Source organism: Notamacropus eugenii, chromosome 1, assembly GCF_028372415.1.
Source record: "Notamacropus eugenii isolate mMacEug1 chromosome 1, mMacEug1.pri_v2, whole genome shotgun sequence".
Taxonomy (NCBI): Eukaryota; Metazoa; Chordata; class Mammalia; order Diprotodontia; family Macropodidae; genus Notamacropus; species Notamacropus eugenii.
Genome location: NC_092872.1, coordinates 260,326,241 through 260,529,586, shown reverse-complemented (window position 1 = coordinate 260,529,586; position 203,346 = coordinate 260,326,241). Strand labels below are relative to the sequence as shown.

At 38.5% G+C, this 203,346-nt stretch overlaps 1 protein-coding gene and 1 long non-coding RNA gene across 4 annotated transcripts; one reads left to right on the top strand and one right to left on the bottom strand.

Moving 5' to 3' along the window:
• Positions 1-21,724: 21,724 nt before the first annotated feature.
• TET1 (tet methylcytosine dioxygenase 1) lies at positions 21,725-193,735 on the top strand. Of its 3 annotated transcripts, XM_072628779.1 has the most exons (14): positions 21,725-22,358; positions 22,517-22,823; positions 24,318-24,436; positions 30,431-32,181; positions 60,201-60,254; positions 91,185-93,687; positions 98,819-98,909; positions 102,527-102,620; positions 149,753-149,961; positions 158,647-158,797; positions 162,290-162,379; positions 163,813-163,950; positions 177,769-178,108; positions 182,558-193,735. In XM_072628779.1, exons 4-14 carry the CDS (start codon positions 30,556-30,558, stop codon positions 183,673-183,675), a joined length of 6,414 nt encoding a protein of 2,137 aa, XP_072484880.1. In that variant the 5' UTR covers positions 21,725-22,358; positions 22,517-22,823; positions 24,318-24,436; positions 30,431-30,555; the 3' UTR covers positions 183,676-193,735. The 3 variants fall into 3 exon arrangements, with proteins under 3 accessions (XP_072484880.1, XP_072484881.1, XP_072484882.1); XM_072628780.1 differs by lacking the exon at positions 24,318-24,436; XM_072628781.1 differs by lacking the exons at positions 21,725-22,358; positions 22,517-22,823; positions 24,318-24,436; positions 30,431-32,181; positions 91,185-93,687 and adding an exon at positions 59,397-59,914.
• LOC140517480 (uncharacterized) lies at positions 105,476-143,597 on the bottom strand. The gene is made up of 4 exons (XR_011971598.1): positions 143,375-143,597; positions 142,960-143,105; positions 134,098-134,220; positions 105,476-106,206 (listed from the first exon to the last, which is right to left on the bottom strand). It is a non-coding gene; the product is annotated as an uncharacterized lncRNA (long non-coding RNA).
• Positions 193,736-203,346: the final 9,611 nt, after the last annotated feature.

Below are 203,346 nucleotides of genomic sequence, written 5' to 3'. Positions count from 1 at the left end.
ATATTCATAATAGTCAAGGATTTTCATTTGAAAATTTGCTGTTATAGTACATTTATTATTATTATTGTTTTATATGAAAATATACCTCATTAAATAATTAACAGTTTTCAAATATCTGTTTTTTTATCACATCTTTTTAAAAGTCCAATTCACGTGTAACAATATCCAAAATATAAGGGAAGATTTGTCTAACAGCATTTCTGTTAAAATGGTCTCTCAAATTTCAAAATATAAGCAAATTTAGAAATACAATAATAACAAACAATATCATGTATTTAAAACATGAAACAAAAACTTTAGATGATATCCATTCAGTCAGTTGCATTTCCAAATTGTCCAATGTAAAAAAATCATCAATCTTATTACCTTTGGCAATTTCAAACCCACTTTAGATTTATAACAATTATATTCAATTAAAGAAATAATAGTAATATAGTGTTTAGCATATGCCAGTCACTATTTTAAGCACTTTACAATCATTATATCATTTCAATACTCACAACAACTCTGGGAGGTGGGTACCATTATTATTTTTCATTTTACAGATCAGGAAACTAAGGTAAACAAAGATAAGATAACTTGCTTGAGTTATACACCTAATAAATTTCTGCAACCAGAATGTAATTCAAGTTTCCCTACATTTCCCCATCATTTTCTTTTAGCACCTGTATTTGGAAACTTGATCTGAGATGAGGATGGTTAAAAGGATGATAGGAAGAGGGTCTCTGAATTGGGGGGGAGGGAGTGTCACAAGAGATCTATGGTTTAAACAGTCTTTTTTCATTATCAAGGAAGAGTTAACAAGAAGTAGCTATAAAGTGTAAACCATATATGTATATATATATATATATATATATATATATATATATATATATATATATATATATATTTTCCCCCTCACTCTGGGATTACTTCTAAACTAACTGCCTTCCTTTGTTGTCATAAAACAATGAAGCTATTGATCTACTGGGGAAGTTCAAATGTCATTTTTAACTTGTATAAGGTTTTAATTTGTATTTTTCCTTAAAACAAATTCTACTGTGATATACCAAAACTTACTAAGACATTTCTGAAGGGAGTGAATTCCTGAAATTATCCAAAATCCCAGGAGTTCTTCCTTGCAATCTTAAAAATGACAAATCTTCAAACTCCTTAATGATTAATCTCCTTAACATTCAAAATTTACCAAGATGTTTTTAGCAGTTCTACAAACTTTGGTTATCTGACTATATTTTTGTATTACAAAATGGCTAAAGTGAAACGACAGAAAAATAAAATGTTTTTCAGATTCCTCCCACCCCTCCTCAGCAGCATTACTTTTCTTATAGCCTAATCTCCTTGGGAAAGTCTAATGTGGGAGTTTGTCCTGGTTATTGGACCCATTGCTTCAATTATGAAAGTTCATTAATCTTTTCCAGTTTTTCTAGATGGCTGCATTTTAAATCTTTCAAGGGAACAGAATCTTCAAATAATGCAAACACGACACAGATATTTCACATTTTACAAAGACACAAACAGACAAAATGATAGGACAGACACATAGGATAATTCTATCTAAGCTTTTTTTTTAGTGAACCCAAGTTATAAAAGGCTTCTCTCTTGGTAGTTTTGAGTAGATATTTGTTAAAAATATTCAATTTGGGATATTTAGTTTTCTTGCTGGCTTCATCAAGACATTTTCTAAGGTAATATATTTTATCTCAATCAAAAGAACTCCAAATTGGCCTATGGTGACTGGAGTCATCTTGGATCAATTTCTGCCAATTAATTACATACCTCCCAATTTGGGGCCCATGATATAGACTTTAAACTGCTGTTTTCTGAGGCAGATCATCCTCTACAGCTTGTTTCCAGGCCCGAGAAAAAGCAGTACCAATTTCTAAAGATCTTAAGATGAGACTTGAAATAAAGTCCCTATAGAAAACCAAAACCTCTCCTAGGGAGGGTTCAAATAAAACTTCTCCTGAGGGAGGGCCAATAAAACCTATCTTCAGTAGGCAACAACCAAAATTTCAGTCTTCCAAGGTGGTAGAGCTCAACCAAAGACAGGAGCTAGAGAATCAGGAAAAGAAAATCACCCACTGCCACTCTCCTCTCCAAGTTTGAAACAAGTGGAGCTCAAAGGGCTCCTGTACATACCATACTTCTCACTGGGAGCAGGGCAGAAGATAATTTTATTTTTTGATCTCACTGCTACCATCAAACTGTCAACTCTGGTAACAAATGACCAAAGAGTCATGGGTTTTGCAACCACAGCTTACTCCAAAAATACCAAAGAGCTCACACAGGTTAAAAGCAAAAAGCTTTCTTTATTCTATTGGGGTAAGAAATTAGGCCTCAGAAGCTCTGACATGTGTGTTTAATTTCTCTCACTCAGTAGAATAACAAAAGGTTCTTGCTTTTAACCTGTGTGAGCTCTTTGGTATTTTTGGAGTAAGCTGTGGTTGCAAAACCCATGACTCTTTGGTTATTTGTTACCAGAAATGACAGTACCAACTGTTTACAACTTTAGTAAATACCACCTCTGAAAAGCTAACTAAATTTGCTTAATTGATATTAATTTATAATCATGAGGTTAAGCATATAATGGGCACTTGTAAATTATGACACTAGAAAACCATCCCTTCCATTTGTAATAGTTAGAACTCAGAAAGAGAGATGTAGCCAAACTCTAACCTGTCAGTGCAAGTAGGGGTTAGGAGAGTAGCTCCATGTGCTACACGAGGAAGGAAAGATTGGTTTTGAGGTGGAAAGGAAAGTAAGAAAACATGGTGCTCTTATGTGTGGATGCCTTGACCACAGGAATATAATTTTTGGTATTTTATGTTTTGTAAGATATTTTGAGGTTTGAAGGCTAGATTCTCCCCCTCTCCATTATTTATTTGTTTATTGTGATTTTTGTGCTGTTTTCTTTTCAAAAAGGTGAGACAATGTACTTTCTGTCCTGTGCAGTTTTTCAGTTATGCTCTCTTGAAATATATCTCTGATAAAACAGGCTTAAAAAAAAGCTTATTGTGATTCAAATGGAGTTACCAGACTATACTTTTAAACCCAAATAACTCTGACTTTTATTGAATGACCAATAATAGCCCTCCACCCTAGCCTCTGTTGCTCATTTTTTAACTTTTGATGGCTTGTGGTTGTGGTTTGTCCTTCATTCTAGAAGAGGACCATGACATCAGGGAGAAGATGACAAGACTTCATTTGACTTTGATCTGAGTAAGGGATGGCTATGCAAAGTCACCAGCCTCATTTTCTCCTCCAGAGTCACTTACGTCCGGTGGCTAGATATTGATGAAGACTACTGGAGATGGCCCAGAATGCAATGGGAGACCTTGGCCCTTTTAAGCTAAAGTCTTTTCAAGTTCTCCCTTTGAGTGGGCCTCTTTAAGAAGTGAATGAAGGGAAGGCCCATTTACTAAAAAAAAAAAAAAAAAAAATTCTGAGAAGGGAAGAACCTCAGGGTTGGCCAAAAAAGAAACAGTTACTATTTACATTCCCTCTGAGCCTGAAGGGCCCTCAAAATAACCATTAAGTGGTACTTGGTCAGGGACCTATTGTTGTCCAGTCCCTGAGATCCAGAGTTAATTGGGTTCAAGGATTGGTCTGAATGAGTGTAAATAGCAATTGTTTCTCTTCTGACCAGAAACTTCCCTTTCTAATTTGATACTTTTGTGATGGGAGTGGAAGACCCTCAGGGTTGTTGTTCCAGGGTTTGTTCAGGGGTTTCCCTTTAATGGGACATTTAATTTAATTAATTTAATAGCCCCTTGATTTTTTTTTTCCTAATTAAAGGGGCCATCCCTTGACTCATTTCTTAAAGAGTCCTATTCACTGAATGGGCATTGCCTCACTCTAAGGGAGAAACTGAAAAGGCCTTACCCTAAAAGGGTAACTCAGATGGCTCTGGAGGAAAAAATGAGGCTGGTGACCTTGCAAAGCCCTCTCTCATTCAAATCAGTCAACTACAAGTCCTGTCATCATTTCTCTGAAGTCATGATCCCCTTCAAAAAGGAAGGACAAACACAACTTTTGTGATGGTAAACTAGGTCATGTTTTGTCTCAATTCTTACCTAGCCCTTAATTGTTGAATTGGCATAACCTCACATAAAAATGAGACCTGGGAAAGACTTTAATTTAGAAAGGACAAGGTCATCTACTGCATCCCCTGCCATTGCTAGTCATCTTGACTTTGTCTACCACTGGACTCTAATGATTCTGGGGGAGAGAGTGGGGCTAATGACTTTACTAAGTTCTGCCTAGACTAAATCCAATTCACACTCAAGTCAGAACATTATATTTTGATGTCACCAGTAGAACAAAGGAAGAACAGTGAATGGCCTCAGCTGAGAATGGAAATAGAGAGCTGCCTAGAGAACTGAGGGGAATAGCTGTTCATAATATCTGGGGAAATTAATAAAAGATGAACAAAAGAATATATTTTAAAATTTTCAGATGTTCTGGGATATGTTTCTTGTTGGCAGCCTAAGAGGATTAGAAATTGGCACAGTGGATGGTCAAGAGGACTAGGGAGTCTGGGTTGCTTTTAAGCATGTCTGTGACTTCCCCCAGTCACTGAAGTGACTGCCTGGAGTCTGGGCCCCCAGGACCCATTGAGAAAACAGCTTGCACATGTATATTTACATACTCAAGTCAAGGAAGTAATTTGAACTAAAATTGATTCACTTTGTTCTCTATGCATTTCTGTACATCTGACGAGGTTTCCGGGCGCAAACCTCAAAATACCAACAGTCCAGGTCGTGCTTGAATGAATTCAACTCAAGCCTTTTTAAAGTCAAAGAAAACAGAGTTTATTAAAGATTCACCAAATTAGGTTGGCTCTTAAGGAGCTTAAGCATTTGTAAACGCTTGTATTCACAAGCAGGCCAGATAGAATGCCAGCTAGACAGTCCGAGTTGGATTAAATCTGAGTACCTTCACGGAGGCCACATGGAACTAAATACAGAAAAGACCATAGGAGGGATCTGGGGGTGGTCTGGTAGTGTAGGGTGATGGGAGGAGGAGTTTAGGGAGGGTCTTGAGGACAAGTCCAAGGAGGGTCAAAGGCTGGAAACAGCTGGAGGCTATCAGGAGATATCAGACAAAGGAGAGATCTGTAATACAGCTCTTGATGGGAGTGGTCAGCTGCAGGAATGGGGTTTTGATGAGATCAAGGGTGGGAGGTGCAACAGAGACCAGAGCAGAATGATAATGAAAATCCCCTGGGCTTCCTGAGACTGCTGAAACAAATGGGAAGATTAGATTTGAGTAAGCAAGGCCAGATTAAGTGAGAAGATTCAAGGGGAGCTCAAGGATGCTCCCAGAGTCTGAACCCCATCACATTCAGAAATATTCAGATTATTTTTGGGGGAGGGTAGCATAGACTTTTTGGATGTTGATAATTTCAAAGACTCTATTTCAATGATCGTAGTTGATGGAGTATGAGACCAAACTGAGACCTTTGTCCCTTAGACTAGGAGGGTTTTGGTCCCATTTGTCCCCAGAAAGCCTGGCCTTGGAGGGTTCCTTGGATTCCTCTTATTTGATTTAGCATTCTCTTGAGGTCCACATTGCCCAGCCCAGATACTCGATACTCCCTATCTTTGATCCTTCATCATATCAAAATCTTATTGTCTAGACTATTGGCCACTATTTAGCATTCTCTTGAGGTCCTTGTAACCCAGCCCTGATTGTCTAGACTACCATCTGGATCCTCCCTGGATTTGATCTACATTCTGGGCTGACTTTCCCTATCAAGACCATCCTTGGAGCCCCAGACCACTTGGAGACACATGGATTCTTCCCTCAGTCTTTTCTGTATTTATGTTCCTTCTTGCCTCCATGAAGGTGCTCAGATTCAATTCAGCTCACACTCTGTCTAGCTGAGATTCTATCTGGCTCATTTATTAATACAAGCCTTACAAATGCTTGGGGCAGCTAGGTAATGAAATGGATAAAGCACCAGTGCAGGAATCAGGAGGACCTGAGTTCAAATCTTACCTCAGACACTTGACACTCACTAACTGTATGATCTTGGGCAAGTCACTTAACCCCAATTGCCTCATCATGGGTCATCTCCAGTCATCCTGATGAATATCTGGTCACTGGATTCAGATGCCTCTGGAGGAGAAGTGAGGCTGGTGACCTGCACAGCCCTCTCTTTCTCAAAAACAAAGTCAAGTGTAAATCATGTCATTATTTCTCTGATGGCATGGTCTTCTTTGTCAAGGAAGGATGAACACAAATGCTTAGACTCAAGAGTCAACCCAGTATGGCTTTTCTTTAATAAACTTTGTTTTTCTTTGGCTTTAAGAAGGCTTGTGTTGAATTCATTTGAGCAGGACTCAGGATGTTGGTATTTTGGGGGCCCCAGCACCCCAACCATAACACTCTGAAATAACTGCAGAAGCTAGAGACTCACAAAATTTGAAAAGTTAATCACTCCTCTCTGTTCAATGTATATACAGCTTCTTTTTAAAAAGTATGTTCTCGACAGGGCTTACATTAAATGTCATGGCTTTGTAATATTTTGTCATTTTGAAAAGTTGAAGAAACAGTAGTCTAGTCCATAGTAGTGCTTGGGGCACTTTATTTCTGTGTTGGATTTGCATAATGTGACTCCAAGCTTGAGTGGCAGCTGGAAAGATTAGGTCTGTTGAGGTTTAGGGGTGCTGGGACTCCAAAATTCAAGGGCAAATGATGTGTGGGTTCTGCCTTGAATGAATTTGACCCAAGCCTTCTTTCAGCCAAAGACAAGGTTTATTAGAACACAGGTCAAGGTGGGAGAAATTCTTAAAATCTACCATAGAACACTTGTATTGACAAGCTGACCAGACTGAATCTCTTAGCATTGGCCCGACTCTCAAGGAATCAGCACTTTGTAGAGGCAAGATGGACCTTATATATATACAGTGGTCGAGGAGTGGGAAGATCTAAATGGGAGTAGATAAGTAGTCTGGGGTGACTGTTAGAAGGGACCTAGAAGGAATTAAAGGAGGGAAGTAACTAGGGGCAATTGGGAGGTAAGAGACAATGAAGAGCTGGGCTAGATTAGAGATAACTGAGAATTGGAACTTTGGGCTGGGGCCACAATGAAAGACCACTTGACTGGAATGGGTGGATGCCTCAGGCAAACACCAGAGACTTGACCATAAGGAAAAGTTCAAGGAAAGTTCAGGGTGGGAGGGTCATTTCCCAGAGCTTGCACCCCATCAGTTCTCTAGGGGAAAAGACCCCACACTTGTTTTTAGAAGAGCTGAGTGGCTGGGTTTGTGGCCTAGGTCACTGCAGCTGAAGAGAGCCTAACTGACCAGAGGGTTAGAATCTGTGACCTCTTACTGAGTGGTAGAACAAAGTAAGCTACTGAGGGAAGAAGCTCTAGAGAAGAAATTGTAAAGGATGTCAGCTACTGGGAGCAAAGAAAATAGAGATCTGATGTGTCTTGTTGTGAATGCAGGAGAGGCCTGACATTCTATGCCCTGGGTAGGATGAAAGAAGGAAGAGGAATGAAGGAAAGGATCCTATCTAGGAGCCAACTCAAACTTGAAGAAAGCAGAATAGTGACAATAGAGAAGGAAGAATGCTACCGAGAGAGGCCAGGTCTCATGAGAGAGCCTTTATGCTTTTAGAGTTGAGAAGATCTTTGGAATACGTGGTATTACCATTAGTTGTTTTTATCTTTCATTCTTTTTTCTTTTTAAATTCTTTGCTGTTATAACTTGACTGAATTTTTTAGTAACAAAATTAAATGAGGCTAGCATAGAATTGAACCTAATTTATCTATACTGCATTTTAAAAAATTCTTTAATTTATTTATTTTTAATTTTCAACGTTCATTTCCACAAGATTTTGAGTTCCAGATTTTCTCCCCATCTCTCCCCTCCCCCTCATTCCATATGACACCCATTCTGATTACCACTTCCCCCAGTCTGCCCTCCCTTTTAACTCCCCCCCATCCCCTTCCCCTTTCTTGTAGGACAATATAGATTTCCCATACCCCATTGCCTATATATCCTATTTTCCAGTTGCACATGAAAACAATTTTTAACATTTGTTTTTAAAACTTTGAATTCCAAATTCTCTTCCTTTTTCCCTCTCCATCCACCCTCACTGAGAAGGCAAGCCATCCAATATAGGTTATACATGTGTAGGGATGCAAAACACTTCCATAATAGTCATATTGTAAAAGATTAACTATATTTCCCTCCATCCTATCCTGCCCCCTACTTATTCTATTTTTGTTTGACCCTGTCCCTTTTCAAAAGTGTTTGCTTCTGACTACCTTCTCCAATCTGCCCTACCTTCTATCATCCCCCCCTCTTATCCCCTTCCCCCTTACTTTCCTGTAGTGTAAGATACCCACTTGAGTGTATATGTTATTCAGTCCTGTTAGAGACACATTTGACACTAATAAGGTATCAAGGAAAATTTATTACAGCAGAGTTCAGAAGAATTGAACACTTTGGCCACAGTGGGCCCTCACCCTCTTTTCAGGAGGAGGGAGCATTGAATATGGAAGGAAGCTATGTTAGTTCAAGACAGGTCTTCCCACCAGAAGATGGATTGGTCCATTCTTCATTAGGTCACCATCTTCTCTACATGCCTATTGTGTAATCCCACTTAGTGTGATTCCCCCTCCCAAACATTCTTTAGAGTCTTTAGGACCCATGATCAGAAAATGGAGGAATAATTTTTTGTAGGGTGTGTCTGCTTATATGCATAAGCAAGCCCAATGGAGAAAAACATTTTCTATGTAACTCTAGGTAATTTTTTTTTGGCTAGTTCCAGCTAGCTATAGATTTGGTTCCTTTATCAAAAATTTTGTAATTTTCTGAAGACCACTCTCTGTCTTTTGATTGGTTGAGTCTACCTGCAGTGTGTTGGCCTTCTTTTTATATAACTTATTCTCAATGACTTCATCAACTAACAATAACTTACTATGAAAACTTACCTTGTGCTGTCTCTTACACCTCCCTAAGCCAAATCCCATGACAGTAAGGGTCACTCATTCCTTCTTACCTCCCTGCTGTACCCCTCCATTTTGCAACCTTTTTCTTGCCTCTTTTATGTGAGATAATTTACCCCATTTTATGTCTCCCTTTCTCTTTCTCCCAATATATTCCTCTCTTACCCCTTAATTTTAGTTTTTAGATATCATCACTTCATATTCAACTTACCCTGTGACATCTATCTATCTATCTATCTATCTATCATCTCTCTCTATTTCCTCCAACTACCCTAATACTAAACAAGGCCTCATCTGTTACAAATATCATTTTTCAATGTAGGAATGTAAACAGTTCAACTTTAATAAGTTTCTTATGGTTTCTCTTTCCTGAGAAACTTTTCATACTTCTCTTGATTTTTGTATCTGAAAGTCAAATTTTCTATGTAGCTCTAGCCTTTTCATCAAGAAGGCTTGAAAATCCTCTATCTCATTGAATGACCAATTTTTCCCCTAAAGTAGTATACTCAGTTTTGTTGGGTAGATGATTCTTGGTTTTAATCTTAGCTCCTCTGACCTTTGGAATATCATATTCCAAGCACTTAGATCCCTTAAGGTAGAAGCTAGAAGATCTTATTCTGATTGTATTTCCACAATACTTGAATTGTTTCTTTCTGGCTGCTTGCAATATTTTCTCCTTGACCTGGGAACTCTGGAATTTGGCTACAATATTTCTAGGAGTTTTCCTTTTAGGATCTCTTTCCAGAGGTGATCAATGAATTCTTTCAATTTCTATTTTACTCTCTGGTTCTAGAATATCAGGGGAGTTTTCCTTGATAATTCCTTGAAAGATGATGTCCAGGCTCTTTTTGTGATCATGTCTTTCAGGTAGTCCAATAATTTTTAAATGATCTCTACTATATCTATTTTCCAGGTCAGTGATTTTTCTAATGAGATATTTCACATTGTTTTCTATTTTTTCATTCTTTTGGTTCTGTTTTATAATTTCTTGATTTCTCATAGTCATTAACTTCAATTTGCTCCATTCTAATTTTGAAGGAACTATTTTCTTCAGTGAACTTTTGGACCTCCTTTTCCATTTGACCAATTCTGCTTTTTAAGGCGTTCTTCTCCTCATTAACTTTTTGGACTTTTTTTGCCATTTGAGTTTGTCTATTGTTAAAGGTGTTATTTTCTTCAGTATTTTGGGGGGATCTCCTTTAGAAGGTTGTTGACTCATTTTTCATGATTTTCTTGCATCACTTATTTCCCTTCCCAATTTTTCCTCTATTTCTCTTACTTGATCTTCAAAATCCTTTTTGAGCTTTTCCATGACCTGTGACCAATTCATATTTTTCTTGGAGGCTTTTGATGTAGGTGCTTTGACTTTGTTGTCTTCTGATTTGTACGTTGTGATCTTCTTTGTCACCAAAGTAAGATTCTGTAGTCTTAATTTTTTTTTACACTGTTTAATCATGTTCCCAGCCAGATACAGACCTCTTTTGTCAATGTAGGACACTGCTATCAGAAGGGTTGGGCGTGGGTGTGGGTGTACTGTACTATGTTTCAGGGGTTTTGTATCAGCCACTTGATACCCCACCATCTGTGGGCCCAGAGCTTGGGAAGCTGCCACTGCCACCCTGGGGCTGGGGTCAGACTGGCCAGATTGTGTGTTCCTCTTTCACCTAGGTCCTACAGAGTTTTCCCACTGACCTTTTGGTGTTTTGTGGTTTGAGAAGTGTGGAAACTGCCACAGTTGCCAATGATTCATGTCCCTAAGGTCTGCTCTGAACCTGTCTGTGTTGGTGTGGCTCACACGGGACTGTATTCCATTCCGCTCCCAGCCTAGTTCAAGAGACACTTCCTGTCAACCTGCCAGGCTGTCTTGGGCTAGAGATGTGTTTCATTCCATAATTTTGTGAGTTCTGAAGCTCTAGATTTTGTTTAGAGTCATTTTTTACAGGTATTTATAGGGGTTTGGGGGGGACAGCTTAAGGAAGTCCCTGCTTTTACTCTGCCATCTTGGCTCCACCCCCTTTGTCCTGCGTTCTTGCTCAGATTCTTAAAATCTGGCCACTGATTCAGATTTCTTTAGAGCCTGGCTGATGTCAATACAAGCATCACAATAGCACTGGTTCTTAAAAGTCCTGCCTGCTTCCACTGGCAAAATAATAAACCTCATCCCTGCCTGAAGGAAGGCTTGAGTCAAATTCTTTCAAGGCAGGACTCAAGTCTTTTGCCCTTGAATTTCAGGGTTCCTAGCACCTCTAGATGGCAACAACCCTTTATGTCTAAATCATTTATCCCTTTTAACCTTATCTTTGTATATGGTGGGAGATGTTGGCTTGTACTTAGTTTCTGCCAAAAACTATTTCACTTTACTATCTCTCCAGCATTTTTTCTCAGATGTTTAGTTTTTACCCCCAAAGCTTGGATCTTTGGGTTTATCAAACATTAAATTACTGTAGTCATTTACTACTGTATATTGTGTACTCAGTCTATTCCACTAATCCACTACTATTTCCAAGCCATTACCAGATTGTTTTGATGATTACTGTTTTGTAATCTAGTTCAAAATTTGGAACTGCTAGACTGCTTTTCTAAACATTTTTTTCATTAATTCCTTTGATGTTCTTGAACTTTATTCTTTCAGATGAATTTTGTTACTATTTGTTGTTGCTCTATAAAATAATTCTTTAGTGGTTTGATTAGTATGGGACTGAAAAAGTAAATTAATTTTGGTAGAATTTTCATTTTTATTATATTGATTTGGCCTACACATGAGCAATGCATATTTCTCCAATATTTTAGATCTATATTTGTGTGAAAAGTATTTTATAACTGCATTCACGTAATCCCTGGGAATGTTTCAGAAGGTAGACATCTGAGTATTTTGTATGGTTTGAAGTTATTTTTACATGGAATTACTTTTTATTTCTTCCTGCTGGGTTTGTTGGTAGTATGTAAAATTACTGAAGATTTATGCGGGTTTATTCTATGTCCTGAAACTTTTTCGAAATTGTTAATTATTTCAACTCCTTTTTAGTTGATTCTCTAGGGTTCTCTAAATATACCATCATATTACTAGCAAAAGAGTGACAATTTTGTTTCCTCATTGCCTATTTTTACTCCAATTTTTTCTCCCCTCATTCCAGCAATTTAATTTTTTTCTCTTGTTGATATAGTTAACATTTCTAGTACAATGTTAAATAACAAAAGTGATAATGGACATCCTTGCTTCTCTCCTGATTTTATTGGGAATGTTTCAAGTTTATCCCTTTCTCAAATAATGTTTGCTTCTTGGTTTTAGATAGATGTTAGTTATTTTAAGGAAAGCTCCATTTATTCCTATGCTTTCTAGTGTTTTTAATAGGATTGTTGTATCTTGTCAAAGGTTTTTTCTGTACCTATTGATATGATTATAAGGTTTTTGTCACTATTGTTATTGATATGGTCAATTATAGTGATAGTTTTCCTAATATTTAACCAATCTTGCATTCCTAGTATAAATTCCATCCGGTCCTGGTGTATGATATTTGTGATATATTGCTGTAATATCCTTGCTAGTATTTTATTTACATTTTATACATCATTATTCATTAAGGAAATTGGTCTATAGTTTTCTTTATCTGTTTTTGCTCTCCCTGGTTTAGGTACCAAAATGATATTTGTGGTGTAAAAGGAATTTGGCAGGACTTCTTCTTCAGTTAGTCTTTCAAATAGTTTATATAGTATTTGGATTAATTGTTCTTCAAATGTTTGGTAGAATTCCCTTTTGAATCCATCTGGCCCTGGGAATTTTTTTTTTTAGGGAGCTCTTTCATAGCTTGTTCAATTTCTTTTTTCAAAGACAAGGTTGTATCTAAGTATTCTATCTCCTTTTCTGTTAATCTGGATAGTTAATATTTTTGTAAATATTTATTCATTTCACTTAGATTATCAGATTTATTGGTATATAATTGAGCAAAATAACTCCTAATTATTACTTCAATTTCATCTTCATTGGTGATACATTCATCCTTTTCATTTTTGATATTAGTAATTTTGTTTTCTTCTTTCTTTCTTTTAAATCAAATTAACCAACAGTTTATCTATTTTATTGTTGTTTTTTCCATAAAACCAGCTCCTAGATTTATTTATTAGATTAATGGTTTTTGGAGGGGTCTTTTTTGCTTTCTTTTTATTAATCTCCTTTGAATTCCAAGATTTCCATTTTGGTGCTGTTAGAAGTGAGCCTATCTAACAAGCCCCCAATAGTGAGAAACATGCTCACCTTAAACAAAAGACAACACCTGTTGTGAAATCAGGAAAGCTTTTATTAATCTTTACATCTATTCCCCCTGAATGGATGGGTAACCTCCCCAGTAAAGTTACAGGAAGACTACAACACATGTAGGAAGATGGGGCTTTTAAAACTGTTTTCCTAACTTTGGATCTCCTGTGATACCATCCCCTATCCTCTGGCCATGTGACTTTGTGTTCTCTCTGATAGGCCCTTCCTCACACAGCTCCTTGGGTCTAGGTATTGTTTCTGACCTCTAACCTGTCCATGCTAGGTCACAACCCTTATCACCTAGGAACGTGGAAATCAGAATTTTCTTACTTCCCACAGTGCTTAACGGGGGGGTTTTTTATTTGTTCTTTTTCTAGTTCTTTTTTACCTGCATGTCCATTTCATAGATCATCTTTTTCCTCTCTTTTATTGATATAAGCATTTCGAAATATAAATTTTCCCCTAAGTACTGCTTTGGCTACATCCTACAAATTTTGGAATATTTTCTCATTGTTGTCATTCTCTTTAATGAAATTCCTGACTGTTTCTAGGTGTCACAGTGGATGGAGCACTGAGACTAGAATTATGAGGACTCATCTTCTTAAGTTCAAATCTGGCCTCAGACACTTGACCAGCTATGTGACCCGAAGCAACTTAACCCTGTTTGCCTCAGTTTCACAGAAGAAAATGGTAAATTATTCCAGTATCTTTGCCAAAGAAACGCCAGATGGGGTCACAAAGAGTTAGGTATGACTGAAACAACTGAACAGCAACAAAAATGATTTCTTCTTTGACCTACTCATTCTTAAGGCTTAGATTGATTTCCAATTAGCTTTTAATCTATGCTTTTATGGCCTTTTATTAAATGTAATTTTTTAATTACATTTTGTTCTGGAAAAGGGTGCATTAAAAATTTTTCCTTCTCTGCAATTGATTGTGATGTTTTTATACCCTAATGCATAGTCAATTTTTGTGCAGGTGCCATCTACAGTTGAGGAAAAGGTATAATTCTTTTCATTACTATCCAGTCTTCTCCAGAGGTCTATCATATGAAACTTTTCTAAGATTTCATTTATCTTCTTGACTTTTTTCTTTTTTTTATATAGTTAAATTTATCACGGAAAAGTTGAGATCTCCCACTAGTATACTTTTACTGTCTGCTTCCTCTTGTAATTCATTTAGCTTTTTGTTGAAGAATTTGGATACTATGCCATTTGGTGCATATATATTTAGTACTTATATTATTTCATTGCCTATCATTTCTTTTAACAAGTTGTAACTTCCCTGCTTATCCCTTTTGATTAGGTTTATTTTTGATTTTGCTTTTTCTGAGATCATGATTGGTATCCCTGCCTTTTTTTTTTTTTACTTCAGTTAAAGCGTAATAGATTCTGCTCCAGTCTTTTATTTTTAACTCTATATGTGTCTCTCCATTTCAAGTATGTTGTTGTAAACAACATATTCCTGGATTCTAGTTACTAATCCATTCTGTTCTTCATTTTATGGGTGAGCTCATTCCGTTCACCATCACAGTTATTATTACTGGTTCTGCATTCCCCTCCATCCTATTTTCTTCTGTTCTCAATTTCTTTTATCATGTCCCTCTTCTAAGGTCCATTTTGCTTCTGACCACTGCCTTCTTTTATCCACCCTATTGTTTTTTATTACCCCCCACCTTGAGATCTTCCCCTCCTGTTTCCCTTTTGGGTAAGATAGGATTTTATTACTTACTGTATGTGTGTGTGTGTATTTCTCTTTTTGAACCAATTTAGATATGTGAGGTTTAAAGGTTACCTATTCCCTCTCTCCCCTCATTCCCCCTGCTCTGTAAAAGCTCTTCTTTGTATACCTCTTTTATGTGAGACAATTTCCCCCATTCTTCCTTTCCCTTTCTAGGGCATCCTTTGCCTATCCATTTTTTAAACATCATCCCAACACAATCTTCTCACTCCCTCACCTTCTTTCTATTTAGAATCCTAACTGCTCTAGTAATGATAAAAATTCTTAGAAGATACATGTATCATTTTCCTGTAAAGAAATGTAAAAAGTTTAACCTTACTGAGTCCCTTATGAGTTCTCCTTCATGTTTACCTTTTTATTTTCCTCTTGCATTTTGTATTTGAAAGTCAGATTTTCTATTTAGCTCTGGTCTTTTCATCATGAATGTTTGAAAATACTATATTTTATCAAATATTTAGTTTTTTCCCTTCAAGGATTATACTAATTCTTGGTTGCAATTCCAGTTCTTTTGCCTTACAGAATGTCATATTCCAAGTCCATTGTTCCTTTAATGTGATAGCTACTAGAACTTGTGTGATCCTGATTGGCTCCACAGTGTTTGAATTGTTGCTTTTGGGATGCCTGAAGTATTTTCTCTTTGACCTGGTTGCTCTGGAATTTGGTTATAATATTCCTAAAAGTTTTCATTTGGGGTTCTTTTTCAGGTGGTGTTTGGTAAATTCTTTCATATTCTATTTTACCCTCTGGTTCTAGGATACTGGGCAGTTTTCCTTGATAATTTCTTGAACCATGATGTCTAGGCTCTTTCTTTGAGCATGGTTTTTAGGCAATCCAATATTTCTTAAATTATTTCTCCTTAATCTATTTTCCAGGATAGTTATTTTTCCAATGATATATTTCACATTTTCGTCAAATTTTCTGTTTTTTGACTTTGTTTTATTGTTTCTTGATGTCTCATGTAGTCATTAGCTTCTACTTGCCAAATTCTAATTTTTAAGAAATTATTTTCTGCAGTGAGCTTTGTACCTCTTCTTCCATCTGGTCAGTTCTGCTTTTTAAGATGTTATTTTTTTTAGTATCTTTTGTGTCTCTTTTACCAGACTATTCATTATCTTTTCATAATTTTCTTCCTTTGCTTTCATTTCTTTATCTAATTTTTTCCTTTACCACTCATTTGATTTTAAAAATAATTTTTTAGCACTTCCAGGAATTCTTGTTGGCTTTGTGTTCAATTCACATTTTTTTCCTTTGATACTTTGCTTTTATAGCTGTTTTGACTTCATTGTCTTCTTCTGAATTTGTGTCTTGATCTTTCCTGTCATCATAGTAGCTTTTTATGGTCAGGTTATTTGTTTTTGTTTGCTTATTTTTCCACCCTATTTCTTGATTTAGAACATTATGTTAATGTTGGGCTCTGTTTGCAGTGTGTGGGAAGAGAGGATCTGTCTCAAGCTTCAGGCTTTTTAGAACTGCTGTTTTCTGAGGTAATTCTAGGGGTTTGGAAGTTTTTGGTGCTTGTAAGGTATGGTATGATTTGGGGAGAGATGTGGTTACTGCTCTCTTGATTAGCATTCTGGTCCTTACCCAGGAAGGGCCCCTGATCCCTTAAGATTACAATTGATACAGTTCCTCAGGCCCCTCCTCCCTTGGGACCAGAAACAATACAGGGTCCCTGATCCCTTTGGGTTGCAGGTGATACTGCTCCTCAGGGCTTTCACTTCCTCTTGATTAAAAGTGCTCCTCTCTACTTTTGAACTATGACCTAGAAGTGGATATAGAAAATGGAGTTGCCAAATAGCATCTGTTCTTATGTCTAGTGCTAGCACAAAGGTCCCTTGTAGTCTCTCACTAGTTACTCGGTTCCCTTACTATTTCTAGCTTGAGAGTTCTCAAAGTAGCTGCTACTTTTTTCTTCACCACCATGTCCCACTGCTGGTGTTTCATCCACATGGTCTCTGGACCAGCCTCCTCCCTCAGGTCACAGATCTCTCTTTTCAACCTCCTATGTTGTCTTTGACTGGAAGAATGTCTCACTTTGATCTTTTGTTGTCTTTCTCGCTCTAGAATTTGATTTGAGGAGTTATTTTAAAGTTGTTTGGAGCGCAATATTGGGAGAGCTCAGCTTTCTCTACTCTGACATCTTGACATGGCCCCCAGAAGTCTACATTTTTAAGGAATAGAAATCCCATTCCTTTCCATTATTGCTCTCCTCCTTCTTGCCCTAGTGTTTTATAAAATTTATATTTGGAAGTAATTTGCCTAACAGTTGACTTCCTGACCCAGAGGATTGCTTTTGACAAAAAATAACCTCTTTTGAGGCCTGCTGCTGTACTGGACAGAGCAGAAGTCCTGGAACCAGGAGATAAGAGGTTCAAATTCCAACTCCAACATCATCCAGTTGTGTGATTTGGGGCAAAACACAAGTCCTCTTAATCTCTGTTTCCCCTGTAAGGCATAGAGATAGGGGCTGGACTTGTGATTTCATTAGTATAGAAAACTCTTAGAAAATCCCTCTACCCATGCAGGTCAGCACTTTCCCTGTACTTTCTATCTTTAGAGTACAGAGAAGTTATGTGACTTGCTCAGTGTTACATAGTCAGAGGTGGGACAAGAGCCTAGTCTTACTGATGACAGTGAAGATGACAACAAAATGACAGCTGGCATTTATATAACACTTTAAGGTTTGCAAATATTGTCTCATTTGATCATTGACTCCCAGTCCAGCTCTCTTGTCTACTAACAGCACTTCATAGGTCTCATTTGTCGAATGGAGACACTTGTTCTACTTGTGGGACAAACACTTTGTAAACCTTAGGTGCTAAGTAAACCTGAGTTGTCATGATGTACCCACATATGCATTTACCTTCAGCAGTCAGCCCCAGAATGCAACTAATTCACAACAAAGACATTTTCTAAAATGCTATAGCATAAACAATAAATTCATAACATTTCCCTCGTGAATCTAGACAGCACTGTCCCATAGCTTCACACAGCTTCAAAAAGAAGACTATATACACTCATGTGACCCAGGTAACTCTAGCACTGCAGAGAACCAATTTACTTTCTTTTCTTGTTTTCCTTACTCTGTCCTTCTAGGGACAGTGTCTCTGCCAGGCTGGTCGCTCAGCCATGCTCCCTGGTTCTTTTCCTGTCCACATCTTAACCAATGAGAGCTAAGGCTAACTCCCTCTGAACTCCTAAAGTGCCCCCTGGTTTGTACCTTCATTCAGTAGACATGTGCCCTATTCCATGCTGAGTTTGGTGTCCCCTATTGGTGAATAGTTCTATTTCAAGGCACCCTGGTTAGTGATGGGATGGGGGAGAGGAAAAAAATCCCTTTCTCCCACCCCAGCAGAATCTGGGAATAATTGCTTAGACATCTCAAGATCTAGGTTTTTTTTCCATAGCATGTCCTCTTCTCTGCTGCCAGAGGTCACACTCTGCAGAGTTGTTTGTCTGGATTGACTCCTTAGAGAGTGTATCTTACTTTTTAAGTAAGCCACAAGGGATATGTTGACCTTTTGGCCAGTAATTCCTTCAGGACAGAATAAATTGTTTACACCTTTTAACTAACTAGATGGTTAACTAATTGCTAGATGCTTCTTTGTATTTCCTTTTAAGATCTTAGCACCTCATTCATTTCTTTTACCTATACCTAAACCACCTGAAATTTCCTCAGTTAATCTGGGGGAAAATCAATTTGAGTTTTTTTAAACCATCCTTAGCATGATTAGGTGATATGGTTGCCATATACATCTCTGGAAGGAATCCCCAGACTAATCAGTTTGAGACTGGAAGAAAATTCTATGCCAGGTCTGAGGAAGGAAAGATAAAACCAAAGAAATAAAAATTTGAAACTCAAAATCTTATAAAAGTGAATGTTGAAAACTATCTTTATCTTTATATTTAATTGGAAAAATAAAATATTATTAAGTAGGGGAAAAACTAAAGAAATACATAATAAAAAAATCTATCACATCATGTTAAAATTGAAAGCCACTTTGAAAGTCAGGATTGAGAGTTCTGGGAAAAGATTCCCAATCATGTTATCATGGCACCCACTTAGATTTGGCAGCAAGTCTATTTTCCCCAACACACATTCAAATGTACGTTAAGATTCTTCTATGGGTAAAACAAAGAGCTCAGCATTGAGAAAAACACAAAGTTAAATAAACCAAGATCCTCAGGTAGCTCAGAACTAACCAGAGGAGTCTGAAAATAAAATAAAATGAAGTGGGATAAAAGAAAAAAATTTGAAGAGCAGTATTCATATATTTCTAGTGATCTCTCTCAACTGCCAGTCTTTTTTCAATCTCTGTCCTTGACTTCTCTACAGCATTTGATACTGTTGACTAGCCTCTCACCCTGGACACTCTCCTTTCTTGGTTTTCATCACACACAGCCTTCTCTTGGTTATTCTCCCATTCATCTGACCACCTTTTAGTATCCTTTGTTCAACCATTACCTATGTCGAATCACCTAACTGTGGAAGTACCACAGGCTCTATCTTTGACCCTGTTTTCACTCTATGCTATTTTGCTTGGGGATATCATCAGCTCCTATGGTTTCAATTACCATCTCTATAAGGATAATTTCTGAATCTATATTTACATCCCTTGTCTCTCTAGTCTAGCCTACTGAATATTTTAGACTGGATATCCTTCAAACATCTCAAATTCAGTATGCCCCAAACTGAACTCATATCCTCCCTCTAAAACCAACCCCTCTTCTGGATGTCTCTTTTTTTTTTTCATTGAGGGCATCCTTCTGCTTATCTAGGTTCATAATTTTGGTGTTAAGTATTGTTCCATAAGAAATGATGAGCAGGCAGATTTCAGAAAAACCTGGAAAGACTCATGAATTGGTGGTGAGTGAAGTGAGCAGAACCAGGAGAATATCATACATAGTAACAGCAACATTGTGTGATGATTGACTTTGATAGACTTAGCTCTTCTCAGCAATGCAATGCTCTAAGACAATTCCAAAAGACTCATGATGGAAAATGTTATCCACATCCAGAGAAAGAACTGTGGAGTCTGAATGAAGTAAACTATACTATACTATACTACTATACTATATGAAGCAAAGCAGACTATTTTCTCTCTCTTTTTGTTTTTTTCTTTATGGTAGTTTTTCCCTTTTGTTCTGATTCTTCTTTCACAACATAACCAATGTGGAAATATTTTTAATAAGATTGTACATCTATAGCCTATATCAATTTGCATACTGTCTTTTGGAGAAGGGAAAATTTAGAACTCACAAATTTTATAAAAGTTAATATTGAAAACAAAAAATAAGTATGGAAAAAACCCCATAATTTTAGTGTTATCCTCAACTCCTCACTCTTGCTCACCCTATATACCTACTCAGTTGCTGAATCATATCATTTCTATTTTGATAATATCTCTAGTATATGTTTTCTTCTCTCCATTCACATAGCCACCTCCCTACTTCAGGTCTTCTCTCACCTGAACTATTGTAGTAGCATTCTGGCTAGTTTCTCTTATATCAAATCTCTCCCCACTCCAATCCTTTTTTCTACTCATTTTGCTGACCAAGTTATTCCCTGATCAATAAACTCTATTGGATCCCTATAAAGTCTTGCTACTGTTGTTTAGTTATTTTTCAGTTGTGTCTGACTCTTCATAACCCCATTTGCAGTTTTCTTGTCAAAGATTCTGGAGTGGTTTGCCATTTCCTTCTCCAGCTCATTTTACAGATGGGGAAACTGAGCCAAACAGAATTAAGTGATTTGCCCAAGGTCACACAGGTAGGAAGTATCTGAGACCATATTTGAACTCAGGAAGATAAGTCTTCCTGACTCCGGGCCCAGCACCCTATCTGCTTCAATGCCCAATTGCCCAAACTTACCAAGAAGTTTAAGTTCAAAAGGATCCATTAATAAGATAAATTAAAATGACTCTAGTTAGTTAAAATTTGAGTTGAAAGGGAGGCTTCATGTTACATATTTTAAAAATAAAATGAAATTATGTCTTGCTGAAAGAACTAGTACGGTTCTGAGGAACAAATATCAGACAGATATTAAGTGAGCCTTGTATAGTAGTTCTGGTCTTGTAACTCCACTGCCTCCTTCTTAATTCTAGGTTAACTTATTTTTCTACACCTTCATTTCATTCTCTGTAAAATAGGAGTGATCACCATAGCAGTATTTTGCCAAATAAGTAACAGAAGTGTTCCAATGTTCTTTTGCAGATATTAAAAATGATATAAAGTCCATTGAGCTCAAAGTAAGAAATTCTTCACTCATTTTTATGCTTGAATTTTATCTAGTCATTATAACTGACCATGTGTTGGCTCTAAACTGTATATAACTAAAAAGGGAGGAAATAAATATTTATCAAGTGCCTAATTTGTGCCATGTTCTTCGCAAATATTACCTCACTTAAACATCCGTCTGAGAAATGGGCATTATTATGATCTCCACTGTAGAGGTGAAGAAACAGACAAAGATGAAATGACTGGAAGAGAGACATACAGCTAATAAGAATGGTGTTCAGGGCAGACTAGCTCCTCTAGTGTGAGGGCTTGCTAAATCCCTTTCAGGGCTGCTTATCCACCTTTGGTGTTCACCTTTGACCCAGTTCTCACCTGCAGCTATATCATGCACAGTGGCCACACCCAGGTAAAACTGCATCTGGGGTCATCAACAATCATCTTGACTTTTGTGCTGTCACTGGACTTTGATGACTCTGGAAGATAGAGTAAGGCTGACAACTTTCTGCAAGTATGCCTCACTTAAATCCAATTCACACAGGAGTCAAGACATTACCCTTGACGTCACTGGTTCTCTTCAAAAAGGAAGAGCCAAGAAGTTTCTGAGGCTGAAATGGAACTCAGGTCTTCCTGAACCCAGGCCCAGCACTCTGCTATGTAGTTGCCTCTGAGGTGAAAAAAAGGATATTGATGGGACAGTTAGGTGGCCAAGTGGATAGAGCACCAATCCTGAAGTCAGGAGAATCCAGATCAGAAGATTCAGCTTCAGACACTTTACTAGCTGTGTCACCCTGGGAAAGTCACTTAACCCTCACTGACTCCAAAAAAAGAAAGAAAAAAAGATATTGATCACTTTTGTTCCCAGTCAATAAATAATAATACTTCCCTATTCTGGCACCCTTTTACCGCATCCAGATTTTATAATCTCAGATCTAGATGCGACCTCAGAGGCTCCTCAATCCAATAAACCCCTGAATTTCTACTGGATTATGCCTGACCTGAGAAGGTGGGAGTATATACTCCTGGTTGATAAATTTCATTGGCTTTCTCCCTTTTTTGCCCTCTTTTTTCTTAAGATATCTTCAGTTAAAACTAGCCCATTTTGGGATTCTGACCTTATAAGATATCTTCTCTGCTTCCGGCTGCCCATTAGTGCCTAAAGGAAAGGTAAGCCATAGGCAAACCCCTCAAGTTTTAGTCTTCTTATCTCTCTCCTTCTCTTCTACCGCACCCACCCCTGCCCCAAGTCCGGGGGGGAGGGCAGGGGAAAGAATCCTCTTCCAAATTGGGGAAATCCACCTCGTGTTTTGTTTCTTGCTTCATAGAGCTTCGTCCAGCGAGAGTAGAGCTGAAGCTTCACTTCCAGAGGTCTGTCCAGGAGAGACACTGCTCCTTCAAAGTACTGACCTTCCGGGGAGAAGCACCAACTGTAGCCCAATCTGCTCCCCTCTTGAGTTGTGAGCACAAACCTCTGTCCCCTCGCTCCCCTTAGTCTCTGTTCAGCCTGCCTGGAACTCCCCTTTCTGCCTTAAGTCATGCAACTCTGCTTGCCTTTCCACTGTGGATAGTACAGCCATCAAGCTTGGGGTCTCCCTCCCTTACAAGCTCCAGATTGACAATGCTTCGAGCCTGGTACGTACTTGTGCAAGGGCTTTGAGGGACCCTCTTGGGGTTGGAGGTGCCGAATCTAAGTCCTCTGCAGGACACACTAAACTAGCCCCCAGTGTTCACTTGGGAGATTAGTTCGGTACTTTTCTCTGCACTGAGAGAGTTTGAAAATTTGTACTGGAGGCTCGTGCTGAGTAGAGAGCTTGGGGTCACTCACTGCCCCAGAGTCTTTAACCGGATACATTTAACTATTGCCCATGTAGAGGAGTGGGGTGAAGGTGGCTTTGCAAAAGCGCTTTACCCCAGACCTAGGCTCAGGCTCTGACGTGGAGTTTTTCAGGGCAACGCGGCCAGGACCGGGGTGGGGGTGGGGTGGGAGGTAGGAGACCCGAAAACTGGGGAATGGTGGAGGTGGGGAATTCCTAACTCTGGGGCTGGACTTGGGTTGGCTAAAGCTGTTTGGGGAATTTGGGGAAACTTTGCGAGGAGCAGAAGACGCCCTTGTGTCAAGGCGCGGAGGGGGGGGGGAGGAGAGAAACGGCTATTCCCCCGAGTCCTTCCATCCCCCACCCCCTTCTTGTCCTTTGACTCAGAGTGCTGAGGAAGCCAATGGGAAGGTGTGAGGTGTACTCCCAATTCTCTTTCCCCCCCTTCTCTCTTTTTTCTCTCTCCCCCTCTCTCTTTCTTCCCCTCCCTCTTTCCTTCTCTCCCTCTTTGCCTCTTCCTCCACCCCTCTCTTTCTTTCTACCTCTCCCCTTTTTCTTTCCGTCTCTGTTTCTCTCTCTTTCTAGATGATAAACAATGCCTTTTCCCCGGGAGAACTCACTACTTTCTTGGCCTTGGTCCCCATCCTCTCTGGCTACTCTGTGCTTGCCACGGGAACTCAGCGTTGGGGGGGGGGGGGGGGTGTAGGGAGCCTCAGGGAGGGCCCTTTCCCTTCTCCCCTACTCCTGACCCTTCTCGGCTGGAATGGGAAGAAAGAGGGAGTAGCTACCAACCCGGTGGAGAAGCTAACTCCTTAATCCTCCTCCCCCGTACCTCTCTGTATCAGGGGGTGCAGGGTGTCTCCTCAACCTGCAGTAGTTCCCTATTGCACTTAAAAAGACACTGGGGTTTTGGGATGCTTGAGCGTTCAGTAGGGCCAAGACGTTCTTCTAGGAGTTGATGGGCTGAAAGGGCCCTGGTGGTATTGTGATCAGGAGGCGCCCCGCCACCTTAAAAAGGGCCCCCAGAACACGTTTCACCTTTCTTTCCCCACCCCCCACCCCCGTGCCCCCATCTTCTCCGTGGAGAAATGGTTGTTTGTCGAGCAAGCCACCCTTAATCCATAGGGCTGGGGGACTTTAGAGGAGAAGCAGTTTGCTGGGCCAGTGCGGGCGCCTTGCAAAGATGTTAAGGGAGAGCAGGCATTGGTTTTGGTCAGGTTTTTTTGGATAGAAGGGAAGTTGACTTTAGTATATATAAGATATGACTAACCTTATGTCAGAATGATGGTTTTTAAAACTATGCCATCCTTAGGACCTGGGTTCACAGCGTGCGTTTGGCAGCTCCCTCACTCTGTAGAATCTGCCCAACTTCTATCGGATCCCTAGGCTCTGGAGAGATCTCACTGGACAAGTGGGAAGGCTGGGCTCTAGGTGAGTGGGACACGGTCTTATTCTTGTTGCACTTGAGACTGGGAAAGAGATAAGGGAAGAGTGAAGGAATTAGCCTTAATATCTTTCTTGACTGGTAAAGTGGAAGGTGCAAAATCGGCTGGTTGTAGATGATTTAGTTTCGGGTTCCGCCCCCGCTATGGGACAATTTAGGTTTTCCCTGGATGATGTAAGCAATAAAACTACATAGCTAGAATTCTGACAAATGGGATTTGCCAGGATAAATAAGGAATATATCGAAGTTTCAGCAAAAATTAAATTCAGTGTAAATAAAGCTTAAAGTTAAGCTTCTCTAAGAGAAGTGGTTAAGAAAAATGACCCAGGGACATGGAAATCTTTTAAATATGCACTGGTTTTTTCTTCTTTCCCTTCCCTCAATTTAACTGTCTCTAAAAAATCACTTATTTCCCCCATTTTCTACATTTGGGGCAGTAATGTGAACTTTAGCAATGAGGTCCTTGAATAAATGTTTGGGAAGTGCTTGAGGTTTTTCAGGCCAGGGGATCTAGGTAATACAAAATATTTCTGTTGCTGCTGCAAGCCAGCTTTGCTTTTTGTATTAGTATTAGAGTGTACTGCTTAGGACCGTGGTGGGGCACATAGCATGCTGAGCCTGGGAGACGTTGAGAAGGCAGCTAGTTAGTTGTATTTGCTCAACTGAGGTCAATGTGGCCAGATAAATAGCCTCATCATTGTGTTGTTCCTTCTTTAACCATTGATTTTTCCTTCAATTCTCCCTCTTCACATTCATTCCTCACCCTAATATTGGCCACATTAGGGATTCAAGATAATAGAAATGAAATTGATTAGGGCAACTTAAATAATTCCCTAGAGTTGGGTTAAATATGTTTTTAAAGCATATAGATGATTTTTTACCACAGTTTTTAGGGGGCTGCATATATGCAAACACATATAGTAATCATAGCTAATATTCTTATAGACCTTTTAAAAAAGTTTGCCAAGCATTCTGTATGTTATATCTCATTTGATCCTCAGCAGCCCTATTGGGTGGGTGCTATTATTATCCTCATTTTACAAATATAGAAACTGAGACTGAGAGGATAAGTGACATATTTAGAGCCCACAGGGTTAGTGTCTGAGATAAAATTAGAACTCAGCTCCTCTTGACTCCCAAGTCCAGCACTCTATCCACTGTAATACAATAAAGATAATATTTGAAAATTGGTTGTGTTTTCTTTATTAGTAGTTAGGAATGAAAGGGAGCATTTAAAAAAAAAATTAGGCCAGACATATAATAGTAATGTGACTTTATAATGTCACATAGTTTTATCACTGCCAAGTATATAGGCTATTAAGAAAAAACAAGCAAAACTCAACAAGTACATATAAGATCCTTCTGTTCTCAAAATTATTTTACTTTAGTGAAAACTTTTTAATTCAGGCCAACATCATACAAGTAGTAATCTTGGCTTGAATTGTTCTTCCTAGGTGACAATTTAACATTTTTTTCTAAGAACTAACTACAGCATTTAGTATTGGTGTAGGGCACCTTTAGGACCTCCTGGAATTATCTCTATTCTTTGCTCTTTGTTTCTCTTCCTTCCTCAACCTTCTTTATTTGTCTCTCCCCTCCCCCAGCCTCCGGTATCAGTGTATCTCTTTCCTGCATGCCTTTTTTCTTTCTCTTTCTACCTTTATTCTTTCTGCTTTTTGGTGCTGATTACTTTTGGATTTTTTGGAGTCTTACTTCTGTTCTTTCCCCTCTTCCCTTCTGCTTGTTTGTCTTTGGAACTTCTGTGCCTTTTTGAGTATCTTCTCCCTCAATTTCCTTGCCCCTCCATGCCTTGTTTTTTTTTTAAATCATTCTTGCCCCATTTTGACTTCTTTCTCCTCCCCCTCCGGCCCCCCCTCATGCCCGTCCCCCCAGTTCTCATTTTCTATGCTTTTATTTCTCCCTTTTGGGTCTTTCTTTGCTCTCTGCAGGGCAGCCATGGAGTTTTACATATGGAAGGGGCCTCTGATTAAATCTAATAGTATTCTAGTCAGTTTCACTGAAGAGTCTTTCCATGTGTTCAGGGCTCTTGCACTTCCTGCAGTAAGAAACTGTCGAGGAATAGTCATTTTGTGCACTCCCTCTTCTGCTTTAGACATGGGCAGAGCTGTAGAAGAGACTATGAATAGGCTGCCTCTTTACTTGAAGGTCCTTTTTAAGTCAGTTCCTCTCTGTCAAGTGCAGAAGCTTTTACCCACAGAGGGACTGAATGGGGAAACCGTGAAATCTTGGTCAGTTTCCTTTTGCAGCTGGGTTGTGCAAAATGCTATTTGCACTTTTTGGCTGCTGCTGGTAGTAGGCAGGATTGCAGGCTAATTTGAAATTGACCTGCGGGATAGCTGGTTACATCAGTTCAGCCACATCCTGCTCAGGGGATTTGGGGTATCATAGAGGGGTGGAGATGTAGGCCGGGAGGAGGGAAAGGATATGGAGGGAGAGAGAATAGGAATATACGTTCGACTCTTATTCTGGCACAGGCTTGCTGAAGTAGCTATTTCTTTTCTTTTTTGAAGTAGCTATTTCAACACAAATTTCAAACTGATACAATCTTAGAAAGTCACTCTTTTGTTTTGCTGGCAGGTGGGCTATTGCTGTCACTCTAAAGAGTAAAGCATCAAAAGGAATCTCTACTGTCAATAAAATGAGATAAGAGAAAGAAATGTTATATTTGGATCCCATTTGCTGAGACAAGGCTGTAATAGTTTTGACTCCATTGCAATGTATCTAAATTCTTTATTTTGAAATCTGAAGAGTCCAAGTGTGAATCTTGCTCTTTCTGGTTCAATTGTCTTTCCCCTTCATTCTGGCCTTTGTTTCTCATTTTCACTTTTCTAATCTTCTTTCCCTCTTCCATAAATCATCACTGTCCCTTCCTGTAGTGCCCCATCATAATTAAATGTAAGGATTTTTGTTAATTAAACAATTTACTTTAAAATCATTCAAATCTATTTCAGAGGATTGGGATGCTCTTGGGTAAAATAAAATAATATTACAATCTACATCTGGTTTACAGCTGTAATTTTAGGATCTCTGCTTGAGACATTCTGTATTCTCACAGTTATACAAAGATCTCTACTTCTGGACCTCCCTATCTAGACTTGGGAATATAAGCAGAATAAAACTGACTTATGTATTTGGAGTGTGAAATTACAGTTATAATCAGAAGACATGGACAGCTCTTGGCATTATGGATAAGAGAACCAGTCTGGAACCCAGAAGGATCTGGGTTCAAATGTCATATCTGATACTTAATTGCCTGTTTGAAACTGAGCAAATTCCTTAACTCCTCAGCATTCTAGTTGACGCTCTAAGATCATAGGTTGAAGAAAATATGCTGTCCTGAATTGAGAGAGTTTTCTTTCCTAGGAGTTCCTATGCCAATGAAATCACAAGTTCTTTTTCTATTCCTGTAAACAGTCACAGGAAATGAAAATGTGATTTTTTTTAGTGATAAATCCACAAGATAATTATGAATTTAATCAATAGAAGTTGAAAAAATTATGAAGTCAATTAAAATAATTTCACATTTTGAAGACTGCTTCATCAAATGTAGGCAAATTTGAAATGGGCTACTTGTTCACCTTATACTAGTTTATACAAGAAAAACATTCTGGGCTTGTTTAAGAGGATTCAGTTCTCAGCACAACTTAATCACACACAAAAAGGAGACATTTCATCAGTGGTTCTAAGGGTGGCAAAATTAGGGTCTTGCAATAGGATGTGGTTTTTTTTTTTTATTCCTTGACTGGGTGGTATCCAATGGTTTGTCCCCTGCAGTTGTTTTTTTTCAGGGGTCATTGCCCTCTTTCATTAGCTCATAAAAAGGCTGTTACAATTTAAAAAGGCCATATCTTCCCATTCCATGCTGCTCATTCCTTCTTGTTTTCTTTGGAAGATGTCTTTTTGGAGATGGGGTTTGAACAGTAAACATTACTTTAATTATAACTCCTAATTTCTAAGTGTTTTGGTTTTTAAAGCCAAAAAAAGAGTGAAGAAGAAGCTGTTTATTTTGTAGACTGGTTTTAGAATTAGACTCTAAATGACATCTGCATATTTTAGTTCACTGAACAAGTATTTTCATTTCAAAGACAATTGGACTATCTAAATCATATACTCCCTAAAATATAAGCAACTTTATACAAAAGAAAAGATATTTATGAAAATACTGCTAAATTTCCTGAGCTTGGAAATAGGTTTTCCATTCCTCTAGTAATGCTGGTATAAAAAGCTGTGTTAATGGTCTTTGGAGGGAGTGGTATATATCTCTTCTCAGCCAAAGAGTTGTTGCTAGCCAAGTTTAAAAAAAAAAGAAGTAAAGAAAATGAGAGTTAAAGTTTAAGTCTTCTGCCAAGAACTCATTTGAAGTTTTCTCTTACATTCAGTAGAAATTTATTGAAATATTTTGCTTTTTGTGGTTAATGTTATCATAGTCTATTTGGAAAGTTACAAAATATGTAATACCTAGAATTTAAATGTTGTGTTCTGGCATTTCCTATTTATCTTGGTGATTAAAGTAATGAGTTAAAACTGAATTGGAGTCATATCTCTGCTTTGAATAATATTCCTGAGCCCTAGATTGATCATTGTTTTTCCCTTTTCAAATTACTTTACCATGTACATGTTTCTCTCTCTCTCTCTCTCTCTCTCTCTCTCTCTTTCATACACACACACATACACATTATGAAATGTAAATTTCTTGAGGGCAAGAACTAATTTTTTTAAAAGCCTCAACACCTTCCACAGTGCCTTACCCCCAGGAGGTACTTAATGTTTGTTGCATTAAATTTGTATAATAGTTGTACTGGGGAGGTTCAAACAAACCTGTCTGAAGGTAGAAATTCTCAATATTCCTCTCTTTATTTTCCATTGTTACACTTAAAAAAGTACTAGGAGACTTATTTCTCCTTTTAAACAAACCTCTTACTTGCTCATAATTTGGTTCATGTTATAGAGACACAAGGCATCTAACCTTGGTATTGGTCCTGCTATGTAGTAATTAAGGTGGCTATGGTGGTGCTGCACCATTATGCTTCCTGTAATCAGAACTCTTTCCATTTATATTCCTCTCTCCCACTCTTTTTCTTTCTTTTTCACTCATTCCTTTTTAGTATCCTTTTGAAATTATGACCTTGGCAATCATAAACATCACTATATGCTAAGAAGGATCAATAAAAAAGAGGATTATATATGATGCTTTCACTCATTCTCTCAATAACTTATTAAACATCCATCTTCCTTCCCTTCTTCTACCCCCTGACGCTTAAGAAGAGGCTTGAATATAGTTTATGCCTGACCTGTCACACTAGCTTTAATGACTCATGCTTATTAGGAACCCTTGTCAAGTAGCATGTTGTACTATTTTGGTAGGATTTCGAGGGGGCAGAGTTCCTTAGTTTGTAGAAGACTCTTCTCTGAGTCTTTTCAGTTTAACTGAATCAACTTGACTGATTTTGATGTCTTTCACCTGAGTGAAACTCCACTGAAGAAACAGAGGGTAACTTATAAAATGTCCATGTCTTTAAAGACTGAGATGATATCTAAATTTCACAATGTCCTTAGAGTTGAAAATTTGGACTGATTGGAAAATTATGGTTTTCCATGTAGAGAAAAATACTCAAACTCATTGAAATAATTTTACAAACTTAATTTAACAAGTATTTGGGACTGTGCTTACTTGAGCTGATGACAGAGAAAAAAATTAAACAGTCCCCTCTTACTCAGTGAGGTAGGCATGCAACAAGTAACAAGAAGAACTATACTATGTAACAAAGTTTAAAATGCACCTTAGAGATGAGTGCCTTTAATCTTATTTGTTACATAGTTTTTTCATTTCTACTAAATATGTTCTGTTCCTTAGTTTTAATTAAGAATTGCTAGCTAACCTAATAAAGGCAACGAATTCTATATTAGCAAATGAGAAGGGGGAAAAAAGAACTCATTCTTAATTTTCTTTGTTGTTTCAGATGCAAACACTGCTATGACAGAGCTCAGCCATGAGGAACAACCAAATTTTCAGCTGAAGTGAGACTTTTGGAAGGGCTCATGAATTCGTACCCCGCCCCTTTCCATTTTCCTCTTCTTGTTAGTTATGTCTCGCTCCCGCCATGGGAGATCTTCCAAATTAGTCAGAAAGGAAGATCTAAGCAAAAAGAAAACCAGCCAACTAAATAAGGCATCCAAGATTATGACCAAAAAGGTGACGTTGGTAAAAGCTCTGAGTACTGGGAAATTAAAACAGCTGATGCAAGAAAGAAATAATGTTAAGAAAAAGTCAAAAACAAAACCACCTGTGCCAGTAAGAAGTCTTCTGACAAGAGCTGGAGCTGCTCGAAGGAGTCTGGATCAAACTGATGTCCTCTTCCAGAATCCAGAGTCCTTATCCTGCAATGGATTCACAATGTCTCTTCGAAGCACCTCTCTAATTCAACGCCTGTCCCGACCTCCAGTGGTTGTTATGAGATCTGAGAAAATTCCATCCTCTAAGACTTTGGAAAAGGAAGATAAATGCAAATATGGGGTCCTGGCAGAGTCCAAAGAGTGTATAGAAATTGAAAAAGAGACAGATAAGTCACAAGAAAGCTTAATTTCTCCTGACAAAGAGGATCCAATAGTTGTTACCTCTGTTGCAGCCCCAAGCAAAGATAATGGACAAGAAAATATGCCATTTAATGAAGATGCCACTTGGTTCCAACATATAGAGAATTCTATGAAAAGTATTCCTACTCATAGTAGCCTACTAACTCAAATTTCTGAGGTCTCAGAAGAGAACTGTAAGTGTGAGGGCCTATTCCTTGAAAAGTTATTAAATGATTCAAGTGACCCTGTTCAAGCTCTTGCCCAAGACTCAATGCCTATTCCTTTATTTAAAAATGCTGCTCATGTAGTGACCTCTAAATCAAGTCCCAACATGCAGTTAAAAGACTTGGACTCAAGAGCAAAATTTCTTAAACTGGCTGACTCTTATTTGGAGCCATTGAAGGAGAAACCTGATTCTTATCAACCCTCCTGTTACAAAGGCAACTCTGAACTGGATCTCCAAGATATAATGGTGCCTAGTGGGTCCATTTTTCCTACCTCTTTAGCAGATTACCTCTTAGCAGGAGCAGACCAACAAGAGGCCATTCATGGTTCTTTAGACCAACCTGTGACCCAAAACACTGCTTCAGACCTGCAAGAGGCCCATGGTGCTATGCAAACTTGGACTTTGGACTCAGGTCAGATTGCTAGTTCGTTACCAAACTTTGAGAAAAGTCTGGTTGCTGCCACAACAGGTATAGTTGATCAAGAGATGCTTAAGCCATATGATACATGCTTGCTTTCAAAATTGCCATCCAACAATCATAATTTCACAATAATTCCTGAGAGTGAACTAAACAAAGAATCAAATCCTTTATCAGAAGATCCCAAATTGGCACCAAGTGATCCTGGCCAAATGGATGGAGAAAGTCTCCGGATCAGTGCAGCCAATGTGATTTCTGTATCCATGGCATTTTCCAGTCCCACCTCTTACACTTGTCCTTTCTCCTACACTACTTTGCTCCCTACTTTAGAAAAGAAGAAACGAAAGCGATGTGGAATATGTGAACCTTGCCAACAGAAGGTGAATTGTGGTGAATGTATTTATTGTAAAAAACGAAAATATAGCCACCAAGTCTGTAAGATGAGAAAATGTGAGGAGTTGAAAAAGAAGCCAATGGTCATAGTGCCTTTTGAGGTAAGAAAGGGTTCTGGGGCTGGAGGATCCACCTGGGTAGACCCAAAAGCCATCAAAAGGAAGCCTTTGCTTAGATAGTGCAATACCATCATTCATCCCCCACCCAACTGTATTAAAGAATGCTTTGAGGGTGAGCCAAAACAACCTTTTGTACACAGAAATCTACTTCTATACAAAATGAGAACTTTGTTTTCCTCTAAAGGATTTCAGTTCAGTCCAGTAAACATTTATTAAGCATCTCTAATGTGCCAGGCATGTGGTAGGTAGTGGAGATACAAAGACCAAATAACAAACAGTCTTCTGGAGCAGCTAGGTGGCACAGTGGATCAGGTACTGGTCATGGAGTCTGGAGGACTTGAGTTCAAATCAGGCCTCAGAGACTTACTAGTAGTGTGACCCTGCACAAGTCACTTAACCTTAACTACCTCCAAAAGAAAGAAACAGTTCCTACCCTCAAAAAGTTTATATTATATTTGGGAGGGAGCAACATAAATAAGTAAATATTAAAGGGGGCTCTAATACCTGATAGAATCAGGAATGGCTTCTTGTAGGAAGTAGCATTTGAGATGAGTCTTGAAGAAAGGTAGGAGTTTGCACTCCTTCTAAGGTAGGACTTCTGTGCAAAGTCATGGAAGTAGGAGATGGGATGTTGTATGTAGGGTAAAGAAAGTAGGCCAGACTGGTACCAGTGGATGACAAAGAAAGGGAGAAAGTTATATGAAATGTAATTTTTAAAACTTAGTTTTTAAAAATGATGTTTTATTTAAAAAACTGATAACAAGTTTACTTACAAGTAGTATAACAAAGTAATGATTTTAATTTTTATCTTTAGGAAGTGATACGGAGAAGAATATTGTGGGGACTATTATTCTCTTAAACTAAAACATAACTTGGGGGTGGGGGAGAGAATGTTGTACCATAGTAGAAGGATGCCAGGAGCATATATGTCTATGTTATTTTCCGTAGAATTTTGTACTTGTAGTATTATGTACTGTTATCATCTTAAATACCAGTAGACTAACTGGATAATTTAATGCTTTTAACATGTTTGGTTGTAACTCCTTGAAACTCAAAATTATAATGATGGGGGCAGCTAGGTGTGCAGTGGATGGAGTGCAGGTCCTGGAGTCAGCAACACTCAAGTTCAAATCAGGTCTCAGATACTAGCTGTGTGACCCTAGGCAAGTGACTTAACCTTGTTTGCTTCAGTTTCCTCATCTGTAAAATGAGTTGGAGAAGGAAATGGCAAACCACTGCAGTATCTTTACCAAGATAACACCAAATGGGATCACAAAGAGTTGAATACAACTGAAAAGACTAGATAACAAATAATGATGAGAATCTTCAGATCATCTTCCATATTTAGATAACTTATTTGCAGTAGTTTTCTATTCCATTTTTATTTATGTAGAGCTGTGGTATCAAACTCAAATAGAAATGAGGCTACTAAACAATACAGAATTCCTATGGGCTGCATAGACTTAAAAAACATATATTAACATTATCTATGTTCTATTGTAATTGAATATTTTTGTTGTTGTTGTTAAAATGTTTCCCAATTGCATTTTTAATCTGGTTGGGCTGCCCTAGGGAGTATTTTGGCATTATGCCTGAAGATCCAGTGTGTTAAACACCTCTGGTGTAGAGTATAGGTGCTTTAGATAATATTCCTAAAAAGTAGTATGTGAATTGAAATGTTATAAATCAGTGGCATTTTCTCCTTGATTTATATTCTCATTCCAAATATGATCTTATAAGCATTTATTGAGCATGTATAAGATACTCCTCCTAGGCACTGGAGGCATTGGAGATATAAAAGCAAACTTAAAAAAACAATTCCTACTCCTCTCAGAGAACTTACTTTCTGTTGGATCTGTAGTTTGTAGACATGTGGGTGTGTATACACACATATGTATATGTGTGTATACATGTATGCATGTGTGTATGTATACATATATTTATACATGTATACACACATATATATGATTTCTTGTTCAGTAGTTTTTGTCTTGTCTGACTCTCTATGACATCCTTTTTGGGGTTTTCTTGGCAAAGATATTAGAGTGATTTGTCATTTCCTTCTCCAGGTCTTTTTACAGATGAGGAACTGAGGCAAGAAAAGGTTAAGTCACTTACTTGCCCAGGGTCACAAAGCTAGTAAGTGTCTGAGGCCAGATTTGAACTCAGGAAGATTAGTCTTCTGGAGTTCATGCCCATTCTATCCATTGTGCTGCATATATATGATTTTTTAAAATATGTTTTATTGATATTTTTTGTTTGCTGAAGTTATTTATGTCATAGCTCTCCTCAGTACTGAACTATTCTTTGTAACAAAAAAGAGTTGACAAATCAACCACTAGAATATCTGACAGTTTATGTCATTCTGTTTCCAATCTCTTCCCAAAGGAAAGAGGTGTATTTCGTTATCTCTTCTGTTCCATGATCAGTCATTATAATTAGTCACATTTGTACTTTGTTTTAGTGATCTTTTTCATTTGTGCTATTATAGTCGTTCTGTATATTGTTTGCCTGATTCTGCTAGCTTCACTCTACAGCGGTTTATATCGATTGATCTTTTCATTCTCTGTGATAATTTGAAGCACGAGAGAACACTAACCACTAGGGGGCTCACCAAAATAATGCCATAGGAAGTGATGAATGAACTGATCTTTGAAGGAATCTTTGTAGGGCTCTTAACAGGTGAAGGTGAAGAGGGAGTGAATTCCAGCAATTAGGAGTACAGTGTAAAGGCATAGAGGTGGGGGAAGCTTTCAGTTTGTGTCTGATTTTCAAATGGCAGTGACTTCTAATGGCTTGATTTTTTTTCCTTACACTATAATGTCTTTTTCTTTGGCACTCAAGGTTATTTGTCAGATAATTAGAGCTCTATAAGCATACATACGTGCTTTAGTGCAAAGAAGTCTTTTGCAATGATAATAAACACCCTCTAAGTTATCTACTCTTAAAGTTCAGATCTTGGCATAGAGGATTTTCACTAGTACTTGTGACATACACAATTTTACGTAAGCGTATGCCAATTACTAGTGAATTGTAGCATGGGATGCCTGGGTGTGGCAGATGTGCTATGTGCCACTAATGAGGGCAAGAAATGAGGGGCTTTGCTCTGGCCATTGGTTCTGAGGGCCTAGAGCTAGAAAGAAGGTCCCCTGGTGAGCTAGCCCATCCCCTTCATTTGTTCATGCAGTTGGGGCCCATAGAGGTACAGTGACTTGTTTATGATCAATCACAGTAGCAGAGCTTGTATTTGAGCCCTCAGACTCCAACTTCATTGCTGCTTCCACTGGACTACCCTGCCTCCCTGCAACACTCCTCTCGTCTCGTCCCCAAAAGTAGTCTCCTTCCTCTTCAGAGCAGATCCTGCTTTGGAAAATACCCCTTATCCTATCCCTGCCAACACTAGTTCATCTCACCTTTAACTTTCTTTAGGGTCTTCCCATCCACACTACAGATCCCATTGCCTGGATCCCTACTCTCCATATGACATTGCACACTTGCTATAAAAGTTGTTAATGTGGTTAGAATCAATGAATCCTTTCATTTAACAAGTAAGCATCCATAATTTGCAAAGCATTCCCTATGGGTTGTGTAGAATACAGTAGAAAATAAGGTGTGGCCCTCGGCCTCATGGGATACTTAAACTCCTTATTTTTAGAATTTTGGCAAAGATAGTTGTTTTATATTTACTTGATTTGTGTCGGAGCCTTGCATCTGTTCAACAAACTGATACCCAGATACCCAGTATGTGAAAGATACTCTTAGGTGAACTGCCCTTTGATGGTTGACCTTTATGTAGTTCTGTTAGGTTTTTAAAGTGCATTTATACAAATTATCTCATTTGGTCCTCTCTCTGTTACTACTATCCTCATTTTGCCGATCAGGAAACTGAGGTTCAGAGGGGTAAGTGACTTACCCAGAATCATAGAGATGGCAATTGAGGCAAGATTAGAACCTGGATTATCTCAAAACCAAGTCCAGGGCTATGCTATCTTTCCAATGATAACTAGGAATGGGTTGAATGAATTATATGTATATTTTTTATTCTTGAAAGGTATACATGCCCATATAATATAGACTTAAGTTATTTTTAAAAAATTTTATTTATTTGTTTTTAGTTTTCTATATTCACTTTTATGAGATTTTTAAGTTCTAAATTTTCTCCCCCTCCCATTGCTCCCCTCTCCCCAAGTCAATATGCAATCTGATATAGGCTATACATGTATGATGATATTAAATGTATTTCTACTTTAGTCTTGTTGTAAAGCAGAATTCAAACCAAAGGGAAAAACCATGAGAAAGAAGAAACACAAAAAAGAGAAAATAGTATACTTTCATCTGCATTCACTCTCTATAGTTCTTCCTCTGGATGTGGATAGCATTTTCCATTATAAGTCTTTTGCAATTGTCTTAGATCCTTGTATGACTAAGACAAGTTAAGTGTGTCAAAGTTGGTCATTGCACTATGTGGCTGTTGTGTGCAGTGTTCTCTTGGTTCTGCTCACTTCACTCAACGTCTAAACTAAGTTCTTGATGGACAAACTTTACAGCTGCTTCTTTAGTGTGTGAATGGTTTGATCCCCCAGAGACCCCATGGGAACTAATTGGGATATTGCTTGCTTCTTGCTTTGCTTTCTTGGGCACTGCTTGCGTCAGATGATGTTTTCACACAGCCGGATCTCATTGTGGCATGCTGTATGCCATGTGGAGCACATTTTTGCTACCAATTTCCACAATTGAGGGCAGATGTTATATGTCCTTAAATTTGCCTTTAGGGAATCTTTTTACATCATTTATCAGTATGTCAGTAGCATACTTTGCACCACAGAGCTGGCTATGGAAAATATTTCCTGGGGTTCTAACACCCTGCATTCATGAAATATGGTCAGTCCAGTGATATTTCATTGATATTGTGATGGATTCTATCCCACCAATGTATGCAACCAAACTCTGCACTGAATTTAAGAACTAGAACGATCTTTGCAGTCAAAAGTTTCAAAGCCAATCAAAGCTAATAATGACATTATTCATTGCTTTATTTTTAATTTTTTTTGTTATTCTGAACTTGACAAATATTAAAAACATAAACATTTTCATCTATAAAGGACAAACTGTGAATCTCCATTGTGCACATCTTGTTTCTCCCTTTAAAGTATAAAATAAATTCAAAACATTAATTTCAAAACTACTGTTTGTTCAAAGGTGTATTTCCTCCTGTTCTCTTATAATCATTAAAAAAATGCTTTCATGACTGTATTTTCATTTTTTTGTTTTTTTTTAATTAATTTATTTGTTTTCAGTTTTCTACAATCACTTCCATAAATCTTAGATTTTCTCCCTCTCCCTCCCTTCTCTCTCCCACCTTCTCCAGATGGCATGCAATCTTATATGGGTTCCATACATACATTCTTACTAAATATATTTTCCCCTTAGTTGTGTCGTATCATGACCCATTTTCTTTCTCCTTTTTGGGCATCATTATTTCTAGCTTTCCTTCCCCCCAATTAAACAAAAGTACCTCCCTTGTAACAGCTAAGTATAGTCAAGCAGAACAAATACACACATTGGACACATCTGAAAATGTTTGTCTCATTGTACACCTTAAGGTGGAACACATTTCATCCTCAATCTCCTGGAGTTGGGGTTGGTCATTTAATTGATCAGAGTAGTTAAAGTATTTTGAACTTGTTTTTCTTTACAAAGTTGTGATTCTCATTCTACTCACTGCTTCCTCCCTTCTGGACTTTCCTATTATTGTCAAGAGTACCACCATCCTCCCAGCCACCCAGGCTCATAATTTGGTGGTAATCTTCTTCTCACTCTCCTATCTTTCATGTCTAATCTGTTGTTAAGTCTTGTCCATGGTACCTTTGTAATACTTTTCATTGATGTATCCTCTCTTTAGACGTCTGTCTGGTGCTGGCCCTCATTACCTTGTACCTGACCTATTGCCTACCAGTTGATCTCCCTACCTTGAATCTTTCTCCATCATGTTCCATCCTCCTCCAAGTTGTCAAATTAATCTTCCCAAAACTCAGGTCTGACTAGGTCACAACCTTCCCCCCACCCATTCAATAAACTCTGGCATGTCTCTATCCCTCCAGGATCAAATATAAAATCTTCTCTTTGTTATTCAAAGCCTTTTATGACCTGACCCTCTCCTACCTTTCTAGTCTTCTTGTACACTATTGGCACCATCTGTGATCCAGTGACACTGACCTTGTTGCTATTCTGGGCATTAAGATACTCCATCTGCAGAATCCAGACATTTTCCCAAGATGACCCCTCATGCCTGGAGGTCTCCCTGTCCTTATCTATACCTCCTGTGTTCTCTGGATTCCTTCAAGTACCAGTTAAAATCCTAACCTTCTTCCAAGTCCCATTTAATGTTATGTCCTTTAAGTTGCTGGTTAACTCCAATTTATCCTGTATGTAGTTTGTTTGCACATAGTTGTTTTTATGTTGTCTCTCCTATTAGACTGTGAGCTCCTTGAGAGCAGAGACTTTTTGTCTTTCTTTGTGTTCCCAGTGCTTATCACTATGTCCCAGGGCACGTAGTAGGCCCTTAATAAATATTTATTTATTCGTAAACTTAAATTGAAGACTGTCTGACTTCACTCTGCTTCATTTCTTATGTCTTCCCAAGTTTCTCCAAATCCGTTCCTCAAATCATTTCTTATGGTGCAGTGATATTTTATTATTCATAATCCGTAATTTGTTCATCCATTCTCTAATTGATAGGTACTTGCTGCCTTAATTTCCAATTCTTGACTGCAGCAAAGAATGCTACTATCAATATTTTTATACACATGGGCTCTTTCTTTATTTTAAGTCTTTGGGGTGTATACATAGTAGTAGTATTGCTGTGTCAAAGGATATGAACAGTTTAATCATTTAATCAATAAACATTTCTTACACACCATTATGTTCCAGTTACTGGGGTAAGTGCTGGGGATACAGACAAAAACCAAAGTCCATTTATTCCCCCTTGATTTCTTTCTTCCAGAGTTCTTATAATTTTATATAACTTATAACTTTATAATTCATATAACCTAGAATTTTTTTCTAGCTCTTCTTAAAAATTCTTCCAGGTAATCTTGTGGGTTTTGTGGTCACCTTATTTTTTCCTCTCTCTAGGTCTCTGTGGTAGATGTTGTGGCCTTTTTATAGATTTCTGTTTTGGGATATTTCTAGACCTGTCATATTTCTTCATAGTGTTTGATATATTCTTTTTTTTTTTTAACTCATAACTCCAGCTTCAGTTCCTGACTTGGGACACTGAGTTAGGGCCAGGTTCTGATTCCATATTCACTCTTAGATGGAATTGTTAGGTTCTCTTTTTTCTTGACCCTGAGTTTCCATGTTTTTTGTTATTGGATTCCACTTTCCCTGTTGTTTCTGAACTAATAATGAGGTTCTGTGGTTGAGGTGCTTCCTCAGGACCCCCTTTCCTTAGAACATCTTAGCTTAGAATGCAGTGGACTTCCAGAGGGATGCTAATATAAGCCACCTGACTGCCTGGCTTTGTCAGAGCAAGTTTCTGACTACTCTAGAACTTTGTGTCTGAGCACCCCAGGCTTTCTGCCCATGGGGATAGAGCATTTCAGGTTTCAGGTGACACTTTGGTGTCACTGGTCTGTGTTGGCAGCTTGTACTTGCTCTGACTTTTCTGGTGGGACTCTTTTTCCAGTGACTGTTGCTTTATTACTACCCTTTTGTACAGTCTTGAGCTGGATGAAAATACTAGAGTTTTTCTTTGTATTTATCAACCACTATTCAGTCTGGTTTGGTTCTTTTTATATCTTTGCTGGAGTGTGCATGTGAGACTTTGGTACCTCTGTGACTTTGTAGAGCCTCTTAACTATAAGTCCTCAACTAAGAGATTTTAAAGATGAAGCAATGAAATCTTCCTCTGCTTCTTTCCCAACCTCTTTTTCCTACCTTCCCATTTTGTGTGACATGGTACAATCTATTTTTGAATTCTTCATTTTTCCCTTATTCCCTGCATCTAATCATTTTCCAAGTCCTATAGATCTTGTTTCCCATTTATCTCCTCTCTTTTTAGTCTCCTTGCTATTTTCCTGGCTCAGGGTCTTATTCCCTGTCCCCTGTAATATGGAAATACCCTTTCCCCCCTTTGTTTCATGAATTGTTATGCCCAAAGAATTCATCACCAAATTGCCAACCAAATGTCACCAAAGAAATATAGGAGCAAAAAAAGATGAGATAGCTACTGGATGAGATAATTGATGGGCAACTGGCATGCTTTAGGTTTCAAGAAAAAGCAAGGAAGGACCCTGCCCATTGAACCCCCATGATGAAAATTATGGAATGATATGAGGAAGGGTCATGAAGAATGGGAAGGATAGATAAGCTACAAACTGCATTTAGGTAATACCTACATATATAAGAGAAAAGATCCATTCTTTCTAACACTAATGAGTTTCTCTTCCCCTTCTTTCCTTCCTTTCCTCCCCTCTAGTCCAACAGCATTCTCAAAGTAATTTTTTTATTTTTTTTTAAAAAATTAATTAATTTTATTTATTTTCAGTGTTCTACAATCACTACCATGTAACTTAGATTATTATTTTTCCCTCCCTCCCCCATCCTTCCTCCCTCCTTCCCTGAGATGGCATACAATTTTATATAGGTTCTAATCAAACATTCTTATTAAATACATTTTCACTATAGTCATACTGTGTAGAAGAATTAAATTGAATGGGAGAAATCATATAACAAACCAAAACATAATACACACACAAAAAATGATCTGCTACATTCTGCGATTGAATTCCGTAGTTCTTTCTCTGGATATGGAAGGCATTTTGCCTTAGAAGACCATTGGGAATTTTTTTTTTAAGTCCTTGCATTTCAATGAAGTTCCAAGTCTACCAGAAAAAACTCACACACTGTAGTCATTGCTGTGCACAAAGTTCTCCTGGTTCTGCTCCTTTTGCTCAGCATCAGATCATTATAAGTCACAAAGTAATTTTTCTAATGTTCAGCTCTGTGCAACTCTTCTGCTAAAACAATGAACAAACCTTCAAATGAATAAATGTGGCCTCTCAACCCCATCGCTGTCCATCCCCCACCAAAGATGTAGCTTCTTTGGACTGGCATTCAAGGCCCTCTACAATCTGTCTCCAACTTACTTTTTGAATTTTATTTTACATCTCCCCTTCTTTCATACTCTATGATCTTGCCAAATTAGACTATTGACTATTCCCTGAACTTATAGTATTTCATATTTATTATTTTAGATTTTAAGCACATATTTTAAATATTTTAGACACTTGAGATCATCTTGTACAACTCCGTTTTTTATTGATAAGGAAGCTGAGGCACAGAGGGGTTAAGTGAGTTTACCCACCCAAGTAAGTGACAGATAACCCAAACTCAGAACCATTGACTCTAAATTGCATATTCTTTCTATGATGCTACACCTTAAATAATAGGATTTAATTGGAAAAGCCTTAGCAATCATCTTGACCAAATCATTTATTTTACAGAGGAGGAAACTGATCCAATTGCTCTCACCTCCCCCCATCCTAAAGCCCTCAAAAATACCATCTTTCCTGGAAGGAAATAGGGCTTTTCTTCTAAAGAAGTGGGAGAACTGAACCGAGCTAAGTAACCCCTTCACAGTTTATGAATGAAGATCATAAAAGCTGCCTATATTCATGGTGATTCACTTGAAGTCAAAAGAGGAAACACACCAGGCTGAAGAGGAGTGTGTTGTAAGAAACCAGAACTGGTCTGGGCATATCAAATGCATCAGGAAACATCTTTCACTACCCTGCCTCCATTCTTTTGTTCGCATTATATGATAGTGAAACATCTTTCCTTAAGTCCCTTTAGAGATAACCCCTCAGGTCTTATCAAGGTATGTAAATCACTTGGTTTTCCCCCTCTGCCCTTCCTGTTGCCTATTTTCAACTTAACAAGAGTATGCTAGATAGAGATTATTTAGTTGTTTTTTTTTTTTTTAGTATTTCTTAAATATAACAACAGCCTTTCTTACTGATGGAGCCCCAGTCATGGGTTCATACTTGGTCCAGATATAACCCAAGGAGAACCAGTTCTCTAAAGAAAGGAGACAGATTCTTTTCTCAGTGTCAGCCTGGAAAATCACTTGAAGTTTATATTTGACTCATATCTAGCATTTTACCAGAAGGAAAGTACTTCATATAGAGTGTAGATCAGGTATAGGACAGGTATTTTTTTCTTCTGCACAAAAGAAATGCTTGTGTAAGGGTGAAGAATATCAATTGAATCAATCAATCTAGCAATTAGCCTACCCCTCTTAAAGTAATTAAGAAGCTACCCAAGTCAGAATACATTTATCAGATGAGGAAGTCTCTAGGAAATCAGCTAATCAATCGAAGACATTAAAAATGCACTGGTATATCCTGTGTGTCTTTTATAATACAGCAAGCCAATTTGGAAGCTGGCATGATTTCAGTGTCTAGCAGTTTAGAGGAGAGAGCAGTTCTCTGTTGAAATGGCTAGGAAAACTCAGTTCTGTTCTCAGCATTCTCCATAAGAGGGGTTCTACCAAGAGTGTACTGGAACCCTGTGATTATCCTCCATTACACATTTAATATGATTTTTAAGTCACGTCAATTACTTGTGTCCTGTTGAGCAATAATGTCCCTTGCAGCACTAAATCTATGGTCCTATGATCATTCCATGAGCCAAAGTCCTTTGTGACACTCAAGTTTAATTGACAGGAACTTAGCATGAGTTCTATGAAAGACGGTTCTAAGAGTATGCAGGCTCTGTGATAATATGTAACAAAAAGCGATCTTCCCATTTTGCTTTAAAGTTACCACTAATTACCTTGGTAATGTTGAGTTACACAAGAATACAAAGTTCAGACAACTTGAAACCAAAGGAAAATGGAAAATAAGAGCTCAAAATTATATTTTTCTTGATATAGATACAACTGGATTTTCACTCCAGTCTGGTTATTAGTTATGGTCCAAATTAAAATCAGCTTTCCTCTGAATCAGTTTGAGGAGTTAATTCCTAATGATTTCAAGGCCTTTCCCATTTTGAGAAGCCAAGAATTTGTGGTCCAGGAATTTTTTCTAGGATCAGGTCTGCTTTGTCTGCCAAACCAGAAACATTGCAGTTTTACAGTCTCCATTATCTTTATTATGTTCTCCTTTGGTGAAAGCGATCCTGCTTCCTGCTCTCCCACACCCCACAGGTGGTATTGAGCCAGCAAACTCCCAAATAATGATGGTAATGTGCTCACTGGATCAGACTAGGCAAGAAAGGTATTTTTAGGTACCATGGAGAAAATGTATGAAATTGATTTAAAAATTTTAGGGTTCTGCTTAATGGCTTAAGGTATACCATGCTCAAATCTTTAAATTATTTTAAGAGTGTGATCCAAGCTGCCTGTTACAATGGAAAGATTGCTGATATGGCCTTAAAAGTCCTAGGTTCAAAACTTCACTAGTCACTGACTTACCTATATGATTTTGAACAAGTTACCTAATTTTTCCAGGTCTCAGTTTTTTCATCTATAAAATGAGAGTGTAAGACTAGATAGTCTGCAAGGTTCCTGCCATGCTTAAAAATCTATGATCATATACATGATAATCCAAGGACTTCTGAGACGAGGTTTCTACCTGAACTTTATTTGTAATTTGTTCCATTGATAATGGGTATAACTTTTTTCTACACTTTAACTATCCCGTCCTTAATAACTATTCACAAAAATATTCAAGTATACAAACAAGTATTTTAAAAAGTCATATGTGGAATTATAAGTTCCGTTAATGTTTGCTTTAAAAATGTATATTACCTTTAACAAGATAGCAAGAGAATTGTCTTTTTTGCTTTTTCGAGCTCTTTTTCTTCTACATATATTTTCTGGGTTTTGATGTTGCTGTAACCATTTTTACATAAGTGTCACTATATCTGTTCTGATTCTGATTTTTTTTTTTACCATGCATTACTTCATGTGATTCCTTTCCCATATTTATTTGTATTGTTAATATTTTCATTTTTTTTATGGTACAGTATTGTTCTATTATATTCACATGCCACAGTTTATTTTGCCATTTCTCAATCCTGGGACACATGCGTAGTTTTAATTTTTTTTGTTTTGCCTAAATCAGAAAGTAGTTTTTGTTATATAGGGTTTTTTTTCCTTTCAATGGTATACTTGGGCTATAGTTCCAGTAAAGAGATCACTGCTCAGTCAATAAACTTTTATTAAGCACCTACTATGTGCAAAGCACTGTGCTAATTGCTGAGGATACAAAAAGAGGCAAAAGACTGTCCTTGCGCTCTAGGAGCTCACAATCTGTTGGGATTAATAATAAAGAAACAATTATGTACAAATAAGCTATATAAAGGATAAATAGGAAGTAGGTAAGGGAAGGAAGGCACTAAAATTAAGAGATTGAGAAAGGCTTCCTATAGAAAGTAGGGTTTTGTTTGGGACTTCAAGGAAGTCAGGGAAGCCAGGAGGTAGAGTAAGAGGCATTCCAGGTATGGAGGACAGAGAAAATTCCAGGGGTCAAGATAATGAAACGTCTTGTTCACGGAACAGGAAGAAGCCAGTGTCACTGGACTGAAGAGTGTGGGGAGGGGAGTAAGGTATAAGAAAACTGAAAACGATGGGGGGAAGTTTCCTTGGTTATGAAGGGCTTTGAAATCCAAACAGAGGAATTTGTATTTGACTCTGGAGGTAATAGGGAGCCACTAGGGTTTATTGAGTAGGGGAGTGAATTGGTTGGACCTGAGCTTTAGGAAAATCACTTGAGACAGGCAGATCCACTAGCAGACTATTGAAGTAGTCCAGGCAAGAGGTGATGAAGGATTACAAAAGGGTGGTTGCAATATCAAAGAAGAGAGGAAAATGTATTGGAGAGCTGCTGCAAAGGTGAAATCAACATACTTTGGCAATAGATTGGATATTAGGGGTGAGAGATAGTGAGGAGTCAAGGATAACACCTAAGTTTCAATACTGGGGGGATTGGGAGTATGATGGTGCCCTCTAATAGGGAAGTTAGGGGGGAAAGAGATTTTTGAGAGGAAATATAATGAGTTCCAGCTAGTTTAAGATGTCTGAAAGGCAATTGGAGACATGAGACTGGAGGTCAGTAGAGTTTAGGGTAAGGCAGATAGATCTGAGAATTATCCACATAGAAATAACAATTAAGTCCATGGGAGTCATGGGTTGCAAAATTCCAGTCTGCAGTAAAATTCATCTGAGAAAGAGTTCTGATCAATTTGTTAGGGAGACCCGTAGTCCCTAAGCAAATGGACCCAAGACCTTCCTCTTAGGATTCCCTGATGATCAGGGGCTGAAGAATTTTATAGACATTGGGGAGTTCCTGAGACGTCCCCTAGTCCTTGGGTGGTCCCTTTAGAAGTGTGGAAACTTGTGATTGACTTATCTTCAGAACTCCCATGATTGACGAAGGGCAACATCCATGAATGGCAACCACCTTGTCAGAAGGCCTTTCACAGCTCATCAGTGATAGGCCATCAACTACAGGTCATCATCAGATGCAGGCCATCTTAGCAGGAGCTTTCCTTAGGTCATCAGACACTAATGTTTGGCCCACAATATATAGCAGACCAAGGAAATTGAGTTGTGGTTTTAAATCAAAAGTCCCTTAGGCGTGGCTATTAGTGATTCATAGAGATACTGGGGGCTTTTGCTGAGGCTTATGAACCTTATTTTAAGCAAAGTATACTTAAAGTATGTGTGTAGGGGTAGTATTAATAAATTCTTATAACAGACCTAATACAGTATGATTCTACCTGATAAATCTACTAAAATTAATATAATCAATACATGGTAGATTAATCATAACTCTTATTCTAACAGCATTAAGTAACATAAATAACTCAAAACTTATTTCTGTTCTGCTTAGTTCATACCCATCAAATAACAATGACCAGAGTAAACACTGATTAAATTAAGCGCATCAAAATGATCTTCATAGACCTGATGATAACATCAATTGACGTAGTATAGAGGGAGAAGAAGGCCCAAGATTGAGCCCTGTGGGACCCCCATGATTAGAGTGCACTACCTAGATGAGGATTCAGCAGAGGAGACAGAAAACAAGTATTCTAGAAGCTAAAAAACTGGAAAGTGGTGTCACACCGTACTTTTTGTTGTCTCATTACCGTTGCCACTTTATGGGGGTGTCTCCATTAAAATATGGATAGAGGAGTGGATTCCATGAAACAATGGATGAACAAAGGATCTAAAGTGGAAGTTAAATGAGAAACAAACAAGAAAAGAAATAAAAGAAAAAAGAGGGTTGCTGAAGCATTTTTTAAAAATTCACCAAAGAGAATAGAAGGAAATTTGGAAGTCAAGTCAACAAGTAGCTAGGTGGTATATTAGATAGAGCACCTGGAGTCAGGAAGTCCTGAATTCAAATCCAGTCTCAGATACTTCCTAATTGTGCAAACCTGGGCAAGTCACTTAATCATTATCTGCCTCAGTTTCCTGGATTATAATATGGAGATAATAATATCAACTACCTCACAGGGTTGTTGTGCAAATCAGATAAGATAATATTTGTAAAGCACCTAGAAGAGTGCAGGCACTATATACTAGGCACCTTGCCAAGTGATGGGAATGCAAATACAATCAGAAAGAAAGATAATGCTTGCCCTCAAAGGGTTTATTTACATTGTAGTATATAATACATTATATTATAGTATTGCATCATAAAAGTAATCTAAAAAGGTAAATCTAAATCTAAAAGGGGGACACAAAGAAACCTGGCTAGGGGGCATGGTGGAAAGTCCCATGAAGTCAGGAGGACAGTCCTGAGAGGAACAAGGACATGGTTGGTCTGGATAGTCTCCTTAAAATGGCCACAGGGGTAAAAGATTTTTCCACTGTGAAAAATATTCCCAGGGTGGGGTAAGCTTCCAGGGTGAAAGTGCTTCCCTGGCATGGGAGAGAAAGTCTGCAGAGTCAGAAGGGAAGCTTGGAGGGGAATGAAGGAAACAGACAAGCAAAAACTTTGAAAATCACATATTGACTTTATTATATACATCTAAAAAGAAGCAAGCTGTATGGAACAGAGATTTGTGGTTCCACATAGGAATCTTATTTTTCTGTTCTCTCAAATACGGAAATGTTCCTTTGTTGGTGTTTACTAAATTAAGAAAAAATATTTTCAAAAAAGAGGGAGTAACAAATTTAAGCATAGAATTAGTAGATGTATAAGAGAATTGATGTAAAATCTGCATTAGAAATGTTCACTGTTATTTTAAGAGGTAGCAAGAAAAGCACCAAGTTTGGAGTCAGAAGGGCTGTATTTGAGTATTATTCCTGATACTTATTGTGACCTTGGCAAGTAAGTCCTCTGAACCTCAGTTTCCTCATTTGTAAAATGGGGAAACTATTTGCATATCTTACAAAACTTTTATTAGGAAAGTGTTTTGTGAAGTATAGAGCAGTATGTAAGTGTGTTTATTGTTATCAGCTAGTCAGCAAACTGTCTTCTATGTGCCACATACTGTGCTAAGAGCTTGAGATACAAAGAAAAGCAAAAAACAGCCCTTGCCTCAGGGATTTATAGATAAGATATATACAGGGTAAATTGCAAGTGATCTCAGAGGGAAGCCGTGAATAGTAGGGGTAATGGGAGGAGAAAGGTGCATATCCTGCAAAAGATAAGATTTGAACTGAGAACTGAAGAGAGCCAGAAGATGGAGATGGAGAGGAAGGGCATTCGAGCTATGAGGGAGAGTCAGTGACATGGCATGGAGCTGGAAGACAGCTATAGGGTATCCTGTGTGAAGACTAGTGTCATTGGATCATAGAATATGTAGAGGAGAGGAAAGTGCACACACTGGAAAGCTAGGCTTGGGCCAGATTGTAAAGGGCTATAAAAGCCAGGAGGAGGATTTTATATTTGATCATGGAGGCGGTGGGTACATGCAGGTGGGAGGCCACTGGAGTTGACTGAAGAGGGAGATGATATGGTCATCTCTTAGTTTTAGGAGGCTGTGTCAGAGGAGAGAAGGTGACTAATGTAAGAGATGTAAAAGTAGAAACGACTTGGTAAATGATTGGGTATATGGAGGTAGTTCAAGAGAGTTCATGGGAAGTTGGAAGAAGCATGGAAAGGTTTGGAAGAGCTTTTGTGGTGAGTAATGAATTGATTAGGGAGTTATTTACAGATTGTCTTTCTACAGTGAGCACCTAATTAGGATTGTGTAACATAATTTTGCAGTGGACCCAACCAACACAGGGGTGTATGTGTATGTATGCGTGTGTGTATATGTGTGTGTGTGTGTGTGTGTGTGTGTAATTTCTTCCAGATTTATTCAGCATTATGTGTAGGAGCAAAGACAGCAGATGGTGGCTTTATTCCAAGATTGGGGCTTATTATGCCTCCTCTGGTTTCTGCCTACTTTGAAGGTAGGATTCTAAATTTTGGAGTCAGAGGACCTGGATTCAAAGTTTATCGCTGCCACTTATTGCCTGCATGTGTTACTTCATCTTTTCATATGAGAGGATTAGACCAGATGACCTCCAAATCTATGATCCTAAGAAAAATAAATGTTTTTGCAAGTAGCAATGCATAACTTCTTGCTGTGTGAGGGGTCTGTCATCATACACTCTCTAAACAAGAAAAATTCCTCCATTTCCCTTCTCAGGAATCAGTTACAGTGAAATGTAAAAGGTGAAAAGAATCCAGGGGTGGGGAACCTACAGGCTCAAGGTCACATGTGGCCTTCTAAGTCCTTGGGTGAGGCCTTTTGACTGAGTCCAAGTTTTATAGAATAAATCCTTTTATTAAGGGGATTTGTTCTGTGAAATATGGATTCAGGCAAAGGGCTGCACCTGCGGAGCTAGAGGACCACATATGTCCTCAAGGCTGCATGTTTGCATCCCTGCAATAGACCATGCCTGCATCTGTGATTTGAGAGCATAAGATGATTTTTTTAAACCAGGGTTTTACAGTCTTTAGCTGATTTAAAGATGAGGGAATGGGCAAAAACCAAAGAGACAGAGGAGGACAGAGAAATAACACAAAATTGATTACCAGCTTTACTAGGAAAATTGTGTCTAATACTATTCTAGTCATATTTTAAAAAAAGATGGTATTTCTCTCTTACTTTCTGGGTGACAAGACAAGAGAAAATTAACAATGTAGTTACTTGCTATACCATTGACCTCAAAGACATACCACTTCAATTGGAATGCTAGATTGTCTTTTGGGTCTTCATCATCATCATATTTTAGAGCTGGAGTGAGTGATCTTAGAGTATATCATGTCCAAGCTCACTGATTTTACAGATGAGGAAACTGGCCCAGAGAATTGTTTCTACCTCCACAACACCTCTTTTCTTTCTCTCCTCCTCACTCACACAGCCACTATCCTTATCAAAGCCCTCACTGTCTTCTGGCCAGACTATTGCAAGTATCTTCCTCTTCAGTTTCCTGGCCTCGTATCTGTCTCCACCCTAATTCATCCTTCACACTGGTGCCAAATCGGTTTTCCTAAAGCACACATCTGACCATGTCACTCCACTCCAAATGAACTCCAATAGCTCCCAGTTACCTCCAGGAACAAATATGAACTCCTTTATCTGGAATTTAATGCCTTTCACAATCTCCCTAAACTCTTGATACAGCCATACTGAACTATGTGTTCTTCTACTTTTATACTTGCTGCCCCTATGATTGAGGAAGCATTTTCTCCTTGAAATCCCTGTTTTCCTTCAAGACTCTACTCAAGCACAACCTTTTACAGAAAACCTTCTCCAATTCCCTCAACTGCTAGTGCCTTCCTTAAGACTATCTTGTATTCATTTTTGTATATATTCTCTGGATACTTAAATATGTATATTGTCTGACAGTCTGTGGGACTCCACATACATAAGGGTTTTCTGGAGATAGTTGGGCTCTCTCAGCTTAGAGCTGGACCTGACAAAGAAGATTCTTTCAAGAACTAATTGGCATTGTTTATTGACATGCTGGGTGGGGAGAGGAAAGAAACTTGATTCTTAAATGAACTGCATGAGTAACTGTACTATCTGGATTCTATATAGTTCCCCAATACCAAAGGACAGTGTACAGTCCCTCTCTCAATAACACTGTACTTGGGAAATATGGTGCACTACTCATCTGTCAGACATTTGAAGAGAAATCCAACCCTGAAGATCCTAGCTGATGACTTGGTTGAGTTGTTCCTAGTAAGACGATTCAGCAAATTTTCCTTTTGTTATGCCAAATATGGGAACAAAGTTTTTGTCAGAGAAATGCTGCTTATTTTGTCCCAGGTATCCAGTAGCATTACATCACTTGGGTTCATGTCATCCTTTGTGAAATCGGGGATCTCAGTGACAATGAGCTGACGAGTCTTATTATGACACTCCAAGAGGTTGGACTGGAATCAGGATCAGAGACTGCTAGCTTGCACTGTTGATTTCTCTCCATAGAAAACCGGTTTTCTCTACTATGCCATAGAAACCTCTTTGCCCTGGAAGTGCACTCCACCTTGGAAGTATTCTCCACCCCCATGCCCTCTCCTTCTGATTGGTTGGTTTCTCCTAGAAACTTCCATTTAAAGGGGAGGCTCAGGTCAATGCTACCTTCATTTCTTTCCAGGCTGTCCTGCTGACTTATATCCATCGGACTTCCTCTGCTCCAGAGGGAAACACTTTTCCCTCCTTCTTTTCAGCTCCCTGTTGTATGTTGTCTTCCTCCATTAGACTGTCTGCTCTTTTAGGACAGGGACTATCTTTCTGCTAGGCTTTTATTCCCAGTGTTTAGCATTGTGCCTGGTGCATGGAAAATGCTTATGTTGATGGTCAACCTGCCTGCCTATCTCCCTATTTAGACCTAGGTTCCTTGAGGGTAGATTCTATTTCACTTTTGTTTTTTCTGTTCCTAGAACATAGTAGCTAATAAATGTTCATTGGTTGATATCAAAGCTAATATTCCCTCAGTTTACAGATAAGAAAACTGCCCATAGTTATTTAGTTTTTGAGTGTTCACAGCAAGATCTGAATTCTCATCTTTCTGACTCCAAGTCAGGAAAGAGGAGAGCCAAGATTCACATTTAGGTACTTTGACTCCAAATCCAGGACTTCTCTTACATGGGATTCTGCTTTTAATGTAATCTTTCAATAAATATATATTGCATATCTACAATATGTAATATACTCTGCTGAGAGAGAGTCCTGGGCAAATGAAACATGGCTCTGGGCCTTCAAGTCGATGTTTTACCATCTAACAAAGGGAAATAAGAGGTACATGTATAACATAAAAATTAAAATATGTGTACAAGAAGCTACTGAGTGACTCAGTGGATGGAGTGCTGGGGTCTGGAATCTGGAAGACCTCAGTTCAAATCTGACCTCAGACACTTACTAGCTCTGTGTGTGTGTATATATGTGTGTGTGTGTGTGTGTGTGTGTGTGTGTGTGTGTGTGTATGTGTGTGTGTGACTGTATGACCCTGGGCAAGTCACTTAACCCTACTTGTCCTATTTCCTCATGTGTGAAATGAGCTAGAGAGGGAAATGGCAAACCACCTAGTATCTATGCCAAGAAAATCTTAAATGGGGTCACAGAAAGTCAGACACGATTGGATTGACTGAACAACAAGAAACAGCATAAGAATATGTATTTAAAACTACACTACTGGAGCACCTAGGTGGTATAGTGGATAAAGCACCAGCCCTGGAGTCAGGAGGACCTGAGTTCAAATCTGGCCTCACATACTTGATACTTACTAGCTATGTGAACCTAGGCAAGTCACTTAACTCCAATTACTTTGCCAAAACTAAACTATACCACCACTAGCAACAATAATGGTTAGTATTTATATAGTATTTAAAGTCTTCAGTGTGCTATATATGGCATTTTATTTGATTTTCACAACTCTAGGAGGTAGGTGCTATATTATCTCTTTTTTACAAATGAGGAAACTGAAGTGTGAAGGATTCACTGACTTGCCTAGGATCACAGCTAGCAAGCCTCTGAAGCAGGGTTAAAGTTCAAATCTTCCTGAGTCCAATCCTCATACACATTGAACAAGAAAAAATGAAAATGAATGTTGTATGGTTATAATGATCAATATTGATTCTGAAGAAGAGGTGACAAAATGATTTTTCCTTCCTTTTTTTTTTTTTTTTTTTTAAACAAAGGAAGGGGACCAAGACCATGGGATATTTTATATGCTGCCAGACACAGTTGATGGTTTGGTTGGCTGATCTCTTATTAACTCACTGTTACAAGGGAGGCTCACTTGAAAAAGGAGAGGAGATACATTTGGAAATTAATATTATTTAAAACCCAAAGGCATCAATAAAATTTTTTTTAATTACTTGAGATTAGAATAAGGAGAAAATTGAGTTTCAGTTTCCTCTTCAATGTTCACCAGCTGTGTGACCCTGGGCAAATCACTTAACCTCTTTGAGTTTCCTTTTGTCAAATGAGAACAATAATACCTGCAGTATGGACCTGCCTTTAGGATCAAATAAGAAATTGTGTGTAGAGTGATGTGAAATTTTAAGTAATCTAGAAATGTGAGAGGAGTACATGTTCAGATTTGATGAATGAGAAGTGATTTCCAGGGAAAGGATTCAGGAAGTTTCCTGAAGTAGAACGCTTGATTCAGACCTTGAGGGAGGTTTAGGGAACACTACCAGCAAAGAAGCCCCACCTCCTTTCGCTCCCCGACCCTGACCTATAAACCTCTCCACCTAGGCACCAAAGGGAAGTGTGGAATTTGTTGATAGGAAAGACAAATCATTCAGTTTGGGTAGAGCATATAAAGAGAGTATATAAAGATGAGCACTGGGAGATAAGGCTCCTTAGTTTGATCCTTAATCAGTTGTCACTGTGAGCCACTGAAGGTTTGTGAATATTTAGCAGGATGTGATTATATATTTGTGCTTAGAAGACCAGTCTCCCTTTAGTGTGTTAGGATAAATGGAGGATCGGGAGATCTATTAGAAGACAATTGCTGGTAGTCTAAGCAAGGGGTAATGGGGGTCTGAACCAAGGTGGTTGTAATAGAAATGGTATAGAGAGGACAGATATATGTGTTACTATAATTTTTAGGGGAGCAGCTAGGTGGTATAGTGCATACTGCTGGGCCTAGAGTCAGGAATATCTATCTGAGTTCAAATGCAGCCTTAGATGCTTACTAGATGTGACCTGGGCAAGTCACTTAACCCTGTTTGCCTCAGTTTCATCATCTGTAAAATGAGTTGGAAAAAGAAGTGGCAAACCACTCCAGGATCTTTGCCAAGAAAATTCCAAATAGTGTAATAGAGAGATCCCCTAGGGATGTGTGTGTGTGTGTGTGTGTGTGTGTGTGTGTGTGTGTGTTGAACTATCATTAAAAAAGTTGATTCACTGTTTAGATTGTCTAAATTTAGGGGAAGTACATTGGGGTTACCTGCCTAGAATAGATATCAACCAGCCCTAATATATAGATACTACCTCAACTTTAATTTTTGAAGTTACTAAGGAATATAAATATATTAAATATTAACCATGAAGAGCCAGATTTGGAAAGAACATCAAAGAAAGAATGGTAGATTCTTGTGTTCTTTTTTGTTTGTTTTGGTTGATAGTCATACTCCTAGGTATTTACTACAGTAGTGATAATTATAGTCATTAACGGCTCTTTGCCTGGTAACAGAAATATTCATTTATTCAAGGGTGCTAAAGATGCATAAAAAGTCCTGTCATCAGACAGGAGATCTGGTAACACAGAGGGTTGGAGAAGAGATTTCCTTTTGTGGGATGCTTTCTTTTTGAAGTACAGTCCCAACTCTTTGAAACTGATTAACCCACTACCTCTGATAAAGGGGATCTGCCATTTTCAATTCCAAAGCAGTGTCAAAGAATATTGAAGAAATTCTGTTTAGTGCTGTCAAGTATACTGGACTTAAACTTAAGGATTCCATGAAGAACTACTTCTATCCATTTGTTTGAGGCAACTATTTCATCAGTTATGCCTTGATTTGTGTTTGTCCTTTGTTTTCAAAGGGGACCATGACATCAGAAAAATGATGACATGACTTGTACTTGACTTTGTTTTGAGTGAGGGAGAACTGTGCAAGGTCACCAGTTCACTTTCTCCTCCTGAGCCATTTGGATCCAGTGACCAGATATTCATCAGGATACCTGGAGATGGCCCAGGATGCAATGGGAGACCTTGGCCTTTTAGGCTAAGGTCTTTTCAGGTACTCACTTAAAGTGAGGTAATGCCCATTCATTGAATAGGCCTCTAAGAAGTAGTTAGAGGAAGGTCCCTTTAAATAGACAAGAAAAAAAAAACAAATAAATAAATAAATCAAGCTGGGCAGGGCCTCAGGACCCTCAGGGTTGTTGTTTCAAAGAGAAACAGTTACTATTGACAGTTAAGCCCTGAACATTAACATGAAAGTAACAGGTCATCTGAAAACAACTGTCACTTGCCAAATCCTTGTGGCTATAGAATCACAGACTCACAGGGTAGTAGAATCATAGGATTTAGAGATCACCTAAAGAGGTCTCTTCATTTTATAAGAAAGAGGATTCTGGCATTTTTAGGGTCAGAATGGGTTAAAAGTCAGAGTATAATTTCTTTTCTTTTTTTAAAAGTATACTTCAATCTGCACTCAGAGTTCCTTAGTTCTCTCTCTGGAGGTGGGTGGCATTTTTCATTCCGAACTGGTGTCCCATAGAATTTTCTTGGATCATTATCTTGATCAGAGTAGCTAAATGTTCCATAGTTGATCACTGTACACCATTGCTGTTACTGTGTACAACGTTCTCCTGGTTCTGTTCACTTCACTTTGTGTCAGTTTATATAAATCTCCCCAGGTTTTTCTGAAACCATCCTGCAGAGCATAATTTCTAAACAGTGATGTTGTGAGGGGGGGAAAAAGGACAATATTTATAAAATGCTTTGCCAACTTTAAAGTCTTATATTATTATTACAGGGGACTGAGATTCAGAGAGGGTTAAATGATTTGTTTGAGGTCATACAAGTAAAAGTAACAGAGCCAGGATCTGGACCTGTGTGCTTAATTCCTAACATAGCCCCCTCTCCCTACTTTTCTACATAGCAGATCTACCTGTTCTTGAGCTCTCTCCTTTACCTCCTGTCTTCCTCAGACATGTGCAGAGCTCTTGAAGGGGTAACTGTGCTTGTCAGCCATATAGACAAGAAAACGTGGAGCAGAACGCATAACATCTGGAATCCAACTGGCCCTTGGGGAGAGGGTGGAGGGAATGGAGACTGCCAGACAGAGGTCCTAGGGGAGGAGTTGACTAGAGAGAGAAACAAAAAGACAGGAGAGAAGAGAAACAGGAGGACAATGTGCAGGCGCCTAGACAGAGCTGCACTTATACTTGAAAGGTGGTACAGACCTATTGTCCACAAATATAGGATAATAAAACATGCCCATTTATGGCCATATTTGTTCATTTGTTCCTTGTTTCTGCTGAGGTCTTCTGTTGTGAAATTTTGGGGCAGGTTTTTATTACATCTTGTGTAATGAAGACTTCTTTCCTGGTATTTGGCATCAGAATTAAGTTGTACCTGTAATTTGAGGGTTCGAGCTTAGCTTGAGGTCTAGTTTTCAAAGAATATTATATTTCGAAGCTTGTGGTTGCCAAAAGCTTAGTGTTTGAAATCCTTAGGGCGAGGATTCCCCTTAGTATAAAAATCATACTCTTGGTTTGATCCTGCCCCATGCTGACCCTAAAATATTAGATTCCTCTTTATTCCCTCATTTCATACTGATCTGTCCTGCCTCCATATCATTGTGGATGCCATCTTCTACTACTGGAACAGACTCAACCATATTGGCATCCTTCCCCACCTTCAAGACACAGCTTAGGATTTGGATTGAATCAGGCTGCCAGCTCTTTGTAGATTGGGGCTGTGTTCTTTTTTACTTTGAGATTCCCAAGCATAGTTCTGTGTTGCAGCCTGCTCACATTTGCCCTAGGCATCTCTCTCCATTGCCCTCTGTTTGAGATTCATTTTCAAGTTTTTGGAGACTGTACTGTTTCAGGACATGCAGTCATACAACACTGGTAGAAAATGAATATTCAAAAGATGGATCTTTGTTTCCAGAAGTGTGGGGATGTTAAAGGAACTTCACAATTTCCTGAAGGCTATCCAGTCTTCTCTTCACCTACTACTTCTCCTGTTTACTTCCAGACCACACTTGTTCATTTGTTACTTTTCTAGTTATACTCACTCATGGACAAGCTCTGGAGCATGTGAAACAGGAGTAAAAGGTGTCATCAGGGAAATGTAGTGAGCAATGACAGATGGGACATTATACAATATCAGGAGGTGAGGAATGGCCTACAGCAAATTGGATGGAACCCTTGTGATGAATGATGGCAGGACATGTACAAGAGTGTCATAGAATGGGTACATGGCAATTTTTTTTTCTTTTCTCATTTTTGTGTTTAAGTGTAAAATAAAAACAATTAGCAACACCCCCCCCCCCCCAAAAGAGTGGCTCAGAATGGTAGCTGTGGTTGGCTTGTGATCTTGGTAAGTGGAAGGAAAACTTGGGTTGATGAGAGAAGAATCCATTTGAGTCTCTTTCAAACTCTATAGCTCTATAACCTAGTAGGTTCATAATACATGTTTGTTGAGTTGAATTGATTCTAAATTTTACTTCCACTGATTCTCTTCTTCTCTTGCTCCCTCTTCCAGGATCGGTCTATTTAATTTAGGGTTGGTTGACTGGCTGAATAAGTACTAGAGGCAAGAGTTGAATCCAGACCTTCTTGTGTACAAGTATAGCAATGTTTCCACTCTCCTGGGCTGCAGGCTAACTGTAATCCTACCTCTCAAACTGGAATTATTGTCATCAAATCTTGACTTACTTCTGTGTTATGAAGTCTGGGAACCATGATTTACCTTTTACAAATCACAAAACTAATACCCAACGAGGTATCATCACTTAATCAAATCCATTAGCAGAGTTGGGTTCCTAGACTAGTTGTGAGTTCACTGAACCAAGTTGCCTAACATCCAGACAAGAAAAGAATTGAAGTGCCTCTGTTTTCTGATTTTTTTTTTACTAGTATTGTGATGAAATTGCCACCTTTTCATTGAACTGAGACAATGAAATCACTAGAGAGAACATATTAAACAAAATGACTCTAACCATCAGCTACTACCAATCTATTCTGTGTTTAAACATATACAGGTCTGAAAGTCAGACTCACCTGAGCTTTTGGAGCTAATATCTGCTCTCCTCAGTTTTTAAAATTTCCCATCTAGCAACAATGAAGTTAGGCTTTATTAACTCATTTTACAAAACAGTGCACCCAGACCTACAGTGTTATTTTCCATCATCATCAGTGCGTTGCATAGTGAAAATATTATGGACTTATGTTTTCAGCTTTGCTTTTTCGAGTTATTTTGAACTGGCTTTTTTATTCCTGATTGGGCTTTTAGGGCAAAAAAAAAAAAAAGAACCAGGTGAGTAATATTGCAGGTATTAATATAATTATTGTACTTCTGTGTTCAGTGTTGTATTAAATATGGCAACACCTTAGAAATAACTTGTGGGATGTTTTAGAAATGAATTTACTTATCATAGAAACTTTCCTCTATCTTAGAAACAAAACATCTATGTCAGATTTGGTTTTTATTGTACCGTTCCAGAAAGAAAAACTTCAGTTGATCTTAAAGCTATTTCCAGCTTAGAATGTCAGGATTTAAATCGGTCCTAGAATTTATTAACTCCATTACATGTGTTTTACTGAGGCATGAGACCTCAATCCCACAACCCCATTGTCAAAGATGGCTTTTCTTGAACGATTTATTTTTGGATGTGTAGGGTGGGGTGATGATTGGGAGTTTAAACGAAGTAGCGGTAGAGATAGGTTAGGAGACTGGTTAGGAGATTGGTCAGTTCGCCCTACTTAGAATCTTGACTAAGAAAATGATTTGTAACTTGGTAGGGCAGGGGAAGGGACCTTTGAGATTATTTAGTCCAACCCATTCGTTTATAGTGAAACCCAATAAGGGGAAGTGACAAGCTCAAGGTTACACAGGTAATAAGTTGCAGAGACAGGATTTGAAAACGGCTTCTGACTCCAAGTTCAAGGCGGGGCTTGTAATCAAAACCAAAACCGCCAGGTGGGCTCAGATAAGGTAGGGGCAGAAAGTGAAGTCTTTTGCTATGCTTACGGGACTAATCCTCTTCCGATGCGTTGTCTATACTGCTGTGGGTTTTTGGACTGTCTGCGTACCCAGTGGGGCTCTTCCTTCGACCAGAGGGATACGGGGGAGGAGTGCGGGGACTGCGCGTCTATACCAGGGACCCAAGGTGGGGAATGTCAGGGACAACTATGGGAAGCAAAGTAGGGGGTCCCTTCAGCGGTCAGAGAACTGCTGTGGGACGGCTGTCATTAATCGCTGGGGACTTGGCAGTCCAGCTAGGTGGGCTGTATCCTTCCAAGGCAGGGGGTGGCACCTGCAAGCCACGGCAGCTGCTATGTGGCGGACCCGCTTCGCTGCTCCGCAGTGGGAATAAGTGCCCAGGGACCCCTGCCCAGCTCGGGGAAGGCTTTTGATGGGAAGAAGCCAAAGATCTGGCTTTTGTACGGAAGCACGACTCTGAGCCTAAGGCTTGGGGGAGGGGGTGGTGGTGGAAAGGCCCCGGGAGGGGGTAGGGGGGCGCCGAGAGATGGGGAGGCTGCTTTTGAAAAGAAAAGGTCAGCACAAGTGCCTGCAAAGACTGGCCCTTCCGCACGGGTAGGAAGGAAGTGCGGTGTAGGAAGCTTCCCTTCCCTTTCCATATCATTGCTGCCATGATCATTTTAATCTGCTCTCACTCACCCGCAGACGTTTATTGACAGAAATCCCATGGCTCGGTGTGCGTTAGTGTGAGGGGCCCCGAGCCTGCTGCTGCAAAGGTGTGGTTAGCGGAGGAAGGAGCCCGGAAGCCCCACGACAGCTGAGAGAGCGGGCTGAGCCGAGGCGAGGCGAGCTTGTCCTCAAATAACCTCCCTCCTCCTTTAAATAGAGCTAATATGGAGCCTTGCCTTATAAAGTCAAACTGCACCGTACCTCGCCGAGCCCGGGCCCCCACCCCCCGCCCCTCGCCCCGGCCCCTCAGCCTTTACCCGGCCCGACACCAGCCTGCTCTCCTGGGGGCCGCAGAGCTGGCCCCGGGCCCCCGGGGATCCGCGGGAGGCCGCCGCCCTGGGGTTGCCTGGCTAGGCGGCCAGCCCCGCGAGGCGCGCGGCGGGGCGGGGTAGGGGGCTCGCGGTGCATTGTGTATGCGGGGGCCTCGGTTGGCGGCGGCGGCGGCGCAGCCCAGATCCTGTGCCGCCCACTCCATGCCGCAGCTTGGGGCCGCCTGGGTCCCGCCGAGGTGGGGAAGAGTCAAGCCCGTACAGGCGGTCCTTTGTCTGAGCCGGGCTCGGCGGCGGCTGCCGGGACGGGGCCAGGCACAGGCGAGCAGAGCCGAGCCCGTCCTGGAGAGCGCCCGCCGCCCGGCCGCCCGGCTGCCCGGCTGCCCGGCCGCCCGGGCGCGGCGCGGCGCTGCCATTGGCTGCACTGCACCCCTCTTCTGGGGCTGTTTCTGCAGGAGGCATGCCGAGCGCACCGTCGCTGTCCGCGGGGCCGGCCAGCCGGGGCTGCCTCGGGGCACCATGAGCCCGAGCCCCCCGAGCGCTCGGCTGGACGGCCCCGCAGCGGAGGCGGCGGCGGCTGCAGGAGCAGGCAAGATGGCTCCCTCGTGGGCTGGGCTGGGCTGGGGAGAAGGACCCACTCGGGGCGGGGGGGCGAGGGGGGAGGGGGGAGGGGGGCTGCCCGGCGGCGTCTGGGGGAAGACTCTGCAAGTGGAACATTTGCACCACGGTTGTTTTTTTTAAGTTCCGCCCATCAAACATGTTTGCGGCTTGAAGCAATACAAAGAGTTTTGCTGGGCATTTGTCATTAATTGGAAGGGGGCACTTTTCTCTCCCTCTCTCTAAATGAGGCTCATTATGCAATTTGATTTTTTTAGGTTATAAAGGAAAACAAGAGACCTCAGAGGGAAAAGAAGCCCAAAGTTTTAAAGGTAACCGGTTATTGATTTTATAATCATTGTTTTTCCACCTTTATATAGTATTTTTCTTGTCACTTGGGATAAATTTGGCGCTAACTGCAAGCAATAAATCTCCTGATTTTTTAATTTGCTAAATGAATTTTTAAAACCCTGAAGTCCATTTTCTTGCTGTGGTACTGCCCAAGGCACACGTTTGCGTCCTTTATTTCCAGTGGTGCACTGGGCTATGTAATGGAAAGTTTATTTACCAACACGACTAAGGAAATTAATTCTTTTGGCCACCGTGAATTTTGCTGTTTGTGTTCAGTTCCATCAATGCGGATTTAAGCTTTCTGGGAGTAATTTATAGTAGACAGCAATGACATTGCTTTCTGAATTAAATGTCATATGAGGTATAATTTAAAGTTCTGTAATACATTGTGACTTTCCTAGTAAATAGTTCCTTTACATCTTTCATTTCAATTTATTAACTATTTGATTTGTAGTCAAAAGTATATTGGTTTAAGTATGATTTTTTCATATAGTCTTTAATTTTGCTAATTATTTGTGGAATTGTGTAGATTGCTTAAATATTTTCTTTAAAATGATTTAATGAAACCTGTTTAATAGAAGCTTAATTTATTAATTGTATATGGAGTTTGAAAGGGTTATTATACATCGCAGGTTTTACAAGGCATTTTAAAAGTATATTCAAGGCTATCCTTTCATAAACTACATTCAGTCTAAGCATAATTGTGCTTATTTTTAAAGGCTACAAATTACTGCAGAGTGAGAACTGTCATATTGTTATAAATATGAACAGGCTGAGTAAACATGCTAAGAAATTAAAGAGGCTGTGCTGTAACAAAACTACTTGCTTTAAAACAAAACTCTATACTGGTAATTGTATTGTCAATAAAATGGTTACATTGTTTCACCAACTGGATAACATTTTAGAAGAGCTTAAATCAAAATTGACAGTTTGAATAGGATGACATTGTGACTGTTACAAAAAGAATTGAATCTTTTTTTGGTTTTATAAACTGTATAAAAGTGATACAAAATATCCCAGCCAGGGATTATAAATGACTTTTTGGGGGGTGACTTGTGAGGAGGTCTGATCCAAGAAAAAAGTTCAACTTTGAATTGTCTAATTTCTCCAATCACTTTGGGGCCTATAGTCATGTAGTGCTAGAATTACATTCACATTAACTTTATAAGATTATTTTTTAAAAAATCATCACCTAATTCTGTTTAATATTATTCCTATCCCCAAGACTATTAAAGCTTCAGGAGCAGTGATCCTGTGCTCACTATTTCCATCTCTGACCAAATAATCAGACCACTGACTCATCCTACTGAGGTCTGGGCCTTCTGCTTAGCTATTTGTGGTCCTGTGGGATCTAGACTGTAATTCAGATGGTCAGTCTATTTAATGACCAAAGAAAATTACTTCTTTCCTTTCCCTCTCTTCTCTCCCCTCTCTCCCTCTCTTGTTCACTTCTCCTCTTCCCTCCATATCAACATAGAGATATAGACATAAATATGGCACAAAAGAGGAGAGGGAGAGATTATTGGTTATTAAACAGCTTGATGTAACAGAAATACATTAGATATACAATTTAATGATAAAAATGACCACACTTAATGGGGGACGGAATGGAAGGTTTAAATTTGCTTTGAAAATCATCACTACCCTATTTGCCTAGGCCAGGAGAAGATTGGTACCAGAGCAGTTTTATGTTATCATCTTATAGTAACTAGCCACATTTCTGGGCACGTGGTTGGTGTTCAGTAAATACTGTTTGATAATCTACTCATGCTCCTTCTCTACATGTAATATATATATATATATATATGTATATATATATATATATATATATACATATATGTATATGCACTTAAGTGTATAACACAATGTGGTTAGGTACTATAAAATTACTGTTTTTAATGAATAGAATTACTCCTGCATAAATTCTTTCTTGGTCTGGCTAAGTAGAGTACTGACAATTCTTAAAGCAGATTTAGACCTTCACATTCTCCCCTCCCCCTTCCCCCATTAAGTAGGGTAGATCTGTCATTAAAACCACCACTTGCATGTCTAATCTTTCTTTATCCTTTCCGTACTGAATATACCCATCTCTTCATTTCATAAAGTCAGAAGTTGAGAACTTTTCCCTCTGCTCTGACCAAGTTGCTACATTGTTCTTAAAAGATAGAACAAATATAGAAAAAAGGATGGCACAAATTACATTGACCAAGTGTGCAACCCTTCCACAAATGAAACTTATTCCATTGGCTCTGTTAAGAGAGTTTTATTCTTTTGGAAGAGAGTTCATTTTTATGTTGATTTCATAGTAAATCTCCGCACTAAACAGTGTGTTTTTGTTGTTTTTTGATTGTATCGCCTTGCACCTGGGTAAGGGGCTTTGGGCAAAGTGCTGCTTCCTAGCCCTTGGTTTTAGTAAGCAGTCATATGGGGTCTGCCATAACTTGTCATATTTAATTCTTTTGCCTCAGCTTTTCAGCTGAATAATTAGTGATTGTTAGATGAGTGAATTGAAATTTCCTAAAAGGAGTTGAGGAAGTTGTTGATTCTACTGGCATTTAAAAATATCTTCTTTCCATTTGTGTTAAGGGTGGTTTTTTTCCCCTTGTCTTTTACTTTGTCCAAATGTAAATAATTTAGTTCTTGTACATGTACTGTATAATGTATAAATTTAAGGAAATTGTGTGGTTGGATGACTGAATATATATTTTGAGGAATATCTTTTAAATTAAAGTTTCTAGCGCTAGGACTTGGGGGGTTGGGATCTTCCTTGCTGCTAGCCTCAGGACCAAGAGTGAGAAAATACCTAGGGTGTTTTCTCTAGGTTATCATCTAATGTGTCTTAACTTTTGTAATTGCCTGCCTTTGCTTAGGGGCACTATGCTGAAAAGCATCCTTTCTGAAGTGTTACTTTCATATAGGGATGATCTTTAGATTTCCTCATCTCTATAGGAAAGACCCTGCACTTGCACCCCCTCCCCACCCCTTGACTCCTCTTGTTTGTCTGAAGAGAGTTGGATGTGTAAGAAAGAACCTTAACCAAGTATTCTTTTATAGATGCTTTCAAGTAGGAGGCATGATCAGAAACTTGCTCTCTGCTCCACTTTTGGCTTGAGGGCCTGGGCAGTGTCTGGTTGTCTGTCTGGAGTGTTCATTCAACTGACATCATAATACTGAGATCTGTGTTGGAACCTCCTCTACTCCTACCCCTCTTTTTAAAACAAACAAAGGAACAAATTTCTCATCTGATGTTCTGACAAGATACAAACATTTAAACATTGCAAATAGCAAGAAATGAAAAAGTTTGGTTGGCTCATTGAGGAAAAAACCGTTCCATTATGAGACCCTTCACAATGTCCCCAGTTGTCATCTGTCAAGAGCATTCTGGTAACTACAAAGGGGGGGGAGTGTTGAATGAGAGTGTGTGAAGAACTTTTGAAACTGCTTATGGCCATGATTAGAAAAACACCTTCAGGTTCTTGTCCTTCTACCAGAAAGTCAATAATGTCATTTTCATGTATATTGTTAGTAGTTCAGTGAGTATGTTTCATTGAGCCTTGTTTGGAACAGAGTTGAGTGTTTTTGTGTCTTGAGTGTTTATAGTGGATATTTGTTTTGTATTAGTAGACTTTGAAATGTACTTTTTGCAGAGTCTCTATTCTATATTGTGAATTTGGGCCCATCACCTTTGCTATTGACACTTTCTTTTTTCACAGATAATGCTTCTACAGTTCAAATGACTTTACTCCAGTAGTTTAGGGTTGAGAAATCTATTTCTATCACTCCCCCTCCCGTGTTATTTACAAGTTAACTTATCTAATAAATAACCACAGAAGGCAGCATGGTGGTCAAAATAGTACTGAACCAAAAATCAGGAAAGTTGAGTTCTAGCTATATAGATAATCTGCTATATATGGTGATAGCCAGCCCAAGGTACTTGAGCACTGGGCCTTAAAATGAGGGTATTATCCTAGGTTATTTTTAAGCCCTTTCCTACTCAATGCTAGTTGCTATTATTTTGTTTTACAAAGGAAAAACACCAAGACAAAGATATTGATATAGTTAAGGTATGTTGCTTGTTCATGCTCAGAGGCAGAACTTTTCCCCACCTCCTGGACAGATCTGGTTTACAAAGCACAGATCTGGTGTAAAAATATAATTTTAGGATAACAATCCTACACCTACCAAAAAAACTGAAACAAAACCCTTGGGGTAACCATTCAGAAATCTTACGGATACAGATCTAGCAAAGAAAAAAATTCACCTTCTGATTTTTCTACTTTCACTAAAGTTCCTTTCACTGATGGAGATGCTGAGAGAAGTCACCATGTTTCCCTCCTCAATAGCATGCCATACTAAAGGAATAGCATGCTTTTCTCCATGTACTTTGTGACCGTACTTCTTAATAGGGAGATTGAGCTGTAGACTGTTCTGAGGTTGAAATGGAAAGGGAATTTTTTTTATAAGTTCAACCTAAGTTATTAGCAAGCTTGCAACAATGAAGCTACTTGCCTTTTTAAAAAAATCCTATGGTTAATGTTATTACATTGTGACTAAATGAAAGACTACAGTTGCTGAAATCACTCCTCCCATTTCTTGGGATAGCTTTGTTTCAGAGACCCCTAGACCGGGTTCCTAGGTATGACAGCTGCCTCTCTTTGTTTTGGTTATAATGTAACCTTAGGTGACCTTTCACACCACTTACACTTCAAAGAGCAAGAAATTAACAAACATTCCTTGGAAAAAAAAGAAAAAAGCTGTTAACTATCTCAAAGCTCTTTAATAAACTTAGATTGAATTGACCCTTGACCATTTCCAGGTTGTGATTGATGTTACCCGGGGATGGCTTGTGAGGCACAACTGGTATTTGTGATCTGGTTTATTTTTTGTATAAGATGACAGCAAATCTTTAGGATTTAGATTTGCTCCAAATGGAGTAATTCAGAAGGAAAAGGATAGTTACTTCTAATATAAGAACTTGCCAAAGACTACCTACCTCTATTTTTGTCTGTAAAGTTTTAAACTTCATGTAAACACTGAGTCCTTTTAAATGTAAAAACAATTAAGCAAACATTTGAGTCACTTTTTAAAAATTTAGTTTTTAAAGTGCTGTTTTGTAAACAAGATACCTTGGTCTTCTATATTTAAAGTGTGGCATCAAATGAACTAAACCTGGCAATAGAGTGCAGAGAAGTTCACATCCCAGCTCCTGTACCATTGCAAGCTCTTAAATAAACACTTGAACATTTATTCCTCTTTAATAGTATCTTATGCCTGTTATCACATCATCTATTGGGAAAGAGAGCCTGCGCCTTTTGGACCAAGCTTGCAAAATTTGTATGTATGTGTATGTATGTATATATTTTTATCTGGGCCCATAATTTCTGTGATATAGGGAACTTCCAGCAAGAAAACTCCCTCTATTAGTAGAAAGAAGCAATTATTCATTAACAAATAGTCTCAAAGAATTGGGGGTAGGGGAGAAGTACCACTGAGTTGTTGTAAAAGGTCACACAACTAGTATGTGTCAAAGGGGGTTTGATATCAGAAATTAACTGAATTCCAGGCTGTCCCACTCGAAACATCTTTAGGCTGCCTTTCTTTAGGTTTAAAAACAATAATTTTTAGAGATTTATATTGGTTTCTAGGTAACTAATGGTAACAAATTCAGCTGAAAGTCACTTTTTAAGTAGCTAAAAAAATGTTTTCAGTAATTTTTGTTTCTGATATCTTATGTTTAGAGTAATTAACAATCCTATTATTGACTTAGTAAGATTATTCCTAACATTATTGGGGTTTTTTTTGAGGGAGGTGGAAGGAGAACTTATATCCCACATGTTCTTTGATTTAAAAATATTGAAATTATGATCTGTTTCCTAATAATCTTGAAAAAATGAAGAATAGTTGCCAAATATTGCAACTGTAAACATTTCATTTTTTTTCTGAACCGCTACTTACAAAAATGTATGTATTCCAGGCCCAAACATTCTGTACTAATGCCTAAAACATGGAAGAAAAAATATGAATTAGCCCAATGTTTTAAATATATCATGTATACCGGTGGTATCAAACTCAACTAGGATCCTTGTGGGATATAGAGTGACTTAGAAAACCACAAATTAACATTATCTATTTTGTATTGCATTTTTTATTTTGTTAAATATTTTCTAATTCCATTTTAATCTGGTTCCTAGGCTTCTGAGTTTTGTCACTGGCCAGCAAGTTTGACAACTTTGATAGAAAAAATCAGCCAGGAACTAGAAATAACATTTGTATAAGAATGTTTGTTATATAAGAGCACATTTAAGAAAGGCTAGGAGGTAATGCTTGGAGGATTTTCCCAGTTATTGATACTGAACTCATTATCTTTCCCCACAACAACCTCTTCTCTTCCTAATTTCCCTATTTGGTTGTTATTGTTGTTCAGTCATTTCGTGTGTCTGACTCTTGGTGACCACATTTGTGGTTTTCTTGGTGAAGATATGGGAGTGGTTTGCCATTTTCTTTTCTAGCTCATTTTACAGATGAGAAAACCAAGGCAAATAGGATTAAGTGACTTGCCCAGGATCACACAGCTAGTAAGTGTTTGAGACTAGCTACGAACTCAGGAAAGAGAATCTTCTTGACTTCAGACCCCACACTCTATCCATTGCACCACTTTGCTACCTCAATTAAAAAGACAGTTAAGTGACTTGCCTAGAGTCACACAGCTAGTTAGTGTCTGAGGCCAGATTTGAACTCTGGTCTTGGCTGAGCCTGGTGCTCTGTCCACTGAACCACTTAGCTGCCCCGACCTTCCTATTACTGTCAAGAATATAGTACTGCCATCTTTCAGTCACCCAGGCTCCCAAACTAAGGATCATTTTGGTTTCCTCACTTTCTCCCAACCCACATAGTCAATTAGTGGTCAGTTCCTGTCATTTTTACCTTCACAACATCTCCTGTATGTCTCATTCTCTCCTCTGACATTGGAACCAGCCTATTGCCTTGTGCTTGGCCCAGGGTGATTTCAGTGTCAGAGAGAAGAAGGACAAAACTGCTGGCTACTTTTCCTGCCTCAAGCCTCTCTGCACTCCCATCTATACTCCACTGAATCGATCTCCCCAAAAGATAGGACTGATCATGCTGTTCCCCTATTGCATAAACTCCAGTGGCTCCCCATTATCTCCAGGATCAAATACAAAATCCTCTGGTTGACTTAAAAAGCCCTTCATAACATGATCCCTGCCTTTTGTTTTTCAGTCTTGTCTAACTCTGAGACCTCATGGGCCATAGCATACCAGGTCCTTCTCCCCTCCACTCTCTCTCAAAGTCTGTCCCAGCTCACAGGACCTCTTCCTACATTTTCCATCTTTTTCCGTCTTACACTCCTCCACATCCTCTGTGATCCAATGACATTGACTTTTCCTCCATATGAGTCACTGTATATGACTTGCTATTTTTTATACATGGCCCTCCATCTCTAGACTCCCAAGTGTTTTCACTAACTGCCCCCTCCCTCTCACCTAGAACACTCGTCCTCCTCCTCCCTTCCCTGGCTTCCTGCAAGTCTAAGCTGAAGCCCACCTTCTGCAAGAAGCCTCTGCCAGTTCTTGCTCTTAGTGCCTTCTCTCTGTTGACTAAATCTAATTAATCCTGTATATACCTTGTGTGTACATAGTTGTTTGCATGCTGTCTCCTTGAGAGCAGGGACTGTCCTTTGTCTTTCTTTGTGCCTGAAGCCACAAGCAAGCAAGACTTTCAATGAATTAAAATTATCCCTAGTGCTTAGCACAGTGCCTCAAAGGCACTTAACAGGTGTTGGTTGACTGAGTAAGTATTATTTGCTTTTCTTGTCTTTATGAAGTTATTAGATTATTAAAAAACGAACCCTGACCACTTGAAAATACTTTACACTTGGTGAAAGAGACATTGTCCTTGTATATATTATAAGTTTGATTTGTGTTGTAATCCTAGGGAAACATATTTACACATGTATATACTAAGTGACTGAGGCCAAATTTGAACTCAGGTCTTGCCTCCAGGCCCGGTGCATGTATGCTGAGTTTGGGCTTCCTCTGGTCAAAGATTTCCAAAATATCTTGCCTGACGGACTGCATTTTGGGATTTTTTTTTAATACTTAAACTTTAATAGAGAAAATGTTGGAGGTTGCTGGGTTTTCATTTGAAAATAGTTATTTTTCCCAATTTAGTCTATTTTTACTTCTTATCTCATTTTGTTGTTGTTCCGTTGTTTCAGTTATGACTCTTTGTGACTCCATTTGAGGTTTTCTTGAGAAAGATGTTGGAAAGGTTTGTGTTTCCTTCTTCAACTCATATTACAGGGCTAAGCAAATAGGGTTAAGTGACTTGCCCAGGGTCACAGAGCTAAATGTCCAAGACCAAATTTGAACTCAGGAAGATGAGTCCTCCTGACTCTAAGTCTGGCATTATATCCAACGTACTACCTAGCTACCCCTGTCTCATTTTACAACCCCTTTCAAAGCAAGGTCATTAGTCTTTGCGCTATTATATCAGATTTTACAATAGACTGTAAGCCACTTGAGACTAAGAATTGTGACTTATACATCTTTGTCCTCCCAATTCATTGAAAGCCTTCGTTGCTTGTGGCTTCAGGTACTAGAAGCAGCTGTGACAAAAATCATAATTGTCTTTAAGGAAGGATATTGCAAATGTAAGGATTATCTCTTGATAGGGAAGCATGATAATTTAAAAAAAAAATCCACAAAAGAATTTCAACCTTGGCGTCCCTTGAACCCCCAGTCCAGACCTTCTGCCTGTCTCAACAATGGGGATTTTCAACAGTGCAGTAGGAAAGCTGGTTGGGGATTTGATTGTGATTTGTATGATATCTAACCATAATAAGACCACAGCTTATTTAAGACACCTGATGTTCGAGAAACAACTCTTTACCAAAAATTCCTTCAGTGAATTGTCATTTCATGTTATATCCCTTGTCTTTATGGAGGCTCCTTTATGAAATCTCTCAAATCAAAATAGTTCAATTTCTTTTCTTTTTCATTCTTTTAGGAATCATTGCTTGACAATATATAAAGGTGATGTAGACATGCCTCTGTATTTTTTTTATAAAACTGTTATTTTAAAATATTATCAACTGTTCAGTTTACATGCACATGATGAATTCTTGCCTGAATTTAGGTCCAGGACAGATTTTTGTCTTGGCACATGCATTTGTGCGCTTTCTTTTATAAGAAAATGGTGGGGGGTAGAGGGAGGCTAACATTTATATAGAACTTTTAAAGTTTACAAAGTTATTGCTACCTAGCTAACTAGTCTTAGTTGATCCTCATAGAAACCCTATGAAATCAATATCCTACTTGTTAGAAAAATTAAAGCCAAATTTATTGTCTAGGATGGTGTTTGTAATCTGCCTAGTTCTCATACTTGAAAATGTTTATTGCCTTTACTCCATCTGGATTCTATTATATTTTAACCCTTAATGTCCTACCTTCTCTAAGTCACCTTGGATCCTTTCAAAAGTCTTAGCTATACTTTTAAGTGAACAAAAAATCAAGCATTAATAGAACTTTTAAGTGGTAAGAGAAGTGATGGAGAAACCATAAACGCTGCTCTGAATATTCTATCTTATGTTGAAACCACCTAAAAATTCTAGAATGTTCAGGAGTTTGCTTGTTAGTTTGTTGGGATCATAGTCAACGTAGCAGATGGCCCGCATCCCTACCTGGCTGGTGATGTGGTGAAGAAAAGAGACACAGGAGGCAGGAAAAGATAGACCAATTCCGTTTATTGCTCCGAAGGTTAGGGTATATATATAGAGAGAAACTGCAAGTCTCCATGACATTCTGCTCCTCTCCTGTCCCAGTGATTTGGCCAGTCTTATTATCTTTAAAGACTGTTAGCCTAGAGGACATCTATTTTACGTATCCCTTGTTTTCTGTAATTCTCATGTTTGTCTCACGGAGACAGCAACATCTGGGGGGCGTGGAGAGCCATTCCAGATGATAATGAGCACAGTCTCAAAGAACAGTTTCCCCGAAGGTCTTTCCTGATCATGTCAACAGCACTCCACCCTGGCCCTCAACAGTCAGCAATTTGAAGAATCAATTTTCCCACATGGGAACTTAGACATCTCCTTTTCACCCTTCCTAAAAAAGGCAGAAGTTGGGGAAGTAGACAATAATAGTTGAGTATAGACTATTTAGAAAACATGACAAATATTTGCTTTCTTGCCTAACCCTCCTTTGCCAGATCTAATTTTCCCCACTTTATTTCTTACGCACTTCAGACCTCAGAGGAAAATAGGGGGGAGAATCAAATATGGATCCTATTTTCCAAAGAATTGTATAATATTCTAATCCTCCACCTCTTTACCTTGTTAAAAAAAAGTCTTCCAGAGGGCTTCTGGGAAAAATAACACATTAGCAATATTGAAAAGATAGGAAAAGAATGTTAGATTGCCTTGTACTAACGGATTTCTAAAGAGTAGGAGAGAAATTTGGTGAAATGAATTAGGAAGTCAGTGATGATCTCTGAGGGTTGAAGACCTGGGGTGATAGCTGAAATTGTCTACTGTACTGCACACCTATTAATTATGGAAGAAGCAGTGGGGAGCTGTACAAGAGGGAATTGTATTTTAGGCAAGATGGATGTTGTAAGATTCTTGTTGTACCTTTGCCTTTAAAATAATAATTAATTTAAAGGTCTTGAATATTGATTCAGGAATTTATGCTCCCTCATGGATTCTAATGCTTCAGTTATTTTTAAACATCTGGAGACTATACTTTTTGTAGTGAAACTGGGAGCTTGAGCTTTTTTTTTTTTCAACTTCATGGTGCTAAGCCTTGCATAACTGGGACATAGAGATGCAGCTACTTCTGGAAAAACACAGTAGCTGTTTTTAGTCCTAGCAACAAAAGCATGGAACAGAGATGGCCACATTACAGCTTACTTAAATAGAATGGTTGGTGAAGAAGAATCTTGCAGTGTCTTGATATAGATAATCTCCAGTTTATTATTGTGTATTAAGTAGTATCATCCACTCAGGACCTTATGATTTGGATTTGGATTTGGCCCTTATGAAGCTGCTCCATCCTACAGATTCCACCTGTTTAGGTTAGCAACTCTAGTTGGCATTCTCCTCCTTCTCATCCTCCTCCTTCCTCGTTCTCTTATTCTTCTTTTTAAACCTTCACCTCTGAAGTTTAGGCTTAAGAATTGGGCATCAGATTTTCCAACTAATTCAGGTGAAGTTTCCATAGGTGGGTAAAGAGAGGATGTCATTGGTAACATTCCTTTGTATAGTCTTATCCCTATGCCTGGCATGCATTTCTTCTCTATTGCCTCAGAGAATCCCTGATTTCTTTCAAGGCTCAATTTGCATCTCTTCCTACATAGACATATTTCAAACTCCCCATTTACTAATGTCCTCCCCACTGGCTTTGTTATCTGTTAATTCTCCTGCTCTGTCTCTCCTCCCCATTAGAATGTAAGCACCCACCTTTGAGAGTAGCATTGAACCTGGTACTGAAGGAGTACTTAATAAATCCTTATGGAATGAATGAAGGAAGGAAGGAAGGAAGGAATGGTATACTTTGACCAGAAAAAAAAAAAGGTGTGAATAGCGTATTATGGTCTCCTACCCCTATATACCTCTTTTATCCATTCTTCTTCCATATTTTATTTATACACTGATTATTATCTGCCTTAAAATATTTTTTCTTACAATTTTGTCTGACATTTTTTTCCAGGTTCAATTTTATGTTTTTGTAAAAAACAAATTTTTTCCAGAGTTGCAAATCTTTGTAGTGTGTAAAGCAGCCATCTTCATAGTCTTAATAGTTCGAGTATTTTTATTTGCTTTTTAAATAATTTCCTTGGGAGGATTTATTTCATTTTTCTTCTCCTTTCAGTATTTATCATGCTCCTCTCATTTAGTATCATCCCCAAACACTCTTCCAGCTCATTAGTAAAGTTATTCGTTAACTTCATCATTGATGCAGACCCTTATAGCAGTCTACTAGAAACTTCCTGCAACAAAGTGTTCATGGCCATTTATCATTACCATTTGCTTACTATAGATCAACCAGTCTTGTATCAAGTGAATATTCTTACCCAAGCAAATTCAAACCAGTTTTGCAAGTAGCATTCTAGGAGGCTACAAAAGACCTTATTATTAATGTCCAAATGGACAACATCTGTTGAAATGTCTTCATCCCATGAGCCTTGGGTTTTGAAAAAACCCATTAGTAGAACTGTTGTCATCTCATTTGTTAGCTAACCTCAAAATGGCTTAGGAAGAGACAACTAAAGGATATCTGGCTGTATTCCAGAGAAGTTATGAATAGGGACTTTGGGGTTGGGGGGAGGGGTGTCAATTTCCAGCTTGGCCATTCAAAAGAGAAGTGGGGGTTTTTTTTTTTGTTCTTTTTTTTTTTTAATGACATGACAAAACACCCTCTGGTGTTTCCAAACCAGGAAACATCATTTTCTGGTGTTTTGGGTTTTGGTTTTTTTTTAACTGGTATTATACTCAACACATTGATTCTTGCCTGTGAGGCAAGTACAAGATTCAAAAATGAAGTCATTTCTAGCCCTACATTGACCTTTATGGAAACTACTCATTTGTAAATCTAATTCTGGCTGTTCTCATTTTCTAGGTTTTTATGAGTGATTGTTGGAATGTAAACTGGAGAGCAGGGATCGCTTGTTATTTTGGTTATCCCTAGAGCCTGCATTGAAACCTGGAAGTAGTGGGCACTTAGTAAATGTTTGGACTAAACTGAATTGAATTGGAGACTGCCTTGTGTGGTCCATCAGTAGTCAGTACTTTATCTCGTTATTTCCTGTTTCTTGATTTCATTTTGGCTTTCCTTGTCCATTGCTGGATTTTTCATGCCTTTAAAAATATTTCAGTCTGCACCTGATAAGTAGAGGACTAGAGATCCCAAAGTAGTTGCTTTTGACATGAATTCATTTTTCTTTCTTTTTTTTAACGATGGGGGAGGATTTAGTCCTCTGCTATAGTTGTCACATCTTTAATATGATTTAGATTGTGAGTCTCTTATCTTTATTATTTCATTTAACATCAAAGTGTCATTGTGAGGGAGGCAGTTACAAGGATTCTTGGGTGGTAGGGGTGGGGAAGCACTAGATTTGGAGTCAGAAGGATATGGATTTGAGTCTCAGTTCTTCTGTTTGGTGGCTGGATGACACTGGTCTTTCTTTTCTCATCTCTAAAATGGAGATAGTAGCACTTGTACTTCCTGCTTCACAGAAAAGTTGTGGGAATCAAGTGAAATAAGGAGATAATATGTGTAAGTTGTTATTGCTATCAGCCTGGGGAAACCAAGATGTTCAGTGGAAAGCAGTGGTGTGTAGATTTGGTTAACTTGGAATCAAGAAAACCTGGGTTCAAATTCTAAATTTGATACTTAATTAACAGTGTTTCCATGGGCAAATAACGTTGCCTCGATTTCTTCATCTGCAAAATGTGGGTAAAAATATCTGTAGTGTCTCCCTCAAAAGCTTATTGTGACATTCAAGTAAAATGATACAGGGTGTCCTAAAAGTCTCAGCGCCATTTGAAGCTATTAAGGCTTAATACCTTAAAACCATACTAAGAGTTTTGGAGTGCCCTATATAAAGCACATTACCATTTGAAAACTGTGTAAATATTCGTTATTGTTATTATCATGCAGCCTATCAGTGATAAGCAGCATAATGGAGTGGATAGTGAGTTAACAAGCGTTTATTAAACACCTACTAAAGGCTAGGCACTGTGCTAAACTCTGGGGATACAAAGAAAAATAAAAGATTGGTCTTGCTCTCAAGAAGTTTACAATCCAGTGGGGGAGACAGCTCTGTAGAAACACGCCATAGATGGGATCATCTGGAGATAAACAACAACAGAGAGAGAAATTTGTATTCCTGAAATAAAGAAGATGAGAGTTCTGTTCCTGCCTCTAACATGCTCATTGTGTGGACCTGAACTAACCATCTAATCACATTGTTCCTAGGCCACTTTCAGAGACCCATAGGACTTGTGCTGTCTGCATTTACTTCTACAGGGAAAGCTCTTTAGCCTAATGAAGTCATAGGTCCAGATCTTCAAATACCAAATCTATTGATCAAAGCATTTGTGCTAGGATTTGGAATACCTGGGATTGCATCCTATTTCCAATCCTTAATAACCATTTGTGTGACCTGAGTAAGTCACTTCTGTCCTGAGCCTGAGTATCTTTGTGAAATGGAAAGACTGGACTAACTAACGTCCAAGAGTCCGTTCTGTTCTAGACCCCATGGTTTCTCTAGTTCACCTTATTGTTGTCTCAGTTAATCAATCAACCAGTATTTATTAAGGGCTGAGTCTGTGCTAGTCACCGTTCTGTTGGGAAGGGTATCTATCTGACCTATTGCACATAGGTTGTATAGTTAGTACTAGATATTTGTGGCATGGTGGAGTCTGTTGGCTTAATTCACCTAATAATCATTGTTAACATGTATCTAGTATTTTAAGGATTTGAGATGCTTCTTTATATATTGGATCCTCACAGCAAACCTGTAAGAGTGTAGGTATTATGTAGCAAATTGAGCCCTGGAGTGCTTGGTACCCAGGTAGTAAATATTGGTTGGATTTAAACACAGGTCTCACATAATTATAAATGCAGTGCCAATTCCATTACATAATATAATCTAATGCAGGTGCAGAGCTTGCTACTTTATCAAGATTTTGCAAAAGCTAGAATATTAAAGTGGCAGATACATTTTCTTAGACTGCTTTTCCTGTGTGTAGACAATCAATGCATTCATTTTTTTAATAAAGAGAAAGTCTGAATACAGAGTGTTTCTGGAGTTAATCATTATTATTGGACTGTTTCCTTTTGTTATTTGAATTGATGAGAATGTATATCTCTTCTTTAATCACTGTTAACCTGGGTGGAATAGAAAGGAGACATGAGGTGGGGATGAGTGCAACATGAGAAAAATAAGATGGCTTGTGTCTTGGATCCAGGGGTTCTGGCAGTCACTCTGCCAGACAGTGAGACCAACTTGATTTTGTGTGCTTTATGTTACCATGGCATCTGTGGTCATTAATTATGCAAAAAAGGTGGTTCTGGGGGCCTGAAAAGCTTATGTCATTTTGACATTTTTCACCAGGATTTGAGATGACTCCAATGTGAGTTCAGTAATCAATTAACAGGGATTCCTGCATCTCAAACAATGTCCTTACCCTGACCTAGGTGCTTATCCTGGATTCAAGATCCAGGAGGAAGCTATTCTTGGCTTATCAAAATTAGGTCACTGCATTGAATGAGCTGTGGATTGATTAGACTGATGATCTAAAAAGAGAAAAGACAGAATGGCAGGATTTCTGGGTACAGGAAAGGTGGGAGGATCCTGTCTACTTTTATGTGTGTGGAAAGAGAAAAGCAGGGAGACAGTGGTGGTGCTGTTCAAAATGGTGTCTCTGTGTTTACACTTTAATGTGTGCATGTGTGTGTATGTGTGTCTGTGTGTGTGTGTGTGTGTGTGTGTGTAGGGTGTATATGGTTATATACAAAAGGAAGAATGAAGAATGCTTTTAAAACAACTTTTTCCAATTGATGCTACCACATGCTGTGTGGGAACCCAGGACAGGACAAGCATGGGGGGTGGGGAAGTGATTCTAAACTAATGTGTTTGTTTACTTATTGATGTGATTCACAGGCCAACACAAACAGCTCAAATGAACATAGAGTAGGCAGTTCTCTGGATGAAATCTCCCTCTGAGAATGGTTCTTTTTGTTTTTGTTACTTTTTTCTTTTTCAGATTAATGTGGAGATCTTAGATGTTAGCTCAGACACTTAGCTGTCATTTTTTAGCTCTTTCTCTTTCCTGTTATTTATAAACATCTTTCTCCATGTGTGTACACACACCTAAAACATATGATATCGTAAATTGTGTTCTCAGGTACTTCAACATTCAAATCAAAGATTGACACTGAGTGCCTTTCTGATGCTGACAGTTCTGAGTGTTATACATTCCTTTCCCCCTCCCTCCTTCTTGGGAAGAAAGCTGAACAAGAGAAGAGCCCAACATCACACAAGGTTGTACTAGGTACTAGTGTATAGGTGTTAGAATGTAACTTGATCTGATGGTTCTCTATTTTGGGCTAAGGTAAAAGAAGATGATTGCTGGTGATCACAATAAAGGGGTTATACTAAATCCGAATGGGGCCTTAATATTAAGCCATATTATGATGAGAAACATGATAGAAGCTAATAGAATAAACTTTTTATTAATGTTGAATTTTTTTCTTCTAAGTAGGAGTTACATTCTGACAATGAGTTCTCTTGGGATGAGAGCTCTTAATCACCTTTAAAAGTTAGAGTTTGGTGAGTTAAAGTTAGAACTTTGGTCATGTAGTTTTAGTTTCTGTCTCCTGTTTCTACTAAATTAGACATTTTGTACTTAATGCCTTAGTTGACACATCTCATTTTTCCTCTGGCTGCCTATAATGGGACAGTAAAATAAGGGGAAGTTTCTACATCATTTGAGTCTCACAATCACAGAAACAAAGACCCAACTTTTTACCACCAGTATTCTTTCAGGGGTATTATATGGATGTAAGGTATAGAATAGGATGGTTTCCAAAAACAGAAGTTGGTGGTGACCCAAAGATTAAGGGGAAGAGGGAGGCAGAGCCAAAATGGCGGAGTAGAAGGATGGACCTGTAGAAGCTCCCCTCCATAGCCCATAAAATACCTGTAAAAAATGACTCTAAACAAATTCTAAAGCAGCAGAAGCCACAAAATGACAGAGTGAAAGGGATTTCCCACCGAAGACAGTCTGGAAGGCCGACAGGAAAGATCTATCACACTGGGTGTGGAACGGAGCACATCCTGGCCTTGGCCACAGGGTGGCAGGAACAGGACCCCCCAAACAGGCTTTAGGGGGCAGAGTCCCCTGTAGCAGCTGTGGTTCCCAGATTGTTGAACCCACAAATGCCAAAGACAGTTTCAAAGATCAGTGAGAAAGTTCTTTTACCTGGGTGAGAAGGGAATGGGGTCTAACCCCGTCAACTCAGTCTCCATTTTTGGAGCCCTCCACCTAAAGACAAGACTCTGGGGGAATTGAGCAGCTGATCTGGATCTCAGCCCTGAGTGGCTCTCCTGGGTTGAGGAAGAGTGCTGGCGTGGTGGAGCTGGAGGTGATTGTGGATAGTGAATTGTACTCTGAGATCCTGGGCAGAACACGGTGCTTGTGGTTGCTCACAGACAAGAGTACAGGCCAGGAGAGGAGTAAACTTCTCTTTCTTTTTTGTGCCACCTTGGAGGAACTGAGAACTTACAGGTCCCCAGAGTATACCATCCTCTTGATAAAGGGCTCAAAAGTCAAAATTGGTTGGGAAAATGTCCAAAAAAGGGGAAAAAAATAAGACTATAGAAGGCTACTTTCTTGGTGAACAAGTATTTTCTTCCATCCTTTCATATGAAGAATAACAATGCATACCATCAGAGGAAGACCTAAAAGTCAAGGCTCCTGCATCCAAAACCTCCAAAATAAATATGCAGTAGTCTCAGGCCATGGAAGAGCTCAAAAAGAATTTTGAAAATCAAGTAAGAGAAGTAGAGGAAAAATTGGGAAGAGAAATGAGAGCGATACAAGAAAATCACGAAAAATGAGTCAACAGCTTCCTAAAGAAGACCCCCCAAAATGCTGAAGAATATTAAGGGGAATATTCATGGAGAGTATGAGCATTTCAATCCAAGAATTTACACAAGATAAGCAATGTAAACAGTGTCACCAGAAAAATATAATGTCAACAAAAAAGATGAGCTGGGCTCAATGGCAAGGAGGAACAACCAACCAATAAGCAGATTACATGATCCACAGGAATCCTTGCAATGTCAAGGGAACTCACAGCCCCTCCCCTCCATATTGAGTAAACCCGTGTTGTGAACTTGCTGGAGGCTACCAGGGGAATAGTAGTGGCTCTTTATTATGTAGTAGCTTCAGACGTTTACTGGCTGTATGACCTTGGGTAAATCACTTACCTATGTTCTCTTCGGCTTGGCCAACTGTAAAATCATAACAATGGCACCTACCTCACAGGGATGTTATGAGGATCAAATGAGATAATATTTAAGTGCTTAGCATCTAAAGTATCTGGCATCTAGCAGCTGCTATATAAATGCTGGCTACTATTGCTTTTCCCCTAAAGCAGGAGTTCTTAACACTAAGGGGCCATGGATAGATTTCAGAGGTTTGTGAGCTTGGATGGAAAAAAAGTATATCTTTATTTTCCCTAACCTCTAACTGAAATTTAGCATTTTTTCAATTATTCAAAGTCTGAGAAGGGGTCAATCTATAGGCTTCATAAGGGTCTGAAGTTTAAGAATATATTCTGATTGCTTCTGATTCATATGTGTCTAGTGGATTTTGTATTTTGGGCTTTGGAGTTTTTTAGGTTTGCCTTGCTACATAAGAAACAGGCTGGATACTTACTATATTTTAATCTCTTTAAGGGGGTGGGGTGGGGAATCATGTCTTTTTTTTTTAACATCTTTTCAAATATTAACAATGGATTTGTAGATTCACAAGAGCCTCAGGAGAGATGAATGTTAACTTTTACTGAAATTCCTGGCTACTAATAATCTATTCTCAGATGACATTATTTCCTTTTTTTTTTCTAAAGTCCTTGAGGTAGAGAAAGTGCAGTGGAAAATAAAATCAAACATTCAATGAATCCTTGGAGTTTACAATATGGCACAACTGTGTCATAAAGTGATACTGTAATATTTAGAATAAGTATGTATTTACTAACACTGTGCTGCTATAAATCTGAATTAATTTATTGCTTCAAATAAAGGAATATATGACTAACGTGAAAATGTGCTTAATAGGAATGTATGTGTAAAGCCTTTATCAGATTGCAGGCCATGTTGGGGAGGGAGGGGGGAAAAATTTAAAATTTATGGAAGTAAACATTGAAAACTAAAAATAAATTAAGTTTTAAAAATAAAGAAATAAAAACATCAGTGAATTCAGAGAAACTGAGTCCACTCAAAAGAGGGGCAGCTAGATGGCACAGTGAATAGAGTACTAAGCTTGGAATCAGGAAGACTTGAGTTTACATTCAGCCTAGTACAGTTACTAGTCTTGTGACTCAGGCACTCCATTTGCCTCAATTTCCTCATCTTTAAAATGTGAAAAATAACAGCACCTACCTCAAAGGGATGTTTTGAGGTCCATATGAGATCATAGTTGTAAAGCATTTAACCCAGTGCCTGGCACATAGTAGTGGCTATGCTTTATTCCCTTCCCTTCTCCTTAAATAGGAGAGATTTCTCAGAAGGAAAAAACACGACTGAAAGAGAGGTATGTTGTTAAAAGTGTGTCTTCTGTCCTTTTTGTTCACATTTGTAATCTCAAGTCCATTCCCTTGAAATTCAGACTTTAAATTCAGGAACTCCTTGGCAAATCTTCATATACTCTTTTGATTGAACAAGTGGCTACTAAGTCCCTTCAGTACTTTTTTGTCAAGTAGGTGGTAGGATAATGGTGAAGATCTGTGACTTCAAAGACATACAGAACTCTTATATGAGGAAACCTCATATAAGCTGGCACGCTCTCTACAATTGAGAGTCTCTCAGAGTCACCTAGAATACAGAGAGATTGTGACCTGTCCAGCATCACACAGGAAAGGAAATCAGCATTTGTATGGTATCTATTAGGTGCTATTATTATCCCCATTATACAGTTGAAGAAACTAAGGCAAACAGAGGTACACAGAAATGTATCAAGTTTTGTATTTAGAGGCAGAATTTGGAGTCAAGGCCTCCTGGTACCCAGGACAGCTCCCTAGGTGCCATACCATGCTGCTTTCTCAATGAGTAAAAGTTACTCTTGGAGCTCATGGATAGGGAAAAAAGACATCATTGAATTAGATTAATTTGAGGACTGGACAGACAGGTAGATTCGCCAACATCTCAAAGGAGAGTACTTAATGAGTTTTGACTTCTAGCAAGGTGGGTTCTGGGTCTAAAGTCAATATGACTTGAATTCAAATCCAGCCTCAGACACTTATTAGCTATTTGACTCTGGACAAGTCACTTAATATCTTTCAGCCTTGATTTCCTCAACTGTAAAATGGGAATCATAATGGCAATTACCTCTCAGGGTTGTTGTGAGGATCAATGAGATAATTTGTGTAAAGCAGTCTATAAATGTTACCATAATCAGTGGGGTGACCTTGGATAAGTCTTAGCCCCTGAAGCTCAGTTTTGTTATTTGCAAAATAAACATAATGATACCTTTGTTAACCTATTTCACAAAGTTATTAAAGAAAAGTGAAAACTGGTGATAAATGGGAACTGCTTTATTTTTATTTGGTAGATGAAATGATGGGCAAGATAATCCTACTATTCTGGAAGATTAAAAATCCCATAGTAGAGGGGATAAAAATCTTCTTGTTCTCAGAATGTTACTTCAAAAGCCCTTTGTCTCAAATATGTACATAAGAAAATTTCCCTCTGTAGTAAAACTCAAGTGTGATGATGAACCAAACTCAATGTTTTATTTTTTTAAATTTTATTTATTTTCATTGTTCTACAATCACTGCTATGTAACTTAAATTATTATTTTCCCTCCCTCCCCCATCATTCCCCACTCCCTCCCCAAGATGGCATACAATTTTATATAGGTTCTACACATACATTCCTATTAAATACATTTTCCCTGTAATCATGCTGTGTAGAAGAATTAAAATGAATGGGAGAAATCATCTAACAAACCAAAATGCAATACACACACAAAAAATGATCTGCTACATTCTGTGATTGAATTCCATAGATCTTTCTCTGGATGTGGAAGGCATTTTGCTTTAGAAGACCATTGGGAATTTTTTTTTAAGTCCTTGCATTGCAATGAAGTTCCAAGTCTACCAGAAAAAACTCTCACGTGCTGTGGTCGTTGCTATGCAAAAACTTCTCCTGGTTCTGCTCCTTTTACTCAGCATCAGATCATATAAATCTTTCAAGGCCTCTCTGAAGTCTTGCTGTTCATGATTTCTTGTAGCACAATTGCATTCCATTACATTCATACATCATAATTTATTCAGCCATTCCCCAATTGATGGCCATCCCCTTGATTTCCAGTTTTTGGCCACCACAACGAATGCTACTATAAATATTTTTGTACATGTGGGACCCTTTCCTATTTTTATGATCTCTTGGGGTACAGTCCTAGAAGTGATATTGCTGGGTCAAAGGATATGCATATTTTTGTAGCCCTTTGGGCATAGTTCCAAATTGCTCTCCGGAATGGTTGGATCAGCTCATACCTCCACCAACAATGTATTAGTGTTCCAACTCTCCCACATCCTCTCCAACATTTATCGTCTTCCTGTTCTGTCATGTTTGCCAATCTGATAGGTGTGATGTGGTACCTCAGAGTTGTCTTGATTTGCATCTTTCTAATCAAAAGTGATTTAGAGCATTTTTTCATATGACTAGAGATATCTTTAATTTCTCCTTTTGAAAATTGCCTTTTCATATCCTTTGACTTTATCAATAGGGGAATGACTTGTATTTTTGTACATTTGAGTCAGTTGTCTACGTATTCTAGAAATGAGGCCTTTGTCACAGACATTAGCTGTAAAAATTCTTTCCCAGTTTTCTACATCCCTCTGTATTTTGGTTGCGTGGGGTTTGGTTGTGCAAAAATTTTTCAGTTTAACGTAATCAAAATTATCCATCTTGTACTTCATAATGCTCTCCATCTCTTCTTTAGTCAAAAATTCTTCCCTTCTCCATAACTCTGATAAATACACTATTCCTTCCTCCACCAATTTGTCCATAGTATCAATCTTTATACCTAGATCATGTACCCATTTGAATTTTATTCTTGTATAAGGCATTGGTCTATGCCTAGTTTCTATCACACTTTTATTCAGTTTCACCAGTAACTTTTGTCAAACAGTGAGTTCTTATCCCAGAAGCTGGGGTCCTTGAGTTTATCAAACAGTAGATTGCTATATTCATTGTCTATTGTGTCTTGAGTATTTAGCCTATTCCACTTGGTCTACCCTTCTGTTTCTTAGCCAGTGCCAAGTGGTTTTGATAATTGCTGCTTTATAATACAATTTGAGATCTGGTAGGGCTAGGCCACCTTCCCTAGCATTTCTTTTCATTAGTCCCCTTGATATTCTGGAACTTTTGTTCTTCCAGATGAATTTTGATACTATTTTTTCCAGCTCTGGAAAATAATTATCTGATAGTTTAATTGGTATGGCACTAAATAAGTAAATTAATTTAGGTAGAATTGTCATTTTTATTATATTGACTCAGTCTACCCACGAGCAACTGATGTTTTTCCACTTACTTAGATCTGACTTTATTTGTGTGAAAAGTGTCTTATAATTGTGTTCATATAGTTCCTGGGTTTGTTTTGGCAGGTAAACTCCCAAATATTTTATAGTGTCTACCCTAGCTTTAAATGGGGGATTTCTCTTTCCACCTCTTGCTGTTGGGCTCAACCTTTTATTGATCACAATTAGTTACTTTTGTGTTACTCCTTTCCTACTTTCCCTATGGAACCTCTTTAGCCCCCTGAGGCAGGTAGGTGGTCCAGTGGATAGAGTAAGTGGGTCCTGGAATCAGGAAGACCTATGTTCAAATCCAGCCTCAGATAACGTGCAGGGTTGTGTTATCCTGGATAAGTAACTTCACTCCTGTCTGCCTCCATTTTCTCGTCTGTAAAATGAAAATAATAATAGCACCTCCCTCAGTTATTGTTAGTATAAACTGAGGTGATATTTGGTAAAGCACTTTTACAAAGCTTAAAGTATGATGTACATGGTGTTATTCTCGGTGCTGTTATTATGACTATATTTTCACTTGATCAGAGACTCAAGTATTCCATGACTTGAATCAAAACAGCATCACTGGTAGAATATTGTTATTCAAAAAGATAGGCCTTGGGATCAAAGAGAAATTTGGGATCAGTAAAAGAACTTTCAGTTTTCCAAAGGCAACCCAGCTAATTTGGATTCTTTACTTCTGCCCAGGAGGAGTGGGATGGATGCTTGGTGATCTCTCTTATTAGTGACCATGCCCACATTGAAGAAATTACAGATCCATCTGGGTCATTCATTACTTTGGTTTGTCACTTGAAATGTAGTTATAAGTTGCCTGAAAACCAGTTCTCTAGAAAATGCCCAAGGCCAATTTCAGTATAACATTTAGGAGGATGATATTTTTTAACAATAAATATAATACCTAGTGTTTATGTGGTACCTACTATGTGCTGGACAATGTGCTAAGCATTTCACAAATTTAATCCTCATTTGATCCTCAAAACAACCAAGGAAGGTAGGTGCTAATATTATCCCCATTCTACAGTTCAGGAAACTGAGGCAATCAGAGATTCAGTGACTTACTCAAGGTCACACAAATAGTAAGTGTCTGGAATTTGAACTCAGGTCTTCCTGCCTCTAGGAATTTTTAAAAAAAATATTCTTATAAATTTGGCAACTGTCCACAAAATGTTTAAAAATACAAAATAAGGAATACAGTCTTAAGTGTCAGAAAGTAAAATCTTGGCATTAAAATGTACAGAACCAACCAAATTAACAGAAAACAAAATTTCTCTTGTTTTGGGTTGTGTTTTGGTTTGTTTTTTTCCAAAACCACACCACCTTAGTTCTATCCCTTTGGTTTGATTTTCTTTTTCTACCTTGGAAGATAATGAATACATTGTTCTGGCTCTGCTGATTTCATTTTCCATCACTTCATATAACTCTTTTCACATTTATTGTTTTTTTTTTATGGGGCTGTAATCTTCCATTGCATAATGTACCACAATATATTCTGCCATCCTGCAATCATCGGGCATAGTGTTTTTTCCCAATATTTTTCTAATATTGATGAAGCAGCTATGAATGTGTTTGTATAGAGAAGTCCTTTTTTCTGATTTTCAAAGTTTTTATCTTGGTAATGCAGTGTCCAAGTCAAAGGGCTTCATTGCTCTTATTGTATTTGGTACAAAAAATCCATACATTTTTCCAACAGTATTAAATCAGAAGCATCAAACACATTACACCCAACATTCTCAAGTGGCCCAAACCAGATTAAATTGGAAAATACTAACAAAATATGTAGATAACTTTTTAAAAAATTGATATGTGGCCCACAGGGATCTTTATGTGTGAATCTGTGGCCCCTGTTTTTGGGTTTGATACCACAAATTTACATAAATTTTAAGATCAATTATAATAGTGGCATCAATAACTTGGGCCTTTATGATCTTTCTTCTTGATCACATATAACCTAGGCCTGAAGACTGGATAGCTCTGGCAATATGAGGACTTTCCTGTGTGGGAAATTTCTTCATCAACACCTCACACCTAATCTATGATTTAGTAAATGTCTTGGGGAGTTGCTTGAGACATTTATTTAAGGGCTGGGTGACTTGCCATACAGCTGGTAAGTGTTGGAGGTAGAATTTGAACCTAGCTCTTCTGACTTCAAGCCTAGTATTCATTTCACTACCATATACAATTTATAGACTTTAGGATGCTTTGATAGTTTGGAAAGGCTTGGATTTCCATCACTACGGTTATACGCTGTGGTGATTCAGATCACAGTTTCTCAATGTTTCACAAGTTACTTTGGCTGAAAAGTTTATGACCAGGTGCCAAACCTTCTGGTGATCATCCAGATAAACACAAAGTCCATTTCTAGATCTTTGTTCAGTTAGTCTAGTCTGGGAGGACTGAGTCAGGTTTGTGCTCTGCTAACATTGACTTCAGTTCAGCTCAACTGCTATCTCTTAGACAAGGTATTTCCTGACCTCTTTCCCTTACTGCTAGTGCCTCCTTCAAAAGATTTTATCTTTACTTTTTAAACAAGGTATCCCAAAAGTCTTAGTGCAGTTTCAAATCTTATTATGAATATTATTATTAAAGTCATCTTTGGTGGCAACTCTTGTGGAGAATGGGACAGCCATCTCCACCAATTGTGAACCCAGTTTAAGTAGCAAGGGATCCTGATGGAGAGACAAAAAGCATGTGCCAGGTAGGTCAAATCCTGACCACTACAACCACCACTACCTTGCCCACCATCTCCCCTCAGACTCTGATGGAGATAGCCCAGGACCTTGAACTCAAGACCTTGGGATTAATAATGCTTCTGGCCTACTACCTTTGGCCATTATCCTGGGAAACCAGTCCTGTGGAGATACAGCCTGGCCACTGCTCCTGCAAGTGCTATAGCCACAGCTATATGGAATAACCTGAAGGGAAAGTTCTTTCCTCCCAAATGCTTGGCACTGTTGAAAAGTTCAACATCAGAAACAGATGTGTTTTATCAGCAGAAATGACATTAAAGATGAGGCATTACTGCTTACTTTGCTGCTGTACTCACAGGACCTTTTCATCCAACTTGTAGCTGAAACCTTCCTTGTGTCTTATCTTCCCCATTAGAGTGTGAGCTCCTTGAGTATATTCCATTTGTATTGTATTTTCAGGGCTTAGCACAGTACTTTGTACACAGTTTGAACTTAACAGATTACTTATTTATTCATTCATTTTTATACATGTTCCTTTCAAAAAATTTAATTTTTGATTTCCCCCCAATTATGTGTAAAAACAAATTTCTACATTCATTTAAAAAACTGAGTTCCAAATTCTCTCCCTCCCTACTCACCTCCCTCATTGGAAGGCAAGAATTTGATATAGGATATATATGTGTAATCATGCAAATCGTATTTCCATACTAATCATATTGTAAATCAATACATCAACCAAAATAAAAACCTAAGAAAAATAAAGTAGAAAAAAGTATGCTTCAATCTGTATTAAGGTTCCATTAGTTTCTTTTCTGGAGATAGATAATATTTTTCATGATAAGTCCTTTAGAGTTGCCTTGGATAATTTATACATTGTTTCTTAAGATAGAATGTGAACCCTTTGTGGTTTTACTGTTATCTTTGTATGCTCTAGCACAGTACCTGGCACGTAGTAGGTGTTTAGTAAATGCTTGCTGATTATTCACCTCTGTACCAGGAGAAGGCTTGAGACCATTTATCTAGCACAGCATATTTTTCCAAGCACTTTACAGACCACATCTCCTTTGATTCTCACAGCAACCCTGTGAGGTAGAAACTAGGAGTGTTAACGTACTCATTTTTTAGATAAGGTATTGGAAGTAGTTGTCAGGTCTAGAGCCTAGATCTTAAGATCCTAAGTCTACTGTTCTTTCAATACTCTTCACAGATGCCTCTCTGTGATGAGCCTAGTGGATATTGATGGGGAAACTCCATTGAAGAAGTAGAATGATGTCCTGTTGTTTGTTGCGATTAATGCAGCTTCATTTCTGTCTTGACTTGTTTCCCAATAGCAAGGGTCATAGATGCTTAGCTGATTGTATCTGTCTTTGTAGACTCTTCTGAGAAGCTTTATCAGTGTAGTATCTGAATGCTTGCTTCTTGGTGTAGGAAATGTTGTGTAGATTTGTGTGTGGTAGGAAGAAAATAGAATTTTAAAGGAAGTGCTTCCTATTCCCAAAGTGTGCAGTGCCATCTGTTTTAAGCCGGAATGCACAACTGGTCATCAGAAGACAGCAACTAATCCCAGAGAGTCAGCTGGCCACCTCTCTAATCACAGTTACTCTATTCAGAAAAGGAGGAATGTGTTAGACTCTCTGGACATGTTAGCAACAACAGTTAATGTTTGACAAGTGTTTTGAGGTCAGAGAAAGGTGCTTGTGAGACAATCCCAAATGTTCATAACATACAAATCAAATACCAAAATCATGAAAAGCACAATGGGGAAAAAATCTCCCCATTTGATGACAGTGCTTCTTACTTTAGACTCTGTGACCTTTTTTTAAAAAATTATTGTTAGTTTTGATAACTGCATTTCAACACAATTTGCTTTCTTTTTAATCTTGTATATTTTATTTTATGCATTTAGAACTATCAGGCTTTACCAGACTGTTGCAGGGGTCCATGGTACAAAAAAGGTTGAGAACCTCTTCTTAGGGGGAATTCATATATTATATGAAAGAAGCTGAGAATAAAATACTGGGGAAATATTTTTGTTAATGCCTTGGAAGTCACTGTGTTGTAATTTTTTCTCCATATTGAGGCAGCATGATATTTATCCAGTCACTGAACAAACAAATGCTTACTATGTTTCAGGCACTTTGCTAGTTCAAAGGATGCTAGACATCATGGCATTCTTTCCCTCATTTCATAACAGATCAGCCAGTGTCATAGCTGGATTTGGATCCACATCTTCTGTCTCCAAATTTAGTGCTCTTTCTAACATACTAGGCTGCCTGCCCCGTTGAAACCCATTATCATCTTTATTTGATGGTTGAGAAATAGGCATTTGAATGAAAGAATGAATAAAGCATTAAACACTTACTCTGTGCCAAGCTCTGTGCTAAGTCCTGAAGACAGAAATAGAAAAGTCAGGCAGTCTCAGTTCTCCTGGAAGGCACATTCTAAATGCAGGTCAAATTGAAAGATCCTGTGATCGTTAAGGTATGGGAGCAAAGTAACTGGTATTTCCTTATCTTTAATGCCGTTTTCACTGATAAAATAATATCAGTTTCTGATGTTGAACTATTTGACAGTGTCAAGGATTTTGGTGGAAAGAATTTTCTCTTCTGGTTATTCCATAGTAGCTCTGGCTATAGCCTGAGGAGCTCTGGCTATATACCTGCAGGAGCAGTGGGTAGACTGTATCTCCATAGGATTGGTTTCCTAGGATGATATCCAAAGGTGTTAGACTGGAAGTATTATTAATCCCAAGGCTCTCGGGTTCAAGATTCTGGGCTATCTCCATCAGTGTTGAGGGAAGATGGTGGTCCAGGTGGTAGTCATGGTTTGTCCTACCTGGCACAAGCTGCTTGTTTGTCCATCAGGGTCCCTGGATGCTCCGACTGGGCTGGCTTGTCTACCTTGTGTATTGCAGTTGATTGGCTCTTGGTGGGATAGTCAGCCTCTTCTTCCTAGGAGTTGGTTTGCTTCCCTGGTGATGGCTACAAGGACTGGGATGGAAGTAGCACCAGTGGTCTGGGGTGGGGGCTCTTATGCCTACGTATGTATTGGTGACAGATGGTGATGAAGGTGAACTCTCTCCACAGTTATTTCTCCACTCAGTGATGGCTTTGGGGACTGGGCTGGAAGCAGGTTCAATGGTTTGATCTTCCCACAGCTCTTGGGCTGAAGGTCCTAGGTGTTCTTCCTCAAAGTCTGAGGGGAGATAGTGGTCAACGTTGTGATGGTTTGATTTGCCTGGCACATACTACTTCACATTTCTCCTGCAGAGGGACTGCTGCTTTAGCTAGGCTGGCTGGCTTGGTCTGTGGGGAGTCCATTAGGAACACATGAATGACAGTCTTTTAAGGACTGGTTTATTTCTGCCCATACACATCACATAGCTTCACAACTATTAGGTGAGGGTGTGTCAAAGAATGTACTGCAGCTGAATGTTTTCTATTGCATAGTATTAACAGCTAATTGAAAAACAATAGTAGTCCTAATGTTACTCTACAGAATTGCCATTATTTTCAATTTTTAATGTAATTAGGATATAGTAATTTACATGTATTCTTTTACAGCAGAAACAACTTTTGACATTATTTAATCTCATTTTCTTGTTAGGAAATCCACACTAAAAAAATAAAACCAATAAAGTCCAGAGTCACATAGCTTGTTTCTTGACATTTCCTCTACAAGATTTTTCTCAGTTTTGAAGAGTGATTTGGTTCTGAAAATACAGGTGGACAATATGGTTTTAGTTCCTTTAAAACTGCTTATGTCTCCAGCAATAGAGTCAGTAAATTCAAAATAAAATTTAAAAGGTTATTTGAAGTAAATAGTTAAAAATCATAGTTATTGAGCCAAATTAATTTTTTTAAAAAAGTGCTATTTCCCAATTGAAAAATGGTCAGAGGATGTCAACAGGCAATTTTCAGAAGAATCCAGAACTATCAAAAGTCATATGAAAGAATGCTCTAAATCACCATCGATTAAAGAAATGCAAATTAAAACAACACTACGGTATCACCTTATACGTATCAGATAGGCTAACATGGCAGAAAAGGAAAAGGACAAATGTTGGAGGGGATGTGGAAAATTAGGGACACTAATGCATTGTTGATGGAGTTGTGAATTGGTCCAGTCATTCTGGAGAACATTTTGGAACATGCGTAAAGGGCTATAAAACTGTGCATACCCTTTGCCCTAACAATACCACTGCTGGGTCTGTATCCCAAAGATATCAAAGGAAAAGAATATTTATAGAAGCTCTTTTTGTGGTGACAAAGAATTGGAAATTGAGAGGATGGTCGTCAGTTGGAAAATGTGATTGTAATGGAACACTATCGTGTTATAAGAAATAATGAGGGAAGACCTAATGAATTGATGCAAAGTGAAGTGAACAGAACCAGGAGAACACTGTATACAGTAACAGTTGTAATGATGAGCAGTTGTAAAAGACTTAAGTCATGATAAAAAAAAAATGCTATCTACCTCCAGAGAGAGAACTCTGGGTACAAACTGAAGTATAATTTTTTCACTTTCTTTTTGCAACATAGCTAATATGAAAGTGTTTTGCATGATTTCATGTGTGTAATTGATCTCATATTGCTTGCCTTCTCAATGGGTAGGGGAAGAGCTGGAGGGAAGGAGAAAATTTGGAACTCAAAAACAAACAAACAGATAAAAATCTGCTATTTCCACATACCCTAAACTGTAAACAGGGGAGGAAAAGTACATGAGATGGAGTTGGAACATTCCCTCTTTAATCAGGGAAACTCTTCTTTCCTCTATGTTGGTATGTCATATATTCTATTTTGATGAAAATATAGTGATTGCCTCCTGACAAGAGACCAGTAAACTGGAATAACCAAATCCAGGTTTTTATTAGATTATTAAAGCATACGCTCCTTGAGGGCAAATGCTGTTATTTTTCATTTTTATATTCCTAGCGCTCAGCTCAGGGCCTTACCTAGAGTAAAGTTTGTTGAATCAAATGACTTTTATCACTTTGCCCTGTATTGTATTTGTTAATATTTCTCTCTTTGTGATGCCTTCATACAGGTACACCTGAATTAGTAGGTATTTGGGAATGGGGACTAAGAGATTCTCATTCTCATGGAACTCATAGTAAAAGTATACGTGGCTAACCAGTACTGTAAACATTCAATTACTTGCAGGCTTTCCCCCCAAAATTGGCTGTCACCATTGGCCAACAGTTTATTAACTTTGTTAATTTGTCATTTTTGCCTGTCATCTGAGTATTCTTGGAATGACTCATTTACCTTCCTTGCTGTTTCTTATCCCATTGGGTTTATATTCCAGTTTTCTGATTTATATTTGGATCTATCCCTCAAGAGCAAAGACTCTGTCACATGTTAAGTTCTAACAGCATTGAGCACAAGTTGCTGTTCAGAGAATGAAAGATAGTAAATCCTCCGCTGAATCTGTGCTTTGGGGGCTCCTGGTTGCATGAAGGTAATCGTGGTTCAAATCATTTTCAGTAGGGCCCAAGCTCAGGCAGGTTCTGCTAAGTTGGCAAAGATTTGAAATAGGTTTGTAATATGCTCCCTCTGTCTGGCGATGGCTAAGTGTGTCATCATCAGAGGGCTGACCACCTAGCAATGACTTCTCTGGCCATCACAGTTTATCAGATGGCTGGGTTACATTCTGATCTTTGGAAGTGTTCAGTGTGACAGGAAATAACCTTTGTAATGAGAAGTAGTAACAATACACCTGTTTTTACATACCCATTTGTTCTTTCCATAATTGAGTACTTTGTATAGTGAGAGCCTTACCATTGACCTTAAATGTGTTTTTTAATATGTTAAATGCCTTGTGCTTCTCATTTCAGGTATTTAAAGTAGATTGTGTTACATTGACTTTTTATGTTGTTTTACAGATACATTTAGAGAACAAACTAGTAAATGGCCCCAGGTCAGAATCCATGGAAAACAATAAATGTGGTAATGGTGAAAAACAAAGGTTGAAGTTAAACCAGAACATCCTTGAAAATGTACAGACCAATGAAGAAGACACCATGACAGGTATAGAAGTAGAGAAATGGTCAGAAAACAAGAAATCACATTTGACCATCCATGTCAAAGGAGACACCAGTGGTCCTGCAACTGAGACTGAAAACTTGAAAAACTCTGAAGACAATGAGAAAAAAACCCTTTTGAGTGACCTCACTGAGCCCCCAAAATTCTTTGCACAAACTGTTAAAAATGGCATTAAAAATGTATACTACTCACCAGCTGAAGCTGATGTGTCATTGAAAAAGGTCAAGTTTGAAAAAACTCCAGAGTTCATTGATCATGACACAGAAAGCCACCTCGCTCCCTCTTTGGGGAGTACTACAAGCTCTGAGGATAGAGCAGGTGCTTTGGTCCCTGGCATTTACCATGCTCACCTTAAGAAGGAAGAGAGTATTTTAGTGCTACAGAAGACAGACTCTATCTGTCACTCTACTCAAGACCCCACAGACATCTTTTTGAACAGTAATATCAGTGCCCAGGAAAATCCATCCCATGTAGTTACATGGGGAAAAGGGTTCAACCAAGAAGAAGTTACTGAAAGAGAACCCATCAGGGAGCTAAAACAAGATACTTCTCTGATTCAGCCCTGTCTTCTGTCACTGATGAGAGACAGGAGGCTCACTCTAGAGCAGGTAGTGGCCATAGAAGCCCTCACTCAGCTATCAGAAACTCCCTCTGAAAATTCTTCACAATCTAAATCAGAAAAGATCGGAGAGACTGCGCAAGTGACCACAAACTTGCTTCACAGCTGTAAAGCAATTTTGTGTTCCGTAGGATCTCCTGCAGGCAAAGACTTCCAAGATCCAGATTTAAAAATCGATTCCCTGGTCCTGCATCCCTGTCCCTCCTTGGAAAAGCAAACTCCTAGGAAACCAGTGCTATACAATGGCCAAAATAATTCTAAATTGCACAATAGTTTAATGACAAATCATAGCGCATCTAAGACACATGCATCTTCAAGAGTCACCAAGTCAGGAACTATTATAGAACCAAGTTCAAATTCCTCCAGGAATCACAGCAACAAAGAAATTGTTCTTCAGGGGAGAATTACTGTTGGCAAGTGTGCCAAGAGTGCACATGGTTTACAAACAAGTAGCCAGTTGGCATTTTGCAGGCAATTACAGGAAAGCACTAGCAAAAAGTTTGACTCCAAAAATAATTTGTCTTATAGGAATACCTCTCACAGTCAGATAGAAGAAGATGTAGCTGCCCAGTTGACCCAACTTGCATCCATTATTGAATCCAATAATGCAAAACTGGAGGGAAAAGAAGGTGCAAAGACATTTCCCATTCTTGAGTGTCACAATGCACAGCAAAAATACAACCAAGAACAAAGTTCTTTTCAAGAGAAACCACCTGTCCCTATACGGAACAATCGTGGCTCATTGTTGGCAAAGCAAAAACCATCCTCCTACAAAAGGGGGAAGTCTGCCTCATGGAAACAGAGACTAAAGAAAAAACCCCAAGCTAAGAGCAGTCAACAAAATGACCAGAGTGAACGGGAGCACCTGGCATGGCAGTACAGCAAATTCCACGATCTCTGGGTAGGCTCTAAACTTCGAAGATTAGGCTATATTTCTTCTCGTGAATTTCATGCTACGATGATAGAGAGAAACCCTTTACTTACCAAAGTTCCAAAGCCGCTTACTCAAAGTACTCTATCATCACAACATAAAAAGCTATTTCTTCCCCTTACTCAGATAAAATTCCACAGACATTTACCTGAGTCAGCCCAGGAGAAAATGAAGGAAAAACTGTTTGGTTTTGAAGAGATCACTGAACATGAAAAATCAGGGGGTATAGATCCCCTGACAGGAGGTGTGGTTCCAGCAGGTTTGCAACAGAGTGGTGGGTCCTCTACCGATTCTCTCTCCCTGTTCCACTTATGCACAGAGTCCCCTTTAAGCAGACCAAGCAGCAGTGTACAGGTGTTTACAGAAAACGGTAACAATTCTCAGGTACAGCAATCAGTGAATGTCAGTCAGTCTCTTAATCAATACAGCCAGAGAGCTGGTGCTACAGCTGGTGAAGACCAAACACAGTTTCAGCAGGATGTGGAAGAGCAACCAAGGAGTCAGAGGTGGCAAACTCTGCCTGCTCCCAGTTGTGATAACCTGGTGCCGGGCACCATCAAAACTCTCAGGAATGAAAAGGCAACATGCCCAGGTGGAACAACAGTGGGGACATCCAGCAGTTCAGGGGCAATCACTTCACACAGTGTTGGCGACTCGGGAAATTCCCCAAGAAAGAACACACTGAGCTGTTTTCTTGAATCCCCAATGACCTTCCTAGACACCCCTACCAAAAATTTGATCGATACACCCACAAAAAAAGGGTCATCTGAACTACCAAGCTGTAGCTGTGTTGGTAAGTGCCTTTTCATTAGGCTTTTTCTCCTATGGGCTTTGGAGTAAAATGACAGACTTGAATGACACTTAACGTTTATATGTGTAGCGTTTTGCCCTATAAAAAGTCAATCTTTTTATAACCAGTGGCTCATTTGTAGATTTGATGGGTCTTTGGTAGAACTCTTTATATGAAAATGTCAGAGTTGGCTCTTTTTATTATTATATATACATACACATATAAAAACTCTCATATATGTGTATGTATACACCCAATATATGTATGTCATTAGTATATGTGTATATATATATTTGCATATGTATAGCCAGTATGTGTTTGTATAAATATGTAGTCAGTATATAGATAGCATGTGTGTGTTGTGCACGTATGTACATACACAACGCACACATACATATACATAACGCCTTTAGGGGTATTCCAAACCATTAGTACTGTTAACTTGATTTCAAATAAACCTCTGCCAAAGTCAGAGTTAGGTTTGCTATTTTTTTGCCTGTCTCAAAGCCAACTTCTTAATGGCTAAATAAGCTTCAAAAGACTGCAGAAGCATATAATATATTTAATCACTTTTTTTTGTTGGAAAGATACGGTGTAATGGGAATAACACTATACTTGGACTCAGGAGAGACCTGGGTTCAAATTCTGACTTTGTTTGACAGATACTATTTCTGTGATCCTGGGCAAATCACTGAAACTCCCTGAGCCTTGGTTACTTTCTCCTATAGGGTTCTTGTGAGGGAAGTGTTTTATAAACCTTAATGTATTCAAGAAATATGTATGGGCATTGTTATATTCATTGAGTTTACCAAAAAAGAGGCTAGCTTACATTTTGAATGGTCTTTGATATGTTATTGGTGCATCAGCTATGTATAAACAGACATTCTTATCCTCACAGGGCTCATTTCCTCTTACTTTTTTTTAGGGTTTCAGAGAATATGGAATGTAATTTGCATTAATATAGCTTTGAGTAAAATATTGACCACATTATGATCCCTATGTTGTAACAAATTGAAATATTTAATCAACTTTGACTCTCTAGATGTAGCAATGAGACTAAATTTTATTGAAGCAAAACTCAGTTTTATATTTCTTCTTTAATTTCAAAAAGCAAACCACATTAGGATTTGTTTGTTCTCTTAAATTTATTTGCTCATTCCTGATGATCAAGTGATTGTTTGATGCCTTCTTTGTCTAAAGACTATCAGAATTAAGTGGGGGGGGGCATTAAGAGACCAACACAGATCTAGATGATCTATACTTTTGGGGTGAAGAGCCCTGAGACATCCTGCTTCTGGGGCTATGGGGAAGGGGAGAAGGGAATGGATCTCTCTGACAAACCCTTTTAAAAGCATTTGAAATGTAATATGATTTGTGAGTAATATGAATGACTAAATTTGATCATTGCCTCTAATCTGAACTCCTATAAGTAAGTGTTCTTTAATGTCAAAGATCATTGGATAGGCTTTAGTTCATCTAGGTCAAACCTCTAATTTTCCATCTGTGGAAATTGAGGCCAAGAGAGGGAAAGTAACATGTCCAAGGTTGCCATAAGTGGTAGATTTGAATCAAGACCTAAAGCTCTGGCTTTATGTTACATCATGGTTTATTAATCCTGAGAATGACCTACAAAAGCAGAGAACAGAACTGCTTTTCGCTTTGTTAGCCAAGAAGGCAATACCTAAGAGACTCCTCCATCATTGTAGTAAACACAGAGATGAATGTCCAATGGTGTTCAGTTACTACAAGTACCAGAAGGACCTCATTATCACAAAGAAATCTCATCTATATATAACATGGTCCCATGGTACAGTCCCCAGGGGCCTTTTCTGTCATAATACAGCTAATATAGTTTGTACTGGTAGAAAATGAGAAAGGAGCCCTTCCCCCCCTCACCCCTTCAAAGTTAAAAGTATTATTGAGTAAGCATTTACAAAATGCTTTAAACTGGGTTAGAGATTTATTTGGCACAATCATTCTGTGAGGTAGGCTAGTGGTGTTTTCATTTTATAGGAACAGCATCACAAAGTCTGGAAAGAATGAAGGATGTAGAATTAGGATAATGGGGCTTATTTCCTGGCTTTGCCCCTCCCCTCTCTCTCTTACCTTTACTCTAGGAAAGTTGATTTTACCTCATTTTCTTCATCTCTAAAGTGTGGGTGTATAATGCTGCACTTGGTAAGAAATTTGTGTGGAAAGTACCTGGTAAGCCTTGATTATAAGTCATTATTATTCATGTTGATAAGGAGCCTTCCATTAAAGTCCTTTTCTGATGCCTCATTTTGACATGTAGCTAGCTCTGGGTTCTCTCATTGGCTATGCCAGCTAAGCACATTCGCTGACAAGTTCTACCAAGCAGGAAAGGCTTTAAGCATAAACTTGGTGTCAGAATTATATGTTTCTGTCATCTGAGGACTTTTCTTCACTAAGATCAGAGAGTCTCATCATCAGAAGATTAACTACCAAATCATGACACTTTTGGCCATAGTACTTGATGAAACGGACCTCTGAGCTGTGAGAGAGCTTTGATGTATGTCTGGGGAGGGAACCTCCACCTAAAGCAAGCTCCAGGAGATGGCACAGCTGATCTGGAGGAACAGTAAATTGTGGATAGTGGTTAAGATTAGAAGTCTTGTTTCATTCTCAGAAGAGAAATACTAACAAGCGAAGAAAGGCAGTGAGGCTTGGGGTGGGGAGTTTGGGACACAGTTTGAAGTGCCATGGTATTGAGAGCATGTGACTCTTTCAGAGGGATCCCAAATGGGGTGGTAGAGAGCAGATGGTGATGGCCATGGATTTCATGTGAGTCACAGAGTTATAGTTTTAAAGACCATAGTGTCTAAGAACTAGAGCAGGCCTTATGGATCATTTAGCTCAAATGCCTCATTTTACATATAATAATGATAGCATTTATACAGCACATTAAGGTTTGTGGAATGCTTTGTGAGTGTTCTCTCATTTGATCCTCTTAACAACCCTAGGAGTTGGATGCTATTATTATCCTCATTTTACAGATGAGGAAACTGAGGCAGAGCTAATCATCTTGTCCAGGATTGCACAGCTAGTGTTTCTTTCTGACTTTAGGTCCAGTGCTCTGTCTACTCTGCCATATATATGTAAATAAACTGTTTCCCTGTGAGTTGAAATGACTTGCTGAAGGTCAAAGATTTCTGTTTCAGATTTTGTGGGATCTGTTTTCTTACTTTAAAATACTTCACAACTTTCAAGTGAGACCAAGTAAATGAATCATTCAGAATTTCTATAATGGTAGAAGAGACCCAGGAAATATGGAAATAAGTGCACAGAAACACAGATCATTGTCAATTCTTGAATTATCCTCAGAAAATAGAAAAACTTTAAAATTCTAGCCTTCTACCATTCAATATGTTTTAGGTCCACTTAGGTTGCTTGTTTTGCCAGCTGGCATGTGTTAAGGGAGTGAAATCTCATTTTAATTTATTAATCTAAGCTAAGCATAATTATAAAGATGAATCTGCTGCAAACATTTTAATTCTGCCTCAGGCATCTAGAACTCAGCTCTCTGGCTACCTTAGCTATTTAGAACAAAATTGCAAGACAGGAAGAAAGTAGGAAAAACCTTTAAGCAGTCAATATATGTCTCAAAATCTATGTTCTAGAACTACTTCATCATTAAACCCATCAGAGGCCTGTTGACGCACACATGACAAGCAGACCTGACAAGCTTGCTTTTCCTGTCTCCAAACTTCTAACAGATTGGAAACTAAAATAAGAGAGGGGTACTATTAGAGACAGCCCCAATAACAGCTATAAGATATAACAGCCGTAATTGTGATAAGGGAAGAATCAAGGGGTGAAAAAATCTCTCTACAAAGCATAAAACTCCAAAAACAAAGCAGTCTAGGACTACTTTATATGGAGGTAATTAGCTCCAAAGACCTCCATAACTCTTGAATGCTTTGTTGTACTTCCTTAATTGATTATAGGTTTTCAAGCTGAAGTGACCTAAGAGATCAACTAATCCAGCCTCCTCATTTTAGAAATGAGTAAACTGTATCTGAGTTGAAGTGACTTGTGTATAATCACACAACAAATAACAAAGCTGGGACCATGCAGATGACCCTGAGCCATCAAAAAAACATTAATTTGTGTTCAATATTCTCTGTTCAAGAGAGCAGATGTGTGTAATACATCTCCAACAGTGGCCAAAAGAAAAATAGTTTTGGTTCTTATGGGCTAAGTCAGTAATCATCCATGAAGCTGATCTTGTGAACAACCTGTTCCCTAAGGACTCTGGGTAGCCAAGATTTTCGTTGATAATGCTTTCCAGGGACCTAAGAGAAAGGATTTTGGATCATTCATTGTTTCCTCTGCTTGCATCACTTGCTTACTTCCATTTCTGTAGGTAATTCAGAATTGACTGTAATAAAGGTGGCCCTTAGGCAGAATTTAGAAGTTGCTATATTTGTAAGTTTATGGAATCAAGAGTACAGTAAAAACTGAATGAATTAAAAAACATACATGATGGATTCTCCTTTTGCCTCCTAGAAGAAATAGGGCTTGCTGAGGAATGGGATACTGAAAGAGTAGACCAGGAAGGCTGCTGTGCTCCCCATCTCATCTTGCTCCTTCATTGATCTTGGTACTTTAAGGTTCCATGATCTCTTTAGTGTGGACACTCCCTCCACCAGTGTAGAAGGGTTGGGATTTTTACCCTACGGAGAACTTAGCCAACCTGATGAAGAGCCTCTCTGCTCTCGATAGGTGAGGTAACGTCTTTGGACTACAGACACACTGGTGATCACTGGGTCTATATTCAAAGACCTTCTAAAACTTGCACTCTATTGGCATTGCCTTCAAGAACCCAGGGTCCCTTTCATATCACAATGAAATGCTAGAGCAGGAGTTTGGTAGTAACTTAGGATCAGCGACAGCCAATCTGGTGGACTCCTGCAAGATCTCAGAAGTCACCAAGGCTTTATCAAAAAACCTATTTCAACATCTATAAGAAATTTTGTTGTGATACTTTGACTACATTCTTTAATGTCTGCCCCTTAAAAAAGCCCCCAAACTTAGTAAACACAGCTTTCCCAGTTGCATCTGTTAAAAACAATTCTGTTCATCTTTGAGTTTAATATTATTATTCCTTCCACAGAACAAATTATAGAAAAAGATGAAGGGCCATACTATACACATCTTGGAACAGGACCAAGTGTGGCTGCTGTCAGGGAAATCATGGAGGCCAGGTGAGGAAAAAAATCATTCCTTGTATGTAAAAACAAAAACCAAAAGCCTGAATTTTGAGTTTGCTGACATTAGAGTCACATATTACGCTCCATTGTGACCTTGTGGTTCAGAGCTGAACCTGGGTTCTTGAAAGCATTGTCCACTGGGCACCAAGGTCTGGATGGTCCTTCTAGGTGGGAAATGCTTTAGATTCAAGTCAGGTGACAGGCCATGTGCCTTGGGTAGAAGACTACCCTAGCTAAGTTTGATGAGCCCCATCACCAGAAGGTTGGTTGATCAATTTTATTTGGCTACAGAACTAACAAAGAACTATTAAAACATGGAGGGGTCATAATCTGCAATGGGAGAGGAGGTGTCCACACCAGGGAAATCATAGATCTTTGGACTGTGGATCTGATTGAATGCAGATGAATGCTTTGTGAGAGTAACTATTCAGCCAGATCAGGTGAATGATTGTCAATACACACTAATTAGGGCACAGGAAAAGGGAGCTTGTCAAGTGGTATCCCCCTGATGATCCTACAGAATTGCTCATTCTCCCTGGATAGTTGTAGATCTTGTTCATTCTTTATAAACATAGACAGCTAATTCTCTTTGTTATAGGGGATGGTTCTCTGTATGGAAGCAAAGGCGGAATACTGGCAGGAAATTGGGCAATGTAAAGGACATCAATAAAAATTTAATTTGAAAAAACAGCCACCTAATAAAAGAATCACAAAGCAAAATTGATTGGTCTTCTCTGACTTTGTTTCCACTCTCACATTATTTGCTTTGAATTCAATACTTCAGGTACATTTCTTTTACTTTCACTGGAGCTGTGGCATCATTAAAAACTGTGATAAAGACTAAACATATAATGGAAGAATGAAAGTGAGACCCATGAAGAGTAGAATATTTGCTTTGCTAACCTAAAATTCCATTAGCTCCGGGGTCAAGGATTGTGGGAAAAGAGGGAAGCTGTTATGCCAACTTCATTCAGGCCACAAACAAGTTTGCAAACAAAAATATTTGCATCTTTGCAAATTGCACAGAGTATCAGTGTTGAAAGGAAACTCAGAAGTATCTAGTAAAATTCCTGCCTGATGGAGCAAGTCATCTCCAACCCAACCCAGAGCAGGTGATCCAGCTTCCATTTGAAGGCTCCCTTTGAGGGCAGCCCAGTGCACTTTTTTTATGTCTCTAATTGTGAGAAAGTTTTCCCTTACCTCAGACCCAAAGTTTTTCCTTTGCCATTTTTGCCCCTTACTTCTTCTGCCCTCTAGGATCAAACAGAATAAATATCTTCATTCTTGCTGGCATCTCTTCAAATATGTGAAGACAGTTATCATGTCTCCCCTAAGTCTTTTCATTACTACTCTAACATCCCTTGGGATGATCCATGCATTACATGAACTCAAGACCCTTTACCATTCTAATCTCTCTCCTCTTGACAGTCATCAGCCTCTCAGTATCCTTCCTAAACCATGGTGTTCAGAACTGAGCACATTCCTTCTAGATGTAACCTGACTGGCTTGGGCAGCGTATGATGGCTGGTGTTATCACTTTTCTCACCCAGGATATTGCCTCTCTTAAAGTAAGCCAAGATTTCATTAATTTTCTTAGCTGCTGTATCACTTTGTTGACTCAAGCTTACAGGCGATTAGAATCCCCACATCTTTTACAGATGATTTACTGTCATTCCTACTCCATCTCAGACCTGTCAAGCTGAATTTTAACCAAAGTGTAGAACTTTGTTAACGCTCTAGTCTTCATTAAATTCCATCTTAGTGTATTGGGTCAATCAATGTTCTAGCCCAGGGTTTTTTCACCTTTTCATGTCTTGGACTCCTTGAGCAGTCAGTCTGATAAAGTCTGCCCCCTTTCAGAATGATATTTTTTAAAAATAAAATAATTGATTATGAAGGAAATGAGTTCTACTGGAAAACAACAAACCACCCCTCCCCCCCTTTTTTTTAGTTTGCAGACTTTGGGGCAAAAGCCCCTGTTCTAACCTATCTAGATATTTTTGAACCCTGATTCTGTCACCCACTATGTTCCCTGTTTTTCCTGGCCTTATATCATTAGCAGATTTGATAAACATGTTCTCTATTAACCAACACAGTGTCAAGCACTGATCCCTAGACTGCGCTAACAGACACTTCCTTTCAAGTTGAGATGTAACTATTAAGATTTCTTTCTGGGTCCAAACATTTGACCAGTTTTGAATCTCTCTGTGTTATCTATTTTATATCTTCTCATGTATTCCACAAGAATAGCACATCAGATGTTTTGCTAAAACTATGTAAACTATATCTAGACCATGGCTTCTTAACCTTGGGGTTCATAGAACCCCCCCAAAAGACCTAGGGAAAGCTTTTAGGGGATCTGTGAACTTGGATGGGGGAAAAATTATGTCTTCATTTTTATTAAACTTCTGACTGAAATTTGTACTTGTATTTAATAATTTTTAAAAAATTATTCTGTGAAGGTATCCTTAGGCTTACTGATTTTCCAAGGGGTCCACAACACACAAAAACAGATTAAGAGCACTTGTTCTAGAGCAGTGCTTCTTAATCTGTGGGTCTCCACCTCATAGGGCAATAGTAAAAGGTTTCTGAATGCACAATGACCAAAAATTAATTAAAAATCAAATGTGCAATCTGAGGTGTTTCTGGCAGTGCTTGTCCATGTTGCAAATCATACAGTTTCATTGCAGTCTTGGTTCTGAACATAAAACATAGGCGCTTTGCACTGTGCATGCCCTCAGGCCACACGCTACCAACTAACACTGCCAAAATGTGAAAAAGGGTCATGAGTCGAAAAAGTTTAAGGAGCTCTAGAGCATTCCATGTCTAGTAAACCTATCAAATACAGAGACGAGATTCATCTGGTGTAAACATTTCTTGATAAAGCAACTAAATATTAGCTTGGGGATCACCTTTTCATTCTCTACTTGTCCAGTTGGGTATTTCTTTAATAATATATTGTAGAATTCCACCCAATTTCCCAGTTTTGCTTTATCCTTAAAATTTTCCTTTTTGTTATTTAACCCAACGTAAGATTTGGCGACTAGAACCTTGTCCCAAGGCTCTGATGTTTAGAAGGGGCTCAGACAGCACTCTGAGTCGTTCATCAATAAGAACATAACTGAAATTAACACCTGGTTACCAAGGATAACTCCTTAAAATACCAAAACACCATTTGGTGACTTCTTTACCTCCTTCTGTCCTTTCATTCCCCTCTTCATCACAGCACCCCAGGTAAGTTCTTTCCTAGTTCATTCTGACCTGCTTCCTCACCTCACCATGACAGCACTCAAGAACTCTCGTGGGTTTTCTTCCTTCCTCTCCCTCTTTCACTCTCTCCCTCTATCTCCTTCCCTTTCTATTTCTCTCTTTCCACCTCTCTCTCCCTTTCTCTCCATCTCTCCTTCCTCTCTTTCTTTTTACCCCTCTGCACTTCAAACTAAACTGGGGACACATTTGATCCTCTTTGTTCTGGACATATTTTATGCTGTTTGCCCTGAGTAAACAAGTCATTAGTTATAACTCTGATTAAGCCTGACTCATTCAGTTGAAGAGCTTTGAACTTCAGAGAGTACTGCATCAGGTTTCTTCTCCAATTTTTTTATATTTAGATATGGTGAAAAAGGAAGAGCGATTAGGATAGAAGTTGTCGTATACACAGGCAAAGAAGGAAGAAGCTCTCAAGGGTGTCCGATTGCCAAGTGGGTAAGTAGTTGGTATATCTGCACTTTGGTGGGAGGGGAGGATGGGAGGACTGATTGCTGCTACAGTCTTGAACTTGAAGTTTCCTGAAAGTGGTACCTGGACTAGGAGCTAAGTATTTCTAACTTTTAGAATGCTAGTCAGTGAGATGAAATGGAAGGGACCTTGGGAGGCTGGAGATGGAGATTCATATCTAGCTGTGAAATTGGGGGCAAATGATTTTGCTTCCCTGAGCCTCCGTTTCCTTATCTATAAAATGGATATAAAATAAATCTCTTTTCATTTCCACTTGTGTTTGTAGTACTTTGGATTAGAGGCAGTATATGTTTTTGAGAAGAGACAGCAGCCAGGATGTTGTATAAGTGTTCTGAAATCAAAGTGTCCATCAAAACAGAACTGAGTTGTTGTTGTTAGAGGAGGCCTGGCTAGCAGAGGGGTTTTTTCTTTGAATTTGAGGGCTGGCTTGAAATACCTGAAGTATTTTCTCATTGTGATAATTGTGTCATGAGGAAGACAGAATCCACAGGTGAAAGGTAATAAGCACCTGAAAGGGATATTGTGTAGGGAATTAGTTTGTGCAGATGTGGTTTTGTGGATGTGGCTCTAAACCCTGGAAGTCTAAGGATTAGGGTGTAGCACTTTGACAAGGGCAAATTGATTCCTGGTGAGCAAAATTGTGATCTAGTGTATGTTAGGAGATACACCTGTCATGGAACTGACTGTAGCCTTCTAAAAATCATTTAGAGGTAGCTGCTGGCTCAGTGGGTAGAGCTGGGCCTGGAGTTAGAAAGGTTTGAGTTCAAGTTCAGCCTCAGATCCTTACTACCTGTGTGACCCTGGGCAAGTCATTTAACCTCTGATTGCCTGATAAAATGGATCTACTGGATCCTTTTGAGAAGGAAATGGCAAATCATTCTATTTGTTAAGAAAACCCTAGATTGGATCATGAAAGATCTGTCACAACTGAAACAATTGAACTACCACCAACAAATCATTTAAGATCTTATAGTGTTTCCTCCTCTATAAAATGAAGGACTTGAGTTTAAATGATCCCTAAGGTGCCAATTCTAAAGCTAACATTATGTGATTCTATGATTCTGTTAAAAAGCAAATTTGAACACTTAACGTATGAGATGGAAGATAGACCTCAAGATGACTTGGATGCTCCCTTTTGAGAGCTTTTGACCACCATGGTTTTATGTATACACCCTGTACATATGTGACTTCATTACATGCAGACTATACCCATCAATTTGTTCTACTTTCAGTTTCTTAGATTTGTTAAATTTTAATGGTTAGTTTGCTGGAGTTAGAATAGATAATATGGGACCTTCTAAGGGCTATGGAAAGAATAGGAAACAATATGTCTAATCTGGGACGGCTTCCTGAATGAGAAATTTTTTGTTTTATATCACTTAAGATTTCCCCAAATTCCTTTCTCTCCTTTCTCCCAGTAAACCATGACACCTAACAAAAATTAGTTTTTTTAAAAAAAAAAAAAGAGGAATATTCTGAAAGTATATGTGATGTTCTACAACTGTGGACCTCCCACCTTTACAAAGAGGCATGAGGCAGTAGTCTCAAGAAGATTCTCCAACAGACTTGGTAGACAAGAGATGAGAGATTGTGTCAGGTATGTGTGACAGCACATAAGACTACAGAGAGTGGAGTGATCACAGAGATTTAGGAACAAGTTTTCTTGAAATCATGCCATCAATATCTATAAAGTAGCTTATATTTGTCACCGTGATTAAAAAGTTCTTTCACATGCATTGCTTCTTTTGCTACTCTACACAATTCTGTGAGGTGAGGCAGACATGTCTCCTCAATACAGATAGGTGGGCAAGTGGCCTTGGAGAGGACAAGAAACTTGCCCAGGGTCACACAGTTTGTACAGGGGGCAGTCAAGACTGACATCCAAGTCTTTTGACCCCCTTTCTAGTTCTTTCTCTCCATATCATACAGGCTTCCTGCCATTTGTTGACATCCTGAGAGTGTTTTTAATCTATCAATACTTTTTGGACCTATAGGAAGGGTCAGTTGGGAATTTATTGGGCAGAAGCCTTAGAATAATGAAAACAGAAGGCGCTCTCCCAGATAGACTTTGGGAGCCAGAGGAGAAAGACCAGACAAAGGAATCTTTCTGGTGCCCAGTGACAAAGCTGTTGGACGACCTTAGAAGGGAAATGAGGTAATTAAAACTTCTGCTAATGAGCTTAACTTTTGCAACAGAATTTTGGACTGACCGAAATGGAGATGGCAAGGTTGACAGTGGAATTGTACACTAATAGAATCTTTTTGCAAAAACTTTAGTATACAAGAGAAATTTTTAAAAAATACTCTTTGACTCAATAATTCCATTGTTCACAATATGCCCTGGAAATGTTATTGAAATAAATGAGAAAGAGCTGTTAAGATATTATCGTAGAAATATCATTTGTTATTGCAGAAAATTGGAATCAACCTAAATGTCCAGTGAAAGGAATGGATAAATAAATTGTATTCTGTTACTATAATGGAATACAGTAATGCTGTTAAGATAGACAAGGCATGAGGTATTGTAAAACCATGGAAAGAACTTTGTAAGATAATACAAAGTTAAAAAAAACACAGAACCAAAAGAGGAGAGTTAGCACTAATAATGACAATAAAATAGGAAAAAATGGACAAAAACGTAAGGACAAAGTATCCAGATGCTTATAGGGATTGACTAAAAAGTGTCAATGTTTTAGATATTGAAATTCATGCATTCATTAAATGTATTTAATTAATTAGTAACTTAGTTAACTTAGTAACATTAACAGCTGTAACTTAGTTACTTAGTTATGCAAAGTGTAACTGGTTACAGGGCTAGGGTCTGGACCTGTGATTTTATTGAATAAAAGGACTCCTCAGGAAGGAAATTCTACCTAGGCCAGTCAGCACCTTCTATGAACTGCCTAGAGTAATGAGAGGTTAAGTAACTCGCCCAGGGTCACACAACTCACACTCGTCAGAGGTGGGTCTTGAACCCCTGGGCCTTCCTTGTTTCTAGACTAGAGTCCTAGTCATTATTTCATGCTGTCTCTCCACAAGTGATTATGGTGATGTTCCATACTTATATATAATCATTTTTAAAGAGAAAGATCTAGAGGTATGGATGTAAATAATGAGACAGAAATGATAGTGGCTTACTGTTAAGTCAATAGAATTTATTAAACATTTACCATGTGTTAGGCATTGTACTGAGTGCTAATGATACAAAGACAGGTATGATCAAGGTATTACTAATAAAAGAGCAAACATTCTATGGAGGGAGAGATATGAAACATACATGATATATACGAAGTAGAGGGTGAGCCTGGCTCATTTTTGAAGGGTCTTTATGTTGGAAAGAGTATTGAGTGTCACTTAGTCCAGACTTCTGCAGTGCAGGAATTCTTCCTTCCACATTTCTGACAGATAGTCATCTAGATTCTGCTTCTGGAACACTTCCAGGGATGGGGCACTTACATCCCTTGGGTGAAAACTGTCCTACTCTTTCATGTGTCATTATGTTGAGCTTGAAATCTGTGTCACTGGAACTTTGAACCATTGGTTGCATCTGTGCCTTCCAAAGCAAAACAAAATAAATTCATTTTCTGTCACAAGCCAGTTTTCAAATATTTTGAAAATACTCATAAAAGACATTCTCCTAAGTCTTCCTTTTTCTGAAGCATTGGCCTGAAGAGCATTCTGAGCTGTTTTACCCAAGAATTCCATGCAGGCTAATTGCTTAATTTGAATAAAAGGGTACCTACACTTCATCTTTATACTAGGAGTGATTTGTTTTTGCCCATGTTAAAATGGAAGTTATCTGTAAGCATTTCCTGCTTCACTTGCAAATATCACCTGAGGATCATTCAGGGTTTGAAGAAAGAATAACCTGGCTCCCCTCTATTCCTTTCACTTGATAATATTTTACTGCTCTGCTCCCATAATCCATCTCTCTTCAGCTACTTTTGTGTTGTGCTGTGAATTATGGGGTTTGGGATATACAATTTCACACATAATCTCCTGACATAAATTTAGAACAGATCTGTGGTCTTAGTTCAGATTAAAATTAATGACTGATCTAAAAGCAATCTGATGCTGCTGCAATCAGCATGCAATCAAGTTTGCATACTGAGATCTGGAGGGTAATTTTCTTAGAAATGCTATGAATTGTAGAGGTATTTAGGCTAGATTAGAAGACTGTTCATGTATCCTTTTTCTTTTAAAACATTTATTTTTTTCCCCAATTACATGTATAAATAATTTTTAACATCCATTTTTTAAAATTTTGAGTTCCAAGTGTTCTCCCTCCTTCCCTGATGTCCCTCCTCTCTGAGATAGTAAGCAATTTTATATAGGCTATATATGTGCAGTCATGCAAAACATATTTCCATATTAGTTACATTGTGAAAGAAGACACCAAAAAATCTCAATAAAAAATAAAGTGAAAAATAATGTGCTTTGATCTGCATTTAGACTCCATCAATTCTTTCTCTGGAGGTGGATAGCATTTTTCATCATAAGTCCTTTGGAATTGTTTTGGATCATTGTGTTGCTGAGAAGAGCTAAGTCTTTCGCAGTTGATCATTATATAATGTTGCTATGACTGTGTACAATGTTCTCCTGGTTCTGCTCATTTCATTTTGTATCAATTCATATAAGTCTTTCCAGGCTTTTCTGAAATCCTCCTCCTCATCATTTCTTATAGCACAATAGTATTCTATTTCAATCATATGCCACAACTTGTTCAACCATTCCCCATCTGTTGAGCATCCTCTCAATTTCCAGTTCTTCACCACCACAAAAAGAGCTGCTATAAATATTTTTATACATATAAATCTTTTTCTTTTTGAGTATATGCGGTTTGATAGCCCTTTGGGCATCGTTACAAATTGCCTTCCAGAATGGTTGGATCAATTCACAACTCCACCAGCAGTGCATTAGTGTCGCAATTTTTCCACATCCTCTCCAACATTTGTTATTTTCCTTTTCTTTCACATTAACCAATCTGACTTGTGTGAGGTGGTACCTCAGAGTTTTTTAATTTGCATTTCTCTAATTATTAGTGATTTAGAGCATTTTTTCACATGACCATAGAGAACTTTGATTTCTTCTTTTGAAAACTGCCTGTTCATGTCCCTTCTGTGTCCATGCATTCCTTCTCCCGCCTTTTTCACATTAGTTTGTAAGCTCCTTGAAAATTGGGTATATGTTGTATCTTTTCTTTTGATTTTCTTCAGGGTCTTGCACTTAGTAGGTACTTAATGAATATTTATTTATTGCATTGAATTGAAACAAAATCTATGTATGAGAAGTAATAGGAAGACCCGTAATCAGCTTAAGTTCATTGCTTTTGTTGATGCCATAATATATTGTTCATTTGTGGATGGGTGTTTATTGTGTTAATCAGTTCTTTCTCAGCCACCACTTACTTGATTCTTTTCCAGGCCTTTGAGGAAGCACAGTTCAGAAAGAAGGCTCAGCATACTGAATCCATGTACATTTCTCTTTATAGATTCAGGGTTTTTCATTTGTTCTGTTGGAGTTGGTGAAAGGTTGGGGCATGTTTAGGAGAGGCCAAGAGCACCAAAAGGCCCCCAGCTGGAAAATGTTCTTCCATTCTGTCCTGAAGCATTGTGTAGTCCTACTATGGAAAAGGAAAGTATGTGAGGTCACCAGCCAAAGGAGAATCTGCTTCAAGGAGTTTCCATTTCAGAGAGAGAAAGTGGGGAGTACAGTATGTCAACAGACAAGTTCATATATGATTATTTGAAGAGGGATAGAGAACAAATACCTTAGGGAAATCAGAAAAGACCTGTCTAAGATGTGACACAAGCTAAATCTTTTTTTTTTTTTATTTAACTTTTAACATTTATTTTCACACAATTTTGGGTTACAAATTTTCTCCCCTTTTATCCCCTCCCCCCCCAGACCCAAGCTTTCTAATTGCCCCTGTGACCTATCTGCTCTCTCCTCTATCCTCCCTCCCTGCCCTTGTCTCCATCTTCTCTTTTGTCCTGTAAGGCCAGATAGCTTTCTTGACCCCTTAACCTGTATTTCTTGTTACCCAGTGGTAAGAACATTACATTTGGTCCTAACACTTTGAGTTCCAACTTCTTTAGCTCCCTCCCTCTCCACCCCTTCCCCTTGGAAGACAGGCAGTTCAATATAGGCCATATCTGTTTAGTTTTGCAAATGATTTCCATACTAGTTGTGTTGTATAGGACTAACTATATTTCCCTCCATCCTATCCTGTCCCCCATTACTTCTATTTTCTTATGGTCCTTTCCCTTCCCATGAGACATAAGCTAAATCTTAAAGCAGCTTAGGAAGTCTAGGAAGGAGTGTGGCAAACGGATTGTAGAAGCAGTGAAGTGGCACACAGGTAGAGCACTAGGCCTGCAGCCAAGAAGACCTGAGATCTTCACTGTGTGACCCTGGGCAAGTCACTTCACTTCTGTTTGCTTCAGTTTCTTCGATTGTAAAATGGATCATTAATAGCACCTCTCTCCCAAAGTTGTTGGGAGGATCAAATGAGATAATTATAATGTGCATAGCTCAGTGCCTGGCACACAGTAGGCACGCTATAGGAATGCTTTTTCCATTTCCTTTTCACTTGAAAAGTCAAGGAGTCAGGAGATGAGTGAGTACTAACACAACAGGAGTCTTGTTTGGGTGGTTCGTAGCAGGAGGGAAGCAGATGACAAGAGAATCTGACATCTATCTCCATGTAGGTACCTGAAGATTTCTCTGCTATGGGGGTGCTTTAAAGCCCAACTTGGAGACTGAGCCAGCACTAATTACAACAGACATTTCTAAGAAACATTTACCCTCGTATAAACAGTGTATCGAATGTTAGGTTTAGGGACAAATCATGCATTTGTCAATGGCGCCTTTCAGACCAGATGCAAAGCTAAGGCTCAGACTAATTACTCCCATTAAAGATTCCCAAAGGTCCTTTTCCTAGGATTACAAGAGCCTTGAGGAGTCTGAGAGCAGCAGTTCCATTCTGTAGGCCAAATGCTCCTGCCCAGGAGCTTGGTTCTGGAAATGGTAATTTGGTTTCTCTGCAGCACTTTTTCCTCCCAAATATATTATAAGAATATTCACTAGTTATTCTCTCATGAATACCATGCAGTTTTGATGTTTTCTTTCAATGGAAAGCAAGAGAAAACAGGTCCAGAAAATGAATGTGACCTTTTTGAAGTCCCACAGGGAGCTATTGGCAGAGTCAGGTTTCAGATTTATAGTTCCTGAAGCCCAACCTGTTCTTTAGCCCACTGAACTAAGCTATGGAGTTTTGTTGTTGTTGTTGTTTTAATTATCTGCATTTAAGTTTAAGTGTGAGGATCTGTTTTGTGACTTGTGGATATATTTATATCAGTGTTGCCTTCCATTCCTGGATTGCACACTAGATTATCATACCCAGGGCTTAATGAGCTCTTATAATAATGTTATTAATAATGTACTATTATATAACAATATATTATTTTATATACATATTACATATATACATATACATATTATATATGTATACTTTGTTGTAGTGCAGTGTATTTTTGGAAAAGCAACATGGAATACCGTATGGAGTGGAAATTATGAAACCCTAGGTGTTCACATCTTGGCTTTAACACCCTATTGGCTTTGTAGCCCTGGGCAAGTCCCTTATCCTCTCTGAGCCTTTGGGTGCTCCATAAGACTGTAAACTGAAGAGAAAGGGCAGCTAGGTGGTGTAATGGATAGAGCCACACTCTTGGAGTCCGGAAGACCTAAGTTCTAATACAACCTTAGACCCAAATCTTAGTGTGTGTATGTATATATGTGTATGTGTGTGTGTGTGTGTGTGTGTGTGTGTATATATACATCTCTCTATATATACACATCTCTCTCTCTCTCTCTCTCTATATATATATATATACACATATATATGAAATCTGCTTTACAAACTTTAAAGTATGATATGAATGCTATTACCATTATTATATTTATGTGTTGAGACGACATAGTGTACTGTTTCTACCTCAAGACTAGGCTGCTGCAATTTTCATGGTACTATGAAAAGTCTCCAAGGAATGAAGGAGAGATCATAGCTGGGCTCTCTAGTGCAGGGCGTGAGTCCTGTTCAAGGAGAAACTCACAGGATAGACAAATGGAGTTAAATGACCATTATATAGGCCTTAGAACTGACATTGTCAGCTCAGGCCATGTCTAAAGGAAAAATCACCTAAAAAATGACCAGTCCTGGTACCTAGAGCCATAGAAGAGATTGTAGGAAGACCAGCCTGGCAGAATGGAGGGACCTATATGGAGGAAGAATCCTAATTTAATTTGGAAATACACAGGAGTCTAGAATGCCAGGCTGATGACTCTAATTTCAATATTGAAAACTAGGATAGAATCCCTAGGTTGCCTGAAAAATTGACATGATGAAAAAATTGTTAGATGTCCTAGAGTTTGAGTGATGTTGAGTGTAAATTATTTATTATGATGGAGATTGTTATCAAAGGCTTGTCACAAGGATTGATGGTGATTCTATTTTGAACCCTGAAATTGTAGAACTTCAAGGCATTACTTCAAGATTATTTATTCCATGGGTCACCAAACCTGGTTGTAGGCATGGGGTTTTTTCTTACCCTCTTCATTATGGGCGGGAGTCCTGGCAGTGCCATAGAGAAGAAAGCCCATGGGATTTAGAGCCAGAAGATCTAAGTTGGATTCCCAGTATATCTGCCTTTATGACCTTGGGAAAGTCACTTCAGCTCCTTGGGATAAGGGATTGTTTCCTTAGTATTTTATCATGAGCACAACACCTGCTGCTTAATAAAAACTTGCTGAGTTACTGAGTGAGCCTCAGTTTCATAAGAATGAAATTTGGAAGTGACCTAAGAGAGATAATCTAACCTAGCTTCTTCACCTTACAGCTGATGAAACTGAGTCCCAAAGAGGTCAAGGAATTTGCCCTAGGTTTGGTTTCACAGGCACTCAGTAGTAGAATTTGGAATCCTAAATTAAACACAACACGGTTAGGAAAATAAATCTCCTCCCTTTTATTCCTCATCCTCCTCCCAAAAGGGGAAAAAAATTACCTTCATGTATTTCAATATTAGTGGAAATAATTTTTGGATTATTTAGTCTTACTATTCATGAAAATTTGAAAGTTATACATCTGGCAGTCCCTACCTCTGTGAAGCTTCAGTAACATTTTTTCCTTTTTCCTCTGCAGCTACTTGATAGCCATATCTCAATTTAAGTAACTTTTATCTATTTCTTTCTATATAAGGCACCTAGTTTGTGAAATGGTTAGAGAGCTGGACCTAGAGTCAGGAAGACTTGAGTTCACATGCAACCTTAGCTACTTACTAGCTATGTGACCCTGGGAAAGTCACTTAACCTTTCTTTGCCACACTTTCCCCATCTGTAAAGTGGATAATAACAGTACCTACCTCCTAGGTAGTTATGAGCATCAAATTAAATATATATAAATATACATATAAATATATATATTTTTTTACACTTAGCCCAGTGCCTGGCATATTTTTTCCTTCAGTTTCTTCCTCAAATATTTCTTTCTTCCCTCCCTACTTCCTTCCTTCTTTCTTTCCATTCATCCATCAATATCCAAGAGGTCAACAACAGTCCTCTGATTAAGGACCCTGTACATGTCTGTTTTGGCAACTTGATGAGTTTTTTTACAGCTTGCATTCCCTGCTAATGTCTAGGGAATTACTTTCCACAGAAGTGTGGAGTGCTCTGATGGCTGGTGGCCAGATGTGGAGTTCAAGTGACTATTGGTATATATATTCTCCGTATTAAATTAGGTAGTAACTATAAAGTGCTTTGCACAGTAGCTGGCCCGTAGTGGTTGCTATTTAAATGCTATTCTCCTCCCTCCCCCCTAGACTGAGGACTCCAGAAGGGAGGTTTGTTTTCTAAAATATTTTGAATTGTTGCCTGCAGAGTCTTCTGGGATCTGCGAGGAGGGCTCTTGCCATCTGTCCAGTTAGCAGATTCGGTGGCATTTGGAGCCTCCTCAAAATTCCTCATCTGGAACAGTTGCTCCTTTCTAGACACTGATGAGCAGTTCAACAAACACTGCATGCTATCTTACATAAAACAAGCGCTCAGTATCACAAGGGGGAGATTCAAAGATGAATAAGGCATCATTCTTGTCCTCAGAGAACTTAAAAAAGTCTTACATCAAGGATCCTAGAATCCCACATAAACCAAATTTCTAGCCAGAAATAAGAACCTAAAGAAGATAGATACCCCAAGACCTAAGGCCACTTACTCTACAGTCATCATCCCCCTCTGACAGTTCTATTTACTCCAAAGGTAAAGCTTGTCAGATCCTCCTTAAATCATAAGTCACCTTCCTAGTTCTCTATTTTTGTGTTTTTCTAGGGTCCCTACCAATCCTAAGAATATTGGCCTAGTCTCTGTCCACCAGGAGTGGGTGTTGTGGTACAAGTTGTAATCAAGTCAACAAACATGTATTAAGCATTTCCTAGGTGATGGCACTGTGTTAAGTATGCACTAGGGATAAAATGAAGGACAAAAATAATCTTTGGTATCAAGGAACTCATTCTATTTGGGGAGGCAACATGCAAACAATTATATATCTCTAAGTTGAATTCAGGTTAAGTGGAAGTAGACAGAGATGGTCCTGTCTGCTTTGTAAAATCTACCCTAGAGGAATGAAAAGTTCCCTTACAATAAGACCAGGTTGAAAATAAAACTAAGTTTAGTTAGAAGACATTTTTGAAAGGCCAATAAGACCCCTTTGGGCAAATCAGTAAAGACAAGACAGATAAGCCCGAGCTGCTCTAGCTTAAAAGGCAGCAGAAACCTGGAACAGATAACTGCAGAACTCCTGCCAGAGATCCTGGAGTCAGAGATCAAGGAGGTGAACTATTTTGATGTCATGGGATTAATAGGATTTAGAGCCAGAAGGGACTTTCCAGACCATCCAGCTGAAGCCCTCATTTTGCAGATGAGGAAACGGAGTCCTAGAGAGGTTAAGTCATTTTTCCAAAGTGAGTAAATCTCACAAGAGGTAATAAATAGAAGAGTCAGATTCAAACCCAAATATTCTGCTTTGTAACCCCCCTTTCTCTTATAAGTTCTACTTAATATTTGGGACAGGAATTGGCAAGCTCTTTATTTATTTATATGTCTAACCTATTCATGACTGGAAGCAGTGAGATCCATTTATTTCTGTATGTACTACTGATTAATCTAAGGTATCAGCGCTGGAAAAGGGAAAAAGAAAAGTAATAGGAAAGAAAAGAAGAAAGACTTCTAGGACCTTAGGAACTTTAGGTTGCAGTTTAACCTCTCATCTCATATAAAGATTTAATCTACAGTATTCCCAAAAGTTAGTTATCTAACCACTTTAATACTTTCAGTAACAGGAAACTCCATTAAAAATATCTTTTACTATTAGCAAGGTTTTTCGTTTGTTTGTTTGTTTTCCTATTCTGTGCCTAAATTCAGCCACTTAGAGCTTTTACCCTTTGTCCTTAATTTCTTTCTATGGAACAACAGAGATTTGCTTTTCTTTTTCATATGACAGATAACTGAAAAAAGCTGTCCTGTCCCTCATGCCTCTGTGTCTTAACTGGGGCTAAACATTTCTTTCAACCCTTTCTAAGAGGGTTGATGACAGGCTCGTTCCCCATCCTGATCCTCTTTCTCTGAGTATTTCAAATTATGGTCACATTTTAAGCCTCTGCTTTAAAATGAGATGCCTAGTTGCATATAATATTGTGGATTTGGAAACAAGTCCAAAGCATGGTGGGAATATTATCTCACTTGTGCTGTATACCATTCTTCTTTTATCCCAGTCTTTTAAAAATAGCATTAACTTTTTTTTTTAGAAACCACATCACACTATTGACTCACATTGTACTTTAAGCCCATTAGTTAAGTATTGCATTACCTTTTTAGCATGAATTGAAATTAAACAAGATCTCTTTTACCCTCTGCTTTGTGAGTTGGGTTTTTTGCACCTAAATTTAGAACTGTTCATTCATCTCTATTCAATTTTATAACCACCATTTTTCTGCCATTTTTTTGCATGCTAATTTTGTCATCTAATGAAGCTAGAAGAGATAGTTAATGTGTCATATGTAAATGTGATATGTGCCTTCCAGGTTTTCAAGTCTGATGAAAGTGTTGGCCAGGACAAGGATACAGCTACGTGGCACACTTCCAGTTGACACTGATCCATTAATACTGGAGATGATTGTTCAGCCAACTATACTTCTACTGAACAACTATTTTTCAACCCACATTTTTTCTTCAAGTCAAGTCATCAAACAATTATTAAGCACCTACTATTTACCAGGCACTGTGCTAAATGCTGGAGATACAAAAAAGGGAGGGGAGCGCCCAAGCAGTCTGGGCTTTCAGGTAGCTTACAGTCTAATGGGGAAGACAATATGCAAACAACTATGTACAAAGGGTTTTCTTGGCAGAGATGATGGAGTACTCTTCTCTTTCCTCTCCAGCTCATTTGACAGATGAGGAAACTGAGGCAAACAGGGTTAAGTGACTTGCCCAGGATCACATAGCTAGTAAGTGTTGGAGACCAGATTTGAACTCAGGAAGGTGAATCTTCTTTGACTTCAGGTCCAATACTCCATCCACTGCACCATCTAGCTGCCCTCAGTGTCTTCTCTCTGCCACAATTACATCCGGTAGCATCTCTAGAATTGCCCATCTGTACTGAATATGCCTTGGCCTTACCATCTCAGAGCCAAGCTTCTATTTCCCGAACTTCCTAGGAAGTAGGGTGGCTCTTCTCTAATGCCATTGGCACAAACCTTCTTCCCCATTTTTAGTCACAAGTACCCTAATTTCATTTACCCAATTAATATCAATCAGTATTTAAAAAGGATATTTACTTCAAAGATATAGAAGCAGAAAAGTACAAACATTTCCTCTCCAGCACCTTGGAGGCACACTCCCCTATGCCATCTCCTCTCCGAAGAGAGTGGCCTACTCTTAGCCAAGTGACTACATAACCTTCATCCAACCAAGTCTTTGTACAAATATTGCATTCCTGGGGGATGAGTGTTTCAGGACCTCAGTGTTGGGTTCCCTGCACAGGCTAGCAAGGACTTGAGACCTGCTAAATAGATAGCTTGTTCTACTGAATTGTCAACATTCATCAGGTCATAGCCTCAGATTCCTTTGAAAATGAAAAAAATGATGCAACAGGCAAAAATCAAGACCCATCTTCCCAAGGCCACCTGTCCACCTCAGAAGTGGGGAAGGCTTGAGGCTGCTCCCCTTGTCCTATTGGCTTTCAGTGGATGTTGTCTGGCATGAAGAAGTTAGCTGAAGAAAAGAGACCAAATCCACGAGAAGATGAGACCAACTTGGGTCTTTTGAAGCCTCCTCCAGTTCTGGCTGTGTGGCTGATGCTGGTCAAAGAGGCTTCCCAGCCTGGATGTAGGTACAGAGTGCACCATTGTGACTTCGCTGGAAGCAGTCTTTCCAGCCTCTTCGGGATAGAGAACTGCATCAGCTAAGCACACCAGTGACTCTGCCAGGTTCATAAGGACTGGAATTATTGTCTAGTGCCCTCCTTACACCATTATACATCCTAGGAATAAAGACATAGGCGGGAAGGGAGATTGCTTTTGGTTACTGCTAGCTCAGAGAAGAACTATTTCCAAACTTGTTCAAACAGGTAACCTTTACTCTGTTTAAAGTGGCTTCTTTACATTATGAAGAACATTCGATTCTCATTCTTGCTTCCATATCTGAGGCATATCTTCCTTAGGTGATGCAGTAGATAGATCACTTGGCCTAAGGACAGGAAGACCTGAGTTCAAATCCTAGCTGTATGACCTTGGATAAGTCACTTAACCTCTGTTTTCTCAGCTGTAACATGGGGACCTCACAGGGTTGTTGTGAGGATCAAATGAGATATTTGGTAAGTGCTTAGCACATAGTAGGTACTACATAAATGCTTATTTTCCCCCCTCCTTCCTTTCTAAGTCTTGTCCTTTTAAGCACTAACTCTCCTTCCTCCTCTGTGAACCTTCTTTGGTTGGTTTAGTCTTCAGTGATTTCCTCTGGAGCTCCATTTCTAGAACTCTTTCGTTTCCGGAAGTCAGTGGCACTGAAGCAATAGGCCTTTCTTTGGCAGATTCTAATTTGTACAGTTGGAGGTATTTAATTTGAGATATGCATGGTGGTTGGGTAGGCCTCAGGGAGCAAACATATCTCGAGGTCACAGTCACCATATAAATAAGAATATTACCAGGTCTTTGGAGGCTCTATTTCCAACTTAGCCATCAGGGTGACATCTGGGCCTGGGAAAGATAATCTTTAAGTAAGAGGGTGAGAATTTACGATCCAGCAAATGGTAACCTCTACCCATACCCAGGTTAACCTGAGCCCTGGCCTTTCCTCCCAGTTTGGTGCAGGCATACCTCAAGGACGGCTGTGCAGGATAAGGCCGGACATACTAGAGGGAGAGGTGAGCTTTTGTTCAGCCATGTCCGGTTGGTTTCCTACATCTGATATCACAGGCAGGGGCCACCAATTAATGAGGCTTCTTTGGGCATGGAATTTGAAAGCCAGATCTGGGGTGCTTCAGGAAAGAGGCAAGATCCAAGGACCCAGGAGGCAGAACTTGTAACAAGAAAGGCCACATCCAGGAAGTCAGAGGTTTTTCTGGTTTTTGCTGCAGTTTCAAATCAAATCTCAGTTTGTTTCTTGTGATTTTTTTTTCAGCAAGGGAGGCTCTCCAGTGGAGAAACTCCCTCGACCAGTGCAGACCTGTAGCTGTTTCATAATGTAAAGTCTTGGAGAGAACCTTGGCCCTTGCCGAGGGACCCATAGTGAGCAATTATGTATGAAAGACAGGATTTGAACCCAGGTCTTCCTGACTTCAAGGCCAGCTCTAACCATTATACCACACTCCCCTGCAACCTCTGTCAGTAAACTGCTTTTATTACGATTATCTTGAAGTCTGTTTGTCTTCACAAGTAATTATTCTTCATTGTACATTATTTTCTGAATAATAGAGAAAAGACTAATATGATTTGGAGGGAGCAATCAACCCAGGTTTAAAACTTTGGTCTATACTACTTGGGCTTTTCTACTATCTATACAGTTGGAACAGTATCCAACAATTTGAAACTGTTTCATGAGAGACTGCGAGCTACACTGGGTGGAGGCAGGGCTGGCCTCGAATTCTGAAAGATGCTTCCAGGCTTTGCTCTGACTTATGCTAGACCTCTGGGAAGTCACTAATTTACCTAACAGTGCCCAAGGCAACTCTCCAAGGCCTTTTGAGACCCAAGTCTCACCCTTGCCAAATGGAGTTCCCTTCGTTCAGTCGTTTTAAGTCATGTCTGACTCTTAGTGACCCTATTTGAGGTTTTCTTGGCAAAGATACTGGAGTGGTCTGCCATTTCCTTCTCCAGTAGAGTTCCCTACACCAATTAAATTACAAGTCTGGACCAAACCAGAAAGTATTATTCATGCCTCCCCAATAAGATTGTATGTTTCTTGAGGGTAGGAAGCAAACCTCATCCTTACAGCATTCAATTCAGTGCTAAGTATGTGGAATACATTCAGCAAATATTTGGTTGATTAAAATTTTGATTGTTACGTGCTTTTTTATAGTATTAAAAGTCTAAGAAATGAATTTTCTCTTTCTTTAAATGTTTCTTTCTTTTAGTATGTTTTATTGGGTGATAATCTCTCTCCTTTGGTCATCTAGTCTATAATTCTCTCACCATAATAGCTAACTAATGAGACACAGAGTTATACCAAATAAACCAAGCTCTATCTATTTTGCCATTTTTTGTTGTTCAATCATTTTCAATCATGTTTGACTCTTTATGACTATTTGGGATTTTTTTTAGCTTTGAAAATGATGTGTAGCCTTTATAACAGTGTTTTTTTTAAAAAAGTAAACTGTGAAGTGAAATTTTATGTTTTTATGTCAAATCATCTTCTTTTTTTCCACTTAATATTATTTTATTTTTTCCAATTACATGTAAAGACAGTGTTCAACATTCACTTTTATAAGATTTTGGGTTCCAAATGTTTTTCTCCCTTCTTCCCTTTCCTCCCCCTACCTAAGACAGCAAGCACTCTGATATAGGCTGTACATGTACAATCATATTAAACATATTTCACTTGGGATATTCTTAGTAAAGATACTGGAATAGTTTGCTTTTCTTTCGCCAGTTCATTTTACAGACAAGAAAACTGAGGCAAACAGTTAAGTGACTTGTCCAGGGTCTCACAGGTAGTGTGTCTGAGGTCAGATTTGAACTCCAGGACCAGCACTCTGTGCACTATGGCGCCACCTAGCTTCACTTAATGCAAACTTTTGCCATAGCGCTATTCATGAAATAGTGCATTGAACGAAACTGACAAATCTAGTTTTCCTTTATGTATTCATTTAAGCTTCTGGGGGCAAGCCACAAATCTCACTGATTCCTATCTTTGTGCCTTGTTTTCCTTTCCGCAGAGAAAGGAACTAGCTTCTGTTTTTGTTTTTGTTTTTTAACAGGGATACTTAGATGAAATGATTTCCTTATTAAAAGAGCCAAGAAGGAGTTTCTAACCAGGGGTGGGGTAGGACTTTTCTGAAATTGCTTTTTGCATGGTTATGCTGTTTCCTAGAAATGTTTCTTTGCCAGATGGCCATCAACACTAGGTAATAGCTATCCTAAGTCTCCTCCAGGGAATTGTGCCCTCATAGCTTTATTTCCCCCTTAGCAGTCACTTCTGGATTGTTCTAATTGTAGCAAGGACTTCACCACCGACTCATTACCCACTCATGACTGTGTTCCTTGGACAAGATAGTGTTCAGTTAATTATGAGGGCAACCAGTAGTTTCTCATGCACTTTCTAAAGGATGTACCAGCTTACACTTGTATTTTTTGGTTGGTTTTAAAATATCTATAACCTTACTAAGTCCCCATTAAAACAGGATGTCATTTCTTGAGGTAAAAGTGTGAGGCTTAAAAAACAATCACCCAATGAGGTTATTTTTATTTTCCTTTTCAAGTGTCTCTGAACTATTTCAGAGAATAATGATGAGAGTTAAGGAAGAGGCTAAAGTGCTGTAAACTCAAAAAAGCCCTATATAGGATTCAGGTTATATGTCATCACCATCATCTTCTTTATCATTATTGTCATTAATTCCTTAAATGAGATTGCCTTAAAATACCAATTACAAAAGTACATACAGAGGCAGCTAGAGCACTGGCCCTAAAGTCAGAAGGACCTGAGTTGAAACGTGACTTCAACCATTTACTGGCTGGGTGACCTTGGGCAAGTCATTTAATTGCTGAAAGGAAAGAAGGGAAGGGAAAGGAAAGGATAGGACAGGATATGCAGGCAACTCTTGATGATGCCCACTTAATCATTCTTAATGTCTTAGCATTTGATTACCAAACTTGGTACTGACCTGCTAAGAGACTTGGAACCTACCATTGTTTCTTTGAAAAAAACTTTCTTGCTCAGAAATATTGTGGCTCCCTTTTGTTTGGATTTCTTAACTTGGCATCAACCCCCTCTGCAATCTGGCTCCCATATCTTTCCAGACATATCTTAAGGCTATTTTCCATGCTTCAGCAAACCTGAACTACTTTGCTCCCTGAATACACTCCGCATTTCCCCTTGCTTTGGGTCATTCCCAAATGAAACTTTAGTGTACTCCCCTTCCCTGTCCTTTCCAGTTGAATACCTTCCTAGTCGTTAAAAGCCTAAGTCAAATGCATCTCCTCCAGAAAGTCTGTCCCCTTATTCCTCAGGCCTCACATATGATGTAATAGAATTATCTTAGAATTTTTCTTTTTCTCCTACAGGCTCAAAATTTGAAGACAGAGCCAGAGCTATGTCTTTTCCAAACTTTATCTCTTCCAGTGCCATGTACAGTGCCTTGAACAGGGCATTTAGATATCTTTTAAATATTTGAACTTCTACCATGCCTGGTCTATGTCATTAGAGTTTTGTGCCATTTAGTCAAGTTGTGACTGTGGCATGCATGTGTTCAGCATGGTTTCTCCTGTAGCTACATTTTCCCTTGCCCATGTTAATGAAAGAGAGTTTTAGTTTATTTACATTAGCATTTTTTTTTGGATTACTGTTCCAATGTATTTATGTAAATAATGGAGACTTGCTTGTTCTTGGGAAGAATAATTGCATAACTTATGTTTTGTGAGGTTTTTTTTTTTTTCAGAGAGGACTTTATCAAAATTATGTTTTAAATGTGCTAATCATGTTTGCCATTTAAAATAACTCCATCATGAATCTTTTTGTATGAAAATTACTGTGCCTGGTACATAGTAGGCACTTCATGAATGCTTGTTTTACTTTAGATGTTTTGTATACTTGGATTGTTTTAATATTGGGTTTATATAAGCGGAGAATACATGAAATAACATGATCAAGGATTCATTTAAAATTATTATTAAGTTGTTATTGCTACAGAGGGCCTTAGAGGCAATCCAGTACAGCCTCTTCTTGATGGAGACTGGATGAAGAAATCAAGGGTCCTTGGGGAAAATGTCCGGCTCAGTGGCAGAGCTCTTTATTTCTGACTCCCATTTCCGGGCTTTTGATCTTTCTCATATTAATTCTCCCCAAAAGAATACAAGAGCCTTGAGGGTAGATATTGTTTTGTCTTTCTCTGTGGAGCTCAAAGTAAGTGTGTAATAAAGGTTTGTCAGATCGAAACAGATTCATTTGAACTGTGTCTTGTTTTCTGATCTCTGTGATGAGTGTAGTGCAGGAGTCAGAAGGACCTGAGTTCAAATCTCACCTCAGACACTTGACACTCACTAGTTGTGTGACCTTGGGCATGTCACTTAACCCCAATTGCCTCATCCTGGGTCTTCTCCAGTCATCCTGGTGAATATCTGGTCACTGGATTCAGATGGCTCTGGAGGAGAAGTGAGGCTGGTGACCTGCACAGCCCTCCCTCACTCAAAACAAAGTCAAGTGCAAGTCATGTCATCATATACGACCTGCCCTGATTACTGTCAAGATCAAGTAACTAATATGACATGTGGAAATGCTCAGAAGAATCTCAAAGTGCCCCAGTTGTCTAGTGCTGCTCTGCAAGGAAAGAACTCTTCATGTTGAAATCAGGACCTGCTCAAGTGCCAGCTCTGACCCCAGTCCTCTATTAAAGGTCCTCTTTTCTCTCTGTAGTGTTAGACTCAGTTTCTCTGATTGAGTTATTCTTGGCTAGAGGCCTCTATCATTTGCCTTCTGGAATATCATATCCTAAGGTTCCTGCTCCTTTGTAGTGATCCTGACTCTGGCTCCTTGGTGCTTGAATTCTTTCTTTCCGGATTCTTGTTGTGTTCTTCCTTTGACCACTAAAACTCTGGATTTTAACTATGATGGTCCTGGGATTTTTCAATTTAGAGCATTGTTTTCTTAAGATTAGTATAAAGGTGCATAATTATTTAGCAGGTGGGCAGCATAGTGGATAGAGCGACTGGATGTGGATTCTAGAAACTCTGAGTTCATATCCTGCTTCACACACTTACTGGGGGATCCTGGGCAAATCATTTAACCTCTCTTGGTCTCAGTTTCTTCATCTGTAAAATGAGGATAGTATCTACTTCCTGAGGTTGTTATGGAAATCATTGAGATAATACTTTGCAAACCTTAAAGTGTGATATAAATGAAAGCTATTATTCAACTTTTCTTTTTTGTTTTGCATTTTTCCTTTTATGTTTTTGATAGCTTCTTCCATGTAATTTACTTAGGGCTACCTTTAAACATTTTGGATTGCCCTAAATCCGGTGTGAAAGAACTTAATTGTGGCCTTTGATTTAAAATGATTAATGACAACATGCAAAATGTAGTGTGTCCATTATGTGGTACTTGAAAATTGGCATTTTTTTTTGACTATGACAAATGGTTTGGATGAGAACTTATTAACAATTAAAAGGTTGTACCAAAATTGGTACAAATGGTAGTTAAGTAATAACATCACCAGCTTATGAATGACTCCAATATTTGGGGTTACTTGAAGTGCCAACACATGCCAACAGTTGTCAAAGTAGTAAATCTGACACAGCAAACCAAAATAGCATGTTTCCAATAGAACAATTATGTAGTGTGCAGACCAGCATGGGGATTTAGTGGTTCTTGTGGAACAATCCTTAAAGCCGCCATCCCATCAGATGGCAGCACTGAAGAAGAGAAACAATACTTTATATGAAAATAGAAGTTGTCCATGTGCATGTGTGTGCATGCATACACATGTACACACACAGATACACAGACACACACACATACACAACCTCTAACTTTAAGTCTAGTTTCTTCCCACTACATCAGGATCCCATGAGAGGGAATGTCTGTAAATCAGGATGGAAAGTTTTTTCAGTCTTGTACTTACCTCTGATCAAATAACACTTATTTCTGTCTCTTATCCACAACCCTCCATCTCTGGACTCCAGGTCTTTGCTCTGGCTGTCCCCCCTGCCTGGAATGCTGTCTCTCCTGACCTCAGGAGAGGTCCTCTGGTTTTCTCCCCTGGTTTTCTCCAAGACTAAACTCAAATCCTACCTTCTGCAGTTGACCTTTCCTGGACTCCCTCTAAAACTCTTTCCTGGTGAGGTTATCTTCCATTTGTATTTCTGTGGAAATAATCATATTAAACAGTACCATGGTTTTATTTTTACATTGTGATTTCAGAGGACATTTAGAGACTCTTCCCTCAGAAAAAATTATTTTCAAACTCAGGCTTCCCTTCCCGAAATGTCATCTCATGTTCAGTATAAGCAATGAGGGAGGTGCTGTTTTTTTCACACCAGGAGAGATTGCGTTGCTTTCTTTTTCTCAACGTGGCTAAAAACTGCTTTGGGTCTGAAACATTCCTGTGGCCTAAAGGGCCCCAGGTCCTCCCTTCCCACTTGCCATTCTATACCACCTTTCTCTCCACACTGGCACTGACTGTAGACATGCAGCTCACCTCATTCCTTATCAAAAAAAGGAAGGCAACCATTCACTGAGCACTCCCTCTTCTCCCTTTGTCCTTATCTCATATCACTCAGATGTCTTCCCTCAAGATCTCCTTCATTCTTGTCCTCTTTCCTTGCCAAGGCAAGCCCTTGTACATGCACAAGTGGTCCCATCCCTCTATCTTCTCTAGCACAATTTCCCTACCCTCATCCCCACCCTTTCTCCATAATTTTCAAGGCCTCCCTATCTACTGGCTTTTTTTCTGCTTATAGATACACCCATGTACCCCCCCACCCCCACCCCCTGTCCTTAAAAATCCCTCCCTTAGTCTGACCATCCCTACTGTCTGTGGTCCTATATCTCTCCTCTCCTGCTCATCTATACTCACTGCCTCTACTTCTTCTCTTCTCACAGAATTCTGAACCCTCTGATCTCACCATTCAACTGAAACTGTTCTATCAAAAGTTCCCAGTAATTTCCTAATTGCCAATTCTAATGGCCTTTCTCAGTCCTCATTCTTCTTGAAACCTCTGCAGTCTTTGACCTTCAGTCACTCCAATCACTCCCTTGCCCTGTATACTCTTTTTTTCTCTAGTTGTTTTGTGTGTGTGTGTGTGTGTGTGTGTGTGTGTCTGTCTGTCTGTCTGTCTGTCTGTCTGTCTGTCTATCTGTCCCTGGTTCTCTTCTTACCTTCTTGCCATTTCTTCTCAGTCAGTCTCCTTGGCTGGATCTTCCTCCAGGTCTCACCTTGTACATCTTCTCTTGTCATCTTATCATTGCTTCAGTTATCAAGTCTATGCACATGATTTACAGATTTGTATCCAGCTCTAACCTCCTTCCTGAGCTTCAGTCCCATGTCACTAGCTGTCTTGGACATCTTGAATGGGATACCCCATAGGCAACTCCACCTCATCCTGCCCTACGCAGAACTCATTGTAATTTCTTGTAACCCCTCTCCTCTTACATACCATCTGATAACTGCTGAGGGCACCGCCATCCTTCTGCTCACCTGGGCTCACCATGAAAGCATCATCCTTGCCTCTTCTCTCACCCTCAGTTAACTCATTCAAGATGTTGTCAAGATTCTTTTCCACCTTCATGACATCTCTCAAACATATCCCCTTGTCTCCTCTCACACAGCTTCTACACATCACCTTATGCATAGACAATTGCTTTCTGGTTTGTCTTCGTGCCTCATGTATCTCCCCATCCCAAGTCCATCCCTCATTCATCTGTCAGAGTTGTTTATATTAATCCTGAATCTGACCATGTTTCTCTCTACTCATTTTAATTCCAGTGACTCTCTCTAGGATCAAATATAAAGTTCTCTTCTTGATTTATAAAGCAAACCCCTTGCTGCCTTTCCTGTGCTGTTACACTTTCATCTTCTCCACATATTCTATGATCCAAATATGCTGGTCTACTTGTTCCATCTTACAACTCCCTGCCTTTTCACAGGCATGACCTGATGCCCAAAATGTTCTTCCTCATAGTCTGTGCTTCCTGATTTCTCTGGCTTCCTTTGAGACCCAACTCGAATTCCACCTTCTTGTAAGAGATCCTTACTGTCATTCTTCCCCGCCCCCCCCCCCCGCCCCAATCCCTTCCCACTACTAGTGCCTATTCTCTGCTCTTATCTTCCATTCCCATTGCATATGTCTTGATTATACAATTATTTCCATGTCATCTTCCCTAGGAAAAGCTCCTTGAGGGCAGGTACTGTGTTTTTACCTTTCTTTGTATCTCTTACATTTAGCACAATGCCTGGCACATAGTAAGTTCTTGATAAATGCTAATTTCCTGACTGACTGACTTAGTCTAGGTTTTTGACTTATTGTGAGTTACTGACTCCTGCCCAGGGTACCACCCCAGACTCCTCCTAAGAACTTATCTCAAAATTCTCTTTTAATTAAGTACCCTGTGCCTTCAAAGCCCAAGTCTTCTATTATCCTACTTGGAGTGAGGGGCAGCCAGGGGAGCCCCAGACTTGGAGTTAGGAAGACCTGAGTTCAAATCTGCCCTCAGGTACTCACTAGCTATGTGACTCAAGGCAAGTCACTTAAACCTATTTGCTTTAGTTTCCCCATCTGTAAAATGACCTGGAGACAGAAATGGCCAGCCACTCCAGTATCTTTGTCAAGAAAACCCCAAATGGGATCATGGAAAGTCAGATATGGCTGAAAAATGAAATAACAACTTGTTTATTATCCTGGGAACCTCGCAGACGATAGGTGGAGATCCATCTTAGAGCCAGAGCCCACTTAGGGACCTAGAATAGCTGCCTTTGAGTCTGATCCAACCTGGCTCAAGAGCTTTTCATGAACCAAATAACCAGGTAGGAGGATAGGGAATAGATTTATCTCAACCTAGTAGTTCCAAAGCAGTCTATATCTATTATTGAGTTTCAATTAATTGAGAATGTGTCTCTAAATTTTTATATATTTTTCTCAGAGAGGTCTAAAGAGTTTTATGTATTCTAATTATAAAAAAATATTTTGGTGCAACTTAATAAGATTATTAAATTCAAAATTCTATAATAGGGCAGTGAACCAAATACATTGGCTCCCTGCTTAAGGGGTCCCAGAGTATAAGCACCAGAAAAATCATTAACATGAGTAAGAATCTTTTGTAATATTGCAATTCAAAACTCTGAAGTTTCATGGGGCAGGGCAATGCTGGATCTAGTCTGACTATAAGAACTCTGAATTATTGAAAAGTTCAGTATTCCTACTTTTGAACATAGGAGATAGCAATGTAAGTTGTAATCAAATAATACTATTAAGAAGTAAAATCAAACTGTTTTTTCTCTCTGTTTCTGTCCTACCTAATTTTGTCAGTGGCATTATCATTCCGGCTATCCAGATTTTCATCTCTTCTTTGGGAGGAGTAGGTCTCTTATTTGGTTATTGAGTTTTGCTTACCCTTTATTCCAAATAACTCAAGTCCTTTCTTATTTAGATCTGCTTTTATCACCTTTGACATAAAATCCTGTCAATGTTGTCTCACTGATGGAGATCTATGAAAACCACCTTTGTCTTATACCAAGAAACACCCTGCCCCCAAAAAAGCCATTACTAATATAACCCTTAGAAAAATCATCCTAATTCATTCTGGCTGCCCTCTTTTTAAAATTTTTAAATATTTATTTTTAACTTTCATTTTTAAGATTTTGAGTTTCATATTCTTCCTGCTTCCTGCCCCCTCCCCTGCCTATTGAGAAGACCAGCAATTTAATATCAATTATACTTGTGAAATTGTGTAAAACATATTTCCATATTAGCCATGTTGAAAAAAAAAGAAAAGTAAGAAATATAAAGAAAGTTTGAAAAAAGTCTGCTTCAGTCTATATCAGTTCTTTGTCTGGAGGTAGAGAGCATTTTTCATCATGGGTTCTTTCAAGTTGCCTTGAGTCATTATGGATCAGAGTTTGGCTGCCCTTTTGACTAAAGATAATAATTATGCTTTAAGATTTGTAGAGTGCAAATGTTATCTCATTTGATATCCACAACCATGGGAGGTAAGTGCTATTAGTATCCCCATTTTATAGATGAGGAAACAGAGGATGAGGTTGGTTATATGACTTTTTTGTAAGTGTATGAGGCAATTTGAAATTAGGTTTTCCTGCCTCCATTACTGTACCCACTGCACCAGTCAGCTGCTTTCTATACAAAATGATTAGATCATCCTAACTAAAACTCCTACTTCTAATCCTTTTTGTTGCAAACTAACCTGCATATCAACCCTGATGAGTTTTCCTAAAACACCACTTTTATAATTCTACTTCCTTCTTGCTTTTATATCAGCAGCCATCTCTTGTTCCCCATGTGGAAAAAGTCAAACTGATAGTATAGAAGAGTTGACTTAGAGCCAGATACTTACTTTTCTGGTTCTGTGAGCTCATTCATGTGCATTCTCTCTTGCCTGGTCTGGGTGGCAGCCCATCTCTCCATTGTCCCTTCAGTGGTCCATAGCTTTAATTCTTGGGAGACTTTAGAGGCTGCTACTTGATGCAGTAGATGGTATGAGGGATCTGGAATCAGGAAGACCGTTCATATCCTTCTGGATCTGAACAGGAATCCTTCTGGAGACACTAGCAGTGTGACCCTGGGCAAGTCCCTTAACCTCTCTGTGCTTTAATTTTTAATAAGTAAAATGGATATAACAATCACTCTACCTCACAGAGTTGTCATGAGGATCAAATAAGATAACAATTATAAATCATGGCCTTTCTGAATTAAGACCATTTCCAAATTAGTTATTTACTCAGGGGTTTTTTATGACAAAATATTTACAAGACATATAGGAACCTATTGTCAGGTCTTTATGGCCCACAGTATGTAACATTTTAACAGCTTAAAGTAAAAGTTCTCTATTGACATGAGCAGGCTGGCACCTAGCAAGAAAATTGGTCTTTTCTTGCCCAATATTAAGCAGCAGTAGGTCCCATTTCTGTGGTACAAGAAGGTTTAAGAAGCTCTTCCATCAAGAATTTATGACCAAACAAGATAGACAACATTACAAAATACAAATGGATAGTTTTGATTACCTTAAATTAAAAAATTATTTTGCACAAAGACAGACAATGCATTAAAGATAAGAAGGTTAGCAGAAAGCTGGGAAACAATTTTTACAATCAGTGTTTCTGATAGAGGCCACATTTCTAAAATACAGAGAACTGAAGCAAATTTATAATACAAAATACAAGACATTCCTCAGTTGTTAAATGTTCAAAGGCTATGAACAGGCAGTTTTCAGATGAAGAAATTAAAGCTATCTATAGTCATATGAAAAAATGTTCGAAATCACTATTGATTAGAGAAATGCAAATCAAAATAACTCTAAGGTACCACCTCACACCTATCAGACTAGCTAACATGACAACACAGGAAAATGATAAATGTTGGAGATGTGGGAAAATTGGAACACTAATGCATTATTAGTGCAGTTGTGAATTGATCCAACCATTCTGGAGAGCAATTTGGAAGGAATATAAAACTACGCATACTCAGCAATGCCACATCTATGTCTGTATCCCAAAGACATTATAAAAATGGGAAAAGGACCCACATGTACAAAAATATTTCTAGCAGCTTTTTTTGTGGTGGTCAAGAATTGGAAACTGAGGGGATGCCCATTAATTGGGGAATGGCTAAGCAAGTTGTGGTATACGAATGTAATGGAATATACTATTGTTTCATAAGAAATGATGAGCAGGTGGACTTCAGAAAAACCTGGAAAGACTTACATGAACTGATGCTGAATGAAGTGAGCAAAACCAAGAGAACATTGTACACAGTAACAGTCACATGGTGTGATGACTAACTTTGATAGACTTACCTCCTCTTAGCAATGCAAGGATCTACAATAACTCCAAAAGACTTGTAATGGAAAATGCTATCCACATCCAGAGAAAGAGCTATGGAGTCTGAATGCAGATGAGAACATACTATTTGCTCTTTTTATCACTCTCTTTTTTTTTTTTAAGTTCTTCTTCCTCATGATTCTTCCTATCGGTCAAAATTCTTCCTTAAAACATGCCTAACGTGAAAATATATTTAATATGAATGTATATATAGAGCCCAAATCAGATTGTATACTGTCTTGGGGAGTGAAGGGGAGGAAATTTGGAACTCAAAATCTTATAGAAGTGAATGTTGAAAATTATAAATAAATTTTTAGAAAGATGTATCTCAAAAAAAAAAAAGAAGCTCTTACATCACAAGGGAGGTGGGAAGAGCCACTATTTTGTCCCCTTTTTACAAATGAAGAAAGCAGAACCCAGAGGAGATAAGACAGCTTCAAAGTCTCCTCACTATGAAGCATCTGACCTGGGATTGAAATCCCATCTTCTGTCCCCTACACTGAGCTGAGAATACAGTGTTCTCTATCTCCAGTTCTACCCTGCACTTGAGGTTTTATTTCATGGGTTTTTATATTCAAATCAGTTCCATTCAGATTTCCAAATCCTTGCACTTTGAACAAAATGACGCATTTTTAAAAGGATTTGCTTGGAGTCCCCTAGCAGGAAGTGCTTTCTAAATCTCTAACATCTTTATTTTACCAAGGAGCAATCTGAGGCTGAGAAGATTTGTTTCTTGGCTTCAGGTGACACAGATGATAAATGGCCAAGTCAGAGTTTGAACTCTTCTCCTGATTACAAATTTAATGCTCTTTCCACCCAACCAGGTTGCCTCTCTTGCATTCAAGTCTGATAATCATTTTAGCCTACTTTAAATTGAGATATATCACACACTTACTTGCTGCCGAGTAGACAAATAGTTCAGTATGTGATTCACGTAGCAACTTTAAGCTCTTTCTTAGTGAGTTATGCATCATCTGTACATTGGAGTAACCTTTCATTTTAATTAACTACTTATAAAGAAATAGCTACAGCAGGTAATTTTTATCCACAGAGAACTGATTTCTTATTACTGACCTTCCTGCCAGGGGCTGAGACAACTGCTTCAGTAATTTGAAATACATATTTCAATGATGTAGAATTAAAGCATTTGCCTAATGGAAGCAAATTGCACTGATTAAGGCATTTGGGTATTTAATTAAACTGAGAGAGAGGATCTCTAACAGTTCCTCTGGAGGGCTCCTGCTCTGTCTTTGTTTAGCATTGGGAGGATTCTGAGAGAGGCTTCAGGTCGGGCTGCCTGGTTGTTTATGTGATAAACTTGGGCTAAGTTGGGCCAGGAAGTGTGTTCTTTCTGATAAGACATTCCTTAGCATAGCCTTTTGGGGTATGGGCCCCATATGGTCCTTAAGATAATTGTCCCTTTTTTCAGCTCATTTCTTTGCTAACCCACACAGTTTTTCTGATGACTTCCAGCCACTTGCTCTGAATTCCTAGAAATTCTTGTTTTATGACTAAAATAAATATTAGTTATAGCTCCCTATGTTTTATTTTGTGACAGATCAATTTTATAACAAAACATACTTAAGCCTACAGATATTGTCAACAGCTTGGTCTATGATCTTTTCCATCTCTGCTGCATAATCACATCTATGCCCAGACACACACGTGCTTAAAAAAATGCTGTACTCATGTATGCCGTACTTCTGTTTCTGCTTTTTTTTTGCTTTATATCGTATGTCTTTCACAACTTCTTCATGTTTCCCACATTATACATACCTACCTTTTAAAAAGAAACTTTTTTAAAAGAAAATCTAGGGTTCTTTTAGATATCTCTCACTTCAGAAATTCATTGTATGCAGTTTTAAAATACACATCAATAAAAAGTTAATGCTCAATTATAAGTGAACAGATGATCCACAACAAATTTCAATTCAACAAAGGTCCTTTAAAGCAAATATTTTATCAGTTAAACAACCTGACCTTGGTACTAATTTTATAGAGAAACTGGGGGCGGGGAGCAGGGAGTCTTGAATTCTTACATTGTTAAAATCCCTTCCTTTGTCACATTGGAGGTCTCATCCTTTAAATATTCTGTCAGGATAGCCACAACATATTTTAGAGTACAAAAATGAGTAAGTAGCAAGGTAATATTTTGGGGTTGTGGAAGTAATAAAGACACACAAGAACTTTACTTGTGAGGGCAGACTCTTCTAAGTTGAATTTCTATCGTGTCAGTTTATTTTGTTAGAAGAAAATTCCCAAAATAGTAGAATTATTCAAATGCATGTACAACCAAATACCAAATAAGTTTTAAAATTGCCTAATAATTTAGATTTGACACATCATTGACACCATCTTCCTGTAACACATATAACTGAGAATGGATTGTATGCATTACTTACTATTAAGATGACTTTCAGCTTGGTGATTTGGGGGAACAAAAGGGAATTTGTTCTCTTCTTTAGGAAGAACTTTCATATCCCAATTCCTTCCTCCTTTTCCAGGCTTCTTATGCCCTATTCTCCTCTGTGTACACTACAGTCTCGTGCCAAGGGCTTCCTTGCTCTTCCTCACACAAGACTCATCTCCCTATTCTGGTCATTTTCACTAGCTGATGCCCATGCCCAGAATTCTCTCCATCCTTGTCACTCCTGGTTTTCCTGACATAAGCAAAAAAGGCTTTTCTGATTTTCCTTCCTGCCAGTCCTTCCCTCTGCTATTTTCCCAAGTTCATCCTGTCTGTAGCTTATTGTGTATGATTGTTTATCTGTCATCTCCCCCATTAGAAAGTGAGCTTCTTGAGGACAAGGACTGTTCTTAATTTTGTGTCCCCAGTGTCTACCATGGACCCTGACCCATCATAGGGGCTTAATAAATGCTTACTGACTTGACTTGAAAGGAGATTTTCTCTGTAATAGTTTCAAAAATGTGTCTTACCTTTCAAACATCCCCACATTGCCTTCTTTATATCATAACGTAGATTTTATTTTTGTTCAAATCCTGGTCCCACCACTTGCATTAGCAAATGGATTCATTGTATCATGTGATGGAAGGATTCACTACATTTAGGTCACCAAATCCAGCTGATTTTCACATATCCCCCCACCATTTCCTTGGTGTCCTTTCTACTTGCAATTACATTCTCCACACCAGTAGACCTTGCCATCACATACCCACCATCACACTCTCTAAGTTCCGGGTCTGGCACTGTCAAACCCCACCTGTATTGATGAGTTAGCGCATGCCCCTGGCCCATGTATCAGCTTAGCCTTAGCCATGCTTTCCAATCTAACCTGGACATTTTCTTGTCCTTGGACCTTGTCATCTGCCCTGCTATGTCCCCTCTACTCTAGCACCATAATAAAAAAAAACCCCACCATTGCTACTGGAAAGAATATGTTGATTAAGCCTTGTAGGGTCCACTCACTCTTCCTCTGACTTCCCAAACCCAAACACTTCTTCCTGGTCACCATTCCCCAGAGGTATTGTCACTATGCACTAAAACATAAGCTTCTTGAGGATAGGCACTGCCTCATTTTTGTATTTGTCTCCCTAGCACCTCATGGGGTGCTTGGCACATACTGCTGGCTAGATTGTATTTCGTTCACTTACAGGCTCCTAGATGATAAGATTATGGAGTTAAAGCTCAAAAGGACCACTGAGACCATCTGCTCAACCCTCTCATTTTACAGCTGGAGAACTGAGTCTCAGAAAAGCTTAATGAGCTGCCCAAGGTCATCTAGGTGGTAAGGAGAAGAGTCAGGGTTCCCACCCATGTTCTTTGTCTCCAATCTCAAGCTCTTTCCCCTGCACCATGCTGCCTTTCCTTGGTCAAGCATGACATGAGCAATCCACATAGAAGCACAGAACTTTAATTTAGTCATCAAGATAATAAGGTTAATATTGGCACTATGACTTCACAGGGTTGTTTTGCAGAAAGTACCTTGTTGACCTTGAAACATCAGTATTAGTTGTATAGGCCTAACACTTCCACCACTTCCACTTCACCCTCCCCTCTACCCCTTCCTTCTCTTTGGTTTTCCCATTAAGTATTTCCCAGTGCTACTCCCTCAACTGAATTCTCCTTCTAATGAGAAAAAATGTTTATGCAAAATGGGCCACCATTTGGATCGTGACTCAAAGTGTATGTAAGGTTGTACTCTTAGCATCTTCTACCCCTTTACAGTCTAGGGAGAAGTGGGTTTTATTATCTGTTTTTTTGGGACCAAGTCATCATCATTTTTAGTCCAAGTTCAGCTCCTTTTCAATGTTGTTTTTGTTTGTTTTTTTACACACTTTTTTCCTGGTTCTGCCTTCTTCGCCGTTCATATACATTTCCCCAGTGTTTTCTGAAATCTTTGTACTTATTTCTTTCAACAAAATACTTCATTATTTTCACATATCATTCTTGAATCAGTAGGCACCCCACTTCCTTTTTCAATTTTTTGCTTTCACAATAGCTTTTGTATAAATTCCATAATATAAATGAGGCCAAATTTTCACAGCCTTTTAAATTTTGTGAGAATGACAAATTACTCTGTACTCATGTATAGAAATCCAAACTTCTATACAAAGTTTTTAATTTTAGGACTACTTTTATTCAATAGTTGTGGTTCTAAGACTCATGGCTAGCTTAATTTTTATAAGTCTTATCATATTTTAAATGCCTTAGGGGACTCACTCTACTGGGCCTGGATTTTGAAAGGACAACCTGAAGGCTGGGTTTTGTTTGTCTCTCTCAGACAAAAAGGTTCCTTTGTGATGCTAGCTGCCACCACCAAATGGCTTAGTGCTTCCTCATGGGGTAGTAGAACTGACCCAGCAATTTGGGCAGGTTAAGAGATTTAGGAGTTAAGAGCTAAAAAGCCCTAAAGACATATTAACTGGCACTTATAGAGAAAAACATTTATAATAAATTATTATTAACATATCCTATAATGATATATAACAAACATAGTAATAATATTTGGATTTTAAAGCCAAATATCTAGTACAAAGTAGAACAAACGAAACACAACTTTTACCCAATTTTTACCCTCTTCCTACTTCATTTTATTCCTTCTGCCTCTAGTTTGCCTCCCATTAGCTGTGGTAAGCAAACAAAGCTAGTATCCCTTTCCATCTTTATACTTTACTACTTACCAGTTTCCCCAGAGTTGCTGCCTTGGGTAAGGAAGGGAGAGACAGGGTTTGAGTCTTGGCTCTGATCAGACCCGCATTCGCCAGGCAACACTGGGCATGTTACTGGACTTCTCTGACCCTTCTCTGTAAAAGACAGTGAGAAAAGAGCTGTCTAAATCTTGATGCTGCCTAAACATGAGCTTTTCTGAGAGTTTAGTCTAAAGAGCTCTGGCTGTGGAGTTGAGACCAGATTTGGCTCAGAATTCTGGCTGATACCTTAAAGCTGGAAAACTTGGGACCAGTCGTTTAATTTCTAGACTCTTATCCATCTGCCAATGAAGTTTTAAGTATCCTGAAACCAGCCATCTGACTTTAGCCTATTGTAGAGAAAGTGCTTTGTCCTTACTAAAGAGAAATCTTCTCCATCTGTTTATTTGAATGTGTGTGTTGGATGTGGGGTGAATACAGTAGATATTCACAGCCAGACTTTCATTAGTTTAGAATGAAACCACTAAGGAAAGTCCTGACCAGTATGAATCAGCACCACTTTTGCCTTTATGTTCTTGTAGAGTGTTGCTTGGGAGTGGGTGGTTGATAGATGCATCTGGATTCCATGACTAGCATATGTTAGAAGTAGAATTTGAATACAGGCCTTCCCAATTCTGGTAAGGATGTCCCTCTATCTGCTGGGCTGCACAAATGGGAATTACTGGGATCATAGTATTTAAAGCTGGAAGGAACTTTAGGGATTGACTAGGCTAAATCCTGAGGGGCAGCTAGGTGGCACTGCAGTGGATAGAGCACCAGGCTTGACAACAGGAACTCTCATGTTCAGGAATTCACATCTGGCCTCAGACACTTATTAGCTGTGACCCTTGAAAAGTCACTTAGCCCTGTTTGCCTCAGTTTCCTCATCTGAGGTAGAGATGAAAAATGCATCTTTGCTAAGAAAATCCCTAATGGGGTTATGAAGAGTCAAACAGAACTGAAAAATGATTGAACAACAGACTCCTTCATCTTGTAAGTGATGAACTTGTGACCCAGATAGAAAATGTGATTTATTAGCACTTTGTCACAAAGAGAGGTAATGGCAGAACCTGGATTTTACCTCAGACCCTCTGACCCTCTCCATGGCATCAACTTTCTATTACTATCATATTGCACTAAAACCTGAATCTGATCCTTTTCATGATTTGAGGTGACTCAATAAGAACTCAACAACTTCTTACAGTCGGTACTAGTGAAGTGAAAGGTCACATTCATCTTTCCAAGGTGGAAAGGCTTTGTGAATGTCTTTAGCTAAATTGGAGAGACTCTTCCCCCAATTGACTGTACAGTGCTAAATTTTTCTGATGTGGTAGCCCGTAAAGGCCTAAGTCATGAAGGGCTTGCCATCTTCTTCAGTGAAAGAGATGGCCGCATCAATGAAAGCACAGATTGTGTGTGTGTGGGAGAGGGGTGGGGGGAGAGAGGGAGGGAGGGAGAGAGAGTGAGAGACAGAGACAGAGAAAGAAAGAAAGACATTTGGACTCCCTGTCTGATCCAGACTGGAAATATAGCACACTCAGGATCTGATCCCATTAGTGGGAGTTGTGACTTGTTTCATTTCTGACTTGGGCTATTTTGATCTTCCTTAGGCAGCCTGGTGTCCCCCTTTTCCCTGGGGCTCAATATATTGGTTCTGGACTTTGGCTTAGCCCACTGCAATTCAAAACTCCTGAGCTGCAGTGGGCTGCCACCCCCACCCCCAATAGCAGGAATTACACGTTGGCATAATATCACAGATTCCTGAAATTCTGAAATAATAAACAGCCATAATGTCTTACATGCCCCAACTGTGTTTTAGCCCTAACTATTCTAGTGTCAATCACGTCCTTCTGGAATTTTGTTGTTTAGTCATTTCAGTCATGTCCTACTCTTTGTGAACCCATTTGAGGGTTTGGTTTTTTTACATAGATCTGGAGTGGTTTGCCATTTCCTTCTCCACCTCATTTTTACAGATGAGGAAAGTGAGGCAAACAGGATTAAGTGACTTGCCCAGAGTCACACAGCTGGTAAGTGTCTGAGGCCAGATTTGAACTCAGAAAGATGAATCTTAATGACTTCAGGCCTCTGCCCTTCTCCCTCCCCCCCCCCAGCTGCCTCTCTGTCTGGAGTAGCTGAAAGCAAACCTGACCCTTGGGGATGGGGGAAGAATTTCTTTAAGAAGTCATCCCTTTGCGAAGAGTGTGGTTTCTTTTCCTAAATGTGCCTGAGTTTGTGTTTAAACATGGAAATACTGGCTACAAAAGAGCACCGGGGGAAAAAAAGACCTGTTTTATCGTCTGTCCTTTCAGTCCTTGAAGCCCAAACTTGCTGATAAAGATGGCCAGAGGGAACCTCTAAAACCTGGCTTAGATTTCTTTTTTCTTAATTGCTGAAGGAGAAAGGGCCCAAGGTGCTAATAACCCAACTCAGGAACTTGTGTCTAATTATTGAAGGGAGTTGTTTTCGAAGCAGATGGAAAAACAAGGCAAGGAGATTGATTTGGTAAAGATACTCTCATTAACCTTGCTAACTTATATGAGACTTTGAGATCCAAATGAATAGACCTGTGTTTTATGACTGCAAGTAAAATCTGTCTGGATTTGTTCAAGTATCAAAGCTTGCCATAATCCATATCATGCTATCTACTGTAGCAAAGGGAAGGGAACATCTTCATAGAGAACATAAGAGAATTGCAGTGATCTAGAAGCATAGGTGTCAGATTTCAGTCTAATAAAAAAAAAATCAAATCAACATTCACTGATCCAGAAGATAAATCCTGGTGCCAGCAGTTCACCTTTACAAGGACTTTGCCCTGTTTTGTTTTGTTGCTTATCACATTTTTAGCATCTTAAAGATAACTTTTTCTGTACAACTTCTGGGACTGTCTTTTGTTTTCCTTTATCTCCCTTATCTTAGGAATATCCAGGTAGTACCTTGTTTACTTTGATTGTTTGAGGGGTAGCAGTTGGCCTCATAATGGGATAGAGGTGACTTGCATTCTAACCTTGGTTGATAGACTTACTTGTCCAAAGACCAGCCTGGCCAAGGTCAATGAAATTTGCAAGTAGAAGATGACCACCACGGTGATGCTTTAAAACAGCAACTTCTTCTGTAAGAGAAATTTGTCTAAGCAGGACATGGTGTTGTTTAGTCATTTCAGTTTAGTCTGACTCTTTGTGACCCCAATTAGGGTTTTCTTGGTAAAGATACTCAAGTGGTTTGCCTTTTCCTTCTCCAGCCCATTTTACAAATGAGGAAACTGAGGCAAACAGGATTAAGTGACTTGCCCAGGGTCGCACATGTGTCTGAGGCTAGATTTAAATTCAGGTCCTCCTGACTTCAGGGCTGGTTCTGAGTTAGAAGTGACCTGACCATCACTGTTTTTATTTTGGAAAAAACCTATTTAAATGCCAGGGAAGTAGGTATTAAAGATTCTGTGGCAAATTCTTCTAAAAGTGAGAAGTGAAGAAACTATGTATCCTTCATACATTCAAAGAGCCCTGGATTTCGAGTTGGGAAATCTGAGCTTGCACCCTGCCTCCTCCCCATCCCGTTAGTATCCTTTAATGATAAATCACTTTGCCTCTTGGGACTTCTTTCTCTTAAAAACAGTCTTGATAATGCCTGGCTTCTCTCTCCCTCTGATTGACCCCAACATTGTCATGGAAAACATGCTTTGTTTGTCCTTTTTTTATTCTATACTTTGAGTTCTAGAAGGACACATTGCCTTAAAGAATATTTTCATCTCTTTCTGGTGCCTAATACAATGTTCTGTAGGCACTTAGATTTTCATTCGAATGATTGCTTATAACACTTTAAAACATTAGGATTTTAGACTGGGAAAGGATCTTAGAGATTAGATACAATGGAAAGAGTACTGACAGAAGTCGTTCACCTGGGTTTAGATTATACATCTGATGTTAACTACCTGGGTGACTTTGGACAAATCACTTAACCACTTGGTCAAGTAACTTCACCTTGGCCCTAAGGGTTCTTCCTCTACCAAATGAGACTGCTACACTAGCTGACATTTCATCCTATGACATGATTTTGTAGATAAGAGAACTGACTTTTGTATGTGACTTGCCCACTATAGTCAGTCAGTCAATAAAGAGTCAATAGGAATATGGAAATGTTTTACATGATTGCATATGTATAACCTATATCTGGTTGCTTACCATCTCGGGGAAAGAGGGAGGCGGGGAAGAATAGAATTTAGAACTCAAAATTTTTAATAAAAATGTTTTTTAAAAAAAGAGTCAGTAAAAATTAAGTGTCTACTAAGTGCCAGGCAATGTGCTAAATGCTGGAAATATAGAAAGAGACAAAAGGCAGTCCCTGATCTTATGGGGAAGGCAACAAATAAATATGGATAAATAAGCCACATACAAGACAAATCATTAAAAGAAGCAATAAAATTAAGAAGGGTTGTGAAAGTCTTCCTGTAGAAAGTGGATTTTAGTTGGGACTTAAAGGAAGCCGGTAGGTAGAGATGGAGAACATTCCAGGTGTCAGAGATAGCCAGAGAGAATGCCCAGAGCTGAGAGATGGAGTTTCTTGTTCACAGAAGAACAAGGAGACCAGTGTCACTGGACTGAAGTTTAGGGAAGTCAGAGAACACCATGTAGGTAGATTGGAAAGGTAAAAGAGGGCTGGCTTATTATAAGCCAAACAGGATTTTGTATTTGATCCTGAAGATAATTGGCAGTCACTAGAATTTAGTGAGTAGAAGGGTGACATGGTCAGATCTGAAACTTAGGAAAATCATTTTGGTGAAAGAGTGGAGGATGGATTGGAGTGGGAAGAGACCTGACATAGGTAGACCTACCAGTTAGCTATTGTAGGTGTCCAGGTGTGAAGTGATAAAAGCCTTTACCAGAATGGTGGCAGTATCAGAGAAGGGAAGAGGGAGTATCCAAGAGGTATTTTAGAGGTGAACTTGACAGGCCTTGGCAACTGATTGGATATGAGAGGTAAGAGAGAGTGAGGAGCTGGGAATGATTCCTAGACTGACAGCCTGAGAGACTGGGAGTCCTCTACAGTAATAGGAAAGGTTGGAGGCAATGATAAAATCTTTGGTAACTTCAGAGAGAATGATTTCGGTGGAATGATGAGGTCAGAAACTGGGCTGTAAGAAATTAAGAAGATAGTGAGAGGAGAGAAAGTGGAGGCATCTTTTGCAGACAGCGTTTTCAAAGACAGAAGGCAGAACAGATGTATAATGAGGGTTATTGGAGGGTGGGGAAGATATGGGAATATTTGTAGGCCAAGAATGAGCCAGGAGACAGGGAGAAAGTTCACAAGATCAATAAAAGGAAGTAGAACTTTGAATAAATGAAAAACCAATAATGATCCTAGAGAACAGATAATGAAACATATCTTCCTCTTCTGCAAGATGGAGACCAATAGGATATGATTTTATAGACATTGTCAGGTTTCACTGTATTGGTTATTTTCACTTAATTATTTTTCTTTATTCATTTCTGGTGGTAGTAGTGGTCGGATTATGTCCGAAGTAACACACATATTTTTTAAGCATCAATGAAACTCATTAAAAAAATAAAAAAAGAAGGCCTGAGACAGGGTTTCAGGAGACTCAGTGATTAGACTTCAGTACGTGGTTGCTAATCCCCCAAAAGAGATTAAGAAGGAATGATCAGACAGAAGGAGAAATAGGACAAGTCAGTGCCAAAAGAATCTGGGGAGGAGAAGGTACTTGGGAAGAGACATTAGGCAACATGATAGAGAGGTCAAGAAGGGAGAGGATTAAGAGTTGGCCATTGGATTTAACCATTAAGAGAAGCTTTATAACCTTAGAAAGAACCTTTTTAGTTTAGTGGTGGGGTTAGGATGGAAGCCAGATTGCAAGGGATTGAGAAGTGCTGTGACATAGAGGTTGGAGAGCCAACCTTGAAGTCTAGAAGACCCTGAAGTCCTGACATGTACTAGCTATGTGGGCAAGTCATTTCTCCTTCTGGTGCACCGGACAATTCTTTAATACTGTAAGTTACAAATGAATACAGATGGAAAGACTGATGGAATTACAGGACAAAAAAAACATCTCCTTCACAGGGTCATTGTGGAGATCAAACAAGATTCTATTTCTAAAGCACTTGGCACAGTGCATTAACACAGTAGGTGTTTAATAAATACTTATTTCCTTCCTTCCTTTGTCCACATGCTGGCCAGCAGTGTATACCATATTGTTTGAGTACTAGTTGCTTTTACTGAACCCAGAAAGCTTTCCTTGCACCAAGAGATTAAGGATTTCCTAGTCTTAGAAACCGTTTTTCTGTTAAATTTGAAAATGTTATTTTTCGATTCAGTAATTTAATCTGTGTTCTTTTCCGTTCTGGGGAATCAGTGTTTTCTCACAATGTGATTAACTGCATGAGATCTAAAGGCTCCATAACACCTGGAGAAATGTTGCAGTCATTTTCATTCATATCTACCTCTTCATGACTCCATTTGAAGTTTTTTTTGGCAAAGGTACAGTTTGTCATTTCTTCTCCAGTTCATTTCACAGATGAAGAAACTGAGGCAAACAGGGTTAAGTGACTTTCCCAGAGTCACACAGCTAGTAAATGTCTGAGGCCAAATTTAAACTCAGGTCTTCCTGACTCCAGACCTGGTGATCTCTCCACTATGGCATTGCAGGTTAGCTCTCATGGGTGTGCAATACTGACAACTACATCAAAGTACTGCATGCTTTGGCCCAAGGTTACTTTGACTTTAGACAGAGGCAGTCATTATTTGGCCTGTTATAATCTTAAATTATTAGATAATTATTTAATTATTACAGAAAAAATTTTAGATATATTATCAAGATGATCAAGAAACAAATTCAGACTAATTGAGAAAGGAAGACAAGTCTGAATTAGTGAAGTTATGAATGTAAACTTGAGCTTAGTTGGGATGATCATGCACTCAAGATTAGTTAGCCTGAATAATCAAGACATAATGATGTATTTTTCTATTTCTCAAGTTGTATCTCATTGCATTTGAAAGGCAGAGAGCTTCAGCACCATCTTGGATGTGTGAGATTTAGATTTTCTTTTGATCCTTTCATTCACTGGCATCACTTTCAGAAAAGTGGCTCTGGGTACCAGGAAGACTATATGTTTTTAGAAGCCTAACTTAGTGTTGGGACAGCTAGGTGGTCCAGAGTTCTTCACCTAAAGTCAGGAAGATTCATTTTCCTGAGTTCAAATCTGACCTCAGACACTTACTAACTGTGTGACACTAGGCAAGTCACTTAATGCTGTTTGCCTCAGTTTCCTCATCTGTGAAAATGAATTGGAAAAGGAAATGGTAAACTACTCCAGTACCTTTGCAAAGAAAATCCCAAATGGGGTCATGAGGAGTAAGACATGACTGAAGCAGATTTTACTAAAATTATGCCCACTCTTTGTCGTTACTTATAACACAATAGTATCATATTCGTATGTCATAATTTGTTTAGTCATTACCCCATTTGATGGATCAGATTCTTTTCAATGCCCTCATGAAGTAGGCAAGGTTTAGTAGCCTAGTGTAGGTGATCCCACCAGCTTCCATTCACAAAATTCCAATATATTAAATTAGGAAGACCTGTATGGGCTGATACAGTGTGAACCGAACTAAGAAAAATGTCAATATTAACAAGAAAACACAAACAGCTTTTAAAGGCTTAGGAACTCCAGTCAATTCAGTGTCCAACAACAATCCAAAGGGACTCATGATCAAATACACCACCCACCTCTTAATAGAAAGGTGATGGACTCAGTATGAAATTAGATAAATATTTTTTGGATATGGCCAATGCCAGACCATATTTCAGTTGATTGTACTTGCATTTGGAATATTTAAGTTTATTACTAATGCTGGTTTACTGTCAATAAATCTTTTTCTCATAACATAGTTTTCTTGTTTATCACTTTTTGGTTTTTGAATCTTTTATTTTGCCACGTGTGATATCGAGATGGCAACTCCTGCTTTTTTGGATTCCCTTGATATATTGTCAATTATTTTCCATCCCTCAGTTTTATTTTCTGAATATCTTTGGTTTTCAAATGTGTTTCTTGTGAGCAACAGATTGTAGAGTTTTGTTTTCTTATAGACTCTGTTGCTCTTTTTTAAAATCAATTCATATTTTAAATTATAAGAGTAAAGTTTATATTTTCCTCCATCTGTCTCTAAAATTATTTTTTCAAGTTACAACTCCCTCTCACCCCTCCTTCTGTTGTTACCACAGTTTATATTCCTACAGTTACTTTACTTTAATCTTTTTTTTTTTTTACATTAGCCCTTTTTCCACTGGCCCCCTTGCCCTCATCCCTCATACCATACCCTCTTCTCATTTGTCACTCCTTTCCCTTTCAGGGTTTGTTTATCAGTTTATTTTCTCTCCTGCTTTTTTCTGGTTATATATTTCTTCCCCCTCTTTCTTTCCTTATTTAAGTACATTCCCTCTTCCTTTTTTTCCCCTTCGTCAAGTTCTTTAGTTTCAAAAATTTCATTTTTTGCGTACCTTTCCCAAAAGGATTTCTCTCTCTCTTCATTATTCATCTTTGTTTTATGTTTACTCTAGACCTTCATTCTGTGCATCACGATCCTTGTAATCATCTGGTCTCTCTTTTCTCTGCATTTTTCATATAATCAAAGCTTGCGAAATATCTTTTCTAGTCTTTTTCCACTGGGTGCTTTCTGCCTCTGCCTTGTAGGCCTTACCTCATAGAATCCTCTTTCCCACTGAACTTCAGTATTAGAAAAATGCCAATTATTACAGGTGTCAGAGAGGACACTGACCCATGGTAAGGCCTGTCCCCTCCCCAGTGATGTAGACCCTCCCTTGTTGACCTTCTTTTGTACATTCACCTGAAAATCTCCTTCCTTTGTCCATGTTCTTCTACTCCTTCAGGTGCCAGTTGCTCCCAGGTGTTCCATCTCTTATTCCATCCCAGAACAAGTTGGCTTTTCAAGCACAAAATCCCCCAGACTTTGTCCAGTGTAAGGTCATCTCCCTTCACCATAAGAGAATTCATCAGTTGAAGCCTGAACCCACCTCCAAAGGCAGGCTTCCTTTGTTTCTCCTCCCTTTTTGATCTTTCCCTGTCCTCCTCCCCTACGACTTTGTAGGTTCTTCTCTTTCTGAGATGCTAGAGGTCACCTTCCCATCATTGCTAGCCCTTGATTTGACCTCAGCATATCACCATACTCTATCCCCCTGTTCCCCTCCCTCTCTTTCATATGCCCTCCTGTTGTAATGTAGCCCCACCAAAGAAGCATTCACCTGTAGGCAGGGGGTCATCAGGTTCTGTCCATAATTCTCCCAGCCTGCTTCTTCACTGGGACCCCTTCCAGATTTCTCCCTTCTTCCTTGTCTCCTAGGGTACATTTAGCAAGACAGCCCTCCCTCACTCAGAAACAAAGTCAAGTGCAAATCATGTCCTTATTTCTCTGATGGCATGGTCTTCCTCAGCAACGAAGGATGAACACACACACATTTAGCAAGAAGTTTCTTACATGTTCTATTGTCACTGTCTGTTGTTACTGTTACTGCTCTTGTCTGCCTTTATTCACTCCTCCTTCATTTCTATTCTTTGGAGTATTTGAGAAGCAAATACTATCTTCAGTTCTGGTTTTCTTTTTACAAAATGTTTCAAAGTCTTCTTTATTATTGAAACAACTTTTGTCCTGCATCTTTAAGATCAGATTTGCAACACCTTGGACAACATCTCGAGTTCCTTTGCTCTTCAGAACATATTGTTTCATTTCCTCCTCCATTTTCTAGCAAGTGCAGAATAGTCTTGAATTATTTGAATGTCTATATTTTAAGCTCTTTCTCCTAATGATTTGCAGAACTTGTTGTTTCTGAATTAAATTGTAAAATTTAATCACTATGCATCTTGGAATTTGCAGTCCTAGGTTTTTTTTTTGAAAAGGCGCTCTCTGAATTCTTTCCTTTGGAATTTCATTTCCTATGTTCAGAAGCTCTGCACGGTTCTCTTCTATTATTTATTTCATCGTGATGATGGGTTTTTGTCCTATTGTGTTCTTCTGTGAGATTTATGGTACTTAGATTATTTCTTTTCATCACATCTTCAAGATCATTATGTTTTGTTTGCATAGTGAGATTTTCTTTTAATGTATTTTTTTCTTCTCTTCTTCTAGGCTGTCTTTCATTTCTGTATATTTTCATTCCTTTTTTTGTTTCTTTAGTGGGGCTTGCCAATGCAGATTCAAGGTTTTCTATTCTGCTCCTTATTTTTGCTGCTCAGGGCATGGTTTCTACCCTCATAGTTTTCATTTCTCTTTTAAATCACTCAGAAACAGAGTTCTGAGTTATTATGGTTCTATGCTCTTCTTAAATCCCTCAGGATCTTATCTCATTAAATGTTGGATCATTTCCCTTTATATGTATTTTTTAGTATTTCTTCATAGATGCCTAACTCATTTAGAAGACCTGGAGGCCATATTTCCTGTTGATTTATCTGTTTATGTTCAATATCTTTGAGATTTCTTCTTCCTGAAGTCTTTTCTCCCACCTCCTGTATTTTCCTTATCAATCACGTGTTGACTCTCTCCCTTCTCATTGTGGTTTCCTAAGTGGCTAGATCTCAAAGCATCTCAGTTTCCTCCCACACTGGGCAATTCATGGTTCACCAGTTTAGATTTCTGCCCCAAGTGACTTTTGGGTAGTCAGAACTCACTTCACTCAACATCAGTTCATATAAGTCCAGGTTTTTCTGATGTCCACCTGCTCATTATTTCTTTTGTTTTTTTTAATTATTTTATTTGTTTTCAGTGTTCTACAATCACTTCTATATATCTTAGATTTTTATATATCTTAGATTTTTCCCCCTCCTTCTCTCTCCCTCCCCACTCCCTCTCTCAGACAGCATACAATTTTATATAGGTTCTACACATACATTTCTATTAAATACATTTTCACCTTAGTCACATTGCATAGAAGAACTAAAATGAATAGGAGAAATCATAAAACAAAACATCATACAAAAGAAAATGGTCTGCTTCATTCTGTGTTCAAATTCCATAGTTCTTTCTCTGGATGTGGAAGGCATTTTGCCTCAAGAGACCATTGGGAATTTTTTAAGTCCTTGCATTGCAATGAAGTACTAAGTCTACCAGGAAAAATTCCTCACACACTGTGGTTGTTGCTGTGTACAAAATTCTCTTGGTTCTTCTCATTTCACTCAGCATCAGTTCATATAAGTCTTTCCAGGCCTTTCTGAAGTCTTCCTGTTCACCATTTCTTATAGCACAATAGTATTCCATTACATTCATATGCCACACCTTATTCGGTTATTCCCCGATTAATGGGCATCCCCTCGATTTCCAGTTCTTTGCACCCACAAAAAGAGCTGCTAGAAATATTTTTGTACATGTGGGTCCTTTTCTCATTTGTATGATCTCTGTGGGATACAGCCCTAGAAGCAGTGTTGCTAGGTCAAAGGGAAAAACTTTTTTTTAAAAAAAAGACTCCACGATTGATTCCTTCTTTAACAAAATTTTAGCTCTTTGAAGACAGACACCAAGAAAATATTCTTTACTATTTATTGTTAGTGTCTATTAGCTCTGTTCATGGAGTTGTTTTGAGCTGCTGGTCTGCTCAGGCCTCCCAGCCAGAATGCTGCTGGTTTTTTTGGAAGAATTGACAGAGGGTCCTAAACTGGATCTACTTAGGGAGAATGTATCCGTGAAAACGTTGGTAACATTGCTTGGAGGAGTTGCTGCTAACTATCTAAAACCAAACTATTTGGGGCCTTTTTACTTTGGATAACAAGCCTCCATAGTTAAGGAAAGGTTAGGCATACTGAATGACATTAGAATGCAAAATTTACTGAAGAGCTACCACAACAGAGCTGGTTCACTGCCTCCTCCCCCCATTATCATTTCTTTTTGTGGTTTCAAAAGCAGTTTTTTTGTAAAACACTATTTGCTTGAATTACAACTTCCTCTGGGGAGGGAAGGAGAAGGCTATGCTTGTATAAAAAGAACCAGGATGTAGTTGAAAAGAAGTTTTAAGTAGAATTTTTCTCATGCTTTATTTTTCCTATTCTGAACTTCATAAGTGTGAGGAGCCTATTGGACTTCTGTCTATATCCTTCATCTAGACTTATTTCAGTGACTTGGTGGTGTGGTGGTGATTCTGGGTTTTGAAGGGCATCCAGCAGAATTTAAGTGTTGATAGGTCCTGTCGATGTGGAAAGAAATGGTGATAATGAATGAGACTGCTACTTGAGAACCATACTATCTGTTAGAGATGAACGTGACACACAAAAAGGTATCAAGAAAAATTTATTTAAAACGGAGTTCAGAGGAGAGAAGGCCTTCTACATTCCTCCCCGTGAAGGTAGCTTTCAACATGGCCACCTGAAGGACTATGGCCAGGTCAGGATGAGGCAAGACCCTTATACATTTCCAAACTTTGAATTTCCCGATATACAGTCCCCTGGCCATGTGATTTCATGTTCTCCTCTGATAGGCTTTCTCTCAAACAACTTATTGAGCAAGCACAGTAGTTTTCTGACCTTCACCTCTCTGTACTAGGTCATACACACACCCCATCAAAGTGTGGAAATAAAACTTATTTACTGTTTTCCCACATATCTAATATCTAGACTTATCACCAATGGGTTGACTACTTGATGTTAAGTTTTTGGTGGCGAGAAGTGCAGTAACTCATAAAACTATGTACTGATTCCATAGTGGACAGAATGCTAGACTTGGAGTCAGAAAGACCTTAGTTCAAATCCGGGTTTAGACAGTTACTGACTTTGCGATTTGGCGCAAGTCAGTTAACCTGTTTGTCTTAGTTTCTTCAGCTATAAAATGGGATCGTAATAGCACCCATCTCGTAGGGTTCTTGTGAGGATCAGATGAAATGTTTGTAAAGTACTTAGCTTACCCACACAGGTGAAATCATAGATCCTTGAAGTATTGAAACATGTAATTGATAGTGTAACACCAGGCACATAGTAGGTACTCAATAAACATTCAGTGATTATGCCTGTGTTCAAAGGGCAATATTGTACTTTGCACTCGTACATATGCTGGAGGTACAAGTTTTTCTTAATAAAGAAGTAAGTGCAAGATAATTATGAAAGGATATCACTGAGTCTAGCCACTTACCTTGGCATTTCAGTCATTCCTTTGGCATATTCAGTACTGTCTCTGGAATATTCTTGAAGATCTTCCAAGAAGATATGGCTATGAAAAGGAACTGAATGTGGAATCAGAAGACCTCTGTTCAAACAGAGGAAAAGGCTTGTATGGGAAATGGCCCTCTGGAATGGTCTTTAAGGAGACAGGTATTCTAAGAGACAGAGATTAGGAGAGAATTCATTCCAGCCATGGTGGACAGCTGCTGCTCAAGCACAGACAGAGGATATGGAATTCAGACTCTGAGGAACAGAAAAAAGGCCAGTTTGACAAGGCAACAAGAATTATTTAAGCACTTACTCTGTCCATTTTGACTGGAATATAGATAATACGAAGGGGAATAATGTATAATAAGACTGGAAAGGTAAGTGGGGCCAGATTGTGAATGTCTTTAAATACCAGAGGAGATTATATTCAATCTTAGAAGTAATAAGGAGCTACTGACATTTATCGAGGAGGGGATTAAGATGTTTAAACCTGAGCTTTAATATTTAACAGTTTTTCCTGTAGAAAAGTTGTTTTTAATCTCTGACCTAAATTTCTTTCAGTGAAACTTAAGTTTTTTTTCTCTCTGCAATGTAGCCATAGGATAATTGATTAGATATTCTTTGTACAACTCTTTCTGTGCTATGAGGAAACTAGTAGATTATCCTTCACCTTTCCTGCTTTCAGATTAAGTCTTTTCAATTTCCTAGTTCCTTTTTTCATACATATTTGTCTCGAGAAACTCACATCCTAATAAAGGTAGATGGTGCAAATAGGGGAATTCACCTGCAGGTCAGGATAATCAGGCTCAGTGGTCCTTAAAGTATCTTGACAAGGCAGATGGTAATGCATATTTAATGTCATTTCCATTGATAAAACTATATTCCTTTCTGATACTGAGCCATTTGACAGTGCCAAGAACCTTGGTGGTGAAAGTTCTTTTTTGTATTGTGAGTGATTGTGGCTGCTGATGAGATAAAGGGCTGCAGTACTTGCAGAGGCAGTTTCCAGATCCTTCTCCCTGAGGAATGCTTTCCCACATGCTTGCTATAGAGGGTATGCTAGCCCATGGTCAGTGTTTGTGTGCATTGGGGGTATAAAGGTGGAGAGGGTGCTGTACTAGCACTTGCTTATATGACCATAGGTTGTATTTGTTAAGCATCTGGTATTGGTAATGGTATTGATAGCTAGTCGATCCTTTCTCCATAAGAGTTGCTAACTGTGACAGCTGGAAGCAAGCCCATGGGTCTGAGGGCATCACTATTCCCAGGATGCTTGCATTCAGCATCTTGAGCTTTCTCCAGTGTGGTTTGAAAGCAGGCAATGATTAAGAAAGTGACCCACCTATAAATTCTCTTCCTCTATCTCTCCTTCAGGGTTATTTTACTACTCTATCCAAACAAATATTAATATGAATATAAATCTTAGGAATGGTACCATGATGTCCAGGAAAGACCCACAGGACTCTTCCATTCATGTTCTTGTATTGGAATTGATGACCTTGTGCTTATCATTTCTATTATTGTCTAAACAGCCAGTACAATACTTTGTCCCATGGAGGTTGCTGTTTGTGCTCTTATAGAATCAGTTTTTAAGATGCACAGGGCATCTGTTCTTCTCACCATATGTCGAAATGTTCTCATTGCTGTGTGACCCATCTAGCATTTCTTTGCATCATAAACTAACTCCAATAAATGTGCCAGCACTGATCTTCTGTAGAGCAATTTGTACACACTGTATGAACAGCAAGAGGAACATACACACACACACACACACACACACACACACACACACATTTGAAGAAGTCACTAACATTCTGTAGAAAAGGGTGGGAATAGTACATAAGCTGACACCATGAGAGTAAAACTCCCAGTGGATGTTCTACAGGAAAATGTATCTCATAAGAAATGAGAATTATATCTGGAGTTTAAAATGGGAGTGCCAATAATAATTAGACTGGCCAATTGACTTTCTGCCAACAAATATAGAGCTTATCAATGGGTTGTAGAGTGCTTCCAAGTGTCTGTAGTTTGGTGTGCTAATTCAATTCAATGAAACGTTGGTGATTTGTAGCATTGTGTGAGTTTTTGCATTTCCTTTGGGACTTTTCTCCCCTATAATCTTCATTGTGGACCAGTATTCCATGCTTATTGTCAGCAGATCCAAAATGAATCTTAAGAAATACAAATCACTATTCACCCCTCTTTGACACTTAATAACTCTTCTCTTGGAATGACCCCACAGCCTTTTTGGAGAAGTTGCCTAAGGAATTGGAATCATGGATGGAATATTTATTGGGGGGGCAGGGAAGAGAAATATCCAAAGAACAAGTTAAAAAAAAATCAGGAAGTGCTTTAAAGAGCTAGCTTCACATTCTTTCAAGAAAGGGTAATCTTTGAATAGAAAAGGTCACTCTTATTAAATTCTAAAAGACAGCATGCTGGACTCTGATCAGCCTGTTCTTCCTGAAGTCAAAGTTGAATGCAATTGACTTTTGCAGGTAATAAGAAGAAGCAGTGATGAAGAAAAGCTCCTCTGCCTTGTTCGCCAGCGTGCAGGCCACCACTGCCAGACAGCGGTCATTGTCATCCTCATCTTGGCTTGGGAAGGAATTCCTCATCTCCTGGCTGACACATTATATCAAGAGCTGACCCAGAGTCTCAATAAATATGGCTGCCCAACCACCCGGCGCTGTGCACTCAATGAAGAGTGAGTGATATCCATGGGCTTTCCTTGAGAAACCTGGTGATGGCTTGTGTAACTTACTGGGTAGCTTTTTCATGCTGAAATGAAAATTCTTTCTGTCTGTAGAATATTGACCAATATCCCAGTTGATGTTCTGTTGTCACAGATCATTCATGAAAAGAAGTAAAACAGTGCACTCCTTAGGGATTGTTTTCTACGAAAATGGAAGCAAAGCACTGTGCATGTAAGAATGGCCTTTGAGAACACTGAACTGTACTCCATTTCTTTTCTGAAGGCCTTAAATTTCATTCCATTGCTTCTGAGTGGGTGAAGACCTTTCCAGAATTCTTTTTCTTCATTCCTTCTGAGTTTCTTTTTAAACTCCTCTGGAGTTGAGACTTGTTTATAGGAGTAGGAATAAAAAAGAAAGGAAATGGAGAACTATCTGTATTTTTACACACACACACACACACACACACACACACACATACACGCTACTCTTGAAGTCCTGTGAGGTTTTATCAACACTAAAGTAAATTAGTAATTATTGTTTTATTTTGTAATGGTGATTTTCATTTTCTAAACCAGAATGCATTTATATGTGTGTATATATTGTATGGATATATGCAGTACCACATAGATGGCTTTTTACTAAAATTAAAACTAATAGTAATACAGTAGTTTATTTATTTTTAAAATATATTTAATATTTTATTTTTCCCCAATTACACATAGAAACAATTTTTAACATTCATTTTTTAAAATTTTGAGTTCCATATTTTCTCCTTCCTTCTCCTACCCTCTCATTGAAAGGCAAGTCATTTAGGATAGGTTATACATGTGAAGTCATGCAAAATATATTGCCAAATTGGTCATCTTGTGATACAAAACACAGACTAAAACAACAAGAAAAATAAAGAAAAAATTTTTAAAATACGCTTTAATCAACATTCAGACTCCATCAGTTTTTTCTCTGGAGATGGATAGCGTTTTTCATCACAAGTCCTTCAGAACAATGTCTGATCATTGGTAATGCAGTAGTTTGGCAGAAAGACGTCATTCTTACTTTGCTAGTAACAAGTGATGGTGCAGTACAGACATGTGCAAAATTCTTAAATATACACTTCATACCATGGTTCAGCATCATTGACCCTGACTAAGTTTCCTGGAAGCTGCCACTTTTGTGATGTTGCTTTGGGGCACAAGATGGAAGATATAGGTAAGTTTAGTGTTTCAAGACTGAATTTTCATTCACTCCTTTGAATCAGTCATTTGATAGAGAACTGATTTAAATCAGATTTGAGACAGCAGCCAAAAATTTATATGTAAGGGTTGGAGTTGTAACTCACCCCAGCTCATTTTAGTTCTGATACCTTAATCAGGTAAGAAAAAATGTCAATCAATAAAGGGACAAAGTTTGAAAAGTATTTGAAAACCATTGGATGAAGCAAATTTGCCGCAGACCAGGAATCTATTTTAATTAGACTGGAACCTTAGTCATATCTCCAAAGATTATCTTTAAATTCTCAAGTGAGTTGAGAAAAGAGAGAGGGGAATTCCTGAAATTGGAATGTGTAGCTTTGGAGAACATTCATGAGGAGAAATCACCTGGGGGGAAAGGAGAGGCCTTAGCTTCAGTCTTGGCCAGCTCTCTTCTGCATTCCTTTTGGCTGAAGGAGGACTTTCTGGCTTCAAAGGGTCCAGGATACTAAACTTCTTATCTTCCCATTGGTGTCCTCAAGCATGTGCCCAAATCAACTGGCAGTAGTGGTGAAGGTGTCATTGATATCCATTATACTCACAGTGCTATTGTGAGCCTAGCAAAGAGACTATACCATGTTTAAGGGGAATTAATTACTTGAGGACTTCTGAATGAAAGGAAAGAGGAACTGTGAGTTAACCCTTTGTTAAACATGCTCTCAGAGATTGAGCCCACTTTCCCCTTGCAGTGTACTCAGAGAGAGAGAATGTTTCACATGTTTGGGGGGATATTTTGCACTAGTTGTTCTTATTGTACCCCCTGAGTGACAATACCCTTTTCAAAGAAAACACACTTAAGGGTGGCTGACTAAATGCTTGCTAAATAGTAGTCTTCAGGGAAGCATACCAATGGGCATTCAACATAATTACATTAGAGTCACCTCTGATCCTACTGTGGTATCCCTAGACCTTTGAGAGGGAGCCATACTCTAGGGACTAGATGCACTGGTGGGAATGGGAGTTAGGATAAGGACCCTCAGAATTCACATGGGTTACCCATACTTTATTCTTGGTTGACAACCACTAAAGTCTAACTGATACCTTACTTAACTCTGAGACAGACTGTCCTGAACTCATAGAGGCTCTGCCAGCTCTGTCAAATTATACCAAGAGAGAAATGCTTTGCAGATGGGTCCAGTGACCAGCTTTGTGTCCATGATATGGCACTGTTTGGAGAGACTCAACTCTATAACTTTGGCAGCCACAGGATTAAGGTTTTGTGGACATAGTACCCAATGGAGATACTTGTCTAAACTGTCAAGGAATTATTTTGTGTGTGGTAAAGAGAGCCTTCTCAAACTGATTAAATCACAAATCCTTAAAACACTGAAGTCTTTATAATACTGTTCTCAGAAAAATGTCTTCTTGTCATACTACCCTGTGATAAGGTAAAAGATTCTCTTCTCTTCCAGCTACCCATAATGGCAGTGGAAAGGACTTTAATGAAGAGCATGTCTGTGTTAATTGTTCCCAAAGAGAGTGTTGTGGCTGCCTGGAAGAGAAATTAATTGTGTTCCTCTGTAGTATACAGGCAACTTTTGCCACAGATTTCTCAGCTTCATTTTTTTATATTCTCCAACCTACTTCTTCCTGTGCTTTGTCTAATTTCCTAGGTCTTCTCTTTTGAGAGCTTTTTAACCCATCCTATTTTGTCTTCTAATGAAGCCTTCTCATTTCAAGCATCTTAATTATCTCTTCTGTTACTCATTTTTTTCTTTCCTACCCTGTGCTTCTAACTTGCTTAAAATTTCTTTTTCTACACAACTTGAAATGGTTTGATTCTCTCCAAAAATAATAATAATAATAATAACCCTCAAAATTTAATTGACTTGTTTTGATTTATGGAGACCCAGTTAGTTTTCTTTTACCTTCTGTATTTTCAGAGCATGTACCTGAGCCCTTAGGGATACCACCCTTCTTAACTTTGCCCTATTCCCAGTTAGTCATGATTGTTTTTTCCATTCTTGAAGGGAGAAGCCACTTTGTTCTACTTATTTTTAAGATGCTAGAGCAGCCCTTTCATTTCTTCATATTGTCCTTTCACTTTTGAAATGTGCTTCACTGAACCAGATTGTTTTTTCCCAGTTCCTTACTCCACAATATTTTTCTTCTGTTAGAAAGGAAGCAGCTTGTCATACATATGAGTGAGAAAATAGGAAGTGATACATTTTGGTTTTTTTAAGTCATAGGTGACAGTTCTTTTTCAATGGCAGCCTTAAATTTCTTACTCTCTTGCTTCCACTAGCAACTACTTTCTTAGCCTTTCTTATATATTTAATATTGATTTTGAACTCTTCAAATTTGTGCAGTCTTCTTAAAGATTGCCATATTTATTGTCAGTAACATCTTGGGATTTTAGAAATACTGATTGTGGTGAGTGGCATAGACTCTATGCTATTGTCAAATACGTTAAGCTTTCAACATAGATATTTCAAGCAGAGAGATCTCTTTTCTTTCTCTTTCCCATCTTCTCCATTCCTTTCCCTTTGCTTCTGTCTCCTTTCATGAGCTTTTTTCATCTTTATATCTCAATTAAAACCATTGTGGAAGTAATGAATGCCAATGAGCTGCTGACTGAGGCTTTGGGAGCATTTTTCACGAGACTGCAGTGACTTAGGTTCACTTCCTGTGTTCTTTATGCTTTACTCCTCTATTTCCTTAAATATTTAAAGGAATGGAACTTCTTTGTGTATATTTATAAGTTTGGGTGATGGCTTCGGTCTTGAAAAATTACAGTTGTAACGTCAACCCTGCTTCTTACCACAATTAGACAGTTGGCACATGCTGAGCTTTCCTGTAATGGGTGAAGTCAAGTCCACAGGGGTATCTGACCCTGGGGCAAATTCTGGGCAAAAGCCAAATGGGCTTTTCTCCACTGTACAGTGTTCTTTTAGATGTTAAAGGCTTTCCCCAGGCCCTCTAGTGTCAGGCTGAGAGTGTTTTTACTTTTACAAGTTGTGACGTCTTATTTACATCACCTGAATTTCAAAATAGGTTTATAATCTTGCTTGTGATGAAAACTGAGATGGGACTTGCAGGGTAGGACTGCATGCTCCTGCCTTTGATTAGAGCATTTGTTATGACTTCCATAAGGTAGTCATTTTCTCTGGACCAATGTGTTCAAAGCCATTTTGGGATATATAATTTCCTGGCTGAAGCAGCAGAGGGAAAAGCAGGAGGCAGCAAGTACCAGGATTTTCAAGCCACTGCCACCAACTGAACTACAACCTTCCTTCCAACCCATTAATGTTATCCCAGGACCCAGAGCCCTTAAAAAAGTAGCATTCTTTCTTACCCACCAGTGATCTTCCTTTTAAACTGGGCCACACAGCCATCACCAAGGGTGGGAAACTTGTGGAGAAGGGGCCCACTTTCCTTGCTGCCACTACCAACTACTAAATACCAACGTACCGTAAAGCCCTGGATCAGTATGTGTCTCAGAGCGCTGGTCCTACTTCCAACCCTTCCCTAGAAACACCCCTACAGTGGTCATCCAGGGAAGTAACCCTTTTGGAAATGAAACTGACAACTGCCTCTTCAGATCCCCCCACCTCTTACATCTATTGACCACCCAGAAAATAAAGTTTTCCTCATCAAAATCTTTGACACTGTCACACAATTCAAGATCAAAAATGGATATGGTTTTATCAGTGAAAGTTGCACTAAAAATACATTACCACCTGCTTTGTCTCTATGCCGTGAGGGACACTGGACCTTGTCATATAATCTATATCTGAAACATTCTATGTGTGTTGTCTACCCCTACTCAGATGTGATGTTAGTGAGAGCAGGCTGTCTTGTTTTTCTTTTTGTATCCTCAGGACTCAACACAGTGATATGCACATAATTACCCCTTTAAAATGCTTTTCCATTAATTCTTCCATTCATTGTGGAGTTTTTTTCTCTTTAGTTGCAACTCAATTTTCATTCAGCTATTTTACCTTGCAAATTGTAAACTTGTTTCATGGGCTACTCTGTTAACTAAATCACTGGATTCAGACTCAGAGGCCACAGATTCAAAAACAGTCTCTGCCAATTTCTTACTACCTGTATGATTTTGGCAATTGATTTTACTTCTCTGACCCTCAGTTTCTTCATTTGTAAATTGAGAGGGGTTGGACTTCATGGTTTTCTAAAGAAAGACTTCTTGATCCTTTCTGTGCTTTAGACTGCCAGGCCTAGAGGCCTGAGGGCTACCCGAGTCTTCCCTTACCTCTATCGGAGGTCTTCGGTTGGCCAAACCGGATGCTCGTATGAGAGAAAGGACGTTCCAGAGTCGAACAAGGGTTGAGCTTTATTTCAGGGTCTAGTTACAAGTGCAGGGGAATTCTTCCTTAGGAGGGAGCAAGGAATCTCCCAAGGAGGCAAAGATCTTATAATAAGAGATTGGAAGCAGAAGTGTAAGTGGGGAGAGAGGGGGAGGGGAGAGAAGAGAGAGGAAAAGCGGAGCCTTGTGTCCTGTCTGCTCCGCGCCCCTCCGCCCAAGAGAACTTTCAGGCTTTCCTGATCCTACTTAAACTCTCCAGCAGCATAGTTTGCATCTGAATACCGTGCTGTTAGATAACAATAGTGTGCCCAGATCAGGGACAATCTCGAGGGCGGGGAGAGCTCTGTCCCATCACGTTTCTCACGGGAAGAGGCGGAAATACATGAGATAGCTTGGTTCACCTCGATTCCCAGTCGTTTCCTGGGGGGTCTCGTGAGAACTCTAAGATTTAGAAGTTCCCACCTTTACCGGCCGGAGACTGTCCACCTGGAATTGAGCTTCCATCCCCAGCATTAGACCACTTTTACAATTTGGTAAAACCTATAGAGCTTCTCAGAAGTCATGTTTTTAAATAATTGAAGGAAATGCTAAATTTTCATTTAGAAGTAAGCAGAAATAAAGATATCATTTTTTCCCCTTGAAGTTTATGAATACCCTGAAATCTCCCTGTTCTAAAGTTCCTTCCCGCTCTAAACCCATGATCCTATCAATATGTGAAGTCCAGAGCTCCAGGTCCATGAACTCAATTAACTATTGAATTAAGCCTCTAAATAGGACAGCTTTCACCTCCAGAACACTTTCTGGGATCCACAGTAATCAAGCCAAGTGTAGGAAGGAAGACGGAATTTGGAGTTAGAAAATCCTGGGTCTGAATGTTGGCTGCTAATACATGAGCTTTAACATGTTATTTAACTCTTTTGCCTCTGTTTCCTCATCTGTAAAATGAGCACATTAGATTAGATAACTTCTATAATCACTTCCAGCTCTAACTTCTATGATCCTAAGATCTTTTGTTGGCAACTGTGGGGACTTGGTGGGGTAAGGGGGAGGTCCCTCTTAAGTTCCTTTAATACCTGCATTTTGAAGTTTTCATTTATCCTTTGTGAAGCAAATGGGTCTCTTACAACCAGAGCCTGTTCCCTCTAGTATTAGGTTCTGTCTTCCTCTGACTGCTCCTCCAACCATCCAGTCTCCCAGCCAGACTTGCTACAGAAACAAATCTTCCAACTTCTTTTTCTCTCTTTCTTACATTTTCCTCCTTCTCCAGTAGCATCACCTTGTCTCTCCATTTAGAGTTAGGGGCAGGAAGGAAAGGGGATTCACTCTAATGCCTGCTAATCCCTAAATAAGCCATTTTCACATTTCACCAGACTATTTTAGACCATCTTTCCCTTCAGTTTTGAAGTAATTCATTTAAAGGCTGCACACCCTTAAACTTCTACCATTTCCTCCTTCTGAATTTTGCTATGGAATGTACAAATAATCACTAGTCACTATGGAAAACTTCTCATGCAGATGAGCAGATTTTTTTTTCTTCAGGGATGCCTGACTTTTTCCAGATGAAGACTAATTTTCCAAAGAAGTCTCAGAAAGCACTCAAGGCCTCTAGCTCAGAATAGGCATGTTTATAAATCAAAAACTTCAACCAGTCAGCTATCATTCTTAACAGAGTTTTTATTGCACTTCACTTAATGTTTCTTAGTCATCCACGGAGGCCTAATAGTTAAAACTACCTCCCTCCCTTACATAATGATACATGTGTTGGAGAAATATACAGAGAATGGAAGTTACTTGGCTCTTTCATTGGGAGGAGCTGGATATTGGCTTTGTTTTAGTTTTTAATTGTAAAAACACCTTAATTTTGTGAAAAGTCAAAATAATAGTCTCAAATTTCAGTGCTGTCAAAGTCACCTATGTGTTTAGCTTCTGTGGAGTTTCTTTTTTATTTAGTATTTTATTTTCCCCCAGTTACATGTAAGCACAATTTTTAACATTCATTTTTAAAACTTTAAGTTCCAAATTCTCTCTCTTCCTCCCTTTCCATCCTCTTCCCTCCTGCCATTGAGAGGGCAAGCAATTCGATATAGATTATGCATGTGTAGTTATGCAAAACATATCCATAATAGTCTTGTAAAAGAAAGTATAGAGAAAAAAACTCAAGAAATATAAAATTCTTAAAAGTATGCTTCAATCTGTATTCAGACACCATTAGTGCTTTCTCTAGGAACAGATAGCATTTTATATCATAAGTCCTTCAGAGTTGTCTTGGGTCACTGTAATGCTGAAAAAAGCTAAGTCATTCACAGCTGATCATCTTACAATATTGCTGTTCCTTTGTACACAATGCATTTCACTTTGCATCACCCCTCGCAAGTCTTTCCAGGTTTTTCTGAAAGAATCTTGCTCATCATTTCTTAGAGTACAATAGTATTTCATCATAGTCACATACCATAACTTGTTCAGCCATTCCCCAATTGATAGGGAATATTTTTGTACATAGAAGTCCTTTTCCTTTCATTTTTTTATCTCTTTTGGGATACAGAACTAATGGATATTGTTAGGTCAAAGGGTATGGTTTTATAGCTCTTTGGGCATAGTTCCAAATTGCTCTACAGAATGGTTAAACCAGTTCACAACTCTACCAACACTGCATTAAAGTTTCATTTTTCCCACATCCCCTCCAACATTTGTCATTTACCTTTTCTGTCCTATTAGCCAATCTAATAGGTATAAGATGGTACTTCAGAATTGTTTTAATCTTTGGAGTTTCTTAAGCTAATTAATTTAAGAAGAGTCCTAAAACCCAAGTACGTCTTAGGTGTTGTCTATCAGCGCTTCTTAAATTGTGGATTGTGACCCCATTTGGCAACAGTAAAAGGTTTCTGAATTTGCAATGATTAAAAAATTAATTAAAAATCAAACATGTAATAAATCAAAGGTGTTTCTGGCAGTGCCCATGTTGCATCAAGCAACTTCACTGCAGCCTTGGTTCTGAAAACAAAGCATGGGCATTTTGTATTATGCACACCCTCAGGCCATCTAATGACAATGTTGAGGAAACTCAAAAAAGGGTCCTGAGTGGGGAAAGTTTAAGAAGTACTGGTCTAGGTCACATATTGACTTTTTGCCAAATGCGATACCTGGCTTTACCAGTTTATTTATTGTATTTACCCATCTTGTAGTCGTACCTGTGCATGCCAAGGATTGGATCCAGAAACTTGTGGTGCATCCTTTTCCTTTGGATGCTCTTGGAGCATGTATTTCAATGGCTGTAAATTTGCAAGAAGCAAGAACCCCAGAAGATTTCGATTAATTGCAGATGATCCCAAAGAAGTAAGTTATCTTTAAATATTAATTAGGGGTTGCTTTTGTTATCTGAGGCTAACTTACTTATTAAGTTAGTATCACAAAACCATGGAAATTTGGAGCAAAGAGCAAAACTAATTCATTAAATGCTTCTACACTGTTCTTGGGGGAGGAGGTTTTCTCTGTGTGTGTGTGTGTGTGTGTGTGTGTGTGTGTGACTTTCCTATGCATATTCAATTAGTATTTCTTAGAATGTTATCTTGATGAAGTAAGAGAATTCCTAGTCTTCACAACAAACAGACCAAACCTTCTTTTAGCCTAGCTTGCTCATTTTTACTGACCTAATTAATTTTTCAACACCTTAACTGATCATAGCACCTGCAATAATGAGTCCATAATGAAGGGGGCATAAATTTAAAGAAGTATGAAATAGAGAAGAATGACATGCAACATGGGTTTTTTTTACTTTAAAAATGGTAAGAAAGAATCTAGTTATTTACATCTCTACTTAACATGGTATAAACTCAAGTCTCCATGAAAATTCTTAAATATGGAGACAAATGGAAAGTAAACCCAGAGTAGATGGATAATTCTTAGATGACTTAAAGACTTGGTAAATCTCTGCTTGTATCTAGAAAAGTGTTTCATTTCCTCCTCATTCACTCAATATTTTGGGGTTCTTCTGTTGGGACAACACCTCCACGTAGAGTATTTGATGACCACAAAGTGCAGTCTGGCAGTAACGCCCCTGAAATGATGTTCCGTGTGCCTGTAAATCTCCTGCCAAGGGCTACGCCAATGAACAGACAGAGTGTGCTTTCAGGGAGTCCAGAAAAATTCTTGTTCTGTACAAATGTTGCCATTTTAGAATTAATGAAAATTCAGCCACAATTGAAGTATCTCTGGATAACAGGTTCAGCTTTTTAAAAATGACCTCAACTTCTAGAACCACAGAATTTTAGAGCTGGAACCTTAGAAAACATCTAAATCCTATGACTTTATTTTACAGAGAGAGAAACTAAGGCTCTGGATTACACACTGAAATAGTGGCAGGTTTGGAATTAAAGCTAACACTTCATGACTCTTGGCCCAGTATTTTTTGTCACTCTCACACTTCCTCTATCATATTCTTTCCCATAAAAGTAGCATCCCCTGTCACAAACTGACCTTTTTTTTCAGTCCCAACGTAAAGTCAGTGGCAAAATGAAATGACTAACCTCTTTCTCTCAGTGACAAGGGGTCTGTGAGCAAGTAAATGTAAGTCACAAACTGCCCATAATGCAATTTACCCCCAAAGAAACTGCAAGTGAGTTATGGTTTCACTATATTATTGGCAACAGAATTGTTTCTACATTACCAATATTCGTTCATTGTTAAAGACTCTGCTGCCAATCACCTAAAGATACTATTTCTAATACTATTGTAGTTGTCAAAGCATTGAAATTAAGGATCATCATATTAAGACGTGGCAGATGGGCAGGATGGAACACATGACTGACTAGTTAGTAACTGTGCAAGAGAAGCAGTGGAAAAGGTATCAACAAAGAAGCATATTGGGGAGGGGGTTAAAGATGGGCTGGTCCCAATGAGCAATAGCATAACTGATAGCAGCTCTCTTACTATGAACTACATATCCCCATAGTGTGAAGAGAATACAACAAATACTTGTTGGACTGACTCCAGGTGGCAGAGTTAAAGGAGTTGAACAGGACTTGCATGGGATGGATTCCAATCTCCTGTTGTTGGAAGGAATATTCATATTGATAAGATCTTAGAATGAATGCTGTGCTAAGGAGTGCTTTCACTGCAATTCAACCCTTTGATAAGCACCTATGCCTGGTACCATTCTGTAGACACAAAAAGAATAATAATCCACCCTCAAGGAGCTTACATTACAGAGGAGGAAACCATGGTACATAGATAAATTAAAAAAATATATTTACAAAATAAGTACAAGGAAAGGGAGAATCTGTACGGCTCTGTGCTGGCTCCTTTGAAGGATACTTATGAAGATGCATCTATCCTTTTAGCTGCTATAAAATTTGATTTTGTTATCTATACTAAGTAAAGTATGTGAATTTTCATTTATTCACAGCCTAGACAGAAAGTTTTAAAGCTTAAGGAAAACAGAAAAAAATCCTTAAAAAGCCAATAGTTCACTTCTTGTCATGGAAAGAGGCAAAGGGGGAATCAAAGGCCAATTTCAAAGAGAAGAGAACAGAGGCCTCAATTTTCTCATCATTAAGTTGAGGGGGGTGGGTTGAGTAATCTCTAAAATCCTTTCCCACTCTAAATCACAAGACAATGTAAGCTACTTTGCTAATATCTTCTGAGGCAAGGAAGTCTACTAGAAAGAGTTCCAGTGAAACAAACTTAATTTGAGCTCCTATTTCAGCGCTTCCTTGGTAACCCTGGGCCATTCATTTGACCTTCGCAAGCCTCAGAATCCTCATCTATAAGATGAAGATGATAGCACTTGTGCTACCACCACTCAAGAGTTACTATGAGGAAAGTGTATGGGGAACCACAAAGCATTATTGAAATGGGAGTTGTAATTATCACCATTGCTATCGATTTTTCAAAGGAACAGAAGAAAACAACCCACTAATGCTCAGGCTCTTGACCTATCCAAAATTATCAATCAGCGGTAGCAGAAAACAGCCAAAAAAAAAAAATCAGAAACAAAGAATACCCAGAAACAATACATAGGTCACATTAAACAAATTAGAGTCAATATCATTATAAAAGTAAGTCATGGAGGGTTACCATGCCTTCCAACAGAGCACCCATTAATGCCCCTGTCAGAGAGTGAATACCAGACTGGTTGGATTTAATGGGCTTATGTAGAATGGCATTTATGTTTAAATATATGAAATAACTAACTAGCTTTACTTAAATTATGTCAGGAAATGCTTTCAAAACCCAAAACAGAAGCTTTTATCCATTGGTTATCACAGCTTCTTTTCAGCAGCCCCACTCATGGTTTGTAAAGAACTACCCAAGAATTCCTCTTTATTCACTGTCTTCTCTTATTCTTCTGACTGATAAAGGAATTACCCTGTAATGCTAAGTTGCATTAATACAAACTAATCAAGTGCCTTGTTTACAAAAATCTACTCAGCCTGATCTTCTGCAGAGTTGAATTGATCTCAATAAAGGTGTTATTTTTTTTCCCGACACTGTTGGAAGAAAGCTCTTTTTCTTTATATTGGACTTCCAGCAGAGGTGACAGTAGACAGAATGGGGAATATGAACCCATGGTGACATGAGCACTGAGCATCCCTGAGGTTCCTTGAATTTTCATTTACTGGAAGCCAAAAGGCAGTGTGGCTAGCTCAGTTTGAGGAAGATGCAGAATTATGGGTGCCAGTGCAAGAAGTGCCTTCTTCCTGGAACATCTTTTCTTAGAATAAGAGGTCAAGTGCCTTAAACATTTGGGGAAGAGAAGCATTGCCTACTTCTAAATTTATTTGTCATCTGTCATTGTGAACAATGTATGCATATCATGCTTTCACACAGGAAGAAAGCCTTGAAAGTAATTTGCAAACCCTTGCTACAGATGTTGCTCCTGTGTATAAGAAACTTGCTCCAGATGCTTTCCAAAACCAGGTGGGTCTTAAAGATTTCATTCAGAGATAATTATGGGATGAGAATCCACTTTTAACTTCCTACATTTGAATAAAGTTCTTATTAACACATGTGAGTTAGGAAAAACTCAATAAGTTGGACTTTCTTTTTAGGATAGTTCTACCAGATCTGTTTTGAGGGCCTCCAGTGCTTTTGCCTTCTGGCATTGTGGGAATTGTCCCCTGCTCAATTTTAATACCTAATCAAGATCAATCACTCTCAAACTTAACTAAATTGAAATGAAAATAACTTTACTAAGAAGTATTTTTTTATCTATGTCCAACAAGGCCATTTTGCATTTGATAATAAATTATTTCTTTTAACAAATCTGTTTTTGTATTTTCTACTATTTTTGCAGGTCAGAGTAGAGAGGGGTTAAGAAAACAATATTATAGAGATAAGGAAAATTTAAATAAAATGAAAAAAAAGAAAAACAGCAAAGAATGAAAATGTGTAATTGCGAACAGAAAAACAATGAAGATAAAAGTAAGAAGTTTAAAGAGAGAGCATCATTAAAAAAAGCAAAGCCTGGAAAGATGAAAGCAGGAAGAAAATAATCTTGCTAATGTGGAGTCTTTTTTAAAAAACTGTCTGAGGGAAACAAAAAATGGAAGTAGACTAAGGAAGAGAGAGACAGAGCTATATTTAGAAGGAAGGAAAAAGTGACTTTAAGGAAGACAGAAAATAAATAAAAAGCAAAGGAAATAGTAAGTGAAATGCTTTTACTTCATGATAAATATTATTGTTTTGGTTTTAAATGCATTGACTTTAAACCACTTTGCATTCTGGCTCATGAACTTTCTGTTGATGACAGGCACATTTTCCAAAGTATTCCCAAAATAAGTAACCTGTGAGATTCACCCGTGTGCTCTAGTATCACAATAATGACTGCTATTTACACAAGCTGATTTAAGCATCATAAGAACCCTGTGAGGCAGGTCCCTGCCTATTCTTTCTATTTAACAGAACAGCAAAGTAAAGCTCACAAAGATGAAATCATTTGCTTATCAGATTTCACAGCTCCCAAGTGCTGGGGGTGGCATCCAAAACCAAATGCCTCTTGTTTCCAAGCTCAGCATTCTTGCCACTACCCTGAGAGGCACCTGTCTTCTCTGCCTTTAGGCATAACAACAGCTTGAACTCTTGCCTAAAAGTCTGCTGTGGATAGCCTTTGTCGCTGTCCCATGAGTGTCCTCAGCTGCTCTCCTTATACTTAGAAGACATCTTCCAAAATGCTGCTAAACTACTTCTCATTATTGTTTCCTGTAGCACAGATGGTAAATGCACAACATTTCTGTTCATTAGTTTGTTTTATGCAAAAAAGATTTTTTTCTGATGTCATAAGGCAGTTCAGAGTTATTCCATCACAAAAACTAATGCCACTTCCAGATCATTCTATTGACCTTATTTTCCAGGTAGAAAATGAACACCTTGGCTCGGATTGCCGTCTTGGTCGCAAGGATGGACGTCCTTTCTCTGGGGTTACTGCCTGCATAGACTTCTGTGCCCATGCCCACAAAGACACGCATAACATGAATAATGGAAGTACTGTGGTATGTCTAAAACAAATCATTACTTTTTAAACTTTTTTTCTCTTTTTTAATCTTTTTAAAAATTTAACAGACATTCATTTTCTTTCCCTCCAACTCTCCTTCCCTCAACCACTGGAAAAAGAAAAAAAAACAACTTGCAACAGATATATAGAGTGAAGTGGAACCAATTCCCACACTGGCCGTGTCCAAAAATTCTTGTCTCATTCTGTCTCTTGAGTTCATTCTCTATCAAGAGATGGTCCTCTGGAATCATAGTTGTTACTGCATCAATTCGCGTTTGAGTCTTCCAAAGTTGTTGTTCCTTGTATAAATTGTTCTGGTTCTGCTCACTTCACTCTGCATTTGTTCATACAAGTCTTCCCAAGTCTTTCTGAAATTGTTACTCTTGTTATTTCTTATGGCACAATAAAAGGCATTCTATTACTTTCACTGACTAATTTCTTCAGTCATTCCTTAATTGATGGGCAATCCCCTAGTTTTCAGTTCTTTGCTTCCATAAAAGGAGCTTCTAAAATGTCTTTGTACAGATGAGTCCTTGTCCTATTCCTGGTGGTAACACCTTAGCCTGAAAAGGTCAAGGTGTCTCACGTTGTATCCTGGGTCATCTCCAGTCGTCCTGATAAATATCAGGCCACTGGACCCAGATGGCTCAGGAGAAGAAAGTGAGGTTGGTGACATTGCAGGGCCCTCCTTCACTCAATCAAAGTCATCTGCAAGTCATGTCATCATCTTGATGTCATAGTCCTCTTTGAGAATGAAGGACAAACACAACATCTCTTTGGGATATAGGCCTAGTAGCAATATCCCTGCATCAAAGGTTATCCATAGTTGAGTAACTTTGTGGGCATAGTTGCAAACTACTTTCCAAAATGCTTGGACCAGTTCATGGCTCCATCAACAGTACATTAATGTGCCCCAGCAAAACTTTCTCAAGCTTTATTGCTAGTCATTTCTTTGTTGTGTTGAAGTTCTGACCCCTTTTTTAAGCACTCAGAAGTCATTGAAAGCTACTTGAACAATTTCATGGTTTAATTCACTTCAATTTAACAAATATTTATTAATGTCTGCTATGGTCAGTGCTCTGTGTTCAGCAAAAGTTTATAAAGATAAAATACAAAATAATCCCCCTCCTCAAGGAGCCTATATGACAAGAGGATCACTAGCACGTACTTGGTGGTGACAAAACATATTTCTTGGGCTAGCAAGAGCGCATATTGTGTCTTTTTGTCTAAACTATACTACAAGAAAATTCTCCTTTTAAACTAGCCTTTGACTTTAAAAGACCTACCGTGGTAACTTGGAAACTGAAAAACCTTACTTTCTGAGGATGGAGTGATACACAAATCCAAAACAGAAGCTCATTTGGCCAATCGATGTTCCTGATTTCATTGTCACTGTTTCCTTTCGATTCGTAGTTCCATCTATGTGGGTACTCTTTCCACTGTGACAAATTGAAGGCCCTCTAAATGTGATTATCTTGTGCAGTTCTTGCCCATGTTTTCTCATGAATCCTTCATGGAAAATCTGTTCAAAATGCTGGAGACTTTGGTCTTGACTCTTTAAACAAAATACTAATAGACCATTTGAGCTATTTCTTCTATTTCTTATTTTTACTATATAATCGCATAAGCATGGTTTGAAGAAAGTTTTTTCTACCATTTCTAGTGCAGTGCAGATATGATTATTGGTAATGATTATGGTTATTTTCATCATCCATTACTATTGTTGGGAACATTTTTTAGGTACCTGGGCTAGGTCATCCCTTGGGGCCACTGCCCAATATGCTCCTTCCCTTGCCCAAAAGATCAAATCCATCCTGGTTGTCCTATGGTAACCTTTGAGAAGATAATCATTTGTGGTGTTTACTTCTAGGAATTACTTGTGAGCAATGTTAATTATTAATATAAAGGGTGCTTTCTACCATGAAGTTCGTTATAACCTGCTTTCAAACCAAAATGTTAGTGAACTGCCTGGATAGTGAATCTAATTGTGCTACTTTGGCTGATATACCATGGCATTTCCTCTGTCTGGAAATCATTTAGAGGGAGGTTTTCCAGTAGTAGCCAAAATCTTAAACTATGACTTTTTTTTCCTTTGAAAATCTTTTTTTTAAAAATTTGAATGGTAAAATAATTGTGATTACCATAAAAAATGTTTTTGGTGTATATGACAGTTCTTGGCTATTCAACATAGTTCACTGAAAATTGGGCAGACCACGAATTTATGAATGTGGATGTTGGAATTAAGATCCCATTGGCAAAGGCCAGGGTAACACCAGGAATCATTTAGTTGAACTTGAATTAATATGATCTGCTTTGTGCAGAATATTTTAAAGACACTGGAATAAAAATATCTGATGACCTTTGATGTCATTATGTATGAGCTCGTGTTGGGGATCTGCACTTAATAGTTGATTGCATGCATACATACATACATATATGTTATGTATGTGTGAGTGCATGTCTGTCTGTCTGTCTGTCTGTATACAGCTTTGAAAACAGACAAAATGGAATGTGCATCAACTTAAAAAAGGTTAAGATGGACCCAGAAAAAGCAAACAGAAAATTTAATGTAAGTCAGGCAGTGGTCTGTAAAGAAATTTAATAAATTCTACCTGTTTTTTCTTCATTTTTTGAAAACTTTTCCTGGAAGTGTATCTGACTTTTAGAGAAATAAATGTGTTTGCTATGGGCAGATGCTAGTTGATGACTTCAGCCAATTTATTTGGAGATGGATTTGGAATTGATAGTTGGGACTTAAAAAAAGTTGTGTTGAAGCCTTTTGGTTTTATATCACAATCATTTTCATATATGCCTCCTGCCTAGTTTTCCTTTCACCCCACCCCACCCTACCCCGAGAGTCTTATTTTAGAAGAGAAAGGAGAAGAAGGGAATAAAAAATAATAAGCATTTATTAAGCACCTACTTTGTGCCAAATCTTCCTGACTCTAGGCCCAGTGCTCTATCCATTGCACCACCCAGCTGCCTGAAGAATGGACTCATTTTCTCATCTCTTCTGAGTGGCCAAAAGTGGTCATTACAATCACAGTGCTCAGTTTTGTTTCATTCTTCTATTCATTTACACTCTTGTATTCGTGCATATTATTTTCCCCATTCTGCTTACTTTGCTCTGTCAATTCCAGTTTTTGTCTTTATTTCTCATATTCATCATTTCATTCAAGTATCACAATTTATTTCACATTCCCCAGTTGATGACCAACCACTTTTTTCTTAGTTCTTTGTTACCACAACAAGGTGCTGTATGAATTCTTTTATATTTTGGGGACCTTTATTCCCTCTTATGTTTTACAGTGGGCTGTTACAAATACATAATAATGTTTAAAAACTTTTTGCAAGGCATTACATCTCTCTGTAAGCTGACTAACTTTATGATTGCTAAGTGATCCTTAATGTCGCATACAGTGGATAATGTTGAATTACTTACACCCAGATGATTCACAATATATGTATGAGTGGAGCCAAAACCAACAAGAAATCCCACTAGAAAAGCAGCCACAACTTGCACCCAGGGTGGAGATCCAGCCATCATGGCAGCCCAGTACTGCCCTTAGTTTAGTCATGTCACAGCCTTGATAGTAGTGGTCATTGTTTCCAGTTGACTAGTGGTTCTGGCTTTGAAGGCCATAGCCGCTAATCCTGCTACATTACCACTGGAGTTGATTCCCTCTCTTTCCCTCCCTTCCTTAAAAAAGAACAGAAAACCACAGCAACTACAACCTGCTTCTGCTTTCAAGCTTGACTATTTGTTCAGGGCTCTACCATTTCTCTAACATTTCTTGTTCATAGACCAAGAATTAGAGTGGACATTAGAAATGGTCTGGCATAGGATCGTGATGTTATAGAACTAGGGTCCTCAAAGAATGCCCCTTTATTTTACAAAGGAGGAAACTGAGGCTGAGGGAAATTACGGGACTTGTTCAAGGTCTTGGCTAGTAAGCCTCAAAGGCAGGACTAGAACCCTGCTCTTCAGATTGCAGAGCCAGTGTTCTTTTCCAGTGTAGCGTGCTACCTCCCTCCTCATTTCATAGTAAAAGGAATTGAAGTCTGTAGTGGTTAAATGATTTGATAAGGTTGTATAAGTGTCAACAGGATTTGAACTCAGTTCCTTACTCCAAATCCAGAAGGGATGTTGAAATTGTTTTTAAATCTTTCCTCTTCCTCAGCTCACACACCAGTGTGATACTAAGTTCTGTTAACAATAGCTCTGCACCATTTGTAAAAATCCATCCCTCTCCTCTTCCCATTGCCCCTATTCTAATAATATATGTTACACCTGTCTAGGATTTGCAATAGTCCCTTAATAGATCTTCCCACCCTAAGAGAGTTTGTCAGAGTTGATAGGAGGCTATTTGTCAAAATACATATAATATTTTGAGAGACCTTCCAAGGAAAATGTCAAGTGTTTTGGAGCATCGTGATGTGTTTAGAGGTTGCTGTTCAAACTGATGGACTCCCTCAGGAATGTGCTTTATTTTCAGGGTTCTCATGCCCAACCCTCTTCTCACCACATCTGTTTTCACTGATGACAGGCATGACATGATATTTGGCACAATTCATTTTAATAGGCAATGAGGGAAATGAAAAGATTTTTAAAAGGGAGTATAGTCCTAAAACTGGTGCATGCTTTGTGCCATTGAATACATTTCTAGAGGTATCACCTATTGGAACAGGAAAAGTCTTCCATCAAACTGGCAAAATGAGAAGGCTTTGTGAGATTCTTTTGAGTTCAACATTTCTGATTCTTGACATTTCAGGAAAAGTCAATATGATACATTGTGATTTCTCACTTAGGCTTGGAAGAACTTTGGATTCTCAGACTCCAAACATGTTCTAAGAAGTTCTGTAATACAGTATCAGAAGTCTCACCATAAAGTTTATCTATAAAAACCCAGACTGGTACTTATTATGTTGCTGCTAAATCCACTTCTACTTATTTTGCTGAGTTGTTGGAAACCCTTGAAAGTCTTGGATCATCTGCCGAGTAAGAAGTGTATCTAGTCCAGGAAATCTCAAACTTTTTGGTCTCAGGACTTTTCATAGTCTTAAAAATTATTGAGGGACCCCAAGGAGTTTTTCCTTATGTGTATTATGCCTATCAGTATTTATTACATTAGAAGTTAAAATATCTTAGTATTATTGTAAAAATAGTTTTAATCTCATGAGCCCCCTGAAAGGATCTTCGGGACTCCCAGGTCTTTATTCCACATATTGAGAACGCTGCTCCAGTCTATCCAAACAGAGGAAATCCGTACATTCCTAAAGATTTCACAGAATTTTAGAGTTAGGCTCTCATTGGCCATCTAATTGAATCCATTCCTAAAAAAGGACCCCTTCTACGGTAATTCTGACAAGGTATCATCTGATCTTTGATTAAAGACATACATGCTCACGTATCCCCAGTGAGAGGGAATTGACAACTTCCAGAGGCAGCCCATTCAACTTTTCCCTCGATTATTTACTTACTTACTTGCTTGCTTATGTATATATGTATGTATGTATTTATTTATTTATAGCATTCTTTTTAAATTTTGAGTTCCAAATTCTCTCCCTCCCACCCCTTTTCCAAACACTGAGAAGGTAAGCAGAAATTATATCAATTATACATGTGAAAACATGTAAGACATATTTCTTTATTTAGTCATATCATAAAAAAGAAAAAGTGAGAAAATTATGCTTCAGTTTGCACTCAGAATTCATCAGTTCTCTCTCTGAAAGTGGACGATGCTTTTTCATCAAAAGTCCTTTGGAATTATCTTGGCTGATGTATCAGAGTGGCCAAGTCTTTCACTGTTGATCATCATTATAATATTGATCTTACTGTACCAAAGATCTCCCAGTTCTTCTCACTTCACTTTGCATCAGGTCCTGTAGGTCTTGCCATGTTTTTTTCTGAAACCACACCCCCTCATCATTTCTTATTGCACAATAGTACTCTATCACAATCATATGCCATAACTTGTTCAGCCATTAAATTTGGCCAATAACCCCTCAATTTCCAATACTTTGCTACCACAAAAAGAGATGCTTTAAATATTTTTGCACCTGTAGGTCCTTTTATTTTTTCTTTGATCTCTTTGGGATACAGACCTGGTATTGCTATTACTAGGTCAAAGAATATGAACAGTTTTATACCTTTATGGGCATAGTTCCAAAGTTTTCTCCAGAATGATTGTACCAGCTCACAACTCCACCAACAATTTATTCATATAGCTATGTTCCTTCATTCCCTCCAGCATTTGTCTTTTTTGATAGGTGTGAAGTGATAATGATTTAGAGCAATTTTTTTCATGTAACTATAGATAGCTTTGATTTCTTTTTTTTTAAATTTATTTATTTAACTTTTAATGTTCATTTTCACAAAATTTTGGGTTCCTAATTTTCTCCCCATTTGTCCCCTACCCCTACCCCAAAGCACCGAGCATTCTGATTGCCCCTATCACCAATCTGCCCTCTCTTCTATCATCCCTCCCTTCCCTTGTCCCCATCTTCTCTTTTGTCCTGTAGGGCCAGATAACTTTCTATACCCCATTACCTGTATTTCTTATTTCCTAGTAGCAAGAACAGTACTCAACAGTTGTTCCTAAAACTTTGAGTTCCAACTTCTTTTCATACCTCCCTCCCCACCCATTCCCTTTGGGAAGGCAAGCAATTCAATATAGGCCATATCTGTGTAATTTTGCAAATGACTTCCATGATAGTTATGTGTAAGGCTAACTATATTTCCCTCCATCCTATCCTGCCCCCCATTGCTTCTATTCTCTCTTTTGATCCTGTCCCTCCCCAAGAGTGTTGACTTCAAATTGCTTCCTCCTCCCACTGCCCTCCCTTCCATCATCCTCCCCCCGCTTATCCCCTTCTCCCCCACTTTCATGTATTGTAAGATACGTTTTCATACCAAAATGAGTGTGCATTTTATTCCTTCCTTTAGTCAAATGTGATGAGAGTAAACTTCATGTTTTTCTCTCACCTCCCCTCTTTTTCCCTCCACTAAAAAGTCTTTTGCCTGTCTCTTTTATGAGAGATAATTTGCCCCATTCCATTTCTCCCCCCAATATATTTCTCTCTCACTGCTTAATTTCATTTTTTAAAGATATGATCCCATCCTATTCCATTCACTCTGTGTTCTGTGTGTGTGTGTGTGTGTGTGTGTGTGTGTATGTGTATGTAATCCCACCAACTACCCAGATATTGAAAAGTTTCAAGAGTTACAAATATTGTCTTTCCATGTAGGAATGTAAACAGTTCAACTTTAGTAAAGTCCCTTATGACTTCTCTTTGCTGTTTACCTTTTCATGCTTCTCTTCATTCTTGTGTTTGAAAGTCAAATTTTCTTTTCAGCTCTGGTCTTTTCATCAAGAATGCTTGAAAGTCCTCGATTTCATTGAAAGACCATTTTTTCCCCTGAAGTATTATACTCAGTTTTGCTGGGTAGGTGATTCTTGGTTTTAGTCCTACTTCCTTTGACTTCTGGAATATCCTATTCTACACCTTTCCATCCCTTAATGTAAAAGCTGCTAGGTCTTGTGTTATCCTGATTGTATTTCCACAATACTTGAATTGTTTCTTTCTAGCTGCTTGCAATATTTTCTCCTTGACCTGGGAACTCTGGAATTTGGCCACAATGTTCCTAGGATTTTCTCTTTTTGGATCTCTTTCAGGAGGTGATCAGTGGATTCCTTGAATACTTATTTTGCCCTCTGGTTCTAGAATCTCAGGGCAGTTTTCCTTGATAATTTCATGAAAGATGATGTCTAGGCTCTTTTTTTTTGATCCTGGCTTTCAGGTAATCCAATAATTTTTAAATTGTCTCTCCTGGATCTATTGTCCAGGTCAATTGTTTTTCCAATGAGATATTTCACATTATCTTCCATTTTTTCATTCTTTTGGTTTTGTTTTGTGTTTTCTTGGTTTCTCCTAAAGTCATTAGCCTCCATCTGTTCCATTCTAATTTTGAAAGAACTATTTTCTTCAGTGAGGTTTTGAATCTCCTTTTCCATTTGTCTAATTCTGTTTTTGAAAGCATTCTTCTCCTCATTGGCTTTTTGAACCTCTTTTGCCAATTGAGTTAGCCTATTTTTCAAGGTGTTATTTTCTTCAGCTTTTTTTTGGGTCTCCATTAGCAAGGTGTTGACCTGCTTTTCATGCTTTTCTTTCATCTCTCTCATTCCTCTTCCCAGTTTTTCCTCCACCTCTCTAACTTGATTTTCAAAATCCTTTTTGAGCTCTTCCATGGCCTGAGCCCATTGAGTATTTATTTTGGATGTTTGGGATACAGAAGCCTTGATTTCTGTGTCTTTCCCTGATGGTAAGCATTGTTCTTCCTCATCAGAAAGGAAGGGAGGAGATATCTGTACACCAAGAAAGCAACCTTCTGTGGTCTTATTTTTTTTCCCTTTTCTGGCCATTTTCCCAGCCAGTGACTTGACTTCTGAGCTTCCTCTTCACACTCACCTGGCCTCCAGATCCGCCCGGCCAGCACTTGGGGTCTGAGATTCAAATGCTGCTCCCTAGCCTCAGGGCTTTGGGCAGGGGCAGGGCTGCTATTCAGTGTGAGATTAAGTTCAGGTGCTCAGGTTGGGGCAGGGCTACCTCACCAGACTCAGTTCCCTCCTGGGGTTTATGTGGAGACCTTCAACAATGGATCCAGGCTCCTGCCTGCTTTGGGAGCCCCAGTCCGCCGCCCCCACTGCTGCCTCCCGAGGGGGCCTGAGTTATGGAGATACCCCACTCCCCTTTCGGCCACCCAAAAAGACTCTCTCACCGACCCTTGTCACCTGTGGGTGGAGGGACCTGCCGGCCGCTGGAGATTGTGTCCCTGAAGCCTGTCCAGATCTTCTTGTCTTGGTGCCATGTGGCCAAGGAAGGGCTGGGCTCTGCTCTGGGTCTGGTGCGTGACAGACCCTTCGGGTCAGTTTTTCAGGGCTCTCTGGAACAGAAATCTCTACTCCATTGTTCTGTGACTTCTGCTGCTCCAGAATTTGTTGGGAGTTCTTCTTTACAGGAATTTTATGGGCTGTGGTTTCGGAGCTAGCATACATGTGTCTTTCTACTCAGCCATCTTCGCTCCTCCCCTGCTTTGATTTCTTCTTCTGAAAACTTTGACCATTTATCAATTGGGGAATGCCTCTTATTTTTATAAATTTGACTCAGTTCCCTCCATATTTGCGAAATGAGGCCTTTATTAGAGGAACTTGCTCTAAAAATTTTGATATTACTTCCTTGTCTATGGCACCTTTTAGCAAAATGTAGTTACCCTGATTTCTTCTTTTCATTAAGTCTGTTTTTTTATTTTACTTTGTCTGAGATTACGATCGCTCCCCTTCCTTTCTTATTTCAGCTGATAAGTAACAGATTCTATCCCAGCCCTTCATTTTAACTCTGTGTATGTCCTTCTGTTTCAAGTGTGTCTCTTATAAACAATACATTGTTGGATTCTGGTTTCTGATCCATTCTGCTATCTGCTTCTGTTTCACATTCACATTTATGGTTCATTTACATTTACAATTATGATAACTAACTGTGTATTTCCTTCCATTCTATTTGTTTCTGTTTGTCCTCTTTTTATCCTGTTCTTCCTCAAACATCTTTTTTTGCTTCTGTCTACCATCTCCCTTAATCCACCCTCCCTTTTGTTATCTCCACCAGATCTCTTATCTCCTTCCTCTTCTGTTTTCCTATTGAATAAGAAAGATTTGTATACCCAACTTATGTATATATGTATATATTCTTTCTTCTTTGAATCCATTCAAAGAGAGTGATGTTCAAGCACTGTCCTCCACCACCATCCTTGATTTTCCCCTCCACTAAAAAAGTCCTTCCTCGCAAATTTCTTTCATGTGAAAACATTTTCCCTATTTTAGTCTCTCTTCCCCCTTCTCCCAATGCATCTGTCTGTCACCCATTCAGTTTTTTGAGATCATTTCAAAACAATCAACTCATGCTCATGCCCTCTGTCTAATATAGACTCCTTCTAACTGCCCTAAATATGATGTAAAGTTCTTAGTTGTTAAGTATATCACCTTCCCATATAAGAATGTGAACAGTTTAACTTTATATAGTTTCTTATGATTCCACTTTCAGGTTTACCTTTTCTATGCTTCTCTTGAGTTTTGTGTTTGAATGTCAAATGTTCTATTCAACTCTGATCTTTTTATCTGGAATGCTTGAAATCTCTCTTTTTCATTAAATGTCCATTTTTTTCCCCTGAAGGATTATACTCAATTTTGCTGGGTAAGTTATTCTTGGTTGTAATACTAGCTCCTTTGCCTTCTGGAATATTATATTCCAAGCCCTCTGGTCCTTTAATGTGATAGCTGATAGATCTCATGTGATCCTAACTGTCGCTCCACAATATTCTTTCTAGCTATTTACAATATTTTCTCCTTGAGGTGAGAGCTCTAGAATTTGGCTATCATATTCCTGTGTTTTTATTTTAGGACCTCTTTTAGGAGCTGATAGTGTGTTTGAATTTCTGTTTTACTCTCTGGATCTAAGATATTGTAACAGTTGTCCTTTATAATTTCTTGAAATACTTTTTCTAGGCTCTCTTTTTTTTATCATGGGTTTCAGGTAGTCCAATAATTATTAAATTCTCTCTTCTTAACCTATCTTCCAGCTAAATTTTTTTTCTAATGTGATATTTCACATTTTCTCCTTTTTCATTCTCTTGACCTTTTTCTTGCTTCTTGATATCTCATGTTAGCTTCATGATATCTCAGCTAACTTCCATTTGCCCAATTCTAATTTTTAAGGACTATTTTTTAGTTAACTTCTATACCTCTTTTTCTATTAGGCCAATTCTGGTTTTTAACAAGTTCTTTTATTCCATTAATTTTGGTACCTCTTTTATAGTACACCAATTCTATTTTTAAGGTGTTATTTCCTTTACTATTTTTGTGTGTGTCTCTTTTACCAAGTTGTTAATTCTCTTGTCACAATTTTCTAGCATCACTCTCATTTCTTTTCCCCAATTTTTCCTCTACCACTTTTATCTCTTTCTTTAACTCTTCCAGGAGTTCTTGTCAATCCAATTAGCATTTTTCTTTGAGTTTTTGCTTGTAACTATTTTCACATTGTTGTCTTTTTCTGAGTTTATGTGTTGGTCTTCCCTCTTGCCTTAGTAACTTTTTACAGTCAAGTTCTTATTTTGTTGTTGGCTTATTTACCCAACCTATTTCTTGACTTTGAACTTTATGTTATAATTGGGTTCTGCTCACCTATGGGTAAGGAAGGATTGTCCCAAGCGTCAGTTTTATTCATATTTTTCAGACCTCGTTCTGGGGATCTGGAAATTTTTGGTCCCAATCTCCTAAGTTGTCTTATGCTGGAAAAATGTCTCATTCTGACCTTTTGTTAGTTCTGTCACTCTAAAATTTGATTTCAGGAGTTATTTTAAAGTTGTTTGGAGGGAAATGTTGGGAGAACTCAGCTGGCTTGCTGCCTGTACTCTACCACTTTGACTTTACCTACCTTATTCAGCTTTTGAATAATTGAATAGTTGCTTAAGTTAAGCCTAAATTTGCTTCTTTGCAATGTCACTCATGGCTCCAGGTTCTGCACTCTGGGGCTAAGCAGCACAAATTTCTTCTACTTGACAGTCTTTTAGCTTCTTGAAGATTGCTACCCTGTCCCCCACCTTCACCTCCTTCTCCAGGCTAAACATTTCTAGGGCCTGCACCTGGGTCTGCAATGTATTACCCATTGGGTTGCTCCCTTCTGAATACTCTCCAGCTCATCAGTGTTCATCCTACAATATGGCATACAGTGCTAACCACAGCATTCCAGATGTGTCTGACCAGAGCCCAGAGCAGCAGTATAATCATCTCCTCATTCTTGGGCACTGTGCCTTTTGTAACATTGCCCACCCTTGAATAGCTGCTGATCACCTCTCAAAAGCACTGAGCTCCCAGGTTCCAAAGACTGTAGTCAGTTTATAACAGAACCTGTGCTTGGTGTCCTCCCTTCGTTGCAGCCAAATGCCTTCAAATTTACTATTTCTCTAGTTAATGCTGCACCTACTTCCCAAAATAAAACAGCCTTCAACTAATTATGTGTTCCTTTAATGACAGAACCCAACCTGCCAGGTTCAGGTTTAGGAAGGTGGCATCCTACCCTAAAGATACAGAGTGTGATATCAGAATGGTTCCTTCTCATTTGGTCTCTAAGAAAGCTATTTCTCAGCCTCTCTGATGAAGATAGAAGGCTAAAAATTCTCTCCACCCCACCCCCCCTTTTTCCCTCTACTAAATCATTTTTTAAAAATTCTTCAGCATGACAAATTGACCGATACTGAGGGGAATGTGTGAAATCGTGAGACATTTTTATGATGAGGTATTTTGTGAGGTAAATGTTTATGGTTCTTTATCTGGGCCTGGGATTTCCCAGCCTTCATTCCCTTCATAGAGTACTGCCAGTGTTAGTCCCTTCCAGTTCCAGATATGTAACTGGTCCATGATTTAGATTCTTAGGAGGTTGACTGGGGGCACCAAGAGATTAGTTTGTCCATGGCCACAGATAGTATGTGGCAGAGGTAGGAATAGAACCCAGGTCTTTCTTTCCCTGACTGGCCTTCCATGTACTACTAAGCTGAGCCTCCTCTTGAGGAAAGTACTCATCAAAAACATGAGCAAGTCCCAGTGGGAGCAGGGCAGAGAATAAGGTCAAGAAGCCACTGGAGATGGGTATTTCAAGCCTCCATTTTGAAATAGTTCCAGATTGGAAAGCAGTTATTGGCCTAGGGCCAGCAGAGGCGGGAGGGCTTGTCAGGCCTCCAGGTCTGGGTGAAAGGCATTTAGTGAGGCCTGGACTGGAATCAGGAAGGGAAGCAGAGGTTTCATGTGGAGAATTGGAACCAAGAATTACTTGATTAATTGATGCTGATTTTACATTTTCTTTGAAATTAATGTTTTAGCTAAAAGTGTTAGTTTGGCTTGAACATTAGAGAAGGAAAATTTGTGGCCGTATCAGCTCTGCCAGAATAATAAGACCATGCCCATCTCTCCTGTCTTCTGCTCAGCCTCGGATATCACAGAGTAACCAGCAGAGTTACTCTGCTTTACAGCCAAACATGGTCATTTAAGGATTCCTTGGCATTTTCAGCCCTGTCTCTTCCCATTAATGTTGGCTGGGGTTGGTGTCTGAGAGGACCACTTGGGTTAAATAAAATACATTCTCGTTTAGCTCGGCGTTCTGCTCTAAGAAACAACCTTTTTTTCTGTCTCTTCATAAACATTGGAAGAAAAGTCAAAACAAAAAACTTCAATCCTCCTTTCTGCCCAAGAAGCATTTCCCTGGCTCCGTTAATGCCAGTGCCTTCCTTCCAAGATTATCTCCAATTTGTCTTGTAGTATCTTGTTTGTGCGTAGTTATTTGCATAAGGTTCCCATACCCTTGCCTCCCATTAGACTGTGAGCTCTTTTTTTAATTTGCCTTTTTTTGTATTCCAAATGTGATAGGTATTATCGGTTAACTATTGTTTCCATGTTGTCTCCCCATATTAGACTGTGAGTGTCTTGAGGGTAAGGATTATTTTTTATTTTCTTTGATTTCCCAGCATTTAGCAATGTTCCTGGAGTGTCAGGTGCTCCATATTGACCAGTACAATACTTCAATAGAAACCAGTGTCTGGAAACAGGAAAAATGTGTGAAAGTATTCCAAGTATCCCAAGTTGTCTTACTGTCTGAGGATCTGAAGAGGGATTTCAAAGCCCCTGAAGGGAAATGAGGGTCCTCCAAGTAGATGCCTAGGTACATTGGAAGCACTCAGCCTTGATACCTCTCCCTGTCATTCTCTCCACAGGTTTGTACATTGACAAAAGAAGATAACCGGTCTGTGGGCGTGGTTCCCAAAGATGAGCAGCTCCATGTGTTGCCACTTTATAAAATTTCCCAAACGGATGAATTTGGTACAAAAGAAGGATTAGAGGCCAAGATTAAAACAGGGGCTATCCAGGTGCTTACAGCCTTCCCCAGAGAAGTGAGGATGTTAGCAGAGCCAGTGAGAGCCACTAAGAAAAAGAAGGCAGACATCAGGAGAGGACCTGCTGAAAAGCCTGGGCAGATGCCAAAGAAGCATCCACCTCCAGGAAAGTTCAAAAATGGACCTCCTGAAGTGCGCACCAAGGCACCCCAGTTTTTAGGTAAGTAACACCAAACTGACTTGGTCATTCTCACAGCCCGAGGAGGGTGGAGACAGTAGTTTCTCTAAGATTGTAGCTCCCCTAGAAGCAGTATAGTGCTCTGCACACTGCAAGTGCTTAATCCATGTGCACTCCTTTGAACTCAAATCACTGGGTTAAGAATTGGAACAATCTTCTACACTTGATTTTCTTCCCTCTCCCTTCTGTAAAAAATTCCATCTTCCTTTGCCTGGTTGAAAAAATGATCAAACAGACCCCAGTTTTCTTAGGCTGTCAGAAGACCTAGGTTAGAATTGTGGATCTGATGCTGTTTATAAAAGTTACCTCCCCGGGCCTCAGTTTCTTCAGCTGAAAAACAAGAACCACAATACTAGAACTGCCTACCTAATGGGGTGGTTCTGAGGAAAGTGCTTTGTAAAGCATTATAACCCTTCCAACCATGAGTTCTTCTTAATAATTACCATAGAATTATGTGCATGATTATTGAAGAATACTAGATAGAATGTATATAATGCTTTGAGGCTTTCCAGAGGTCTCTAGATGTACATCTCATAGTGACCTCTGAAGTTTGGCCTCGTTTATTCTATTTTCATTTCTACATGAAGACAAGTTTCATGTTGTAGCTGAACCTTCACTTTTTGTGCTTTCCTTCAGGTTATGGGTCTGGGCCAATCATTTGATTTGTAGTAATCACTTAGTAAAGTAGAAACTTAAGCAGTTTTTGTTAATGATCTATCTGGTCAGTTAAGCTGATAGTTTTCCCAGTATTCAAACAGCCCTAAAAACTCACCAGTGAAAATCTTTGTCCCTTTCCTTCTGTCCTGTTTTACTTTTCCCTTCTTTCTGTCTTTCCAACCCAAGTAAAATTTTTCTTCAGTGCTAGTTATAGGCCTTTTCCCTTCTATTTATTCCTTCTCATCATTTTCTGTCAATTCTTTTTTTGTTTTTGAGAGAAGGGGATTGGTCTTTTCTATGTAGGGAGAAAACTCTTATTATTTACCCCCTATCATTCGCATCACAACTTTGTCAAGATCTCTAAGTAGGTCAGTAGATGAAGAGAAAAAGGAAACAGGTATTTATGAAGTGCCTGGCATTGTGTTAAGTGCTTTATAAATATATCAGTTGATCTTCACTGCCGCCATGGGAAGTAGATTCTACTATGAGCTCCACTTTATGGTTGAGGAAACTGAGACAGGACAAGGTTAAGTACTTACCCAAGTTTACACAGCTGATAAGTGTCTAAGGAAAGGTTTAAACTCAACTTCTCCTAATTCTAGACCTAGCCATCTATTCACTATGCTGCCTGTTGTTCAGTCATGTCTGATTCCTTGTGACCCTGTGGAACATAGCACCCCAGTACTGGCCATGGGGTTTTCCTGGCATAGATTCTGAATTTTTCTGCCATTGCCTTCTCTGGTGGATCCTTTTGTCAGGCAATCAGAGGTTAAGTGACTTGACCAGGGTCACACAGGTAGGAAGTATCTAAGGCTGGATTTTACTCAAGTTTCTCAGACTTCAGGCCTAATGCCCCATCCACTGAGCCACCAAACTGTATCTACAGGTGAAGAGGAAATTGAGAAAAAAATCTTTTAATGACTTAATGGAGAGAGAGCTAAGAAACTTGATTTCATGCCATTAACAGGTGCACTGAACTGTTCATAGCTGTGTTATCTTCCTGTATATGGTAAATATCAGAGTGATTTTATGAGATTCTGAGTCTTCAGGTTGCTACTTCACAGGTTCATGAATTCATCCACGTGGATACTCCATTATTGTAAGTTACTTAATTGTTCTCTGCCTCAGTTTACTTATCTGTAAAATGAAGATAATAACAACAGCACCCACCTTTCAGGATCGTTGTGAGCATCCAATGAGATAATGTGAGCAAAATGTTTTGCAAACCCCAAAATGCTGTGTAAGATCTATTACTATTATTGTTGATTAGATCATAGCTCCTCTGTGACTTGGTAAAGGGTTTATGGATTGCAGTGGGCTAAAAAGTAATTTACCTGGTATCCTTTTTCTGTCACATAGGCCTTTCCAATATTCGCTAAGTTGGGCTTCTATCCTTAAAACCATTAAAGCCTTTCTGCAACGTGTAATACCAATAATAATCACATTTATATGATACTTTAAGGTCTGCAAACTGTTTTACATATGTTATCCCATTGGATCCTTACAACGAACTTGTGAAGTAGCTGCTAGTAGTATCCATGTTTCACAAATGAGGAAACTAAGGCATATAGAATTTAAGTGACTTGCTCAAAGTCATACAACTGCTAAGTGTCTAAGGGCAGATTTGAACTCGGGTCTCCATGATTCCAAATCCAACACTATGCACAGCCCTGAAGAATCCAGGCTTTTCTCTCTGCCATGGTGAGCCTTCTGAAGAATATGTTAGTGGAGGTTTTGTTATTCAAAGTAATGATCCTCTGTCCAGCGTGTGCACACACACACCTACACACACAATCTTACTCCCATCATGTGTTATTTTACGTCGTGTGAATGATGGAGGGAATTATGTTTACTGAGACATAGCAGAAAGGGAACAGACCTTGGAACCAGGAAGCCTTGGGCCATGTCCCACCTCTGACACATACTGGTTGTATGGTCCTGGGCAAGTCACTTAATCCCTACGTGCTCTGAACTGCCCTTCAGGACAGAGAAGTACAACAAAAGTCCTCACTTACAATGGTGGTGGAAGTTTCCTCATCCTACATTTATGAAAGCTCAGGTCCCTGTCCCTGTTCCCTATGGCAACAAAATGTGAAATATATTACTAAAGGATTTGTCAAAGAGGTTTTTAAAAATTATCTCTAGACCTTAAAAGGAAGGAAATTCACTTAAGTGGAATGTTTCATTCCCCTGACAATACTGTGTAAATTAGCTACTGTAATTCTGATATGGAATAATGGTGAAATTACTATAAATAAATGAAATCAAAGTGCCCTGAGGAGTATGGAACTCAGTTACCAACCCATGGCACTCACAACCTTTGCTAAGACTTTCTACTTGCCCATCCAACGTCTCCACAAAGTGGGCTGTTTATTTAAAAAAAAAAAAAAAGGATGAATGGAAAAGAAGCTTTAAATGAGGGATATTGGGCTCATAATTTTTCATATGAAATTATTGTTATGGTTATTATTTTATTCTAGTGAATAAAAGGTTTAAAAGGAGGCATTTTTATCTACCATAATAAGAGTATATTCTGCCTGCTTGTCAATCCAAGCATTGTAAATGTTCAGATTCCTTAAGAATCTATCCAGTATGGAGGATCTTTAATAAACTTTGTTTTAATTTGGCTGAAATAAAGAGTATATTCTGTAGGATCATTGAGTTGAAAGGGACCTTAGAAATTATCTAATCCATGCCCCCGATGCTTGCCTCCTTTCTCACACACACACACACACACACACACACTTTATTTTACTAATGAGAAATATGAGACCGAGAGAGGGAAATGATTTTACTGTGATTCTAAACTGGCTTTTAAAAAACATTTCTATTTGAACTTCCTCTAAACTTCACAAAGATGAGGACAGTTCTTACTCTCTCCTACATCAAGTCAATTCTATATCCACACAGCATTTAACAAAGCCCTAACTGTCTATGAGGTGGGGGTTGGCAGTTTGACATGTGTTTCTTTATTCCAGATTTTCACAGCAATATAAACAATATGGTAGTCATGATATAGTGGATAATTAATTGCCAGACTCAGAGCCAGTGAAGCTTGGATTCAAATCCTGCCTCTGACTCTTTGTAACTCTTTGTTTCTCTTAAATTCATTAACCTCTAGATGCCTCCATTCCTTAGGACTTCCCTCAGACCTCACTGAAGACATCAAAGATCCTCAAAATGGAGATGAACTTAGGAAGAAATCAGCAAATGTTAGACAACAGGATGACAGGAAAGACCCCTGACCTAAGCCTTAGCCCTGTTCTTTCCTATCTCTGTAGCCAGAGGCAGTCATTGCTACTCTCCGGGCCTTGGCTAAGTATCATCTGTAAAAAGTGCTGGTTTCAAAAAAAAAATGTTAACAGATTGGATAGGTCTTTTGTTATCTCATCACCTAGATAGCCCCTTTTACTCTTGCCATCCCAGAGATCCATCTTCCTTATGACATACATACACATACACACACATGCACACATACATATACAGAAGAGAGAAAATAGTTCAATAAAACCCCCCAAAACTATTCAGAGGTCTGGGTCCATGGGTATGAGTCATTGAATGAAATATCAGACTTTCCAAACTAGGCGATTTTTAAGATCCTTTCTATCTAGGTCTAAATATTTTGATCTCAGTTTTAAAAAGCACATGCCAAAAAATTTAAGAGTAGCATGTTTCATTAGAAACATTTACTTATTGGGTACTATGTAGAAAAGCAGTTTGTATTCATGTTTTGGTATGATGTTTTCCCCTTTTCTTATTTCTTTCTTTGTATAGGTAACAAAACAGAGTCATTGCAACCTGATGGGAAGAGCGAACTTCCAGACCCACATTTTAATCTTCATCATGCGGCCAACACTACAAGCTACTCTTGGATCAAGTCCATTCATCACCCACTGAAGGGGTCAAACTTACCTCTGAACTCCTCCCTGACCCCTGTGTCTGGCTTGACAACAACTTCATTTCAGAATGACTCTGAAATTTCCTATGGGTTTTCAGATCAGGGTAGTGTTCCACCCTGGACAGTGGTTTCTACAAAATACAGTGGTGCTAATGCAGTAACCGAGGAATGCCCTGGGCTTCTACTGAATGCTGAGCCAGCACCCTTTCCTGGCATGGTTTCCACCATGACAGATCCCCAAATTCATACTGACCTTCCTACTGACCCAGATGAGCATTTAATTTCCAATGTGACAAAATTTCAACCTCCATCCTTACTATCACCTGTTACTCAGATAGCTAGCCCTGGTGACTCCACCCCAGTGAAATCAGACAATGAGCACAAGACAGGTTCAAGTGAAATTGCTGCTTTGGCTTCATCCCTGGTGCATCCCAGCAGACAAGAACCTGAGCTAACTGCTCATTTCCCATCAGTTCCTGAGCAGATACCAAGTGATGAGCTGACTGAATCAGCTGACAGTGAAGAGAAATCAGAAGAGATGTGGTCAGACAGCGAACATAACTTCCTGGATGACAACATTGGTGGAGTGGCAGTGGCCCCTTCCCATGGCTCGGTGCTAATTGAGTGTGCCCGGCGAGAGCTCCATGCCACGACACCCCTTCGAAAGCCAAACCGCAACCATCCCACACGGATCTCCCTTGTCTTCTATCAGCACAAGAACCTGAATGAACCAAGGCATGGGTGGGCTGTATGGGAGGCAAAGATGGCTGAAAGAGCCCGAGAGAAAGAGAGAGAGGCTGAGAGGCTAGCTACTGAAAATGCCAACAACCAGAAAACCAAGCAGCCTACTGAGAGTCCTGAGATTTTCTGTGAGGAAAATGAATTGAACCAAATTCCTTCCCGGAAAGCATTAACAGTAACTCATGACAATGTCATTACAGTGTCTTCTTATGCTCTCACTCAAGTTGCAGGGCCCTACAATCATTGGGTCTGAAGGCTTTTAAAACACAGAATCTTGCCCCCGTGCAATGTTCTGTTACTTCAAGGTGCTGTTGAAAAAAAAGAGTCAAGTTGTAGTTTTCTCTTTGTTCATCTCAACCATTTTAAGGCTGAGGTAAAAATAAAAATGGGGGGGAGAGTGATTTCTTAAATGTGACTTTATATTTTGACCATTGGTGGAGTGGTGCTTAAGCACATTTTAAACAAAAAAAATGAAATTTTATAGTTTTTAATAGATTGCTTAAGAAAAGTTTTGGTTAGGTTATTAACCTTGATAGAAAGATTCAGTTTATGACCTTTAGGAATTTATATTTTGGTGCTTTAAATCGAGTCTGTTTACTATGAAAGAAAAATCATTTTTAGAGGATTTTAACAGATTCTTTCCTATTTTAAAAGGTAAAAATCAAGTTTTACAGTATTAGCTGTCCATAGCTCTTGGTGCTTAACCACATTGAAACAGTGAAAGATAAGCTCAACTATTACTTCATGGTGCCATTCTTCCAACAACTTCCAATCATTGCTCTAAAAGTGAAAATCCATTTATACCTTCACAAGTAACCAATGAAATTCCCTCTCTCTGGAAAGAGTTCTCGTATCATATAGAACGACCCAGTTGTTATCCTTAGTGATGGTTGGAGGCTGTTTGTAAACTGTAAATATATATACATATATATTTTAAAAGCACTTTCTATTTTTAAAATTAACTTGAAATAGTATAGTATAAGAATCATATTGTCTATTGTTTGTGCATATTCTACAAAAGAAATCATTTTATTCTTGCTGTGTAGAGTTCCATATTGCTACAACTGAAGTATGTATACTAATAATGTATGTGGTTTGTGGTTTTTTTTAATTTGACCTTTTTTCGTTAAAAATATCAGATACATATAAATCAGTAAGCAATGCAGAAAACTGTTGTCTACAAAATCAAAGTTAGAAAATATATTATCAGTTTGTCTGTATTATTATTGGGAGTTAAAATAACATTGGGAGCTTTTTTAAGGTAAACTCTCGGATTTTTTTTTTTTTTTAGCAGTCTTGCTAAACTAACCAAACTCTCATCCGTCCTCATCAGTGAAGAATTTTTCAGAACAAAGACAGGTGAGGTAGATTCTCATTATATGGAACATTGAAATTTGGAGTGGGGTTTAAAACCACCAAATCCTCCTAATGCCCAGAAGGTATGGGGTAAGAAACAAAATAAATAAATAACCCTTAGACTTGCCTTGTTTATTCTGAAAACTCTTACTGATATGGGAGAAAAAGTTGATTCAAATGAAAAAAGCAGAGCATCTCTTTTTTTTCATTGCCTATATAAAATGAATCAAACAAGATCCTACGGAAATGTTCAGTAGTCAGGACAAATGCTAACTCAGTTCAAATAGATCTTTTTTTCCTTCGTGAGCAACTTCTGTGAATATTTTAAAACATGGGTTTCTTATTTTGTTGGAAAATTCATTTTAATTTTGAATCATTTGCTCTCAATTTTTGAAAACTTCTATTTCACCAAATAAATATGGTTACTTTTGTTCTAAAAATAGGAAAAGTTGACACTCCCTTTACTAAATGCTATAGAATCCCATCTGCCTTCCTTTTTCATTTTTACATTTATTTATTGAATGAAGTTATAGCCAAACAGTAAGGTTATCCAAACTAAACCTTTTGTCTATGAAGAATTATACTAATGCTGTATTTGACTGTGTTATAATGTAGAGGTGCTATAACAAAATAAATCTGAAATGTCTAGGTTACTTGCTAGTATCTAAACTAATGGTGCTTTTTCCTTGGAAATACCATAGGAATCTACCACAACCATTAATATTGAAAGTTTGGGTGCAGAAAATACATGAACTTTTGAATTAAAAAAATGTTTTTCCTGTATATCCCTCACTGGAGTGTCATTGTCTCTCTGAACATTTTGTAATTTACTATATTAAGTAAGATTGGCAAATCCCCTGTGGAGCAAGGTGTTGTGTCCAACTTTTGACTGGCTCAAGTAAAGGAATATGGAGGGATTCTAAATAACAAAAAAAGTCAAAATGCTGGACCACCATCTTGGACCAGAAATTTTCTGCTTCTTGAACGTGTATAAGAAAATACATTGAATTGTGTTAGTCTTTGGTGTGCCTTAGATCTCCATTTTAAGACATGTATATTTTTGTGAGCCTGAAGTTTTGTATATGTTATGACTGTATAAGTGGTGAATTGTAAATTGCTCTGGCTACTTCGAGGTATTTGGAAGTATTGGATAATCAGATAATCAGGAATACACACTTCTCCTTTGTTTAGCACAGTGGCCTATTACTGATTAGAAATGGCAGCTTGAGCCAAGTAGCTTTAGAAATTAACTATCTAGTTCCTCAATGATTAACCCTGTCTTATAGTTCTTAAAATGGTAAAGGCAGAGCTCCTATAACCCTCACCCCCCCAAAGAGCAACCTTACTACTCCAATATTTAGCAGGGGTGCTAATCATTTTAAATTCTGAGCCTTAGCTTCTACTAGCAGCCTTGATTCAACTTATTTCCTCATCACACAAATTCATTGGGAAAAAATACTGAGCTGTCTCTTCTATTGAGAGTATGGAGACAGTAACAAACACAAGGAAAAGTGAGACAATATTACAAGGAATGATCTTGGAGTTTTCTCTAAAATTTTTATTTCTGGCCTTCTGGTCCAGGATGTGCTACGGGTGAGGGTATTTAAATTATCTCCCAGAGGAAAAATAAGGTAAACTAGTGTTTTCCTAACTCTTGCCAGTCATTCAGAAGGGACTCTATTCTTTCAGCTTGAGTGCTTGTTGTAGAGCAGATATGCCTCTTAGCAATCCACCTTTTTGGGAACACAGAGGTCGGAGGATTTTCAGTTCAACCTAGTAGGATATGGCCTTTCTCTTGTGTTCTCTAGGTCCCTGAATCCTGACAAATATAAAAGGACCCTTGCTAGTACACACACACACACACACACACACACACACACACACACACACACACATACACACACACACACACACACATACACACACACATACACACCTCTTACATCATCATTTCCTCCTAGTTACCTGTGCCCTGAAATTTTCAATAAACACAAAAGGAGTTGGGTCCCTCAGAATTCAAGTTTTTGAAGCCTGGTCAAATTAGGAAAACTCCTAATCTGAACCAAGTTATTAACCAGGAAATTTGAATTCCATTTAATTTTGTTATGCCAGGTTATGCTATAGCTGATATCCGGTGTTGGACTCCTTTCTTTTTTCAGCCTTTTCTACTGCCAGTGATTTTTATAAGGTCGTGTTCATTTAACACATAGTTAGTAGTCCACACCATATGTATCTCTTGAAATTTCCATTGGGCCATTTAAGAATACTAATATTTATAAAACCCAGAAATAAATCTGGCTTCAAATAGAAGGTCACTAGGAAAATTGTCCATTAGCATGATTTGATTAAGTAACAACTCCTCTATACTTATGTCCCTTCTCTGTATAATCATTATCTGAATTTTTTATATAGTATAAACCCTTTTGATAGTAATGCATTATCTTCATGGTTAATGCATAGCCTGAGGGTTTAATGTCATCACTTTGTAGCAAGTTAAGGAATCTCCTCATCTCTGATCTCTCATCAAAGATATAGCTGTCCGCTACCGCCGAAAGCTAACTCTTTGGCACTGTTGGTGCTACTTCTTTCCTCAAACAGAACCAGTAGCCCCAAACTAAAATATCTAATTCATCTCTGCTGGTGTCGAAATCTTTTCTTTTTCTTTATCAATCCTGTAAGGGGTTCAGCTCCTTAACCAAGTACCAAGCAGGGTGTTGGCCTATGGTGTCAATCAAAGGATTGTTATAGTTATTGAGAGAATATTTGTTAAGTTGTTCAAATCACTAGGTGCTTAATAAATGCTTGATAAGTTGAATCAGTTTCAAAGCTTCCTTTAAACGAGGAATATGTTTATTGCCCATAAGCCTGATTTTAAATTCTTTTTAGGTAATTATTTTGCTTCTTATCTAAATAGTCTTCCAATACCTTTATTATGCAAGGCTGCAGGCTTACTGTCTATTTTCCCATTGGTCAAATGTAGCATTCTCGTGAGAGGCATTCAACTAGCATCCATCCACAGGCAAATTCCTGGGAAACATAATAGGTGAGCCTGCACCTGGCTAAGTTGGAAAGCAGCAGGCATGTCTCTCGTAAATCATCTACTGAGAATCAGTCCATACAAAACAACCTACTTTCTGATTTATTGGTATCATAGTGTAATCTGACTAATTAAAAAAGAGACCATTACAATAGTATATGCAAGGAAAGAAACCTAAAATATTTAAGGTGTCTAGACAGATTACCTGGGACAAAATTCGTAATGGTCATAAAATGATAGATTTAGCACTAGGAGAGATCTTTGAGGTCATGGTCATCTGGTCCCAACCCTTCATTTTACAGAAAAGGAAACTGAGGCCCTAAAGGTTCAGTGACTGGTCAAAGGTCACATGGGTATAAAGTGACAGAGCTGGGACTTGAAGTAACTCTGGAATTGTAACCTATGCTCTTTTCACTACACCATGCAGATGAAATGCCACTATCAGTGTCGTAGGAGTGCATAATTAATGTGCATATGCCAATATATGCTATGTTTATGTCACATAATTCCATTTTGTCTATAGAAATCTTTTTTGGTCTAGATGTCACATTACCATGGACTTTGACGTCATGGGGAAATTTTTAGTTGCATGATCATAGGACAGGATGTCCATTTAACAGAGAAAGTCATTTGCTCTGAATTTACATAGAAACATTCTTTTCTAAATCCCCTTTGTAGTTGTCAGGGTTGGAAAGAGGAAAGAAGCTTGGTTTAGGTGTCTTTATTCAATACTACCTTGAAGGTATGGGTATAGTTTACTCATGTGGAACTGTCCAGCACAATGATAACATCTCTGTTGATGCAGCCTGACATCATAGTAATAAGTGTCGTTCTACCATTTTGAAGGATTTGGGGATAAGACAATTTTAATTTTGCCTCCTTTCTTGTGTCTCTGCTCTTAGAGCAGAATGTCCTCCTCCTTTGCCTATGTCTACACAACAATCTCCATGACTTTTACCTGTGAAGGAATCTTGTGTCCTGCTAGATATGGAAGCCATGTTGTCCATTCCAGTAAGCAAATCTTTATCAAGGGAATACACTGATCAAGCTTCCAGATAATTTCTCCCCAATGTACCTAAATATTTAGGGAGTTTAGAGAGGCCTCCACCTGCCCTAGCTTAGTACTTGGTTGGGCAAGCCCAGATCACTAATCAGATTCAGGAGATTAAGTTATCTGTGAAGTGGTGGAGAGGTGTGACTCAAAAACCACAATGACCATGAAAAAGAAACAGGGAGGATAACACCACTAAATCAGCTGCAAGTTGCAAGTTTTTCCACTGTGCATCTAGCTGGTTTTAACATTGCTTTGTCTATTTCTTGTTGAGTTGCCTTTGTATTTAAGGGCAAAGTCTTTACTAATTTTGAGGGAAGTGTTTTATTGTGCAAAGCTAGTTAACCCATTAACAAGTTCAATCTCCTTAGCACTGTGCTTTAACCAAGTACAGCAACCAGCTCTGTGGGTTAAGTACCCCACTCTAGACCATTACTGTCTCCTTCCCAAATATAAGTGCTCCATACTTTTTTTTTAGTGCTTCAGAAAATCATGAATCTATGTGCCCTTCACTTAGGGCTGAAATTTCTGGTTTTTAATAAAAAGTGAGTTTTCCCTCAATTTCTCTCTGAAAAACGTTATGCAAGTAGTTTTAGTCTATGATAGTATTGTTGTATCTACCACCCAAAAACTGTGAGCTTGAAAGTCATTCCCTGATCTCTCTAACTCTCCAACACTTGGAATTAATTTCTCTTTCCTCTAACCACTCAGTAAAATACCATTACCAATTCTTTTTGCCAGTCTACCACAAACAAGAAGTAATTACCTTGTGCTTTCAGGTTGTCCATTAGCTTCTTTCTTGCCTTCTTCCTAAATTTTTTTCCTGCCTTTTAGACAGCCTAGTCATTGTCTACTAGGTAGTCAAACTCTGGGGCTGACCCCGTACTTCCTCAGACTAATCCTTCTCATTTATACTATCTTCTCTCAGTTTTCAAAACTTTGCCCCAGGTTTTTTCCTTTCTCTATCCCTTAATTTGTTATATTATTCACCCTGTAGGCACTTCATTGTGGTTGCATTTCTGCCTGTTTCTCTGATTCTTTATCTTTTATTTGACTGTTCATTTTATTTTATTGATGATTTTTATGTAGAGACTCCTGCCACCATCTAAATTTTAGCGTAATTTTATCTAGAGGTGAGAGAGACATAGACGTGAGGTGACTTTCTTAATACTTCTGAGGGATAATGATGGTTACTAAGTGAATAATTCTTTCCAGTTAAGAAGGCCATGTTAATTAACTATAAACTGTTCAAAAGTAACTACTTGATTTTTTTTCTCTCCTCTGCCTCACAAGTTGGTCTTCAGTAATCTTAACTAGATTTTCAATTTTTCCAGCCTGAGGTCCTTTCCTCTGACTTTATTAGTAAGCTAAGTCCTGCTTTTGGTTTCTGTTCCTCTCCTTCCCCTCCCCTCAGCCAATTCATACTTCAATAACAGGGACCCCAACAAAGTTGGCCTCCCTTCCATTTCTCTTGATAGTACCTTGTATGGACAGAACAAAGTTTCTTACTTGAACTTATGCTCTTCTGACGGCACCAGCCTGCTCTGAGAGAGACAGGAAATGGTTTTTTTCAGGTGACTAAGTCTTCAAGTGAGAAGTATGGGCTGCCTCTGTGTGCTCATGAGTACCTGTTGCCAACCACCCAAATGCTAGTACTAAGTTTAAAGCACTAAACTTACGTTCTTTAGTAAGCAATTGGGTTGTAAAATGGGGTATTAAAGTGGGGGGGGGGGGACTGTTTAATTTATCATATCTAGAAAGGGCTATTTTTGTGCCCCAGAGTCTTACACTCATAGAATTTAATTGGAGAAAAAATAACTTTGATAGTTAAAAATCTGAATTATAGAATATAGCTTTCTTAGTTAAATGAAAAATCATCAACACTTCATTTTAAAGGAGGAAATGTGCAATTGTTCTATCCTCCTAATTCCTACCTGAGCCCCACATACCAAGGGATTCTTTAGTAATAACAAAAGCTCTTCTGAAGACTTGGTCTGATCAATTGAAAATTGGTTGAAAGCAAATGAAAGATAGTTTTTAAATCCTCCTAAGAGAGGTTACTAACATATTCTAAGTAAGCATTCAAAAGTCCTTCAGAGTTCCTCAGGAGCAGACTCAGTCAGCCCATTTGCTCTTTGCAGGGTTCAAGGATGAGCCCACCACTTGGAAGTTGTTTACCTATCTTCCCTGCTATTGTGTAGACCAGTTTAACCTCAGTTAAAGAGATAAAAGGAGCTGCTAAGAAAAATAGTAGTAATTGTAAAGGATAATCTGATGGTAATAATAAATCATGTACAATTGTTTTCTTTGTTCAAAGGGATTTTTCTTATTCCAATTTTATTCTCAGTGAAGGTAGAGCAGTAACCATTCATTGTTTCCATTTCACAGATGGTAAAGTAGGCCCAGCAAGGATAAATGATTTGTCCAGAGTTGCACAGCTAAGCAGCACGTCTGGAACACAAAGTTCTCCTGATATATTTCCCAGGGTTAAAAGCAGCCAGTAACATAAATAACTAATAGGGATAGCCAAGTGGAGAATTGGCCAGATAAATAGATATGAATCATTTCTAATTCAAACTTAAGTTGAAATGGTGCTTCCAAAGTGCTCCAACTTTTCCTTCCATTAATACTTTAGTTGAAATGGTGCTTCCAAAGGGCTCAGGAAGTTTTCCTTTAAATGGCAAGGTGGTTGTTGTTAAGTCATGGTTTTCAGTCATGTTTGACTCTCTGTGACTCCATCTGGAGTTTTCTTGGCAAAGATACTGGAATGGTTTGCCATTTCCTTCTCTGGCTCATTTTACAGATGAGGAAACTGAGGCAAACAAGGTTAAATGACTTGCCCAAGGTCACCCATCGAGTAAATGTTTGAAGCCAGATTTGAACTCACAAAGATGAGTTCCTGACTCCAGGCCCCAAACTCTACGAACTGTGCCACCTAGGTGCTTCTAAATGGCAAGATATTTTTGCTTAAATTTTTCATTATTTACCCTAACAAGCCTAATTTATGAATCCAAATTACCATCGGTTCTTAATTATTGAGTTTTGCTATGTGTGCTTTTATCTTCTCTTATCTTTTTTTAATCTTTTTTTCTTCTTACTGTTTAGAATATTCTGAATTGTTTCCTAAATGGAGTGGGGGTGGGGGTTCGAGGTGGGGGTAGGATAACCTTCTAACCAAACCAATAGAAGATTTCCTGAAAAGACGAAGGCCACATATGTTATAACTTATTATTTAAGTTCAATGTGAAAATCATTCTATACAAACTAATAAATAGTACCAAGGATGTACTGAGGGTAAATGACAATCCTTTGTTTTGTCTTTCCCAACAGCAAAAATCTAAGGTATGTTATCATCTCTGTAAAGGAACCCCTGTATTATCTTACAGTTTCTGAGGGTTCTTTTTCTCCTGTGTCTAGGTGCAAATGTAAAAACACATTTACCTGAGCTGTAAGAAGGATGGAGTTCTCACTATGTTCATAAGTGAAAAGAAGGTTCTCGGTGAATTAATGTCAGTAGATTTGGCCTAAATTTTGTAAATATGTTATTCCCCACCCATGTACAAACAGGAGCAGTGATGATGGCCCACTAACCTCATGATTCATGAGTTCTGTTGTTAGACAATTTAGGAAATTATAAATTCACATAAGCAAGGGATTTTTTGTGGTGTCAAATATCAAACTATTTCACTTTTCTTCAGATCGTGGGAATCTATTATTGTTGCTGATGATTATAAGTCAATGTGTATCACTGTGATAGGTGCTTTCAGAGAAGTGCCCAAGTAATAGCCTGATAATTTCAATAATATTTGTGGGAACCATTTTGTTGGTAACATAAACATAAATTCAGTTTCATTGTGACAAAACTGTAGGGTGCATGGTCTTGTTTAGTTGTGCTGAAACACCATGACATATTCCGGAAGGAAATCCAAATCCAGGCAAGGCAATTCCCAAATCTGCTAGTTGGGAAAAAGCAACAGTACCAGTTCAGTTTTCATTCATAGTATGTGGGATCGGGTCAGGTAGGCTCCCATGCATAGTAACACCCTGGTTCCATTATGATGTCAGCAGAAGCAAAATTCATTTGTAGGAAGGGGAAAGATTATATTCAAAGATCATCATTGGAACTGAGAAGGTAGTCAGTTCTAAAGCAAATTAATATCTTGTTAATCAATATATTTTTATTTTTCTCTTGGGAGGGTGCATTTACTATTTATTTTACAGCTTTAATCTTTTGTATTTGGGAATGTTTTCCCTCTTACCAACCTACTGTATCACATGTTCTAGAACAGAGAATGACTTAATAAGCAAACACTTCTTTCAAAAAATACTTCTTTTTTAAAGTTCCCAACATATGGGGGAAATTTTAAAAAGAAAAAGCACTTCACCACATCATAGTTGGTAGAAAAGGAGAGTTATAATGACTTAAGTTCATAATTAACATTTGAAATAACCTCTGCAGACAAGGGAACCCTTCCCAGCAGTACTTGAAGACTTTTGAGTTGTGACTGCAAGTTACTTGAAAGATCTAATTAAGCTAAATTTTTGGTGCACAGCAGTTGTTGTACAGGATTCCATGTTTATGTAACAAGATGCATTGAAATGTTGATACTAGTATTGAAACATACATGTAAAGATAGTTATTGTGGAATTTGTCTGTTCTGTTCTATTTTCTTGTGTGTCTCATATGTTTAGAGCGTTAAATTTCATTTTTCATTGTCCTAACTAAATAAGGCTAAATGAATACTGTAATTGAAAATATATTTTAAATCTTGTCATGAGTTTTTAAAAAGTCTATTACAAATTGTATCATTCCTGATTACACAGAACTTTGTGGGTGGTTTTAAATAAATTTTATACTTCTATTTTGCATTTGATCGTCTAATTTTTCTTTCCTCTTGAAAATTTTTTTTTTAATTTTAAGATTTAATAGCTGAGGAGAGTAATTCCATACGTTTTAAACTGTAAATAGAAAGAGTCAATTTTCCCCTTTGGAGAATTCCAGCAGAATGATAGGACAAAAAAATAATTGCATCTGACATTTATTTCAAAGGTTTGTAAAGCACTTCATACCTTATCTCATTTGAGTCTCAAAGAAAAGGAAAGATACGTCTCAGAAAAGTTTAGATGACTTACCTGTGACTACACAGCATTTCCATGACCCTAATCTACATGAAATATTGTAAACTGGATTTACAAAGGAAAAAAATAGTCTTAGTGAAGGAAGACAGTTTTGGCAAAAAAAGATCCTACTGACCATTGAGCAAATACACGTAACTGCTGAGGAGGGGAATTAACGAAGTGGATGTTTGATTCCAAGCGTCAGTTTTGGTCCAGTGATTTGGAAGCCCCCCCCCCCCCCCCCAAATGTTACTTAATCTAATTTGATCTACTAGGTGCTACAGAGGATTGAACATTAGTTGCATTTGGAGTCAGGATGACTGTCAAGTCAAATACAACTTCTGATTTTGCTAGATATGTGACCCTGGACAAATCACTCAACCTCCCTCTGCCTCAGTTTCTTCATATATAAAATGGGGTCATTAAATGCATCTACCTTACAGGGTTATGAGAATGTAATAAGATATTGTCTAAAGCATTTTGCAAATCACAAGGCACTCTTGTTAGCTTTTTTAAGCTATTATCAATTTGACCAAATCTTGGTAGATTGTTAGATAACTTCTAGCCACATTTTCCTGGAAGGTACATAAGTTTAGGCTTCCTCTAAGTTGTTAGGTTGTATGATCTGAGCAAGAACCAAGTTCTTTTGTGGGGAGAAATCATTCTGTAGGCATCTGCTTACGCAAGGAAGAAGAATAAATCTACTTACATGAATACATAAGAAACCATGATGTCTATTTGCAATCCAGCTTTGGGTGTGGCTTTAATTCCAAAAGCAAAAGATTTTTTCCCCAAATTTATTAATTTATTTGTTTTCAGTTTTCAGCATTCACTTCTATAAGTTTTAAATTTTCTCCCCTTCCCTCCCCAAGACAGCATACAATCTTATATAAGCTCTACACATATGTTTCTGTCAAACATATTTTCACATTAGTCATGTAAAAGTAAAAGATTTTTAAAGAAGGAATTGGGATGAAGGAGTGACAATATTGTTTATGTGGTAGGAAGGAAAATTTATGGTGTCATAGGGACTTAGAGCTGGAAGAGATCATTGAAATTATCTAGTCTAACTCCACTGGTTTAAAATGAGAAAACAGATTTGGTTAAGAGTCCATTTGCCTGAGGTTAAATGATTCTATGAATTTGGAAGGATTCCTATACAATGATGGTAGACACCAATTTTTCTCTGAGGACTCTCTGGTCAGTCAATTAGCATTTATTAAGAACTTAGGCATTGTGCTAAGCACTTGGGATACAAAAAGAGACAATCCTTGCCCTCATGGTTCACACCCTAATAGAGGAGACAACAAGCAAACAAGTGTGTAAAACCAGGTTCTATACAGGATAAATGGGAAATCATTGAGAGGAAAGGTTAAGAGGGATTGGTAAAGGCTTCCTGTAAAAGGTGGAAACTTAGTGGAGACTTACAGGAAGCCAGAAAAGGTGTAGGCTGAGGGGAAGAGGGAGAGTGTTCCAGGCATGGCAGGACAGTCAGAGAAAACACACAGAATCATGAGACAAAGGATCTTGTTCATGGGCAGCAAGGATCCCAATGTCACTGGATTGAAGAGCCTGTGTTGATGAGAATGGAAAGGTAGGAGGGGGCTTGGATATGAAGGGCTCTCATTTTGTATTTGATCCTGCAGATGACAGGGAGCCACTGGAATTTATTGAGTATGTGTGGCTGTGTATGTGACACCAATCAGACCTGCTTTAGAAAAATCATTTTGGTGGCTAAATGAAGGATGGGAGTGGGAAGAGACTTGAGGGAGACAGATGGACTAGCAGATGGACTTGCAGTGGTTCAGGTATGAGATGATTAGGACCTGCATTACAGTGGTTGTAGGTAGTAGGTGGCAGAGGAGAGAAGGGGGCATATCTGAGAGAAGTTTGGATATGGCAGGGGTGGTAGGGAAAAGAGTAGTCCATGATGACTCCTAGGTTGTGAGCGTGAAGGACCAGAAGAATGGTGGTGACCTTAAAGTAATAGATAAGGTAGGAGGTGGAGAGGATTTGGGGAAAAGATGCATTTGGATATACTGAATTTAAGATGTCTACTGGACATCCAGTTTCAGATATCTGAAAAGCAATCGGAGATACGAGACTAGAGATCAGATTTGTGAATCATCAGCATAGAGATAGTAATTAATTCTTTGGCAATGATGAGATCAAGTGAAATAACAGGAAGAAGAGAAGAGGACCCAGTACAGAACCCTGAGGGACACCTACTGTTAGAAGATGTGATCTGGAGGAAGTAGAGAAAAATCCATTCTAACCATTCTTACTGGGTCCACTACAAATTGATGTTACACAACTTCAACCGGGCCTTCACTGCTTCTAAGCAATCCTAGGGAAAAACCTGCCAATGTCTAGACATGATCACACTCTCCACAGTGGCTCTTTCAAACCTTTTCAACCCTCCTCAAGCTTCCTATGAATCTTCTTCCTAATTTCTCAGCTGAGAACTTTGTCTCATATTTTACAGAAAAAAAATTAAGGTCATTCACTGTGAGCTGCATCCCCTCCCCTCTTCTTTATCTCCTATCATTATCCTATTACTGAAGAGGGTACCACTATCCTCCCAATCCCTCGAGTTCACAACCCAGGAGTCATTCTTGATTCCTCATTATAATTTCAAGGCCTGTCAATTTCAGCCATGCCACATCTCTCCAATATGCCCTTCACTCCTCTAACACTGCCACCCCTCGAGTACAGGCCCTCATCACCTTACCTCTAGACTATTGCAATATCCTATTGATGAATCTGCTCCCTCAAATCTCCCCAACCCCAGTCCATTTCCCTTACTCCCTGACATGTCCTCTTCCATTGGTGACACTGGCCTCCTGTCTGTTCCATGAACAAGACATTCTGTTTCTCAATTCGGGGCATTTTCTCTGGCTGCTCCCCATGCCTTCAATGCTCTCCCTTCATGACTCTGCCATAACTTCCCTATTTTCCTTTACATCTCTACAATGAAAGGGCGTTACCTCACCTAAGTGAGTACCTGCAAAGATCTTGGCCTAAAGGGTCCAATGTCTCCCAGTGCATCCTGGGTCATCTCTAGTCATCCTGATGAACATCTGGTGACTGGACCCAGATGGCTCTGGAGGAAAAGTGCAGCTGGTCACCTGCACAGCCCTCCCTCACTCAAAACAAAGTCAAATGCAAGTCATGTCATCATTTCTGTGATGGCATGATCTTCTTTGGCAATGAGGGATGAACATAACACAAAATCCCATGTTCTACAGGAAGCCTTTCTCAACTCCTCTTTTTGTATCACCAATGCTTAGAGCACCGTGCCTGGCACATAGTATATGCTTAATAAATGTTTATTGATTGATCAAGTGACCTCAAAAACAAGTTCATTGCTGCATAGTATAGAAGGTTAAAATATAGTATAAAGTATAATGCATTAATGTAATCAGTGCTATAAAGCATTTTAGATAGGCCACTCCCCTTGTAACACTGTTGCTCACTGAATGCTGAGTGAAGAAATCAAACCAAGAGCAGAAGTCCAACAAAGAGAAAGGAGGGGTAAATGTTGAGGCCAACTTAACCTATTTGAAGATGTCTCCAGGTCTGGTTCTACAACAGGGGTTAAAGAGGTTACTGAATCCAAGACAGTTATTGAAAGTCTGCAATGGGACTTCTGATTCATGTGAGCACCAAGATAATGGACTAGTTATTTTCTCTGATTCCCATGACCTCTCAAACCTCTCCAAACAGAAATTATGAACCAAAGATGAAAGAATTTCTGCCATTTCCCTGTTTCTAATTCAAAAGAAGGTTTAAAAAACCTTCAAATCCAAGAACAACTGACATTCCTTCAGCCTAAATGCTACCAGCAGTGAGGCTATACTAGCAAACCCAAGGACACCATACAGACTTACAATAAAACATCCTCCCCTACACATACACATACCATGGTCCCCCTCTCTCCCTTTCCAGTGCCACGGAGACCTCATCTCCAGGCTACAGAAGTTTGCTCAAGCTTCAGCAGTCAGCTGGATAAAACCCATTCAGCAGCAAATGCCATCCAAAGCTGTAACCCAGAAGTACCAGTGCTGCAAAGCTCTGAACATCCAGTGCCAGGGAAAATAGGATCTAAACTGTTGGAACCAGCCCATACAACTGAAAAACAAGGGAAGTAGGACATGTCACTGGGATAGAACACTATGCATGGGGGGGTGGGGGGTGGGGTGCTGAATAGCACTCCACCATACCTGAGAGAAAGAGCAAACCGCCTAGCTGAGGTAAATTCTGACCACCCAAAAGTCACTTGGAGCAGAGACCCAGGCTGGTGAACCATGAATTGCCCAGTGTGGAAGGAGGCTGAGATGCTCTGAAATCCAGCCCCTAAGGAGGACACAATGAGAGGTGAGGGTTTCAAGAAATGAGAGATAAGGAAAGCACAGGGTAAAATACTAAAGTACCAAAGGTACCAGGAAGAAGAAAACTCAAAGACCTTGAATATATTGGACAAATCAACAGGAAAATAGTAACAACAGAAGGAAATATGGCTTCCAGATCTAGTAAATGACGCCAAGCATATATGAATAAATGCTGAAAAACAAAGGGAAATGACCCTATACTTGATGAGAGAGGACCCTGTGGAAACTGAGAACATGGAAATGCAACATTTCACTCCTGAATGATTTAAAAGAGAAATGAGAATCATAAGAGCAGAATTTATGTCCCAAATAACAAAAATAAACAGATCAGAAAATTTGAATCTACAATGGCAAACTTCACCAAAGAAATTAAAAAGACAGTAGCAGATGGGCAATGAAAATACACAAAAGTGAAGGAAAACCTAGAAGAGAAGCAAAAAATAATAACATTAAAAGAACATATATTCACTATGCAAGCAAATCATACTGATCTTGAATATAGGATGCAAAGAGAAAACCAAAGGATCATAGGTCTCCCAGAAGAACCTGATAGGACAAAACAAAACAAAACAAAACAAAAAACCCTTAACATCAAGATGAAGGAAATAACAGAAGATAACTGTGCAGAAGTGAACATTAGAAAATGAAATGCCAATTGAAAGAATTGACAGATCACTAGGTTGGGGGGGTGGAGTGGGGCGGTGAACCAAGGTTGCTAAACATATAGTGGTTAAAATTAACATTTCAATTAAGAAACCACAAATTCTGCAAAACCATCAGGAGAAGTACCTTCAAACACAAAGGAAACAACATTCAAATAACCCAAGATTATTCCACACCCACTAGAAAAAGGAAGAAGGAATGGACCAGTGTGTTCTGAAATACACTAGAGCCCAGCATGTAGTGTAGGGTGACATATCTTGCAAAGAACTTAACCATGTAGGATAAAAGATGAATGTTTAAAAATAATTAAAAGTTTGAAAGAAAACCAGAACTGAAGAGATTGTTTGCTTCTTAAACACTCCAAAAAGCAGAATTGCAGGAGGAGTGCATAAATACAGCAGACAAGAACAGAACAATAGCCAAGTAACAACGGAGACCAGTAAGAAACTTCTATCTAGATGTCCACAAGGAGACAGGGATGAAGGCAATAATCTAGTAGAGGTAACCTCTAAAGAGATAGACAGGGTCATTATCAACAGAACTGGGTGACACCCGACTACAAGTGAATTAATGCTTCTTTTATGGGACTACATTGCAGCATAGCAAGAGTATATATAAGAGGCGTGGGTGAGCAGGGGGATAGTAAGGAATGTATGATATGCCAAGGCCAAATCAAGAGCTAGCAATGAGGGAAAGGTGACCACTGTTCTCAGAAAAGGAAGAACCTATAAGAAAGTGGGTTAGGAGGAGGGGAGAAAAATTGAAAAATGGGGAGAGGGGAAGAAATAAGGTTTTATTTTGGAGGTGGGAAGGGGTTCCACTGATGAATGCTCCTACTGATGAAGAGAAATGGTTGATGAAAGTTGATGAGGACCTTATACTTAATAAGGCCTAGGTGTCTTAAATATAATAAATAAAATGAATAATAAAATGAAAAAGAATGAAGGATTGGATCAGAAAATGAAACCCTACAATCTGTTGCTTACAAGAAACACATTTAAAAAACAAAGACATACACAAATGAAACTGTGGGAAAAAAATGACCATGCATCAAGTGAACTCTAAAAAGCAGGAGTTGCCATCATGCTATCAAATAAAGCTAAAACAAAGATTCAAAAAATAAAAAGGGATTAATAAGGAAGCAATATTACACTGAAAGGAACCACAGACAACAAACCAATATCAGTAATAAACTTATACCCTCTAAATGACTTAGCATTCAAATTCATAAAGGAAACATCTGCACTTCAGGAAGACACTTTCAGGAGACATCAATATTCCTCTATCAGTTCTGATTAGTCTAACAAAAATATAAAGAAAAGGAAAAATATGGTGGTGAACAAATTTCTAGAGAAACTAGAGTTATAAAAGACTTATGATGTCTTCTAAATGGGACAGCAAAAGCATACATATTTCTCTATATTGTGTGGAACTTTTACAAAAATTGACCATGCAGTAAGATACAGAGATATTGCAAACAAATGTAAAAAAGACTGAAATGGTTAGTATTATTCTTTACAGACCATAATGAAGTAAGACTAGACATTGTTTCAGAGACCACAGGAATGATACAGACCCAAATGGAGACTTAACAATGAAATCTTAAATAATGAGTAAGTCTAAGAATAAATCATAGAAACAATGAATAACTATATTTTAAATGATAACAATGAAACAACATACCAAAATTTCGGGGATGCAGTTAAAGCAGCCTTCAAGGGGGGAAATCATATCTTCATAAATCATACATTAACAAAATAGAAAAAGAGCAGATTAGAAAACAAAAAAATGTAAAGTAAGCACAAAAGAGAACCTACTAAAGATTAAAGGGGAAATTGGAAGCAAAGAAACCAAAGAAATGATAATGAAACCAAAAATTAGTTCTTTGAAAAGACTAAAAAAAATTGATAAACCTTTAGTGATCTGATTAAAAAGAAGAGAGCAGAAAATAAAATTAATAAAAAAGCCAATGAGCATGGTAAAATCACAGCAAAACCAGGTGAAAAAATTAAAAATAGTACATTATGCACAGTTATATAGTAATAAAATTGAGACTATAAAAATAGAGAAATATCTTTGAAAATATAAAACAATCAAACGATCAGAAGACCTGATTAAGACCTTAAACAACCTGATGTCAAAAAAAGGAAAATAGATATATCTGTAAAGGAACTACCAAAGAAACAACTCCTAGTTCTGATGGATTCACAAGAGAAGTTATCACAAAGAGTTGGTTTTTTAATTAGTAGTTTTACTTGACAACTTATTTTCAAAATTTGAGAAAGAAAGAAACCTAGCAACGACCCTTTTATGAGACAAGTCTAGTCCTAATACCTAACCCAGAGAAAGATAAAACACCGAAAGATAATTATGGTCAAATATTATTAATATACATTGACTCAAAAATTTTAAACAAAACCCAATCAAATAGATTACAGTGATTTATCAGAGAAATTATTCATTGTGATCAAGTGGGATCGCAAGGTTGCAAGGTTCAACATTAGGAAAATAATTGACATAATTAAATCATATTAAAAACCAAAATATCCCAAACTACATGATCATCTCAAGAAATATAGGAAAAGAATCTGACAAAGTAGAACACTCATTTATGCTAAAAACTCTACAAAAATATAGGCATAAAAGGACTTTTTATATCATAAAAAAAGCAACTATCTAAAACTGGGGATATATTATAATCTTTTCTGATAAATACAAGAGTGAAGCAAGGATGGGCACTCTCCCACTATTATTTAATCATTCTTGAAGTGCCAGCAATAGAGATAGGAAAAGAAGAAAAAATTTAAGGAAAAAAGATAGGAAAAGAGGAGATACAACTATCCACATATATTGATAATATGGTGATTTATTTGAAAATCCTAGAAAATCAGCAAAGATAGTGAGACAATAGCTTCAGCAATGTTGGAGGCTACAAAGTAAATTCCACAAAAATCAACAGCATTTCATTATAGTAATAACAATATACAAGAAACAATAATCATATAAAACATGTTTACATATATGTGTAATATATATACATATAATATAGATATGCACACAAGTAATAAATGTGTATATCTATAGAGATCTATCTGTTGATAAATATCTATAAAAACTAACAACTACTCCTCAATATACAAATAGTCAAAGGACATAAACAGTTACCCTCAAAACTCTAAAGTATTCACACCACATGAAAAATTGCTGTAAATTAATAATAAATAAGAGAAATGCAAATTAAAACAACCCTGAGATTTTTATCTCACACCTGACAAATTGGAAAAATCTCCCCCTCCAACCCTGTCAATGGCAACAGTCAATGTTGAAAGAATCATGGAAAGATAGACCCCATTGTTAGTGGAGTTGTGAAATGATACAACCATTTTGGAAAGCAAAATTATGCAAATAAAGTGGCTAAAATATCAATACCCTTTGAAATAAAAAATCTTGCTGAGCTTGTACCCCAAGGAACCATCAATAAGAAAAAAGTCCTCATATACTCCAAAATATTTTTAGTAGCACTTTAAGAATTGGAAACAAAGTAGATGCCCACCAATTTGGAAATGACTTAGCAAACTGTGGTAAATGAACATAATGAAATATTACTGTACTATAAGAAGTTATGTGTGTAATAAACACAGGAAGGTCTATAGTAACTTATGTAGGGTGTAGTAAACAGGACCAAGAAAACAAAATACACAGAAACTACAATGTAACAATGTAAATAAAAAATAATAGTACACCAAAAAAATCAAAAGAAAATGTTATAGAATTACAAAGCTCAAATAAGCCTCAAGAAAAGATGTATGAGAAGACATCTCTAACCCACTCTTTTGTAGAGATGGAGGTACATTTTACACACATTTTTGGACTTTTTCAATGTATCAATCAGTTCTGCTGACTTTTTTTTTCATTTCCATAAAGTACTATTTGTCTTATGGGATGGTTCTCTGGCGGGGGGAAGGGAGTAATACATGAAATATGAGACAGAAAATTTTAATAAAAACTTATTTAAGGGAAGAAAAGAAAATATACTTTTTTACATATATATAATAAAGTATACTAAATATATATAATACTAAAATATATATAATTAAATATACTAAATATATATTTAAGGGGAAAAAAAGAAAAAGAAAGAAAGAAAAAAACAAAAAGAAAAGTCTCTCTAAGACAGTGTCCTTTATACTTCACCATGATTCTTCCAAAATCAGGCTCCTTATGTTCTTTCTCATAGAGAATTATATCAGTCAAGCATGTTGATCTACTCTGCACATTCTCATAGGGATTGGATGCACTGATCCCCCT

Bases quoted from the DNA above. Each gene is read 5' to 3' on its own strand.
- TET1 (XM_072628780.1), top strand. From the start codon at position 30,556: ATGTCTCGCTCCCGCCATGGGAGATCTTCCAAATTAGTCAGAAAGGAA. The intron at 32,182-60,200 runs GTAAGAAAGGGT...TGATTTTTTTAG, and splicing joins TGGTCATAGTGCCTTTTGAG to GTTATAAAGGAAAACAAGAG. The intron at 178,109-182,557 runs GTAAGTAACACC...TTCTTTGTATAG, and splicing joins CAAGGCACCCCAGTTTTTAG to GTAACAAAACAGAGTCATTG.